This window comes from Ambystoma mexicanum, chromosome 8, assembly GCF_040938575.1.
Source record: "Ambystoma mexicanum isolate Mex_15411 chromosome 8, UKY_AmexF1_1, whole genome shotgun sequence".
Taxonomy (NCBI): Eukaryota; Metazoa; Chordata; class Amphibia; order Caudata; family Ambystomatidae; genus Ambystoma; species Ambystoma mexicanum.
The window spans coordinates 1,133,453,681-1,133,742,038 of NC_090929.1; the positions used below are offsets into that span (position 1 = coordinate 1,133,453,681).

The window sequence follows — 288,358 nt, forward strand, 5'->3', positions numbered from 1 at the left end:
TGGTCTGGCTCAAGTCTGTGAGGGGCAGGGAGGCTGTTCCAGAGGGAGGCACCTGCAGAGGAGATAGTCTACCCCCCAATCTCTGTCCGGAGAACTGTCTGCCCCATAGAGAGTTGGAGGTAGCTGAGCGAAGGGCTCAAGAAGGAAGGTACTTAGGCAGAGAGAGTTGGATGTAGTGTGCGCCCGGCCCCAGAAAACCTTGTGGATGGTGCAGGGGGTCTTTAACTTAATCCTTGAAGCCACCAGGAGCCAGTGGGCTGGAGAGATACGGTCCCTGGACATGAGGTCAAGGTTAAGTTTAGCAGTCCTGTTCTTTATTAGTTGCGGAGGGCGCAGACTAGTGGAAGCAAGATTGAGAAAGAGGCTGTTGCTGAAGTCCAGTCTGGAGGGAAACAGAGCTTTGAAGACAGTGAGCTTCTCGGGGAAAGTGGGAAAATGTAGAATACCTCTGAGGAGGTGCAGCTGGAAGTGGTCCTTCTTGGAAAGGTCTGTGATGTGAGGAAAGATGGAGAGAGTGAAATCAAAGCTGACACCAAGGTTTTTTGCCTCACAGGAAGGCGAGGGTAGAGCGCCCAAGGAGGGTGGCCAGAGTGAGAGAGAGAAAGTGAGAGCAGGGGTTCCAATGAGAAGGATCTCTGTCTTACTGGCATTAAGGCAGAGATCATTGGAGGCGCACCAATACTGAATCGCCGATAGACAGTCAGGAATTAGCGGGGAAGGAGAGGTGGCTGAGGGAAGCCTGAAGGAGAGGTGATAGTCACCTGCATAAGACTGAAAGTTGGAGGAGACGGTGGAGATCAGGTGGGCCAAACAGACCATATAGACATTGAAGAGACACTGCCAGGGGATAGAGCCCTAGGGGACACCACATGTAGAGAGAGTGGTGGTGTAGAGGAAGGACCCAAGTTGGACCTGGGAGGGCCCTTCCAAGAGGAAGGAGATCAGCCATGCCAGGGCAGGATTGTTGATGCCCAGTTTTTCACAAGTCAATCGATTAGGGTGGAGTGATTGACTGTGTCTAAGGCAGAAGAAAGGTCAAGGAGGATGAGGAAAGAAGGAGAGCTAGAGTCAAGATTAGAGAGCAGATATTCCCAGGTTTTCAGGAGAGCAGTTTCCGTGCCCCTGGCTGCTCTGAAGCCAGACTGATGGTCGTGGATGCAACCGACAGATTCAGTGTCAAGAGTACGCTGGGAGATGGCCATCTTTTCCAGGAGTTTTCCCAGGACATGCAGATAGATAGATAGATGCCAAGTGTTGATAGCTACACAGGTAAAGGATTGATCTGTGAGAAAAGGGCAGCACATGCTTTACAAGTTCAAATCCTGAGGCAGGGGCAACTTAGTTGTTCATCATTCTGAGGATGATAAGCCAAGTACCATTCAAAATGGGGTTGTACTAGTATCTCTTATTATAGCACTTACAAGCTTGTTGAGTCTGGCATGAACAACTAAATACGAAAACATTATTTATATAACAATAACTTTTATAATAATAATATTAATAATAATAATAACAACAACAACAACAACAATAATAATAATAATAATAATAATAATAATAATAATAATAATAATAATAATAATACAATAAGAGGTAGATATGTGTGTGCAAGCTTGAAAGATGCTCCCCTTTGAGAGACAGACATGGTAGCAACAGTTAGACACAGACACAAGATATCCAGTTGGAAAATGTGTATTTAAAACTTCAGGGTGGGAGCAACACCTAACTTGCTCTAGCTCTAAGAGGGCACTTCCCTCAACTGATGTATCTAAGGCCAGTCTGTGTCTAAAAGTCCAATGTAAAATGTTGTCTGTGTCAACACCTATACTTGCCCTTACTTCTAACAATAACAATCTTCTAGAAAGTTCAAACTAAATAAGTGTTCCAAAATCATATGACAGTGTGTTTTAGGAGCTTCTTGCACAGCTCCCTTCCCCAGGTTCCAGACACCCAGGGAGTAAAGATCCACATGGTTTAGGATTCATTTCAAGTAAATGTCACAGTACCTCAACCGCTTACAGTTCTTGCTATGCTCAGCTTCACAATCCTCCTGTTTGGTTTTCTTACATTAACAAACATCAAATGTCCAGATAGTTTCTTAGGGTTATCTTGCCTGATCTCGGAAAGCAGCACTTTTTCTCTTTTACCTCATTGTCCATAGTGTTTTTTTAGACTCAGGGTTCCCTTCCCCAAGTCTCAACTCTTAGGAGTGGCTGTTGTATTTATTCACAAATACTTCTGGGGTTCCCTTCCCCACCTCCGTGTTCCACTTTTAGGCTCCCCTGGTCTGGGCGCAGTTGTCGGACTGCACGGCCAACCCATTACATGTCACGCAACCCGGGCCTGGGGCTTCTAGCTCTGCCACCTCCTTGTCATTTCACTTAGTTTACTAGGCTGGATGGGCTTTATTTGCTCTGGTCATTTAAAAGTGTTCCTTTCTTGTGTACAGTCTTCTGCCAGCTCTCACTGTGTTTCTTGATTGCCAGCGCTCCTTTGCTCGCACTACGTACCTCACACAGCTCCCCTCGGGATGTAAATTTCCTTCTTTCGGTCTACCAAGACTTTTGACGCTATTTTCCTTATGCGACCACTCGGTAACTTTGTATCACTCAAGGTTCTATTTGTTTGTCATGCCGCATACATTACTTCCACGCTGAAGGCCTTGACAATGGGTTTTCCTTTCCTGCACCTTCATTCAGATACTCTTTGTTTCTTCTTTCCCAGTTCACATTATCTGATTGTCTCACAAACATGGAGGACTGCAATAATGGATTTCCTTTAATTGTGCTTACTCTCGCTACATAGTATTTAGCAGTGTGCATCACACCAACAGTCTCCCTCCCTGTGCTTCATACTCAACAGCAGTGATTGTGCTTGCTCTTCCAGGATACCTGCTCAAAGAACACTGGAGCTGAGGTCAGGGACTCACCACCTGCCCTTCAGGCACTCCTGGCCATGGCAGGAGAACGAGCACGCCCGGCTTGAATAAGGGAAGGTCAACCCTGTCCACGGCCTTCCCTTTTTAACTATACTGACTCCCTGGAGACATGGCTCCCTCGCCTCTTCAGCCAATAGCCTCTGCTCTGTCATGGGCTTGTACCGGCTCATCAGTCTCCCCCAACTGATTTTCTCTCTGCCTCGTTGCTGCTCGCCTCTAGAACCCCATTTCCTTGCAAGTCAGGGATCCCCTGCTGGACTCAGCCAGGAAGCCTTCCTGTTGCTGTGTCTCCAACTGCTGCTCTCCACACTGCTGAATGCATCACCTTTTATACACCTGCAGCAGATTAACAGAATGCAGGTGTGTGGTCAGTTTAGAGCCTGCCTGATCTTCCATTACCCAATTATATGGACATGCCTGTCCTTTAGCTCTGAGTGAGTTGGATCTTAAAGAAGCAGTGTGTCTTTTCTTATTCCTTGTAATGTCTTGCAGGGGAAGTGTAGGTTTTTGCATGGGGCTGGGGACACAATAGCCCACAAAGGCAGACGGGGTGTAAGGGAGGTTGGTTTCAGGAAAAGGGAGATACCATGTCTTGCCTGTCGGCACTCCATCCCCAATCACTGAAGACTCTCCACTCAGATGATAATCCCTCGCCTGTTCACCCCCAGGGTCGGGATCCAAAAGCGATGGCCCTTCCCTGGCCATCTGAGCAGAGGATCCCTGGGCTGTAGGCATGGGTGTACCGCCAGGTTTCTCACAACCTAGAAATCACATGCTCTTTGTTGCTTTACAAACTTTGGATAGCACTTCATATGACACATTTCTGGTTGTCAGGCAAAAGGGACAGAATTACCGCACAAATGTGTTATGTTTGCAGTACTCATTTAATAAGCAGAATTGAAACAATATCCAAAAGAACTGTTTTCATAGCTGGAAAGTGGCATCTATGTGCATTACTGTTGTTGTAAAATTGCAGACACAGGACTCAAGAACAGAAGAATGGCAGCTCAAACATTGCTGCCCTTTAATACTGTTACAACCAGTCAGAACTGCCGTCAGCCACTGGAGCTATCACAGCAACTATTTCTGGTGTGACAGCACCATTTGAGAGTGGTGTGCTGATTGACCACTAGTAAGAAGACGGTAGAGGTCTTCTGGGTTCATCCCAGTCATGCTTATGTGTTTCATTACATGCCACTACAAAGATGTACCCAACTTGGACACAGCCTTTCCATGGAACGCTGATTTCTTGTACCAAATGTGCGTGGAACATGTATGTTGTTCTTTGTCCTGTATGAATCCTCAAATTGGATTTTCTTTCTGAACCAAGACGATGTGTCCTCCTATTCTTATGTGGCCACAAAGGGGGTGGTGGTGACGTTAGTGGCATCACTACCACAATATTCTGTTTTTTGTGCTTTCAGATATGCCAGCTTTGAAAGACTTTGTACAAAGGTGGAAAATGATAAGGCCGAGGGAGCAAGACAATAGTAAGCCACGTGCTATGGTTCAAGGGTGCTTTTCCACACAACAGGAAATAAAGGAGTAGGACAACATAGTTTGTGGGGTGAGGTAACCCAGTATAAAATTTGGATTAAACCGCTATATAAAAACAATAAATACAAATACAAATACATAAAACAAATCAAGCTTCATCTAGGACCGTGGTCTCCAGTCCTTCCGCCTCTCCCTGTGGGTGGGTAAATGACACACAGTTCTATGGATTTTAAGTGCCCCACACTTATTCCTTCAATCTCTGGGTTGAGTTTCTTGTCAAGATGTCGGTAGTCTGTTTCTCACCTTGGAGGCCTGGTGAAGGCATGCCCCTCTATGCGCACACTCCAGAGTAAAAACAAACCACTAGAGAAATAGGCCAGGAGATAGCGTTGCACGGATAACAAGGTTTAATTGTACAGAATACAAATATCAGCAAAGGACTCTGCTGCCCGAGAGCGCTCTAACTCTAACAATAACAAACATGGACCTAAGAACCCAGGCAGCGTTATCTATAGGGTACACAATGGGTGCCACTGATTGGAAGCACCCTTCACATGGGCCTGCTCCATAAGGGATGCCAGGCAGAAATTGGTTGCTGTCCTCCCGCCACTCAGGATCCACGTAGGTCAGCTGGGCTCATCCTTGCAGTGAAGGTCAGGTCACATAACAAGACATTGTTTCTATCTAAACTAAACATGCTAAGCCTGAATATTAATTGATTGTGGCAGGCACCTGGGCGGCACAGGAAGTGGTGCCAAGGAAGAGGGAGGATAAAATACAGTCATGCTGACCCACACATTCAAGGTTTCATTAATACTGCAGTTCCCTCACTCAAGGCCTCCACCCTGGGGTTTGATCTTTAACTTATAGCCCCCAGTACCTCGCGCTATATGGGGTATGTGTTGTTGCTTGGGAGAAATATAGCAGCACATGCTTAGATCTCCCGCAGACACTTGATGAGAGTTGAGACCTGGGGGTCACATGCATGTTGAGGAATGCAAAGGTGTGGGGCTCGAGGTGGTGGGGTGAGGCTGGCTCTGGCTTGGATGGGTGGGGGTGAGAGGCCCCTGGCAGGTTAGTGGAGATGAATTAACGCAGCGCGGATCCTAGTGTTGTCTCACGCTCTTGCAGGGTGCATTCTGGTGAAAGATACTAAATATTCGCAACACTAAAGGGGCGAGACGAAAGTGGACTTCCGTGGGAACAGGGCTCAAGCAGAGCCAGCATGTTGTGCAGAAATTAGGCTTTGTGAACCAGGAACGTGAGCAGTGTAAGCCTGCAGCTTATCCTTTCTGGGCCTAATACAAAATGGATTAGAGGGCTATGGCTGTTTCTAGTGCCATGAACCTACTTCTGAGCGCTGCAGGGCTGCTTTATAGTGCCAGATGAAGTGGATTGCTCCCCCCTTGAATGTTATATCACTTTATATGGTGTTCATCGTATTTGGAAGTGCCTAGGTGGGAGGGATAGGCTCATTTCCATCGCAACACTGGCACAAACACTCCTAATGCCTTCAGCCATCTGATCCGGAGTCAGATGTCAGACCCTGGTGCTGGGGTTGGGACCTGGGACTTTTAACCTTAACCCTTCTGCTGGTTGAGAAGCCTTCCCTTGGCTTCAACTCTTCAAGCAAGCTATAAGACTCCCCGAGAACAAGGAGATCCTCCCACCTCTGCTTCTCATACCCTTCTCCGCCTCACTCCCCCCCTTATCTCTTCTCCTAGCCTCCTCACTGTACCACCAAGTAGTGAGGTCTCCTTCCCGTATTCTCTGGTTCTTGCTCTTTCATCTCATTTATCCTCTCCTAGCATTTTCCACCTCTCCTCATTCCTCCCTTTCTCCTCCCTTAATTTACATTCCTTCTTCCACTCCTCTCCAACAACTCCACCTCCCCTGGCAACTTTCTCTCTTCCATCTACTGATGACCTATCTGTGCTTCAACTTTCACTCCCCCCCTTCCTCATGACTCCACTTGCACTCATTTGCCTCCTCTTGCATCTCTCCCCCTCCTCCTCCTGATGACTCTTCTCCACTTCCACTGTCAAGTCTCTCCGCACCTCCATCTGACGACTCCTTTCCTGCTCTTCCACATCCTGTCTCAACTCCATCTCCTTTTCCTCCTGAGGAATTTCCTCTGGTCTGGCTCCTCCGAATTCTCAACACGCTCTCTTGACCTCTGCTCCTCGCCATTCCACCATACACTACTTCTCCCCTCCTGCTATACTCCTTACTCCAACACTTCTTCTTTTTACCTGCCCTCTTTTATCCTGCTTTGGAGAAGGGACATGCCATGGATTGATTAATTATGAAAGTCTTGCAAGCTGTTGACATTTTGCGAGCAAGCATTCTGATTGGCCTTCACACCTAGGAACTTGAAATTTTCCAAGAGTAAACAATTTGCAAGGATGGCATCGCATGACTCAGCTCACCAACAATATTTGAACTGAAAGCACCATCTTGGATTCTGAAGGTTCGCTAAAACGTTCGCTGTCGCTGAGCGATGTCACGGCCTTTCCTTTCTCAGGGTCTGGTAAGCATCTATTGTCTGCATCCTCACAGGGCTGTCCAAACTCTTCTAAATTGAGCTTTCAAGGGGGAGCATGTGTGGAAATTGTAAACTGATGTTTCTTTTCAAACCAGTCCTCCACTTTCATAGCACATGCTTCCTGGACGCCCACATTTGTGGTTCAGCAGCGAATAGAGCTTTCATGGCAAATCCTCCTTTAGACTTTAACAGGCAACCTTTCCTTGCTGGAGTAATGATAGTCCAGAGCGATCCCAGTTCCATCTTCCAGACCTTTTCACAAAGAGTAGCTTTGTCTTTCTCTCCTGTATATGTAACTGCAGAACTGCCCTCCCCCTTCTCCCACTGCGATACCACTGATGTTCAAAATTATGATTTGTGGCCTCAATTTACATGGGTAACTTTTATTTTAGTTGTCATTGTCATCGTTATCTTTATTTTCAGACTCATCAGTTAATGTGGGTTTTGTTGCAGAGGGAAACCTGGGATTTCTTGCGTCCTGCACCTCTTCCCTCTGTGTGTCAGCAGATGACATCTTTAAATACTTTCTCCCCTTTCCCTTGGAGACAGTGGGCCTCATTACGACCCTGGCGGTACGGGGTAAGCGGTGCCGTAAAAGGTGCCGGCGCCGTTTACCCCGTACTGCCTCATTACGAGGTCCCCTCGCGGGACCCAGGAAGCAACGCCTGGTCAAACCAGGCATGCTTACCGGGTCCCGCGAGGGGAAGAGGGAGCAAACAACGGGCCAACTCGTAATGGCCAGTTGTTTCCTCCCTCTCGCATTCCCATTCAGCCCTATGGGTGCTGAAATGGGAATGGAGAAGGACCGGGTCCGGGTCCTTGGAGGGAGGAATTACCAGGCCTTCCGAACTCAGAATGGCCCGGTAATGTCTCATTCTGAGGCCCCGGATCCGGATGCGATTTCAGCGGCAGCCATGCCGCCAACAGCGGCATGGCTACCGCCGAGGTCGTAATGAGGCCCAGTGGGTCTAACCTCCTCTTGTTCACTGGCTGCAATACCCAAGAGTGTACTACTTTACCTTAGACACCAGCGTCCAGATGCCCCCAGGTGCGGTGCGCTTAACAATTGTCAAAATAAATATATAAATAAATGATGTGTGACTGAAGGAGCTAATGCTGAATTAGAATTGATGTTTTTAATTTACTAGGCACATTTGACGCATGCCCAATGCACACAGCACCTGCTGGGCCTGAAGAAAAGCACCACTTAGTCACATGCCTCCCTCTCATTCAGGTAGTTTTAGGTCTTCCGGACATATTGTCAATCAAAATGGTCACATCGCCATGCCAACAAGAGGATGGCACATGTGTTACAAAATGAGTTGCAGCCACTGAAAACGTTGCATCCTTTCTGCAAAGGTTGCTACGATTTTTATCACAACGACTATTTTGTCCTGTCACAAATCTCTTGCAACTAATTTTTCTCTCATCTGTCACAACATTTGGCACACAGAGTAAAACCACCTAATGCACGCATCTGCCTCTGAGCAATTCTGCAATTATTTCTTCATAAAAAATACTATTTTGCCTCATCACTAGAAGATGACTACTGCCACTAAATATGGTCTCCCCTGGCACAAAGAATTCCAGTACTCTTTCTTCACAACTAGTATTTTCTCTTGTTACTTACAAAACAAAACATACTGAGATAAAGCCACTGGTTATAATCTTGTCCTGCATAAAACAAATGGTAAGGCCCTTTCTGTGCATCTTGTTTTTTCTCTCATTCATCACAAAAAGACACTGGGCCTCATTACGAGTTTGGCGGCAGCCATGGAGCTAGTAGCTCCATGGCAGCTGCCAAACCGGGCTCCTTTACCCGGTTCCCTGAATGGGGAATTACCGGGCCATTCCGAGTTCAGAGGGCCCGGTAATTCCTCCCTCAGGGAACCCAGGCCCGGACCTTCCCCATTCCCATTTGAGCCCTTATAGGGCTCAAATGGGAATGGGAGAGGGAGCTAACCAAGGGCCGATTACGACCGGCCCGTTGTTAGCTCCTTCTTCCCCTCGCAGGACCCGGTAACAATGCCTGGTTTTACCAGACGTCCTTACCGGGTCCCGTGAGGGGACCCCGTAATCAGGCAGAATGTGAATAACGGGTCCGCACCCATTAGCGGACCCCGTTAACCCATTCCGCCTAAGGTGTAATGAGGCCCACACTAAGTTACAGCCACTGGGCCTCATTACGACCCGTGCGGAATGGGTTAACGGGCTCTGCTAATGGATGCGGACCCGTTAACACCATTCCGCACAATTATGAGGTCCCCTTGCGGGGCTCAGTAAGGACGCCTGGTAAAACCAGGCGTCCTTACCGGGTCCCGCGAGGGGAAGAGGGAGCTAACAACGGGATGGTTGTAATCGGCCCTTGGTTAGCTCCCTCTCCCATTCCCATTGAGCCCTATGGGAATGGGGAAGGTCCGGGACCGGGTTCCCAGAGGGAGGAATTACCGGGCCCTCCGAACTCGGAATGGCCCGGTAATTCCCCATTCAGGGAACCCGGTAAAGGAGCCCGGTTTGGCGGCAGCCATGGAGCTAATAGCTCCATGGCTACAGCCAAACTCGTAATCAGGCTCACTGACTTTAATCTCCTGTTGCTTCCAAATAATTCTAAGGGCCTCATTATGAGAATGGAGGTAGCCATGGAGCTATTAGCTCCACGGCTGCCTCCGTTCCGGGCTCCATTATCGGGTTCCTGCAATGGGGACTTACCGGGTTACTCTGACATAGGAAGACCGGGTAATTCCTCCTTGCAGGAACCCATCCCCATTCCCATTTGGGCCCCCATAGGGCTCAATGGGAATGGGGAGGGAGGTAATAACGGGCAGATAACATCTGGGCCGTTATTGCCTCCCTCTTCCCCTCGCGAGACCCGGAAAGCACGCCTGGTTTTACCAGGCGGGCGATCCGGGTCCCGCGATGGGAAGCTCGTAATCGGCGCTCCAGGAATGAAGGGGGCAGCTCCCGTACTGGCCCCCTTCATTACGGGAGCGCCAGCCTTATAATGAGGCCCTAAGACTTTTTTCTGGAGCTAATATTTTCTCGACTTCAGCTCAAAAGTGACACAGAGTTACATCCCATCCACTGACTGTAATATCCTCCTGCCTCTAAACAGTTCTAGTATTTTCTTCTCACTTCCTAATCACTTTCTAGAAAGACAATCACAGTCTCCTCCCTTCTTCCTGTAGTATTGTGCAGTAGTCACAAGAATATGACTTACTTATTTCATGTGTCCACCACTCCATCAATTATATCACATGTAAATGCGCAACGTCTCCCTCAACTAAATACTCTTAATCTTCTACCTCACCACGAATTAAGCCTATTTCCACAAATGATCTAGCAACCTCGTCCCTCTGCCTTAAAGACTGATCCCAGAATTGCAGCACACACGCTCTGTTTATAATATTTGAAAATGAACGAACATGAGGAGGGACCAAGAGTCGGCTGTAAAAGATCTTGACGGCTTCCTTCCTGCTATTTGCACAAGTCAGGTAGTTGTCATCCTCTTCAACTTCACTTGTTCTGTAGGCCCTAGTCCACGGGTCACACAACGCTGCCGTCCAAACATGGGTAATCCTTGGCTTGAGGGTACTTCACAAGGTCTCCACCCTCTGCCCAGTCTTTGTTGGTTGGCTGGGGTCTTGGGTGGAGGGACTATTATCTCTTGCTCTGGTTCTCCCTGACCAACTCCCATCCCTCCTCACACATCTTTGCTTGTCTCTTTGCATGGGTTTCCTTTTTAGATGTCTCTGTATCTTCACTACTCACCCTGCCTTCACTTTGTACTCCTATGACCTCCTCTGCACTTCACCACATGCTTGCACCCCGGCTACAGCCAAACTCGTAATCAGGCTCACTGACTTTAATCTCCTGTTGCTTCCAAATAATTCTAAGGGCCTCATTATGAGAATGGAGGTAGCCATGGAGCTATTAGCTCCACGGCTGCCTCCGTTCCGGGCTCCATTATCGGGTTCCTGCAATGGGGACTTACCGGGTTACTCTGACATAGGAAGACCGGGTAATTCCTCCTTGCAGGAACCCATCCCCATTCCCATTTGGGCCCCCATAGGGCTCAATGGGAATGGGGAGGGAGGTAATAACGGGCAGATAACATCTGGGCCGTTATTGCCTCCCTCTTCCCCTCGCGAGACCCGGAAAGCACGCCTGGTTTTACCAGGCGGGCGATCCGGGTCCCGCGATGGGAAGCTCGTAATCGGCGCTCCCGGAATGAAGGGGGCAGCTCCCGTACTGGCCCCCTTCATTACGGGAGCGCCAGCCTTATAATGAGGCCCTAAGACTTTTTTCTGGAGCTAATATTTTCTCGACTTCAGCTCAAAAGTGACACAGAGTTACATCCCATCCACTGACTGTAATATCCTCCTGCCTCTAAACAGTTCTAGTATTTTCTTCTCACTTCCTAATCACTTTCTAGAAAGACAATCACAGTCTCCTCCCTTCTTCCTGTAGTATTGTGCAGTAGTCACAAGAATATGACTTATCTTATTTCATGTGTCCACCACTCCATCAATTATATCACATGTAAATGCGCAACGTCTCCCTCAACTAAATACTCTTAATCTTCTACCTCACCACGAATTAAGTCTATTTCCACAAATGATCTAGCAACCTCGTCCCTCTGCCTTAAAGACTGATCCCAGAATTGCAGCATACACGCTCTGTTTATAATATTTGAAAATGAACGAACATGAGGAGGGACCAAGAGTCGGCTGTAAAAGATCTTGACGGCTTCCTTCCTGCTATTTGCACAAGTCAGGTAGTTGTCATCCTCTTCAACTTCACTTGTTCTGTAGGCCCTAGTCCACGGGTCACACAACGCTGCCGTCCAAACATGGGTAATCCTTGGCTTGAGGGTACTTCACAAGGTCTCCACCCTCTGCCCAGTCTTTGTTGGTTGGCTGGGGTCTTGGGTGGAGGGACTATTATCTCTTGCTCTGGTTCTCCCTGACCAACTCCCATCCCTCCTCACACATCTTTGCTTGTCTCTTTGCATGGGTTTCCTTTTTAGATGTCTCTGTATCTTCACTACTCACCCTGCCTTCACTTTGTACTCCTATGACCTCCTCTGCACTTCACCACATGCTTGCACCCCGTCCCGCCTCTACTGGGCTGCAGGGTGTATCTGGGGCACCTGCCCTCTCTATCTCTACCTGCGTAGGCTTCGCTTTTTGCCTCATCCTTTTACTTCTTTCCTCCTCACTGTCTCCTACCCGGGGATCTCTGCACTCTCTCTCTCTCTCTTTAACCTGCACTCTCACCACCTCCACCTGTTTGTTTGTTTGTTTATTTATTTGTATAGCTAATCAAAAACAGAGGTATCTGGGTTTGTTCTTGAGGTTCCCATCTCTTCCTCTCTACTTTGTCTTTCACTGCCCGTCCAGCTTGTTTTACACCTCCTCCTGAATTTGTTGTTCTTCATCTGCTCTCTCCCAGCCTCCTAGCTCTGACTTTCCCCAGCCTCCTGCATCTCTTTCCTCCCAACCTAGTGAGGAATTCTCCTCCAAACCCCTGATGTTCTTTACCTCATCCTGCCTTTTCGAAAATCATCCTGCTCTCTTTCACCTCTTTATTCCCAGTCACTTTCTTTCCACTCCTCTAGCCACCGCCAAATAACCCCCTTCTCAACTCCAGCATGATATGATATGATAGGTTATTTATAACACACGTAATACCCAGAGATTTCTAAGTGCGGACCCAAGGATCGTGTCGTCTTGCTTCCAAGGCGAGAACTTTGGCGCTGAGCTATCCTCCATCTCCTCACCTCCTCTCTCTTCAAAATCCCACACCTCTCTACCAAACAAGGCCTCTTGTATAGGGGTGTGGCCCAACCTCTTGGGGCCTCCCTCATCAATGGCTATCAGGTGTGCGGGCTAAATATTCATCATAATGGATTTGAATGCGTGAGTGGTACTCGGCCCATTCGCCAGACCTGTTACTCTGCCCGCATAGATCTGCAGAGTTCGGCAATATCTTGTCAGGGCACTATCTTGGCTGCACATGTATGCTGGGAACATTACGGACAGAGCAGTGCACCTTGTAATGTGTTGTGGTTCGTGAGTCCTGGGGCTAGGAAACATGTTTGCGCTTGTGTCTTCCCAGCTGTGTGGCTCGTACATCTGCCTGATATTGCCTAAACTGAACCTAGTTTCCAAAAGGGACCCTGCTAACATTCAGGCCCTTTTTACTAGTACCAGCCAACCTGATGGGAGGAAGTGAAATAGACCAGAGGGTCCTCCTTATATTGCCCTTGGGCCTGCATCACGTAGCTGGTGACCGTACCAAGCACCCCCTGGTCATCCCATTCCTAAATGCTAATGCATGCCAGGGTACTTTATCACACCAGCAAACTCCCACTTTGGCATTCCTCCAAAGATCCCAGTTTGACATTCCCAGTAAAGGTAGCATTCCCAATAATATCTGTGTTTGGCATTCTTAGTGAGCTCCCATCCTGTACATTCCCAGTTTGGCATGCCCAGTAAACTTCCAGTTGGACATCCCCAGTATGTATGATATTCCTAGCAAGCCTCCAGTTTGACGCTGCAGTAACTTAACATTCCTAGCAAGCCTCCAGTTTGACATAGCCAGTAACCTTCCAGGAATGGCATGGCCAGAATGCTTCACATGGCTAATAGGTTATACCTAGGTTATGCATATTACATATTAACATGCCTCTAAGCTTGTCTTTCCTGGTAAGATTTCACTGGCTTAACAATTGCCGTAGTCTCCCACATTGCCATTCACTTTAAGCTCCCATTTTGGCCTTCCCAGTCGGGTCCCAGTTTGACACTGCAAGGAAGTTCTCTGTTTCATATTACAAAAAGTGTGGCGTTCCCATTATACTCTCACCTTTACATTCCCAGTAAGCTCACCCTTGACATTTACAGTGACCTTGACTTTCCAAGTACAATCCCAGTCTTACCATTTGCCTTCCTGCTGTGTATGCTCCCAAACTCTTTCCTAGCGTTGTTGTCTTGCTTTATTGTGTAATTGTTCCCATTCTGTTTGTGAAAGGCACGTGTTGATGAAAGTGCACGAGACCGTTTTTTTTATTTGACTGATGTCATGTCGTGTTATGTGCTGAAATGTCATTTCATTATATGTCATGAATTGTCATGACATGATGTATCCTGATATGCCATGTCATGATATGCCAATCGTATGATCTGTCATGATATGTTACATTGTGATATGCAGTGTCCTGGCTCTATACATGTCATTATATATGTCATAAAATCGTATGCCATGAAATGTTCTTGTATGAATCCATGTCATAGGTAATGATATGGTAGTGAAGTGACTTGCTGGTTTGGTTGTCTCGGTCAGCTGGTAGCTTAATATTCCCAGTAAGACTGACAAAAGAAGTAAACTCCCAATTCGACATTCCAAGTAAACTCAGGGTTTGCACATTCCCAGAAAGCTCATAGTTCGACATTTCCCAGAATGCTCCCAGTAAGCTTGAAATTCCCAGAATGCTCATATTTTGACATTCCCCCAAAAGCCTGCAATTTGAAAATCCCAGTAAGCTTGTCATGTGCAAAGATCACACTGTTTTGCATTGCTAGTGAGCGCCCAGTGTGCACATGTCCTAGTGTGGCACACACAGTATGCCCCTAGTTTGATGCTGCTACCAAACTTGTCAATAATTGTTAGCTCAGATGTTAATATGCACAACAAGCTTGACATTCCCAGTAGGTTCTTTAATGTGGCATTCCCTCTTAGCTTGATATGGCTAGTAAGCTCCCAGTAATTTTAAATGTGCATTAAACTCCCAGTTTGACATTTCCAATAAGCTTGCCATTCCCAGTAAGCTCAATGGTCTCCAGTGCCAGTTAGATTTAACATTCCCAGTAAGTACCCAGTTCGACATTCCATGTAACCTCTGGGTTTGATGTTTCCAATAAGCTTGGTATTCCTGGTAAGCGCCCAGTTCAGCATTCCCAGTTAGCTCCCAGTTTGCCATTTACCGGAAGCTTTATAGTCCAAGCACATTTCCAGTTTAACATTCTATGGAAGATGCCAATTTATCACACCCAGCAAATGTGACCTTCCAACAAGCTCCCAGTATGAAATTCACAATAAGCTCACAATTTGACATGTGCAGTAAGCTCCTTGTTTGACATTCTCAGAAACATTGATATCCTAAGTAAATTCCCGTAGATTTATCGGTATCTGGTAATATTGTCCCCATATATATGGTCGCCATACATATGGTTGCCAGGAAAAGGCTGTGGCGGCTTTATATATGGTGACCATATATATGGGTTCAAGGTGAGCGGGGGTGAAGTTGGTGTCCCCTGGTACCTTGAAAAAAAAGGTTTCGGGGGTTGCAGGGTTGTCCCCCACATGTTCAAAGTGATAATGTCCCTGCAAACCATGGCTCTTTTTTGGCGACATTTTTGTCAGATGACATTTCTGCAGGGCCATTATCACATGGAACCGATTTATCTTGTTGAAGGAACGGGTGAGTGAGCTGTTTGAGTCAATATTGGTACTCTTTTTTAAAATTGGTTGAGTGTCATCTGCATACTCGCAGCGTGCTAGTCCGTTCTTATTCGGTTCATAAGAGGGACCATATATATATGTTGAATAGAAGGATTGAGAGGCTCGACCCTGAAATTAACTTTCCTCTTCCGGTCACTGTTGCTAGTGGTTATGTGGTGTTGTGAGGTTGAGAGGCTGATGGTTGGGGTGTAACATTGTCCGGGTATTGATTATTTTCTTGCTCTGCTTTCCCTCCTTGTCCATTTGTATTTCTCATCGGCAGGCTCAGTCTGATGTCTCTGCAGTAGCTGTTGTTCTGTTGTTGGTTGGGCGCGTTCCCTGTCTGTTGCTAATTGACAGTAGGGGGTGTTGTTGTAGAGAAGAATTGCACTGCCTTCAGCGTTCAAGTGTTTTTCTTCGTTTGAGAGAGTTGAGTGAGGTATGGCTATTCTTTGTTTTTTCTTTAAAAAATGTACATTTATTTACAGTTTTGCAAACTGTTCAAGTACACAATTCTAACAAATCAATTCTTTTCAAGAACATCAATGTGTTAAGGGACCAATACATGCAAAATGGAAACAATCTTTTAGAGTCTAGGTAATTAAATATATAGAAATGATATGTAGAAATTACAGGCTGTTAGACACAGAACCACTTAAAAAAGAAACATGAAACTATTACAAACAAGCAAAGCCAAAACAAGTTGAAGTTGAACCATTAGGGAGGATAGCTCAGGGACAACGTGCTTGCCTTGGAAACAAGACGACATGGAGCAACACAGGTTCGATCCCCGTGTCCGCAGTTAGAAACCTCTGCATGTTATAAATAACCTATCATATCATATCTGAGGCACCCCAGTTAGCTGCATGAAGATCGAAGGCGTTCCAAGAAGGCCTTTAGTTAACACGGCATAAACTGTCCACACATTCATCTTCTGGGCATCCATTGCATGGCAACCCTAATTTAAAAGGCCTTTCGTCTTGAACTGCATCCAATGCACAGTTACATTCTGGGTAGGCACTCAGCATTGGACACGAACTAAGAGCGTGACCAACGTTGTAATTTTCAGTCCAAGCAATCTGTGGTCTAATGGCGTTGCGCAGTATTTTCTGCACCTCAGCATAATTCCTTATGAATTTCGCGTCAGTAATTTCAGGTATGAAGAAGTCAGTTGACAGCCATAGATGGGCGAGTGCCAGCCCCAACAACTGCAAACAAATAAACCGAACTGTCGACATGCTGCGCCTTGAAGAGACCTGAGGTGTCAACCAAAGGACTGCGCCTGAAAATGGCTAGCTATGACCTTTCTTGATGGGTTCAACAGCACGTGAAATTGTTGCGTTGACAGGTAGCGTGTCCGATGTGGGTGTAGTGCAACGTTCTCTGGTACTGTTGGGTATTTTCCTGTTTTGACCGCGTGAGGCACTTGCTAAAGTGTGGAAGTGCAGTTCACCTGGGAGTATAGCAATGCAAGATGTTTGTGTCTGGGCAAAGAGTTGGCATAGAAAACCAACTCGACTCAACCCACCTTACCCAGCTAGCTGGCAAGCAATCAAAATAATATGCTTATGCGGTATAGCTATGTCTTTCGCTTGTAGGCATTAATCAGTGAAATATGTCTGCAGTTAACATGGTATGTAGATGAGGTTATGATAGGTGGCAGAGAAAGGTGCTTGGTATCAGAGTAAAGTAGGGCAGCTACCTGTTATTTATGCAGTCATTTGTAAAAGCGAACCAGCCATGTGCAATGCAGTTAGGTATGATAGTGAGCGCAACTCTGTGCTTCATAAGTATACTGTCAAGTAGCGCAGTTATGTGCTTGGAACTCTACTCTCATCAGCTCTGGAGAGTGGAGCTGATGCAGTGCTCTCCGTTTGTTCATGAATGAGGCTGTGCCTCTGGGCGTGCAACGCGCGCCATCTAGTGGCTAGCGTATGCACTTCTCTGCCACTCTATTTATAGGCGGCATTTTATGTCAAATGCTGCCACAGTTTTCGATCTCGCCAAAGGCTGCGCTAAATACAATAGTAGGTAGGGAATAAGATGCTCTCAGTGGCTTTTCGGACACAGGACTTCGCGGCGTCTTCCCACTAGTGCCAGGTGTGTGCTCTCTGAGCTCCCTGGAATGCAGACGCTGTGTTAATCCCTGAGGCCTAATGGATTTGAAAGGCGGGTATTTCCTTTCATGAGTGAGTGAATGGATAAGCGAGTTATTTGTCCACATTCGGACTCAGCAACCTGTCTCTTCTACAGGCTGGTTTCAATCAATTACTGACCAGCGTAGGCCGTAAGGGCAAACACATAGCAACATTGCTATCGCTGGAGACCTGGTCATCATTAGTGGACCTCAGATAAAATGATCGGCTTTTTAAAGAAACTATAACATGGCAAAGGAGAAGGGGCAATGAGGGGCTGCATGAGGGGCTGCATGAGGTGGGGGAACACATGTTATTTTTAAATTGGTTCATTTTAAGATGCGAAAGTGAAGTTTGCTAAGTAAACTGCACATTAATCAGAGATGTGTTTCATATGTTAAGCAGTGCATTCGTATGGAAAACACAAGCCCATAATATGCATCGGCCTCATTTTGAGTTTGGCGGTAGTTCCAATTATCATGTAATTCCAACAATATTTGGTGGTAAAGTGGAGGAAAAACCTCCAGCTATATACTGGGGGTAGCTTCTCTACGTCACCATGAAAGCAGAATTCTACTGTCCCGTAAAGTGGCAGTGTAGTGATGGTAATTCTGTTACTGCCCCTTTACTGCCATTGTTTCTGCACCATCCAAGTTAGATTGACCCCCACAATACCTTCCAAAGATTACACGACAGAAATGCAGTGCAATGCACGCACTGCTGATCACTTCCATGAGGCTATGCTAAGGGTAAGGCATATTGGCATCAAGGGGCACACGGGGCAGGCGGCCTACATTTAGGGGTATTCTGTCTATTCCTGAGCTTTCTGCCATGTTATCACAAAAGCCCAGCCCAGCGAAACCCAGTTTTTTTACCCAGTGTCCGAGTTCCTAGTCTATGCTATGAGCCTTATTATGATTAGAGTTGTAATAGTACAAACAATTAATTTTAAACACCTCCTATTTTTAAATGTATCAAAGTGATTTAGCGCATGAAGGCTGTGGCATTTGATCAAATAGTTGCCAGAGGGCATGGAGCTCAGATGTACTCAATGGGTCATGGGTACTATGCCACTGTTTTAAAGCACTTTCAAATATCAAAAGTGTGAGCATGTATTTCCTAATTTACGTGCAGCATGTGTATCATTGTGGGGTTTGTCAGCGAGAACTCATAAATGAATAAGGTCCAGTGAACCGTATAACTGCAATTTGAAGACAATTCATGAAACATTAGTACCAAAACACAGTATGTAATGAGGAATACATTACAATAGTGCAAACGTACAAAAGTTGAGTATGGTTTCAATTTTGTAATAATCTTGAGATATGTGCAAGGTGTTCACAAAAAACATTGTACAATTATGGGAAAAGAGATGGACGCTGCCAGGTGGATGCTAGATGGGTAGGCTAGTGAGACTGTTGGGAGCAAGAAGTTGGGCAGAGATGCATTCAAAGGAAGAGAGTGTAAATTCGGAGCAGGTAGAGTGTGCATTGATGTGTACTTGCTGATCACCAGACCAACACCACTGACTTTTTTGCTAGATATTGGGAGTGGGAGAAGATGGCATAGTCAGTATAAACAGGCAACCATTGTGGTAGTGCTTAGAGGGAAATCCACGTTTCAGTGACAGCCATCCCAGAAAGAGGAAGTGGACCGTGAGAAATGAAGTTTTATTGCAGAGACATTGTGCAATCAAAAACGCAACAATGAGTTCAGTGGGTGAGTGGAAGGTTGAACTGAAGGCCCTGCTCCCCATCTTCCATCAAGCACCAGACATCTATGAACACTTCTTAGAGAGAGATAAGAGAAAATCAGATGCCTGGGAGTTTTTTCACAATAGCCTTTATTTGCTGTAATAACAAGACAAACACTCAAAGAAATGTTTTCCTCTAACCTGCTTTATAGTCTTTTTAGCTGATGCAAAATGTTATGCAAATGTCTAGCTTGTACAGCACATGCTTCTGATAGGCCCCCTTAGTCAGAGAAAACAACATTCCTTCATTATTATTGGGTGGCTTATCTTCTGTGTACACCAAGCCCACATAAGCATAGCTGGCATTGACATTTTTCTTTTCTCTGACGCATGAATCTGATAAGCTTATTTTAGAGTTGGCTGGACACAACTATGACAGTGCTCAACTTCTGCCAGAACAAGTCCACTAACCAATATCCAATCCTTATCTTATTGCTGAGGTCCTGCCAAGTTAGTTAGTGCCTTATACTGTTGGAGACATATATATACTCTATTATATGCTGCCATAATAATGCAGACGGCCTCTCAGAATAGTCTGAATGACACATGTTGTGCCCTCTTCAATAAGAACATACATAGATGTATCAAAATGTCCCTTACTTATTTGGCCTCACCACAAGCTCGTCTGCTTTTCCTGCCAATTTCCATTTTTAATCTAACAAACCTAATTACCTCACTGCAAGATGCTGCCAAAGACTGTCTCCAATGTATCAGCCTCTGTTGCTTGTCTGAAAACATTTGGCATGGGTCATAATCCTCCACACCCAGCTTAGGCCTGGAAACCATTTTGCACTTGAATTATCAATTTTGAAATATATTTTTTATCTGACACTATATTTCCCTTCAGGGAGCTATTATCTATTTAACTAAGCATCTCTCACTTTGCATCCTGTGTACTTATGGAGTGTGTTTAATTTCCTGGGCCATCCCAACCCAAATATGTGCAGTGCCATGCACACTTTTTACTTTTAATAAAGGCACTCTAATCCTGATTTCTGCAATGATGGATGGGAGAGTGAACTTATTTGATCTGCCTATCATGTTATCTGTACTCAGTTGAGGGGGAGGGGTTGGCACACCCTATAAAAGGTCAAGTATGAAGTGGGGCTAATTCTTGCAGGAGTCGAGTGGGGTAGATGATGTTAGAATTGGTAGATTGTGAGACAAAGGACTAAAGTGTCATTTGGGCGATGTAATAAGGGTTGGAATAGAAAGAGGTGGGATGGTTGCCGGGAGTGCACAAACAACCCCAGGAGAGACAAAGAAAGTAAACAAGCATTAGAAGGAGTTGAAGAATTGCAAGCATGGTAGGTAGCTAGGTAGCCAAGAGATGGTAGGTGGTAGTTGAGATGGGGTGAGAAATTGAGGGTGCATGGAGAGTGGTGCTTACCAGGTAAGGTGAATGAGAAGAAGAGGAAAAGGACCCAAAGTTGGAGTCCTCACATCCCCTGCACACTCTTTAAGTCCACCGAAAGGGCGGTTAATGGTTCTGTGCAAACAGTAATGATCAGTTTTGTAATTAGTAATATATTGATTCATCAAGTGATACGCATCAACAAATTCTGTAAAAAACAACTATAATTTAATCACAAACAATTGTGGAAGCAAAGAAAGGCACATCAAGTTGTCCGATATTGAAGGCTGACATGTTTCAAGGTTGTTCCTCTTCTTCTAGAGCCTAATCGGACTGTTGATGGATCACATACATCGAAAAGAAGAGATGTAATGGATACTGTTATAACCCAAATACATAGAACAAATAAATATATAATAGTCTAAATCAGACGTCAATTGATAAATCACATGCATAGAAAATCAAAGCCCTGTTATATTCTGTTGCAATTTATCCAATGAGTGCAAAGCAATAAATCAAAGTCAAAAAATGAACCAGTTCAATGTTGATCCGTAGGTGAATGGACCACTCGTTGGGGGAGATACACAAAATGAACCTACAATGTGCCTCATTAGGACCCAGGTGCTAATGGGTTAACGGCGCCGTAAAAGGCTGCGACGCCGTTAACCTATTAGCGTTTAATTATGAGGTCCCTTTGGGGGACCTGACCTTAATGGCTGGTGTAGACCAGCCGTTAAAGTAGGGACCCGCAAAGGGACCTTGGTGCTAATTACGGTGCCGCAATTTGCGGCACCGTACTTAGCGCCTTCCCCATTCCCATTGAGCCCTATAGGGCAAAAATGGGAATGGGGAAGGGCCATGGAGGAAGGAGGAATTACCGTCCCGCCAACCTTGTAATGGGGTGGTAATTCCCCCTTTCTCCATGGCGGAGTCAGTGGGCCTCATTACAACTCAGGCGTTAAGGGATAACGCCGTCGTTAACCCTTAACGCCTGATTCCAATTTTAACGGCTGCTTTTAGCAGGCGTTAAAATACATGGTGCTAAACCGCCTTGGTGCTAATTACGGCACCGTAATTTACGGTGCCGTAATTAGCGCCTTCCCCACTCCCATTATGCCCTATGGGGCAAAAATGGGAATGGGGAAGGGTAAATGGGAAATGGGGATTTACCGCCCCACTCACCTTGGAATGGAGCGGTAAATCCGCCATCCACCATGGTGTAAACGCAGTTTACACCATGGTGGTAAAGTTGGTGTACTTACCGCCTGGGTCGTAATGACCCCAAGTAACTTACCGGCATGGACCATGGTGCTAACAGCACCATGGTCTTCCGCCAGGGTCGTAATGAGGCCCAATGTCTAATATCTAGAGCGACATGTGTTTAGGGTGGGGCCTAAACAACTATCTCAATGGATGATGTCAAAAAGAATGGTACTCCAATCGGTAATTAAAACATCAAAGTACTGGAGCAAAGGAGTGATGAAAAATAAAGGAAGAAGCCAATATACGGCCCAAATTTGTCAACATACATTGAGCATCTGAAGAGCATGTAGATAACGATGAAGGACCACATAGTATGTGTCAGGAGTATGCTGAGTGCAACGAGATTGAGGGGCTATCACTGGAGAGATCCCGCCAAAAAAGGGGAGAACTATTATAGTGATAACTTAAAGGATAGGGAATACATTCACCAATGGGAGAAATGTAGCCATTGGTGTGCCAGAGTCTATAGTATAGAATAATCATGCTCAAAATTCAAAAGTTGGAACTAAGGCAACTGGAATATTACGTAGTGTGTCTTCCTGAAACTGTTAGAGACAACAACAAGTATGTCACACTATTAATTGCTATAAGGACTGATCTAACATATTAATCAGTAGTTCACAAGATAAATGGAAAGAGGAAGCGGGGCACATTACTCACCCTCAGAAATATAAGGATGAGGAAGCTGTAGCGATCAAAAGTCCATGATAAAGAGGGTTATCAATTAAAAAATGTAACATAAATCTAGTGCAGCGGCGTGTGTTTCAAAAGTCGGCGCTCTAAATGTAAGGAAAAGAGAGCATGAGTTTGGTCATTATAGAAAACAAGTGCGAGAAATAAATGTCTGGGAACCTGGTAAGAGCCGGGATAACAGACTGCACCTCAAGGAGACTCTGCACGCTGGGTACAGGGAGTATGTTGTGGGTAACCATGGGAACACTTGTATGTGACGTCCTTAGGCTAACACATGGCGGTAGTTAAAACAGGATATATCTAGTAAAGCATGATAGGAAAACGTGCGACGAGGATCGGAGCGTAATGGGATAAAATGTTCCGTTCAGAACTACAGAGATAGCGCAGCAACATGTACCTGCAAGATTGTCGAGTATGAAGTGCTTGTGACACGGCAGAGAGGTGTACCATCCATATCCTAGGAGACAATGATACGGAAGTGATATGGGCGCCATCTTGTGGATACCTTAAACAGAAGGAGTCCGATAGACATCAAGGCCGAACAAGTGGTAGTGTTAAGAATAAACATGGCGGCCATCTTATAATGTACCTAAATCGTAGTATATTAATGTGCGGCGGTGCTTATGTTCAATGAACAGGGCCTCAATGCAAATGTCCGATAGCCTACGTGATGATATTTCTCCCCTCTAGATAAGGGACTAACCTGGAGTGGATTCCTTGCAATCAAATTATACATAAGATTCAAACATTAAAAAAAAAATAAAGAAATTCCAGTAATCTATGAGAGTTATAAGGACAGTTTTGAGATCATATAATCATTTGGCTTGCCAGATACCTAAGGGTACCAGCAGTCTGATTATTTCAGTAGTTAGAAATAGCTCATGACCCACATTCAAGCAATCCCAGATATCTTCTGTATTACAGTTAGAACTCATACAGAAAAAGCATCCCAGGTATTTCGTTCTAACAGGACACAACAAAGGACATTCCACCAGAATATGCTTCAGTGTCTGAATTACACCTTCCTGTTTACAGAAAGAACAACATTCAATACCTTCCTTCCTAGGTATTGACTGGATATATTGGACTTCTTCTGTTGCCAAGCAATTCAGACGAAAGCGCAGGAATTGCTCTCTAACAAAGGGGCTGGGAAATTGGACCAAATACTTGAGTAAAAAGCCCAAGGATTTCTCTGTCTTTGAAAATGTTGAATGGATTTCCTATGACCTGGTTAACTTGATCGTATCGATCCAGTCCATTTCCTTTATTTTATTTTTACCCCTACCAGGTTGAGTACCAGTCATTCCAGCCTTGCTCACAATGTTCTAGAATGTTAGATACACAATTTTTCATAGCAACTAATAACTCAGAATTAACCCCATCAAACTCTTCATCCATCACTGCATATAAGGAATTCTTCAGTGGGTCATGAATTTCACGAATAAATATAACTAGCCTCAGATTAAACCCAGCTAGAAGAGAGGTGAACCCTAACTCATATCTAAGAGAAGCCATGGGCACGTATTTAGGAAGACTCAAAACACTCTTCCACATCTGGCCTTCCATCTGACCCCCAGGCAGATTGAGAGGAACTGAATGTATTTCACGGCCATATAATACTTTCGGAACAACCTTCCCCACGTAGAATTTCAGGACTTTCTTCATTGAGAATTTACATTATTTCATGTACATTTTTCTCATTTGATGTCCCAAAGGAACTAACTTGTTTGCAATTCTATTTAGTACTGCCTTTTTGTTCTCAGTTCCAGCAAAGGGGAAACCCAAAATAGCATCCTTACTTTGTAAAATTCTAATTACATCCAAAGACCAAAGAAAGCTCTGACCCCTTTTCTTATGTTTCTTAAGCATGATGATGTTGCATTTTTTATATTTAATTACCAAGTTGTTCTTATTGGCATAGACGCCTAATGCAGTTAGTTAATAATCTTTGCAGTCCGATAGGAATTGAATCCAATAAAACCACATCATCTGCATAGGCCAACCAGCTGACGCTGGAACCTCCTATTTTCAGGCTGATTAAAGCAGCCTCTTTTAAAGACTTCCCCAAGTCAGCAAGATATACATTACAAAGGCAGGGCGTAAGAGAGCAGCTTTGCCTCAGGCCTCTTGCGGTAATTATATTTTCTGTAAGATTACCTGTGGCATCAAGCCTAACTTTCACCATTGTTTTTAAATATGTATGCTCCAATATGGCACGAAGGTGTGACAGGATATTCCAACTCTTAAATTTACGCCATAAAACCTGGTGATTTACTGTCTCAAAATCCTTTGAAAAATCTATCATGGCCATATAAAGGGTCGAGGGGCTTGACTTTGAAGATGTAGTTATTCTATTCTTAAATACTGATAGGACAATGCCATTGATGTTGGTTGCCATCCCCTTGCGAAAACCAGTTTGGAATATTAAGATAATACCATTTTCCACGGCCCAAGCCTCCAGTTTCTCTAAGATGAATGTCGAAAAGATTTTTCTATCCACATCTACCAGCCATATAGGTCCATAACGGCATGGATCTCCCCATTCACCCTTCTTAAAAATGGGCATATTAATAGATTTGCTCCATGAATCTGGAAAGGAGCATAATCTAAATATATCCCTAAATAAAAAAGACAGTAACATACATCACATTTTGCTGTGGGGTTTTTGGACTGCATTGGTGAGGCCACTTAGGGCAGCCACTCTGGAAGATGAGGCCTTCCTTATCAAACGCTCGATGTCCTCTCTTTCAAAGTCAATATCCCACTCTGTATCGTTCCACTGACTCCCCTCCCGTAGGTTGTCGCCTTTCAAGTTCAGCCAATAGGAACACCATTGGAATTTCGAGACACTAATGGACTGCCACTCTGATTGGGGAGGATTCATCCTATTGAACAATGTCCAAAAATCACAGGAATTTTTCTGGGACAGGGCAGAGAGCATAATGTACCCATCCTTCTGCATCATCAAATATCTATGGGAACGAATCCATTGTCTATATGGTCTCACCAACTCACCTTTCCTATTCAGGTAGGTGGCTATTGGGAAATTGTTCTAGCAAAGTTGGCATAGTTGTTGTATATGAATCTTCTTTTCAGCCCACACTTCGATATCAAATCTGTGCACATGAGCAATATTACGAGGTTCAATCCCCTTAGAGTGTTCCTTTTCCCAAATGAAATCAGTAAACCCAGCACAAGAACAAGCATTTATCAAGGAGCTTTTACTTTCCTGCGCTCAAGGAGCAATTCATTTCCCAACCAACGAAGAGCCTCCCTTCCACTTGGCACTACGCAAGTCATATTTCATCAGTACGGGACGTTTCATTCTTAGTCACTAGGAGTGCGTACAAGGGACTGAGAACTCTCACCTCTTTCCTTTGTTGCTCATGGCTCCACCACGGTCCAGCACAGACTACTTCTGCACCTAAGTGTTGCAGGCAAAGTCAGCCAGGATCACCCAACACCCCCTCAGTACTGAACAGATGTTAAAGGCAGCTAGGACCAAGTTGGGCCAACCCACGAGGTCCCGAAACCACTGGGGTGCTGTCTCTACTCAAAGCAGTACGTTCCATATCAGACCCAGGTCTTACCTCAAACTGGGGAGGGTGTGGGTTGCAATACTTAAGCCACACATCATTCAGGGGGGTTTCAAACAGAATAGGGCATTAGCTCAGCTTAGCCAGCCCGGCCATGCCCACTGCGGCAGCTCAGCAGCTCAGCGCAGTCCAGCACAGCGGCTCTGTAGTGTCTCTGTAGACCACCTCACTGGCTTCACCAGTCAGCTTCTAGTTAGAGAAGGAACGCAACTCTATAATTTTTAGAGAGGTAACATTATGCACGTGTACTCACGGGATGCTTTCAGGAGATAGTCTGGAGGCTGCATGGGGGCCGCTGCTCGTAGTTGGTAGCTGCCGCCGAGCTCCAGCTCCCACTCTCCTCGCCTCCGAGCTTCATGCTCTGTCTGCTAATGCAGCTAATGCACGTTCGGGGAGCCTGCATCACAGTGCGTCCACGCTTCACCCGCTATGGGGTGCAATAGCCAGCAGCCCCTTCAAGACCCCCTCTGGGTATCAATTGCTGGGTCCAAATAACTGAGAGTATATATGAACTCCCCTTTGCTCCCTGCTTGTCTTCAGCCTCCACACTCGTACGCAGTCACCAGATTCAGAGGAAAGCACCTCTAAACGTCCATGTGCGTGTCAAGCCGCATCTCACCCTGTACTGACTAATGGCAACGCAGAGATTGTTGCATTTTTCTGTTAAAGGCCAATTAACTGCTGCCTCAATTCCAGGAAGGGCACCTTCTAATGTGGCTTGACTGAGTAAAAAGCTCGACACTGAAACAGAGCTGTGCATATCAGTGCCCACAACAGAGCTAGAGACTTCTCACCATTTAACCGGTAACCCTGCACCCCATACACCCTAATTCACTTATAAGATGAATTGATATCCAGGTACCTCCTTTGTCGTCCATCCACACACATGTCATCACATAATGCAGCAGAGCTTGGACAGATGATGCATGTGTATCGGCTTTCATGGATTCAGTTTCAAAACACATTTCTATTGTTTTTCAACTTGTCTGTAATGCTTACACATAAGTCACGGTCTATTTCTTCTTTTCCTTACCTTCAAACTACACAGACCTCTCATCACCTAATGTCCCATCAATGCTTTTTAATATTTGTACTCCACTCATGACACAGCACCCCCAGTCGCTATCCCTGGAAGTTCAGCTCCAATTCAGAGCCACTGAGCTACGTATTGCGGATTTGCAAATGAGGTCAAATAATGCATTTTGCTCCAAGTAAGACTTGTACTTATTTTCTAAGGTAGTACTATTTTATATATAGCTTTATCAACTCAAGACAGCTCTCAAGAATGCAGACCACTGTCTGTGGTTTTCCGTCACTGGGGATTGCAAGTGTGGTGCCGTCTGACATCCTCTGGATTGGAACATTGGGCCATGCTTAGCGCACGCAATGTCTAGCTCAGTGCACTTCCAGGGACGGCTACTGAGTAGCCCTGTCACATGTGTCATATTAGATAAAATTGCCTGTTCTCCACTCATTTTTCAGGTAAAAGGATTTTTTCATGCATTTCAGAAGCAGAGCGTAAGATTGATGGCACCGACTTAACGTTTTTACTCAAAGGCCTACTCAAGCTTTAGCACAACAGGAAGGGTCACCAAGTCGAATTGTGAGCTCACATGCACCTTATGACCCTTTCCCTCTCTACTGACTTCCGAGGGCATTCAACCTACCAGTGCTTTGAGATCATACCGATGATACATAAGGCGCTATATAAATGCCAAGTAACATAAAATAACATAACATAAGATAGTGGATCAGATCATACTGTAGGACAAAACAAGTTCTCGCGATGATTGCTTTTTTCATGTACGTCCCTGGATGCAGCCAGTGTGTAACGTAAATGCAAATTGCATGCTGGGCACTATCCATGCTTTTACATACACACAATTTTTAACTTTTGTAAGGTGAAGTGCAAAAGTAAAGAAAAAAAAAACTATACAAAAAAGCCTTTCCACTTAACCTTTATTCTGTGGCTTTTTCTAAACGCTGTCTGCAAATTATGCTTCGGAGGTGGCTTTTAATGATGGATTCCTATGGAAGCTGCCTGCTCATTTGTCGGTGCTACTGCAAGGTGGATTCCATAGGAATCCATTCACTTTAAACTTGCATGAAAAACGAAGTGCTTACACAAGATAAAGGACCAAATCACCGTGAAGATGACAACTCCTTTCTGTGGTCTTTCACTTGGTTTCAGTAGGGAAATTGACAGGAGCGCAAAGTGAAGGCGTAAAAGGATTACGCCTTGCTTTTACGCCTTCATTTTATGTTACCACGCCTTCTAAAATGACCCCTGAAATGTTTTATACTTGCATATGTTCGCTGTCTGTGGCAGATTTGCGCGGCTTAGTGCTTCTGATTCTTCGGGGTTCAGGAGACTGCCCAGACACTAAGCCCTATTCTCCCACTGTGTCCTGTCTGAGACAGCAAGAGCAGCGAGCAGTCTATTTAAAACACCCATACCGACTATCCATTGGCTGAAGGCGGTGGCGAGTTATGACCTTATGTTACCCGAAGGTATTACGGCTAAATCCTAATTGAATGGAAATGACGAAGATTACAGCTTTGCGCGCCAGTGACATAAGGGAGCAGGTGCACTACAAGCAATGCCACGATTTATTAGCGCCTGCATTTGAAAAATATTCAGCTCATCTGTGGTTCCAATTTGTAATGGGAATCTCACAACCCACTAAAAAAGGCCACCCCCCTTAAAACAGGTGCTGTTGAACTTTCTCCATCTGCAATGCATTCCTCCTGAGACATACAAGACTGATTGCATGCTCTCACAACTGTGAAGTTTGCTGGTTATTCTGGGTATTTGACAAAGTATGAAGCGTGGAATATGACGTAATTAGCATTCATAATGCGTATGGTTTGTTGTGATGTATTCTGTGTATTGCTCATCACTCTTAGCATGGGACAATGCATTTTGTTTTTCGTTGGTCTAACATATCTACTCCTCTAATTAGACCTTTGTGGCACTATCATGCAGTGCAGTACAGACTAGTTTTGCAGATCTGATCATAGTGGTACTGTACAGCTATATTTAGATTGCATTGCATAACTCACCTGCTACCCTGTATTGTGCATATTCCGTCTGGAAGACCTGTATATCAAACGTAAGTGGTGTGATGCCCCCATCAGTCAGCATTACGCTGCATTCTCCAACAACCATCCTGATGTAGACTCTACAAGCATATTTTCAGTATTAACCCAGTAGCCTGCATTTGCACTCGTACATCAGTAAGCACTATGCGGCCAACAGTAGTCAGAATGTTTCATCGCATCAAACAGCAACATGGGATCTTCACGTCCCCACCCATCAGAAAGGATTATGCAGTTCTAAACAGTTAGTGGGGATGAGGGTTGTGCAGCTCCCTTTATTGTTTGTCAACACCCCGTTAATGTGTTTCCCACTTATTATCCATGCCTCACCAATGAGTAGTGTTCCACCTAACAACAGCCAATGTTGCACAGCCTCGATCAGCTAGTGTTGCCCACCTTTCCAACAGCCAGTGTTGAATAGCCTCCATCAGTGAGTATTGCACAGACTTCTATTAGCCAGTGTTGCACAGCCTCGATCAGCTAGTGTTGCCCAGCTTTCCAACAGCCAGTGTTGCACAGCATCCATCAGTGAGTATTGCACAGCCTTGCATCAGCCAGTGTTGCCCAGCCTCCATCAGCCAGTTTTGTTCAGTTTCCAATCATTGAATATAATTCAGGGCCTCCTCGGTGATATGCATCCCATCAGCCACTATAGTCTGGTCACTAAATTACACGTTTTCAAAAGACAATTTTTTTACATACGCATATTAATCAGACATTGGCAAAGCCAAAAGTTTTTTTATTTTTTAAATAGAACGCCCTCAGTGAGTCACAGACGTCTCCTCGTGGGTCCAAGACAGAGAAACTGTGGAAGTAGCCCACATTGTAGAAGAATCACTACCCCAGGATAGTAGTTCTGTGTTCTTGCACGTCCCCAAACCCCACTTGTCCCCATGTGCTTTTCAGTGTACTTTCTCGGGTATATGTCACATGCCAAATATCTCTGAGAAAACAATTGGAGCCCTCAATTTAGTGCGAAAGAGAGACCCATTAACTTCATTGAATGGTGGCGTTCCCTCTGAGTAGTCAATGTTGTTTCAAGGGGTGTTACAAAAGTGCCGGGTATATTTAAAACTAAAGGTGCCACTAATGCACCTCTCCTGAGTGAAAACTATGCAGTCACACTAGGCGTTGCAGTCATTGTGGGTAAAAGGTGCACACAGCCAATGACATCCAAACCAAACGCCATTGCAAATGTTGCCCCTGAACGCTGATTGAACTCTATGGATGCCACACAAGTGTGCATGCAGTACCAATAGGCAGAGGGAGAGGGCAGCACATGCAGCAGCAGCCCAGTATGGCGGAAGAGCGAGAGGGCAACACTCTTAGCAGCTGAAAATGATTATAGTAGAAAAGGGGTGGCTTTGGAAAGAGGAGCGGGGGGCTGGTGGAGAGGAATGGGGATCATCAAGGTGGAAAGCTGGGGAAACCTGCAGGTAGGGTGCAATTGGCAGGACATCCAGCAAGGGGAAGTGCAGTCTTTGGAGAGGTGTGCAAGCAGGCGAAGGAAGAGGAATTCGGTGGGACCCCCCCAACAAAAAAGCAGAAATCAGGGAAGCAGCATTTTTGGGAAATACCTGCATGACAGGGTGCGTGCAACATCTATGGAGTGATGTGTATTCAGCGACCAAAACTGAAGATGGTCTAAGGCAGGAGGCATAAAGACATAGAAGCCGTGACGAAGAACCACCTATGTGACAGGACATTCAAAAACAAATGGTGGCATTGCAGTCCCGCCTACGAGCCAAAGCACCACCCGAGGCAAAGCAAATCACCTAACACACAGTGGCCCTCATTACGACCCTGGCGGAAAGTGACTGACCGGACCGCCACAGCGTAAATAGCGTTTCCGCCATTGCACGAAGGAGCAAAGTGCGGCCCATTCCGACCCATCGGGCACGAGCACCACGGCATGGCGGAAGTGCAAAGTCCGCGATGGCGGAAATGAACCCAAAACGGCCCACACCGCCGTCGTACGGCGCCCTAGGTGCAATACCGCCACCCATCACAGCGGACACCGCAGTGTGCGCCTACCGGAAAGTACGGTGACCGGAAATATACGGAAACGGAAGTTAAAACATGGGCCCGGAACGGGAAACATCCCGCCGTACACCTATAAAACCACTAAAACCACACAACCACTAAAATCACTACCCTGAGACACACCCCAACCCGTCATCCACCCTAGCGAAACCAAGAAAAATGGGAAAAGTAGCGAAGAAAGCGTGCGACCGCAAGCGGCAGGTCCACTTCTCCCGTGAGGAACTCACCGTGCTAACAGAGACCCTCCAGGAGAATGCTGCCGTCGTCTTCTGCACGCAAATGACCAGGACGGCACTTGCAAACAAGAAGGCCATATGGGCTCTGGTGGCACAGCGGGTAAGTGCGGTGGGGACCGCACCCCGCACCCCACAGCAATGCCGTAAGCGATGGGACGACCTGCGGATACGCGTCCGCAGCATACTCTCTGCCAACCGCAACATTGCCACAGCCACCGGGGGAGGTCCTGAATCACCCATCAAGTTGACCCCCTGGGAAGAAATCTGTGCCTCCACCATCGGAATGGAGAGCATAGAGGGAGTCGGAGGGATGGAGAAAGGAGTGCAGACATCCGAAGATTCAGGTAGGTGGCCCAAATAAAACAATGCCAAATCCACAAAGTCCATCCATGTGAAGTACCATGCGTCCACATAGTGCAACAGAAACACATGTCCAGGAGAACGGCCACACACATCGGCCTGATAGCGCACGTTAAAACCCACAATAAATACATAAATAATTAAAAACCCCTAAAACACGCACTACACGTGCAGCAGGCACACCCTAACTGCAGGCTGCCAAACAACTGCACCCTCACTCCACACACAAATGAAAGCACCTCCAAGGCCCCGACCCAAATCACCCTCAGGTACCACCCCAATGCATGTGATACAATGCCATTCCAATTCCCACAGACCCATCAATAACCCTCGCCCTCCTTTACTCCACCACAGGGTCCGATCCAAACGACGAGCTTCAGGACACCCCTACCAGCACACCTGCAAAGAGGGCCAAGACCAACGGCCAAAGACCCTCCACCTCAGCTGCACGCATCAAGACACGGCAGCAGCACAAATCAGGTGGCAGCACAGAGGAGGGAACATCAACAGGCACCCCAGCAGCCAGCATGCCCACAACACCACCACCACAGGTCCCCCCAACGGATGCCACAGAAGGCACTGGCTCCGGTGGCAGCAGCACCATAGGTGACACCCCATTGATGGCAGCATGCTCCGACACAGAAGACGGGGATGTCGAAGTCAGATCCATCCATGACCTGTCCCAATCCCCCTGTCTGTCCCATCCCGTACAACATGAGGATACCACGCAGGGGCACCCACAAGACGACGACTGGCCATCCCCCACAAGCCCTGTGGCAGGGCAACATGAGGACAACAGCCCCTCTGTGACACCCCCGCAAATGGCCATGGCCCAGCAGAGGCAACAGTCCCTCGACCAGTTAATCGTGCAACAGCAGCAAATGGCCACGCTCCTCAAGGACCATGCCGATGAATGTGGGGGCACTAAGGCAGACATAGAAACATCAACTGAGACACTTAGGGCAGAAATGGAGAGAGGTACAGAGACACTAAGGGCACAAATGGAGAGAAGCACCGAGAGCCTGAGGGGGGAACTGCATGCGACGTCCAAGGACGTATGTGCCGAACTTGCCGCAGTGCGCCGTGTGCTCACTGAGCTCTCGCAAACCCTTAGGGACATGCATGGACGTGAGCAGGCAGAGACATCATCCGTTGCAAGTTCCGTCCAGGGCAGCCCCCAACGTAGATCTGGGAGGAACCTGCGCTCCACAGGCAGGGGTGCCCCTGATACCCGCAGAGGGGGCTTGCAATAGCGACTGCCCACTGACAATGAGCATCTTTGGACACTGGTGTTCGGGGGGGAGGTGGGAGGGTGGAGGGGGTGTGTTGGGCTCACTTGGGTGGCGGGTCGATAGGGTGTACAACATGATATCACATATGCCATAAAAAGTGCACGATCAACCAATGAGATGTGTGGACATTGATCTTTGTGTACTAGGCCATCATAGGCGTACAGTCCATATTGTGCATGTCCCAGACACACACAGTGCCACGAGTCCCGTGTCCATGTATCAGCCAACAGGCGTGAGTGCTAGAAGCATACATCAATGAGATGCTGACGAATGTCACGGGCCTCCGGTGCCTCGCAGACTCCTTGAGGTGCTCCCACATCCCCACCCTCATCATGACCATCATCAGGTGCTTGCAGTTCTGCGTCAGGGGGCATGGGCACATTTCTACGTACGCACATGTTGTGGAGCATGACACATGCCATCACCATCTTTGCAACCTTCTCATGGCGGTACAGGAGTGCCCCGCCAGACCTGCTGAGGCAGCGGAAACGACCCTTCAGTAGGCCGAATGCCTGTTCAATGACTACACGGGTACGTGAGTGGGCATGGTTGTAGTCCTCCTCATGCTGGTCCCGTGGGTTCCGGACTGGTGTGAGGAGCCATCTCTTCAGTGGATATCCAGCATCACCTGTATGTGGACGAGAAACGTATGATGTGGAATGCCATTGCTACGTACACACACCCCCCCCCCTTCCTGCCAGGTCATTGCCGAATCACATACCCCACATTATCATGCATGTAATGAGACTCACCGAGTAGCCAGGATCTGTTCCCTGCGTGTCGCTCCATGTAGCGTGGTATTGTAGAGTTCCTCAAGACCATAGAATCATGGGTTGATCCAGGGAATCGGGCACAACAATGTGTAATGATCCTGTTGGAGTCACACACCATTTGTACATTCAGAGAATGAAATTGTTTTTGGTTGCGGTACTGGGCCTCCATGGCATGTGGGACGACCAATTCCACATGGGTGCAGTCGATGGCACCAATGCAACCCGGTATGCCGGCAAGTGCATGGAATCCCACTTTTGTGTTGGTAATTTCCTGCGCCGAGCGTGGTAGGGAGATGTAGTCGTCTGCGTGCTGCAGGAGGGCATCGAGCACTTGCAATAGTGTCCGTGAGAACAGTGGCTGAGAAATGCCATGCAACTGTCCGACTGTGTGCTGGTAGGTGCCTGTGGCCAGGAAGTGGAGTACAGACACCACCTTCAGTAGGGGTGGGATGGCGGTTGGGCTATCTATCATGCTGACAAGGTCAGCCTGTGTCATGTCCACAATGGCGGCTATGGTGTCCCGGTCCAGACGGTAGAGGGTGTGGATCTGCTCATCAGTGAGGTTGAACGGATGTGCTCGGAGGCGTGGGATTGCGGGCTGCCTGCGTGGTGGTAGTGGCTGTGCTGGCGGCCCTTGCTGGCCCTGCCTTGGCCTCCTCCTCCTCCTGCGTCTCCTCCGTGCGGCCGGTTGTAGTTGGTGTTCGTCTTCTTCTTGGAGTTGGAGTACTTGCAGTGCTATCAGGTCCCCCAGGGCCAACATCGCGAGTCCTGCCGGTAGCATTTCGGTGTGGTTGTGGGAGGAGACTGGCTGTGCAATTTATGTGGTTTCAGGCTGAATGGCCTCCACCTGTGGTGATTCATTCCACCTGTGCAAACTGCTCTCCCCTTTGGCCGAGCACGTCCCGCGCACAACGCTGCAATTCGTGGAATGGCATCTTGCTATTGCAATCATGTATTTGTACCCGATGGCCGTGTAACATTGGTTGATATGTTCATTCTGCTGTGGTCCCATTGTTTCACATACTATCTGTGCAGTCGCGAACAGAGTTGTGAAGGGTCAGTGGAACGTAGTACTCGAGTAACGGTGGGCCCTCATTCATCACTGTACCGAGTTGCAACGACGGGCGGGGCGTCCCATTCGTGGGTGAAGGCAGTTGCCATTTTCACACACAGCCGCACTCGATGGATTAATTAGTGTTTTCAAACGGCCACAGATGCCTCTTCGACGTGATGTTGCAAATGAGGAATTCGAAGGGCGGCGCTTTCGGTTTTCAGCTAGCGGCGAGGAGATGCCCACAGGTCTGACTGCAAATATAACGTTCTATTGTTCAATGTCCTTGGGACAGGGGCCATGGCGAGAATGCAATGATTGATATGAATAGTATGGGATGCGCAATAGCGTAGTGGACGATAAGGCAGGACGTTCCCAAATACATGTTACTTCACTACACTGGAATTACGGGCTGGGGCACTGTGGATTTTGCAGGCTGCATAACGCACAGACTCAATGGATATTTCTAATGTTATGTGAGTAAATATTCAGGCGTTTTAATCCCGGGATGAGGGAATGATGAATGGATGCATGGGCAGGTGATTTGATACAGAGTTTGCCATGTACAGGGCTTCTTGGGATCTATCCGCCTCCCCTACGCTATGTGATGCAGGGCTGCCATAGTGGGACCATCGTCTATCTGGCCTTGTTGAGCCCTCCCTGTCTCGACGCGCCCTCAGACACTTGTGTCCATGCACGTTACCAATCCCATCAGATGGATTCTGTTTTCACAGGCGCATGCACAGGTACACTCGTTTGTGATGGTGTTTACACCTCGATATAGATAGTTATGAGTCGCAAGTGGTTTTTGGGTGGTGATGGACCTTTGGAGTGGGCTAGCATGCATGTGGCTGTGGATTTAGTGTGATCATTGCAGTGAGTTGTTGGAATGTAGTACTGATGGCCATTCTGTTCTTTTTCTTTTCTTTTGGTTGACAGGTATCTCCTCCCCTTTTGCCACTGCCATCTGTATGCCACTCCTGCAGATGGGTTTTACTCCCGACACCTGCTGCTTCGTGTTAATCAGTGGAGCAGCATTACGATCTTATGGGACGATCGCCAATGGGCCACATGCCCTTACGCAGTACTGGTGGCTCGGAGCAACATTTCGGCCTTTCAGCTGGACTAGTGCCTCCCCATTGGGACGGCCCTGCGGCTCTGTGCGCTTCCATGTTGCCTTTTCGTACGTGAATGTGGCTCTGTGTACCATGAGGGAACAGGGCGTCACACAAGTAGTGGCTGGTCATTTCTTGCGGATGCAGCCCACAATGGTGAAATGTGTTTTGGAGTTCATGGCCTGATGGCTGTATGGGCTTGGTGATTTTGATGTGCATTAAATTTCTATTCTGATTTGGCCCGTGTAGCGTTCTTCTTTGCAAGTGATGTGGCATATGCCTATTTGGGGGGCGATGTATTGTGAGGAGATCTGCACTGGGTTCCAGCTTCGGAGTTTAGTTGCGTGGTACTGTACTGGGCGCGTTTGCCTACGAAGCCCGTGAGGTCAGGGATGGGGGCTGCCAATATGACAGTTTGAATGTTGTCATGCTCAGGGGCGGGGGATTGGGTTTTGTGTAACAGATGCCGGTCAGCCAGGTGGACTGGTGGAATGATGTGATTTTCGGAATATTGCTGGTCACAGGTGCCTGTGTTTGCGTGCGTTTCTTGGTGGGGGACTGTGGTCATGTCCATTGGGATGGCTTCTGTATTCGTGCCATCTGTGCCCTGCAGCTCCCATTGGCCCCTGTTGTGTTTCTATTGTTCGTTGGCATGCATGGGTGACTTGTACATTTCACTGGTTGCATTGTGGCTTCGTTGCACCTACGGGGAGTTGTACTTTGTGGGCAGGGAGCGGTGTACGGGCACTCAGTGGGGCCGTTTACGGTTGATTCGCGATGCCGTACTTCTCACCATGGCGGAATGGTGCATTCCGCCATGCTTGATGGCGTTAGGTACATGTCCGCTAGGGTCGGAATTGGCGTACCGTTGTGCCATGGTGGTGTTTACGGTTTGGCATGGCGCGCGCGCGCGTGCTTGGTGCAGTTAGCGTTGGCGTTCACTACGGTGTCGCTAATGGCATCGTACTTTGCGGTGACGGGTCATAGTCGCACCGAGCCCTATTCGATGGCGGTATTGCATTTCCGCCATCGTTTTCCGAATTCCGCCAGGGTCGTAATGAGGGCCAGTGTGTGCTTTTCTGCTACCGCAATCTATCTCCTTATCCTCAGTTTAGCAATATATTTGCCTTGATGAGTAATACCAAAGAGCCACACATGAGCCACAACTAAAAAGGAAATGTTACAGAAGCAATTGGAAAAATTGAAAAGATGGGATTTGGTGGTTTTATTATAATACGCGTGTAGGTCATTTTATACAAATGTTAAAAACAGGGTTTAAAGCACTGGAGTTTTAATGCTTTTAAACTATGGATTTTTGAACAGCATTTGGCAATTACATTTTTCAACACAGGATAAGATTTAGTGTCACAACTTGGTCCATGTAGTTTCTGGAGGGATCGGAACATTAACAATCACAGGTTGTACGTGTGTCTGCATTGCACCGAGGATATAGACCTGAATTTCGTGTAATTCTATTTACTATGAATTTCACCCACAATTCTGCTTATAATGATTCTTTATTAATTGTGTTAACAACTGTAGCCTAAGCTCCATGTATCAAGGCATGTTATCAATTGCCTGCACATGCACAGGTAATATACACCTTCCCTGATCCTTACTGGGGTTAGTGGAGGCATTTATGAAGCATGTTGGCACCTTAGGCCCAATTACAAAAATGGTGCTGCCTGCACAAAGCATCCCTTATCTTTGCAGGGGGTGCATTCTAGAGAGGGCTTTTCCTCATTTATATGGGGTGATGTCCCATACAAAAAAGGAACATTGATTGTCCATGCATACGGTTGGTATTGACAAACCCAATGCACAGCAATCAGGCCCTGCGTTTATTGCACCTAGAACGTGGAATGCATCATAGATACGCTCGGGTTTCATTATCAGGTGGGACCCAGAACCCCATGGCTGAATATTTTCCCATAGTTGATAGTCTAGGTCACCTAAGTTCAATTTGATATATTACTAGCAAAAGTGCCCGTTCTCTGAACGGGTTCTGGAGACAGAAATGACAGCACTCTTATAAACTGTGGAAAATCAATGATCCTGTAGGTCGCTGTTCAGGTTCGCTTATCGCTTGATGTGTTTTGCACCCTGAAGAAAACTGCACTGAGAATGGGCATGTGTGGCTGGCGGACATACTCGGAAGCAGACGTTGGGGGAGGTGAGAATTGGTGTGCTGTGGCATACTGGGACCTTCTGTGCTCTCTCTTCACCTGTTGCCTCACCCTGGCGTGGTGCATTTAATTGTGGTGCATTTCAGTGCAAATGTCCCAGAAACCGTGCATTCTAGGGTCAAGGATGGGTCCTTCTATGACCACATTGATGTTTCGCTGATTTCAGGCAACCGTCTCATGTGTGAAGGTGCTGAAATCCAGGGTAAGTGGTGGGGTGTCCAAATGTTATCTAGCCAGTAATGCCTGGAGGTTCCTAACAGGGGACTATGGAAATTGTGGTGCAGATTGGTGCAACAGTGTGAAATTTTCTAAGGAACAATGCTTTGCAGAGTCACAAACCCACAAATGAGTTTTGACTTTTGCTGAAATCAGGGGTACGGGGTGGGATGTCCAAATGTCATGTAGTCAGTATTGTCTGGAGAGTCCTAACAGGTAACTATGCAACATTTGGTGCAGATTGGTGAAACAGTGTGGAATTGTATAAGAAACAACACTTCGCCAAGCCACAAACCCGCAAACACATTTTGACTCTTGATGAAATCTGGGAAACAGTGTGGGATTTCCAAATGTCATGTAGCCAGGTTCGTCCAGAAGGCCCTAACAAGTAACTATACAACATGTGGTGCAGATTGGTGAAACAGTATGGAATTGTATAAAGAACAACACTTCATCAAGTCACAAGCCTACAAACACATGCAGGGTTTTCCTGAAATCTGGGGAAAGGGGTGGGGTGCCCAAATGTCCTGCCAGTAAAATCTGGAGGGTCTTAACAGATAACCATGCAAAATGTGGTGCAGATTGGTGAAACGGTGTGGAATTGTATAAAAAACAATGCTTTGCTAAGCCACAAACCCACTAACACATTTGGACTTTTGCTGTAATCCAGGGAAAGGGGCGGGGTGTCCAAATCTCATGTAGCCAGTGTTGTCCGAAGGGTCCTAACAGGTAACTATGCAAAATTTGGTGCAGACTGGTGAAACAGTGTGGAATTGTATAATGAAAAACGCTTCACCATCCACACAAAAAGCACACACATTTTCACTTTTACAAATATAGATTACTAGACACCATGCCTGACAATTGCTACTCAACTGACCCACACTTTCTACCAATAAATAACAAAAAGCATTGTGCTTTACAGAAAGGCACGTTAATGAAAATTGTATTGTATTGTAGTAGTCATTTACATAGCGCCTTTTCGCATTTGTGTGGCCTCAAAATGCTTTGTGGTAGGAATGCCCTTGGGGACCGAAGTCCAGATATGGGGAAGTTCTTAGAGGAGGTTTAAGATGTCTGTGTGCATTTGGTCAAGATTAGGACTTAGGAGAGATGGCTAGGCTCCACTAAGCAACCCAAGAGATCAGGCATGTGGACAGGTGCTGAGGGAGGTCACGACAGAGTGCTAGTGCAGGAAAATCAATATGTACCCAGCTAGACCAACATTTGTCGTGGGCTGTCACTGCATTCTAATGGCAGAGGTGCTGAGGCAAGTCTGGTGTTTCAGGTGACCAACTAGACCACATTTTTCATAGTCGTAGCTTAATTCCAAAGTGCATGGATGGATAGCCGTGCCTGCGGCAGATGTCCACCATATTGTTGTGTTTATACATACCTTAAGCTAAGATGGAATTTATCTTTGATGTTGCCGTTTCATCTGTATACTGTGGGGAAGAGAAAGCCAGGTACATTCGTAGACTTCTCTAGGCACTATGGACAGGATTACCCTCAAGGCTACCAAGTGAAGTATACCAGCTGTCCTAGAACATCTTCTAGGCGGGACAGAAAGGCTACCATAGAGACCGGGATTCTCTGAATGCAATGGATAGGTTACTTTATAGTCTTACCACATATCTTCCAAGTTCTACAAATGTTAACCAAATGATTCTACTAAGCGCTATATCAGGGATACCTGCGTTACAATGGCTAATTTAAGCAGTTATAAGTCCAATGGTGGGTTACCAACATATATCTTCGAGCACCATGGGCGGGCTAAACATTATGAGGCGCAAATGCACTACTTGTAACACATGTGTCAATGTGCCTGTGCTTTCTAGTTGCCACGCCAGGCTACCTGCATATCTAGGTACAATCTCATGGCTGTCCTTATCAGTATTGTAAGTGTATGAGCGGGCTAATTATCAAGAAACTGTCAGGTCCAGTGCCAAGGCCCTGGAGCCGTGGAAAGCTATCCTGACAGATCTTTAGGCACAGAAGGGGCAATCCTAACACCTCTTCTTCGTGTAATTAACAGTCTGTCCTCAAAGGACTTCAGGCGCATTTGGCTGGTTCTCCCTATGATATTCAGATTGCTGAGCATACCATCAGAAACATGTGTGTAAATGGATAGGCTAGCAAAAGACAGCTACACCATTCCTACCCCCCCCAATATCCATCCAGTATGTCAAATGTCCTACCCCCAAGTCCTCTAAATCACCATATTTCCTACCTCCAACAGACTATGTGCATCACATTTCAAAACCCAAAATCAATGTTAGTGTGTCACATTCCCTCCCCCAAAATCCATCTAAGGGCATCACATTTTTTATTTTATTTTTATTTTTATTGTGCATTAGTTTACTACAATAAAACTTTAAAAACTTTTTCCCAAAAACATCTCTTCAATAAAAATCATCCTAAACATTTCCTCAGTTTTTTTTTTCTTTTCTTATCATGATTAAGAGTCAGCCAGGTTTGTTTCAGATGTTTGTTTTCAGTTCAATATGTTTTCTAGAAAATGTATACCTGCACATGATGGTCTTATGTTATTTCCACTTAGAAATTTGTTCCACCAGTCTTCTTTTGTCACTGTGGTGTATTGTTTTAAATAGATAGTAAGGAATTTGTCTCTTTCTTTAGATGTGGCTTCACATTCGAATATTAGATGTTTGACTGTTTCTTGTATGTCTTTCTTGTTGCAAAACCTACATCTTCCTTCGTTAATTCCTCGCTTACCTCTGTTATATAAATAACCATTTGTCGGATAAGAGTCCATTATTATTTGCAGAAGTTTTCCTCTATGGAATCTACTCGGGAATTTTGATAAGTATTCAGGCATTGTATCTTTTTTCCGATAGATGTTAATTACGTTTTCCAAGAATCGGAATTCTGCTTTTTTTCTAATGTTTTTATCCAGTCATGCCTTTTTATTTTTATTTCACTTTTTCAGGATTGAAACTAAATTCCGCTAAATTAGAGTCATTTGCTTCCAGGAACTTACTCCAATTGTCTTTCCAAGCATTTAGGAGATTTCCACTTTTACCAATCCCTTATGTACTAAGGATTTTGTATCCAGTCACTGGTTCTTTTTCAGTGATCTTCCTTAGTAAGGAAACTGATTTCCAACAGATTACAGAATGAAGTGATCGCAGTCCCAATTCAGTTCTTATCGCTGATATCGGGAGACATTTTGGTAGGTTTAAGATTGGCTTAAAAAATGTACTTTGTAAGTCATCCCAGATTTTCCAGCTTAAGTTTAGGCCTGGCTCACTTCCATGGGTTAATATTGGTTGGACCTTTTGTACATAAAATGTTCTCATGGGTATTAGCGAGAACCTGCCATGACTGTCATTTATGATTTTCCCTTGGGAGCATAACATCTTTACTTCGGCTGTTAATTCTTTTTCCCAATTCTCCTTGGCTATCGATGTGTTAAATAGTATACCCAAATACTTGATTTCTGTCACTGATTCAAGGTTTCAGCTCCTATTTTCCATTGAAACTGTTTGGAGGTTGTTCTTCTAGCTCCTCCAATCGTGACGATTTTGGATTTATTGGTATTTATTACCAGATCGTTTCATCCATGTATACTTTCGGTTTTGCTAGTAGATACTGAAGGCCTATTTCAGTTTGGTTTGCCACCACTAAATCATCCGCGTAACATAGTGTGGTTATCGCATTGTTGTTTATTTTTGGAGAATGATGTATTGTCTCTATTAGTGCGTCTGGAAGATCAGCTATGTAAAGTTTAAAGAGCGTTGCTGTTAAGGGGCATCCTTGTTTTGTCCTTCTTTTTGTGCATATTGATTTAGATAAATCTCTTTTATGATTTATTCACACTTTTGTTGTGGTATTGGCGTGTAGTGCCTTTGTTGGTTGAAGGATCTGTTCTTGCCAATTCCATCCTTTGAATTTTCTCCACAATTTGTTGCGATGTACTCCGTAGAAGGCTTGTTTTAAGTCTATGAAGGCAAGATGTCATTTTTCTTTTGATTTTATGGCATTTACTTCAGTATTGATAATATAAATAAGTTTAAGTCTGTGCCAGTCCCTTTGGTGAATCCTGTTTGTTGTGGATCCAATATGCCTGATGTCTTTGCCCATTTTTATAGTTTTTCTTGCAAGAAGGATGCATATATCTTGCCAATGACATCTAATAATGTTATTGGTCGATAATTCGACGGATCATTTTGGTTGCCCTTTTTAAAAATTGGGATAATTGTGCTAGTTGTCCATGATGACGGAATTGTTTGGCATTTCTCTATTTGTTTAAAGATTTCCAGGGTGAATATTGGCCATTCTTTAGGATTCTTTAGGATTCTTTTTTAGCTACAGATTTGTCAGCCCATCTGGGCCTGCTGCAGAGGAATTTTTTAGACCTTTTATTGCTTTTTCTATGTCTTCCAGATCTTGGTTCAATGCCCATTCAACATCCCGCTTTTTGTCGTTATTTGCAATGTCTTGCTCTCCACCCCCAAACACTTTGGAATAATGATCTATACAGTCGGCTTCCATGACTTCATTATTTAGTCGGCTTTGTTGGTTCAGGGTCTGGTTATTTAGTAGAGTCCACAAGTCCCTTATTGATTGTTGTTGAATGGCATTTAAAATTATTTCGCCTTGTTCTTGGTCTCATTGTTTCCTAAAACCAGTAACCCGATTTTTGTAATGTTGTCTTTTCATTTTGATTAGTTTCTTTTTCATTTCAGGTTCCTCACGTTTTTCATCATTTTTTAAATCTCTTGCTTCATATTTTCGTTCCTAGCTGCAACCTTTTCGCTGTAGCAATGTTTTGGTTCTAGGAGTAGTAATTTCATTCCAGTTTTTCTGTTTTTGTATATTGTTAACAGCCATTCACATGACGAATTTTCATTATGTCCTTTTGTGTGTTTTTGGTAGTTTTCCGTCATTGCTTTTAGGGCTTGTGTGTTTAGCCTTATTCGGATTCCCCCGTGATTTAGATCTTGTCTTCATATTTGTCATGACGCAGATGTTCTGTCTTACTAGCCCACATAAATCGTACCATATTGTGATCACTGTCTTTTTGTGGGAGGATATCAAGACGTTTTATTAGGTCCAGATGGTTCTTTGTTATCCAGATGTAATCTATTATTGATTTTTGTTTACCACTTTGCGAGGTGGCTTTCCCCGGAAATCACATTTCCAACTGTCATGATCTCTGCTTCCAAAAGGTCAGGGTTTTCCCAACTCCCTTGGAAGCAGATCCATAACCCAGGTTCCGAGTGCCAACCAGTCCCAATTGGGACCTTTTGGACCCAGTCCTGGCGCCAGTGGCACCAGGCTCATAAATATGCCCAGTCCCAGCGCTGGAAGCGCCGGGCTCATAATGCTTGGGTGGACTTACCTGCAGCAGACCATGCTGCTTACTTGCCTGCCAGTTGAGCCTCTGATCCTCTTCTGTTTGGAACTATTTTTCCTGTTGGGTGGGGCAGGAGCCACTCCCTAGGTTCAGAACACTGGAACTCTTCTGGAAAGCAGGAACTCTTTTCTTACCTAGGCGTGGCTGTGGAAGGAGACACCTAAGCACTACAGGAGGCTATTTAAACCACACCCGATGGATGAATCTTGCTTTGCGTTATTCTGCATCCTCTGCAGCAGAACGCTCATCGTGTCTTCTGCATCTGATCCTGGGCCTAAGGAAAAAGGCTTACCATCCTGAATCCAGTCTTCAGCAACACCTATAAAGACAAGAAAGAACAGGTTAGCATTACGGTCTTCAGTGACAGCGCTTCACTTACCTGGTCCCTCGGCTGTCACCAACGCCTCGCGCTGCATTCCGGCATCTGAAAGACAAAGGCTTACCTACTCTTCGTGCGCTCCGGAGGTCTTCGCACTGCATTCCGGCATCTGAAAGACAAAAGCTTACCAACTCTTCGCACGCTCCGGAGGCCTTCGGCACTGCATCCCGCATCTGAAAGACAAAACAAGGTGCGTTTAAAGACATTGGGGAACTTTAATACTCACGTGCCATTACTCCTTTCCACATCTAACCCAGTGGGTATTCCGGCACCCTGCAGCCGCTCCGAACTTGTACCTGCAAAATAAAAAGACAGTTAGAGCGCATCGTGAAGCAGGCAACAAGCGCTTACTTACGTGCTTCCAGGCGCTTCTATTCATCACACGGGCTCCATCTTCAACTCACTTCAGCCCGTCATCCGCCATCGCCGGAACCCTGCAAAACAAGAGACATCATTACTAAAGACTTTTAAAGACATTAGAATTACTCAAAACTTACCGTTCGTGCAGTAAACGACGGACAGCAGTCCTCTGAAGTCAAGAGGCCTGCTCCCCTTATCCAGTGAAGAAACTGGTTACAGCACCCTGCCCCGAGGCAGATGGAGAGCACGGCGTTCACTTACCTAAGACATCTTACCCTTCGAGTCAGACATACAGTGCACAGAGGTCCAGCCCAAAGAGCCAGCCGTGTGTTACACATCACCTTTGAAGATACGGTATACGCCCAGTCAAGACCGGCGCCTCTACGGGAATCAGGTGAGCGTTACAGAACGCAAAGCCTACCGAAAAACTCCCGTCCAGGCGCTATGGAAACCTCGGATACCGACCAGCTAGCCCAGTTACTTGGGGAACTAAGGGCAGAAGTGCATGCAGCCCGTCAGGAAACGAACGCTCTAAGAAGGGAACTGATTATTTCCAAGGAGCGAACAGATGATCTCGCTAGACAATTGCTACAGTCACAAGCCGGACAGACCCCGTTACCCGCATCTGGGGGAAATCTTCCTTCTACATCCTCTATGAATCCAGTGCAGATCAACCTACCTGGGAATGTACCTCTGGCTCCGCCCGAACGATTTTCTGGTGACCCAAAGAGGTTTGCAGTATTTATCAATCAGTGCCGGTTGCATTTCTTATGCCGGCCAGCAGCCTTTCCAACTGATCAAGCTAAAGTAGCTTTCGTGCTTTCGTACCTTAGTGGCAATGCGGCAGACTGGTCGATCCCTCTAGTAAATTAAGATGATCCGGTCCTCCATGATTTTCAAGCTTTTCAGCTCAGTATGGAAAAACTGTTCGCAAGACATTCACAGGGGCAGGCCTTGGACAATGAGCTTCTTTCGTTGCGACAAGGTAATCAAGACCTTTTGGCTTATATTGCGTCTTTCAACAGACTGATAGTGGAAACTCAATGGCCTGAGGACAAAAGGATTACGCTGTTTTATAGAGGTCTACGTGGAGAGCTCAAAGATGTGTTAGCCCAAGTAGTGAATCCCCCACAAGATTGTTCGGACTATATAGACTTAGTCGTTCAAATAGATCACAGACTGCAGAACAGGAAGGCCGATCGTTCCAAGTTTGATGCTCGAGTATTTTCCAAACCGCCAACTCCTTCCAAAGGAGTAGACTCCAGGGAACCCATGCAAATAGGGGGCCTGAAAGGTCCTCTAACACAAAAGGAGCGGGAAAGGAGAAAACAGTTGCAATTAAGCCTCTATTGCGGAAACTCAGGGCACTTTCTTCGAGACTGTCCGGTGAAACCTGCCAAGAAGGCAGTAGGAGCTGCAGTTACCAAAGTTACAAACTCTGAGCAGGGAAACGACCTCGCCCGACAAGAATAGAGGTCCTCTTGCCGAGCGTGAAAACCAGTTCCGTGACCTCGCATTTCGTGATACCTATGGTCCTCATTAGCCCTGATAATCCGGATCGATTACATGCAATTGAAGCTTACGTCGTCAGCGGTGCCATCGGCAATTATGTGGATCATGAAATGGTTTTGAGGATGAATCTAACTCTTTGTCCCAAGGCTGTAAAGGACGTCATTACTACGGTGGATTGAACGGAGATAGCTTCCGGACCAGTAACGCATACCACTCAAGAAGTGACGCTAGTAAGTCAAGATGGACACCATGAGAAGATCATGTTCGATGTGATCAAGGCTCCTCAGTTTCAGATTATTCTAGGAATACCTTGGTTAGAGAAACATAATCCTCTGATCGATTGGCGAGCAAGAACGGTCCAGTTTCCAGAATGTGTCTCTACTTGTCACCCTCCACCTGGTGTTGCACTGGCAGCAATTTCTTCAGAGACTCCCCAGCTACCTCCCGAATACCTAGAATACCAAGATGTTTTCCGGAAGGATCAGGCTAACTCTCTACCTCCTCATAGGTCTTATGACTGCCAGTTAGACCTGATACCTGGATCTACTCCTCCTTGTAGTAGAATTTATGCCCTCACCGAGCCTGAGAACCTTCACCTTCGACAATACCTGGATCAATACCTGGCAAATGGGTTTATTCGTCCTTCCAAGTCCCCTGCTTCTTCAGCTTTGTTCTTCGTTCCAAAAAAGGAAGGAGACCTTAGAACTTGTATAGATTATCGCTCCCTGAACCAGATCACCGTCAAGAATAGATATCCATTACCTTTGATCCCTGAACTCCTGGACCAAGTCAGAAAAGCATGCATATATACAAAGCTGGATCTTAGAGGAGCCTACCACTTGGTACGAGTAAAAGAGGGCGATGAATGGAAGACGGCCTTCCGCACCAAATATGGGCTATTTGAATATCAGGTCATGCCCTTCGGACTTTGCAATGCCCCGGCCGCCTTTCAATATTTTATGAACGATGTCCTCAGAGAGCTCATAGATGTGTGTGTTGTTGTTTACATTGACGACATCCTCGTTTATTCTTCATCGGAATCTGAACATCGGAAACACGTGAAAATGGTCCTCGAAAGATTGCGTCAACACAAACTTTTCTCTAAGTTGGAAAAATGTGTTTTCAACGTGACTGAAGTTGAATTCTTGGGATTCATATTATCACCTAGCGGAGTGCGTATGGATTCAAAGAAGGTCGATGCAGTTCTCAAATGGCCATCACCATCCTCCGTAAAAGGTGTGCAAAGCATGTTAGGCTTCGCTAACTTTTACCGCAGGTTTATCCCCGAATTTTCTCGAATAGTCCAGCCCATCACTGCCTTGTTAAAGAAAAACAAACGTTTTGAATGGTCTACCGAGGCGGAACAAGCTTTCCAGGATTTGAAGACTAAATTTATCTCTGCACCAATCTTAAAACACCCTCGCCCCGAACTCCCCTACATCGTGGAAACTGATGCTTCAAGCCTTGCCATGGGGGCAGTTCTATCACAAAAGGACCCGGTAACCAATCAGTTGCATCCCGTGGCATTTTGGTCCCGCAAATTCTCGCCTCCTGAAATCAATTACACGATTACTGACAAGGAACTTCTGGCTATCAAGTCTGCCTTTAAGGCTTGGCGGCATTATCTGCTGGGGGCCCGACACACCGTTACTGTGATTACGATCACCGAAACCTGCAATATTTGAAAACCGCAAAAGCTCAATCCTCTAGACAACTCCGTTGGGCATTATTCTTTGCCGAGTTTGACTTCATAATTACCTATCGACCTGGTACAAAAAACGGTAAAGCTGATGCCCTTTCTCGGATGGGAGGGAAGAACACTTGATCAACCCTAAACCTGTACCAATCATTCCCGACAAAGAATTCTGGGTGTAATCGCCACACAATCCATAGAGGAAGTTAAGGATAAAGCCAGGCAACTTGTAACTCCAGCAGACATACAGAATTGGCATCTGCAGGGAAAGGACTTTGCAGTAAAGGACAACTTATTGTATTTCCAAGAACGATTATACCTGCCCAGCACAGATTTACAGAAAAAAGTAATCTCTTGTTATCACGATTCTTTAATGGAAGGACATCCCGGTATGGCCAAGACCTCAGAAAAAATCAAGCGCTACTTCTGGTGGCCGTCTTGGAAAAAAAATATCAGAGACTTTATAATGTCCTGTGGAGTATGCGCCCAAAACAAGAGTCAAAAGGAAAGACCAGCAGGCCTCTTACGCCCTATTGACATCCCACCTCGCCCTTGGCATACGCTTTCTATGGACTTCATCACCGATCTACCTCCATGCTCCGGATACAATACGATTCTAGTAATCGTGGACTTATTCTCCAAGATGGCGCATTTCATTCCGCTCAAAGGCTTGCCAACAGCAGCAATTCTGGCCCGAGAATTTCTCGAAAACATCGTCCGACTGCACGGTTTTCCTTCGGTTCTAATTTCGGATCGAGGTAGTCAATTTATTTCTCATTTTTGGCGAAGTTGCTGTCGGTCGGCTCAAATTGATGTGAGACTATCGACCAGTCACCACCCTCAGACCGACGGACAAACCGAGAGGACCAATCAAACTCTGGAACAGTATTTACGCTGCATGCTGCAACAAACTGAAAAAACTTGGAAAGACACCCTATGGATAGCCGAATATGCCTACAATAACTCTGTCCATTCGGGAACTGGGAAAACCCCGTTTTTTCTTTTATACGGCAGTCACCCTCGAACCTCGGAGTTGGATCCCCTCCAAGATCTTGAAACACCAGCAGTAGACTACCTGCATTCTACAATCACCCAAGCCTTTAAGGAAGCTGTTTCTCACCTTCAAAGGGCTAAAGAAAAATACAAGAAAGGAGCAGATCAACATCGGAAGGAAGCCCCTCAATATCAAGTAGGGGATCAAGTCTGGTTATCCACCAAATATCTACCTCTAAAAGGGCCACGCACATTCAACCCAAGATACCTTGGTCCCTATTCCATCACTACCATAGTAAACCCAGTAGTGGTCAAGTTGGACTTGCCCCCGCACATGAAGATACATCCGGTCTTCCACGTCTCTCTATTAAAACCCGTGCAACCTCAAACCCGACTAACTAAATCTCCAAAACCCATCCTAGTTGATGGAGAACTCGAGTTTGAAGTCAAAAGCATTCTGGACTCCAAGATCTCCAAATCTAAACTATTTTACCTAATTGACTGGAAAGGCTACGGCCCCCAAGAGAGATCCTGGGAACCTGCTGAATATGTCCACGCTCCTCGCCTAATCAAAAGATTTCACCGAACATTTCCTGACAAGCCAAAACCCCCGGAGAAGCCCGGTTTGGGAGGGGCCTTGAGGGGGGGTACTGTCATGATCTCTGCTTCCAAAAGGTCAGGGTTTTCCCAACTCCCTTGGAAGCAGATCCATAACCCAGGTTCCGAGTGCCAAACAGTCCCAATTGGGACCTTTTGGACCCAGTCCTGGCGCCAGTGGCACCAGGCTCATAAATATGCCCAGTCCCAGCGCTGGAAGCGCTGGGCTCATAATGCTTGGGTAGACTTACCTGCAGCAGACCATGCTGCTTACTTGCCTGCCAGTTGAGCCTCTGATCCTCTTCTGTTTGGAACTACTTTTCCTGTTGGGTGGGGCAGGAGCCACTCCCTAGGTTCAGAACACTGGAACTCTTCTGGAAAGCAGGAACTCTTTTCTTACCTAGGCGTGGCTGTGGAAGGAGACGCCTAAGCACTACAGGAGGCTATTTAAACCACACCCGATGGATAAATCTTGCTTTGCGTTATTCTGCATCCTCTGCAGCAGAACGCTCATCGTGTCTTCTGCATCTGATCCTGGGCCTAAGGAAAAAGGCTTACCATCCTGAATCCAGTCTTCAGCAACACCTATAAAGACAAGAAAGAACAGATTAGCATTACGGTCTTCAGTGTCAGCGCTTCACTTACCTGGTCCATCGGCTGTCACCAACGCCTCGCGCTGCATTCCGGCATCTGAAAGACAAAGGCTTACCTACTCTTCGTGCGCTCCGGAGGTCTTCGCACTGCATTCCGGCATCTGAAAGACAAAAGCTTACCAACTCTTCGCACGCTCCGGAGGCCTTCGGCACTGCATCCCGCATCTGAAAGACAAAACAAGGTGCGTTTAAAGACATTGGGGAACTTTAATACTCACGTGCCATTACTCCTTTCCACATCTAACCCAGTGGGTATTCCGGCACCCTGCAGCCGCTCCGAACTTGTACCTGCAAAATAAAAAGACAGTTAGAGCGCATCGTGAAGCAGGCAACAAGCGCTTACTTACGTGCTTCCAGGCGCTTCTATTCATCACACGGGCTCCATCTTCAACTCACTTCAGCCCGTCATCCGCCATCGCCCGAACCCTGCAAAACAAGAGACATCATTACTAAAGACTTTTAAAGACATTAGAATTACTCGAAACTTACCGTTCGTGCAGTAAACGACGGACAGCAGTCCTCTGAAGTCAAGAGGCCTGCTCCCCTTATCCAGTAAAGAAACTGGTTACAGCACCCTGCCCCGAGGCAGATGGAGAGCACGGCGTTCACTTACCTAAGACATCTTACCCTTCGAGTCAGACATACAGTGCACAGAGGTCCAGCCCAAAGAGCCAGCCGTGTGTTACACATCACCTTTGAAGATACGGTATACGCCCAGTCAAGACCGGCGCCTCTACGGGAATCAGGTGAGCGTTACACCAACTACGTCAATTCATTTTGGTGCAATATATTTCCTACCCCCAACAATGCATTGACCAGAATTCCATCTAGTTTCATGTCCAGATCGACTATCCTGAAACTTTTCGTAGGTAACATGTAAGCTACCATCAGACTGTGCTGTGTTATATTTGGGAAGCCTGGGTGCACCAGTCAGAGTCGCGGAGGCCCAGGGGCCGATGTTTGATCGTGTGCAAAGATTTGTCTCAGTGGTTGGGCTAGCAGGGATGGGTGCCGCGGCTTTGGCCGGCATCCGCCTGTATATTTGTATATGTGAGGTTGTCGGTGATTGAATGTGTGTAAGGCTGCTCGTCGTGGCAAAAGCCGGTATCTGCTGCAAATGTGACTTGGTGTTTCGATGAGTGAGGCCATTACTTGTAAACAAGGCTAAGGTGATGGAATGAGGTGGAGAGGAGGATTTCAGGATATGGTAGGGAATAGCTAGGTTTTGAGGGCCTGTTGGAATGAGAAGTGGTTATCAATCCGGAGGATGTGGAGAAGAAGCAAGTTCCAGATGGCAGGGGTTTGGATGTAGAAAGAGGATCCTCCCAATCTGGTGGAGTAGTAATGGGGGATACCGAGTAGAAGAGCAGAGCCATATCCGAGGTTCCTGGTGGGTTGAGAGCATATGAGTTTATCCTGGAGGAATTCAGTTCCGGTGTTGTGGAGGGCACAGTGAGTGATGAACATGACTTCAAAGGTAGTGTGTTGACATATAGGTATCCAGTGTAGGACTCTGAGTGCTGGGCTAATATTGTCTCTAGGTGAGAGGCCAATGAGGAGATGGGCAGCAGCGTTTTGGATTATTTGGAGTTTCCAGAGCTGGAATGTCAGGGTGTTTTGATGAAGGCAGTTTGCCTAATCTATGTGGGAGAAGATGATTTTAAGGATAGCAGAGATTCAGTGTGGGTAGGTGAGGTACGGGAAGATTCGCCTGAGGATGTGTAGGTGGAAGAAACAGGTTCTGGACACATAGTTTATGTGCTGGAAGAGGGATAGATTTGATTCCAGAATGCATCTGAGGTTTTTCACAGAAGTGGATGTTGTAGGGGGTTGGTGGTGGACCTAGGGAGTTTGGCCAGTGGATAGGTTGCGAAGGACACTGGTTTTGCCACATACTAGGATTTCTGTTTTGCCAGGGTTGAGGAGTAGATGGTTGGTTGTCTCCAGTGGTCGATATCAGAAAGGCAGGAGGAGAGGTCTGGGTGGGCAGAAGCTGACGATGTAGGGATATTGAGGATGATCTGGGTGTTGTCTGCGTAGCTGTAACAGATGAGGCTATGAGAACGGATGAGTGCAGGGAGAGGGCTAAACTAGATATTGAAGAGGAGGGGAGATAGGGAAGGGAAGCTCCCTGTGTAATCCCTTGAGCACTGGGCGGGAGAGGGAGGAGAATGGGGCAGGAGCATGATTTGTGAGTGATTCAAAATGAATGTGGAGGTACATGTTAGAGCCGAGTCCTTGATTCCTAAGGAGTTTAGCCTGTTTGTGAGCATGGTGTGGTCAATGGTATCGAAGGCACCAGATAGGTTGAGAAGGATGAGCGCTGCACATCCTTCCATTTCTGCTGGTTCATTTTAGGTCATTCCAAACTAACACAAGGGAGGAAACAGTTCCTCTGAGGGGTGTAATGCCTATTTGGGCTGGGTCAAGAAGGTTGTTTGATTCTGTGAGGAGGCAAAGATGATTATATGCTGTGAGGCCCAGGAGTTTGGCAATGAAGCGGGTGCTGGAAATAGACTGGTAGTTCTGGGGAAAGAGTGGGTCGAGCAAGGGTTTTTTGAGGAGACGTTTGATATAGGAGGTTTTGAAGGTTTTCAAAAGATTCCTGACGACAGGGACTGGATAAGGATTGACCATACAATGTTTGCTGCAGTTTGGTGTATGGATGTTCTTGAGGAGAGCGGGTGCATGGGTCTCCGGGATAACCTGATGGATTGCTTTGCACTAGGAGCATGAGGAACTCATGGTGTGAGATGGGGAGAAAGCGGAGAAGACTGGCATAGAGAGGTGGATGGCTCGGGGGTCAGGTGGAGAGAAGGCAGAAGTAGGGGGAATCAGTACCATTTGAAAAAGGACGTCACAGTGTCAATAGCGATATTGAAAACAAATTCAAACATGAAGGGGGGAAAGGATAGCTCTGGGGCAAGGCTTTTGTCTTGGATGCAAGACAGTGCAGCCCAACAAAGGTAGGAATCCCGATTCCGCTCTGAGAAACCACTCGTTGGTATCAAGCGTGTTATAAAAGAACAATTATAATTATAATCAGGACATTGCATAGAGGTCGGGAGTTAGAGGGTAGGGGTAAAGCAACCTGGCATCCAGAATTCTCTGATGATTCAGTGCAGTTCCTTGCTTGGGTTGCAGGAGTTCAGGGTTCAGTTCCCATAGAAGGTTTTTCTGGCTTTCCTAATTTCTGCCCGGTTGCCCCTTGTCATTCTTGCAAAAGAGGATTTATTGTGAGGAGTGGGGTTGGTTCTCCTAGTCTTCTCCAGTCGGTGCTTGAGAGTTTTGATAGATTTGTGGTGACTTGTGTACCATTTGGGAGAGCCAGTGATCCGAGAGTTCAATTCGGGTCAGACCTTTCTGGAGTGGGAGTGCAGGGGGTGAGTTGAGGAGGGAATTGGCTAGCTCAGGGTTAATGGTGACTTTATTCCAGAGAGAGGTGTAGGACGGAGTGGTTGGAGAGGGCAGGCTGGTGAGCCAGAGAGGGGGGCAGAGGGTCAGAAGGGAGAAGAAGATTGCATAGTTTTCTGTCCAGATTAGGTGATGACCAGATGGTGGATATAAGGTTTATGGTGCTGAATACTGCATCAAGGGTGTGGCCTGCGGTGTGGATGTGTAGGGATATGAGTTGTGTCAAGTTGAGAGCTTCTAGGTTATCCATAAGAGAGCGGGTCATAGGGTTTGAGGGAGTGTCATACCAGATGTTGAGGTCTCCTAGTATGGTTATAGAGGGATGCTGATTTAAGGTGGTCAATAATGCATCACTCAGGGAGTCTACGGCCCTCATTACGACCCTGGCATTGGACCATGGTGCTCATAGCACCATGGCCCATGCCGGTAACTTACCGACTCCGCCATGGCGGAATGGGGAATTACTGCCCCATTCCGAGGTTGGCAGGGCGGTAATTCCCCATGCCGCCATGGCCCTTCCCCAATCCCATTTTTGCCCATAGGACTCAATGGAAATGGGGAAGGCGCTAAGTACGGTGCCGCAAATTGCGGCACCGTACTTAGCACCAAGGTCCCTTTGCGGGTTGGTTTTTAACGCCTGCAAAAAGCAGGCGTTAAAGTCTCCAACCCGCAAAGGGACCTCGTAATCAGGCGCTAAGGGATTACCAGTACAGGTACCCTTACCGGTACCGGTAATCCCTTAGTGCCAGAGTCGTAATGAGGCCCAACGAGTATAGAGTAGAAAGCTGTGGGAGATAGCAGGGGAGGGTTGGAATTTTACAAGCAATGATTCCCAAACCATGCTGTAGGCTAAGGTAGGGCAGGGATCTGGTGTTTGTGTAGAATGGCCAGCCCTCCTCCTCTTCTGGGTCGATATTTAAATTTCTAGCTCACCAGCGTGCAGCTCTGATTTCAGAGATACAGGATCTGCATTGAGGTTGGATGGGTGTGTAGGGGGATGGTTGGTTTTGGGGGTAGGTAAGTGTTTAGATGGGTGTGGTGAAGGGGGCAGAAGGAGCACGTACATGGTTGGGGTGAAGGGCGGGCTGGTCGAGGAAGATGGGTGAGGTTGGCTGGGTAGGTCTTTAGTAAGGTTTTCAGTGCGCCAGCATGCCCCTCAGATATGGGCCGTGTGCAGCATGGTTTCTAGTGTTAGGATATTCTAGATTTTAAATATGCAGCAGTGGGAAAATGCAGCTAGATTTAAAATACACAGCAGTGGTAAAATGTGCCTAGATTTAAAGCTCAGAGTAGTGGGAAAATGCACCTAGATGTAAAACTCACAGCAGTCGGAAAATGCACCCAGATTTAATACAGTAGTGGGAACATGCACCTAGATTTAAAATACACAGCAAGGGAAAATGCACCTAGATTTAAAATACACAGCAGTGGGAAAATGCACCTAGATTTCAAATTCACAGCAGTGGGAAAATGCACCCAGATTTAAAACACACAGTAGTGGGAAAATTCACCTAGATTTAAAACTCACTTAGATTCAACAGTGTAATGAAAAACCATCTAGATTAAAAGTTGCCAGAGTAATTAAAAGCCAGTTATACAATTAGGCTAGATACAAGCAGGTATAACATAATTATGTAATAAGAGAGGTGGGGTTTTACTGGAGTGCAGTAATGGGTCCACTCCCCACCCACACCACAAAATGACAAACCAAAGAATCTGAAACATATTTACAAACATGCAACTCATAGGTATAGAACTAGTTGTGTAAGGACACCTCCAGTTACTAAAGAACATGGTGTCAAAGAGGCCCGATCCACCTTACCCCGAATTCACATCACTAACATGCCCCGAAGCCCACGTTCTCTTAACCCAAAGTAGGAGTGAACATTTCCATCACCTATTTCCAAACAAGGGTAGAGTCAGAGCAGCAGTGCCAACAGCTAATAATAACAGAAGAAGCAAAACAAGTCTCAATAGCAAGCAAGGTCTTTCCAAAACATGTGCCATTGACGAGGGTTTCTCAAATGGAAATGGTCAGATTTTAATGGGAGTTTATAACAGTGATGAGGTCACCCATATCTTCAAAGAAATCAAGAGGGGTCTTGTGGGATGTATTTGCCCATGCATCCGAGCCCTACCTCAAAACTGTGCAGTACTGACATGAAAACATCATGATGGCCAGAGCTTCCCAGAAAATGCCCAGGGAAGTGCATGAAGAATAGGCGGCCGCTCATTTTTGCCGATGTTATGGGCACAGAAGGACACTGCCTAAAACCACCATTGGACTACCCCCACAGTAGTCTGAAACCATTGGGAATGGCAATGCTGATTGCCAAAAGCAAACCCATAACTGTGGAGAATTCATTTTCTTAAATCCCAAAAAGGAGTGCAGTACCAGTACTCACCACTATCAGAAAGCCGGCGTTTTAAAACCACTAGATTTTACTTTTTGTAGAAAACTGAATAAATGAACCCAAAACATGCCAAAGAAAGACTTACTGAGAGGTGGATCCAATGTAAAGTTATATTCTGAAGTGACTTGAAGGTTTATAACAAGACTGGCTGAGCTGTGGATTTCAGCAGTTTAAGTAAATTTGGACTGAAAGACACTACAAATCTAAATGTTTAAAAGAAATGAGTGACCTACTTTGAGCGTCACATAGGTTGCAATTGTTTAAATGTCATAGTTTTAAACTTAGAATCAGCATCCTAGCTGCATATGTAAAAAAATGTCTTGACTTAAACTGGGTAACAAAAAGTGACATTTTATCTGAAACCTGGCTTAAGGAACTGAATTCTGCCCACCAGCCACCCCCATCAGGAGTGAAACTTGAGTCACAGCTGTGTTCCCAGGCCTAGCTGCCTTTTGCTGGCCACACTAAGGATATGCCATCTCTCTGATAATTGAATTAAGGGGAGCCCCCACAGAATACAGGAGCTCTGAACAAAGCCCTGTCCTGACCCAGGCAGATGGTTTATTGCAGATGTCGTAAAAGTAGCTTCCTCCTGAAGCAAAGGGGAGGGGCACTGCCTGTGAGAGCAAGCTGGCTTGGCAGAACTGGAAAAACCAGAAATTCAACCTTGTGCTGGAGGAAAACCACACCCCTTTGGGGCCAGAACATAACTCTAAAAAGATGAATAACTCGTAGTACGGACTTGTGAAAATTATTTAAATGACACCATAATTCTTGTGATTTTTCTGCCCACATTTTAAGAGGTTTTTAGAACCGGTGGCATGTTCAGGGGGGTTTTAGCGGAAAAGAGGATATTACTCAAAATGTGTGCATGTGAAAAATCTGACACTTCATCAACTAATGTCCATACTCCTTGCGCACATGCGTGTAAATTTGGGGTAATGTCCGGTATTGCAAACCAGTTAAAAAGTGCAAAATATTGCCATTTCTGAATGCAAGCTCCCAGGAAGAGCAGAGTTTGAACAGGGTATACCTCCTGTAATGCATGATGGGTGCATATGATTTTAAAACAACATGTACCTCTGCAAATATGTATTTGGTTCAAATCTAGATTTGTGTGTAAGTTGACAGGAGGAGTGGACTTTCTGCAGGCTGTAAAATGACATCACTCTGACACAACTTAGCTCCCCCAATCAGGGGAGAAATGAAAGCTTGGCCAATGATAAGTGGAGAGGGGTAGGGTCTAGTGATGCCGCGATTTGCAAGTTTCTCCACGTGTAAAAATCTGCTGCTGCTTGCCGCATTGCAGAATTCTGCACATAGCTCAGCTGGTGAATGCACTAGACAGGAACACAACACCCTCCGATGCTTCTCACATCACAGGTTCTGTGCGCAGCACAGGACAGCAGACGGGCATCCTGCTTCTCACTGCAAGAGGTGTCCTTCGACACGAGGGTATCGTGGGCCCAGCCGCGGCCCGCGACCACGTATCTGCTATTTGTGCCGTTTTATATTTTCAGCATTTATTTTCGGAAAATGCCGAAAATATAAAACGGCACAATTAGCAGATGCATGGTCGCAGGCCGCGGCTGCCTGAGTGGGCAGCAGCAGCGCACGGCCAGTGCCTGCCCTGGGCCTTGCGCACCGGTCCGGCATGGGGCACGGACCGGGGTTAAAACAAATAGGCCCAGGGCAGCGGCCCTCGCCTTGGTGGTAGCGGGCCGGGCGGCCCGCTACCACCAAGGCTCGCAGCTCGGCAGCAACACTGAACGACGTGTAGGCCTTGGCCTACACTGTAGGCCAAGGCCTACACATCGTTCAGTGTTGACTGGGCCTGGGGCCGTGGTGGACCACATAGTTTTGGGCCCGGGGAGGGGAGTGTAAGTAACACTCCCGAGTCCCCGGTCCCAAACAGAAAGAAAAAGTAAAACAAACATGGGGATGGCCCGGCCGGATCATGGTACTTACCGCGGCGCCGCTGCAGAAGCACTCGTGTTTGATGTGCACCCACTGCACCGTGAAGAAAAGAAAGAGAAACAGACGTGTGAAGACGGCGCAGGCGCACGTACACACCCTGCGCCGCCAGTGAGTCATCATAGATACAGTAATGTCATTGGCTGTTTGCCAGCCAATTACATTACTGTATCCATGGCAGGGGAGGGAATCTGAATTTAAGTGCGCTGTTTACGCACATTTTATACTGGCGGGGCCAGCCCTGAAGCGCCCCGCCAGGCTTCCAATTAAAGGGGCTACGTAGAGTTCATGGGGCTAGGAGCTCCACGCACTCTACTATGGAAAAAAATAAACTAAATTGGGACGCGCCCCGCTGTTAAAGCCGGGCCCGGCCCTGATACATGATTACCTTGCCACAGCGCCCCCGCGCTGTTGGCAAAGGAAATGCAGGCATTTTCTAAGCTAAAAGAGATTCAATCGGAGAAGTTCTCTGATTGAATCTCTTTTAGCTTCCTCTTTCTTTTCTGGGGGGGCGGCGCCCGGCCGCCCCATGATAGCAGCCGCCACTGGTCAGACTTATGGAGAGATCAGGGTCCATTACATGTGGCCCTGAGTGAACTATATATGGCTCCTAAGGCCAAAGATGAACACGACAAGATTGTTAGGATAGCGGCATATTTATATTTATATATGGGAGCCATACAGAATAAATGTGCTGAAGGCCATGATCTGGCAAAAAGGCAACAGATGGCGTTAGAGAAGGCCCAATCTGATCTGGACTCTTCTGAGCAAAGGCTGCACAGAAGCCAGGAGTCAGAAAATGAGACCAGACAGTACATCACTAAAATAAAGGAGGATATGGATGTGCTGCAAAAGGAAAAGTCAGAACAGGATACCAGATTTCTGGCCTTGCAGAAGGAACACCAAGAAGGTTTGGACTCCCTACTGCAAAGCCAGAAAAAGCTGGAGCAACAACTGGACTTCAACAGGGTATGTGCTGAGCAGGTAGTCACCCTGCAAGGCCACCTAGGTAGGGAAAAGGCAGAAAGCAATAAACTGATTCTGAAAGACCGGGATACCCAGGCAGAGTTTGATGAAGAGCGCCGGAAAGCTGGTGCCCTCCAAAGGCAAAGGGACGACCTGGCGGCACAGATGCAGGCTCTTAGTCAGGAAAGGGATACCTTAGGCCAGGAAGTCTGCCACTTAAAAAGGAAAATGGAAGAAAATCACCTGGCCCTCCAGGGACTGGGTGACCTCCAAAAAGAACACCATAACTTGTTAGAGCACACCAGGAAGATGGAGGATGCTCTGGCAAGAAAGGAGCAGGCCAATAGGGACACAGCTCAGGAGGTAACCCTCCTGCAGCAAAGACTGGCCCAGTGCTCCAGGACCAATCAGGAAACGCAGAGAGAGAATGAGGCTCTCTGCCAGCACAATGATAGGCTCCAACAACAGGTAGTGATGCAGGAGAGACTGATAGAGTCTAGTAAGGCCTTAACTGAGGAACTGAAGGCGCAGGCTCTTGCATTGCAACAGGGCGCAGGGGCGGATAGAGACCAGATTCGCTGGGAAAGGGAAACTCCTGAGCATAACCTCAGGAGCCCTAGTACCAGAGGCCTTTATCTCTCTCAGTCCCTGGACTCTGCCACCCCCATGTCCCCTGGCGCACCTGAGCACCGGGCCACAGGGATGGCAGACTACTATCCAGCCAGAAGCATGGGGCTCATAGGCCAGTACCACCCAGCAATGGAGGGGCGGGCATCAGGGTATGGGCACCCAAGCACAGTGCAATTTGATGGGGAACCCCAGGTGAGTAGGCCCATTAAGGGCATCCTGAAAACCTCTGCCCAGTTAGGTCAGTGGGGGGGGTACCCAGCAAATCCTGGCAGCAAGGAGGGATCTGAGGACTCCTCTGAGCACCACAGGAAACAGGAGACCAGGTCCCCACATTCTGCCAGCCATTCCCAGACTCGCAGAATCCGGGAAAACCTGGAAGAACAGACAGGAACCTCTGGGAGCAGTGCCTCTGAGTCAGAGGATGAATGGACAAGGGTTACCCGAACCAAAAAGGCCAATAAGGCAAAAAGGGCCTTGCTTAAGGACCCCTTAAAGCAGATTAAGGTGATCAGGAGCGTCATCACGCCTTACCATAAGAACGCTAAGTATTCTGTTTGGGAGCACTTAGAGTTGTTTGAGCAAATGATGGAGACTTTCCATTTGAAGGACAGCCAAAGTGGACCTTCTCCCCGGAATACTCCAGTTTCTTTGCGGGGCTGGAGGACCAAAATCATTTAAGATGGTCCACCTATAAGGTGGCCATCTTGAAACATTTTTCTGTTCACAGAAATCCTCAAGAGGCTCGCAAGGCAGCCTACAATTTGCAATGTGGGGAGGATCAGGCCCCACAAGAATTTGTGCAAGAACTGAAACGTGCTTTTGCGCAGACCACCAGAAGGGTGCGCACAGACAGTAGAGAATTCATTAATACTTTTTTCCATGCCTTGCCCAAATATATAATGACCCAGCTCGTGAGGGATTTTCACGAGAAAAGATCTTTAGACTGGGTCATTGAACAGGCTACCCGGATCTATGAGATGCAGAAACCGGTAGATAGCAAAAGTAATGCCCAGAAAAACCCCAAAGCCAACAGCACCCCTGCTGCTGCCAAGGTGGCAGAGGTAAAGGTCACCCCCGTTTTGGATTTGGAGATGGGGGGGCCTAAAAACCTACCTGCACCTAATAATGCTAGGCCCAGGAGGTCCTCGGGTCAGTCACAGACAGGGAGCCAAGGAGGCAGCCCCACAAATGGGGTCCCTCGCTCTCCTGATTATGTAAGTCCCCGTTACAAGGGAAATCGACCCATCCTGGGTTATGTGTGGACTCCTCCAGCCCAAGGGGGGGGATCCAGCCAAGCACCTAACCCAGGGAACCTCCCTCCTAACTTCCCACAGGAGGGCAGAAATTCTCCAAACCCTGGGCAGAACTTTTTCCCCAGGTATCCACCCAATTTTCAGCCCCAAAATCCTCCATCCTTCTTTCCCCAATTCCCTGAGCCCAGACAACCTAATCCGGGAGAGGGGAGGCCAAGGGTGGAGGGGTACCCAAATCTTCCCAACCCGGGGTATTACCAGAGGAGGGACAGCTACCCTTCCCGGGATCAGCCCAGTTGAGAAAACAGGGCCCCGTATCAGCCTGAGCGGGTTTCCCAGTTAGAGCGCCAGGTTCAAAACATGGCGCGGGATCTGGGTCACATACTGAGGGCTCAGCAGAACCCTCAGATCGGCATGCCGGCGCAGAACGCACCCAACTCTGGACCTGGTGCTCCAGAACAATGACGGGGCAGCACCCCGATAACTCAGCGGTTCCCAGGGAGGAGGCACAAAGGGAAGGGGGGTGTAAAGCCTTGGAGGAAGCTTCCTTCCTCACTTGTAAACAGCCCCTGGAAACCCAGGAACCGGAAACAAAATCTCCTGCCCCTGAAAGTCTGCCTCCTAAGGAGCAGAGGGGTGGTAGGAGAAACAAAAGACCCAAACAGACACAGTTTGAGGAGGAGGTACAGATCTTCCAATTTGAGGGAGAGGGATCCTCAGAGGATCCTGGGAAAAGGATCTTCTCCTTCAGAGTGGGGGGAACTCCTCCCAAAGAAAAATGGGTCCCTAGGGATGCAAATCCAGACTGGGGAGATGTGGAGACTGAGCTACCGCCGCCCACCATCTCATCCCAGAACCAACAGCAAGAAAATCCCCTGGTTCAAACCCATCCTGGTGGCTGCCTCCAAAAAGGGGGGGGCGGCCCAAAACCGGAGCCAGGGGAACCCACAATGGCTCTGATCTCCAGTTGCCAAATTTTTCTTTCAGATTCCCAAGGCTCTCCACAGGATTCTGCCCAAATCTCTTCGCTAGCGATGTCCAAAACCAGAAAGTTAGCCCACCAGTTGTCCAAAAATGTGCATTATCTGTGCCCCCTTGAGGAGAAGGAGGGAAGATACTATGCCCCGGTACAAGTACAGGGGCAGGGTACAATTTCAGCGCTGGTGGACACGGGATCTCAAGCTACCCTTCTGTCCAGAAGGGCCTTTGATGAACTGAATGCAGGAAGGGGAGAGAATTACCAAATTCCTCTCACCTCACTTCCTGGACAACTCCAGAACTTTGACGGGAAGGAAATTCCCGTCGAGGGGACGGCAGACTTGGACATTAAAATTGGGCGACACAAGTTGAAACACCCAGTCATAGTTGTGACTCCAGAGGGCACCCCTTGTTTACTGGGGAATGACCTCCTGAGAAGGTTGTCACCCCTAATAGATTGTGTAAACAAGGTCCTCTGGACCCAGACTAGCCGACCAATAAAATTAAAACAGAGTGTCAACCATGTTAGTTTAAACGGCACCTGCCACATGGTTGAACAAAAATCTGACCAAGTAGAATTTCACTTCCAGAATAGCCAAATTCCAGACGTGACAGTAATAGCAGTAGGACAACAGACTGGTGATGGGGGGGTCCTCTCTATTTCTGAAAATCAACCTTCCTTCCAGTCTAAAGTGGTACTCCGCGCTGGAAGGAAACACTCTGAGATTCTATACTAATCCACAATCAGAAACTCCCACTCCTATAGTCCAGAAAGATGTGAAATCAGCTCAGAGCCTGGCTGATATTCAGCAAATTGGAGAGCTGTTGTTCATCCCTGTTCAGTTAAATGATGGGAAGGACTCTGTTCTCGCTCTGTTCTCGCTCGAGTGTGTGTGAACAACGGTAAGAGCTTCATCAGCGAAGCCATGTTCCGCCAACTCCCAAAAGATCCAGCCATTCCCACATTCAAACTGATAGACAAATGGGAAATGGACCTGGAAGCACCTAATTCCAAACAGCAAATTGGAGAGCTGTTGTTCATCCCTGTTCAGTTAAATGATGGGAAGGACTCTGTTCTCGCTCTGTTCTCGCTCGAGTGTGTGTGAACAACGGTAAGAGCTTCATCAGCGAAGCCATGTTCCGCCAACTCCCAAAAGATCCAGCCATTCCCACATTCAAACTGATAGACAAATGGGAAATGGACCTGGAAGCACCTAATTCCAAACATCTCCTGCCAAGCAGGTGTATGCTCAAAATCTCCATTGGCAACAAGAGCATAGTCCATAATTGTTGGGTCGTGCGAGACGTCACTGCCGCCTTTTACTTAGGCAGTGACATTCTCAATCGCTTTGCCATTAGTTTGGACCTAATAAACTTCAAAGCTTGGTCCCGATTAGCGGATCATCCCATGGGCTTTGATGATCCAGAAAAAGCATTTAGGTCAGCTCAATTGCTACCTTATGCAGTTGAAATTCAGATCAAAGAGGAAGTCACCATCCCAGAAAGGACCCGACAATTCTCCCTGGAAGTGAAAGTTAAAAGAGGACAATATTTGCAAAACCCTGATGCTTACATACATCTAAACGCTTCTCTTCAAAAGCAAGGGTTGGGGGTAAACCCAACTCCATTAGTCAACATAGAACATGACACCATTCCAATAGAGGTGGATAACAGCGACTTAAAGAGTATTACTCTAGCCGCAGGCACCATTATTGGAATGGCGGTTGATGACCGACACTTTTCCATCGACTTAGTAAATGAACTGTTAGGACCAATCCCCAAGGACTGTTTTGACAGTGACAGTGATGACAATACAACACCAGACAGGATTTTTACCCGGCATGGGGGGAACTTCCTGGTGTACACTTCTTGCCCTTATGGTAAGGAAGATGTGTCCATGAGGGCTGCCTTTCCCACCTGAAGCCTCCGGTCCAAATCAGCACTCTGACCAGGGACTTCTCCACCCAGCTGGAGGAGGCCGCGGAGATAGCCCAACCAGAGGTCTTTCCAGGCTTCAGGCAGATGGTGGAAGAGAGAGTCAACCTAGCTGATGCCTGTGTGACTCTGGAACAAAAGCAAAAGTTGAAACAAGTTTTCTTGGATTTCCAAGATCTCTTTGCGGTAGACTCATATGACTGTGGTCGCACCGACATCCACACAACCACAATCCCCACGGACCCTGGCATGACTCCTGTGTTTGTGAAGCAATATCGCTTGCCTCTCGCATCAATGGAGTCCCTTACTGAAATAATTAAGAACCTTGAGTCCCGGGGAATAATCCGTCCAGTCCACAGCACCTTCAATAATCCGGTGCTGGGAATATTGAAGCCAAACGGCCAGTGGAGACTCTGCGCCGACCTCAGGGAGCTCAACAAACGGGTCCATACTTCCCGATGGCCTCTGCCCTACATTGACCAAGGGCTGGCCCAGATCCAGGGGTCACAGGTATTCACTGCAATAGACCTGACCAATGGATACTGGACGGTGCCTGTCAGCAGGGAGGACCAATACAAACTGGCTTTTACCTTTGGGGGCCAGCAGTACACATGGACCCGGACTCCTTTCGGATACCTTAACTCCGGTAATGAATTCAACATTTTTCTACACAAGGCCATGCCCGACTTGGGTGCGAGGGGTAACCTGGCTTATGTAGATGATGTCCTCATCAAAAGCTCAACTGTGGAGGAACACATAGCGGAGATCCGTTATGTTCTGACACAGTTGAGGGCCGCCGGAGCAAAACTTTCCTTTCAGAAAGCACAGTGGTGTCGAACCCGTGTTAATTTCTTGGGGCATGAGATTACTCCTCAGGGTCTCTGTCCCCAGGAAAAGAAAGTGGAAGCACTTCAGAAACTGAAAGACCCCATAACTCTGCGGGAACTAAGGAGCCTCCTTGGACTGACTAATTACAGCAGAAAGTTCATTGAGGGCTACGCAGAGATCACCAGACCCCTGATTCATCTCTTGAAGGGGGGGGTCAAGTGGGAATGGGGTCCAGAACAAGCCGAGGCAGTAAAACAACTCAAAAGAAGCTTCTCACAAGCGCCTTGCCTAGCTTACCCTGTCAGAAACAAGGAGTTTTTCCTGGAGACGGGGTTCCCTAATACGTGCTTGACGGCAGTATTATACCAAAAGCATGACAAGGTCAATAAAGTAATCTCCTATGCGAGCAAAACTTTATCCTCTGTGGAGGAAAAATTCAACGATTGTGAGAAGGCACTCCTGGCAACGGTGTGGGCATTGAAGAATTACCGCCCGTTTATATCATAGTGGAGACTCCACACCAGCCTCTGCAATATCTCCAAAGTGATAGAATCCGGACCGGAAATGTGAGTAATTCCCGAATTACTTCCTGGATTCTGTCAATGCAAGGCTTTCCTGTGGAAATCAGATATGGCCAAAACAAGAAGAGTCCCCTCGCGCAAGGTCTGGCTGACTTGCATGATTGTGCCAGAGAAAACTGTCTCGAGGACGAAAGTCTAAAAATAAAGGACAACACGGAGGCATACCTTAATTCCCCACACAAAGTCTTTGAAGAGGACAAGTGTGAGGGAATGCCCACTGTCTATGTGGATGGATGCTCTTACCATGTTGACAACGACGGGGAGAAAGAACTGGTGGCTGGCGTAGGGAATGCATGGGTGAATGAGTCCCCAGAACCCTCCGCTGGATACAAAATTGGTCCCCGAAGTAGTCAGGTGGCAGAATTGATGGCTGTGCATCAGGCCATCCTCACTGCTGTCCAGCATCAACTCCACGAACTGGTCATAATCACAGATTCGGATTATGTACGGAACGGGTTCGTGGAGCACCTGGTTAATTGGAAAACCAGAGGCATGTTATGTGCTAACAACAAACCCTTGAAACATGGGAAGTTGATTCAAAACATTGATGATCTGGTCACCTCGAATGAGATGACCATCTATTAGAAAAAGATCAAGGGTCATTCCAAAGTAGAGGGATCAGACAAAACTGGAAACGACTTAGCTGATCAGCTGGCCAAAACCGGGGCCATCCAAGGGGATCTAATTGAGGTTGAGTCCCTGTTGGGGGAAATCCAGGTCACTGCTATCACTAGGTCCCAGACAAATGCTCACAATGACCTCTCAATTGCACAATGGAGCAAGGAGACCCCTGATGCTGATTTGATTACCGCTCAGAAGGGGGATCCAATTATTGGTAAATTTTACCAGCACCTTGAGGACCCTGAGAACTTTCCCCTGACGGATACCGATTACATTGGGAAAGAGGACCTAAGAGTGTTGATGAAATGTCCAAAAATGTTCCGAATCCAAGACGGTTTGCTGGTAAGGAAATCCAAAGCTGGCCACGATCAGTGGGTGGTTCCTACCTCATTCCGAAGCCTGATGTTAAGTCACGCCCATGATGCGGCCACCGCCGGTCATAGGGGGTTTCACACAACACTGGAAATCTTAAGAGAGGTTGCATACTGGCCACACATGGGGCAGGACCTCGACCAATACTTGAAGGGGTGTCTTGTGTGTGCACAATTTCAGCCATCATCCCTCACGCACCGCGCGCCTCTCCAAAAGCGGGGGATGACACTGCCATGGTCAGATTTACAAATCGACTTTGTAGGCCCCGTGATTCGCTCTGCTAGGGGGAATAAGTACATGTTGACTGTGACATGCTTGTTTACCAAGTGGGTGGAATGTCTCCCAGCCCCAAATTGCAAGGCAGAAACAGCAGCTGCCTTGATGATTAACCACATCTTTTCCCGTTTTGGTCTACCTCAAAGGATTGAGTCAGACAGAGGTAGCCACTTCACCAGTGAAGTAATGACAAAGATGTGGGAGATACTGGGGGTCAAGAGAAAGCTACACATTGCTTACCGGCCAGCTTCTTCTGGGGCAGTAGAGAGATATAACCGAACCATTGTGAGATTTTAAAAAAGTTTGTGGCAGATTCTGGGCCAAGTTGGGATATCCGATTACCTCTGGTCCTAATGGCCATCAGATCTACCCCTTCATCTGCAACCAAAATGTCACCATTTGAGTTGATGACTGGACGCAAGATGGTGCTTCCGCAGCATTTGCTCTACAGGACCCAAGAGCAGACACTGATAAATGCCTCCACTACTCATGAGTATGTGGAGAATTTAAGGAAACACCTCCAACATGCTTTTGCTTACGCTCAGCGGAATCTAGAAAGATCGGCTGATAGCATGAAGACCCACTATGACCTGAAAACTTCCAGGAAGGAATATCAGGTGGGGGACCGGGTCTATCTATACAACTTCCAAAGAAACCAGGCAAAACAGCGGAAATTTTTGCCTACGTGGAAGGGACCCTTTGAGATTATAGACAAAATCTCCCCTGTGGCCTACAAAATCCACATCCCCAAAGGTCCTTTGGCAGCGGGGGAAGACAAGTGGGTCCACATAAACCAGTTGAAATGTTGCCATCCCAGGCACACTCTGCAACAACTGGAGGAATCCTCTGGAATCCTAGCGGGTACTGTCTCAGACTAATTCAGTTCCAACCATAAAACATACCACATCTAGTCTCTAAAATATTGTGATTTGCATGAAACTGTCTCTTAGTTATACTGTTCTTTTTTCAAAATAAGAATGTAATGTTTCGTTATGATGAAATGCATATGCTGCCCCACTATCTCAACAGTGGGGGAAGAAATGTCCATGAAGAGGTATTGCCGCTCTTCCTTTGTCGTCCTAGGAGAAAGAAAACCGGGAGACGGGCCAAGGACGACGATCCGGAGACCGGGAGCAGAGACGCAACGGGCCCGGGGTACCGCCCAATATTCCCATCAGGACCGGCGAGGAGAACCGATTGACCAGTACCGGATGGAGGAAGAGATGCTGAACTGGCCATCCACCGGAAGAAGATGAGAACTACATCCCAGATCTTGCGGTTCCCACCAGTGACGGATCAGATGGCCACCGCAAGAAGGGGGGCTTGTGGGATGTATTTGCCCATGCATCCGAGCCCTACCTCAAAACTGTGCAGTACTGACATGAAAACATCATGATGGCCAGAGCTTCCCAGAAAATGCCCAGGGAAGTGCATGAAGAATAGGCGGCCGCTCATTTTTGCCGATGTTATGGGCACAGAAGGACACTGCCTAAAACCACCATTGGACTACCCACACAGTAGTCTGAAACCATTGGGAATGGCAATGCTGATTGCCAAAAGCAAACCCATAACTGTGGAGAATTCATTTTCTTAAATCCCAAAAAGGGGTGCAGTACCAGTACTCACCACTATCAGAAAGCCGGCGTTTTAAAACCACCAGATTTTACCTTTTGTAGAAAACTGAATAAATGAACCCAAAACATGCCAAAGAAAGACTTACTGAGAGGTGGATCCAATGTAAAGTTATATTCTGAAGTGACTTGAAGGTTTATAACAAGACTGGCTGAGCTGTGGATTTCAGCAGTTTAAGTAAATTTGGACTGAAAGACACTACAAATCTAAATGTTTAAAAGAAATGAGTGACCTACTTTGAGTGTCACATAGGTTGCAATTGTTTAAATGTCATAGTTTTAAACTTAGAATCAGCATCCTAGCTGCATATGTAAAAAAATGTCTTGACTTAAACTGGGTAACAAAAAGTGACATTTTATCTGAAACCTGGCTTAAGGAACTGAATTCTGCCCACCAGCCACCCCCATCAGGAGTGAAACTTGAGTCACAGCTGTGTTCCCAGGCCTATCTGCCTTTTGCTGGCCACACTAAGGATATGCCATCTCTCTGATAATTGAATTAAGGGGAGCCCCCACAGAATACAGGAGCTCTGAACAAAGCCCTGTCCTGACCCAGGCAGATGGTTTATTGCAGATGTCGTAAAAGTAGCTTCCTCCTGAAGCAAAGGGGAGGGGCACTGCCTGTGAGAGCAAGCTGGCTTGGCAGAACTGGAAAAACCAGAAATTCAACCTTGTGCTGGAGGAAAACCACACCCCTTTGGGGCCAGAACATAACTCTAAAAAGATGAATAACTCGTAGTACGGACTTGTGAAAATTATTTAAATGACACCATAATTCTTGTGATTTTTCTGCCCACATTTTAAGAGGTTTTTAGAACCGGTGGCATGTTCAGGGTGGTTTTAGCGGAAAAGAGGATATTACTCAAAATGTGTGCATGTGAAAAATCTGACACTTCATCAACTAATGTCCATACTCCTTGCGCACATGCGTGTAAATTTGGGGTAATGTCCGGTATTGCAAACCAGTTAAAAAGTGCAAAATATTGCCATTTCTGAATGCAAGCTCCCAGGAAGAGCAGAGTTTGAACAGGGTATACCTCCTGTAATGCATGATGGGTGCATATGATTTTAAAACAACATGTACCTCTGCAAATATGTATTTGGTTCAAATCTAGATTTGTGTGTAAGTTGACAGGAGGAGTGGACTTTCTGCAGGCTGTAAAATGACATCACTCTGACACAACTTAGCTCCCCCAATCAGGGGAGAAATGAAAGCTTGGCCAATGATAAGTGGAGAGGGGTAGGGTCTAGTGATGCTGCGCACACACCCATAAAAAAAAACACATAAAAGCAGACAGACAGGACAGATAGGGACCTTCAAATCCATTTGCAGCTGGAAGCTCTGCCGGGAAAATCCATACTTTACCTCCATCAACCTTCAGAGACCCAGACCAGACCAGCAGAGTAGAGCTGACCTGTTAGCAGAACCAGAGAGAGCTGACCCAGATCACTGTGAAGTGCAGAGACCAGAGTCCAGTCTAAAACCTGACCAGATCCGTGGCAAGGCCCAGTTAATTCAAGAATATAGTGTGAGTACATAGCAAAACTGTGCAGAACCAATCTCTTAGTTAAAATAATATAATTCAATCTATTTTAAGTAGAACTGTCTCCTAACTGTCACCTGTCATTTGTAAAGCTGTCACTTGTCATTTTCTAGTTGCAAGCTGCACTTGTCTTTTTGAACTTTAAAATTTCAAATCTGAAAAACGACCTTCACAAAATCGCTCATATCTCCGCGACCGTTTGTCCTAGAGACTTGCAGTAACTTTCATCTGGAAGCTGAGATCCTAGGCTTTCCTATGACCCTAAAACGATAGTGATAGTCCTTGTAATTCCTCTGTAATCGCGCTCGGCGCATTCGCAAATTTTGCCGCGATTTGCAAGTTTCTCCACGTGTAAAAATCTGCTGCTGCTTGCCTTCCGTTGCAAAAATTCGTTTGCAACCTGACAACCATTATAGAGCATTGCGAAAGTGATCCTGAACTTATTCAAAGCATATACCACTCACCCTGAACCTCCTAGAGGGAATTAAAAGCATTTTAGCATATTTTTTTTCTTCATTTCCATCACATTTAAAAGCATTTGGGCCTGTGTTTTCAACTTCTGTAGTCTAAGTTGCTGGGTGAACTGAATTACGTTTGAATTGCATTTCCAAGAACTGTGTGCCTTCCTTCCATTTCCTTGCATTGCATAAAAGGGGGGGTGAATTGTACAAGAAAGTGATTACATTGTCTTTGCTGAAATCCTATCAAGTTATTTTCTTTACTGCATTTCATTCCACATTGCATCCATTTGAAACCATAAAAGTATTGTTGCTATCTTATCCATCCTATAACCACTCATCATTGATTATAAAGAAGTGCGCTAGTGCCAGATTCTCCGTTGTTAATCTTTATCATATCAGATTAAGTGTGCTATTCAATTATTAATTTATTATAAAGCGTGATATAATATATATTGTTTAAGTTATCAATAAACCTTTTAACTTGCAAAACAGAACTACTTCTTGGCTCAGTGGGGTCAGGAGGATTCCAAGAGAGGGGTGTTATATCGGGGTAGTCATCCAGAACGCATGAACTGGACATAAAGATATATCAATAAGGGTTTTCATTCAGTATTCTAGACTAGGCGTTGACTTGGCTGTAGTGCTGAATTGAATCCTCTTACAGTCTTTTCCAGTTTCCCTCACCTCCTCGCCTCTTAATTCCGAGAGGGACATTAAAGAATTCCTGGACCACAGTTTCTATCACCCCGGCCAAGTGGCCAAATTGCCCTTCATCTCCAAGCCAAGGGAACCAATTGTTTCAGGATGCAAACAGGAATAGTTTTGACCAGAATTTTGGAGACTGCTTAGGAATTGTAACAGTCCTTCCTCGATGGATGTTCCTTAAGAACTGACCATAGGAACATACCAAAATCCCTTACGCCCCTTAATTGTGAGGTTACACAAGCTTTTAAGTGTAATTTCTCTTATTCTGTAACCCAAGGCGCCCTCTCTATGATGTCCAGAGAGACTGAAGGCTTCATTATAAGTCTTGGTTAATGAAAATAACATGCTCATTTAAATACTTGCTATTTTTCAACTACCGCCTAAATATGACTTTCGCTCAGAAGATATATTTATGGCATATGTTGCATAACATGTACTCTATCATTTACCCAACCTAGTCCTTTCTATGTACCCCATTCTATGCAACCCCCTAACAGTTATGTGTATTTTATTTAAAAGTAGGCAGTATATAAAATACAATTTTTTTACCATTACCACTACACTCATAAACAGACCCTAGAGATAGTCTTTCGTAGTTATGCAGATGCATCTGAACAGTGGCTGAGGTTGTCTTGTGAAAGTTCTATAACAGGAACCCAAAGGGGGCTGGCATAGTTCTAAAAACACAAGAGCCCACCTATTCCAGTAAAAAAAAAAACACACAGACGCAGAAAAGGCTTGTGTTTTGGAGGCGTTATGGAGGCAGTTGTGCAATTTTCGACCCATTTCAATGCAATGCTTTAATCTGGTATGCACAAGCGCCAGGAAAAATCAAAATGTCAGTGTTGCACTACATAAAATCCAACAAAATCACAGCTTTCAGAAAGCAGATCAGTTACAGTGGTCGAAGTGAGCGGGAGCGGTCGGGAGTGGTGCTCCTCTACTTTTTAAAATTACCTTTTACAGCTCCTATACTTTTATTTTAAAGTAAAACCGTTCCGGATTGGTTTTATTTTAAATTAAAGGTGTAGGAAGAAGTTGAAACTTGCCCTTTCAGTGCACTGCACTGAGCGTTCCCTTAAACAGCAAGTGCAAGTGTTTGGTGATGTGTATTGTGTGTGGGAGGGGACGTGATTATGGGGTTTGTGGGGAGTGGGTGCAGGCCAGCAGGGAACATAGTTCCACTACTTCTTTTCATACACTTCGACCACTGATCAGTTCCCATTATTCCTGTTATTGATGTCCGCTAAGCTACAGTGCTTGGTGCCTTCTTATGAAAATATGGCTCCAACCATAAACTATGGTCTCATCAGAATGCACCCTTTCAGAATTCACCTTTTCTATTGGTGGCCGAGATCTAAGACAACATGCCATGGTTCCATAGGAAGCTACACAGGCAAACCCTGGTGCAACGCATTCATTTCGAAATCCTATGCTTCCCGGAAGTCGGAAGGCAATGCACCTCATAGGACTTCATGGTCTAACAGGAGAGGCACCCTACTACTACACATCCAGCCCCCTAGAGTCCTCAAGAACAGGCATATTGACAGTAGCATGTTTGCGCTGTCACCATCAAAAGGATGCTCTTCTTCAGAAACAACGCTAATGTTATTCAGTGCCAAGGGAAGAAATTGGGCTGGAACAAGGTGGAGCTGTGCTCTGGCAAAAATGGTGTTGCCGAAGTGCTGCTCTGTGTAGGCACGAGGCCCATCAGTCCGCCCACACCACTGCCAGTTTCCCCCTCCCACTTGCTACATCCTACCCAGTCCAAAAATTGAGGGGAGTAGAGGGAGTTCCCCTAGTAAATGTGGCCTATTCTGAGCACTGACAATGTCCCTTCTGATTGGGCAATGCATGCATGCCGTCTTTGGGCTGTTGGACTCCTGTTTATGAATAGAGAGAATACTTGCACCATCTAGCTGACACGACAGGTGACCTTCCTGAACATTGTGCTGTTGTCTTTCTGTGAGGAAACCGCTGCACTCCACATCCAACAGCTAAGCTACCGCTCTAAATGGACACCACTGTACTGAGCACTAAGAGCATGTTTGCTAATTTAAAGATCTGTGCTTAGACTCTGAGGGCACACAAATGAGCGATGCAGAACCGAGAAAGGGAGGAAGCAGAGACTTAATTCAAGTATTTACGCAGAGTGGAACCTGGTACCCACTGTGCAGTTGTGGGGTGGTAGCTATGAAGATGCACAGTAATCGGTGCTCGCTACTGCGGCAAACCAGAAGAAGGAGTCAGACAAGTTATTGAAATGTTCAATGGGTTTTGTTAACATTAAAAGGAAAATGCCTAACTAGCCGTGTCACTATGAGCCTTGACATACAATGTTCAATCTCTTTCACTCTATTTTCAGTGGCCTGTGTGCCCGATAAGCTTTCTCAACTTCTCCCACTGTGATCATGGGGCCTTGTGCCTGGTAAACTTGATTATTGTTTCATATTCTTGCCCTTTCTTCCAGCCACGACATGCAATGTTCATTATGTTTTCCCACTTCTCTCCGTACCAGCGTCGGTTTCGGTACTCCTTGAAACCAACTGTTTCAGGACTTCATGGTGTCCCTACTTCGACAGTTCTGGTTCCAACAGAACAGGCATTTGTCAGGCACCACTCGGCGATCCTGGCTCCTCTTCAGTCTATGGTCTAGGCATCCATTGCAGGTCCCCAGGCCCACCCGTGTTCATCAGTGGTCACGCCACCAAACAAGACTGTTGCCTTCCCGTCTAGTCTCGTTCCTGACCGGAGCCTTTTGCTCGGCCAAGGCACCTGCCCCCCAGCCTACAACTAGCGGGTCTACCTCCACATACACCACTGCTAGCTGTGTGGCCTGGCGTGGCTGCAGCCCTCTAGGACAGCGATTGCTACAGAGGCTCGCCTTTGCATAGTGGTTGTCCTCCTTCCTCTGTGGAAGTCTCTTCTCCTCTAATTCGCTCTCTCCTTATACACATCATTGTAACAACAAGACGTGCGTCTTTCTTCCTTGACAATGGTATTCAGATGGTATTCAGCATTACCTGAAGCCAATAGAGACAAAGAAGGATTGGATATAGTCTTTGCAAGTCAAAGTCTTTCCATCAATCATATAAGCAGACTAGGTGGTTCGGACTGGGAATTCCATCGCAGAAAAAGCTATTTGAAACTTAAGTGAGTAATCCCCTTAGAAATATGCAACATCAAATTCAAAATGTGTGAGTGACTGACTGCCTGCGTCCCTGCCCTACAACACTGTTCTCTTCCAGTTTTACCCACATTTTAAATGGGCCGGAGCAGAAAATGTGGATGTAAATGTGAGGCATAATGCATTTATGACTCAATTTCCTGCTCTGCCCCATGTGTGTGCTGTCACAAGGTGGAAGAGGGACATGGAGCAGAGAGATGCCCTCATTTTAAATTGGGGCGAGTGGGAAATTAAGATGTAAATTCAAGGCATAACGCATTTGCGCCTCCAGTTCTTTGCTGAGCCTCATTTTCGTGCTGACACAAAGCAGAAGATGGGCAGGGATCATAGATAAGATCTCTGCCGTGCCCACTGCTGTCAAGTGCTTGGATGGATGCATGCATGCATGCATGCATGCAAGCTGGTCTGGAATGCATGCCATCAGAGAGAATGTTGGTAGGTGAGAGCGTTGATGTATGAGTGAGGGAATGCTTTTGTGTTGGTGCTCCAACCCCAGGAGTTGGATATATGTAGCCTGGGTGGTTAAAGCCTGTGGGTTCCTGTCCTGTAACTTAAGGACGTAAGAGTAACCGGAATAAAGGACTTACATGTAACGTATCTTAGGTGGCTCTGGAAATGTATGTGCCATGTGAGTGGTACCAGAAATGGACGTGCATGTGAGCAGTACCATGTTCTACATGAGTGGTACCGGATGTTTGGATGGATAGATGGCGTGGTGGTGCGACAGAGTAGTTGGGCGGCCTATGGCAACATTTGAAACGGTGCAGATGAAGCGATGCATTTTGGGATGGACTGTGCGCATCCCATCCTGGGTCAGGGGAAAGGAGCCTACCGTGGAGGGAAACATGCCATTCTTAAGAGGTTAGACCGTCATGAATCCAAAAGCGAAGCACGTCAAGGAGTGTGAGCCGAACAAACCGAATGGGGGGCAGTGTTGCCAGGAACCTGAGGGTGCTGGGGAAGTAAACAGAGCAGCAAGATCGTGCTGCAGCGGATGACTCTCTACTGATAATTGGAAGAATGTGTGTTCCAGCAGGCGCAGCATTCATATTAATGGAGAGATACGGACTGTGATATAGTTTGATCTTTAGAGCGCAGCTATTTTAAAGTAAGTATTACTGTTCATTTAAATCAGCTATGCAAATCACAAGGGATGGACAGAAAGCTTTTGGCTGAAAGGGGGAAGGCCGTGGTACACGATGTGATGTGACAAGTGAGTGCATGTGGTTAGATTAGGAACTAGTTAAGTCTATGGTGTAGCGTTAACCCTTTCTAGGATGCCGAGATTAGCACTGCATAGCAGCGATAGATTTATAGAAAAATGCGGGTGCTGTATACCAATAAACGAACGTATAGGAACATCCATGTGCTGCAAAACGAATTAATTTATAGGAAAGTGCATTTTGTGCATGATAGGAATGTAATGTGTAATGATAGCAATGATTTTGTTGCAGATTTAGGATTGCTAAAATGCAAGGTGGATATTTTGCACACGAGGCAGATGTAAAGATTGGTCATATTAATATGTTAGGTACAATTGGATTGGATATTATTGCTGACTAACAGTAGGTGCGAATATTATGAAGTGGTGTGTGCAACATGAATAGCGATGGATATGAATTTTGTTGTGCTTTGGTCGGATGTATGTACTGCGTGTGTGGTAGCGGAAGAATGTGTACTATCTGAGTAGCATCTGCTGTATGTTGGTTTTGTGCTATGTAGAACAGTACCGAATGTATGCAAAATGTGAGCGGTACCAGAAATGTATGTGCCATGAACGTGGTACTGGAAATGTATGTGCCATGTGAATGATACCGGAAATGTATGTGCCATGTGAGTGGTACAAGAAATCTACCATGTAAGTGGTACTGGAAATGTATGTGCCATGAACGTGGTACTGGAAATGTATGTGCCATGTGAATGATACCGGAAATGTATGTGCCATGTGAGTGGTACTAGAAATCTGCCATGTAAGTGGTACTGGAAATGTAGGTGCCATGAGAATGGGACTGGAAATGTCTGTGCCATGTGAATGATACCGGAAATGTGTGCCATGTGAGTGGTACTAGAAATCTGCCATGTAAGTGGTATTGGAAATGTATGTGCCATGTGAATGATACCGGAAATGTGTGCCATGTGAGTGGTACTAGAAATCTGCCATGTAAGTGGTACTGGAAATGTAGGTGCCATGAGAATGGGACTGGAAATGTCTGTGCCATGTGAATGATACCGGAAATGTGTGCCATGTGAGTGGTACAAGAAATCTACCATGTAAGTGGTACTGGAAATGTATGTGCCATGAACGTGGTACTGGAAATGTAGGTGCCATGTGAATGATACCGGAAATGTGTGCCATGTGAGTGGTACTAGAAATCTGCCATGTAAGTGGTACTGGAAATGTAGGTGCCATGAGAATGGGACTGGAAATGTCTGTGCCATGTGAATGATACCGGAAATGTGTGCCATGTGAGTGGTACTAGAAATCTGCCATGTAAGTGGTGCTGGAAATGTAGGTGCCATGAGAATGGGACTGGAAATGTCTGTGCTTTGTGAATGTGGCATCGGATTAATGTGTGCTCTTTCAATAGTAGCACCGGATGAGTGTGTGCTTTGTGACCAGGAGCACTGGGTGTATTTGTACTATGCGAGTGTAGTACCGGATGGATTTAAGCTATGTGAGCAGTGCCAGACATTGACGGTGTACTAGGAGGGTAGTACTGGATGTTTGGATGGAGAGTGTACCTTTGTTTATCTACCAATTTGATACCGTACGTATAGGTGAGTAGCATGCTCACCCATCAGAATAGAGCAGCGGAGGTGCTTTGGGAGAGGTACGTTTGATTATACATGGAGGGGGGTCAAGATGAGAGGGGAGTTATCATGGAGGAGGGTCCTGTGGCATATTTTTACAGACTGAGCTCTACTACTCTTTAAAAAGTGTGAACGTGTAATTAGGTGTGTGTTGTATGAGTATGTTATGGGTTTGCGTGAGGGGTGTGTCTGGTAAGGAAGGGAGGTGTGCTGTGAAGTGTGTTGTGATTGGTGTGTCTGGTAAGGAAGGGAGGTGTGTTGTGAAGTACTTTGCTGGATGGATGGATGCAAGTTGGCCTGGAATGCATGCAGTCAGAGCGAACGCTAGTAGGGGAGTTTTTGTATGAGTGAGGGAATGCTTGTGTGCTGGTGTTCCAAGGCAGGGAGTTGGAGATATGTAGCCCGGTTGGTGGGAGCCAGTGGGTTTCTCTCCGGTAACATAAGGACTTAAGGGTAACCAGAATAAAGGACTTACATGTAAGATACCTGAGGTGGCTGCGGATTGTCCATATTACACTCAACTCCTCCAATTTGTGTGAGCACTTGATTTTCCACCTGCATGAAATCAGGTGGATTCCTTAGAAAACCATTGATAAACATTGTCTGCAAATCGTATTTTCAGATGGTATTTAATTTCTCATGAGGTAGATTAGAAAATGAAAGCGTGAACATTACTTCGCCTCATTTTGGTCCTTTCCTTCTCTCTCAGCTTTCTGAAGGTTTAAAATTGGGATTTGAGAGATCTGACCGCAAACGTTTTGTTCGTGGGTAGACTGCCCACAGTGAAACTGCTCGGGCCCCTGTTTTGACAGTTATTGAAAAAAGGGGGCGGGGGGCGAGCAATTTTTGGCCCCTGCCTCTGTTGTTAAGAATGCAGGGGACACCCCCGCAGCCCCTGAGGCTGCAGATACTGAACATGGCGAGCGGGGGACAAGCCTGCCACCCCCGCTCCTCACGTTTGGTATTTTCAGACCCAAATTCTTAGAAAAAATGGGAACTAATAGTAGTGACCGAATTCGGTCAAATCTGCCATGCGTTCACATTTTTTCGAACAAATTGTGTGATACCTAAAATTGCATGCAGGGGAACTCCCTGCACAAAGGTTGCCCCCTGCATGCAAGTGCTTATCTGCTGTTATAGTGCCCTGGTGCATTCCCTCATGCATCACATGGCTGCGCTGTGCAAACGCCTGCATTGAAATGCCAGTGATGGAGATAGTTATCCCAGGAGGATACTGTCATTTGTCCATGTATTCCTGTTAGAGATGTGTGATTTGAAGCAGTGTTAGCTACTACAAACGCATTTCATACACAGTGTTTATGAGATCATCAGAACATAAAACAATAATGACGAGTGTTTGAAATTGTCTACATTATCTTGACTGATTGTCCGTTTTAAATGAGCTTTAAATCTACAATATCTCTTCCTGGTTTGCCGCCAGCTGCAAATTCTCTCCACACAACGCTGGCAAGTGATCAATCTAAATGGCTACTACAATCTGTTCAACTCTAGAGAGATTGCGTAGTGTGACTGCCTATTTCCAGGAAGGATTTCTTAGGTTTATTATCTCACTGTGGCATCTACAGGAGTGCATTATGGGTAATCAAGTAGATCGCTGCACCACAGTGACATTTCTGTTAACAGAATTCATGACTGGTCTCAGTCTACGTCATCGCAGGTAGAGTATGTAAACAAACTTCTTTATATATTGCTCTATGAAAGTAAATCCGGTGTAATGGTGTTTCAGGCAACACATGCCTCACCTGCAGGAGCTTCATCCCTTCTATTCATGGTTTGTTCTGCATGACCCCTGCATGACACAGCACTGTAACAAGTGTGAAGGATAGTAACAGCTTGGATGACCTTGGGCACTTCAGACTAATAGGATTACAGGCTTAATACAGATAAAAGAGGCTGATCTCCTACGTGTCCTCCAATTTATTGCAGGACTCGCCACAGACCGACAGATCTGCAGACGGAGTCGGGCTACTTGTGGTTAGCGCACTTCAGGATTCTGTTCATTCTTGGATTGTATTGACAATGATCGCTAAGAGGCGGCTCACGTTGTCCGTCATCTTTCTTTTCTGTGTTCATGCGTCGGCTGCTGATCAAATCTTCCACCCAACGCTGGTGATGAACCTGGCAAAGGTCCTACTGGATAATTACTGCTTTCCCGAAAATCTTGTTGGTATGCAGGAGGCCATTGAGCAAGCTATTAAAAGCGGGGAGAGTCTCCACGTGGAGGACCCAAACACGCTGGCCAGTGTGTTCACCTCTGGGGTGCAGGGATTTCTGAATGACCCCCGATTGGTGGTATCATATGAGCCACAAGTACATGTTCCTGAGACGAAAGACGAAACAACGCCAACACTAGAGCAATTACAGGCACTGATTGCCCATTCTGTCAAATATGAGCTTCTGGAAGGCAATGTGGGCTACCTCAGAGTGGACAACATCATTGGTCTGGAGATGGTGATGAAAATTGGGCCTCTGCTGGTTAATAATGTCTGGAAGAAGCTGATGCCGAGCTCCTCTCTCATCCTTGACCTCCGGTACAACAGTCAAGGTAAGGTCTCAGGGATCCCATTCATGATATCCTACTTGGTAGAGGCCGAGCCCATTCTACATGTTGACACAATCTATCACCGTCCCTCAAATACCACCACAGAGGTCTGGACCCTGCCAGCCTTGATGGGTGAGCGGTACAGCAAGGAAAAGCATGTGGTGATTTTGACCAGCAAGTACACACAGGGCATCGCAGAGGATGTGGCTTACATACTGAAACACATTAACCGTGCCATTACAGTGGGAGAAAGGACTGCGGGTGGCTCAGTGTGCATTGAGAAGATGAAGATTGGTGAATCTGACTTTTACATCACTGTGCCAGTGTCAAGGTCTATCAGTCCAATCACTGGTCAGAGCTGGGAGGTGAGTGGGGTCATTCCCTGTGTGGCGGTGAACGCAGAAGATGCTTTGGGCAAGGCAAAAGAAATTCTCTCAATAAGAGCTGAAATCCCTGCCCTTGCAAGGCACCTCATTGACATTCTTAGGACACATTACTCATTTGTGGAGCGGGTGCCAGCTCTGGTCCAGCACATACTTACCATGGACTACTCTACAGTTACATCCGAAGAATATCTTGCTGCAAAGCTGAACTATGAGCTCCAGTCAGTTTCTGAAGACCCTCGATTGGTCATCAGGCTCCATGCTGACCTCCCAGCCATACCATTGGACTATCCTGTTGGCGAGAATCTCCCAGAAGATGAGACAATTCTCCAAGCTCTTGTGAACTCTGTCTTTAAAGTGAGCATTCTTCCAGACAATATTGGTTACCTCCGATTTGATGAGTTTGCAGATGTCTCAGTAGTGGCGAAACTGGGTCCTTATATAGTCAACAAAGTCTGGGATCCAATTGTAGACACGGAAAACCTTATAATTGACCTGCGATACAATTCCGGGGGACCTTCCACTGCTGTGTCATTGCTACTGTCCTATTTCCAAGAAAGTGATTCACATCAGCGTCTCTTCATCCAATACAACAGATTGAGCAACACCACAAAAGAATACTACACTGTACCCAACTTGGGAGGGAAGTCATATGGTGCTAAAAGAGGTGTCTATGTGCTCACTAGCCACCGCACTGCTACAGCAGCAGAAGAGTTTGCATACCTCATGCAGTCCTTAAGCAGAGCCACCATCATTGGTGAAATTACATCAGGGACTTTCTTCCATTCCAAGTTATTCAATTTGGGGGGCACACAATTGACAGTCAATGTTCCAGTCATCAACCTGGTGGATAACAATGGGGAGTGCTGGCTGGGTGGAGGTGTAGTCCCAGATGCAATTGTTTTAGCCGAAGAGGCTTTAGACAGAGCCAAAGAAATCATTGCTTTTCACCCAGAGGTCTACGCTTTAGTGGAAGGGATTGGAGAACTTCTGCAAGTGCACTACGCAATCCCAGAAGTTGCGGGTAAAGTAAGCACTGTTCTGCGTACAAAGGGATCTGAAGGCTCTTATCGGTCAGTGGTGGATTATGAGTCCCTGGTCTCTCAACTCACTGTGGATCTCCAGGACACTTCAGGAGATCACCGTCTTCATGTCTTCTACAGTGATGAGGCACCAGATGCATTGGAAGATCAAACATCACACATTCCTTCTCCAGAAGAACTCAACAGCATCATTGATGCATTATTTAAGATTGAGGTATTGCCAGGGAATGTGGGTTATCTCCGGTTCGACATGATGGCAGATGCTGATATCATTAAGGTTATTGGACCTCAGCTGGTGAATCTTGTGTGGAATAAAATTGTGGACACCCGTTTGTTAATTATTGACATGCGGTTCAACACCGGTGGGTATTCCAATGCCATACCAATATTCTGCTCCTACTTCTTTGATCCAGAGCCCCTTCAGCATCTCTACACTGTCTTTGATCGTAGCACCTCTGAGGAAACAGAAATATGGACACTACCCAAAGTTGCAGGGGACAGATATGGGTCAACAAAGGACATATATATCCTCACAAGTCATCTGACCGGCTCTGCAGCAGAGGCCTTTACCAGATCTATGAAGGATCTCAACAGGGCTACTGTGATTGGCGAGCCTACCATAGGTGGCTCACTGTCAGTGGGTGTGTACCGTGTGGGAGAAAGCCACCTGTATGTTTCCATCCCAAACCAGGTGGTAATGAGCCCCATCACAGGGAAGGTGTGGAGTGTTTCTGGGGTAGAGCCCCATATCACAGTGCAAGCAAGTGACACCATGAACGTAGCTCAAGAAATCATCAGCCTTCGGGCCAAAGTCCCAGCCATTTTACAGACCACGGGGAAGCTTGTGGCAGATAACTACGCCTTTGCAGACACAGGGGCAAATATTGCAGCCAAACTTCTTGCCATGATTGACACAGCCAGCTACAGGTTGATTAAATCTGAGGTCGAACTAGCTGAAAAACTTTCAAGTGATCTTCGGACCTTGTCTAATGATGTGCACTTGACAGCGCTGCATGTTCCAGAAAACTCCAAGGACCACATCCCAGGAGTGGTGCCCATGCAGGTAAATGCTGTCATGCAGGTCTGTATGCGCTACCGACACCCATCCAACACAATCCATGTTAGGTACATAAGAGATGCTTTGTTTGTATTTTCTGGAACATGGGTCCTGAAAATGCAATTTTTTACATATGATAGAAAACAATTTAACATTAACACACGATAAATGAAGAGGCAAGGGAGGGAGAGGTGTGGATACGAGGATGGGAGGGGAGGACATTCAAGGTGAAAAAACAGGCATTGTGGGTAGGAGCAACAAAGGACATATGGGGGAAGAAAAGAGGGTGGGCTCGCGAGCATGCAGTTGTGAAACTGCAAGTCGAGAAACGACACATCGGGCGTGTGGCATGATTCGTATATAGCAACCCATGATGACAGGTATCATGTCAGGAATGACAATGAAAATGCACATTTTGGCTTGGTCTACTTTTTCCATCATTTCATTGCATAGGGCCTCATTACGACCCTGGCGGAGTGGGTTTACGCCAGCGGTATTCGCGGCGGACCCTTCCGCCCTACTACGAGTTCCCGTAGCGCCATGGAGCGGTTTCCGCCTGGTTTTTCCGGGCGGAGAAATCCATGGCGCTACGGGACCTTGTTGTTAATTACGCCACCGTATTTTACGGTGGCGTAATTAACGCCTTCCCCACTCCCATTATACCCTATGGGGCAAAAATGGGAATGGGGAAGGGTAAAATGGGGAATGGGGATTTACCGCCCCGCCAAGGTCGGAATGGGGCGGTAAATCCGCCAACCCCCATGGCGGTATTGGCAGCTTTCCGCCGTGCTCCATGGTGCATATTGCACCACGATCTCCGCCAGGGTCGTAATGAGGGCCATAGTCTTGAGAAGGAAAAAGAGAGAGGCTGGATTGAGCTGTGGAATTGCTTTGGCATGCAGTGTCTCCATAGCAACAGCACTTGTAATACTAAAACATATTGGCGAATGCAACTAACAATATATTATCTAATACAATAGCATGACATCTGACTATGCAGTTGACTAGTCAAGAGATCCTACTGCAAGCCTTAAAACTGGGCAGTTCTTCAGGACAATTTTCTATTCAGTCAGTATCTTTTTTTAATCGGCGTCACAATGAAGCATCTAACTTTACTAAATTCCTTCCATCCAAGCCATCAGTTGTGCCGTCTTTCGAGATTTTAAATGCACAAAAAACGGCCAACGCCTTCCAAAACTGGATGCCAAATATTTCGGTAAATGAATTGAAACAATCACTTCCATGCCTAACTGTTCTTGATACCAATTGCCTTTTTTTATTTTATTTCAGTGTCTCATTTGACACGTGCCTCCACTTCCTGTGCACTGAATGCAGGTACCTCGGCTTAAATGCCTCACTGAGTCCATGCCTCCTCTCCCTGTGCACAGCAAGGAGCAACCTCGGTTTGAACGTCTCATTGAGTCCATGCCTCCTCTCCTTGTGCAGAGAAAGGAGGAACTTCGGCTTGAATGCCTCCCTGAGTCCATGCCTCCTCTCTCTGTGCACAGAAAGGAGGAACTTCGGCTTGGATGTCTAATTGAATCCATGCCTCCTCTCCCTATGCACAGAATGATAAACTTCAGCTTGAATGTCTCTTTGAGTCCATGCCTACACTTTTTCTGCCCAGAATGGAGTCGCCTTGGCTTGAATGTCACCTTGAGTCCATGACCACTCTTCCTGTGCACAGAATGGAGGAACTTCAGTATGAATGTCATGTTGAGTCCATGCCCCCACTTCCTGTGCCCAGAATGGAGGAGGTTTGGCTTTGATGCCTCATTGACACCATGCCTCCACTTCCTGCGCTCAGAAGGAGGAACTTCAGCTTGAATGTGTCCTTGAGTCCATGCCTACACTTTTTCTGCCCAGAATGGAGTAGCCTTGGCTTGAATGTCACCTTGAGTGCTTGCCTCCACTTCCTTTGCTCAGAATGGAGAAACTGTAGCTTGAATATCTCATTGAGTCCATGCCTACTCTTCCTGTGCCCAAAATGGAGGAACTTCAGTATGAATGTCACGTTGAGTTCATGCTCCCTCCTCCTCCGCTCAGAAGGGAGGAACTTTGGCGTGAATGTCACCTTGAGTCCATGCTCCCGCTTCCTCTGCCCAGAATGAAGAAGGTTTGGCTTGGATCCTCATTGAAACCATTTTTGCCCAGAATGCTGGTACTCTGACAAACCTCTTGGCTGCTCCTTCTCCATTGTCACAGTTACTCTTGAACAATGGGAGGCCCCCAACTACTGACTTCCATTTATTTTGCCACGGATGGCATGATTTCAAAAGTTTTAAGTATGTACTGTACACATTTTGTCTCGTAAAAAAATAGAATGGCTTCCAAATGATTATCTGTGGGCTTTCAGAATGCTCTCTGCAAAATGTCAGCTAAATCGCTTCTTCCATTCCCATGTTCTTTATCGGTTTTCTAAGTACATTACAAGAGACTGTAGTGTTTCCCTATGCATAAATGACTGCAATGGGATTGTGTGAGTTTATCAAAGGCTGCCAGACATCACATTGAGCACAGCCCCTGGAGAAATAAACAGGGTGGAACTGGGACAAAACAGAATAATTCCTGCACCAAACAAACTGGTCTAAAATCCAATTTTCTGACTTTTCACAAAATACCATTTTATTACCTGGAGGTAACATGTGTTCCAACATGTGTTGGAAATGGTGAAATTATATAGCACATTTGGTCAGTTACATTGCTTAAAGATACCAGGTACAGAGTGCACTAAGTTAATTAATTTGGCTGGGCACACCGTCCTCCGTGAGTTGTAGTTCCGGCTCTTCGAATATTGACCTACTGCCCTATGATCCAGGCTAGGCCTTCAGATAACATGAAAGAAAAACTCTTCCTAAACATGCTGCAGCTCCATGCCATGGGCTGCAGGCTGAGGTTTCCCCCTTCATGAATAGTCAGGCAGAAATACATGAGGGGTCTATTGCTTCCTGGCAGGCAGCTGGCAGTGTGAGCACCATGCAGATGTCTACCACAGGGCACCATGCTACTTTCTGCAAGAGCGATGTGGGGTACATGTAGCATATTACCTAAAGCACCAACCGTGAGTCCTGTGAAGCCCAATAAGAAGATCATGGCTAGTGATGGGCAAACATTTAGGAGACCATTTTAATTTTTGAATGGTTCGAGGTCCTGCAATCTTTCAAACTATTCAAGAGATTTACCCCTAAAGGACTGGGGATCACTCGGGGCACCTATTGTAGAGGAAAGGCTGCTTTCAATCCCTTCATGTCCCTATAGCATGCCCCACTGCCATACTGGGAAGGCAGTCCTCTGGGGAGCTGTTGGGTATGGTAAACATTTTATTTTCAGTGCGCTAACATTTAGAAATATAAAAAAAATGTGTTGGCACTTCTTGGGGTGCTTGGGAGGAAACTGGCCAGAGCTTTGCTTTCAGGGATGAAGGTTGCTTGTTCGTCCTCCCCTCCAAAGTCAACAGACAGTATTTTTTCTTTTTTTATTGTGATTTAGTTTATTGCAAACCTTTTACACATAAGTAGACTCACATCTTAAAACGTCATCCTTTTTACACTTTCTCTGTGTTTTACATTCCCATTTGTCATTTTTGGTCCATTAAAAACGTATATGGCATCCTGTTCACTCATATCTGCTAAGCAATTTTCTCCTAATAAGAACATGCTCCACCATTCTTCTAGCAATAAGGTTTTGCCATTTATGACGTGGGCCAAACAAAACGTTGTTCTTTCGTTGGTCAGTGCAGGGCACACTGTCATAAGGTGTTTCATTGTTTCACTGCAGTCAGGGTGATTACAGAAACGGCAGATGTTATCATTACAGTTCTGTTGTTTCTGAACATGCAGCCGCTCCTTCGTTGCATACAAGTTTAATCTCAGATGCAGAAACTGGTTTTGGTGGTATCCACTAGGAAACTTTTGCAGGCATTTCAAGGCCATGTTTAATGCTCGAGTTTCGTGTGATAAATTTAGCACTAATTAAGCAATAGAACCCGAGCGTCATAATGCCCCCGACGCTCAGGTTCTATTGCTATTAGTACCCCGGCCGCAAAATTTGCATGACCGGGGTACTAAAAGCTTTTTTTTTGTCCCGAAACGAGAAAAAAAAAGAAAAGAAAATGGCTGCTGCCATGGAAAGGGAAAACGGAGTCTGTTTTCCCTTTCCATGGCGGCCATCGGGAGCGGACGCGCTGGGAACACAAGTGTTCCCAGCGCGTCCGCTCCCGAAAAAGGATCAAAAAGAAGGTAAGTGGGATTGGGAGGGTGGGAGTGGGACGGGGGAAGAGGAAAAAAAAAAAAAAAAAAACGTACCTGCGTCCCCGGCAGGGGACGAGGAAGCCCCCAGCCATGTGGAGGCGCAGAGCGGGGATGGCCCCGCTCCGAGTCTCCACATGGCTGGAGGCTTCCCTCGTCCCCCGCCGGGGATGCAGGACCAAGAAGGTAGGTTGGTGGGGTGGGTGGGAGGGAAGGGAATTTAAAAAATAAAAAAAAAGACTAACCCGAGTCCCCGGCTGGAGGCGAAGGCAGCCTCTCAGCCACGGGGAGGTTCAGAGCGGGGATGGCCCCGCTTCGAGCCTCCTCTTTGGCTGAGGGGTTGCGACGCCCCCCGCCTGGGACAAAGGCTGTGGAATCCCGACGGAGAGATTCCTGGCTGGGTAGGGACCTGGCGAGAGCCAATCAGAATGCTTGTTGCATTCAGATTGTCTCTCGCCGGGTACTAATTTGTATTGTGCCCTCTGTTCATGGTTTGATGGGTCCAATCTTCTCTCTTTATTTTGTGTTTTACTGTGCAAGGCTTGGTCATCAAAGTCTCCAATGTTGTCTCCAAATGGAGCAGATGAAGCAAACATTTTTCGTACCACTTCTTTAAGAGCCAGGGATAAGGTCCAGTTTGCAGAGGTTTTTATTCTGTATGGAATTGCAGCTTCAGGTATAACTATTTTCTCCAGGAATGTTAACGATTTCCATACAATGACTGATTGTAGGGATTGGGGCCCTAATTTACCTCTAATAGCGGCAACTGGAAGATTCTTGGTAGTTTCAAGGTTGCTTTCCAGAAATTTCCTTCAAGCACATTCCACATTTTCCATGAACGATGTATACCCGTGTCACCTCCATATGTTAAAATGGGCACCACTTATTGTTTATAAAATGGGAGTAAAGGCACCATGGTGAATTTTCCGTATATTGCATGTAGAGTTGCCCCCTCTGTTGCTAACATTTTGGTTTTGCTTTGAAGTTCACCCAGCCATATATTTCTCCAATCGTTTTATTGTAACAGATGCCAAGATAACGAATTAACTCTACCTGCTGCAATTCTTCACAGCCTAGTTTCCACTTGAAACCCTTTCCTTTTTTGCCGGTGTTATTGTCAAATGAGATAATTTTAGATTTTTTTATGTTCATTACCAAGTCATTGCTGAGCATACATTGTTGCAAGGAATCTAAGAGCTGTTGGAGCCCAATTTGTATGTGGTTGAGCAGAACTCATCTGCATAAATAATCGAAGATGGCGCCTGGTTGTTGATCTTCAGTGGAAAGGTTTTTTTCGTTTTTAGAGCGAGCGACAATTCTGCTAAGTACAAATTGAAGAGAGGTAATCTCTCTTGATAATTCTCCTTCTTTGTTAAGTCTTATTTGCATGGACGTATCTGTATGAAAAGCCTCAACAACTTGTAGCAGCTCAGTTCGGCAAACCCAAGCCTGTAGTTTAGCCCATAACTTGGGTCTGCTCACGCTGTTGAAGGCTTGTTTTAGATCAATAGACACCAAATACAGATTAGATTTATTTTTAATCAACTGTCATTTCATAACATTGAGGAGAAAGAAGTTGAGTTCAGTGCCAACACCCTTCGTGTACCCTGTTCGTCTAATATCGATATCTGACAAAAATGACCATCTTGTTAGCCTTTTTTGTAAATTTGATGCAAAGAGTTTACCAATTACATCCAATTGGGCTATTGGCCTGGAATTTGACGGGTCTGCTCTGTCCCCCTTTATTTTATATTGTGACAATGATGGCTGTCGTCCATGTCACAAGTCTGCACCCTGCAAAACTGCGAATGGTCCCCCATAACTCAAGTGAGAACCCCAGTGAAACTGCAGACTGTCACCCCTAAGTTCAAGTGGCACCCAAATTGTGGGTCTTCACCCCTAAATCCTATCAGCCCCCTCAAGTTCTGACACCCCCTCCACCCCCATTAACCTCCAACCACTTCCCCAGGCAACCCCTGCTAGTTTGCCCTCCTCCCACCATCCTCACTGACCTCCACCCACTACCCCAGGCAGCCCCCTCAAGGTCTCACACCACCCACAATCCACACTGACTTCTGACTACTACCCCATGCAGCTCCCTCAAGTCCTCATACCACCCACCACTCACACTGACTTCCACCGACTTCCCAAGGCAGTGCTTGCCAGTGTGCCATCCTCCCAAAATTCCGAATGACCTCAAACCACTACCCCAGGCAGCCCCCTCCAGTCCTCACACCACTCACCACCTGCACTGACCTCTGCCCACTACCCGAGGCAGCCTCCTCAAGTCCTCACACCTCCCTCTACCCCCACTCACCCCCACCCATAACCCCAGGCAGCTGCCTCAAGTCCTCAAAGCACCCACCGCCTCCACTCACATCTGCCCACTACCACAGGCATCCTCCTCAAATCCTCCCACCTCCCATGACCCCACTGACCTTCACCCACTACACTGGGCAGCCCCATCAATTCCTCACTCCTCTTACCATCCACACTGACCTCCACCCGCTACCCCAGGTAGCCCTCTCATGTCCTCACACAACCCACCAGCCCCAAAGGCCTCCGCCCACTACCCCAGGCAGTCCCTGCTAGTTGCCCTCCTCCCACCAGCCACACTGGCCTTTGACCACTACCCCAGGCAGCCCATGCTAGTTGTTCTCCTCCCACTAGCCCCACTGACCTCCACCCAATAACCCAGGCAGCTCCCTCAAGTCCGCCCACCTCCTACCATCCCCACTGACCTCCACCCTCTACCCCTGGAAGCCCCTTCAAGACCTCACACCACCCACCACCCCCACTGGCCTCCGTCCACAACCCCAGGCAGCCCCCTCAAGTCTTCCCACCTCCCACCATCCCCACTGACCTATGCCGCCTACCTCAGAAAGCCCCTGTTTGTTTGCCCTCCTCGCACCATCCCCACTGACCTCCACCCACTACCCAGGGCAGCCCCCTGAAATCCTCCCACCTCCCACAACCCCACTGACCTACGCCCGCTACCCCAGGCATCTTCCTCAAGTCCTCACACCTCCCACCACCCCCACTGAGCCCCACCCACTACCCCAGGCAGCCCCCTCAAATCCTCCCACCTCCCTAGACCCCCACTGACATCCACCCACTATCCCAGGCAGCCCCCTCAAGTCCTTCCACCTCCCACCATCCCCACTGACCACCATCCACTACCCCAGGCAAACCCTCAAATCCTCCCAACTCCCACAACCACTGCTGACCTCTGAACACTACCCCAGGCAGCCCCCACAAGTCCTCACACAACCCACCATCCCCACTGACCACCATCCACTACCCCAGGCAACCCCTCAAATCCTCCCAACTCCCACGACCCCTGCTGACCTCTGAACACTACCCCAGGCAGCCCCCTCAAGTCCTCACACAACCCACCAGCCCCACTGGCCTCCACTCACTACCCCAGGCAACCTATGCGTGTTGCCCTCCTCTCACCACCCCCACTTACCTCTGCCCACTCCCTCAGGCAGCTCCTGTTAGTTTGCCCTCCTCCCACCATCCCCACCAACCTCCACCCACTACCCCAGGCAGCTCCCACAAGTCCTCACACCACCCCCACTGCCTTCTGCCCACTACCCCAGGCAGCTCATGCTTGCTTGCCCTCCTCCCACCACCCCCACATACCTCTGCTCACTACCCCAGGCAGCCATTGCTTGCTTTCCCTCCTCCCACCACCCCCACATACCTCTGCTCACTACCCCAGGCAGCCCATGCTTGCTTGCCCTCCTCCCACCACCCCCACATACCTCTGCCCACTACCCCAGGCAGCCCATGCTTGCTTGCCCTCCTCCAACCACCCCCATTTACCTCTGCCCAATACCTCAGACAGCCCCTGCTAATTTGACTTCCTCCCACTACCCCCACTGACTTCCACCCACTACCCCATACAGCTCCCTCAAGATCTCACACCACACACGACCCTCTGTAAGCCCCATCCACTATGCCAGGCAGTTCCCTTAAGTCCTTACACCTCCCACCATCCCCACTGACCTCTGCCCACTACCCCGGGCAGCCCCTGTTAGTCTGCCCTCCACACCCACCTCCACAGACCTCCACTGACTACGCTAGGCAGTCCCTGCTAGTATGCCCTCCTTCCACTACCACCACCTACCTCCACCCACTACCCCATGCAGCCTCCTCAAGATCTCACACCACCCACCACCCCTACTGACCTCCACCCACTACCCCAGGCAGCCCCACAAGTCTCACACCTTCAACCATCACCACTGACCTCTGCCCATTACCCCAGGCAGCCCCCTCAAGCCATCACACCACCCATCATCCCCACTGGCTTCCACCCACTACTCCAGGCAGCCAATGCTTGTTTGCCCTCCTCCCACCACACCCACTAACACAGCCAGTCCCTGTTAGTTTGCCCTCCTCCCACCATCCCCAATGACCTCTGCCCAATACCCCAGACAGCCCTAGCTAGTTTGCCTACCTCTCACCACATCCACTCACCTCCACCCACTACCCAAGGCAGCCCCTCCAGTCCTCACACCACTCAACACCTACACTGACCTCTGCTCACTAGCCGAGGCAGCCCCCTCAAGTCCTCACACAACCCCCACCCCCAATTATCTCTGCCTACTTCCCCCGGGCAGCCCCTGCTAGCCTGCCCTCCTCCCCCACCCCCACTTACCTCCGCTGACTACCCCAGGCAGGCCCTGCTAGTTTTTCCTCCTCTCACTACCCCCACTGACCTCCACCCACTACCACATACAGCCCCTCAAGTCCTCACACCACCCACCACCCCCTATGACACCCATCCACTACCCCAGGCAGTCCCTTCTTGTCCTCACACCACCCAGCACCCCACAGTCCTCTGCCCACCATGCAGCCCCCTCAAGTCCTTACACCACCTACCACACCCTATGGCTCCTGCCCACTACCCCAGACACCCCCTCTAGTCATCACACCACTCACCACCCCCACTGACCTAAACCCACTGCCCCAGGCAGTCTCCAAGTCCTCACGCCACCCACACTAACCTCAGCCTACTACACCAGGCAGCCCCTGCTTGTTTGCCCTCCTCACACCACCCCCATTCACCGCTGACCACTACCCCATGCAGCCCGTGCTATTTTAAGCTCCTCCTCCCACCCGCCATTGACCTCCACCCACTAGCCTATGCAGCCCCCTCAAGTCCTCATACCACCCACCGCCCCCACTGACCCCGTCAATATGCCAGGCAGCCCCCTCAAGTCATCACACCACCCACCACCCCCACTGACCTCTGCCCACTACCCCAGGCAGCCCCTGCTAGTTTGCCCTCCTCCCACCATCCCCACTGACCTATGCCCACTACCCCAGGCAGCCCCTGCTTGTTTGCCCTCCTCGCACCATCCCCACTGACCACCACCCACTACCCAGGGCAGCCCCCTGAAATACTCCCACCTCCCACAACCCCACTGACCTACGCCCGCTACCCCAGACATCTTCCTCAAGTCCTCACACCTCCCACCACCCCCACTGAGCCCCACCCACTACCCCAGGCAGCCCCCTCAAATTCTCCCACCTCCCACGACCCCCACTGACATCCACCCACTATCCCAGGCAGCCCCCTCAAGTCCTTCCACCTCCCACCATCCCCACTGACCACCATCCACTACCCCAGGCAAACCCTCAAATCCTCCCAACTCCCACAACCACTGCTGACCTCTGAACACTACCTCAGGCAGCCCCCACAAGTCCTCACACAACCCACCATCCCCACTGACCACCATCCACTACCCCAGGCAACCCCTCAAATCCTCCCAACTCCCACGACCCCTGCTGACCTCTGAACACTACCCCAGGCAGCCCCCTCAAGTCCTCACACAACCCACCAGCCCCACTGGCCTCCACTCACTACCCCAGGCAACCTATGCGTGTTTGCCCTCCTCTCACCACCCCCACTTACCTCTGCCCACTCCCTCAGGCAGCTCCTGTTAGTTTGCCCTCCTCCCACCATCCCCACCAACCTCCACCCACTACCCCAGGCAGCTCCCACAAGTCCTCACACCACCCCCACTGCCTTCTGCCCACTACCCCAGGCAGCTCATGCTTGCTTGCCCTCCTCCCACCACCCCCACATACCTCTGCTCACTACCCCAGGCAGCCATTGCTTGCTTGCCCTCCTCCCACCACCCCCACATACCTCTGCTCACTACCCCAGGCAGCCCATGCTTGCTTGCTCTCCTCCCACCACCCCCACATACCTCTGCACACTACCCCAGGCAATCCATGCTTGCTTGCCCTCCTCCAACCACCCCCACTTACCTCTGCCCAATACCTCAGACAGCCCCTGCTAATTTGACTTCCTCCCACTACCCCCACTGACTTCCACCCACTACCCCATACAGCTCCCTCAAGATCTCACACCACACACGACCCTCTGTAAGCCCCATCCGCTATGCCAGGAAGTTCCCTTAAGTCCTTACACCTCCCACCATGCCCACTGACCTCTGCCCACTACCCCGGGCAGCCCCTGTTAGTCTGCCCTCCACACCCACCTCCACAGACCTCCACTGACTACGCTAGGCAGTCCCTGCTAGTATGCCCTCCTTCCACTACCACCACCTACCTCCACCCACTACCCCATGCAGCCTCCTCAAGATCTCACACCACCCACCACCCCTACTGACCTCCACCCACTACCCCAGGCAGCCCCAAAAGTCTCACACCTTCAACCATCACCACTGACCTCTGCCCATTACCCCAGGCAGCCCCCTCAAGCCATCACACCACCCATCATCCCCACTGGCTTCCACCCACTACTCCAAGCAGCCCATGCTTGTTTGCCCTCCTCCCACCACACCCACTAACACAGTCAGTCCCTGTTAGTTTGCCCTCCTCCCACCATCCCCAATGACCTCTGCCCAATACCCCAGACAGCCCTTGCTAGTTTGCCTACCTCTCACCACATCCACTGACCTCCACCCACTACCCAAGGCAGCCCCTCCAGTCCTCACACCACTCAACACCTACACTGACCTCTGCTCACTAGCCGAGGCAGCCCCCTCAAGTCCTCACACAACCCCCACCCCCAATTATCTCTGCCTACTTCCCCGGGCAGCCCCTGCTAGCCTGCCCTCCTCCCCCACCCCCACTTATCTCCGCTGACTACCCCAGGCAGGCCCTGCTAGTTTTTCCTCCTCTCACTACCCCCACTGACCTCCACCCACTACCATATACAGCCCCTCAAGTCCTCACACCACCCACCACCCCCTATGACACCCATCCACTACCCCAGGCAGTCCCTTCTTGTCCTCACACCACCCAACACCCCACTGTCCTCTGCCCACCACGCAGCCCCTTCAAGTCCTTACACCACCTACCACACCCTATGGCTCCTGCCCACTACCCCAGACACCCCCTCTAGTCATCACACCACTCACCACCCCCACTGACCTAAACCCACTGCCCCAGGCAGTCTCCAAGTTCTCACGCCAACCACACTAACCTCAGCCTACTACACCAGGCAGCCCCTGCTTGTTTGCCCTCCTCACACCACCCCCATTCACCGCTGACCACTGCCCCATGCAGCCCGTGCTATTTTAAGCTCCTCCTCCCACCCGCCATTGACCTCCACCCACTAGCCTATGCAGCCCCCTCAAGTCCTCATACCACCCACCGCCCCCACTGACCCCCGTCAATATGCCAGGCAGCCCCCCCCAAATCATCACACCACCCACCACCCCCACTGACCTCTGCCCACTACCCCAGGCAGCCCCTGCTAGTTTGCCCTCCTCCCACCATCCCCACTGACCTATGCCCACTACCCCAGGCAGCCCCTGCTTGTTTGCCCTCCTCCCACCATCCCCACTGACTTCTGCCCACTACCCCTGGCAGCCCCCTGAAATCTCCCCACCTTCCCACCTCCCATGACCCCCACTGGCCTACCCCCGCTGCCCCAGGCAGCCCCCTCAAGTCCTCACACGTCCCACCACCCCCAATGACCCCAGCCCACTACCCCAGGCAGCCCCCTCAAATCCTCCCACCTCCTTCGACTCCCAATGACATCCGCCCATTACCCCAGGCAACCCCATAAAGTCCTCACACCTCCCACCATCCCCACTGACCTCCGTTCACTACCCCAGGCAGCCCCCTCAAATCCTCCCAACTCCCACGAGTTGGGAGGATCGTAGCACCTCTGAGGAAACATAAATATGGACATTGCCCAACGTTGCAGGGGAAAGATATGGGTCAAGGAAGTACATACATATCCTCACAAGTCACCTGCCCGGCTCTGCAGCAGAGGCCTTTTCCAGATATATGAAGGATCTCAACAGGGCTACTGTGATTGGTGAGCCTACCATAGGTGGCTCACTGTCATGATGCCCGCTCCCGGGGAGCCGGTTCAAGCCCTGCGTCCCCGAAAGCGGACATCCACTCCCCAAGGAAGGACCCAGCAACCCCATATAGGGGCCCTTTGGACAGTGTCCTGGCGCCATCAGTCCTGGCGCCATAGGCGCCAGGCTCATTATGGATGTGCTTGGGTGCACTTACCTGATGCAGACCATGCTGCAGGATCCCGGCCTCCTTGAGGCCTGAAAGGAATGACTTTACCTGTGGGACTAATTTACCATCCGGGCGTGGTCGGGGAAGGATACATACCTGATTGGAGGAAGGATACATACCTGGAACTTCTTCCAAGGCTATTTAAACCCCACCCGAACAGCCACACGTGCTTCGCGTTGTTCTGCATCTAGCAGCTGGACGCTCACCGTGTCTGCTCCTGCATCTTGACTTCTGCCACGCCTGCCAGCATCCTGGATCACCTGCAAAGGAAGAGAAGAAGAGAACAGAAGAAGGAAAAGTCCTTTCCTGCTAAATCCGCATCCCGGAGACATCTCGCCGACAATCCTGAAAAGGAAGACTTTTATTTAAAAGCTCATCGCGTCGATCGCTGCAGCGCCGCATTCCACTCACCTTTACTGGGCGCCTCCATGTTCAGCAGCAATCATCCGGATTCGCAGTCACACCCCAGCGCCTAGGGAGAAAAAGACCAGAACAAAAGGTGAGAGAGAGAAGGGAATAAGGAAAGCTACATCTCCATGTTAAGACTTACCTGTTGATTAATTCCCTCTTCATTATGGGTCCGCGCGGCATCCTGGCATTTCCGGGCCCCGGCCCCTAAGGGGAAAAAGACACTAGCATTAGTACATTAATATACGGACACAAGGGGAACCTCTTATCAAAAAACTTACCTGGAAGCCAAGCAAGTTTGGTTCTCACCAATCCGAAAATCCAGTGAAGTAACTGGATACCAACGCGCCCCTGCATCAGAATCAGGATGGAGAGCTCGTCCTTCCAGACCCTGAGGTGAGACGCTACGAGGAATCACAGAAGGGTTTCGAGGAGGGTGAGAGGGGAAAGTGGGAGGCTGATTGCATTACCCCGCAGACAGTTAATCCCCTATTTTCGCCTACAGAAGGATACTTCTACGAGACAGACAAGCCAGATTTGGGGGCCCGGTCCAGTCCGTCTTCCGAACCCTGCGCATCACCTTAGAAGAGGTCACAGCAGCGCAAACCAGGCCAGCGCCTCCGTGGGAGTCAGGTGAGCGTTACAGAACGCGAAGCCTTCCTACAAATTCCCACCCAGGCGCTATGGAAAGTTCTGAGACTGATCAGTTGGCCCAATTACTGGGGGAATTACGGGCCGAAGTACATGCCGCTCGTCAAGAAACTAATGCCCTCAGGAGGGAATTAATAATATCAAAGGAAAGAACTGATGACTTGGCCAGACAGCTTTTGCAAGGTCAAGCTGGGCAATCTCCTCTACCCGGTTCCGGAGGGAACCCCGCTCCTGTGGTTTCCAGTAACCCTGTGCAGATTAATCTACCTGGAAACATGCAGCTGGCCCCACCCGAACGCTTTGCTGGGGACCCCAAACGATTCGCCGTATTCATGAATCAGTGTCGTTTGCACTTCCTATGCAGACCTGGGGCCTTCCCTAATGATCAGACCAAGGTAGCCTTTGTATTGTCATATCTCAGCGGCTGCGCTGCCGATTGGTCAGTTCCACTGGTTACTCAAGATGACCCGATTCTCCGTGATTTTCAAAGGTTTCAAGCAAGCATGGAAAGGTTATTTGCTCGACACTCTCAGGGGCAGGCTCTGGATGACGAACTTCTATCCCTGCGACAGGGCAATCAGGACCTCCTATCCTATATTGCAACCTTTAATAGACTAATTGTGGAAACGGGATGGCCAGAGGATAAAAGAGTCACATTGTTTTATCGAGGCCTACGCGGAGAACTTAAAGATGTCTTGGCCCAAGTTGTAAATCCGCCCCAAGAATGCACAGAGTATATAGACTTAGTGGTCCAATTGGATCACAGACTTCAAAACAGAAAAGCAGATCGGTCCAGGTTTGAGACTCGGGTGTTGGTCAAGACCCATGCTAATCCCAAGGGAGTTGATGTCTCTGAGCCTATGCAAATTGGAGGGGTTAAACGACCCTTAACTCAAAAGGAACGTGAAATGAGGCGGCAGTTAAAATTATGTCTTTATTGTGGGAATTCTGGAAACCTTCTACGAGATTGCCCAGCAAAACCGCCCCGAAAGGCGGTAGGAGCCGCTGATAAAAACCATGAAGACTCTGTTTCGGGAAACGACTCCACCCGACAAGTGTAGGGGTCCGCATGCCAAGCTTGAAAACTAACTCTCAGACCTCGCATTTCATTGTGCCAATGGTTCTCGTAGATCCAGAACAGCCTAAGCGGTTGCATGCAATAAAGGCATACATTGGTAGTGGGGCTATTGGAAACTATGTGGATCGTGAATTGGTCTCTAGGATTAACCTCCCTCTCCGTCCTAAAACCAGCAAAGATGTCATCACCACAGTCGATGGAACTGAAATTGCCTCTGGACCGGTAACACATTCCACTACTGGGGTGACTCTTATTGGTCCCGACGGCCATCGGGAGGGTGTTGTGTTTGATGTAATCAAGGCTCCACAGTTTCAGGTTATTTTTGGAATCCCTTGGTTAGAGACACATAATCCTCGAATTGATTGGCGAGCTAAGAGAATAACCTTCCCGGATTGTACACAAACCTGCTACCCAGAAAACCTGAAGATTAATCTAGCATCTGTAACCTCTCCCTCCATGCAACAACCTCCGGAATACCAAGACTTTCAGGACGTCTTCCAAAAGGAACAGGCCAACACGTTACCTCCTCACAGATCGTACGATTGCCAAATCGATCTGGTGCCCGGTGCACAACCCCCTTGTAGCAGGATTTATGCCCTTACCGAACCTGAGAATCTGCATTTGAGACAATATTTGGATCAAAACCTAGCTAATGGTTTTATTCGCCCATCAAAGTCCCCGGTATCCTCGGCTTTGTTCTTCGTGCCCAAAAAAGAAGGCGACCTTAGAACTTGTATCGATTACCGCGCATTGAACCAGATAACGGTTAAAAACTGTTATCCTCTGCCTCTGATCCCTGAACTCCTTGACCAGGTGAAGGACGCTTGCATATACACCAAGTTAGATCTCCGGGGGGCTTATCATCTGGTACGAGTTAAAGAAGGCGACGAATGGAAAACTGCCTTCCGTACTAAATACGGATTATTCAAGTACCAGGTGATGCCTTTTGGATTGTGTAACGCGCCGGCTGCCTTCCAATACTTCATGAATGATGTCCTTCGGGAACTCATCGATGTTTGTGTTGTCGTATATATCAATGACATTCTGGTGTACTCCTCTTCGGAATCTGATCACAGAAAACACATCAGGGCAGTACTTGAAAAACTGTGCCAACACAAACTATTTGCTAAATTGGAGAAATGTGTTTTCCATACCACAGAAGTCGAGTTTCTAGGTTTCATCCTGACACCCAAAGGAGTCCGAATGGACTCAAGAAAAGTGGATGCCATCCTCAAATGGCCATCACCTAGCTCTGTAAAAGGGGTTCAAAGCATGCTCGGCTTTGCCAATTTCTATCGCAGGTTTATCCCGGAATTTTCACGCGTGGTACAACCCATTACTGCACTGTTGAGGAAAAATAAACGTTTTGAATGGTCTGAAGAAGCCGAGCAGGCCTTTCAGCATTTAAAAACTAAGTTTACCTCCGCACCTATATTGAAACACCCGTGTCCAGATCTCCCTTATGTCGTCGAGACTGACGCATCCAGCCTAGCCATGGGAGCTGTCCTGTCCCAAAGAGATCCCGAAACCAACCAACTGCATCCCGTAGCATTTTGGCCCAGAAAATTCTCGGCACCCGAGGTTAATTATGCAATCACGGAAAAAGAACTGTTAGCCATTAAGTCCGCTTTTAAAGCCTGGCGGCATTATCTGCTTGGCGCTCGACATACCATCACAGTGATCACTGATCACCGGAATTTACAGTATTTGAAAACCGCCAAGGCTCAGTCATCATGGCAGCTCCGATGGGCTTTGTTTTTCGCTGAATTTGATTTCGTGATTACCTACCGACCTGGCTGCAAGAATTGCAAAGCAGACGCCTTATCCCAAATTGGAATGGGAGAATCTGATACAAACCCAGAACCAGTACCAATAATTCCCGAACAGAGGATTCTAGGCATGACTTCGTTACAGACGCTTGAAGACATTCAAGCCAGAGTGAAACAACTCCTGGACCCTAGAACCTTACAAGATTGGATACAAAAGGGATCAGACTTTACCATAGATAATGGTTTACCTTATTTTCAAGGACGCTTATTCCTGCCACATAAGGAATTACACGAACTAGTTATTTCCGGTTATCATGAAGCATTAATAGAGGGACACCCCGGTATTGCCAAGACAGAGGAAATGGTGAAACGACAATTTTGGTGGCCCTCTTGGCGAAAAGATGTTAAATCTTTTGTGATGTCCTGTGGCGTTTGCGCCCAAAATAAAAGTCAAAAGAAAAGACCAGCCGGTCTCCTTCAACCTCTAGACATACCGCCAGCACCCTGGCACACCCTATCAATGGATTTTATTACGGACCTGCCTCCTTGTTCGGGGTACAATACTATTCTGTTAATTGTGGATTTGTTTTCCAAAATGGCCCACTTTATTCCTTTGAAAGGTTTACCTTCAGCTTCTGTCCTAGCCAAAGAATTCCTCGAAAATATTGTTCGGCTACATGGATTCCCATCTATACTAATCTCTGACCGGGGAAGCCAATTCATTTCCCACTTCTGGCGCAAATGTTGTCAAATGGCGCAGATCGACGTGAGATTATCGACCAGTCACCACCCTCAGACCGATGGTCAGACCGAGAGGACAAATCAGACCCTTGAGCAATACTTACGGTGTATGTTACAGCAATCTGAAAGCAACTGTAAAGACATTCTTTGGATAGCCGAATACGCATATAATAATTCGGTAAACTCTGGAACTGGCCACAGTCCTTTTTATACTTTGTTTGGGCATCACCCTCGAACCTCAAACCTTGACTCACCTCAGAACCTCGGAATGCCTGCAGTAGAACATCTGCATTCTACAATTACCCAAGCCTTCAAAGAGGCAACTACGCATTTACAACAAGCCAAGAGAAAATACAAGGAGAATGCTGATCTACATCGGAGTGAAGCACCTCCGTATCAGATTGGGGATCAAGTGTGGTTAGCTACCAGACATTTACCACTCAAAGGGCCTAGAACTTTTAACCCAAAATATCTGGGACCTTATTCTATTACGGCAATAATTAACCCAGTGGCTGTTAAACTTGATTTACCAGCTAGTATACGAATTCACCCTGTTTTTCATGTGTCACTTCTGAAACCAGTGGTACCCGGAACCCGACTACTCAAACCTCCAGAACCTATTCTAATAGATGGGGAGCCCGAATTCGAAGTGAAGAACATTTTAGACTCAAAAATGTTTAGGTCAAAACTGTTCTACCTAATTGATTGGAAGGGGTATGGACTTCAGGAGAGGTCGTGGGAACCCAGCGACCATGTGCATGCACCTCGATTAGTCAGGAAATTCCACCCACTCTTCCCAGACAAACCAAAACCCCCGGAGGGAACAACCTTGGGAGGGGCTTTGGGGGGGAGTGCTGTCATGATGCCCGCTCCCGGGGAGCCGGTTCAAGCCCTGCGTTTTTGAAAGCAGACATCCAGTCCCCAAGGAAGGACCCAGCAACCCCATATAGGGGCCCTTTGGATAGTGTCCTGGCGCCTATGGCGCCCAGCTCATAAAAGACATCAGTCCTGGCGCCATAGGCGCCAGGCTCATTATGGATGTTCTTGGGTGCACTTATCTGATGCAGACCATGCTGCAGGATCCCGGCCTCCTTGAGGCCTGAAAGGAACTACTTTACCTGTGGGACTAATTTACCATCCGGGCGTGGTCGGGGAAGGATAAATACCTGATTGGAGGAAGGATACATACCTGGAACTTCTTCCAAGGCTATTTAAACCCCACCCGAACAGCCACACGTCCTTTGCGTTGTTCTGCATCTAGCAGCTGGACGCTCACCATGTCTGCTCCTGCATCCTGACTTCTGCCACGCCTGCCAGCATCCTGGATCACCTGCAAAGGAAGAGAAGAAGAGAACAGAAGAAGGAAAAGTCCTTACTTGCTAAAATCCGCATCCCGGAGACATCTCGCCGACAATCCTGAAAAGGAAGACTTTTATTTAAAAGCTCATCGCGTCAATCGCTGCAGCGCCGCATTCCACTCACCTTTACTGGGCACCTCCATGTTCAGCAGCGATCATCCGGATTCGCAGTCACACCCCAGCGCCTAGGGAGAAAAAGACCAGAACAAAAGGTGAGAGAGAGAAGGGAATAAGGAAAGCTAAATCTCCATGTTAAGACTTACCTGTTGATTCATTCCCTCTTCATTTCTGGTCCGCGCTGCATCCTGGCATTTCCGGACCCCGGCCCCTAAGGAGAAAAAAAGACATCAGCGTTAATGAGCGAATGAAAAGACATTACCAAAAAAACGCTCATTAAAGACTTACCTGATTTCTACAAGGATTTCACCTCTCATCTCGGGTCGGTGCCTGTTCCCCGGCATTCCGTACCCCGGCCCCTATGGGGAAAAAGACACTAGCTTTAGTACATTAATGCATGGACACAAGGGGAACCTCTTATCAAAAAACTTACCTGGAAGCCAAGCAAGTTTGGTTCTCACCAATCCGAAAATCCAGTGAAGTAACTGGATACCAACGTGCCCCTGCATCAGAAGCAGGATGGAGAGCTTGTCCTTCCAGACCCTAAGGTGAGACGCTACGAGGAATCACAGAAGGGTTTCGAGGAGGGTGAGAGGGGAAAGTGGGAGGCTGATTGCATTACCCCGCAGATAGTTAATCCCCTATTTTCGCCTACAGAAGGATACTTCTGCGAGCCAGACAAGCCAGATTTGGGGGCCCGGTCCAGTCCGTCTTCCGAACCCTGCGCATCACCTTAGAAGAGGTCACAGCAGCGCGAACCAGGCCAGCGCCTCCGTGGGAGTCAGGTGAGCGTTACACTCACTGTCAGTTGGTGTGTAACGTGTGGGAGAAAGCCACCTGTATGTTTCCATCCCAAATAAGGTGTAATTAGCCCCATCACAGGGAAGGTGTGGAGTGTTTCTGGGATGGAGCCCCATATCACGGTGCAAGCAAGTGAGGCCATGAACCTAACTCAAGAAATCATCAGCCTTCGGGCCAAAGTCCCAGTCATTATACAGGCCACGAGCAAGCTTGTGGCAGATAACTGCGCCGTTGCAGACACGGTGGTAAATCTTGCAGAAAAGCTTCTCACCATGATTGACACTGCCAGCTGCAGGTTGATCAAATCTGAGGTCGATCTAGCTGAAAAACTTTCCAGTGATCTTCTGACCTTGCCTAATGATGTGCACTTGACAGCACTTCATATTCCAGAAAACTCCAAGGACCATATCCCAGGAGTTGATGGAGGAACCTCGGTTTAAATGTCTCATTGAGTCAATGCCTCCTCTCCCTGTGCAAAGAAAGGAGGAACCTCTGCTTGCATGTTTCCTTGAGTATATGGCTCCAACTCCTGTGCATAGAATGGATAAACTCCAGCTTGAATGTCTCCTTGAGTCCATGCCTCACTTCCTCTTCCCAGAATGGAGTAGCCGGGGCTTGAATTTCCCCTTGAGTCCATGCATCCACTTCCAGTGCCCAGAATGCAGTAGCTTGGGATTGAATGTCCCCTTGAGTCCATGTCTCCCCTTCCTCTGCTGAGAATGGAGAAGCTTCTGCCTGATTGTCTCATTGAGCCCATTGCTCCACTTCCTCTGCCCAGAATGGAGGAACATCAGCTTGAATGTTTTATTGAGTCCATGCCTCCACTTCCTGTGCCCAGAAAGGAGGCCTCCACTTCATGTGCCCAGAATGGAGGAACGTTGGCTTGAATGCCTCATTGAGACCATGCCTCAACTTCCTGTGCCCAGAAAGGTGGTACTCCTCATCATTGGGTGAACTTTTTCCATTGTTCCAGTTAGTCCTGAACAATGGGGGGCATCTAACTACTGACTTCCATTTCTTTTAGTCATAGATGGCATTATTTCAAAAAGTTTAATTATGTACTATACGCATTTTCTCTCATCACAGAATAGAATGGCTTCCAAATTATTATCTGTGGGATTTCAGAATGCCCTCTCCAAAATGTCAGCTAAATCGCTTCTTCCATTCCCATGTACTTTATCGGTTTTCTAGGTACATTACAAGAGACTGTAGTGTATTTTCAGTCAATGTTGCTATGATACCCGCAAGCTGAAACCTGTTTTGAAATCCCAAACGTTAGTTAAATAGGATGGATTTTCATGATGCACAAACTACTGCAATGGGATTGTGTGAGTTTATTAAAGGCTGCCAGACATCACATTGAACACAGCCCCTGGAGAAATAAACATGGTGGAACTGGGGCCAAACAACTATTCCTGCACGAAACAAACTGGCTTAAAATCCCATTTTTGGGCTTTTCACAAAATACCCTTTTAGATTTCTAGAGGGCATGTTTCCAGAACATGTGTTGGAAATGATGGAATTATAAAGCACATTTGGTCAGTTACATTGATTCAAGATGCCATGCTGATGTCTACCAGAGGGCACCATGCTACGTTCTGCAAGAGAGAAGTGGGGTACATGTAGCATATTACCTAAAGCAAAAACTGCGAGTCCTGTGAAGCCCAATAAGCAGATCAAGGCTATTGAAGGGCAAACATTTAAGTTTAAGGCAGCATTTGATTTTTACCTGCAATCATTCAAATTATTCAAGAGATGTACCGTTAAAGGATTAAGGATCACTCGGGGCACCTATTGGGGAGGACAGGGTGCTTGCAATCCCTTCAGGTCCCCGTAGCATGCCCCACTGCCCTACTCGGAAGGCAGTCCTATGGAGAGCAGTTGGGTATGGTAAACATTCATTTTATCTTCAGGGCTCTAACACTTAGAAATAGAACAAATGTGTTGGTACTTCTTGGGGTGCTGTGGGAGGGAACTGGCCAGAGCTTTGCTTTCAGGGGTGAATGTTGCTTGTTCGTCCTCCCCTCCAAAGCGAACAGGCAGTTTTTGCGGGTCACCCGACCTTGTGAATCAGTGTTTAGGGGTAGCTCGGGGTTAACCAGAGAACATCAGTGCAATCCACACAACAGCATTTGAAATACTAATATAAACAGACCTTGAGAGAGCACATTGCTTTCACTTTTGTATACTGAGAGATTTTCTGAGTGCACACAAACTGTAACCAAAGGGGAGAGAGGGTGTAAATTGATGGGAGAGTGCAGGAGGAGAGAGACAGGAGTTGGCCAGTTAAGCCAGTGTTGACAGGCGGAATCAGGTGTAGTTCAGGGGGAGAAATAATGTTTAACCCAAGTAAGGGCGCGTTTTTTCCTATACCTTTGAAAGGTTGAGCTGGGGCTAAAAGCAATGACATGTTATGGGGCTGGTTTACAAAGCAGTTATCAATGGTATTTTCACATTGAAAAAGGCTTCAGTACATCATACCCTTGTGCTTTTCTCGGCCTTTTCTGTTTCTGAGGTTGGTACAACCTGACCAATTACAGTTGGTAATATTATATGGGAAAATCGCATAATACAAGCCTCTAAAGCTGAGTCTTGCAGATCTGGACGTGAATACTTTGCATTTTGGATGTGTCTTAAACCACCTTTTTTCTCCTGAGAGAGATCAGAAGGGTACAACTGAGTCGGACAATATCAAATACGGAGAATATCAAATACGGAGATAGATTTCATGAAATTAAGGCACCCCTGAAAGGGCAGTGGAGTTGGGAAGATCCAGTTATATGTTAAGTGCACATGACTCATCCTACTATCTATCTCATGGAAATAAATGAATTCAGTTGAAATGGCTTATGTTAAAATCAGGACACTTGATATCTGCTTAGTTCATGTGAAGGGCTATTAGCGCTTAGGCAAAGCCAGTTGCACATCAGATGTGTCCAACTCAGCCTTTCAACTTTTTCAAGAGGAAAGTGAGTACCACAAATTGAGTACTAATGAACATTGCATACCTGTTCCTCTGAAAATCCCTTAGAAATCAGAGTCAGACATATGCTGTTTTTGGCTCCACCTTTCAACAGTTTTGAAAGTGATACATTGACAATTGTTGATGTGAGAATTGTTCTAATAGCTGGTACTGGTCTCGTGGGTGGCGGCCACTCTCAGCCGACAGACAGCTGTTTAGTTTAGCGAAGGGCAGTGTGTGTCGAGGCAGACTGAATGCTCCATATTCTGCCTAGCAGGTGTATATCAAACATTCGAAAGACGTACAATGTGTGGGCAGTCACTGCGCTCCCTGCAGTGGGGAGAGGGTGGGAAGAGGCAGTCAGATGCTGCACTGCAGACGGATCTGGTTCTAGGAAGTTCATTTCACATAAAGAGAGAGCACATGTGTGAAGTGCAGGAAAGTGTAGGTGGTCCCTGCAGTCTCTAAGAGGGGAGAACACGAAAAGAGGCGGTGAGATGCTGTAGGTATGCTGTAGCAGTTACCCAGGAGGTTGCTCTCACATAAGAGAGCATGCGCGATGCGCATGTGCGAAATGCGGCCCATGTGTGGCCATGCCCTACAGTCCGCAAAATTGGTAATAGTTGTATCTCAAAGTTCTATAGGCGAGCTTCAATTGAAAATTGCCCTTTTTGTACAACCTTAACTGAAAGACTTTTGCAACTGAGTTAGCCGATGTCTATGCCAGAGTGGTTCTTGTATTCTACTTATATTCCCTCCAAATACCCAAAATGACTTCAGGAAGGACTTTTTGTTAGGATGGATTCTTCATTGATGACACAGGGAGACCAGGCATGGGTAGGTTTCTTCGTTAATTGGATACACGTTTACAGGATCACAGGTGTCGGGTAAGCACATTGGGATCTTCAAGGATAGAAAGACATGGAGACATCCACTGGCACCCTCTCAGTTCAGCAGCCACTTCCAGCTGGCTCCTATGGAACACTCACACACCCTCTCTCAGCATTCCATAGGCAGGTATTCCACAAGCATTCCATAGCACCCAAGCTCATAACACAGGGACAGGAGAGAAAGCAAGACATAACACATCTCCGTCCTTAAAACCAAACAAGAGTTGGGTAATGGAAAAGAGAGACAAAAGGACAATCCCAAAAAACAAACCAATATCTCACATGACCCACAACATGTCCAATATTCAGTCACTCCATTCCTTGCTCATAACACAGAAACACTGCCACTTAAACCATCCCCTCACTGTCCTACCATCGAAATGCTAGGACAATGCAACCCAAAAACACATCTCCATCCATACTGTTGGCCACAGAGTAGGAACCCACACCTGGGACCAGCCACACACCACTCAGAACCAAACCAACCCACACTCTAGCACTTAACCACCTCTCTGGCGGCTTATCAAATAAACAACACTACATCAGCACAATAGGATGGTGCACAAGGATGTAACACCAGTGCCCCAAGAAGGAGCACCCCAACTCTAAGAACAGCATGTGGGTTGAAACCACCACATCCAAGGTGGGGGAATGACAGCCCCACAAAGGGTACCAGGGTCATCCCTACACACAATGGCAAATCGCACTGGAACAAGTGGTGAAGAAAAATGTGACTGCGGGATCCAACTCCACGGAAACAAACAAATTAGGTGAATGACACCTCTAAACTCTCAACTAGGAGGTGAGAGACACCTCTAAAATCAACATTTCCCCAACACCAACACCCTATACTCAATTGGCACAGGCACAGAACGGCTACCTCACAAGGTGTCAGGTGTCCAACACCCCTGAGGCAGCTAGTAGGCAGGATGGAGCCCAAAGTGGCTGGACTACTCTGCCACACACAAGACATTATACAAGCCTGCCTCGATCCACCAGTTGGTTTGCTAGGCAACCTGGAGGGCCGATACACAACACACAAACAAATAACCTCCTCATACATCCTGCAGTAAGTAAGGACATGAAGGAACAAAATAAATGAAGGAGCCTGTCACTTAACAAGTCCGTGCCCTATCCTTATTCCACAATCTGGTAGTCCTGTAGAGACAAATGTTCCACAAAACATGCAATACAGAAGATCCACTTTTACATTTCACAGGGAACACCCTACCAACAGAGGCCACGTCAAGCATATCATTCTCCCATTTCATTCTGACACACACAAACACACCGACTAGGCACTGTGCACCAAACAACAAACAAGGCCTCACAACACAACTAGGCAAACTCATCAATCTTCAGGACCCTGTCTGGACAATTCCCTAAAGAAAGACAGGAAGTCCAGATCCAGCTCCGGCATAAATACCAGAAATTAACTCATTGAGTCCTCCAAAGTAGTGCCACAGCCATGGCAGAAACCCCACAGCTCTTTCCAGGAGCAAACAACTAATACCTTGCCAAGATACAGTCCCTGCATAATACCATCCTGTCAACAGAATACCTTGTGGTTTGCACGAGAAGGACCACAGCCCTATCCAGACACTGGCCTGGCCCTACTTCCAGTATTGGCAGCTTAAACTCATTCCACTCTATCCCATGTCCTGAGGCCAACTGCTCCTCCAACGGAGCACGCCTTCTTTCTCCTACTACTCTTGATCACTGTAGTTGCTCTACTTTATCCGCCTCTGATCTTGCTTTATTTTCCTCCTCCAAGGTGATGTCTCTTCATGCCTCCATTGAGTCCTCTATTTCTACTTCTGGTAAGTCTCCTTCACCATTGCCTCGTAATACCACTATTTCCTCTTTTTCAGTTTTTACTAATGATTAAACCTCCCTTGTGTTAATTTGGGCACACCCTTTGGCATCTCCGCTCGACCGTATCCCATCAGTGCTCATTCCTAAAATCTATCCTTATCTTGTCTCTAATCTAACTTTGTTATTTAATATTTGTCTTTCATCTTCTATTTTTCCTGCCTCATTAAAGCATGCCTCTATTCTTCCTATCGTCAAAAAACCTTGCTCTGGTTCCTCTCTTGCTTCTAATTTTCGTCCTATTTCTTTTTTCCCTTATCTCTCTAAATTACTTTAACACCTTGTTTATTCTCAAGTTTCCACTTTTGTTTCTGATAATTCTATTTTTCCCCTCTTTCAATCAGGGTTCTGGCCTTTTCATTCCACTGAAACTGCTCTTCTTTCTGTTTTTATTTCTTTACTATCAGCACGTTATTCCAAACATTCATCTTTGCTCATTCTGTGAGACTTGTCTGTGGCTTTTGACACCCTTGATCACTCTCCTTTACTTTCTTCTCTTTCCTCTTTTGGATTTTCAGGGTATGTTCTTTCTTGGTTTTGGTCCTATTTGTCCTAAAGGACATTCTCGGTCTCCTGGGCTGGATCAACCTCAGACCCATTTCCTATCATCCATGGTGTAGCCCAAGCCTCGGTCCTTGGTTTATTCCTTTATTCTCTCTATACCTCTCCTTTGACACAAGTTATCTCATTGCTTAATCTTTCTTGCCACTTTTATGTGAATGGCACTCAACTTTTCTTGTCTTTCTCTTCTTTCACTCCTGAAGTACACAATAAACTCTTTACATGTCTCCTAGACATCAATTCTTGCATGACAGAACAGTTTTCGGTATTAAATGCTGACAAAACTGAAGCACTCCTTTTCCCAGCAAACATTATTCCTTCTCCACTCCCCCCCTCTTATATTTCTTTTCCTCCTTCCTTGCTTCCTATTTCTTCATATTTCTTCCTTAGCTCGTAACTTGGGAGTCTACTTGAGACTCTACTTTGACTATGATCTATCTTTTGCTCATCATATCTCTTTATCTTCCCACGCTTCTCGTTATCATTTGCACAACATCTGCAAAGCTTTTTCTTTCTTAACTTTTGATGCAACAAAACTTCTGATTTCTTCATGAATTTGTTTCTAACTTTTCAATTGTTGAGTCTCTTTGTTTCGTCTTCCTCTCTCCCGTTTTGCGCCTGTGAAATCAGTTTTTAATGCTTGCATTCGTCTTCTTTATCCTCTCCCCCCTCGTGATTGGCTGGCTCTCTTTCCATTCTCATCTTAAATTTGACTTTTTGTGTCTATTCTTTAAATCTCTTCATAATCTTGTACCTACTTATCTCTCCTCGCTGGTCTCGTTCTATATCCCTACTCAGTCTCTTTGCTCTCAGTTACAATTTTTTCTTGCTTGCAGCTTCTCGTGCTCCTTGTGCTAGTTCTTGCTTTAGAATTCTCTCCCACTTTCTCTCTGCCCAATTTCTTCATTCTCTTTATTTTGTTCCTCACTGAAGACCTTTTTTTGCAAACTGACATACAGGACTGATTGCTGTTCTATTCTTGTTTTATTTTCATTTTATTGTACTGTTTTTATGAATCTCTGTACAGCGCTTTGGATTAAAGATCTTTATTAATCCCAAATTAAATTCAAAAATACAAGTACGCCACCCGACACAAGCAGTTGCTTTTTTCGAAGTGCCAAAAGACGGAGGACCAACCTCCTCCTCCAACTCTCTCTTGACAGCGGAGGTGATATGTGCACCCCCATGCGACCATCTCCGCTCTAGATACTCAGCTCTAAGTGTCATGGTGAACTCCCCCATTGGCTGTGACTGGGGCTCTACTGCCACTGGCTAGTGCCCCAATGATGTCATCAGACCTCAAACAGCACAGAGCTCCCCCTGTTCACAGCAGAGCCAACGGTCCCCACTGAGGTCCAGGACCAAAAAATGCAGCACACCAGATAAGGACGCTGCACCAACCAGTTTGCATGATGGGCCGACTGTGTCTTGGAAACACACCCAGTCCCATGGTCAATTCCTGCAGGGATCACCGCACTTGTACTGCTGACAGCGGCAAGTCTTCCTGTCACTACAGCTCTTCCACCCAAGTCATGGCTGCTCGCAATTTATGGATATCCCGTACAGGACCAAACTTTCACATGGCTACCACTTGAAGACCCAAACTGCCGGATGCCTGCCCCTCGCAGTTCTAACTCTTCTCACACCTGCCCCTTGCAGACCCTCCTGCCTGTGCCTTGCAGACTCAATTTGGCTGCCCTAAGACCCGATCTAAAGTCTGACTGCCCTTTGCAGACCTGAACACCTCTCTCTTGCCTTCCCCCTGCAGACACAATCTTGCCCCAGGACCCCCCCATAACTGAAGGTCTTTTGCCCAGGACTGCTCCAACTGCTCTCCACATCACAGCCCAGACAGTGGCATCCCGTCTGCCCACACTAAATGGGGCCTTATTGCCTCTTTTCTCTTCAGGTGTGTCTTCTCTTTCCCCTCTGGACAGTCACTTAAAATGTCTCCAGGTCCCCGGGACACTAAGCCAGCTCATTGCCAATGTTAGGATGGGTTCTTCAGTGATGACACAGGGCGACCAAGCAGGGGTAGGTATCTTCTTTACTTAGATACAAGTTGACCGGATCAGAGGTGCCAGGTAAGCACAATAGGATCTTCAAGTACAGAAAGACATGGAGACATCCACGGCACCCTCTCAGTCTAGCAGCCCACTTCCAACTGCCTCTCAAGGAACACTTCTATACAAACACTCTTATAGACTTCCATAGGGAGGCATTCCATAGGCATTCCACAGCACCCAAGCTCTCAACACAGGGACAGAAGAGAAAGCAAGACATAACACATTTCACTCGCCTGAGTATAAATCTATGCTCACGTTAACTGATGCGTCTGTTAATTAAAAAGCATTGGCCGATAGGCCTTTGGATGCAATATCTATTGATGATTTCTTCACACCTGTTAATATGGAGGAAAGTAATTCTGGTAAGAGCAGGCGCACACCAAGGAGAAGGACTTAAATTATGATGTGAAATGAGTTGATGATCTGGTAGTCCTGATATTGATTCTGTTGTGACTTTTCAACTTGGTAACAGCTGCTCCGTGCCGTCATCTGATGGATCATTATTGGCTCTATGTATGTTATGTTATGTTTTATTATTTATAATGCACAATTATACCCAAGGGTATCAGGGCGCAGCATTTACACGAATATGCGAAGCTTGGTTACAAAGTGTACAAAGTACAAATTAGCATAGGGGAATGTACAGAGCAACAGAGGAAAGCACACAATATATACAGTATCTACAAAATTAAAAAGGTGGCACACGAGGTTACACAGTGTGCGGATCGCATGAAGGATGGCCTTAGCACTTATCTATCTTGGCTGCCCTTCAGTTTCAGCCATGAGATTACCTTAGAACGGAAATTCAGGTAGGGCATGTCTATGACTTTGGAGGAAGAAATGAGTTAATTGGACCTTGCAAATATGGGCTGTCGTATTGTTTTGAAATCAGGCACAACAGGTGGATAAGCTACTGGCTAGTGAAAACAGCCAGGAAGAAACACATGTGCAGCCAGATGTGAGTGTCTTAAATCTTAGTGAAGAGGTTAGTGATGCACAAGATCTCACCTGGAGACCCAGCTAGACATATCTATGATGGCTCCTGACATTCTAGGTGCTGTACATTTCATTTTGAAATATTCAGTCTCACTTTATAATAGATTGGCTGAAGATATATCTGTTCATACGAATGTGTGGACAGATGTAAAATTTTAGTGCACCTCACTTGATAAATTGTTCATTCAGGATACATCTTCAAATAATGTAAAGGAAAATGTTAATACATCATTTTAATTCCAGTCGAAGCAGGGAGTGATTGCAGATATGCTTGAGGTCGAAGGAATTATTAGTGGAATACTCAGGAGACAGAAGGAGAAGTAGTTCACTTGGAGGCCTCCAGGTTGGTACTACCTATGGGGGAGAAATGGGGAAGGTAAATCCATCATTATAAACCTGGCCCTTAAAAAGTAATAAGTGAAATCTCTGCCTGGAAGCACATGCGACTTATGAAGTATTGAAAGAGTAAACTTGTGAGGGAATATCATTGACACCCAAGGTTTGGCTAGGAAAGGTAAGAGTAGGCCTCAGCAGGGGAAATTAAGGAAGGAAACGAGAATGAGAACTAAAGTGGTGGTTAAGGGAAATAAACCAGGTGAGAAGGGGCAAAGGACCAAGAAGAAAAAAAAGCAACAAAGAGTTTATAATCAATGAAGCCACTAACGTGACATTGTTTGAATCGGGAAGTGGGTGATACGAACTAAGAGAGGAAAATCCTTGTTAAACAATTGGGAAAAATGAGAAGATAACATTGACTCAGGATATAAAGAAATTCATGACAGACGACACCCCAGCAAATAGATTATTTTCATAATCCATACTGTTAGAAAACACCTAGCAGTTACCTTCGGAAAGAGAAGGCAGCAACTCTGAAAAGGGAATGGATTACACAGAAAATGATACTGTGAAAGACCAGATATTATTTCACTGCCTAGACACCGGGGATCCCTTACTCAGGTGCCCAGGTCATGGCCATCACCTTTGGATACAGACACTGAGGGTGGACAGAATGGGGGGGTCACCTAGGTGAGGGGTCCTCAGGGAGTGGGTGAGGAATGCCCAATGGTGAGACATGGTATTGCCTTGTCCAAATATCCCTGTCCCATCCTACACTCTAGAATATTCAACTGTCCCAGACCCCCCCTTTCCTACACAAACACTGAGCTGAGCAGGAGGAGATCTGAGGCTAAAAGGAGTACCACCCATGCCATACATTGGACTTGTCCAACTAAGAAGATCAATTACAAACACCTGGTACCTATTAGCTCTCCCCACATGTTTAAAAGGTGGAACACTGAGACACACTCTGAGCAGTTCTTCCAGGGTGAGAGCGAACCAGGATGAGCAGGATGAATAGCCGAGGGACGGAACCAAGGTACGGAGAAACCTTGGACACCCTACTAGAGATCGTTACCTCTGAAGGGACTTGAAGGTTGTGCAAAGAAGCCCAGCCAGAGAGAAGTGTGAGAAACCAAAGAGTGTCTCAAATGCTAGTCCCCAGGGATCTCTCTCAGGAGGCCAGGGCATGGACATTGCTTTGGATACAGACCCTGGGGGTGGACCAGTGCGGGAGGATCACCTGGGTGAGGGGTCTTCAGGGACTGGGGGTGAGGCAGCCTATGGTGAGATGCAGTATTCCCCCCTTTCCTGTACCTAACACATCCTATTTTTTAGGATTCTCTGATAACCCAACCCTTCTACAGAAACACTGGGCCGAGGAATTGGCAACTGATAGTAACAATGCTAACTCTTACACATCGCATTGGACATATCCCGCTAATTGGGTCAGGCAAAGCCAGGCAATTGACACTAAGTGCAGACATCTAATTCCAATTAGCTCTCCTCACATGGAGAAAAGGCAGAACATAGAGACACACTCTGAGCAAGGTGGAACACGAGTAAGAGCAGAATTTCTGGGGTGAAGGCAAACCTACTGGAGCCGAGCAACGGACCGAGGGACGAGAGCTTTGGGTGGAGAAACCCAGGAGTTCCTTTCAGGAGGCTGTTGCCACCAAAAGACTGCAAAAGATATGTGGAGAAAGCTGAATCCCAAACAAGAAGGCTGCATTGTGTTTCAAGGATGCCAGCACCCCCGCCTGGGTGAACGGCAGAGTTGGGGAGTTGAGGCCAAGCCTGTGGTACTAACCTTGACTCATAAACTGGAAGTCAATAAAGACAAGAAAGAAATGCACACAGCCGGTGAGTTGGCAAGCAACGTGAGAGACCGGTGTTTGCTAAGGAAAGACTGAAGAGGCAACATTATATCGCACAATTGAAGGCTGCACGCGTGTGTATGAGATGCAATTCCCACTGCACAGTGCACACTTATGATAGACTTGTGAATTGCTAACAAGAGCATGATACAGTATTATGGAAGGGCGCTGTATTTAAACAGTCAGTGGGAATTGTCCTAATTGTGGACACAAGCATTTAAGGAAGACTGCCCTCCATACGTGGACAACTGTCCTTTTATAAAAGGTCTGCTAGAACGTGATAGAAAGGTGTAGTAGAAGGGGTCGAAACATGTGTTGGTATCAAATAAGCTAATCACTGTCAGAAAATTAAAAAAGCATTGGAAAAAGAAAAAGATTCATGTTATATATTGTATGAACCACCTAATAAGGAATTTGAACGCTGATTACTAGCTCCTGCAGCTAAATTGATGGACGATGCGCAGTGAATAAACCAATACATAGTTTATTGAAGTAACAATAGCTGTAAAGTCAGCGATTCTGAGTAACAGAGTGGTCTTGTGAAAGTAAGTAGCCCACTCGAACGTCTCTGTGAAAAGTGAAAAGTTTGCAGCGATAAAGTTAATGAACTGTAAAAGCGATTTGATTGAAATTAACCACGAGAGGAGGGGAAGGTAAAAAGCTGAATGTTGAACTTTGATGCATAATACAGTGAACTATCCAGACCAGGAAGCAGTGGGGTAAATAAGATAGGAGTGTGAGTTGAACGCTGGAAAGTTGAAGTGGTCCTGCAGAGGTCTGTTGAGAAAAGCCAGGCACATTCGAAAGTCTTCGACATCAGGAAACGGTCCGAGTCTGACTGATAGAGACCAGAAGTATAATAAGTTAGGGCAAGGGAACCCCTAAAAGATATGAGTTAAGCTTGGGGAAGGGAACCCCTGCAAATGTAGTGAACTTTTTCTGTGAAAGGTCTGAGCCCAACAGAGGGGGACCGATGTGAACATTTTGGTGAACTCTGTTTTGGAAATTAGAAAGTAAGACTTTAACATGGAAGACCAGGCAGGCCTCAATCCATGTTTTGAAACAGCCATTGTGTTAAGAGCCTGAGCCAGAGTGTGTCATCTTGTCTATAGGGACCGCCTTATTTTGTGCTGTCCAACGTATGGAGGAGAGCTGACTCAGCCACATTTATTCTTTTTATTTGAACACTGACCTTCCTTGCATACATATATTCCTTTTGACACTTTTTGTACTATATATAGGGCAGGCATTAGGTTTTTGTTAGTACAGGCCATTTTGATTTGACAGACTCAACTTGGACTGTTTTGTTTATAATTTGATGGTTGAGACTACTCCCATCCTATCTATAGGGCAAAGTAGGATTTTCTCCAACCCCATTGAAACTTCCATAAAGGTTTTACAAATTGTACCTTTTGTGTCAGTGGCATACGTGTGATACCATGCCTCCCTTACAGAAGAGATAAACCTCTTTTATGTTTCAAGGATACTAGCCCCCATCCCGAATGTCAGAGTTGGGAAGGTGCAGCAGGAGTGGAGGTATCAGCCTTGACTTCAGCATCAAAGCCGTGAAAGTAGAAAATGAATTAACACAGCTGGTGAGTTAATGAAAGCAAGGAAAGTCTGATGTGTGTTAAATGAAACTTGATGGTGACAATATCCAACGAATAAAGGTTACACTTGTGCGGATAAGATGCGAGAGAAAGCAAAGCACGGAAAGAATTGTAAATTATAGACACAACGTAACAGAGTGGTCCGGCAAAAGAAGATTGCCCAATTGAACATCTCTGTGAAATGCCTGATGTCGTAGAAGTGGGGGGAAAAGAAAGAAACTGAGATACAAGATATGAACTGTTGTTAGGTTTGATCCTGGCAGAGGGAAAACTGGATGTGAGAAATACAGATTTTTAACTGTTGTTAGGTTTGATCCCGCTAGAGGGAAACCTGGTGGCGAGAGATGCTGTTGAACTGTTAGGTTTGATCCCGGCAGAGGGAAACCTGGATGTGAGAGATACCTTTGAACTTTGAAATAAGTACTGTACTCAAAACTACATTTACCAAGAGGCCTTTGTGTAGGAGAGAAGAAGTGACGTTTATGGAAAGAAGGTCGAAGTAGTCATGCCGAGGTAAGAGCAAAAGCCTCACATTTTTTAAGGTCTTTGACAGCAGAAGTAAAGTGAAAGGAGGCTTGAGCCTGACAGAGGGGAGCCTATGAAAGTGTGATTGAAGCTTGGCAAGGGAACTCCCACAAATTGTAATTCAAAATGTATACCCCGGCGGAGGGAAACCTGTAATGAATTGTGGTAATCAGAAGGAAATTAACATTTGGTTGAAACTAGTGACTTTTCGTGGAAGGCCAAGTTGGCACTGGTCCATGAAAGAAACTGCATCCTTGTGGCCGAAGCCAGAGTGTGTTGCAATGTCCAAGTGTGCCACCTTACCCCGTGCTACACAATGTTTGAAGGGAGTTTACTCAGCCATACTGACATTTCTTTTGAACACTGATTTTCCTTTTTGCATTACACATTCCCTTTACACGTTGATTGTATCAGAAAGAGGGCAGGCATTAGGTGTATTAGTATAGGCCATTTTATTTTGACTAAGGACTGACTAGGACTGTATTTTCCGTTTGTTTGATGGTCAATAATACTCCCATTTTAGATATAGGGCAAGATAGGAGTGTTCCAACCCCTTTTAAATTATACAAAAAGGGGTTGCCTGCACTAAAATTCAGATCTTGGCTTCACGTCTTCAGAAAGGGCTGCAAAAGAAAGGGACATAACTACTAGTCCCAGGACCGAAACACGTGTCGACTATATAAACTGTTTGAAATTATAACAAACTCTCAATGACACCAGTATTAAGGATAGGGTCAGAATATGTTGCACAAGTACCTTTCTGAGATATGTGTAATATTAAGTTTTGTTTACACAAAAAAGAAGGAAAGCCATTGCTGATTTGTGAGTGTGTATGGGAATGAATGGTGGAGATAATTTGATTATGAGCCTGAGTATATGGAGTTTTGTTTAAAACATTGATTTTATGTATGGATATGTTTTAGTATTATAATAAGCATTGCATATATTTTTTTATTGATGAAATAAAATTTGCATTTAATGTATTAAGTTAGCAGGACTTGTCATCCTTTCTTCACTGGTGCACCCCATTATCCCAACCCCTTTTAAACCATCAATAAAGGATTTGACACTCGCAGCTCTTGTGTCAGTGTTTACTTGTGATACCATGCCTACCTCACAATAGGGAGAAAGATGAGGAAGTGAAGTAATTGGTGAATCAACTATCATAAAGGAAGAAGAAGGTCCCTTAATATGTCACATGGAAGACCAATGATAGTGTTCTAACAATCAATAGACAAAGGGTCTTATTTCTCTTTATACGGACCTTGAGAGTAACAGTCTCAGAGGATATTGATTGTGTGGAATTTCCAGACCAAAACATATATACCCAAATGTATTTACATTTTTAAAACATTGGTGTAGTTAACCACATTGTGGTGGAAGTAGCCGAGCACTGGAAGAAAGGCTTTGATGGAGTCCCCATCAAGGTGCAAAAGCTACACATTTATGACAATGTCCTATCCTCAAAGAGAGATAAATTGGCAACTAATGTGGCTTCAAAGTTTAATCTTAAAATCAGTTGTTCCCGATCAATCCTTGACACTCAACAAATTAAATATCTGACAGATTGTATTAAGGATTGGTCCAGGCTTTTCAAGGTGCTACAAAGTAGAACAACCCCACAACCATACTGAGTTTGTTGGTAGATTGTTGCTGCTCTACTGGGATATACAAGGATTCTGGAGTTTCCTTGATAATGTTGGTATGCAGAGTTTTTTATATAGGCATGAAATTCTTTTTTTAATAGAAAATCTGGCTGATGTAATGCCTCATTATGGATGTTATCATTTTTTGTTCGTCTCATCTAGACAAGGCCCCCGAGGTCATCCTAGTTGAGGCATCTTAATAATGCTATAAATTAGTTCTGCTTGGACTCTTTAAAGGGGAGCTCAGCAGCAATGATGTGTCCTTTCTGGTGGTCCTCTATCGACGAGTGACAAATATATTATTGTAATATACAACCTGCCTGACATTGGGGTCCTTATACAGCCAGTGAAGGGTGTGGTTGATATCCTCAAAAGAGGAAATTTGAAGGATATGCAGGGAAAGATATTTTCGGAGGAGATCTGAAAGTTAGATGTAATGATGTGGGAATGGTGGATAGTAGAGACGATGATATGTCCATTGAGTTGCTAGTATCTGTTGTTATATTACTGCAAAAGAGGGCTAATAAGAGAGGTTACATTTGGGCAAAACTGTTGATGGACTGGAATTTGATTATGATTGATGTACGTGTGCTGGGAGCTATTCCGAGCCTACATACTTGGAATAAAGGAAAGCCAATGGGCCTCATTATGAGTCTGGCGGTAACCCTGCCAGTCCTACCGGCTGGTTGCTGCCAGACCCGTAAAAATGTACCGGCACCTGACTTCCCGTTGCCACCGGCTCCTTACGAGTCCAGCTGCTGGGAAGTTAGGCACTAATAAATATGTAAATCTTAATTCCTGTAGAGTCCAACAGGACTCTACTGGAATGGGGACACGGAAGCACTGGTACCCTTGTTAACGGTGCTGGTGCTTCTGTGATGGCTTTTATTACCGTGACCGCAATGCCCAGCAGAGTCAGACCTGTCAGGCACAGTGGCTCCGGCAGGCAAACCCGTAATTTGCTTGTCCAGAAATTAGGGTGCCGGTGAGCTTACTGGCACCCTTTTTTCCGGACCGGCAAACTTGACATGAGGCAAACATCTACTATAGATTATTTCTTTATAACACATGATCCCTATTATCAAATTGGCATATTAAAAATCATAAAAAATGCCTTCTGTGATCATGCTACCTTGTGAGTTAGTTGAGCCCCTTTAACGATGGAGAAACAGAATTGAAAGTGAAGTACCTTTTGGATGTTAAGGATTTATAATTGGAAGAAATGTTTGTTGATTATAGGGTAATGCATCTGGACAATTTTTTCGTAGCTGATCTGGCAATGGACTTTTCATTGTGCCTTTTGCAGAGTGAGGTCTTTCTGCTATTGGGGGGAAATAATAAACCCACCTTGTATGATCCCAAGATTGCTGGTAACAAAAATGAAGTATCTATAGAGCTAACGGAATTGGTAAATAAGGTTGAACGTACAAGGAACTTTCACACAAGAGAAATTCGTAGGTGTAAGCAGCAATATAGGAATTGGGTAAAATATTATCTAATGTGGTCGAGGCCAAATAGAGGATAGTGCTGGAGAACTATTTGGGGCTAAACAGAAGATAAGAATACTCATAGATCTTGCACTGCAATAAACCCCATTGGGGAAAGCAGATGAACGTTCCATTAATCACATGAATGATCATGGCTGTATCAATTAACTCCAAGGACCAGAGATTAATGATATGGGGGGGCTCTTTTTCTTATTTGGATATACAAACAAAGATACCAAACGTAATGAAATCTAGAGCCCCAGGGACAGACAGTTTGGCAAACATTGTGTTGAAGAGACACATTCAAGAGTGGGCCTCCATTTCTGAAATACCTTTTGAGGAGATTAGATCTAGAAGGATAATTCCCAGAGGATGATTATAATCATTATGAAGGCCAATGTTTAAACAAGGATAAAGTGAAGATCTGAAATCTTCTATAGTGATTTCTGCCCTACTGGATGTTTCTTACAAAGGGTTTGCTGGACTGTTGCTAGATCAGTTGAATAAGTGGGCAGAGAAAAACAGCACTGCATTGAAATATCAAGCAGTTTTAGGAAGGGCCAGGGAACAAATGTTAATATTCGTATAACATATTTGGTCTAGGAGCAAACCACACTTGTTTGTAGCCTTCTTATATTTCTCTGCTGCCTTCGATCTGGTAAATAGGCCTCACTTGTGGAACAAACTGGTTATGTGGGTTCTGGATAATGTGTTGCTACATTTAACTGTACTTCCTCAAACAAGTACTGGTGTTCATTTTAGGTTGAATGCAGGGGGGAAACTGTTCTTCTGACATTAGTACTAATTGTGTATTGAAATAGGGGGTTGTTTTGGGCCACTGTTTATTTAATTTACATTTAATGGATTTAGAGAAGACTCTTAAAGGCATGTGCAATGTTCCTCCCACATTGGGTAACCACCATATTCATTGGTTGGCCTATGTCGATGATGTTGTTTTCTTTGACATGATCCAGGTATGCCTCCAACAGAGTTTGGATGTGACCTGGTAATTTGCAAACATGAACTGCTTGAAAATTAATTTGGCTCAGACCAAGATTATGCTGTGGGGCAATGGAAAGAGGGCTCATCTATTGTCCTGGCATTTGGGATCTGTTAAATTATAAAAATAATTGTCTTAGATCTTTCACCTGGGTGCTTTGCTTGGCAGCAGGAAATCAGAACTTTGGACACAAATGAAAATGCCTAATAGAGGCATCAGTGTTATGTGTCTTTATGGGGGATTGACAAGAATTATGGGGGCTACACACTGACACCCCTCCTTGAGGCATATAAACTAAACATGTTCCCAGTGATTCTGTATGGCATAGAGACTTGAGTGAGTCAAAGGTATGATTGGGTAGGATGACTGGAAAGAAGACTTTGAATATCAACTCTTGCTTTTCATAAATCATTGCCTATTCAATGGATAATAGTGGAGCTAGGTTTGAGGTCACCTAACCACTAGCCCAACTTAGGCAAGTCATGCTTTATATACAAATCGAGACATCAATTAGTGGCTGTGTTTCATATCACTTGAAAGAGATGATGGATAAAGGCAATGATGCTTTAATGACACATTTTCAGCAGGAGAGTAGGACATTTCGGCTGCCATTGGTTAAAGCTGGATATCAGAGGATAAATCCAGCTATGTTGAAGGAAATCAAACAAAATACTTGTAACTGGGATGATGTTAGACATTATGAATATTTGATTAAGAAGGCTCTCTCTATTGCAAGGGTCTGCAACCTTTTGCTCTCCAGATGTTTTGGACTGCAGCTCAAATTAACCCTAGACGTGTCACCGGTTGCAGACCCCTGCTCGAGAAAATAACGTATGGGTTTCCCATGCACAACACAGTTACAACCATATTTTATCAGATTTCTGAATACATTATTTTAGATATATGCATGTGAAATTTACAACTAATTACTTAGCGGCATTAGAAGTATTCAGCCTGCACTTGAGGCTCAATAAAAAGGAACGAAAGTGCCAATTTTGTAATATGCCCACTAAAACTACAAATCATTTGTTTATCACTCTTTCAGGAAGTATTTACATAGAACATGAGGAGTTTGGCAGATTTCTCCATAATTAAAGGTGTATTATTGTAGATGACTTTGGGTTAATATTATGTCTGGTAATCAAATATTGTTAATTATTCAGATAGTGAAAGTCTGGTTGAGGATCAATGTCTAAGTTTTATGTAAGTAAGTTATGAATAGTTGTTCACCCAAAGTCAGTAAGGATAATCTAAGTGTGAACCTCTTGCTCACTGTGCTTAAGGAGACTCAGCTTCACCTGAATGATGATGTCCAACAAGGCTGAAACACATGTTTGGAGTTGCTAATGGTACTCTTGTTCAGAGGAGAATTGCCTAGTATTTCGGTGACAGACTGCCCTTTTGGGTGGGTGGGACCAAACTGACATGCACAAGGATATTTCTGCTTTGTGGAAGATAGAGTGAGCTAAACCGTGGTTATAGACCCTCCTGGGAGGTATTCAGTCACTCAAACATGATCATTTAGCCATTTTCGTTCTCAGTAATGGTGCTCCAACATTTCTGGACAGTCAGTCATATGTAAGGTGAGCCAATCTCTGCCCTTCATCCTACTGAGGATGTTGTCATAAGTACAATTGAGAGGATATTTTGAAACAGAGACATTCTATGTATGGTGAATACATTGGAATACATCAAATTAAATGTGGACACGTCCTTCAAAGAAATATTTCTGAAAGACTAATATAGGAAATGGTATAGTCCGTCACATATCAGGTGTGCCATGCTTTAGCTTTCATCCCCTTTCATTTAATATCAGCTTTCATTGATGAAATGTATAATGTCTAATGCAAGTCATATGGTGGGAAGGCAGATGCAGAAACCTGTGGTGTTAATGGATGCAGGTAAGAAAGTGCGAGTTACCTGTGTGCCGCAGGGATGTAATTTCACCAAAATGCCAGGGGCAGCAGAAGTGACATCACATGACCCTTGACCTCTGAGGGCATCACAGGAAGTGATGATATTTAACCCCCACCCCAAAGTGACATCACGGGAAGCGATGGAACACAACTGTTTACCCCTTGACAAAACAGGAAGTGGCATCACATAGCACTGTTTCTAAGTACACTATGAAAAATATGGGTACGATATTATTGTTACGTGATATACATTTCATACATGAATGGATCACCACATGCTATAACTGCAACTTGCGAAAAGCAAAATACATACAGCCTCATCACGAGTTTGGTGGTAACCCTTAAATGCGGTTTTAACGCTATTACCGCTGCATTTAAGTGTCTGCCAAATCATGGGTTTGGCTGCATTTACCCCCAGATTTTAGCTGGGGGTAAATGCACCAGGAATTTGCTGATTCCCGGTGCACTTACCGCGCAGTAATACCGCTGACGGTAGTTGCACTGAAAATTCCCCATTGGGCCCAATGGGGAATTCCTGAATGGGCCCAATGGGGAATGGGGAATGGGGAATTAATGTTCTGCCAAACCCGTGATCCGGCGCTAATGACGTCCCTGGTGTGCCGATATGAACATCTTTATTTGTGGTTGGTACGGACCGGGCAGGTTAGCCGTATGGGTAGCCCTCGGATTGTAAAGTGCAAAAACCACTAATGACGATGGCTGTATTCTACATATCAAAAGTGAGGGTGTTGTCCATTGTGGTTCAAGATTCCTGACGGTGGTTGATTGATCAGACAAGGGCCCATCTCATCAGGCCAAGTAATTGTGGTGGAGTTAGAACCTGTAGGATTGCACAGCATCAGTTCTGTTTTGCTAGGGTTGGGTTTCTGTTTGCTGGCCTCCATGCGTCCACCTGTGCAAGACTGTTTTTAATGTCTGGAGAATTTGGTGAGGGGTGTTTCACAAATGTGTAGATTATTTGTGTCATCCATGTAGTTGTAGCAGGAGATACCAGATCTGTTGATGGCTAATAGGGATGTCATGTAGATGTTGAAAGGTAGAAGTGAGTGGATCATTGGGGTACTCTGTAGGTAAGTAGTTGAGGATGGAAATTGTAAGGGCCCAAGATAGTATTTTCTGTCCTATCTGTGAGTAAGAATGTGTGATCCAGTGCAAAACTGTTCCTTTAATATTAATAATATCTTCTAGTGTTTTAGGAGCATCTGGTGACCGATGATGCCAAAAGCAGCTGAGATATCTATCAGGGTGAGCACACTCTTTTCATCTGCATTGTTTTAAGTGTATCCGAGATAGAGTATCGATTCTGTACTCCTAGAAGGTCTCAATCTCTGTGTTCTCATTAAGGAGTTGGTTTGTTTAGATGAAATTCTAGAGTTTACCATATATGAATTTGTCCAGAGGTTTCCTTATGAAATGGGTGTTTGGGACAGGGCAATAACTGGCTGGGGTCATATGGGTCAGCACTGGACTTTTTAAGCAGAGGTGTGACATATGCATTTCTCAACAGAGCTGGGACTCTTCAGTGCTGATTGAGTCACCGAGGAGGGATAGAAAGATGGGCATTAAGTCTGGAGATTTCATGATGGATTAATAAATATTTGGAGGATATGGATCCTCAGAAGATCGTGATGGGTTGCATGAGTCATCGTAGCTTGTAGGACGTCTGCAGAAAGTTGATGGCGAGAAGGTTATAGGAGGTGCTGGTAGAATCTTGTTGATGGCATGCAAGTGCCAGTTTCCTATATTGTTGAGGTGATCCTGGATATCAAGTGTGTATAAGGGCGCAGAAGAAGGGAAACTACACACAGGTTTCATTTTTGTGGTTTCAAATATTTTTATTCAAAGTTGAAGGGGGATGGGGAAAGGTCTAACTATCCCTAACTACTGAAAGGGATTGCCTTGCCTCACCAAAAGAATACTATGGACTCTGTCTGGATGTACGTCAGACCAAAATGTCCACTGTCCTGTGTCAAATCCTGTTTTCATCCCTTATACTTTTTCTAAATAAACAAAACATGGGTGTCTTTTTACTTCCAGAAGGAGGCCTCTCCCATTCTGGATGTTGACACCCAGGTGCAGTTCTTCTGCCAAAAGTATATAAAGTTCAAAGGTTCACAGTTTACAAGTTCAGTCACCTTAAAGGTAACCCCATTTCCCGTGCCCCCTCGGGGGGAACCTCTTCCTGGGTTCTTGGTTTCTTCTATTTGCAAAAACAACTCTCCTCAAAGAACTTCTGGGGAATTATTCTTCCCCCAGTTTGAAGCACAACAAGGATCCTTCCCAGTCTCTTGTCAGTCTGGTTCACTATCCTGCCAGACCTCACCGTAGACTTCTCTAATAGGATATCAAGCCTGGTTTACTCCCCTGCCAGACTTGACTTCCACAAGTTTCACTTTCCTTGATATTCGTGTTTTGGGCTCCAGCACAATTCCTCTGCTGTTGATGTGGGTCCTCGATCCTAATGTACTTCACTGTTCGGCTTTGCCCTCTTTCATCTGGGATCCGGACCCTGTTCATTTGGCTTGGCAGGATCCCTGTCCCTTTGTTACCTACTGTCCACTTGGACAGACCTGGTATACTCTCCTGCCAGGTACTTTCCTACCTAGGTGTACTTCCAATAGGTTTAGGACGTTTTGACCGCATGCAAAAGTTTGCATGGTCAAAAAGTCCTAAAAATGATACCACCAAAGGATCGAACACCAAAAGTTCGGTTTAGTGGTAGCATTATAAGTAAGTATAAAAAAAAGGCTGCGGGGGCTGCGGGGGTCTCCCCCACAACCCCCCGCTCACTATACTGTGTGGTATAGTGAGCGGGGTGTTGCGGGGGACATTCCTGCAACATCATCGGCAAAAAAAAAAAAAAAACGGGGGCTGCAGGGGGAACCCCTGCAGCCCCCGTAGTATGTAAGTGTGTTCGCATGAGAAAGGTGCAAACCTTTGGTAGTTCGCACCTTTCTCTTGCGAACGATTTGCCCGTGATATTTTCTTCCAATGTTCTTATCTGACTGTATGTCTTGGTCTCTATTCTGTTCTGTCCCATGGGATGTGTTTATTCGCTTTACACAGTTCACAATATATTATATGTTCTCTTTCTCACTTCCTTGTGCTCTTCGGAAGTTCTTACTGGGCTTATAACATTTGCAACTATTTGTATGTTTCCTTTTTGATCGCCTTGTCATCTTTGGGGTGTTTTCATAAAGTTTGCCAAGTTCATATTACATGCACGAGGTCCCTTTCACCCCCATGTGCTTTTCAGGATGTTCTTACTGGATTTATAATGTTTGTGTCTGTTTGATTGCTTCTTTTCTTATCCCCCTGTAATCTTTGGGGTGTTTTCATAAAGTTTGCAAAGTTCGTATTGTATTGCACAAGGTCCCTTTCACCCCCTTGTGCTCTTAGGGATAATATCATTCACTTCCTTAGCTCCCTTAACACCCACCTGACTGGTCTGCTCCTTTCCCTACCTTTGGGAACTCTCTGGGCGGCCTCTGGTCTCTTCGGGAGATGGAGCAAAGCTTCTTCACTCCTCCCATGCTTGGCGCCATTCTCTCTGTGGCCCCGCAGCTGCAGCATCCTCCACCCGCCATCCATGCCACTGTTCCTGGTCTGGCTCTGCTAGTCTGGCTTCACGTGTCTCTACAACCGATCAGGTCTGCCTCACGAAGACCTTTCAAGCACCTGTGGCAGTCCGTGTCCCGGTCTCCAGTTCTCGGGCTCTTCGGTACTGGACCAGCATCTCCTTCTCAGCTCCTCCAGGGCTGGTTGTTAGACCACGATGATGACCAACTAGTGATCCATTCTTCCCTTTTTACAATCCATCCTGTGTTTGGGCAGCTGCAGCACGTTTGTTGGTTCCACAATGGGCTTTCGCCTTCTTGTTTCATCTTCCTTGTTGCAGTAATATTTCTACTCAGGTGTTGGTGAGTTCCCTCTTCCTTGTCCCAGTCCTTTTAAGGATGTCCTCTGCTAAACCACATCAAACAGTGGTATGGGGGAGTAAAGGGACTTGAGTGGGGGTGAAGGAAAGTGGGGATACCAAAGGGTGGGATAAATGCTGCGTTTTCCCAGGGCCTTTGTCGCCAATCCCATGAAGGATTTCCGCTCCCATGAGATCCTCCTGCTAAGTATCACCCCCAGGGGAATTATCGGGTAGCAGCCTCCCCTCTCTGGCCTCATGGAAAGGGGCCTCCCACATGGAAGATGTGACAGTACCCTGGGATTCGTCACAGGTCTTTTGGTTGAAGTGTGCAGAAATCTGGTCTTGTGTAGGGGTAAGGGCTGCATTGGAGGCGGTCAGAGTCTTGATTCCTCTGATCTTATACTTAGAATGTAGCCATTGTACTGAGTTTCGGTGAATGTAGAATAGTCTTTGTATGGAATCTAGGCGAATTGAAGAATCTGGTCGGCATACTGACACTAGGCAAATGAAGAATTTTAGCTAAGGCTTTAATATAAAGCAATATTGAATGCAGCCAGATATTGAATCTAGAAGAATGTTTATGGTTATCTTTGCACTGAACCTAGGAGCATTTAGAATGTAGCCTCTGAATTAAAGCTAGACGACTTAAAATGTAGCCATTTTAATGCTAGGTCAATGGTAATGAAGACAATGCACACTCCATTCATAGGTAAAGTAGGCAAAGGTACAACCGCAGACACGCACACATCTGCCATCATAGACCACTCAAAGGCAATTAGTACAGCACCTCTGTCATAAGAATGCAGCTACCGTTCACAAAAGAAATTGAAGACGTGGCTGTACATATAATATCTCTCCTGCTCTCACCCTCTCTAGACCACTAATCACCACCCATTCACATGGCAGCTCGCTCAACATGGGTGGCAAGCAGGGACTTGGTCACCCCTTATATCATCATATTGGTTACATGTCTTAGAATTGTGGCAAAAATGGCTGTGTATACAAAATATTGGTTTTGCCGCCACAATCATGTAAAGGATGCGGGGGACACCCCCGCAACCACTGGACCCATTATACAATTTAAGTGGAGCGGGGTGCACCCCCGCTCCTCTTAAATGGTATAATGGGGTATATCTTTACTGGGTCAAACCACAGCATTTTTTTTTACCAGCGACTTTTTTGCCGCAATGTTATTACCTGATACCATCATATTGCCCAATATGCACACATGCATATAGCACTGACTCAAATCTATTCCCATACTTGGACTCTGGTCCCCCAGAGGGCGTTCAACCTACAGCATGTTGTGACCATACTAATGGTGAAAGGCGCTATACAAATGATGCATTACATTACATTACATATTAAATGTGGAGACAATCATGATGGCTACTGAGTGTGCTTGACTCATTGATTGATTAACTGAGTATCAGGCATAAAGAGGTTTTAGTCCCAGTGTCTATGCGCCACCACAATATGTGATACTGTGCATATCTGTCTGAATTATGCAGATAGCTGCAAGGAGAGACAGATCTTAGCCCATGAGGCATTCACATCCTCACATCGCCATTGCCATCCCAATTAAGCTCCTGGCATATCTCAAAAACATCCAGGCAGCTCAGCCTAGGTAACTACTCCCAGAGGAGTCATAAAGGAAAATACATACTCATACGAGATGGCTGTAATTTCACCCAAACGTACTGCCTATAAAACCTAGTTTTTCTGTGCCTACTATACTCTCATCTGGCCATGGCAATTGGTGGTGTCTGGCTCATTCGGACGCAAGGGGTCATTATTTCCTTCACAGTTTGATGATTGCTGATGAAACATGAACCCACAGATGAAGGATTTGTGGTAAGCAAGGAGCACGAAGGCTCTTGTCATTTCATAGGGCATCAGTGATGTTACTCCCAAAAGCAACAACATGAAGCCATAGCTGTTCTATGCGTTTCCACTGTGTCTCCAGCTGCTTCACTTTCTCCCAGAAGTCAACAGTATCATCTTCTTTCGAAGCCTTGTATCCACAAAGCAGCCTGATGCCCCCATGGATTTCTTCAGGATCAGGAGCCCTTTTGGTTGGCATGGGAATGAAGGCTCGTACAGTGTGCTGCCATAGCCAAAGAGTGAACGCTGTGTCCACTCTTGCGCACGTCCATGATGCAGTAGAATTCCTTGTCATCGGGCTGATTTAGTGCCTGTCACTCTGCGAAAAGTACATCTTTGTTCAACTCTGGTACAGCCTTTTGTGAAAATGTATTCTAAAATGTATACTTTGCAGGGGAACAACTTTATTCAACTGATGGAAAAACGGGTGTTTGATAAAACAATATGACAGATTGTTTGTTTTATGTTTGTTTTATTATTTGTAATGAGCGCCAGACCCGAGGGTATCAGGGCGCAGGAAACAGGAAAATGTTCAGCTTGGGTTACAGAGCTGTACAAAAATATACAACAAGATATATATACACAACTGGCTACAGTAGGCAAATTCTATACAAGAACTAGGGTATCATGTACAGGCAGACTAAGGGCAGGCAAACAGCAAGATAAAGCAGGACGCAAAGCTATATACAATGCAGGTAAGAGGTGAACAGGCGGGTCTACGCCTGCATGTCTAGCGGTAATTTTCTTTCATCCAGTTCACAATATTGCGTCTAAAGTGTGGATAAGTTTGGTCAGCCCTCAGAGGTGGGGGTAGGGAGATCCAGAACTGTGCAGCTTTAACTGGGAAGCTGCACCCTCCCACTTTGGAGAGTTTAAACCTTGGAACCGTCAGGCAGTTGGGGTTGGCCATACTAGTAGGCCGTGTGGATGATTTTCTGATGAGTCTTTCTGAGAGATAGCGTGGGGCGGTGTTGTTAAGACACTTATGTGTTAAATAGGCAGTTTTTAGCAGGATTTTATCGTTGGTGGTGAGCCACTTATTCTGTCTTCTTACCTCAGATGTGTTCTTTTTTTTATATACTGAACGCTGCTCTTAGGGCGTTGTTTTGAAGGATCTGAATTCTGTTAATGGTATTCTTATTGGCACCCAGGTAAAGTGTGTTGAAATAGTCCAGTTTGGACAGAATTAGAGCTCTGGCCAAAGTGGTGCAACTGTTTGTGGAAAGGAATGGATTGGCAACTCTAATAAGCTTACAGGTGTAAGCAGTGCTGAGGCCATACAGTTTACCTGCTTGGTGAAAGTGACAGAGGCGTCTAGGTAAAAACCTAGTGTTTTTACCTATTTGGCAACTTTGTTGGTCTTGCCATCGATGTTAAAGGTGGAATATTTGTATCCAAGTTTATTGAGATTTGGGGAGGTGCCGAGGATGATGAGCTCAGTTTTGTCATCATTCAGAAATAGACCCTGGGCAACCATCCATGCCTGGATGATGAGGTACACTCTGTTCACCAAGGCCAAATCCTTGTCGTAATCTCCCGTAAGTGGTATGAGGATCTGGGTATCATCTGCATAGTTAGTGTAGGTGATACCAAGACCATCCAGATCATCGAAAAGGGGCTTAGTGAATATGTTGTACAATGTAGGAGAGACACATGAGCCCTGTGGCTCCCCACAGTTGATGGGAATGGGATCGGCAGATGATGAAGGCGAGAAGACTTGCATATTCCTATTGTTCAAAAAGGATTGTATCCAGCCTATGGCCTCATGAGAGAAGTGCGCAGCTGAGTCCAAGTGGTTGCAGAGGACTTTGTGGTCCACCAAATCGAATGCAGCCGAAAGATCAAGTAGAAGTAGCAGTGCAGTTTTTCCATTGCCTTTAACCCTTTAAGTGCCAAGGACGAGTATACTCGTCCTTTTTACATAGACTATTAGCATTGTTTTGGTCCCGTGTTGGGGCCTAAAGCCTGATTGGCAGACTCCCAATAGATGGTTCTGTTCTAAATACTCCTGTATTTGGAGGTATGCAACCCTATCTAGGATTCTGAGCAGGAAGGGTACTGTGGTAATCGGTCTATAGTTGGTGGGTATTGTAGGATCTAGTGATTGTTTTTTAAGGAGAGGGAGTACTCAGGACTCCTTTAGATTACTAGGGATGGTGCCAGTGGAGAAGGAAGCGTTGATTAGTTTTGATATGAATGGTGAAAGGTCTCTGGCAGCATCTTTAATGATTTGGGGATGGCAGTTATCACCTTGGCAGTTTGAGGGTTTGAGTGTGAGGGTGACTTTCTCAACCTCAAGGATAGAGACTTTCGAGAAGCTAAAGCGGTGTGTAGGTTTGTGTGAGGGCGTGAGATTACTGGGTTGCGGTATCGTATTGGGGAGGTTAGCTTTTTTACTGGCAATCTTATCCTGGAGGGATACTATTTTGTTTGAGAGAGCTTTTTGTATGCTGGTACACCATTTTTTATCTTTCGTGCAGTTGTCAGGCACAGGGATCGGTGATTTGAGGTCCTTTAGGATTACAAAGAGTTCCTTTATCATAGAATTAGCCTGCTGGATTCTCTTATTGTATGTATCTTGCTTGGCAAGAAGAATGTCTTTCTTGTAGCGGGCCAATATATTGCTAAGGTTAGTTTTATCGTCATCTGAGGGTAGTTGCCTCCATGTAGCTGTGTATTTACATTTTTCCTTTCTCAGGGTGTTGAGGTGTGGGGTGAACCAGGTGTTCAGATGCATTTTAGATTTGCTTTTTCTCATTTTTAGTGGGGCAATAAAATCTAAGGCTTCGTACATTATTTTATTGTATTCATTGACTAGGATGGTTGGATCAGAGGACTGGTAGAGAGTTGAGTGTAGGTAATATTAGGGGGAGTAGTTTATCTACCATGATATTTTTATTGTTTCTAGTAGCAATGGAGGGAGCCGCAGGGTTGTTGTGAGTTATGCATGTTTTGGCTGCTAGTTCAAATTCAAGGAGGTGGTGGTCTGTCCATAACTGAGGGGTAACAGACGTGTTGGAAGCATTGCAATTATAATCAACCACCCAATCAAGGGTTCTTCCTTTGTTATGAGTAGGAAGTGTCACTCTTTGAGTAAAGCCAAGTATGTTGAGGGCGTCCACGATTATTGATGCTTGCTGGTCTTTTGGGTCTTTAAACCCCAAGTTGAAATCCCCTAGCAAGAGTACTTGTGAGGAATTTTTTAGGTTATCGGATAGAATGTTGGTTATGTCCTCTTTGAAGGAGCCGATGGGGACTGGGGGTCTATAGATTAAATTGATGGTTATGGTTTGGGATCCAGCTATGGGTAGTTTATCAGTCAGTGATTCGCAAGATTTGACATCGGGTGACGGGGCTAGTCTCATGGCGAGGTTCGACTTAGCTATGAGAGCTATGCCTCCTCCGCTAGTCCCGGTTCTGTCTGCTCTGAGTATAGTGTATTTGTCAGGAACTGAGAGCATGAGGGCGGGGCCGGCTGCGTTCTGCAGCCAGGATTCAGTAATAGCTAGAAAGTGGAGCTTTCCTGCCTGAATAGGATCATCCATCTCTGTGGCATGTGCCACTAAGGATCGGGCATTTATTAAAGCCCCTTTGATGTGCGGATCATTGTTGTTTGTCAAGGGTTTTGGTGGGGTCTGGTTATTTGAGTCGTCATCGAGTGATGACGTGTGAGGTTTATTCTGTTGGTAATTATCCTTAACAGATGGTGAAGGTAAAAGGCGATTAGTGTTTATATTTATGTTGGTTTGTTTGATTAGGGGGCATTTTTTCTTGGTCGTCGTATTGGTAGTTGGCCTGGTGGGGGGGTTCGAATAGTTTATGAAGTCTGGAGCGGAGTCTGTGGTTTCTGAGAGGGGTACTACATGGTCTGTTAATTTTGGGTAGACCCAGTGTGCAAGCGTCAGGAGTTAGTAGTTGGACATGGTTCTGGTTGCTAGGTACCAGTGAGTTTGGTGGGGCATCCATGAGTACTGATAGATTCACTATCGGGGTTAGGTGAGGTGCAGATAGGGTGTATGGGCATGTGATGCTGGTCATTGAGCTCAGAGCGAGTATGGTTCGCAGCAGGACTGTGTATATGCCAGTCACAAACATAGTGCTCTTGAATTCAGATATTGTGTGTTATTTACGGGTAGGGGAGTAGCGTGTACTGGTGTGAGGTAGGTGTCATGCGTGGTATATGCGTACCAGGCACAGTATGGTAGAGGTGTGGATGTGGGTGAGGGATGCAGTGCAGATTTGCGCGACGTAGGTGGAGGGCAGAGGGAGAGGACAGGCTTATTTTGTTGAGGGGCGTAATGGGTAATCAACGCAGCTCTGATTAGACAGGCTTTGGTGACCTTAGTTGTCTATGCTAGTAGGCTTGTATCAATAGAGTGACATAACACAGTTTGCTAACATAGGCTGGTTCGATGAGGTCACCAATGGGGTAGGGCAGCACAGTTTGCTAGCAACGCTCTAATGAAATTGCCACCAATGGTAAAGCAACAAAAAGGCTTGTACGAAATTACAACCATTGGGGTGAAACAACACAGTTTGCTGACAAGGCTAGTATGGGATTGCCACTAATGAGGTAAATCAACAATCAAGGCTAGTATGAAGTTGCTACCAATGAGTGAAGCAGCACAGTTTGCTAACAAGGCCAGTGCGAAATTGCAACCAATGGCGTGAAACAACACAGTTTGCAAACAAGGCTAGTACGGGATTGCCACTATTGGTGTGAAACGACACAGTTTCCTAGCATAGGCTAGTTCAAAGTTGCCACCAATGGGGAGAAACAACACAGTTTGCTAACATAAGCTGGTTCGACATTGCCACCAAAAGGCTGAAATAACACAGATCCATAGACACATGATCCCCACATTAGAGTTAAGGAAGCCGTTGCATTAATCTGACCTGTGATATTTATATTCAGACTTAAGTGTCTCTATCGAACTGACATGTTGCAACATGATATCGCTGCAGAAAAGGGGCGTGAGGCTTGGTTTCTGCACCAAGATTGGCATACAAGTCCTGTTTTCTGGGGTGACTGTGTTGGCAGGCTGTGGATGTGCATGCAGGGTGATTGGTTGCATTTGAATTCTTGTGTGTTTATCCCAGTCCTGTGCATGTTTCTATATTAAATGAGACTGCAAAGATGTTGTACCCAAGTTGGTCCTAAGCTTCTTACAGCACAACATTTTGTTGTCCAGAGTGTCCTTTTGTTATTGTTCTTTGCCCTCTTTTAAAACATTCCACACTTTCATGGTGGGCCAAGACGTGTACTACTGCACTCATGTGAGCTATAACTTGGAGTTGGTGGTATTGGTTACATTGGTTATTGTTTTGTCCTATGAAGTGTGATGCTTGAAAGAAAGCATACACAGGTCATAATCTTTAGCTAGCTAGCTAATTATTGCTTTAAATGGGATGCAATATTGGTGTGGGGGCTCTAACACAGTGTATTTCTTGGCGGACCAAAGATTATGCCACCTGCCCTGAACAATACATCATGAGACCCTGCCAACTTCTATTTTTGGTCACTGAGCATAGTCACAGGAGATCTTATTTTCATCCAGACAACACTCTCAAAGTCTATAAACAATTCAATCAGTGGTAACTCACCTTAATTCTGTAAATAAATGACCTGTTTGAAATGGGAGGAACGAATAGCACCATTGTGCGTTCCTGGCCTCTTTGCATAAAATCAAAGAGCATTTTGAAAATAAAAGTATGACCACATTGCTTTATATTAGAAAAATAATGTCTGTGATAGTGATTGAAACACAAAAACCTTCTGAGTAGGTAAGCTTGGTGCTCATTTAATGTATCATAATCTGACCCTAACAGCAAACCACAAACCATACATGATAATAGGAGTTTCTTGATCGGATGCTGCCCCAAATATATGTGGGGGTGGGTTTAGGCGAATACAAAATGTAGTTGGATTAATGGAGGGCAGTGGTTTTGGGGGGTCTCCACCTAATATAATTGCGGGAAAATTGATCAGTAAAAAAAAGGGGTGAATTATTTTCGATAAAATCTCATAGAACCGTTTCTCCGACCTCCTCATGCACTCTCAGTGTTGTATTTCCTGTCTCATCAATGGATGCCATTGTCACCACTCCCCCTTGTGCGCCAGTTACAGTGGAATGTGGAATGAGTTACCCACTTGTCCCATTGCCATACAGAAACATACACTACTCTGTCTTGTACAGTAATTGATACTGAAATGACCAGACACAATTCTGGCATCTTGAACACAGCAGCTGCACTGTTTGATATAAAATGCCCCCTAGTTGCAGCCCTCTTCCATCCACTTACCCGCTTACCTGTTTATGTGTTCCAGACAAGTTTTTGCTTACACAGGTTATTTCTCATCCCACTGACATATATGTATGTCACACAAGGTGGTCTCTCGGATTCCTCCATCATAGTATTAGTACCCACTAGATGATGGCACATGTGTTGCACACTCAGTTACAGCCACTGAATGTGTTTTCCTACCTCCAAACAATGTAAAATGTTCTCTTCTCTCCTAGCATTTTGTGGCATCACAAACTTTGGCCCACTCAGTCACAGCATCCATTTTAATTGTACTGGCTCCAAACAATTCCATGGTTTTCTCTTTGCTACTAATAGTTTCGTTCATCACAAAAGAAAATGCACTGTGAGTTATTGTTACTTGATGTAGTCTACTGGCCCCAAGACATTTTATGAATTGTTCCCTGCTACTAGTCATTTGTCTTGTCTTAAAAGGATGCCACACTCTTTTATAGCCACTGAAAGTAAGCCAATGTCTCCAAACAAATTCTTTATTTTCTATTCACTGCCTCATCACAAATAGATAGAACAGTAGAAAACATGAATGCAATCTGCTGCCCTAGTTTAAAACATCCACACTGTCATACAATTCTATGATTTCCTCTTCACTATTAGTATTTTGTTTCAAAAGTGATGGGTGGAAGGTTTTCAATAAATCTGAACCACTGTCACTGCTCTGGCACTGTTCTGGGATACCTTCCACACCACTGTTTTTAGCCCATCTGCGTCTTTGCAAAAGTAGTCCAGCCATATGCAAATCAGTTAGATACTGCCACCAATGGGTACAACCCAGCCCGAACTGCCAGACCAGGTCCCCTCTGCACAGAAACACAAGCAACCTCAGACATGTTTCTGCTTTGATGGGCCTCATCATTGAGGCGCATCTTGGTTCTCTATGGCACAGGGAGCAAGCGACCCAAGTCTGGGAATACCCACTCTCACACAGGGAGACAAACTATAACAAAATAATTAATAGGTGAAAGGTTTTGAATAAATCTGAACGACAGCCACTTCTCTGGCAACCTTCCACAATACTGTTTTTTTTAGCTCATCTGCGCTATTGTAAAAGAGGGCCAGCCATATGCAAATCAGTCAGGCAGTGCCACAGATGGGAGCATCCCAGATTGAACTGCTAGGTCAGGTCCCCTCTAAACATTTTTCAGCCTGGGCCTCATCAGTGAGGTGCAACTTGGTTCCCTATGGGGCAGCGAGCAAGGGAGCTATGAAGCAGAAAGACAACTGCTGATCTTCCTGGCTAGATTAAAGCAGATGAACAGTGATGGCAAGGGTTGAAGTGGATTTTCCTGCTTAGAAGCCATGGCTTCATCATGCTGAATTGAAGATGAAAGGGCAACTCGCAAGGTGAATTCACCGGGATTGGTACCACTAGCTCCTCTACCATTGACTATTGCTTTATCCAGGCACTATTTGCCCACCTTATCATGGGCCCTTGAAAGAGACCACAGGGAGGAAAGCGAACATTTTCTGCTCATTGTTACATGCATATCAGACTGGATTGAACGAGTACACAATCAGGTAGAATGTAATACTAATGCCAATCAGCTAATAAGGAGACCGGGCAAACTCAACCGAGCAAATGAATACATGAGTAATAACGCCGTGCTTCACAACCCTTGACTTCCAGACTTTCTTTGTTTATTTATTTATTTATTTATTGGGTATTTATAATGCACCGATGCAGCAAAAGGTGTTTCAAGGTGCAAGACAAAAGAGGGAGCGGGGAACAGGGATGAAAAAACAGAAACAGTCAGTTGGGCCTTGTGTAATTCGGATCATGCAAGTGCAGTAACAAGAAGTGTGGGGAAAAGTGGAGGGGGAATGCCAGCCAGGGCTGCAGAGCCCATGAGTTATGCGAGTGTCAAGGGGAGGCCAGGTGGTCAAGTTCCAGGGCTCTGCAGAGAGTGCAGGGGAAAGAAGGTCCATGCGCTAAGTACAAGGGATGGGGCTGGAAGGGCTCAAGGGGTGCAGCCCCAGCCTGACTATTGCAGGGTGAGGGAGCCCGTAAACCCAGAAGGGCAAGTGCAGGATGGGCGGGGCAGCGGAAACAAAGTGCTGGGGTAGACTGGTCGAGGAGGGCTTGGTGCCCTGTAAGGCTCGGAAGGAACCAGGCAGCCAGTCAAAGGCAGAGGGGGACATTATCAGGGTAGGGGAGAGGGAAGGAGGAAGAGAAAAGAAGGGTCTTGAGAAAGGTCTGGAACTTAAGGAGATCTGGCTTAAGTCTGAGAGAGGCAGGGAGGCCATTCCAGGGGGAGGCAGCTGCGAAGTAGAGAGATCTACACCCCTCTCTATGCTTGGAAAATCATCTGATCTGCAGAGAGTTGGAGCTAGAAGACCGAACGGCTCTAGAAGGGAGGTTTTTGGGGAGAGAGACAGTTGGATGTAGCAGGGTCATAAGCCCCAGAAAGTCTTGTGGAGGATGCAGAGGGTCTTGAACTCTGAGGACCAGAGCTCTTGAGACATTGAGTTTCATGCGGAAGGTGAGGAAAGGGAGAATACCTCTGAGGAGGTTCAGCTGAAAGTGGGCCTTCTTGGCATGGTCCATGATGTGAGGAGAGAAGGAGAGAGAGGAGTCGAAGATGACACCAAGGTTTATTTGCCTCACACAAGGGTGAAGGGAGGGGGCCCAAGGAGGGCAGTCAGAGAGTAAAAGGGAAGAGGGAGCTGAGGTCCCAATGAGAAGGATCTCAGTCTTACTGGAATTAAGGCAGAGATCATTGGCAGCACACCATGCCTTAATAGCAGTCAGGCAGCCAGGAATGAGAGAGGAGGAAGAGGAGGCAGTGGATGGAAGCTTGAAGGAGAGCTGTTTGTCATCCACATAACAAGAGGCACAGCGGGAGGATAGACTCTGCAGGTGGAGAATTTGATGGAGGAGAGAAAAGGACACAGTTGAACTTGGGAAGGTCGGTTAGAGAGGAAGGAGGTCAACCAGTCCAGTGCAAAGGGTATCATGGAGTCGATTAACAAGCGTGACATGATTGACCATATCAAAGGTGGAGGAAAGTTCAAGAAGGAGAGTTGGAATTTAGATTTGAGAGCAAATCTTTAAGGGTGTTCAGGAGTGCATTTCCCATGACTCTGGCTGCTCTGAAGCCAGACTGGCAGTCATGGAGACAACCAACAGATTCAGTGTGGTGGATCAGCTGGGAGATGATCAGCTTCTCCATGAGATTGCCCTGGAAGGGGATAAAGGAGATAAGGTGGTAGTTAGCCGGGCATGATGGGTCGGCAGAAGGTTTTTTGCGGAGAGGGTACACAAGGGAGCGCTTTAGGATTAACGAGAAGGAGCCAGTGGCAAAGAAGTGATTGCAGCAATCAGCCAAGCATGGAGCAAGGGAGAAAACGTTGTCCTTGATAGTTCTTGAGGAGCAGGGGAGCACCTGCTTGGTTGAGACTTTCATAGAGTGGACTTGCCTAGAGACCTCATCCTGTGATATGGGCAACAAAGAGGAGAGTAGTAGGGAAGGGAGAGGGGGGCCAAGGGAAGGCTGATAGCAGGTTAGGAAGAATGGAGGGGTGTAGAAGACAGTGAACACAGGGTGTCCTGAGGTTTGGATATGAAGTGGGAGGCCAGTGCAGTGCAGAGGGTCACGGATGGCAGAGGCAGAGGAGAAGCGGAGAAGTTGAGGCTGCAGTAGGATTGGTTACTTCCTACTTCCTTGCAGTATCTGACACTCGCTGACACTCGCTTCATTGGCCGAATGACAGAGAAGGAGACTGTCAGTACGGCCCGTGGCTTAGCAGGGGAACCCAAGAGTTCCAGGTGAGAGGACAGGAGAGCATGATCATACCAGGAGAGACGTGTAGTGAGAGGATTGGGGATGGCTGCAGAGATGAGTGCATCCAAGGTGTGTCTGGCTGAGTGCGTCAGACCGGAGGGAAGAATGGTGAGGGAAAGAAAGTCACAGAGGCTGGGGAAGGGAACAGAGGCCACATCAGGGGAGTCAAGGTGAATATTGAAGTCTCTGAAGAAGGGAACCTTGGAGGTGGAGGCCAGGCGAGAAGAGGTGAAGGCAGACCACTCTGAGTGGAAGGGGGAGACTGGACCGGAGGTCCTGTGGATCACGGCCAGAGTCAGCAAGAGGATTGGAGAGACACCAAGCCTGCAGATGAGGCATTCAAAGGAAGAGTAGGACTGAGTGGATATGATAGTAGCAGGGACCCTTTATGGGAAGATTAGGGCCACTCCACCGGCAAACTGGTTAGGCCTGTGCTTAGAGAGGATCTTGTAGCCCTCTGGGAGGAGTTTGTCAAAAATAGTGACAGAGCTGGCTGTGAACCATGTCTTGGTGAGAGCGAGGATGTCAAGGTTGAAGTCTTCCAGGAGGTGGCACATGTCAGAGGAGTGTTTAATGGCAGAGCTAGAACTGAGGGTAGCTAAGTGGAGCTGGTTGCCACCTTTGGAGGTCTTCTGATGAGGGGTACAGGAATGAGGTACACTTGTTGGTGGTGATGAAGGGACCAGAAGGGTAGCAGAAGGATGAGTGGCAGAAGAAGGGAGGAAATTGATGAGGGAGTGGAGACACCTATCAAGAAGGAGGAGGTTGAGCCGAGAGCCCTGGACCATTACAGTGCCAGGAGTATTTCTCACTGGGTTCCACCATTAAAGGGTGAAGAAGAGAAGGGGAGAGCACTGACACCATATAGGGAGTCCAAAGGTTCAGAGAGGGAATGGCAAAGAAGATGTCAGTGACAGTCTGCCTGGAAGAAGTGTTGACATAGGTGTTAGCAGCCTGGATTGGAGACCAGGAGATCTTTCATGAATGTTTTCCTTCCAGACATCAAAAGAAACATAGGATAGGTGACAGATTACCAGTTACAGAAGAAGGGGAGATGGAAAGCAACATGGAGGGAGAGAACATAGAGATGGAAGGGGGAGAAAGAGAGGGATGGAGAAAGTGCACAACAAACTCACCAGGTGGCCTGTCAACAAGCCAGGTGCAGACAAATCAAGTACACAAGAAAGGAAGTTCAGACCAGAGAGGAGAGTCCTGCGGCAGGCGGAGGGCGAGCTTGCTGAAGAGGCTAAGAGACTAGATGTCCTACCAGCCCTCCTTCTCTAGCCGCAGGAGACCTAGTTCTGTGGTTGTTTCACTAAGAAAACAGCTGAACGTTAGAGTGCTGCAATGGCAGGACCAAGTAGAGGAAGTGGGGCACCTAGAGCTGGGAGCACAGTGCCGAAATGGGGGGATTTCGAGTTTCCTGGATAGAGGAATAAAAGCATAATTTCAAAACACAGCAAAACATGCAAACACCTAGAATTGAGCTTCCTGGATAGAGGGAAAAAAGTGTAAATTGCAATTCACAGTAGAAAATGCAAACACCTAGATTCGAGTTTCCTGGATAGAGGGGGGAAAAGCCTAATTTCAAAGCACAGCAGAAATTGCAAAAAAACCCAGAATCTGGGTTCCTGGATAGAGGCCTAAATAACAGATATGGATAACATACAACTCTGGACGATGTAGAGCAGACTACAGGCTTTTTGGTGATAGGAGTAATAAGAGAGGTGGGACAGTTTAATAGGGAGCAGTAATGTCTGGTCCCCGTGCTCGCACCTTGCTTACCTTGCCAGTCGCTGCTGGTTGACAGCTGTGCTGCAGGCTCCACCGGCGAACACTAGCAAACACGACCTGAAGCTGCTATGGCAGGAGCTGCCCTTTGCCTCTGGGCCCTTAGCTGAGGGGGGTGCATTGGGCAGTGGGCTACCTTAGGGTCCAGACTTACAAGGGCAGCTATGTCCAATCAGAGGCTGTAAATGGAATGGGAGGTAGGCTCAGGAAGGAGGATCAGGAAGCGGGCTCATGGATTGGGGAAGCAGAGGGCATTGCAGCGCTGTGGTTAAATTGATGCAAAATGCCCAAATTCAAAAACTAAAGTCGGATTGGAGCAAGTGCTCACAATCCATTCCAACACAACTTCTCAAGCTGCCTGCTGCACCAGAAAAGCTGATCGCAGCATCCAGTGCTAAGATACACCTAACACGCAGTGTTCTTCCCAGGCACTAGGCCAAATCAGAGGCTGTGGATGGAATGGGAGGCGGGCCCAGGGAGGGGGATCAGGAAGCAGGTTTGCGGATTGGGGAAGCAGAGGACAATGCAGCTCTGCAGTTAGATTAATGTAAAATGCTCAAATTCAAAAACTAAATTCGGATTGAAACAAGACATCCTTCAGAAATCGTGAGATCCCAGACTCTATTGAGCTCTCCAATCACATCCACATGTTGATCTGTGAGAAGACTTGTGAAAGTAAGGGGCTTCCTTACTGCAAGTGATACCCAGGAGCAAGTACCCAAAACTGTCCCTTTTAATGAGGCTATCTCACCTACTCTATGTTCTTTTTCCTTGGTCCTTAACTCAGAGGTCGACACAAAGTTGCAATCCTTTAGAAATCCCAAGCTGAGCCAAAGCCATTATAATGTATTGTAGAATGTCCTATCCTTGTTGTTCCTTCCATCACATACATTACCAATTCCTCATTTTTAGACCATGTCTATTCAGATTGCCTTAAACATGTTTTGATCGGTCCATTAATCAAGAAACACCACCTGGACTCGGCCAACACTGTCAATTATTGGCCCATAGCAATCTTACTTTGATGGCCAAACTCCTGGAGTCCTTTGTCACCACTCAGAATCAGGGATTTGTACTGGCAAATAATTGTCAGGGGTTTGCCTAGGCTATGATCTACCATGTCATCCATCTGGAATACTGCCCTAGAAGCAGAAAACGTGGGAGCTTCTTGCTGATCATCTGTGTGCCAGATTTCTCAGCAATCTTTCCTTCGGTGGACCTGCAAAACAAAGCCCTCCGGCCCGCTCTGGCCCTCTGAAAATCAGACCACATTTCTGCAACTCGACAAGAAGTCCATTGGCTACCAATAAAAGCATGGATTGACTTCAAAACCTTGACTATAGCACATAGATGAATCTAAATTAAGCCCCCATGTATTTGTTCATTGCATCACAAAGAAACAGCACTGTTGCTCACTCCGCTCCTCTGACCAGCTCACCCTAGTTGTTCCACATTTTAAACTAGTCAGAGCAGGAGGGGTTAGCTTCAGCACCACAGCCCCCGCTCTGTGATACACCTTAGAGCCACACTTAAGAAATGAGCCTTCCTACCCAGCAATCAAGTGACTGTTGAACACTTGGCTGTTCAATAAGTTTGACTAACACTCTAAGCATGAACTGTCTCCTACTTTGCCCACACCACTTCCTACTAAGGCAATGATCTGTAAAGTTTTTACTCTGTAATTACTCTTTTATTACCCTGTACAAACCCTGTGATACCTGTGGGTCTGGGTTTTACACAACTGTTAAAATAATGAAATAAAGAATATGTGGATTATCTCTATGGTTCAGCTAGTGGAGTATTGCCTGGTTATCCACTTTGCTATATGGGACATCCGAAAAGGTGTTATCGCTCCATGATGTTCAGTTACTTTTGCTTTCCCTTGTGGAATTCGTCGGGGCTCACTCCTTCTACCCTTGATTTTTAATTTACGTATGAACGCTCTCTTTAACATTCTTTAACATCATTCAAGAACATATCATTACAAATCAGTAACATGCTGACCATACTCGGCTCATTTTGACACTAAGGCATCCATCACGTCAGCTGGACCAACTTAACATCTACCTTTCATCCATCCAGACTTGGATGAGAAGACATTGGCTACAGCTGAATGAGTCTAAGACTGACCTCTTTGTCTTAGGTCCCCCGAAGATTACCAGACAGCTTATACAGGTTCTTTAGTTAGTGAGTACCCTGACTGGTGTTTACATATTTTCCAGTTCACTTAACTAAAATAACCTTTTTTTATGAGATGGAAATTCTCAAACAGATTCTCCCTTTCCTTCCCAATGAAGATTGTGTATTCGCACCAATACCAATGTATTCGCTCAGCCAATCACGTGGCTGGAACAACAGGCAGGAATTCTCAATCTACACCTGCTGTCCCAGCCACCCGAGGCCCTTCCCCGGGTGGAGTTTTTTTTTTCTAATGTGGGGAGGCAAAAGGGAGCGCGTCCCTGCTGCCTCCCATCATTAAAAAGAAATCCCCTTACCCCAACTTACCTGTGATACTGGAGCTTTGCACTCCGGTCCCTGATATCCTCCCGTCTGGCCGCAGCCATTGCAATAGAAAAGGGACTATGTCACTTTTCAGATGACGGCGGCCATGTTGGTACATGTTTTCCATGGCCACCGTCTTCCGAAAAGAGACCTAGTCCCTTTTCCATACTCATGGCAGCAGCCAATTTTTTGCCATTTTTTGTTCATCCGACATGAGATGGGCTTGCGCTGAGCTCATTTACTGTCAGACAAAAAAATAAAAACTGCACCTCTGTAAATCCCAGGTTGCGAATAGCTTTTATGCCGCTGCTGGGATGCAGACATGGGGTTTAACAGCCTGCAGCCCGAGCTGAGGCCCTCGCTTCGCTCAAGCCTACCAAAGCTTGGGCTGGTGGGCCATTAAACCCCACGTGTGCGACCCGAGCCGTGGCGTGAAAGCAATAGTGGTGGTGAGAAGCCTAATGAAGTCTAATCTGAACTACTAGAATTACATTCTGTCAGGTCTTCCTTATTCTTCTATTAACAAACTTCTGGTTAACCAGAATACCACAGTTAGATAGCGTTCTCAAAAGATAGGACCACACCTCAGCTGGCTCGGTATCAAATATATTTTGTTTAAGACCTGATGTCTCACGCATAAGTGCCTCTTTATTCAAACACTGGCCTCTCTTTCAAAGATCATTTCTGCTTACACTCATTCTTGCTCTTTAAGATCAGCAAATAGGCATGTTCTCATTTATCCTAAGACACAAAGTCTCTCCTGCAGAGATCATCGCTTTCCCTTTGGGGTGCCCAACAGTGGAACACCCTCCTTGAGAACCATCTTTGTTTCATGGGGCTCCTCAAGAGTTTCCTCTAATAGAGTTAGCAGTTTTCTTTCCTATAAATGATGTGTTCCTCTCTACACTGTCGAATATTGCCAAGGTGCCAGTGGGTTATGCAGTATGCTCTATACAAATCATCTCACTCACGCACTCAAGCACCAAATCTGTTTACACTGCTTTACGTGAGAAGTGATGCTTTTTTAAATGTACCGTTTTGCATTATTCACATGTCATTCCTGGGAATTCTAAAGTAATACATTTTTCATGGAAAGAAATAGCCCCCACAGACTGCTGGAAGGAATGCGAGAAAAACGATTGCAACAAAGTTCATGCACTACTGTGCTCTATTTAAAGATTTAATATACAACTTGGTGGAGCATTCCTTGAACTATTTAACTGGATCAACCTTTTTTTTAAAGCTCCCAATGGCATCACAGCAGGATAGATAGATTGTGGTGAGACCAATGTCACATCAATACACAAAGAGGTTGACAGGGGTTGTTTGGAGTCTAAAGCGGACCCTCAAGTAAGGGGGTTAACCCTTAAATAATAGACAATAGAGCTTATGACTCCAGAATACCGTTTTCTTATAAAGGCAGAGAGAAGCTAACTCATGTCCTCAAAATATAGCCAACACTCGAAAATGATTTAGGCATTGCTACTTTGAGTAGAAAAAATACATATTTTAATTTTCATTATACAAAAATACATACAACAAATATCGTATGAGAAGATTCAAAAACTGTTTCAAACAAGTGTGATCAAAGGGCTAGTGTAGTACTAGACAGAAAATCACGGTGGTAGTATGTGCAAAACAACTCCAAAATCAAAGCCCAAAAAGTGGCTTAGATGTTAAAGTGGCTTGTGTCGTGCATAACTACTTGGACATACCTAAATTCATCATTCTTCCACGTCATACTCATTCATTCCATTCAATTACTCATGTATTCATATTCACTCAAACATATAAAAATTCAAACAATGGTTAAAAAGCCCACCGTGTTTCTTTCCTAATCTTTTCAGGGGTTTAATCCTTGGAAATTCATCAGGGGCAACAGAGATTTGAAGCTGTTACACACAAACGGTATCTTGGTGCTGTTCCAATAGCCTAGTATAGTAAAATAGTCCAAGTAATATGTTGAAATAGCGATAGTTCAGATTGTCTGTTTCATGAAGACGTGAAGAGAGGACTACAGGAGGTATCTTCCCCTTGTCAACGGTCCAGAATGTAGGACGTAGACGGTCGTGTCTAACCAGTTACTCTTATTGCTGAATAGTTGTCGACTCATAAAATGTTCGGGTTATCCTACCTTTGCGTTATTGCGGTATCGGATGTCAAGAGTGGTAGAGTTTCATGAGAGATCGTTCTACTTGTGTACATCAGGCATCATGGTGACCTCCGATAAGTTGTCATTCTTCCAGTCAGACCAAAGGTTTTGCTGTGTATGCTTGTCTGTCAAGTTCCAAAAAACGAGAAAGATGTGACAGGGTGACAGCTTAAAGAAATTCTTCCGTTTCCCTTTCGGTTGAGCGCGGGTGCCTGTCAGAACTCGCCCTCTTTTTGAAGGTGATAGCTTGTAACGTGGGCTTCTTGGATTCTGGGCATCGATCGTCTACAAGTGGTAGGTGCACTATCCCGGGCGGTCCATTCGGTGTGTTCGATGTGTAAGGATCAGCCGACTGGGGCGTCAGTCTCTCAGGCTCGTAATCACGTTCCAATGTTACAATGGATCAGACACGGTTAATGGCAAATTTCACAGATCACTTTGGGTTTCTTTGCTAATACCACATTAGCTATGAATCTCAATGAATTTGGGGTATGCAGTATAAATGCTCGCAACATTTTAATGGCACATTTCCAGGATAAACCTTTGTTGATGAATGCAAATATGTAGCATATTGATAGCTGATAGAAGAATGTGACTTCCAGGAAGGACGTAAGTACATTCTTAAGCAATAAGCCCTGAGAAAGGGCAGCATTACCGCTTCAGGTAATGCCCGGGCCCATAGTTACAGGCCCAAGCAATGCGAGCGCCTTTACGAAGGCCCCAGGGCATTACCTGAAGTGGTAATGCCGCCCCTGCAAGGGGCCTATTGCTATTAATACCCCAGCCCATAAGACAGGGGTATTAAGAGCCTTTCTTTTCTGTTCCGAAGCACTCTGTCCTTTCGGAACAGAAATAAATATAGTTTAAAAAAATGGCCACCAGTGATGGGAAAATGAAATCTGTTTTCCATTTTCATGGCGGCATTGAACATGAATGTCAAAAAGTAAACAAACAAAATGGCTGCCAGGGAAAGGGAGAAGGGACTACACATAGTCCTTTCTCCCTTTCCTTGGCAGTCATTCAAAAAAAGGCAAAAATGCAAATGAAAAAAAAATGCCCGCCATGGAATGGAGAGAAGGGACTACTTGTAGTCCATTCTTCCTTTCCATGGTGGCCTGTCGTGGATCGGGAACGGACGCGCTGGGGACAGAAGTGTTGCCAGCGCGTCCGCTCCCGAAATAGACAGAAAAGAATGTAAGTGGGTTTGGGAGGGCGGGGAGGGAATTCTTCGGATGGTGGGGGAGGGAGGGGCTCAAACACTTACCTCGATCCCCAGCGGGGGAAGATGGCAGCCTCCAGCCGTGTGGTGGCTCGTAGTGGGGATTACCTCGTTCCGAGCCTCCTCAATGGCTGAGTGGCTGCCACACACCCCCACTGGGAAGGAACGTTGTGGGGAGAGTGATACCCGGTCAGATAACACCCCGGTGAGGGCCAATGAGCTTGCTTTTAACAAGCTCATTGTCCCTCGCCGGGTACTAATAGTTAATAAACTTTGAGCTGTTGTAAGAGAGGGGAAGAATGTAAGTGCTGTGTCTATTTTTAGGAGCAATTCCTCAATGTCATTGATATGAGATCCGGTTCACTTTTTGAATCCACCACAATATCTTTTTTACAAGATTGAAAGCTTTTACAGTGATATTTAGCATCCTATACTTAAAAAAAATATACCTGCATCACATAATATTTTTCGTTCTGATATAGTGCTTCATGCAATATTCCGCCTGCTTCTAAGCGCTGTAATAATCTGTGCTTTTATTATTACCTGACTTTCCAAGATGCTCAGTTTATCATCTTCGGAAGGACCTAAGACAGGATTCGGACCAGCTAAACGTAACGTGCCCTCACGTCAGAGACCATATTCTTCCGCTATCCACCCGCAGAAGGAGTTTCCCATCCTCAGTGGGTACTGACTGCAAGTTACTCTAGTCCCAGGCTAAATTAATGAACACATCTTTCACCAGTTAGGACTGGGGCTTGTATATGTTAGATTGTTCACAAGTAAACAACAAAACTGAAAGGTGGACACGATATATCACGTGCATGCAAAAGAGGGAAAGGTGAAAATGACCATTGCATGCATTTGTCGGTAAATATTTCTAACTGTCTTTACAGAAGATTGCCAGTATTATGCCCTGAGTCTATGCCTGCAACTGGTTGACAGGTTGTCTTAAAAATACACTTAATTAAGTGTTGCAAGTAGCTGCATATTACCCCAATAAGGATAAGAACTTTCCAAGATAAAGTGTGAAAAAGTGGCAGAAGGTCCCATAAATTTATGCTGAAAGTAGTTTGCGAAACAATATCACAGAGAACTTATAATGAGAATGCAGCCCCAGTGTTGAATTTACCAAAACATTCTTCTGGGCCTATCCACAGGCCTTACCAAAAGACAATCCGTGCTCCCCACAAGAGCCCCATCCCTGACCCAAGGCCCATCCTAGACCCAAAAACCATTCACACAGTGAGGCCAATCTGTAATCTGGCCCAATCTACAACAGGAGGTTCATTCCATGTTAAGGCCCATCCCTACTTTAAGATCCATCCCCATCCCAAGGATCATCCCCTCAAAGGCCTATCCTTGCATTGAGACGCATCCCTGTACTGAGGCCCATTTTGATTTTGCAGCCCGTACCTGTCCTTAACTTCCCTCCCACCCCCCACTGGGAAGTCCATCACTGCCAATCCTTGACCCAAAGCCCATTCCTGCCCCTCAGTTAGTTTGGTGAACAAGTCTCAAGCAACATTGTATCTGGGCTCTTTCTCCAACATCAAAGTTGCAATATCAGGTATATGATGTTGAATTGGTTACTCGAAATGGAGAACTCATGTAATTAATTAACCTTTTGTTACGCCGGAAATTCGAACCTATGTTGCACTGCGTTGCCTTGCTTCCAAGCCAAACACCACCTGAGCCATGCTGCCGCCCCCACGTAAATAGTTTCCCACGGCTTACTTTAGTTTTTCACCTTTGTTGCCTATAAAAGTACTGCAAATTACTTTTTGCCAGGATTTATGACAAAATGAGGAAATAATGTGATCTTGGCCAACCCTACCGGTTGGACTTACATTCCACAACGCCTTAATAACTATTCCCCTTTTCAAACCTTTCATATTCCAGATTCCATCCCCAGAGATGTTCGAAGACATGATCAAGTTTTCTTTCCGTACGGATGTCTTTGAAAACAATATTGGATACCTGCGCTTTGACATGTTTGGAGACCACGAGCTCATCACTCAGGTATCACACCTTCTGGTACAGCACGTTTGGAGGAAAATTGTCCACACAGATTCCTTAATTATTGACTTGAGGTGAGTAGATAAGGAAAACCGCCAGGGCATGTGTTTGAGGTCAGGTTATCTTGTTAAATGCAGGATGCTTGATGTATTGTGTGCTCTTTTACTTCTTCCTCTTATTATCTTTATAATTATTATCATTATTATTGTTATTATTATTTTGTTTTGTCTACTGTGGATCTTGTTAAGGGATGCAGAGCGACTAGTTTCTTTGCTTGTACTTTTGGCTTTTATCCTCATGCTCACGCCCCTTTAAGGATAAGCTCACAGTTCACTTCCGCATTTCTTGTCTCCCAGCATGCACAGCTTTTACATTCCTTGTCTCCCAGAATGCACAGCTTTCAATCAAGATTTTGTGCAGCACCTCTTGAATATTCTTCTCACTCCTCTCCCTTCCATTTACTGCAGTCTCACACTGTTGCATCCAATCATTTTATTCTAAATCTGTTGTTAGGGTATGGAAGGTTTTTGTAGGGCATTTTGGAATAAGTGCTAGAAAAATGCAAAAAGGAATGAATACAAACTTTGTATGTGTTTAACCAGATGGGGATTTCATGTTTACAAAAATTCCATTTGCCCAATGTTGCAACCCATTTAAAACAACATTGGCTAAGATAATTTTATGGCATTTTCTAAAAATGAAAATGATTTTTGTTTTGCCAGCTATTGCTATCAAACAAATTGTCACTCACGCCATGAGTCAACTAATGCTTCACTCCTTCCCTTTTCCTTCAAAGATTACGGTCTGGAGACCGCAGACCGCAGCCCACTCTTACCACCACTTGGGACACCATCCGAGCCTTGCTGGCCACCAGAGCCCCACCGGGGCACCTGCGTTCATCCATGGTGGAGATCCACCATCTTGTCCTAAGCAAGCGGCCTGACCCTAAAATGGCGGGCGCAGCGCGGCCCGAAAACGAGGCTGCATACTGCTGCTAGGCAACCTGGTCTTTCTTTGCCCAATCCCCGGCACCGATAGGCGGGAGCCGACACCTCGGGAGAAGGCCCGAGGGAAAAGGCCCTGTTCCTCCCCAGTGAGCCCCACTCGGCGGAATCTGCTCACCTGAAAGGGTGTGAGGGCTGGAGCCCTCCCCTGTCCCCTCGAGCATACCGAAGCACGAAGCCTCGGACTACACTCGAGCTGCCTGACCCCCTGATGCAGCAACCACGGAATCCACATCACTGGTGAGCTGCCTGCCTGCATAAACAGCCCACTCTTACCACCACTTGGGACACCATCCGAGCCTTGCTGGCCACCAGAGCCCCACCGGGGCACCTGCGTTCATCCATGGTGGAGATCCACCATCTTGTCCTAAGCAAGCGGCCTGACCCTAAAATGGCGGGCGCAGCGCGGCCCGAAAACGAGGCTGCATACTGCTGCTAGGCAACCTGGTCTTTCTTTGCCCAATCCCCGGCACCGATAGGCGGGAGCCGACACCTCGGGAAAAGGCCCTGTTCCTCCCCTGTTCGCCCCGGGTCGCAGCGGTCAGGCGTCGCCATCATACTCGACTCCTGCGCCCTCACGCACCAACACGGGCACAACTGGCCCTGCCTTGCCCTATCCAGCCTGCACGTCCCTGCGGCACACCTCAGGTACTATCCTTCGGTTTACACGCCATCCTGACTACCGTCACTCTGTGGACATGAACAGCATTACTGATCTCGGAGCCAGGAGACTTGCCTGGTCAATTCACCCGTAATTTCTGTCACTCACACTTGTCCATATTGATGCTGAGCCTTATGGTCGCTTTCAGACCACATCTGAATTGTGTCGCGCCAAATAGCTACTCACCGGTGATCAGGCCGGTGCCTCTTGCCGCGCCTAGCCAGTTATATGCTAGTTCATATAGTTCATTTGTTGTTTGCACTACCTCTGCACGCTGTGAAATATGACTCTACCACGATATGTTATGATCTTTTCAGCATCAAAGTAAATACGGTAACCTGTCCCATCAATATATCCGGCTCAGGCCAACGTCACGGCATTGTCAGACCCTCTTCTTAGAGCAGGAGCTTTGGCTGCTCCCTCTCCCCTTTTGCACCCTAGCTACAACCTCGCATTTAGCCTTTGCCTACTGTGTTTGCTTCATTTGAACTGCCCTTTTGCACCTAGCAACAATTTCGCATTTAGCCTGTGCCTACCTATGTTGGCTTTATTTGAACTGCCCTTTTGCACCCTAGCTACAATTTCGATTTTAGCCTGTGCCATCTGTAGCGGTATTACTGAAACTGCCCTTTCTGCACTATAACAGCAACTTCAATCTATAACCTCGGCTGTGCTTTAATTAAAATTGCCCGTCTCCGCACCACACCAGCTAGTTCAAATCTTGCCCCTGCCTATCCTACTGCGCCAACAACCAAACTACCCACGCTCTCCTCAATTCCAATTATGATCCATTGGCTCATACTCACCATGTTCCCTTTCTGTATCTTAAACAATAACACTCCATGTAGCAATAACAGCTACATACCATACAACAATGGACTAGCCAAACTAGGCTGCCCTAGGCACCACCCCATCCCCTGCCCCACACCCTTCCTCCCCTCCCTTCCACCTTTCTCACACACCCCCCACCAACAACTCTTCGCTAAAAGTAAGGCCACACCAGCCAACATCCTACCTAACAGTACCAACTCAACAAACGCCAACCATACTGCCTCCAACCTTCTCCTTCCCAACCTATTAGATCACTGTCCCACAACTTACCCCACCTTCCAAGACCGCAATAATAGACTTGGCGTTAGACTCCCCACCACTTCTAGCAAACTGCCTACCAAACCTATGACTAAAACTTCAACCACTAAGGATAGTGCCATGACCACTAACGCAACTGCTCTAAAAGGTGCACTACTCAATGTTAGATCTCTAGTAGCCCACCCCACCGAAATTGCTGACATTATCCTCTCAGGAGACCTCGACTTCCTTGCCACTACAGAAACTTGGTTACATGAAGCAGCAGGACCCTACCTCACTCTGGCCCTCCCCGACAACTACTCCATCCTCAGAGCAGACAGACCTAATGCTCGCGGAGGAGGTGTAGCTATCATTTTCAAATCCTCACTCGACTTCAGACACATCACGTCCCCCCCGCTAAAGTCCTGCGAGCACCTCACCTACAAAGTACAAACTACCCCCAAGAGCACCATTACTGTGCAACTAATATATAGACCCCCAGGCCCCACAGGATCCTTTGAGGAAGACATTACCACTCTCATAGCAGAGAACACCAAACCCCACTCCCAAAATATCATTTTAGGAGACTTCAACTTAGGATTTAATGACCCTAACGACTCTCCAGCTGCCTCCCTGGCCAACGCCTTATCCGAGCACGACTTCACTCAAGTCGTTACACTACCCACCCACCAGAAAGGTAGAACCATAGATTGGATTGCAGCCCACAACTGTAATATCACCTGCAAAGCCCCACAACCACTCGCATGGACTGACCACTCCCTCATATCATTTGAAATCAACCTAAATAATCCCAACCCCAAACAGAGCCCCTGTGCACCAGCCTGCCTGTCTAGAAACAAGCGCAATATCTCAGCAGAGACCCTCACACCTCTGATCCTCCCTTCGCTAAACACACTGCCTGCCACTGCCGACCTGAACCTTCTAGTCAACACCTACAATGATGCCCTCACCAGCGCCATTGATACTGTCGCTCCCCTAAAGGAACGCAAAGGTAAACCCATAGCCCACTTGAACCCTTGGTTCACACCAGAACTCAAATCCATAAGAAAAAAGAAAGCCAAGATGGAAGCCTTATGGAAATCCAACCCCACTGCAGAAAACAAATCTAATCTCAAAACCATCTCTTCCTTCTATAAGAAAGAGATAATCCGCACTAAAAAGGAAACCTACAATACTAGAATAAATAATGCCCAATCGTCGGTTAAAGAACTCTTCACCATCCTGAAGGAACTAGAAAACCCTAACCCTCCTACCGATACCTGCGTGAAGGACAAGCCTTGGTGCACCAGTATCCAAAATGCCCTCGCCAATAAAATTACTGGTCTCCAAAACAAAATTGAAACCAAAAGACAACAACTCGCCAACAGTAATGCCCTCACTCCTAGCGCACCCACCCCGACCCATAACACCTCTGGCTTCACTTTCAAACCGGTTACTATTCCTGAAATCCAAAAAATCATAGCATCCCTCAAACCTTCTAATTGTAAAGGGGACAGCTGCCCCGCCCAGATCATCAAAGATGCTGCACGAGACCTAGCCCCCTTCATCTCCAAACTAATAAACCTTTCATTCTCAACCAATTCTGTACCTAACAACCTGAAACAGTCCTGGGTTCTGCCCCTCTTAAAAAAACAATCTCTCGACCCGGCCATACCCACCAATTACAGACCCATCACTACGGTCCCTTTCCTGCTAAAAGTCCTCGACAGAGTCGCCTACCTGCAAATCCAAGATTACCTGGAGACCAATCAACTGTTAGGCCTGCGTCAATCTGGCTTTCGTCCTCAACACGGAACAGAAACAGCCCTCGTTGACCTCAAAAGCCAGATTGATGGCATCAAGGACAACAACAAAGCAGCCATCCTACTCCTCCTAGACCTCTCAGCAGCCTTTGACCTGGTTGACCACAAAATACTCTGTAACCACCTTTCATCTGCTGCCCACTTCTCACACTCTGCTGTCACTTGGATACAATCTTTCCTAGCCAACAGAACCATGAGGGTTTTTTCATCTTTGGCTGCAGCAGACCCCATCCCCATCACATGCGGTGTCCCACAAGGGTCCTGCGTCTCCCCTACCCTCTACAATATCTTTACCAAACCCCTCTTTGACAAATTGGACCATCTGGGTGTCACCTACACTAACTACGCGGATGACACCCAGATACTCCTCACCATCACTGGCAACTACAACACTGACGCCACCAGGATCAACGAAATCTTCGCCATCATTCAGGCATGGATGGCCATACACGGCCTCTGCCTGAATGATGAGAAGACCGAGCTCCTCTTGGTCGGCTCCCCCAATAACCTACAGAAACTCAGCCCTGACTACTCCAAATTCATCATAGATGGCAACATCATTCCAGTTGTAAACCATGTGAAAACCCTAGGCTTTTACCTAGACGCCAATACCAACCTCTCCAAACAAGTTAATATGACCGCCTCAGCTACCGCCTACACGGGGAAATTAATTAGGGCTTGTAAACCCTTTCTATCTACAAACAGCTGCCTCATTCTGGCGAGGGCCCTCATACAATCTAAGCTCGATTATTGCAACAGCCTCTACCTTGGTGCCAACCAAGCTATAATCAAGAAACTTCAGATCCTCCAGAATAATGCGCTGAGAGCAGCTCTAAACATTCCCAGGAGAGAGCACATCTCACACATAAGACTAGCTTGTAAATGGTTATCTATCCAACAAAAAATCGACTTGAAAACCCTCTGCCTCACCTATAAAGCCCTAAATCACCTTGCCCCCCAGTACCTCACCAACAAATTCTCCCTCAAGCCTAACACAAGACTCACCAGATCATCCAATACTTTCTGCCTCACCGTGCCCAGATTCTCCGCCAAAAGAGCGGGGGGCTCAAGCTTTAGTGTCCTTGCCCCTCAACTCTGGAACACCTTGCCACTGAGTATTAAATTGACCAAATCCTTCCAACTGTTCAGAAGATCAGTCATTAGCTGGCTTCTAGAGAAGGAAATCCCCAGATAAATTAAGCTCAGTCCCACTTGCGTTTACTGTACATACCTTGAATAGATGATTGTCTTAGACCTGCACCAACTGTATATATTGTACATACCTTGAAATGCTCCTACTGCCTGCCTGTATACTCTATATTTGGCATCTTAACGCCACAATTGTATAACTGATTATTTACTGTAATTATGTAACCTATCCTTAAGCGCCCATTTACCCCTGGGTCTGGAGCGCTATACTAAATAAAACAAACAAACAAACAAACATACACCAATGTATAGGAGAGGCAAACATCAACATTTTGAAACCACTATGATGTGGATTTGCACACTATAAAAGCTCTATGTCATGTCATGTTAATACACAGGGATGTGTGCCGAGGTAATAGCTACCAACACACACAAATAATCAATCAACAATTAGGCATGTGTTTCATTTATATGGAATTGCCATCGTTGGAGTTGGCACATATAATTATCTTGAACACCAGTACAACATGCATAAACATATGCACAGTTATTATTACTCACATCTTAATATATCAGAAAATGTAAATGTTTTTAATGTGAACTAAATCACACTAATAAGTAAATAAAGAAAACAAGCACAATACAAAGAGAAAACAAGCACAATGCAAAAACAAAATATCCAACAAACCGTTGAGTAAGTATATGCAACATGTGCAAAACTCCAATTAACTGGATATGATCCAATAATACAGTAATGCATAACGTACTCATTTGGTAGGGCCTTCAAATGAGCCCGCACCTGTCTTAGCTGAATGCTTGCATTTGACCAGCCTTTTGGGGGGAAACAGGCCAGATAAGTCATTCTAACAAACTAACATGATGCTGAACGCCATATATGTTTTTAAAAGAATATACAGAACACCACATCACAGTTCATGAACATGCATACTAAGGGCCCGATTCATGGAAGTGTTTTATAATGGTGCAATCCCATAGGAAAACGTTCCAGGCCTAAATACGGTATAGTAGAATACATGTGTGTATTACACAATGTGTATTACACAATGCACAAGGTGCATAGAGCAACCTACTCAATACAACATTGTGGAAATCCCAGTAACATAGCTCCAAGTTTAATCCTTTACTCTGAAACTCACATTTATAACAATATAATAAACAATTAATATCAGAAGAACGAAAATCTGTTTTACATTTTTTTTAAAGTTAAGGTTGGGATTTTCACTATGATACAAAAAGCACGAGCATCAGTTTCATGAAGCCAAGTGTGATCTATATGTTTCAATAATAATATTATGTTTATATAGTGTTTGGAATGATAATTTTCGTTTCTGTGGCACTGCAAATAGAGTGGTGTTAGTGTTATGAATGTTTGTGTTATTCAATCTATTAACTTTGAAGGGATACATTGCTGCATCAGCATTGCTCGGATTCAAACCTGTGACCTAAGGCGTGCACTCAGATCCCTGGAGTGAAAACTTAATTCCTGGCTCTCTGTAACCAACCATTTGCTTTTTCAAATGATCTCTATGACAGATTGCCAGTCCAAATATATCCACTGGTTATGATTAATTCAGAACCTTCCAGCCATCACCTTTCTGTTTTGCTAAAGTCACCCCGAGTGGGACGGGCATGCCCAGACGTGAGCCCCGAGTCTGCCGGGCCTAGAGACCCAAGCTACTCCTCACTGATGACGCCCCAGCAATGCTGAAACATGTTTGGGGATGCTTGTGGTTTCGTGCAGAAGGGATGTGACCTAGCACTTCAGGCTGGACTGGCCCTTTTGGGGTAGAACCAGGCCTGATTTGCATATGATTTTCCCCCTTCTGTAATGGCTTGTCAGGCTGAAAAATGATGAGCTGGAGGGTTTCCCAGAGCTTTGCCTGTGGTTATGATTAATTCAAAACCTTCCAGCCATCACCTTTCTGTTTTGCCAAATATATCCACTGGCCTATCATTCCCTGGAATATTCCTTTTTTACAGCGAAATTGCTTGCTTTAGGACATATTGTGCAGCTACTGCAGAATCTATCAAAGTCAACCCTTTGTTTTACCATGTTGAAAATCCCTAGGCTGATTTTCTATACAAAATTCTTGCAACAATGACAACTTTTCACAAGAGGACACTTCAGTGAGATGGCATCCACACTGCAATGAGCCATGACATGTCTCTCTTCACCACAGTACTCTTCCACCATACTTCTCACTGCAACATAACTTCAGTGAAAACACTAGATGAAAATTCGAATTCTTTCTTTGATAATCCCAGCGAATCAATCCCTGCTCCCAAAGTCATGCCAGTTCAACGTTGTAATTAATTCTCAGTGGCAAAAGTGATGTTATTGTCCTTTTACATATATATAATTCACGAGTATATAATGTAACTTGAGACTCTTCAGATCGTCTGGGAAGCACTTTTTTCACTCATTGAAAAAGTTAATAAGAGATCCTTCGCCTTCCTTCATTCCGCACTTGTGGGACCCTCACACTACATCGCTGTGGCATCTTCATATTATTCCAAATGTACTTTTATTTATGAAACCCTGTCCCCGCCCCCCATGGAAATTGGTTCAAGTCCAAAGTTTGAAATATCCCTGGGTTCCCAGACTCCTTAAAAAAAGCAAAAGCCAAGGCAAACCCCTTGGGGTCTACATCATGAAAAATACTGCTGCCTACAAGGGAAACATTATCTTGTCACCAGTAGCTGACAACAAAAAACTCTTTCGAGTCATACAAGAAATGGTGGCATTGTACATACATAAATGTATGACTTGCTGTATGTATCCATTTATCAAAACCCTACTCAACTAAAAACTTGAAAACATAATGTTGTAACAAAATATTCTGAAAAATACGTATTTCTGAAAATTACCCTAACATTGTTCACATTTACAAACTATAAGCACCCAAACATTATTATTATTATTATTATTATTATTATTATTATTATTATTATTAGTAGTAGTAGTAGTAGTAGTAGTAGTAGTAGTAGTAGTAGTAGTATGGTATTTAGTGAGTGTGGACCTAGCTTCGAGAAGTAACAGATTGCTTTACAGAGGTATAGAACAATACATATCCGTAACAGAGTTCTTTACAGAGGTAACAACAGAAAAGATATACAGCGTAGAATAGTATACAGAGGGGCACAGAGGAGGGGTACAGCTGTACTGGATGACGGGGAGCAGAGGGGTGTGTGGCATCTGTTTAATCAGGTGGCACGAGGAACAATGTGAAGGCCTAGGTGTTGAGGAGGAGAGATTCCTTGAAGAGGTGGGTCTTGAGTTCTTTTTTGAATTGTGGGACCGTGGGGGTGAGTCTGATGCAGACGAGGAGGAGGTTACATAGTGTAGGGTCATCGGCAGAGAAGGCTTATTTTATGGTCCTTTTTTTGCAGTGGCAGATTTCTAGTCTGCACGTGTCCTTTCTTCTGGTGGTGCACTAACTGCCGGAGATGCTGGTTTCTCTGTGAGGTAGTTTGGTGACTTGAGGGTGACTGCCTTATAGATGATGCAGCAAGACTTGAAGATGATTCATGCATGCAGTGGGAGCCAGTGAATGTCGATGTGGGCTGGGGTGATGTGTTTCTAACTGCATACACCCTTCATGAGGAATGCAGCCGTGTGTAGGACACGTCTATGGGGCACAACGGAGGACAACAGGAGGCCTTTGACGAGTGCATTGCCCCCACCAAGGTGGGATATAACTAGTGCTTGTACTGCGGATCTAATGCTGGCCGGAGGGAGAAATGGCTTGACTTCCCAGAGGAGGGAGAGCTGATGCCAAGCTGTGTGAGTTTTCTTAGCTATGTGTGTCTTGAAGGACAGGTGTTTGTCGATGTTAAATCCGAGGGACTTGGCGCAGGAGGTGAGCTCGGGTGTTAAGCCCTCAGAGTTCATGGTTGATAGCCATGTCTGTATGTCTGGGTGTTCGGTGTTGTTGGTGAGGAGTAGACATTTGGTCTTGGAGGGATTGCGCTTCAAGTATGCACTGGACATTCAAGACTTGATCAGCGAGAGGCAGGTTTTGAGCCTATGGATGTACTTGATGGAGTCAATCTTGAGGTATAGCTGTGTGTTGTTGGTGTATTCGTGGATGTGGATGTTGTGTGTGGCTAGGGGGGCTCCCAGCAGCTACATGTATAGATTGAAGATCACTGGGGAGAGGATATAAACCTGCAGGACTCTAGAGGCGTCCATCTTAACAAACTGCTAGTGGTTAGGAAGGTAGGACTTGAACCAGAATAGGACAAGGTTGCTGATCCCCATGAATCAATGGAGGGTGTCCGTAAGAACCTGGTGGTCTACTGTGTCAAAAATGGCAGAGAGGACGAGTAGAACCAGGATGCAGGGTTAGCCATCGTCAAGGATGTTGAGGGTGCCATCAGCCACTTTATGGTTGCTGTCTCCATGCTGAACCTGGATTGGCAGGTTTGGAGGAGATTGTTGGTGTCGATGTGTTGCTGCAGTTGTACAGCTACCGCTTTCTTGGGTTTATGGTCATTGCATCAAATTCATTGCATCTAAATCACATTTTTTCCATCTAAAAAAATTGCATCAAATGCATTTTCTTTTCTTTTTTTGGGGGGGACCGGGGCACCCCTAACCCCTGTTTTTTACCCTTTAAAATCCTCCTGAACAAAAATTAACCCTTTACCCCACAAAAACATGCATTCAATGCACATTTTTTAGATGGAAAAAATGTGATGGAATGGCATTAGATGGAATGGCATTAGATGCAATGACCAGATACCCTTTCTTGATGATCTTACCTAGGAAGGGAAGGTGAGAGATGGGGTGATAGTTAGTTAGGTTGCCAGGATCCAGTGTGGTTTTCTTTATTAGAAGGAGGATTTGTCCTGTTTTTAGGGTCTATTGGAAGGTGCATTGAGTTAGGTAGCTGTTGATGATCTCCAGGTAGGGAAGGAAAGCTTCTGTGGGCAGGGTCTTGAGGTTATATGATGGGAGGATGTCCTGTCTATACAATGTTTCTTTGAGGGTGGCCAGGATTTCTACCACTTCCTCTGTCGAGAGTGTCTTGAACGTTGTCCAGGGTGTGGAGATTTCACAAAGAGGGACGTGTGGTGGATCTGTGGATGCAGAGCTGGTGTCTATGGGCTGGCAAATCTTGCTGAATTTGTAAGTGACGAAGGTGTTGATGGCGGTGGATATTTCAATGGAGCGTGGTATGGGAGGGGCGGGTAGTGGGTTGATGCAGTGATTTACCTCTTTGAAGAGGGCTCTTCTTTTGTTATGGGATTCTACTATGGTGTTCTGATAGTAGGAGGCTTTGTTTGTGTTGATTAGATGTCAGCAAGTTGCTTGGAGTTCCTTAAGGTGCACCAGGTCAGATGTGGTCGTGGACCAGTGCCAGGTTTTCTCGTGTTTCCTCATGAATCTTTTGCTGAGGTTGAGTTCTTGTGTGTATGGGGTTATAGACAGTTTCGGTTTGTAGGTGCGTTTTTTCAGAGGCGTGTGTCGGTCGATGGAGGCTGAGAGGCTGGCATTGAGTGCTTCCAGTAGAGAGTCACAGTTCGGTTGGGGGTGTTTGGTACATTTAAGGTGGAGGTTGGAGAGGTCTTCTGTGAGAGCTTCCACCAGGAAGTTTTTGAAGGACTGGGAGGTTTGTCTGATGGGTTTCTTCTGGGAGTGCTTGACTGGGGTGGTGTGCAGGATGTTGGAAGGCATGGCTAGATTGTCAGACCCGTAAAGAGGGAGAGGAGAGCTGTATGGAGGGAAGACAGTGAGGTGATGATTATGTCAATGATTTTACCTTTCCTGTGTGTTGTGTCTTTTGTGTGCTGTGTGAGGCTGAGGGTGTCGAGAAGGCTTCCTTCATTGGTTTGGTCACCTGGTTGCCTGGGAGGTTAAAGTAGACTAGGAAGATGTTGTTGGCCTGCATGAGGGGCATGGTAGTGACCATGTCGGTGAAGTCTCCAACAAATGCGATGTTGAGATTGGGTGGTCTGTAGATGAGATGGAAGGTGACTGTGTCTGTCGGGGAGAGTGGGAAGTGGCAGGAGAGGACTTCAAATTAGCCAGTGTTGTTGATAACAAGTCTGGTGGAGAGCCACAAGGTCTTGTGGATTACTTTGAGGCCTCAGCCTGTCTTATTTGGCCGGTCTGTGTTGGTTGCTGTAGCAGTCGGGGAAAAGGACGTCTAGAATGTGGCTGCAGGTGGGTGTCAGCATGTTCTTGGTGATGAAGATGACGACTAGGTTGTGTGTAGTGATACGTTCAGCAATGTCTGCTGCATGGGTAGTAGCTGAGCAGATGTTGGCAAGCATCAACCTTCTTATTGTGTATGGTAAGGGGGTGCTGATGGTCTTGGGGCTGATGTGGGTGAGGTTGCTGGATTGTGGAGTTCATGCCTTATAAGAGGGGCAATGTCAGTGACATTGCCGTTGCCTGGCGATGGTGGGAATGGCCTGTGGGGAGGGAGAAAACAAATGTCGGTGCATGCTTACCTGTTGCCTGAGCTTGGGGTCAGGCCCTGGGTCCTCCCAGGCTGAACAGGTCCAAATAGTAATTGCCCTTTTCTTAGTTGACCCTTCGTTTCAGACGCCTGGGTGAGAAGCACCCTTGATCTAAAAGTTAATAGCAGAAAGGAAGAGGCAGGACTAAGAAGGTGGGTTGGACTTAGGCCATGTGACCTAGATCCACTTGCACCTGCTCACCAACTGCAAGGGAAAAGGGGCTGGAGGGCTGCTTAAGTAGGAGAAAAGGGTGGCAAACATGTAGGCATCAACAGTTTAACGTGATGTACAGTTGTCCCAGGCTTAGGCCACGTGACCTTGATCCACTTGCACCTGCTCGCCAACTGCCCATAACTATTCCTGTTTAATATGTATGTATGAGTGTACTTGTGATTAAATTAGATGTGTTTTTGTAGAAGAGCATATATATACATCTGCAGGAGATCCCACCGCCCCTATCTCCTTCGTATTGCAGACGCAGACATGAGACTGTGCCTTGTCTGACACCAGCTATTGTACCAATACTGCAGCAAGTATTTTGAAGGAGATATACTTTGAGACAACCGTATCGAATGTACCCATGAGGTAATGAAGAGATCCCTGATAAATATGGGAACGCACTATGAAGATAGACCATTGACAATACAAAAAAGTGAGCAGGAGGTTCTGAAGTATCGAATGGAGACAATGTATGGGTCCCAGAGAAGAAATAACAAAGTAAAGAATTAAGTGAACCGTAAAAGTATAAAGTAGAAGAGTACACGGTAGAAAATGCTGAAGAAATCAGAAGCATGAAGGATGTATAGACGCTGAAACACAAGGTAGAACAAGTAATCGTATAGGCATAGAATGCAGGCAAAGCCGCCACTGTATAGAAACAGGACATTGGTATCATGAAATAGTAGCCAAAGAATCAGTGAGAATGAATGAAAAGCTGTGTCGTCGTAGAATAGCAGGCTAGTGGAGCTGCATGGAGGGGTAGTCTTGCCTGTAGTCAAGGACTAAGAAGTCGAGGTCAGCTATCTACTCTGAAGGTTGTGTGTAGTGATACGTTCAGCAATGTCTGCTGCATGGGTAGTAGCTGAGCAGATGTTGGCAAGCATCAACCTTCTTATTGTGTATGGGAAGGGGGTGCTGATGGTCTTGGGGCTGATGTGGGTGAGGTTGCTGGATTGTGGAGCTCATGCCTTATAAGAGGGGCAATGTTGGTGACATTGGCGTTGCCTGGCGATGGTGGGAATGGCCTGTGGGGAGGGAGAAAAAAAATGTCGGTGCATGCTTACCTGTTGCCTGAGCTTGGGGTCAGGCCCTGGGTCCTCCCAGGCTGAACAAGTCCAAATAGTAATTGCCCTTTTCTTAGTTGACCCTTCATTTCGGACGCCCGGGTGAGAAGCACCCTTGATCTAAAAGTTAATAGCAGAAAGGAAGAGGCAGGACTAAGAAGGTGGGTTGGACTTAGGCCATGTGACCTAGATCCACTTGCACCTGCTCACCAACTGCAAGGGAAAAGGGGCTGGAGGGCTGCTTAAGTAGGAGAAAAGGGTGGCAAACATGTAGGCATCAACAGTTTAACGTGATGTACAGTTGTCCCAGGCTTAGGCCACGTGACCTTGATCCACTTGCACCTGCTCACCAACTGCCCATAACTATTCCTGTTTAATATGTATGTATGAGTGTACTTGTGATTAAATTAGATGTGTTTTTGTAGAAGAGCATATATATACATCTGCAGGAGATCCCACCCCCCTATCTCCTTCGTATTGCAGACGCAGACATGAGACTGTGCCTTGTCTGACACCAGCTATTGTACCAATACTGCAGCAAGTATTTTGAAGGAGATATACTTTGAGACAACCGTATCGAATGTACCCATGAGGTAATGAAGAGATCCCTGATGAAATATGGGAACGCACTATGAAGATAGACCATTGACAACACAAAAAAGTGAGCAGGAGGTTCTGAAGTATCGAATGGAGACAATGTATGGGTCCCAGAGAAGAAATAACAAAGTAAAGAATTAAGTGAACCTTAAAAGTATAAAGTAGAAGAGTACACGGTAGAAAATGCTGAAGAAATCAGAAGCATGAAGGATGTATAGACTCTGAAACACAAGGTAGAACAACTAATCGTATAGGCATAGAATGCAGGCAAAGCCGCCACTGCATAGAAACAGGACATTGGTATCATGAAATAGTAGCCAAAGAATCAGTGAGAATGAATGAAAAGCTGTGTCGTCGTAGAATAGCAGGCTAGTGGAGCTGCATGGAGGGGTAGTCTTGCCTGTAGTCAAGGACTAAGAAGTCGAGGTCAGCTATCTACTCTGAAGAATGAGTGTGCGGAGGATAAATCCTCTCATGTTATGGTGCAAGAAAAAACACAAAGGATGGCAAGTTTTAATTAATTTAAAGCATTTAAAAGCTGCAGAATGAACCGGATTGTGGTCTCTTGTCACATGAGTCAAGGATGGAAATAGAGTTTGAACTTGGAGTTCTACATACAATAGTGAGTGCCCTCACTCTTGTCCATTCCCAGGATGAGAATACTCTGCAAGGTCAAATACAAAGATAATGTCATGGCAGAAGGCCTGAGCGATGAGAGATGTTGGGCTAATTGGGTGGTGAGGTAGCTTCATGTCCTATCTCCCTGCACCTACATCTTTGCTTATGTGTTGCTAAATGAACTGAATGTTCCAGAAACGGCACAAGCATGCCAAACCAATTGTAGTAGTCCATGTAACGAAGGACCTTGTAGCTTGAGAACCCAATGAAACACAGTGTAACTGATTTGTCTTAAAATGACATGTATGAAGAGGTCAGGTATCCAGTTTACAATATAAAATTAATGAAGTTCTAAGAAATATTTTAGCAGGAATTGTTTAATTCACATTCCTGTAATATTTGCCGCCAAAATTTGTTTTTTGTAAATCACACAATGAGTTTCCATCTCAAATTGCCCATAACACTCTAGTGCCAATGCATTTCGGATTTAATCCTTCTTCAGGGCGGTATTATAGCAAAAAACAAGTAATATAGCATGACTTATTACATTGTTAACAGTATATGTACATACAACAGCCATTGTTTAAGGGTTATTACAAAAATCACATACCAATCCGCGAATCACGTCCATTTGAAGAGATAATGAGAAAGAATGAAGCAAAACGGAATACCAATTAGTTAACTAAAGTAAATATACGTATTTTCTCTATCTTTAAACTATGTGTGCATGTCATACCTCGGTCATGCCGAACGCTGAAATCGTGGTGTTGTACGAGGGTACAACAAGATCTACAAGAAAGTTAAACAAAAATGCTAAGTCATCCTCAAGTCCTTCCGTAGGTAAGGCCTGTGAAATCTAATTGTTACTACTGTACTTACTAAGCTTCTGTTGTGCACAAAGCGTGACCGCAGAGTGAGCCGCTTGCAACGCGCTCGTGATAGTTTACCTTTCGTTTTAAAGGTTACCATGGAGACGGTGCGAGGCGTCGTGGTCCTGCCTGGAGCACGTACGCCTCGCGCCCCACCCTCGGGCTCGAGCCAGGGGGCGGGGATGTCTCCATGGTGACCAATGCATTGGAAGTCAATGCGCGTGATTGTAATCTCATGTATACTGAGCCAGAGCAATTAGGGGACTAGCAGTGTGTATTCATTTAACGGATCGTAATAATGTATGCAAGACTATAGGTCCACATTGACTAAATATGGGAAGTAGGCCGTATGAAATAAAATAATCCATAGTAATCCAACTCTGGGACATGTATTCTATCCCTATGGTGTCATTTAAGCAATGTGTTTTCCACTATTATGAAGACATAAACCTAGGTATAGTGCAATCTTAGAGAAAAACATGGCAAGGAATGTAAAATGCGGTTAAATAGCGGAACAATAGCAACGGTTGTTTTCATGGAAAATATCGATCTTCTGTGAATAAAATATAGAGAAATAATTTTACAAGAAACACATAAAGTTTATTTCTTCATTGAGCCCCCTTGGAGTAAGGGAACTCAGACGGTCTATCCAGAAGGATTCTCTTTGATCCATTTTCCTTTGGAATTTCTCATGGGTGTCTCTTTTACAAACCACTTCTAGGATAACAAAGCGGATTTGAGCCAGGTTGTCTCTCTTCTCATCCCAATGTCTTGACACTGCTGATTTCAGATTGTGGTTCCTTATGCATGATCTATGTTCGTTCCACCTAATTTTTGCTACTCGCAATGTCTGACCCACATAGTACAGTCCACACGGACACTTGATGGCATAAATCACATTAATAGAGTCACATGTATCAAAATCTTTCAATCTGATTGTCTCTCCTGTATGGGGATGTTTTACTGTTTCTCCTTTCATCACATAACTACAATTGCTACAATTCAAAGAAGGAAATGTTCCAATTCTTTCTGTGAATTTCTTCTTAAGTGTTGGTTTAGTTTGCACTAGTCTGTCTTTTAGGTTTTGACTTCGCTGATAGGCAAATGTGGGTACTTCATTAAACAGGTGTTCTACTCTCTGATCACATAATAATGTGTTCCAATGTTTTTTAATAATGCACTTAATACGGTTGCTTTGACGTGAGTATTTGGACACAAAGACCAGTGGTGGAGCCGACTCTTGCCTAGTTTTTATCTTCAATAGGTCTTCTCTGCTTTGTGTGGCTACTTGTGATTGAGCTGTGTTTATTTCTTCTTCCGAATATCCCCTCTCCAGGAACTTTTTCCCCATCTCTTGGATGGCTATCTTGTAGTCTTCTGGGTCACTTACCAATCTTTTTACCCTGAGCATCTGGCTGTATGGAAGGTTTTTTATGAGACTTGGTTGATGGAAGCTAAGGCGTTGTAATAGATAGTTCCGATCTGTGGGTTTTCGAAAGATGGTGGTCTGATAGCCTGTGTTGGTAATCTTAATGTCTACATCCAGAAAGTGGATGTTAGTTAGGGAGTGTTCTTGAGTAAATTGGATACGGGCATCTATGTTGTTGAGATATGTGAAGAAGTTGAGCAGTTCTTCTTCTGTATCTTTCCATATTCCAAATATGTCGTTAATATACCTGATCCAAAGACCCAATTTTGGGTACCAATGTTCATTTTGTAGTATGTTTTCAAATTCAAATTTGTACATGAATGAGTTAGCATAAGAGGGGGCCACAGTGGCTCCCATTGCTGTCCCAGCCACTTGGAGATAGTAGTCATTCTTATATCGGAAATATGAGTTATTGCTAATAAACTCCAGGAGTACCATTATGAATTCTTTCTGAGCTGGTATCTCTTCAGCATTGAGTAGCATCCATTCCACCGCCTCACCCCCTAAATCGTGGGGGATCGATGTGTAGAGGCTTTGAACATCGATGGTAAAACAGATGTTGTTGCAATTGAATGGAGTTCCGTTCAAGAGTTGTAAAAAATGGGTTGAGTCCTTGATGTATGTATTGGTTTGTTGAATCAGTGGCTGTAAAAAATAGTCCACATATTTGCCTTGAGGCAAATTCCGATATAAGAATGACTACTATCTCCAAGTGGCTAGGACTGCCATGGGAGCCACTATGGCCCCCTCTTATGCTAACTCATTCATATACAAATTTGAATTTGAAAACATACTACAAAATGAACATTGGTACCCAAAATTGGGTCTTTGGATCAGGTATATCGACGACATATTTGGAATATGGAAAGATACAGAAGAAGAACTGCTCAACTTCTTCACATATCTCAACAACATAGATGCCCGTATCCAATTTACTCAAGAACACTCCCTAACTAACATCCACTTTCTGGATGTAGACATTAAGATTACCAACACAGGCTATCAGACCACCATCTTTCGAAAACCCACAGATCGGAACAATCTATTACAACGCCTTAGCTTCCATCAACCGAGTCTCATAAAAAACCTTCCATACAGCCAGATGCTCAGGGTAAAAAGATTGGTAAGTGACCCAGAAGACTACAACATAGCCATCCAAGAGATGGGGAAAAAGTTCCTGGAGAGGGGATATTCGGAAGAAGAAATAAACACAGCTCAATCACGAGTAGCCACACAAAGCAGAGAAGACCTATTGAAGATAAAAACTAGGCAAGAGTCGCTTCCACCACTGGTCTTTGTGTCCAAATACTCACGTCAAAGCAACCATATTAAGTGCATTATTAAAAAACATTGGAACACATTATTATGTGATCAGAGAGAAGAACACCTGTTTAATGAAGTACCCACATTTGCCTATCAGCGAAGTCAAAACCTAAAAGACAGACTAGTTCAAACTAAACCAACACTTAAGAAGAAACTCACAGAAAGAATTGGAACATTTCCTTGTTTGAATTGTAGCAATTGTAGTTATGTGATGAAAGGAGAAACAGTAAAACATCCCCATACAGGAGAGACAATCAGATTGAAAGATTTTGCTACATGTGACTCTATTAATGTGATTTATGCCATCAAGTGTCCGTGTGGACTGTACTATGGGGGTCAGACATTGCGAGTAGCAAAAATTAGGTGGAACGAACACAGATCATGCATAAGGAACCACAATCTGAACTCAGCGGTGTCAAGACATTGGGATGAGAAGAGACACAAGCTGGTTCAAATCCGCTTTGTTATCCTAGAAGTGGTTTCTAAAAGAGACACCCACAAGAATTTCCAAAGGAAAATGGATCAAAGAGAATCCTTCTGGATAGACCGTCTGAGTTCCCTTACTCCAAGGGGGCTCAATGAAGAAATAAACTTTATGTGTTTCTTGTAAAATTATTTCTCTATATTTTATTCACAGAAGATCGATATTTTCCATGAAAACAACCGTTGCTATTGTTCCGCTATTTAACCGCATTTTACATTCCTTGCCATGTTTTTCTCTAAGATTGCACTATACCTAGGTTTATGTCTTCATAATAGTGGAAAACTCATTGCTTAAGTGACACCATAGTGATAGAATACATGTCCCAGAGTTGGATTACTATGGATTATTTTATTTCATACACCCTACTTCCCATATTTAGTCAATGTGGACCTATAGTCTTGCATACATTATTACGATCCGTTAAATGAATACACACTGCTAGTCCCCTAATTGCTCTGGCTCAGTATACATGAGATTACAATCATGCCCATTGACTTCCAATGCATTGGTCACCATGGAGACATCCCCGCCCCCTGGCTCGAGCCCGAGGGTGGGGCGCGAGGCGTACGTGCTCCAGGCAGGACCACGACGCCTCGCACCGTCTCCATGGTAACCTTTAAAACGAAAGGTAAACTAACGCGAGCGCGTTGCAAGTGGCTCACTCTGCGGTCACACTTTCTGCACAACAGAAACTTAGTAAGTACAGCAGTAACAATTAGATTTCACAGGCCTTACCTACGGAAGGACTTGAGGATGACTTAGCATTTTTGTTTAACTTTCTTGTAGATCTTGTTGAACCCTCGTACAACACCACGATTTCAGCGTTCAGCATGACCGAGGTATGACATGCACACATACTTTAAAGATAGAGAAAATATGCATATTTACTTTAGTTAACTAATTGGTATTCCGTTTTGCTTCATTCTTTCTCATTATCTCTTCAAATGGACGTGATTCGCGGATTGGTATGTGATTTTTGTAATAACCCTTAAACAATGGCTGTTGTATGCACATATACTGTTAACAATGTAATAAGTCATGCTATATTACTTGTTTTTTGCTATAATACCGCCATGAAGAAGGATTAAATCCGAAATGCATTGGCACTAGAGTATTATGGGCAATTTGAGATGGAAACTCATTGTGTGATTTACAAAAAACAAATTTTGGCGGCAAATATTACAGGAATGTGAATTAAACAATTCCTGCTAAAATATTTCTTTGAACTTCATTACTTTTATATTGTAAACTGGATACCTAATCTACAACATATTAAACATTAGCAACCTATTTGGGGCTAACTGAGATGCGCCTTTCCTAACAAAGTGGATTCACTTTGTTTCTTGGAAGTTTTTTGTTTGCTTAAGTCCTATTGCCACAGGACCATTTTTGGATTGGTAGCTCCAGGCGAGAACATTATGATGAATTTACTGTATAGTGAATTTATGATTTTCTTAATATAAGCAACTACTATAATACGTGGTGCCCTCCTCACCCTCTTTTTCACGTATGAAGAGGTCGGCATAAGTTGTTCACCTGATAAAGGACAGCCAATAACAATTCTAGCTCCTAGAATGTATATCTAGATGTCTCCCTTAACCAATCCCAACCCTTGAAATTTTTTTCACTATTGCCACGTAGTATGACTTCACTCTGACGCATAATGAAGTATATAAATTGTATTGTTTGTGGAAATCATTGAGAGACTGAGTGTATGTCCGTTGATGTTTATTGTAACCTCCCTGTTTTAGATAATTGTTAATAAAACAGTAACTTGCCACCTTCTTGAGTTTATAATCTCAACAGAAAAACGGTACTGGTATGTTTCGGGGTTAGCCAATGTGAAGTGTAAATGAATTAGAAATATTACACCGGGTCTAAACCCACATAACCTTAATGGTTATCAATTTGCATGCAAAAATACATATTGGAACACTCCTAAACAATAAACAGATATTTACAGAGATAGATGTTAAAAAGAAAATATTTTTTTAATTTGATAAAAAATTAAGTACATATAGTGAAAACCATCGTGGAAAGACATGTGTAATCAAGAAAACAAACATTCATTTCCCATTTGTAAATTGGGTATGAGAGCTTTTAAACAATCTAAGAAAATTAGAATTGGTACATCAAGGAAAGAACATAAATGTAGAGCAATTTCAATATTGACAAAAAGCCAGCTGTATATCACTGGGATACTTGATTGAATCAAAGAAAAATACAGAAGTACAAAGTGATGAGTACAGTTGAGCCTCTATTCAATGTAATAGAACATATTGAGCAATTGAGAGTGGTAGTCATTAGTAATTAGAATCAATTCCCAAAATTGAAGCTAGTATGTGTCAGGATAGGGTCTTCTTGAGTTTGTCCGGTTATTTGGACTCTGAATTATTCTGGTGTAATCCCATCCAGTAACAGATGCACGTTCCATTGGCCATATGCTCATGTGATAATGGTGCAGATAGTTTCAGAGCTAAACTTGTTTGACTTTAGAGTTTCGGACGATCTGGCATCTTACGCCACTAGCTGAAAGATCGTGGAGTTTCCTGTGGAGAGCGGCCGATAGAAATAAACTTGCAAGAAGAACCAAGACTGTGGGCAGGTCCCTCTTTGAAGAAATCACTGCTCGGTTTCCACGGGCTCTCCGTAGATGGAAGGTGAACTGGACGGATTGGAGGAGGAGTCGATAGCGAAGGCCTCAAGTTGATTAAACTAATGAAAGTAGACTAAGGGAAATGGCAATATAAAGAGGTGCGATTGTGATATTTTTGGAAAACTGGAAATTTCGTGTCGATAACGAAACGCCTAGTTAATCCTATTTCAAGGAAGACGTCTCAAATTCCAGTCGGAATATTATTAAGAGAGAGAATATGAACAGTCAGGATTGTGTAAGGTGACGTCTTAAACTCTGTATGGTGTAATATAAGTGGAGGCGAGGAATTAATACCTCTTGCTATAAATGATTATAGGGAAAAGGGAAGGTGATCACAAAAGTTATTAATGTTTATCGTGTTATTATTTTGAGTGTTATCTGATGTATGGAGTTCTGAGAAGTGACAAGCTGTGAAGGTTGGAAGTGACGTTGTGTTGGGTTCAGTGTAGTAAACGATTGTCGCCAATCAAAAAACAGATAAGGGCAATCAGAAGACAGATAGGTTGTTTGAATCAAAAGGGTATTGAGCAGTGATTGATGGTGGTTGCTCATATTTATTGTTTTGAGATTGAAAGTGATGATCAATAAGCTTTGAGATAGGTAGAGAGTTATTAACAACCTGGTAAGTATCAACGGTTAATTGCGACTTGTCATTATGGAGGACACTCCCCTTCTGCACCTTTGTAAAACATTACCACGACATGCGCCCAAGCTCAAACAGTGCAGTGCAGAATGGGTAAAGGCCACAGTTGATAAAATGTTCATGCTATGACTGCAAGGGGGATCATTGTCAAAGGCGTTATAACAACACATTACCACATATATGTATGCTGGGTATACAGGGAAGGAATTCGAGAAAAGACTGGCAGTTTTAGAACTTTGGAAAACGTACCTAGAAGAGAAAGAGGACACATTTTTGGAGGAGTGGATGCTTAATCATCATAAATGGGAGGGCATTGAGCCCTCTGCTCCTCTTACTTCATCCACTATTAATTGCGTAGATGCATAGGAGACAGGGTTTACCCTTTAAAGAAATTAAAAGCAGCGGCAGGGTATAATAACCCAACATATGAACCCCCCACTTATAGTAGTGATGACAGTCCAGAAGAGAGTAAAAGGAAGATGCCTGTAAATTCATTTGAGATAAAGAAGGAAGAGGTGAGAGATTGAATATATAAACAGATATAGACAGAGCAATTAAGAGATGGAAAGGAGAAAAGCATAGGGCTGATGAGGTAACACTTGCACAGAACAAATGGATGGCAGGACAGATATTGCTCAAGTTAGATGGGAAGAACATCGAAGAGGTTAGGCAAAGTGAAGGCAAGGACGAGCAAGAAAAGAAGGATGGGGAACAAGAAAAATGGTTGAGAGAGGGTGAGCAAGGAAGAAAAAGCAGGGAATGGCAGGAGCAGATATATAGAGAAGAACAAGAAAAAGATGAAAAGTGGGCAGAAAAACAAAGGAAGTACGACAGTAGAAAGAAAGACATAGAAGAAAGGAATAGGAGAGAAAGAAAGAGAGGAAGAAGACTGATAACAAGTGAAGGAAAAAAGATTACAGAAAAGAAGAGAGGGCAAGGAAAGACTTGAGAGATGGAAGGGAGGTGGAAAAAGGAATAGAACAGAATAGAAGGCAGAGAGGTATTGATGCCTGTCTCATTCTTAAGGAACGAGTAAGACCGGTCAATGAAATACACGGAGGATGCAACACGATAGGTGAAGTTCTCCCAATGAGAGAAAAGAGTCAAGGAATACTTAAAATAGCACAGGAAGAGGAAAGATATGATGAAGAAAGTATTGGAGAGGGAATTGACAAAATATATTAGCAAATGAGGCAGAACAGCGAGTATGGAACTCAAGGGATCGGCAAACAATCCCTGATACCAAAACCACGGGATGAGGAGGAAAACATGTTCAGTGATGAACGCAGAGCATTGTTGTTAAGTAGGTTTAATTTAGCTAGAGAAGAGGAGGATGATAGTGACACCAGTTGGGGTCTAGCAATATCAGACAAGGAAATAGAGTCAGGTCTTGAGATAGAAGGGGAGGGTGCATGCGTCCCCCTGGGAAGTCAACATTTGGATAACGAGGTAAAATGGTCAAATCTGGAACACCCTAAGGAAAGAACACCAGATCCTATACCATATCCCGAACTTCCCTGGAGACGATCATGTAGTGAGAGAGGAGAATCTCCACCTTATGTGAGCAGGTTAAGGTCTTTACCAGCACAAAGACAAGTAGGGATGATTACCCCTGCATTAGATAAACAAATAATGGGGTCCGATTATAGGATTGACAGTTCCCCTTGCAAGAGAAGGGAGGAACAAGACCGCAATATATTCCATAGCCTCAGATGGATAAGGATAACTTAAAATGCAAGTTACCTAGTTTGACTTCTCTGGCTGGTAAATGGATATACAATTTAGAGAAAATGACAGGAGGAAACACGCTGACCATAGGAGACATACAATGTCTACTGGCAGCTATTCTTGGGGAGAGAGCCGACGGCATTTGGAAATGAGTGGGGTATGCAAGTGTGACATCACAAAACACAGTGCATGATGGAGCACTATTTAATCATTTAGGGCTTATGTTTGGAGGACTCTCAGGGTAAAGTATCCTGATACGTCCGATATTGGCACAATTATGGCATGTAAAATGAAAGAAGATCAGTACCCTATTGCTTATATTCAGAATATTCAAGAGAGATGGCAGATTGAGATGTGTCAACTGTGGGAAAAAAAACAGTGGCGCTGTTCTATCATATTTTGAGTCAGGGATTGCCAGAACAAGTACAGAGACAAATGAAAAAACTACTAGGAATGGAAGAGAAGCCATGGGCAGAGATACAGTTGACTAAAGTGTAACATTGCTGATTATTACAAGAGAAAAATAGAAAGAAAGGTCAGAACAGAAAGATTGAAGAAGCCGAGTTTGTTCAGAAGAAATTGTAAATGTTTGCTAGAGAAGAGGCATTTCTTGACAAGTTGAAAAGGAGGAGCAATGCAAGAAATAACATGTGCATCGCAGGTGAATAATGTGCACCCACTGGATCAAAGTGTGTATGGGTTCTGACAGCGAGGAACGGGTTCCGAAGGATTTGGAGGAAGAGGAGGTGGGTTTCAAAACACCAAAGGTGGATTTCAAAATGCCCATTGGGGAAGTCAGAATACTCAGGGAGGATATAATCGAGGGTTGGCCAGTGTGTTGGAATTGTTGTATGACAGGGCATATTGCGTGCGTATGTAGAAGCCGAGGAAATGCAAAAACAAAATGAACAATTTTTAAGATCGGGGACAGCTTATCCACCACCATATAGCACACAAACACGACATGGCTTTTCCCAGGATAACACATCTTATCAGACAGACATGCCACAAGCACAGCAGGCGCAGCAGCAGGGGTCAGTGCAAATGTATCCACCACATGGGTAATTGCAACAAGCACCTATGCAAAAACAACTGAATGCGAATGCATGGCAGATAATGACACCTAGAATAGGGGGTGTCGCTGAGGGAGGTGGAAACCTTTTTACAGGGACAGGAATGAATGTGTACCCTCAATAGGACAGCTCACAGGGTGACTTGATGTGTTCAGTACTATCAGTAACACCAGACACCCAAGAGGAACAAAGGGTCGAAGTGATGATAGGAGGCAAATCTTTTTCTTTTCTTGTAGGCACTGGGGCGACTCGCTCTTGTATACGTGAGGGAAAATACCCAATGTCAGGCATTGCCATGAATGCTCAAGGGTTCTCTGGATCTACAAATGTAGTTCCTTTTACTTATAAACTACCTGTTTCTATAGGGGAATGTGACATGTCTGCCCCTTTGTTATATTCAAGGTATACATTGTTAACATTTTGGGTAGAGATTGGATGATGAAACTTAACATGACAATTTCATTCACTGATCAAGGAATAGTGTGCTCCACTCCAGGAATACAATATTTAAATGTGGGAGAGTTTATACTAGCATTTACAGGGCAAATGGCTCTACAAATACTCCTAGTAGATCAAGAAGTGTTCATGTATGGAGTGAGACTATTATTAACATGGCTAACTGGATTAGTAGGGAAGATTGTGAGGATACCTGATGAGTTCTTATTTAGACCACAAGTACCTATGAATGAGGAAGAAGGGCAGACTATTCCTATAGAATTGGAATCAGCTATAGTACAAGGGGAAATACCAACGCTTGAAGGAGTAGATGACAAAGGCAGAGCATGGAGGAAAGTGATAGCTCTTGAGGAGGGATACGGATTGACTGACATAACAGATGAAGATATGTGCAGAGATGAACATGTAGATGATGAGATGATGAGGTAGTGATTTTTATCAGTATTACATATTGGATAAGAATTGAGAAAAGGGAAATCCCGCAGCGAATTGCACTAATGCGGCAACGACAAGCGTTCTTTCAGGAAGACTTAGAAAAGGTGCCAATTGTCTTTTGGACTACGGCCCATATGATGTAGGTCTATTGGAGTGACTAGCAGAGGTTAAAATAAAACTCAAGCCTGAACCAATTTTACCCCGAGCAAAACAGTATCCTATGTCTCGAGAAGCTGATGAAGGCACATTTAAAACTATTTCAGCATTGATGAATCAGGGAATCCTAGTGCCATCAGAATCCCTGTGCAATACTGTGGTGTATCCGATTAAGAGATCTAAAGGAGGGTCGTAGAAATGTATGCATGTCTTGTACCCTCTTAATCAGATTATAGAAGCAGAATATTTCCATTAGTTTGGAATCCTGCGACAATATTATGTAGCATCCCAGTTGAAACTAAGTATTTCACAGTGATCAATTTAAAGAATGCATTTTTCTCAATCCGTACCTAGGATTGGACAGCCTCCAAGTCATGATTGGTTTAGGGGTTTGGAGCAACACATGGCAATTCACATTTGCAATTGCCATTTGTTCTCCTTTCCGACTTTTTGGCAAAAACGAGTTATATATCACAACTTCATAATTTTATTTGCATCTGCCTTTATATACATATTTTCTGATTCAGCTAAGCAAGGGGAATTAGATAAACCGACTACCAGGTCTGTGCCATGTAGTACAGCCATGTGGCAACTTTCTGCCATTTCCATAAAAAGTATAACAGTTATAAATATTATATTACCCATATCCTTAATTTTATTCCCACCAGGTCACTAATGCTCACATTGGGAACATGTTCAGATCAGCCAAAAACCTAGTTTAACTGGCCATTACAGTTCCCTGAATTGTGAGTGGAGGAATGTTATAGCTCCAAAATCACCTGGAAATTACCTAAAAAAAGGTACATACATGAAGAAAATCTGCCCTATGGTTGCTGAGAAAAAGGCCTAAATGATAATAGTCCTTTTAAATTAATTGTGAATCTTCATGTGGGACAAATGGCCATTCTCTTGCCTTCTGGCTGTTTGTTTTCACTGGGTCAGCCTTTTTTTAATCAATCTCTTTGTGTTGGAAGCTTGCTCTTTGAAGTTCTTGCCCCCATTTTCACACATATAGGTCATGCTCCAGCCAAGGGGAACTTCGCCTGCAGTCAATGCCTTCAGAGCCAGCAGGTCTGGAGAACACGGAATGTTGACACCTTTAACAGGACACTTTATTGCAATTGGTAATTACATGGGAGATGTAACATCCAGAGTGGCAGTGGAAGATTTCCTTCTGACGTTTTCCACAGCCAACAAAGGGGATGTCTTGGGCTGACATTTCTCCATGAAAACAAAGTGGCTTTTCAAATGTCACTGGTGTTTTGTATGTGAAACATAATATACATTGATTGTTGTCAACCCACACATCATGTCTTTTCCCTGATGTTTTTCTGTGAGCAGTGATACATTTTCACATTTAAACTGCTTTTACTTGTACACACCAATGCACACCGTTTGTGTGTCACTGTTTAAAAATTATGCTTTCCATGTGAATGGGATTTTTGATTATTCCTTTTGTGAATTAAAATACTGCTTTTCCTTTGGTAATGACATGTAGGCCCTGTTTCCACATGGCTCTTCAATTTTACGTGAAAAAGAAATACAGGGCAAGTGGCTTTTGGTTCAGTGTTTACAATCCTGCTGTTCATGTGAAAGGGACTTCTGCTTGGCATCTTTGAATGCACCCCACAGTTTGACAGTGTCAAAAACAGAGGAAAGATCGAGGAGGATCAGAACAGAAGTAGTGTTAGAGTCCAGATTAGAGAGTAGGTCTTCTCGGGTATTCAGGGGAGCAGTTTCTGTGCCTCTGGCAGCCCTGAAACCAGACTGGTGGTCATCGAGGCAGCCAGCCATTTCGGTGTGGATGGTCAGTTGGGGGATGACCAGCTTCTCCATGAGTTTGCCCAAGAAAGGGGTGATCGAGATAGGGTGATAGCTGGGTAAGAGGGGACAGCAGATGTCATTTTTAAGAGAGGGTGCACAAGAGAGTGCTTGAGGGGTTGAGGAAAAGAGCCTGTGGCAAAAGAGTGGTTGCAAAGGTCAGCCAATGCAGGGGTGAGAGTGTCTGTTGTCCTTGATGGTTCCCGAGGAGCAGGGCAGCACCTGTTTAGAGGAGACTTTCATAGAGCGGACCACTCTAGAGATCTTATCTGGTGCAATGGGAGAGAGGAAGAGTATGGGGAGGATAGGGGGGGTCAAAAGAGGTGAAAGAAGGAGGGAGGTGGGGAGCAGATAACAGAGGACAGGATTGCAAAAGTTTTGGAGGCAAAGTGGGAGGTCAGGGAGGGAGGAGGAAAAGAGGAGACTGCGGTAGGATTGGCGAGTTCCTTGCAGATTTTAAAGAGTTCAGCCCTGTTATTTTTGCTTCCAGACATCCGAGCTTGGAGATGAGCTGTTTTCTTGGAGCATATGGAAAGACGGTATTCCCTTTGGTGTAGAAGGCAGGCCATTTTGTCAGGGGATGAGCTAGATGTCTACCACTTCCGCTCTGCTGATTTGCACTTTCCTTTCAAAACGGCTAAGTCACAGTCATACCAAGAGTTCCATTTGGTGGCAGGCTTCATGCGGGTCCTCATGACAGGTGCAAGAATGTCCAAGGTGTTAGTGATAGAGTGATGGAGAGATGGAGATTAGTTAGGACAAACTCAGAAGGAGACTCCAAAGAAGGGTGTGGAGGAGGGATGAAGGAGGAAGCAAAGGCAGTGACTGACGCGCGCTTCATCGGCTGAATGCCGGTGAAGGAGACTGGCAGTGTGGGGGGAGGAGACTGGGGACAGGGGAAGTCAAGGAAGGAAGAGAGGAGAGACTGGTCAGACCAGGAGAAAGGGGAAGTGAGGGGGTTGGAAAGAGAGATCTGTGTTGAGATGAGAGCATCCAAGTCACTTTTACTGACACAAAATTCAACGTTAATGACATTGAAATCAGAAGTCCCCCATTCTCCTACCTCTTTACAGAACGTAACTCAAACCCATTATCTATGAAAGTGATCTCTCTCCTGATTTCCTGGGACACAACTGTGTCCAGCAGGATACTTAAAGGAAGGGACATATACAATAAGGGGTATAAGAAACCAAGGCGACCAATCTGATCGTTGCAGTGTATTTGATGGTTTCTTTCAGCTGTGCAAAGTGTATTGTTTACCATAGCAACATGTCTTAATTTTGGTACTATTTAATCGCCTTCAAAAATGTTCTTACCCCCAAGCAACTCTAGGATTTATTTTAGCCCTCCAAATGTGCACTCTATGGACTCTTCCTCGCATATGTCTCTGGTCGAGCCAATGAATACTTTTATTCATCAGACTTTCTACATCCGCCTTGGACAGACATTCAATAGCACGCCTCTGCGTAAGTATGTTGACCTATGGTTTACATTCAGAGGAAGATGGCGAGTGACACGGGCCAGAGGACTTAGCGGCACCCAGTGCGTAATGTGTTGATATTGGTGCTACTGCTTGAGATCACACGGGAGGGCATCCTGTGATCAGTGGCCGTCTTCTCAGGTCAAGCATCACGTGTACTACATAGATCTTAGCATGGGTTTGCAGTGCAGGTTTGCTCTGCGTCTCTGCATGTTTATGAAGTAACAATGAATGATTCTCAGATTGCATCCCAGCGAAGTCTCCAGGGCGTTGGATGAGCGGGAAAAGAGTTTACCATTCCTACACCATAGGCGAGAGTGAGGAAACGGGCCGTTGTGGGTAGGGAGGAATGCTGCCTTCTGTCCACCTCCTTTGTACTACACCGTGAAGAATGACATTTTAGGAAGGAACACAACACGTGTTTCAAAATGGGAATGAAGCCGAGCCCCAAGGTGGCCCAATATATTCTGAAAACATAAAGTTATTATGGATTTTAAGAATAGGGGATGTCCAAAACTTCTAACAAAAAACGTGATGCCCGGTCTGTCTGTCTTACACAAATCAGCAGCACTGAAATGTCAGTCTCTCTAATGGAGGTTTGCATACAACAGTAAGTATTCTATGTGACTCAAATTGCTTTCTGGGACCTGCAGTCCTGTGATGGGGCCCTGCACTTTGTGATGGAATACGCGTTGTGGGCCATGAGGATTTATTTTTTTATTTTAATTTTTTATTTATTTATTGTGCATTTAGTTTGTAATTCAAAACTTTGCACAAAACAGTACAGCTAATCACAATTTACACCAATTTAAAACAAGCCACACAAGTTATAAAGTAACCTCAAAGTCCTCAACTCAGAAAATACATACCCATCCATCATTAGTTATAAGAAAGTCCAACAACCATACAAGCTTAATAAAACTCCTTAACTTACAAAACCTTAACATTTCATCAGTTCATTAATAATCAAAACGTGAGGATTTATTCTGGCAGCCTGCGTGTGAATGGGGCGAGGCACACTCTGGGACATGTAGTCCTAGCGAGTCCTATGAGAGGCAAGGGAACACTGATGGAGCTATAGCCTGAATCTGAGAGAGACTGAATTCTGCCATATGCTATCCCGTTGGACCATAAGCACTTAGTGAAGTCAGCGAGAGACAGAGAAACAGAGAAAGACAAAGAACGAGAAAGAGAGAGATGGGGAGAGAGAGAGCATGAGAGCGAGAGCGAGAAAGAGAGAGTGAGAGAGAGGGGGGAGACAGAAAGAGAGACACAGAGAGAGAGAAAGAGCGAGGGAAAGAGACAACGTAAGAGCGTGAGCGCGAGAGAAAGTGAGAGCTAGAGCGAGAGAGGGAGAGCGAGCGAGAGAAAGAGAGAGTGGGAGCGAGAGAGAGAGCACAATTATACGACATCAGCCTGCAGTTACAGCTAGTGGCATAGATTCTGTTACCATACTTTTGAATGCACATATTTCTACTGGTCGTCAATGTTTTTTCATATTTACTAAAGTCAAATCATTTAATTTAGGAGAACATGCTTGAATAATAACACATGTTAAGCCGATAATTCTTGGACTACAGTATCAATAGTGAGTGAATAAGGGTGCATTGTGGAGCATGTAGTCCTGGCGGATAATTCACACAGGGTAGAAAAATGTCATTGTTGAAGTTGTGGTCATGGAAGAAAGATCTTTAATGACTCTGTCACAGTAACCTGTGGAACAAGTGCTCCTGTGGTGGCGTCTGTGAGGAGTGAGGCACGGTGCTTACTAAGACGGGTAATCCTGTCTGAGCAGCTGCACTAAGTAAGGTAGAGAACATTCTGGAACATTCATTCATTTAGGGCGCCTTAACTGAGCGAGGCAGAATAAAAGATGACATATGTATTTCTGCAGGGGCTTATGAACTGTGTGAGACAGACTGCATCCTGGGAAATGCACTTTATGGGACATATGCACCGAGCAAACAAGCTAGCATGGTGTGGGAGGACCTAAACATATGCCGGGGCGCACCGTAATGATATAGGAATACCTGTCTATAGAAGGCTTCACCTGGCATTTCAGGCTGTCTGTGGTGGGTAAACTCTACTTGGGAATAGGATGGTGGTGCCCGACATATGCTAGCTCCACCTAGGCATATGAGATAGGGCCAAACATTTAATAGTGAACACGACTGTGTGAGGGCAGCACGGTATCACCCTTTACTTCACCTAGATAACCTCCCCTGCACTTGCTGAGTCTACCTTCACTTTGCCAGAAATGATACTTTGGGGGTCATTACGACCCTGGCGCTAAGGGGTTAACAGCGCCGTAAAAGGGTGCGGCGGCCGTTAAACCCTTAGCGCCTAATTACAAGGTCCCTTTGTGGGACCCGCAAAGGGACCTTCGAGGTAATTACGGTACCGCAATTTGCGGTACCGTAATTACCGTCTTCCCCAGTCCCATTGAGCCCTTTGGGGCAAAAATGGGAATGGGGAAGGGCCAATGTTCAATGGGGAATTACCGCCCGCCAACCTCGGAATGGGGTGGTAATTCCCCATTGAACATTGGCGGACTCGTTTCAACACCGGCATTAACCATGGTGCTAATAGTGGTGTAATGAGGGTGTAATGAGGGCCTTTGTTTTACTCCTTCACGCCTTTACTTCGTCCGTATCTTCATTATCATTATTTATTATTTTTGCATTTTTAGCAGTGCACAAAGCCCTCAGGCATCTAGGCGCTAGTTACCATTGTAAGTCAAGGTTGTATTTACAGGTCAAGGTTGGTAGTTTAAAATCACAACACCTTCACATTCTGAAGGTGGCAATTCATGTGGTTAAGGGAGGGCAGAAGGTAAAATATGGAGTAAAAAAGAAAGGGGGTGGAGGGGAACCCCCCACCCCCTCTAGTAATGGCAGAGTGAATGCTGGGGGAAGTGAAAGACAGGAGAAGTAAATGTATGGAGATGTAAATGTGACTAAGTGAATGTATGCGAAGTGAATGCAGGGGAGGTAAAGACATCCTGGCAGCACATTATCCTGTGAGTCTTCACTGGACATATGATGGCAGAACCTAAACCACTTTTCATTGGTGGTTAAGCACAATGGGCCTCATTACAAGGTAGGCGGTAAGGGATTACCGGCACCGGTAAGGGCACCGGTGCCGGTAATCCCTTAACACCCTACTGCGAGTTCCCTTTGCGGGTCCTTCCTTAACGCCTGGTTTTACCAGGGGTTAAGGATGGGACCCGCAAAGGGATACCAGGGTCAATAACGGTACCGCAATTTGCAGTACTGTTATTGCCGCCTTCCCCCTTCCCATTGAGCCCTATGGGGGCTCAAATGGGAATGGGGAATGCCGCTGGTGAATGGGGAATTACCGGTCCCTCCGACCTCGGAATGGACTGGTAATTGCTCCATCCACCAGACCGGAGTCGGTACGATTTTGGAGGCAGCCATGGCGCTAATAGTGCCATGGCTACCTCCAACCTCGTAATGAGGCCCAATGTGCTGCTCCATTGGTGGATCGGTAAAGCCCATTCTATAAAACAGCAGGCAGGCTTGCCAACACTGTTCATACATAAAAACTCTCATCTTCCCTTCTAACACCTTACACTCATCTTTACTCGTCCCTCTGCCTTTCCCAAACCACTCCCCAGCTTCCGCAATCTCATACACTCACCTCTCACACCTTCGACCCCCTTCTCTCTCACAGACCCATTCCTGTCTCGCACAACCACGTCTGCCTCCTTCTCTCTTTTCCTAACCTCTCTTCTCCCTGCCATTCTCACACACCCCTCAACTGTCCAGAAGTTCCATCTGCATCTTTCAGCATACACACCCTCTCACTACTGCACCCCAATTAATTGTCTCTTACTCAGACTCCTCACACTTGTTTCTATTTCTCACCTTACTCTTGCATGTCACCTCCCCTCACACACCCTCCACTCCCTTGCTGCCATCTCTCGCTCTACTTTAACTTCCATTTGTCTGTACAACAAGCCCTTCTCATTGTCTCTCCCACAAGCAACCCCACAAGCACCTGCACTCTTTCTAATTAAACACAACATTTCTCATATAGTCTATGCCCAATCGGTATTGGCCCAAAATGCCGAAAAGAAAAGGCTGAATGTGTGTTTTCTGTGCATTCGGCTGCAATCAAAATACTGAATCCCATTATACCAAAGAAAGGTGAGTTGTTCAGTATAATGCGCTCTGGGGTTGTGGAGGCGTCACCCGCTTCCATTAGCTGGAAAGCAGGGGACAAAAAAGTTTATCAAAAAGAAAGAAAAGGGCCCTCCGGTGCCAGTTCCGATCCACATTATTTGAAGGGAACTGACATCGCAGGGATAGAGGGGAGTTGGTGCACACACAGAAGTGTGCCGCAGAAAGGCAAGTAGGCATATAAAGGGTAAGCGGGTATGGGGATCTGGGAAAAAGTGATCTATGTGATCACTGTGTGGTGTGATTTTCGTAGTGGACATTTTCGTCATTGGAATTTCAGGCCGTACACTGATCTCATAGATCCTGCCCAATCAACTGTGATGCTACCACTTACCATTGTGATATACTCACTTTCACTTCTTCAAGAACACCTTTTTGCACTTTAATTATTATTCTCACAAGCATCTTGGCGTTTTTTTGTGCCTATTTTGAGCATGCACTTAATTTCCATAGAGCTCTCTTCTGTTTGTAAATTAGTTTGCACAATGACCTAGCAGATACCTTCCCAATTCATCGCTCACCTCATATTTACCACCGTTTTCAATTTCCATATATTGTCTTCCAATCCTGTATCTCATAAACCTCCATTGACCACCAATGCACACTGGGATATGCTTTTGTATAAAACAGAGATCACTGCTACATTAAGCATCCACGTTAGATAAAACAATTCAGACAGTACTCCTCATTCATTCCCTTGGGATGTACAGTGTCCAACAGGTGTATCCTATACATTTCCCTCTGGAGTAAGCAGTTATTATAGCCCCCTCCCTTGAGTGTTAACTCTCATTTAGTAGGCTCAGTCTGGGCCACTTTCCTCCCACTGCCTCTCCCTTACCAGCATCTCTGGGCCTGCCTCACCTCCTTGCTCTCACCTTGTCTCTTATTTACATTTCTACTTCTACTGGTTCACATTCTTTCTTGCATGCACTCCTGTCCTACTTTTATCTTTATCAGTTATACCTCTCGCCACTTCTTAGCTCCTCCCACTTCCAGCCATCCCTTTTTTCCCTTCAGCGACATCTCGCTCATTCTTCAAATATCTTTCTCCTAGTGCTTGCTCTTAGCTGCCTTGAGTTCTTGTTTTTCCTACCTTATCCCCCTCTTCAATGATGTGCTTCAAATTGTTCTTTCCAGCTCTTCCCGTTGCTATATCAGCTTTCTTGTCCCTCTTAAGCTCCTTTCACACCTGTCACTCCATTTCTAAAGTCCCCCTTTTCTGTCTCAGACCCTCCTTTCAATTCCTCCTCATCCTTAATCTTCATATCCTCTTTAATCCATCCTCCATCTGGCTTCATGGTTCTTTCTGTACTGACTGCTCTAGCCTGGTTGCATTATTTTGCTTTGCTGTTGTTTATGCTACTGCCTTTAGTTCTGAATTGTTCTCTCTTTTTTATCTTACCCCTGTCTCTGTTGTTTATTCTATTCGTTTTAATCACGTATCTTTATTTTTCTACCTATGCCCCTTTCCCCATTTTTGGTTTCTACATCCTTGTCTTTTGTCGCATTCTTTCTAGCTTACAGTGGGCTGTTCTCCCTTTCTAGGCATCTGCCGCCTTCCTTTTCTTTTGCTTTCCACGTAATCGTTCATTTGGATTTACTCTTTCATACCCCATAATTTCCATCTTTCATTTCTAACCTCTTCCCCTCTGCCTCTTTCTATTTGATGCTATTGCACTTCTCTTACTGCCCCTTGCTTTGCTTCTTCTTTATGCCTTCTCTTATTTGTATCTATTCCTTTCTCATTTTCATTATTGCACTTTTTCTATACCTCCTTCCACCAAGGGTGGTGTGGGCACTGATGTAGATGGTAGGTGACCAACTATAACTCCTCATTCATGACAGGGCTCAAGTCCTCCCAAGACCATGATCTGCAAAGACTGCACCTGCAGAGGACAGTGGAAGAGGGAGATGGCCCTTTTACACGTGCAGAAGAATTATGCCTTCCTTCACTGTCGCTGTGTGGCTGTAAAGCTAACAAACGTTCTCTCTCTGCCTTCTTTCATCAGCGTGGACAGGTTCATTACTTGCATCTGCAGCAGCCCTTTAGTTTAGTAGTCCAGTGCCATTTCGCGCCCCTGGAAAAGGCCCTGAAAAGTCAAGTGCATTATGGGATACATAGACATGTGGCTACATTTCAGAGGGATTAATTACTGGTACATGAAGTCTTCGTGGGAACATGTGTGACAAGTGTAGTAGAGTCCATTAGGTCCTGACCCTCTTCTACACTATGTGAGGTACATTGAACTCTAGGCAGGGCCATCTCAAGCACTTTTGGGGCCAGGGCACAGACCTCTTTGGGGCCCCCTCCACCGAACCAAATGAATGAAGGGATCCAGAATATCTGATTGAAGCTCCTCATCACAGCCCATATCTTGTTTACGCTGCCTTGCAGCAATCAAAAAGAGCCGTAGTGAACGCACAAACTATGTATACCACAGTGAACACAGAAAGCATTACAGGATGAATTGATCAGAGCAGAATGTACTTGTCAACAAGACAAGCAATAGGTTTGGAGCCTCAGCAGCACGCCATAAAATATCCTGACATGTGCTGTGTAAGACTGGTGAACAATGCAAACGGACTTCTTTAGCTCAGGCAGCCTTGTGGGGCCCCTCTACAAGGTGGGGGGCCAGGGCAAGTACCATATTGCCATCCCATAGAGACACCTCTGACTCTGGGGCACGTATCCTCTTCAGTCAGTAAATCAGAATGAGTCCTGAAGTTGGAAATGTGCTTCCTGTCACATGGAGAAATCTATATTAGGAACACCTTAAGGGAAACACATGTATGAACTATGAAACCCTTTGCGCTGCCATGGGAAATGTAGAAGTGTGGGCCCTCTATGCTGAGTGAGTAAACATCAATTCTGACATGCATAGGGGTCTCAGGCTGTATCAGGGCAGCTCGGGCCTGCGATGCGAGCAGTTGGGAAGGCGAGACTGTACCTAACCATCACATCTGTACGAGTTCCTCCTTCACCTAGGATGACTGGAGATGGCAATGTATGTCGAATCCGGGCACATGCTGGCAGCACCGATGTATTCACTGTTCCATGCAATATAACAAATGAAATAATAACGAACTTAAACTAATTAAAAATAATGAAAAAATATCGATTTCTTTTCTATTTTTAAATTTGGGGTGTCCACCCCGGATCCCCACGTTTCCCTAGCTTTATTACCCACAAATAAAACACCTGTTTTAATCCCTTATCCCACCCCCATATATATTTTAACCAAAGAATTTGATATTTTTCGTTATTAAAAAAGTTATTCGTTATTTTCATTTCAATAAAATCACTGTATACCAGTATTACAGGGTGCGGCTGGACTTAGCATGTCAGTGGCTTGCCATGTAAGAGTGTAGCTGGCATGCAAAGGCATTATCTGAGAACCTGCAACTGCCCCCTGTCATATGAGGGCTGGAGCTGGACATGTGAGGCTGCACGAAAGCATGACCTCTTAGCTTGGCTTCATGCATGTTTCCTCCAGTTGTAAAATAAGGCAAATGCACGATTACCGTTTTGTCCCTTGTTTTATTTTGGATGTGGTGATTTTCTAAAGGGATGGAGGTGTCGGTTCGCTAAACTCTACATCTTGCTATCCAGGTATGCACAACCCTAACCAGACAACCCTGGGATGGGAGGATACCTCAAGAGCAACACGTTTGTCTTGGAAGCAAGACAATGCAGAGCAACAAAGGTTTAAATCCCAGTCCCACGCTTAAAGACTGGTTTCCGTTATTAAGTGCATTACAAAATATTATTTCATCAAACACTGCAGCCCATAAATTCATCAGAAAATGCGACAGACAGAAAAAAAATCCAGCTGAGAGATTCCCATGATATCAGTATACAGAGACTATCACGAACACCACACCAATGAACACCAAAGGCAAAGCTAAACATGGAGGTGAGGAAGTAAATATATTGGCCCTCATTACGACCCTTGCGGAAAGCGACTGACCGGAGCGCCACAGCGTAAATAGCGTTTCCGCCATTGTACGAAGGAGCAAAGTGCGGCCCATTCCGACCCATCGGGCACGAGCACCACGCCACGGCGGAAGTGCAAAGTCCGCGATGGCGGAAATGACCCCAAAACGGCCCACACCGCCGCCGTACGGCGCCCTAGGTGCAATACCGCCACCCCTCTTAGCGGTCACCGCAGTGTGCGCCTACCGGAAAGTACGGTGCCCGGAAATATACGGAAACGGAAGTTAAAACATGGGCCCGGAACGGGAAACATCCCGGCGTACACCTATAAAAACACCAAAACCACACAACCACTAAAATCACTACCCTGAAACACACCCCAACCCGTCAACCACCCTAGCGAAACCAAGAAAAATGGGAAAAGTAGCGAAGAAAGCGTGCGACCGCAAGCGGCAGGTCCACTTCTCCCGTGAGGAACTCACCGTGCTAACAGAGACCCTCCAGGAGAATGCTGCCGTCGTCTTCTCCACGCAAATGACCAGGACGGCACTTGCAAACAAGAAGGCCATATGGGCTCTGGTGGCACAGCGGGTAAGTGCGGTGGGGACCGCACCCCGCACCCCACAGCAATGCCGCAAGCGATGGGACGACCTGCGGATACGCGTCCGCAGCATACTCTCTGCCAACCGCAACATTGCCACAGCCACCGGGGGAGGTCCTGAATCACCCATCAAGTTGACCCCCTGGGACGAAATCTGTGCCTCCACCATCGGAATGGAGAGCATAGAGGGAGTCGGAGGGATGGAGAAAGGAGTGCAGACATCCGAAGATTCAGGTAGGTGGGCCAGATAAAACAATGCCAAATCCACACAGTCCATCCATGTGAAGTACCATGCGTCCACATAGTGCAACAGAAACACATGTCCAGGAGAACGTCCACACACATCGGCCTGAAAGCGCACGTCAAAACCCACAATAAATACATAAATAATTAAAAACCCCTAATACACGCACTACACGTGCAGCAGGCACACCCTAACTGCAGGCTGCCAAACAACTGCACCCTCACTCCACACACAAATCAAAGCACCTCCAAGACCCCGACCCAAATCACCCTCAGGTACCACCCCAATGCATGTGATACAATGCCATTCCAATTCCCACTGACCCATCAATAACCCTCGCCCTCCTTTACTCCACCACAGGGTCCGATCCAAACGACGAGCTACAGGACACCCCTACCAGCACACCTGCAAAGAGGGCCAAGACCAACAGCCAGAGACCCTCCACCTCAGCTGCACGCATCAAGACACGGCAGCAGCACAAATCAGGTGGCAGCACAGAGGAGGGAACATCAACAGGCACCCCAGCAGCCAGCATGGCCACAACACCACCACCACAGGTCCCCCCAATGGATGCCACAGAAGGCACTGCCTCTGGTGGCAGCAGCACCATAGGTGACACCCCATTGATGGCAGCATGCTCGGACACAGAAGACGGGGATGTCGAGGTCAGATCCATCCATGACCTGTCCCAATCCCCCTGTCTGTCCCATCCCGTACAACATGAGGATACCACGCAGGTGCAGCCACAAGACGACGACTGGCCATCCCCCACAAGCCCTGTGGCAAGGCAACATGAGGACAACAGCCCCTCTGTGACACCACCGCAAATGGCCATGGCCCAGCAGAGGCAACAGTCCCTCGACAAGTTAATCGTCCAACAGCAGCAAATGGCCACACTCCTCAAGGGCCATGCCGATGAATGTGGGGGCACCAAGGCAGACATAGAAACATCAACAGAGACACTTAGGGCAGAAATGGAGAGAGGTACAGAGACGCTAAGGGCACAAATTGAGAGTAGCACCGAGAGCCTGAGAGTCCAAATGGAGAGTAGCACCGAGAGCCTGAGGGGGGAACTGCATGCGACGTCCAAAGACGTATGTGCCGAACTTGCCGCAGTGCGCCGTGTGCTCACTGAGCTCTCGCAAACCCTTAGGGACATGCATGGACGTGAGCAGGCAGACACATCATCCGTTGCAAGTTCCGTCCAGGGCAGCCCCCAACGTAGATCTGGAAGGAACCTGCGCTCCACAGGCAGGGGTGCCCCTGATACCCGCAGAGGGGGCATGCAATAGCGACAGCCCACTGACAATGAGCATCTTTGGACACTGGTGTTCGGGGGGGAGGTAGGAGGGTGGAGGGGGTGTGTTGGGCTCACTTGGGTGGCGGGTCGATAGGGTGTTCAACATGATATCACATATGCCATAAAAAGTGCACGATCAACCAATGAGAAGTGTGGACATTGATCTTTGTGTACTAGGCCATCATAGGCGTACAGTCCATATTGTGCATGTCCCAGACACACGCAGTGCCACGAGTCCCGTGTCCATGTATCAGCCACCAGGCGTGAGTGCTAGAAGCATACATCAATGAGATGCTGACGAATGTCACGGCCCTCCGGTGGCTCGCAGACTCCATGAGGTGCTGCCACATCCCCACCCTCATCATGACCATCATCAGGTGCTTGCAGTTCTGCGTCAGGGGGCATGGGCACATTTCTACGTACGCACATGTTGTGGAGCATGACACATGCCATCACCATCTTTGCAACCTTCTCATGGCGGTACAGGAGTGCCCCGCCAGACCTGCTGAGGCAGCGGAAACGGGTCTTCAGTAGGCCGAATGCCTGTTCAATGACTACACGGGTACGTGAGTGGGCATGGTTGTAGTCCTCCTCATGCTGGTCCCGTGGGTTCCGGACTGGTGTGAGGAGCCATCTCTTCAGTGGATATCCAGCATCACCTGTATGTGGACGAGAAACGTATGATGTGGAATGCCATTGATACGTACGCACACCCCCCCCCCTTCCTGGCAGGTCATTGACAATTCACATACCCCACATCATCATGCATGTAATGAGACTCACCGAGTAGCCAGGATCTGTTCCCTGCGTGTCGCTCCATGTAGCGTGGTATTGTAGAGTTCCTCAAGACCATAGAATCATGGGTTGATCCAGGGAATCGGGCACAACAATGTGTAATGATCCTGTTGGAGTCACACACCATCTGTACATTCAGGGAATGAAATTGTTTTCGGTTGCGGTACTGGGCCTCCATGGCATGTGGGACGACCAATTCAACATGGGTGCAGTCGATGACACCAATGCAACCCGGTATGCCGGCAAGTGCATGGAATCCCACTTTTGTGTTGGTTATTTCCTGCTCCGAGCGTGGTAGAGAGATGTAGTCGTCTGCGTGCTTCAGGAGGGCATCGAGCACTTGCAATAGTGTCCGTGAGAACAGTGGCTGAGAAATGCCATGCAACTGTCCGACTGTGTGCTGGTAGGTGCCTGTGGCCAGGAAGTGGAGTACAGACACCACCTTCAGTAGGGGTGGGATGGCGGTTGGGCTATCTATCATGCTGACAAGGTCAGCCTGTGTCATGTCCACAATGGCGGCTATGGTGTCCCGGTCCAGACGGTAGAGGGTGTGGATCTGCTCATCAGTGAGGTTGAACGGATGTGCTCGGAGGCGTTGAATTGCGGGCTGCCTGCGTGGTGGTAGTGGCTGTGCTGGTGGGCCTTGCTGGCCCTGCCTTGGCCTCCTCCTCCTCCTGCGTCTCCTCCGTGCGGCTGGTTGTAGTTGGTGTTCGTCTACTTCTTGGAGTCGGAGCACTTGCAGTGCTATCAGGTCCCCCAGGGCCAACATCGCGAGTCCTGCCGGTAGCATTTCGGTGTGGTTGTGGGAGGAGACTGGCTGTGCAATTTATGTGTTTTCAGGCTGTATGGCCTCCACCTGTGGTGATTGATTCCACCTGTGCAAACTGCTCTCCCCTTTGGCCGAGCACGTCCCGCGCACAACGCTGCAATTCGGGGAATTGTATCTTGCTATTGCAATCATGTATTTGTACCCGATGGCCGTGTAAGATTGGTTGATATGTTCATTCTGCTGTGGTCCCATTGTTTCACATACTATCTGTGCAGTCGCGAACAGACTTGTGAGGGGTCAGTGGGACGTAGTACTCGAGTAACGGTGGGCCCTCATGCATCACTGTACCGAGTTGCAACGACGGGCGGGGCGTCCCATTCGTGGGTGAAGGCAGTTGCCATTTTCACACACAGCCGCACTCGATGGAATAATTAGTGATTTCAAACGGCCACAGATGCCTTTTCGACGTGATGTTGCAAATGAGGAATTCGAAGGGCGGCGCTTTCGGTTTCCAGCTAGCGGCGAGGAGATGCCCACAGGTCTGACTGCAAATGTAACGTTCTATTGTTCTATGTCCTTGAGACAGGGCCCATGGCGAGGGAGCAATGATTGATATGAATAGTTTGGGATGCGCAATAGCTACGTGGGCGATGAGGCCGTCCGTTCCCAAATACATGTTACTTCACAACACTGGAATTACGGGCTGGGGCACTGTGGATTTAGCAGGCTGCATAACGCACAGACTCAATGGATGTTTCTAATGTTATGTGAGTAATTATTCAGGCATTTTGATCCCGGGATGAGGGAATGATGGATGGATGCATGGGCAGGTGATTTGATACAGAGTTTGCCATGTACAGGGCTTCTTGGGATCTATCCGCCTCCCCTACGCTATGTGATGCAGGGCTGCCATAGTGGGACCATCGTCCATCTGGCCTTGTTGAGCCCTCCCTGTCTCGAGGCGCCCTCAGACACTCGTTTGTGATGGTGTTTGCACCTTGATATAGATGGTTATGAGTCGCAAGTGGTTTTGGGGTGGTGATGTTCCTTTGGAGTGGGCTAGCATGCATATGGCTGTGGATTTCGTGTGATCATTGAAGTGAGTTGTTGGTATGTAGTTCTGATGGCCATTCTGTTCTTTTTCTTTTCTTTTGGTTGACAGGTATCTCCTCCCCTTTTGCCACTGCCATCTGTATGCCACTCCTGCAGATGGATTTTACTCCCGACACCTGCTGCTTCGTGTTAATCAGTGGAGCAGCATTACGATCTTATGGGACGATCGCCAATGGGCCACATGCCCTTACGCAGTACTGGTGGCTCGGAGCAACATTTCGGCCTTTCAGCTGGACTAGTGCCTCCCCATTGGGACGGCCCTGCGGTTCTGTGCGCTTCCATGTTGCCTTTTCGTACGTGAATGTGGCTCTGTGTACCATGGGGGAACAGGGCGACACACAGGTAGTGGCTGGTCATTTCTTGCGGAAGCAGCCCACAATGGTGATTAGTGTTTTGGAGTTCATGGCCTGATGGCTGTATGTGCTTGGTGATTTTGATGTGCATAAAATTTCTATTCTGATTTGGCCCGTGTAGCGTTTTTCTTTGCAAGTGATGTGGCATATGCCTATTTGGGGGGCGATGTATTGTGAGGAGATCTGCATTGGGTTCCAGCTTCGGGGTTTAGTTGCGTGGTACTGTGCTGTGCGCGTTTGCCTACGAAGCCCAGTGAGGTCAGGGATGGGGGCTGCCAATATGCCAGTTTGAATGTTGTCATGCTCAGGGGCGGGGGATTGGGTTTTGTGTAACAGATGCCGGTCAGCCAGGTGGACTGGTTGAATGATGTGGTTTTCGGAATATTGCTGGTCACAGGTGCCTGTGTTTGCGTGCGTTTCTTGGTGGGGGACTGTGGTCATGTCCATTGGGATGGCTTCTGTATTCGTGCCATCTGTGCCCTGCAGCTCCCATTGGCCCCTCTTGTGTTTCTTTTGTTCGTTGGCATGCATGGGTGACTTGTACATTTCAATGGTTGCATTGTGGCTTCATTGCACCTACGGGGAGTTGTACTTTGTGGGCAGGGAGCGGTGTACAGGCACTCAGTGGGGCCGTTTACGGTTGATTCGCGATGCCGTACTTCTCGCCATGGCGGAATGGTACATTCCGCCATGCCTGATGGCGTTAGGTACATGTCCGCTAGGGTCGGAATTGGCGTACCGTTGCACCATGGTGGTGTTTGCGGTTTGGCATGGCGCGCGCGCGCGTGCTTGGTGCAGTTAGCGTTGGCGTTCACTACGGTGTCGCTAATGGCTTCGTACTTTGCGGTGACGGGTCATAGTCGCACCGAGCGCTATTCGATGGCGGTATTGCATTTCCGCCATCGTTTTTCGATTTCCGCCAGGGTCGTAATGAGGGCCATTGTGTCTAACAATCCTTCCAGCCATGAACTCATTATATACCATCATTAAGCCTCTTGACAGGAAGAAAGTCCACATTAACTGGTTTGTGAAACTGCAAACCGTCCACTCTGCAAGGTGCACATATAAAAAATAGGTGAGACTGTTTATAATTAAACCTACTGTATACATCTGTGATTGGATCACTGCTATATGATAGAACATTTCTAGATGGGAGGTGGGCATATTCATTCCATATTGTATATAGTCGGTTGTCTAACTGTGTATCCTTCGTAGCAATGTTTCTGTTTGAGGGTTGGCATATTTCACAGGGGTTAGGTGGGGGCAATTTATGCCACTCTGACCTCGGGGGGGGGGGGTGTGGGGGGCGTTGTGGGGCAAGAGAGCTGTCAGAAGCTGTTGAATGTGTAGGATTTCAGATCTTTCAAGGTAGAGGTACTTGGGCTTGTTGATTCATTACACATGCGCTTTTGATGTTTTCACTTTAATTTTGGGGTGAAAAAGTTCTTTTAGGGCAGTAAGGTACCGTGGGCCTCATTCCGAATTTGGCAGTATTTTCATGATTTTTCTGTCCAATTGCTGCCAAACTTAATTACAATTACAGCTAGCCAGTCTGGTGAACTGATCTCCAGATTCTATGCCATGTTATGGTAGAGTACACCCCAATTTCTGGAATCCAGGATGCCACTGAGATTTACACAGATTTACACAATTGATAATTCCACTGCAGTAAATCCACTAACTGTAGGAGGTAAAATATAGGTTTTATCTCCAGCTGCATGCTGGAGGTAAATTCTCAATTTATGCTGCCAGTAATTCTGGTACCACCAGAAATATAGCAGTGATAGGAATCCCGTCCGACATTTACTGTACCACCTAACTCAGAATGAGGCTCATATATACACTTCACAAGGGTACCTGTTGAGGTCTTGATCTTCCAGGCTATCGTAACATTTCCATATAAACAAAGATCAAGGCCTATAGTAACAGACAGAGCTGACCATAACCCAATTTAAGTCATACGCTTCCAAATTAAGAAAATATCATATTTATTTATTCAGCAATTCATTATACAAATTGCAAAAAATAAATTCACCTCTCTTCAATCAAATAAATACATGTATACCATACTAATCATGCACATTCTTTCACTATCACACAGTAAAAGAACCATCACATCTAATATAAAACCCAGTCGTTGTGCCGGGGATATATACTAAGAGCAGATATTTAGCACTTTAGGGCACCTAAAACTAACAACAAAGTGTGTCTATTTCTTCATATATCAGTCGACACATGTTTCAGCCAGTATTCATTTGTCATTTAGTCAGGCTTAATGCTGCTCCGGCATTCATCAGGACAGGAATTTAATGAAAATTGTACACCGCTCCTACTATGGTCTTGTATTCAAAGGTGTCTACAATAAAAACATATTACTTGGGGTACCTTCAAAGCTCTGTCTTTACTACATCTAATGACTAAATCTTTGCAGACAATGTCACACTAAATCAATTAAACAACAATGATGCATACCTCTAATTGTCGGTCTTGCATCCTTCGTCTCTTCTCTAGCAGCCCCCTTACGGTACCTGAGGCTCTTCTAACATAGGGTCATCTATATGAACAAGATACAGGGAAGAAATATAAATGCATTTAGATGCTCACCCTCGTGAAGCACATTGATCTCAATGGGAAGGGGATTGATCTCACCTGCCTTACCTGTAACCTACACGCTGGTCTGTGAAGCGTCTTGCTTAAAGTTGGAATTGGCATTCGGTGTGCTTGCAACATCGCCCTTTCTTGTTGGGATGTGACAGATGTCAGCGAAAAGTTTCCGATCTACAATGGGACCAAAACAGACCACAAAGTGTACCTACTGAACACAAGAATGCCTCTCGTTATGGATCATATTCTCATTGGACTTACTTACTCATTGGGAAATCCTTAAAATATATAGGTTCCACCAATATAGTTTGAAGATGAGGCACCGCTGGTCACCCCTCCCTCTGTCACAGCAGTAGCTTCTGAGGCCGTCTTTGCCTGATTGAATCTACGGGAGACTACAGGCACACACGAGTCCTTCTTCTGCCCTTCCCAGCCAGGAAGGTTTTCAAAGAGCACTTGCAGAGCTGTCATTTCCAGTAGACAGAGTCTTGAGTACCAGTGTCTAAGCATCAGGCAGGGCTTGCCCAACAGCAAGTCACTTCAAATGCATCCCTGGAACGGCTGAAGGGTAGGTCTTGTTCCTTCCTTGTAACATTTATCTTCACTTCAATGGCTGAGGACCATTGTCAGATTGTGCCGCAAAAATGTGTGCAAAGAAATTCGTACCCATCTTGATTCCAAAGATAATTCAAATAAAGAAGGGGGCTCTGCCCGCTTTGAGGGTCATTTTGTCGCGGTGAATTGATCAATTTCAAGCCTTCTGAAAGGGGCCAATATCGGCTGTTGTAACAAGCGTTTTCGGCTTCTGCTGTTAGCTCCCAAAATGCCTTGTATGCAGGAAGATAGGATTTGGGGAGCAGGAAGGACATGTAGCCCAGGTATTTTTAGGAGCGCAGAACCCCTCTACTGGATGCAACTGCTCTACTGGGCTACTCTATTCTCTTCCCCCAATGTCTGCCTAATATCAAAGCGACTCCATTCATCATTCTCCTGCTGTGACAGACTCCTTTATGTAGCCACAGCTTTCGGTGAATTATCACTCTACACCCCATCCTCTGGGGTGGGCCCTTTTCATCTATGAAGATGTCAAGCCCTCCCAGACAGAGAACAAAGGGAGCCAGCAGGGATGGGCCCAATACATTGTTTTGGGTGTATCCCACACTCAGACAGTGATACACAAGTTTCTCAAAACGTTTGGAGGTGACAGGAAACCAGTGGATAATACAGTTACATCAGATGGTGTTGGCAATGTTTATCTGTATTTTCCCATAGGCACAATTTCAGATATAGCTTTATTTTTATATTTAATCAAACTGTCACCTGGTCTCGGGGATACTCGGTTATATATAATTTAGATCATGTGGGCATATTGCTAAAAGTGTCCCAGGGCTGCTGGAATCAGTGAGATTCCAGCAGTTGATGTCTGAAATGGACAATTGGCTTTGTGGCTGCGAGTTTGCCAAACTACAGTGCAGCTGGCATCGTGTCAGTAGATGGCGCCCAGTCAAGAACACACATGTGCACTATATTAGTTTAGCAAAGAGCATTGCAAAAGTGAGGCCCGATTATCAAAGCTCACTTTCTGGGATAGAAAGAACGTCATCATTTTACGCACATGGCATTTCTTCGCAGACACTTTCTTTGCAATCCCAGGTCCAGTGTGACAGGAAGTACAAACACAACGTGCCATGGTGGAAGTGCACAGGCAGGGAGAGGAGGTGCAGATCTGCCATAGCTGAATGGGGAGGGTGTGTGCAGGTAGAGCTATGGCCATTGATGTAGAGTGTCCATTGATGTAGGGTGCCACACTTCATCATCATATGCCGTTTCTTTTATCACGTTCAATCGAAATATACAATTATAATAGATAAAAAGAATCATTGCAATAACGTGTTTGAGTTTCCAAAATGTCTTTAATTTGCGATGTTTTGGCCTCTCCTTACTTGGTTTCTCGTCGTCTACTTGTCATTCCATTCACCTTCTTCTCCTTCGTATTTTCTCTTCTACGTTCTCCTTTTCCTTTTACCTCTTTATTTACTGTTCTCCTTGTTCGTCTTTTTTCTGCTTTTGTTCTCCTTTCTTCCCCTTCACTCTTCCTTTCTTCTATCTAATTCATGCTAGTACCCTTAATCTTCCTTATTGTTTTTCTTCAAAGTTCTCATTCATCTTTCACCCTTCCACTTTTTCTTTTCTCTGTTACTCTGCAATATTCATCTTCCATTCTTAATTCTGCTCCATCTTATTTCTCTTGTGTTAGTCTCATTTTCATTATTGTTTTTTTGCATGACTTTTTCTGTGCATTTTTGCTTCTTCTCTTCGGTAGTCTTCATGTTACCCTTATGTGTATTCTTACACCCTCTTCACCTTCTTTCATCTGGCGCTTCATCTTCCTTCCTCAGCATTCAAGTCTTTGACTTTTTTTCGTCTCCTTCGTTCTCCTTGTACTTCTTTCTTCTGCGTGTTTGCACACGCATCAAACTAGAGGCCATCTCACATGTGATAACATACAACAGGAGACATCGGATGGCACCATTATTGAGGCCTGTTCATAATTCAAATATTCACCACGTACTTATATGTTTAGTAATCCAAAATAAATACTAGATTTGCATCCAGCTTTGTTGTTTGTATCCATGCTGTCAAACACGACTGACACTTCATCGCTGTTCACTGTACTTGGTTATTTCTGACACTTTTTCATTTGCAACTGCCAAAGTGTAATAAGAATGCTGAATGTTACATTCCCAGTTGCATTGGCATTCCCCCCCCTACTTTGTCAACTCCCTAGACCCTTGTGATCCTCCCCATCCTAACCCAGATGTCCTCCCCCACTTCCACAACACATGTATTGCTTTTCGTTGTGCACTGCACTTTCCTTTTCATCTGGTTTATGAAAACCATGACCCATTAAAACAAGCACTTGCACAGGACTTCAGTGAACGACTTGCATAGTGTTTATAAATACAGTGGCTGAAGGCAGACCTGGTTACAACATTTTCTTTTATTTACACCAGTAGTGGTTGAAAGAACTAATTAAGTCATTAACTCTCAGAAGGCTGTTTTGAAAAAAACACTGGGATGCACTTTGAGTGCAAAGTTTGATGGTAAGGCTTGATTAAAGTGAGCTCAAACAGTTCCTGTGAGGAGGTGTTTTCGGTGGGGAGGGGCAGTTACTGGGTGGGAATGGCAATAGGAATGTGCATGGCCATGGGCAGTAAACGGTTGTGAAAATCACCAATAAAGACCTACAACCTTAGTATCCCTTCTCATATTATCTAATAGCCCAAACTAAAAACTGATTTTCTCGAGGTGCAGAGCTTTAGGTAGGTCTGGGTGCAAGACTGCCCTGCAATAATTAGCTCAACGTGGAAAAAATAGAGAGAGATACACATGAACTCCAAGAGGGAAAGCAAAAGAGGAGGGATGTGGGCACCGAGATGTTCAGGTAAAAAAAGAAAAACGGAGCCAGAGGCGTACAGACAAGTAGTCATTTGTTACTGGCTGAGGAACGAAACTTGAGGACTGAAGAAGCATAAGGTGCGGTTTGTAAAATGGCCGCATGATGGTAGCATTGCGTAATGTACAGCACCATAGAAATTTTTGTAAATAGATCAAAGTATACTGACATGAACATTAGATACTATAGGAACATTGACAGAGAACTGCGGGAGCGCGGAATACTGTACATTCAATATTGTATAAAATACCACAGATATAAAATAATATCATACAGAGGACCACAGATACTACACCAAATGAAACACTCCATAAGTTGCATTATACAGAACAGCTATGAGAAAGTTAAATGGAATATCAATGCTATAATATGATGCAGCTTATGAAACATGTGACATTGTTTGTTTGTTTGCTTATTTATTTATATAGCGCTTCCAACCCAAAGGTATCTGGGTGCATCAATTACCATTTGCTTAAGATACTTTTTTACATAACAATTGTTTTAGTTGCCAGAGTAAATAAATTACATAACAAAGAAAGCAAATACGATTTTGCATGTTAAGTACAATATTTACATTATATACATATCTATGCTGTCAGCAGCAAGAGAGTTCTAAGGGTACAAATGGCAAGAGGACACATTCATATCTCTCTAGTTAGGAGCCAGCATTTCGTTTAAAGTCTGAAGCTAAAAAAATATGGGTCTGCTCTGAAATCTGTTGGCATAGAGTTCCACAATCGTGTGGCCATGACAGGGAAGCTACTTCCTCCTACCTTTTAAGGTTTAATCTGGGGACTTTAAGTGAATGAGAATACCTAGACCTGATTGGTCGTGTCGATATATTTTTGGTAACTGTATCCACCAGGTATTTCGGCGCTGAATTGGCGAAGCATTTGTGGGTAAGGGTTAAAGCTTAAAGTTATATTCGATCATTGACTGCAAGCCATTTGGTGTTTCGTCTAACCACCGAGATATGTTGTGTTTTCGGGATGCTTAGTGCAGATCTGAGAGCATTGTTCTGCAAGATCTGTAGCTTATATTGATGTTTTGCTTACTGGACACTAGATAGTGCATTACAATAATCTAGGTTTGAGAGAACTAGAGCTCTGGCTAAATTAATACAGCTATTAGTTGAAAGGAAAGGTTTGAAATGTTTGCAGCTACGCATGAGCTTGCATGTGTGTGCTGTCGCAGATGCAGTAGCGTTAACTTGCCTGTGTAGGTTTAAGGCTGAGTCAAGGTGGAAGCCCAAGGTTTTTACTTCTTTGACCACTTTAATGTCTAGTCCATCGATGTTAAATGATTGAAACTGGTTACTGAGTTTGCTGAGTTTGGCTGGAGCTTCTATGAGTAGGAGTTCCCTTTATTTCATCGTTCAGAGACAGGCCATGTGAGGCCATCCAGGTCTGGATGACTTTATTCAGTAGGACGACGTCAGTGTCATAATCGCCTGACATGGGTATGAGGAACTGGGTGTCATCTGCATAGTTAGTGTAGGTGACACCCAGATCATCAAGGTCATCAAACAATGGATTGTGAAAATGTTGTACTATCATAGGCGATACACATGATGCTTGCAGGACTCCACATGTTATAGTTGTGCGCTCAGCTGATGCAGAAGGTGAGAAAACTCTTATGGATCGATTGTCTAGAGAGGATTTAATCCAGGCAGTTGCTTCTGGAGAAAAATGGGCAGCTGTGGATAGATGATTGCAGAGCACTTTATCGCCCACTTGGTCAAACCCGGCAGACAGGTCTAATTGAAGGAGAAGCGCCAATTTGCCTTTATCCTTTAGGTCATCTATTTGGTTTTTAAAATCTACCAAGGCAGTTTCCGTGCCATGTTTCGGCCAAAAACCCGATTGACGGAGTCCCGACAGATTGTGAGTTTACAGGTAGGTTTGGATCTAGCTGTAAGCCACTTTATCAATAATTTTTAACAGAAAAGGCATCGTAGTCATCGGTCTGTAATTAATTGGGATATTAGGGTCCATAGTTGGTTTCTTCAATAATGGTCGAACCCAGGCATTCTTGAGGTTGTTGGGAACCGAGAAAGAATTGAAAGAAGCATTGATTAAGGTAGTGATGAAGGGGGCTATGGAGGACATTACACGGAGCACATGAATGGTTGTGTCTTACATTACGAGTGTCTGGAGACTGCCCTTGAGTGGTAACAGTGCACAGTACAAATCAACATAACATTACATGCACAGGAGCATAAAGCAACATGCTCCGATAGGACTTGAAGCATCCAAAAACTGTATGCATTGGCTTTACCCACAAAACTATCCTTTTCCCAGCTGCAAAATGACTGACATTCAGAAAATGTGCGTGTTTTTAAATTGCCCCTGATTCATACCACAAAAATCAAATACTGGGGTGGAATGGCTCATATGGAACTCTGGAAATTTCCCAGTAGACCTCTGCACCGAGGGCCTCTTTTGTGTGGTATTTCCACATTTTCCCATAGGAAAACGGTTGGGATTGCTAAAAATGCGTAATATGGGGCCATTTTTGGTTTCCACCGCTGATCAAATACCATTTGCAACCGACTGCTTGAAACAGCAGTGTGCATAGATTGCACAAACACAAGTGAAAAGGTAGGTGGAATGCCTTTCACCAGCATCACCACCCAACTTACGAGTGGACCTGCACAGTCAATGCTAATTTATTTATTTGATTGTTTTTTTAATAACGCACCTAAGTTCGGTTTCTAAGCCCAGATCGGGGATTCAAACCTATGTCGCTCTGCATGGTCTTGTTTTCAAGACCAGCATGTTGCCCCTGTGCTATCTTCCGTTTACATTGATGGATACACCTACAATTGGTGGTATGAATTCCTGGTTCACAAAAAAGGGGCATGCTCCACCTTTTCTCTGTAACCGCAATTCCGGCTGACAGGTTCTCCTCCGGGTTTCACCACAGTAGAAGGTCAACCCTGCAGCTGCTGCAGAGTCCTTAACAGCTTTATCTAACGTCAGAGAAAATGGCAGAACACTGGGATAGGGGACGGGCACTACAATAAACAGAGGCCTCTCCCAAGACCTAGAGAGACACATACAGTGGCAAGCATTAATTGTGAATGTGACATCCAAGCAGTTCTCACCAACCCCAAAATCAGGATATCCCGCAGATCAAACCTACCTCCTCAAGGGGATCCCTGGAATTTGGTGAGCGGGATACAGTCAGTGTTGCTAGGTTCGGGTGGCTGGAGGCTTCTTCCAACCCTTGTTGCAGTCTTTCTTAACCACAAATTCTTGTTAAGTGCTCAGACAAATCATCTCTAAACCACTGATGTTTTGGGGCACATCTCCTATCCCTTGCATGGTATTATTCTTTGGGAACATTCAGGGTACTTGGAAAGGTAAATATAGCTGCTCTGCAAAGATATTCTGCAATCCCATAAATGTCTAGTAGAGGGCAGGGCCGGATTGGGAACCGAAAGAGCCCCTGGACATTTTTTTCAAAGTGCCGCCATATTTCGCAGAAAGAGCGAACACAGCACGTGATCCCAACACACTGTGTATTAGACAGGCCACGAGACACCCTGTCCCGTAAAAGTCCCTGTGGACGCTATGCAGCAGAGGACAGCACCGTGGCACACCCTGCAAGTTCTAGGCACAGAAAGTTGCTACCACTTGGCTTGAGTTTGAAAAGGGCGGAAGGCAACCAGCTATTACTAACGGTAGGAGGATGAAATTAACAGGAGGAAGGAGCACCTGCCTTACCCTGCTTCCAAGATGGTGCCAACTGAAGTGAACTTCTAGGCGCTTTAAAAGGGATACGTTCAATCCCCGGTTCTAGGCCATGAATGAGTCCAGTGTCGTCCTCCCCCAGACCTTCCTCTGGTTCTGTGTATTTTCTTTTTTTTTGATAATGCATTTTATTGTTTTTGCGCATGACATGTTTCATAACAAAGAAACATAACATAGAACGCTTATTGAATTAAAAGCAAAATACTAAATAGCAGACTCAGATCTATCCACACCAATTATCACAGTGTGTTGTATTATATCTCTTTCACATCACTTCTTCAAATTAGGATATATATGAGGGTTAACAGTTCCTTGTGCATCTTCCCACCTCTGCCAGATTTTCTGGGCTTTCCCAGGGCATCCCCTGGCAGTGTAGATATGCTGCTCCATTGAAATGCAAATGTCCACATCCGTTACCCATTGCACATATTGTGGGGTTACATTGGATCCCCATAGATTTGCTATGTTTCTTTTAATCAGTCCTGTAGTTTTTGATAAAAACAATTTTTCAAGGCCTGTCATTTCCCCCTCCTCCCCAATGCCCAACAACATCAGTTTAGGGTCTCAAGGAACAGTGCGACCCAAAACCACTGATAGTTTATCACAGCAATGCTGCCAGTACTCCTGAATCCGGTGGCACTCCCATATTATGTGAAAGAAGGTACCCTCGTCTCCAATACAGCGCAGGCAGTTGGGGTCTGTGGCTCTGCCCCAGCAATGAAGAGCCACTCTCGTGTAATACACTCTGTGTAGCACTTTAAGTTCCTCTGGTTCTGTGTTAATTGCCTGGTAGCTCGGGTCCCTTGATGGGCCAAAGCACAGGTGGACAAATTATACGAGCTGAGGCTTTTAGGGAAAGTGGGTCCATCTGGAGATGAATGCCAACTTAGTGACTCTGGCAACCCTTGTCCATGGCATGGTTGTCCTCATCCCCTCTCCAAGCCTAGCCTTGGGATTTGGCAGATGTAGTTCCCCAGGGTGTGTGGTAGTCACTACTCACATTCTGTGAAGGTTTTCATTGCTTCTGCTAGTTGCTCTCTCTCACTTGTTTCGTGAGGGGAGATGAAAGCTCTGTACACGTGTCACTGCGCAGGCTTTCTGTGACCCAGGGTGTGCAAACAGATAGGAACGAGGTGTACATGATTCTGAGGGTCCTCTCAATGGCTTAAAGTGTGCAGGGGATAGGAGCTATGTGGAAAAAGGCCCCTGAGCGAGTTATCAATAACAAAGTGTGTGCACAGAGGTAGAGGCTGAGTGTACAGGCCCCTTGTACTAGACACACAATGGTACCGTGTGTACAGGGTGATGGGGGGACATCTGAGAGCCCTCTCAATAGCTCTGCATTAGTAGGAAGGTACACGTTATGTGTTGTCCCAAGAGAACTCTCTCAATGGCCATGTGTATATAGAGGTAGGTGAGGCCTCGGAGAGCATGTTCAGTGGCCGTGTGTGTACATAGCGGTAGGCACTACTTTTACGGGCATGAGGGAGAGCTTTCAAGTGGTCCATTTGGGCAAATGAAGGTATGTTCTTTGTGTAGGCCTCTCGGAGTGCTCTCAATGCCGTGCGTGTACATAGAGATAGGTGCTATGTGTACAGGCATGAGAGAGAGCTTTCAAGTGGTCCATTTGGGCAAATGAAGGTAGGTTCTTTGTGTAGGCCTCTCGGAGTGCTCTCAATGCTGTGCGTGCACATAGAGATAGGTGCTAAGTGTACGGGCGTGAGAGCGAGCTCTCATGCGATCCGTGTGAATGCACGAGCAATGCACACTTCTAAGTGATCCTGTGCATGAAGGAAGGTAGTAAATGTGCATAGAGATGTGGGGCTGCTCACATGGGCTCTGAGTAAAGGGATGTAACAGAGGCATAGGGTGTTCTCAGTGACCCTGTGTGTGCTAGCTGGTATGAGCCATGTGACGTGCAAGAAATTGGTCTGAAACACATGGGGTCCAATTTAGGGTTGATGCCACGTGGCAGCGCCACTGGGGTTCCCTGCTACGCCTTCCCACTAGGCTTCATGGATGCACTGCACAGGCAGGGCAATGGACAAATGTGCATTAGATAGGCCCCTGGAGTTGAAAAGCTGCAAGCAAAGTTTGGGGGACAGGGCACAGTGTGCAAAGAACAAGCAGACAAATGTGCATAAAGACCTGCATCGGGATACACATAGCTAAGTTCATGGGAAGGAAACTAATGTGCTGCTATGCAATCCACACTGTGCAAGGATTGGTCAGTGAGATCACACTGTGGAAAGGAAAGACGCAGGGACACAGAGTAGGTCATCGTTACAGGCCACATCACCAAATGTGTAAAGTGCATCCACTGCATACAATGATCAAGGCCCAAGAAGAATTTGGGCCTCATTCACAAAGAGTTTTCAGTCGGGTCTACCCATTGAAAAACGTTTTGTGATTAATCATTCCCATTGTGTAATAAACAAACTTTGGGACACCGTGTAATGCTAATGCCAATCCATTACTTAGTTATGTGATGCCAACGCATACATTGTAAAATATACACGCAGGGCGAAAACACTCCTCGCATGATGTGCACTGTGCGTACAGTCGGAATACACCCCTCCCGTATAGTTTGTAAAAGGAACTTTTCGGAAACACACTCAGTAAGTGCATATTATATGATTGGTGACATGCACAGACTAAAGGAATGCACAGAACCCTCACACTCGTTGCCAGTGTCATGCCACCCACGCGCCGTATTTCCCCTGGACCTGGTTGGTACGCTTTACGGATGGTTCTGGAAAATAGATGAGGGGCAGGGGAGTGAGGGTCCAGAAGAGAGGAGGGCTGGTAAACCTAGAGAGGGGAGGAAAGAAGGATTTAAAATTAGCAAGTGAAAGTAACTCAGCAGTGTTACCCAAAATGCTCACCCGAGTCTCCTCTCCGTGTCACCTTGGAATTATGTCCCACCAATGACGTCAAGTGGACCCTGACAATACTATATCGGCTATTCAGTTCAGAGCCATTCCAAGATGCGGATCTAGGACACGGCACTGCACACAGGTGGCCAGCGGTCCATTATCCAGGTTTTGTGGCCAGCCTGCCGGAACTGACTAATCACCCACTAAACCAGGTAAGTACAAGCAAATCAGGGGCCACTCGTATCTCTCCCTTCACAAGCAACCCACTGCACCTCATCCGGAGCCCCTGACACATTGACCTTAGGCTTAGAAGGTGTCTTGCAGTTCACTGCTTCTTGTGGACCGCGAGTGTCACCACCATCCACAGCCCTGCAACACACACAAAGCTGCATTACAGGAACTAGCCACGCCCTTACAGAAAGTATGTAGGACTGCTGTACCAAAAAAAGGCAAATAAATCAATATGTTATACAAATTGTTGACAAATGTACAGATCCATCTCAAATATTAGGGCTTTCAAGTTGCACCCAGACATCGGAAGCCAGCGTTTCACTAACTGTGTAACACCTTGATATATTGAGTAAACTGTTAGGGTGACAGATTCTAATCTCTCTCACTTGCGCACACACGCAAGCACACACCACCACCTGCACCAAGAAAGCTCGCTCTGCTAATCCCAACACAATAGAGCGACCAGACGCAAAGAGGTCCAGAAGGAGCTTTGAGACACGCTTAGGTTGCCAACGCGACCAGATCCTCTGTGCACCACTGCGAACCAAGAAACTAAAGTCAGACACACTCAGACTGGGAGATGTTCTCGATATTCTACAGGTGAAACGTTATAGAAAACTCTTCATTAGAGAAACCCTCTATCAGGACTGGACCGAACCACTGGGAACCCAGGACTTTCCCTGGTCGGCCTGGGGCAAAGGGCCTCTTTGGGTCTTAGCTAGCAAGGAACTGCTGAAGGATACCTATGAGAACGAAGACATCAAGCATTTCTTTTCTTTTCTTCTCGACGGACGGGGAGTGTTTGTAGATCCGTCTCTGATCTAATAATGCAGATTTGGAGCTTGTTTCAAGATATATGGCTGACTCTCTTTGTGAATCTCATATATTATTATTATTATTATTATTATTATTATTATTATTATTATTATTACTGTTGTTATCATTATAAGTCTATTTATTGAGCGCGGACCAAGCTTCAGGAAGCAACGGAACACTTCACAATCATAGAGGAAAAACACAGTGAGGGAAGCAGAGAAAAAAAGCAGGAGTTAACAGAGTTAACAGGGGAGGGTGGGCAATTGGCAACAAGGGATCTATAAGCAACTCGGGTGGGGGCAGTGGGGAGCACATCACCAAGTCTCAGGTATGGTGGTGAGTGCAGGGTGTGTGGACTTAGGTGTTAAGGAGAAGCCAGTCCTTGAAGAGGAAGGTCTTGCAATCTTTCCATGAGTTGACTTACTGGTCGAATAGACTAGGGGCCCGATTCATGCATTCATGGAATTTTCTGCCTGGCAAATAGGGACTTTGCACGCCAAACCGCATGCATAATCCTGTTTGGTGATTCATGAGGAGGACTTTGCGCAGGCACGGCACATCTCTTGGCAGATCGCACCAGGGGAGGGGGCGGAACATGCAAAATTTGGAAGATCATGGGAAAATGTGGGTATTACGAGCGACGGGCCGCAGGTAGTCTAACGCATGCTCACAAATTCACAGAATGAGACCGTGCTAGCTGTCGTCAGGGAAAGGCCCATGAAAAGCCCTCAATATATCCGCCACCCAAAGACAGGCCTACAGACACTTGTGCACAGGAATCACCTTTGCGCTGTGAGATCGCATGTTGGATTTAAGGGTGCATTTTCTAAACTAGGTAGAGACAAGAGGGAATATTTATATGGACCTATCCAAACAATCCCTCCTCCCAAAAAAAAAATTCAATTGCTTACACACAACCTGTTTGGACGGCCCTTTGTCTTTTCAGACTGTCATGGTATGACTGTTAAGATAGAGCTTTGCATTATATCTCTATCCTGTTTAGCTATCTTCAATAAGTCACCAACAGATCCTTTGTATTTATCAAAAAAATATACTTTTTATTTACCTTAAAAACATATTTTTTCTTAAAAACACACTTGCCAAATTAGATAGATCAAATACTGAAAAATGTATCTTAAGTTTTCAATCTCTGTTTTTCACCAATAATACAAACAACGTGTAATTTTGTTTTTGGAGAGAACCTAACAGCAATGATAAAGAATTCAAAATTCACAATTTACATAGGTTTCAGTTTTTCTTCACTCATCCTTTTTCCTTGCAAACCATTTATCCCAACATGTTTCATTACACAACATTCAATCTTGCACACTTAGTATTCTAGAAATTCTTCAGGGGGATACAATTCAATAATAATTAAAAAACATCTTTTTTCACTCTGACAAATTCTGATCAGGGCAAATTCTAGCGTGGGTCAATTCCTCGCTAATCTTAATTCTTCAACAATCACAGTAACTTCCATCTGTGGTGGTGCCATGCTGCATGGGGTAATTCTGAGTTCAGATTGATAGGGTTCAGGGTTCATAGTTCAGGCTGTTCCCGTGGCTTAATTGTTCCAGATTACACAGTGCTCTTTGTGTCCATTTTTTGATTCGAAACAGACGTTTATTGCTGCTTTTCCATTTTCCTTAAATTCGATCTCTAGTGTAGCTAAGTGCTCCTTAATCGCCCGCATTCGCATGTGAGTCCTTCAGCAGACTACAGTTAGGGGCCATCCTATTTCATGTCACTTTTGTTACGTCTTTTTGTTCGTTGACATCAGCTGCGCTATTTCTTCAAACATCTCCCTTGAATTTGCCTGAATAGAGCTCCCGTACTCGTTCTGTGTCACCAGTGACTTCCTCTCTTTCCTGGAGGCCTACATACACTTGTGCATAGGACTCACCTTTGCGCAGTCAGATCGCATATTGGATTTAGCAGTGCATGCACACAGACAGGGTTCGGAACTGACTTAGGGGTGCACGTATGCACTGTAGCCGGGTGCATGAACAGTTTATGGGGGTTCACACGCAGATTTTCCAGAGTTTCGACGAGGTGCAGTTCTGGTTGTGGGGCACCCCAAACACTGTTTCAAGGGTGCATGTGTTCGCGCCAGAGGTGCACGCAAAGCTAGCTGTATATGGCTCTTTCTGCTTTGCGCGGGGGCGTGTCAGGAACGTTCTGGCTGCGACTTGCATATACAGACAGTTTGCGCAGAAAATTCCATGAATACACGGATTGCGCAGAAAAAACTCCTGAGTACACACACAAAGAGGCGTTCGTGACGCGCCACCTTTGTGGGATCTCTGCGCAGTTTTCCATGAATCGGGCCCTAGATCTTGTCCTGACTTCATATTTTATGATAACATTTACCAAAATACAATGTAATATATTTTATTTTCTTAAATGAACCATCTTGTATTGATTTGATGTGATATAAACTCTGTGATACATACATACTAAAATAAAAGAGATCTTATTTTCTTTGCATGCCAACATTGCAATCACCTAAAAAATGGTTCTGTAAATTGTAAAGTGCAAAAAAAGCCTCACTCATTCTTGGTTTAATAGACTATGGTGTTTCCTACATATAATAGTAACATTAGTTACTTAAATAGTGCACATCACATCGTGAATGTCCGCTTAGTTTGGTTATATCTCATGGCACCATCACCTGCTAGACATGGTACTCTTCTAATAGAACATGCTAAATAAATGAACTACTACAATGTTTGGTTGGTAGGAGGGGGTGGCTTTTCTTGACCTGGACTGTGTAAGAAATCTTCCAGCCTGATGTAATCTCACCACTCCCATCCTAGGGGCATTGGCCATGGGGTCTGCGTTTGCTACACAGTTTGTGAGTGGGGTGGGATGGAAAGAGGAGAAGAAACTAATTTTACACATGGGTCTGCTTGCCTAGTCATGACCGTCTACACATTGCTTTACATTGCTTTACATTTTCAACCCTCTCTCCCACCATCCAAGAATTGTGGGTGCCACCTACTGCTCACACTGTTTCCTGCTGGTGGAATGGGAAAAGCTCCCCTACGACTCGAGCCAAGTAGCAGTTTGCTGCTCGCCTATCACTTCCCAGAAAGGAGGACATGAGCCAACATGAGCCAACTCAATGTTACTCATTCTATCAGCCTTGGAATGATTACATGTTGTGACGAAACATCCAGGATACAAACATGTGACCCACAGCTTGCACACAGCTCACTGCAGCAGGTGCATTAGCCCACTGAGGTACCTTGAATCTTGCATGTACATTATCTATGCTGTGGGTTCACCTTCCTGAGAATAGTTGAAAAATAAGGGTTGATATGTGAAAAAAGTAATTCTGTAGGCGAAAATTTAGTAAAATCCAAAAGCAATGTAAAGTAACTAGCATCAGTATAGTCTGACTTCTTCCATTTTGGAGGTATCTTTGAACTACAAAAGTGATGGATTCAAGTGTTTGAATTAATTCTAACCACTGTTATGGCTCTGGGCAGCCTTCCATGCCATCATGTTTTAGTTTGTCTGCCACATTACACACAGGGAGCAACCAGCTGCAAACGAGTCTTGGTGGTGCCACCTATGTGTGGTATGTAAAGTTGCCCAGGCATGGCTAGTGGTTATGTTTTTCGTTTAAAGCCTTCTTATCTCCCACTCTCACATACCTGTGATGTCAAATTCTTTAATGTCACTTACCATTCCATCGCCTGGGTCAAAGAACCCCCCCCCCCACCCATCACTTTCTCCGTTTATGTCATGTGTTGGTGATGTAAACAGTTACAGACATTTTGCGGAAGTGCTGTGCATCCCTTGTGTTACTTTGGCCCAAGTGTGCAGCTTTTCTACTACCCTGTGTATCCATCTAAGTTGTTGTCCGGGCTCTGGTGCTCCTTGGAAGCCCTCAGCCTTGCATCACCGAAGTTGACATGCTAAGGCAGTGGCCGACGTTTGCTGCCTCTTGCAGGCCCCTGACGCTGGGCTCACAGCTGTGTTGAGTGGGGCGCGCAGCCAAACGAGCAAAATAAATATTCATCAGTGCCACCGCCTGCGATTCACTGAATACACCCCTTTTGGCGGGCGCCAGATGAAGGCATCTGTGGCTTTAGCCAAGAAAGAACTAAGCCACAAAATAATGCTGAAGCCGCCTTGCTCTGGGACATGGGCCATTCACAAATCATACATCCAGCTGTTGCTCCACTATTCTAGATTTCACCAAGGGGGCAAAGACTTTCCAAAGAAGATAGCTTGTCACATCTCCGGGTGGCACCTGGCACTTGACCAGTCAGTTATGCTGTGGGACCTTCGGTGCTAATGGAAATGTAATTGGATTTTTAATTGAAAGGCATGTATCTCGAATTGCAACACAATATACATGTAAGAATGTGCACATTTGCACAAGTCTTTTTCTTGCTGATCTGACACAGGTTCTCTCTCTTCCTCCTTTTTTTCTCTGCACCCTCATCGCTAACCTGTGGAGTTCCCCAGGGGTCGGCCATTTCCACCCTGCTTTTGAACATTTACGTTTAGCCGCTTGTTAAGCTTATACACTCTTGTGGCTGTTGTTTTATGCGAATGCGGATGACGCGCAGTTGATCCTAAGAATCGACAGCAAACAGGGGCTATGGCCCATCGGCTGAGAAACTGTCCTGCAGACATAGGAAATTGGATGAATCCGAACTGGCTAAAGGTGAAAGCTGAGAAAACTGACCGTACTCCTGCTGCCCAATCATTATGGACCAATGAATTTTTGCCCTCATCTTTGGGCCCTTTACCTACACCTGTCTCTCTAGATAAGAACCTAGGAATATAAATCGCCTCAATCCCTTTCTGCGGCACCACAGGTCAGTTCCAGATGTGGTTCTGGCTATTTAAAGATAAAAACTCTTTAAAAGGTTATTCCATACATCACGGGTAATCTACGGAGCCTGGCTGTTTCAGCTATTATTTCTGGAACACTGGATTACTGCAATTCTACCTTGCTTTCCAAACCTAAATCCCTGATACACCGTCTGCAGGTTGTACAAAACTCTGCAGCCCGGCATGCAGTGGGACTGCCCAAATACGCCCACATTTCTCCTGCGCTCCGGAGCCTTCATTGGCTTCCAGTGGACGGTAGAATTAAATGTAAGTTGATCTGTTTGGTCCACCAAGCCTTTTTCGGCTCAGGCACATTATTTATTTATTTGTTTATTTGCAGTTTTTATAGAGCGCTACACGCCCATGGGCCTCAGAGCGCACGTAAAGGGACAGGCAAAAGTGGAGTCAGACAAGAGGAGAGAAAAGGTAATTGAAAGAAATCTAACCCAGAGAGTTAAAGAAAAAGGTTTTGATCGCTTTCTTAAATGTGGTCAGTGAAGGAGAGGATTTAATGACGAGGGCTGGGAATTCCATTCCTGGGGTGCCCTCACATCAAAGCTGGTGCCTCCAAATTTCTGTAGGGGATAACAATGTTTAATTAAGAGGTTGGAGTTATTGGAGCGCAGGATTCTTGAAAGCAATGAAACAGACATTCTTTTTTCCAGGTATTGAGGTGCAGCTGAATGTAGACATTTAAAGGCTATAGAGAGAATCTTATATCTCACTCTCTCCCTGATAGGCAACCAGTGAAGTTATTTTCTTAATTCGGACACATGGTCCCCGTTAGCCAGTCCAAAGATAGCCCTAACTGTGCCATTCGGTGTAGTCTGCAGACCCTTACTATTAGCTTTGGAAGTGCCTATAAGTAGGCTGTTACAATAGTCCAGGTGTGGGATAATTAGAGTAGTGGCAAGAAGAGAGCGATTTATTTATATTATGATAAGGACTCATCTGGTGGAGAAGTTTGATGACGAGTCCATAAGAGGAGAGAACACAAGAGACATGTTTTTTCATAGATAACTCAGAATCCAGAGTGACACACAACGTTTTTACAGTTTTAGTAACATGGATTTGATCATTCTATCTTCATGAGAAATTGAACAAATATGTCCCTTCGAAGAACCTCTGTTCATCCAATCTATTGCTACTCCGTGTACCACAATTGGTGGGAGAGCCTTCTTGGTAGCAGCTTCAATCTTATGGTTCTCGCTCCCCTTTTCTCTATGTGCCATTGAGGACCATTTTTCTTTTAGGAAGGCCCTAAAAATTGTCCTTATTACAGATGTGAGGTAGTGTGATGTTTATGCTTATTTTACTAATGACTGTTAATTTCTCTGAGAATTGGATCCTTTTAGTACCAAGCTACCCTCGAGTCTAAATTGCGCTCGATAAGTGCTATTAACATTAACATTGCAATCGAAAAATCTTGTAGTCATGGCATCACAGTGGCTAATTAGATCCAATTTCTCTATTTATTAGATCCCAGCTGCCCCTCTACGTGATGTTCTTGTTTATTGCTTTATTTCAGAAATGTCATTCCACAAAAGGAAATCATGCAAATTCATCACTCTTCAAAGATAATAAATAACAATGGAACAACAATAATCCAGCCAATATTATTAAAACGATATTCCATTAAATTAGACTAAAACTCAATGACTTCTCATTCTCGATGAAACAACCCCCTCAATGGATATCCAGTCACATACAAGACCCACGGATACCTCGCTCAATATGCACGGCCAAGTTCTTTATTTCCATTGCCATCATGCCTGGCCATAACATATATAGCCACTCCACCTCCTACAGTTGTCAATATGTTATGTGACGTTAATTGGCTTTTATACTGTGAACATCACCAGACCGGGGTCTGTGGAGTGAAAATGTAATGGGTTCTTTATAACACGCTTAATACCCAGAGGTTTCTAAGCGCGGACCTGGGGATCGAATCTGTGTTGCCTCGCGTCACCTTGCTTCCAAGACGAGCGCGTCACCCCTGAGCTATCCTTCCAAGCGAACAGGGAGGAAACAGGGAAAAGAACAATCACGTGGCGATTCAAAGAAACCAGCATCCAAACTACAAAACCAGTCCTTCTTTGCCTCCCGCTTTTTGTTGGCCCGGGAATGCTGTTGATTACCCCTTGTGTATTTCGTTCTTGATCGCCCTGCGCTTAGTTTGCGTGGCCCATAAACTACATGTGGCTGTGTAGTAGAAGTGCAGACTGATAAAGCCGCCACTGCAGGACCTGTATTAGATCAGACACAATAGGCTTTAGCCAGTATTTCCTCGCTCTAGCAAATAGAGGGCATGGGAACCAAAAGGGAATTTGGTCCTCGCTTTAATTCAGGGCAAACAGTCCCTTATCACTCGTGTCTGAACACCACCAGCGAGAGGTCCCATGTGTCAAAGGCAGGGTCCCCATTCTCAAGATCAGACTGGAAGTAGCTTTCAAAAGCAAAAGCTTCTTTCACTGCAGCATACCAGTGAAAGGCACCCTATGGTCTGAACTTTGCCACTCTGGACTTCTAGCACCAGTCTTCATTCGCTTTGAGTAGCTCCTTTTCAGTGCAGTTGTTCATGCTGCCTGGGTTTTCCCAGAGCCATGGAAATCTATCGGCATCACCTGTGCTCTGTCCACAATCCTTGCTTCCCTCCACCCCGGGGTCTAGCATCTTCATGTCTGTGCTGATCCCCAGGAGGCAACCTCTCTCAGCCAACTCTCACCTGCACCCACCACCAGCAAGTACCTCGACACTCAGCCACAGCTGTCGCAACAGTGGAAATACGGTGAAGGCTGTGCCAGGCTGCAGAGCGAGAAGGAAGAACGCAGTAGGGGTTGGGGCTGACCATGGCATTTGGCACGTGTCACATGCCATATTCAGCTCCAGCCCCTTCACCTCCGGCTTCCTTGGGGCTCAAGTACAGGAACCAGGAAGTTCTGCCAGCTTCCTTGTTCCTATTTGTGAGCAGCACGTAGGTGCCGAGGGTGGCCTGGAGTGATGGACCGAAGCTGGAAAAACAGGTAAGAAGGCTTTTTTCTTTTTTATTAAATGTGATGTGTATTTGGCATGTGTGAAATGCGTGTCAGATGTATGTTTGTGCTATGGCGGTGTGCTGTCTATCTAGGTGAAGCACAGAGTGAAGACCTATCCCTGTCTAAACTAATTCTAAAACTCCATTGGTTCGCAACTGGACTATTCCCATTTTTATTCTTGACCGTTGTACCAATATCTTTAAAAGCAAGCTTAAAACTATTATTTCAGAAAAGCAAGTTGGGAGAAGAGACTTCACTTGTAAATGTATTATCCCAGTAATTCAGCCAGGTGGGTATTTATGCCTCTACACATCCATTCATGTTGTCAACCGGTTTCGGTGCAATAAGGGTGTTACCAACTTCGTCAGGATGGTCAGTTCAAGCATCAGTAATGAGCCTCCTTGATTATATGTTCCATTTGTTATTAACACTGTCCCATAGCATAATTTATTTGTGCTCTGAACATTGCACACTCTGTAGGACAAAAAGTAAGATAAAGTCATTATTAGTGCTCTATTAGAGAGATAAAATGCTTCCAATGGCTATATACATTTGATGCATCTTGAATCCATCTCCTTGCGAAATACAAACAACTAAATGTATGGATAAGTGCTGAGGTGGAGGGTACGGAGATAGATTCTGACTGGAGTTTTGGTGTCATACCTCGAGATTCATTGACATCCCGAATCAGGACTGTTGCCTACTGTGAGATGCCAAATAACAATAGATTACTTACTGACTTACCAATGTGTACATGTTCACTGGTGCTCCATGCTGTTGATGAGATCTAAAGTGAATCTTAATTTCTCTGGGGCCAGCCGCTTATTGCTGGATGCCCCTCGTTTTCATTTGCTGTTTAACAATGCAAGAGACTATCAAAAAACAGATATCATGGAGGGTATGAGCATACCCCCTCCCACTCATTATCTGCACAGTTGTAAAGCACGCAATGTGCATCTATACCGCATGATGTCCGCTAGAAGCCTGTTAGTTGGTCATTCGTGGCTGTGTATGCCATGTCCACACTGTGACCAGCTATTATGCAATGCGTGCTGCGTGCCTAGACTACTTTGGGGCTCTTACCTTGAGTCTGTGTAGCTATGTCCTACGCGTCTGATTGGCCCTGCTGCAACCAAGTGAGCCGGTGCTGCAACTAAGTGAGCCGATCAGTGCAAGCATGTTTTGTAACCACGGTTCAGTGAATCCGTGGTTTTCAGATGTTGCATTGTTTGTCTGATAGGCGGCCGCCATCTTGAAGTGGAAGATGTGGCTCGGTTACCTGATTGTACGGCACACAGTTGTGAATGTCGTGCCCATTGGGAATCTTCTTTGTAAGGCTGTCTCTTCTGAAATGAGCTGACTAATGTGAACGCATAAATGTTCTCCCTGGTACACTAACCCTGTCATTGAAACTCCATAACGCAATTTCATATCGCATGGTGCTCTTTTTGCATCATGAAGTCTCAGTTCGAGATCATCACTGTTACATTTTCTTTTCTGAGCGCGCTCCGCTCATCATGCTGGCATTTACTTTCTTTGTCTGGTGATAACCTAAATGGGTGCCATCTTAAAATATCGAGCATGGGATGTCTTATTCTGTGTAGTAAGATGGTTGTTACAGAATGCTTAGGTGTGCCTTCTGTATTTGTTCATTCTGTATGCTTCCCAAGTGGTTGTCATTTATCCTAGTGTAACCATTGTGTGGCAGATCCATCATCCATATTAAAATACAGATGCTGTTTATGAGGAGTCTCCATACGTTTCTATCTATTGGCAATAATGGTCTGCCACCCTCTGTACATTGTAGTCTATGTGGGCGGCTTTATCCTCCCTTTTTGTGCTTGGTGGGCATGTAAATGAACCTGATGTGGTCAGTCAGTGAGCTAGCTGGTCTGTCGTGCACCCCACACTCCAGTGGTGTTGTGTACATGCTTCTAGTGATATTTCAATATACTTCTCCAACAGTCCTAATCCTATTGCCATGTGCAAAAGGAATCCATTGCCTAGGCTGTGGCTAGGTGTTGCCAGGAAATCCAGTGTTGTTATCTGAGCATCAACAGGTGGTTGATGTCCCCACCCCTTGGTGGTATAGTCAGTTTTTCAATGATCATCCATGGCAACTCTTTTTCAGAGTGTCATTTTTCCACTAAATGCATGACCATTGGTGCTGTCAGTTTTTTTGTGTGAATGCACAATTTCTTTTCCACAATTCTGCTTAATTCTGTGTGCTGTCATGCCCACGTAGCATAAGCCACATGGGCATGTGATCAGGAATACCACATTATGGGTGCTCCAGTTGATGATGCTTTTGGTACCCATAGTGTCGTCCAAACCATCTCTATGGATTTGCTTTTTGATGATTGAGGACGAACAGAAGTCCCGCATGGTGCATGTCTTGTCGCCCGTGGGGTATACCATAAAGTTGTCTGTGATACAATATGTTGTGGTGTCTGTTGGTAACTGTGCACTAAAAAGTTGCATACATTTTTACATCTTTTGATGGCAAACCTAGGATGCTCGAGGCTAGTGTCTCCAACATTAAGCATTGGCCATAATAGACTGTTCTCTTTGTTGAGTTGGTTCACTGGAGGGGAGTTACTCAGTACAGCTGTAATTGCCTTCTCCAATGTATTTTGTTGTTGATGTTGATCTAGTGTGACCTCTCATTTTATGTTGTTAAGGGGTGTACCCTGTTGTGCTGTTATCCGTAGGTCTAGGAATTGGATAGCTTCTTTGCTTTTGGTCATTGTAAATCGTAAATGTATACTCCTTGTATTTAGACATTCAAAAAAGGAATCTAGTTGTTCTCCATTGCCTATGAAGGTGATGAAAATGTCATCAATGTACCTTTGCCATACTTCGAGATGTTGTGCAAAGGGGTTGTTTGCATAAATGCTGTCTTCTTTGAAGGCACTTACATACAGATTGGCTAGGCTAGGGGCAAAGGTGGCCCCGATAGCCCTGCTCGAGACCTGTTTGTAAAACTGCTCATTGTATACAAAGAGGTTTTTGGTAAATGCAATTTCAGCTGCAAAATAAGTTAAATCGGGACCTGTGGTGGCTGGGTACATTTCTCCAGGACTTTCTGAATCAATATCAGTGTTTCCTGTTGTGGAATTTTAGTATACAAAGACTCAATGTCTAGGTGGACTAGCCATTGTGTTTCTGGTTCAAACTATTTTAGGTGCAGCAGTGTGAGCATGGCCACGGTGTCCTTAATGTATGACCTACATTTTGGGACTTCCCATCTACACACTGGTAAATCAGTAAATAATATCTTGTCAATTGGAATCTGACAGTAGGCAATTGCCCTATCTCAGGGTGTCAACAAATCTCGACACTACAACTCAATTCACCATCTCTCCCCCTACCCTCCACCTCTGCACTTATCCATACATTTAGTTGATTGTATATGGCAAGGAGATGCATCTAAGATGTATGAAATGTATTTAGCCCTCAGAAGCATTTTATCTCTCTAACAGAGCACTAATAGTGACTCTACCTTACTTTGTCCCATGCTGAGTGTGTAATGTCCAGAGCATGAAGAAATTACACTATGGGACAATGCTAATGCGAAATATAACATACAATCAAGGAGGTTCATTACTGATGCTTGAACTGACCGTCCTGGCGAAGGCGGTAACCAAAACCAGTTGACGACATGAATGGATGTGTCACTAGCATATGTACCTTGCTTAGTCCAATCCCTATATTAAACCCATCTTGTAGCTAACATCCACAGCTTTAAATTGCATCTAAAACCGTATCCCAAATCCATACGTTCTCTAGTTATCGCGATTATCGCGCAGTCAAAGGTTTGCCGCGAATTTCGTTTTCGGGAAATTCTGACATGTGTAAAACAGTTTTTGATTGCTCCCGACTTGAATTTTAAGATTTCAAATTGTTTCTTGGTATTAAATCATTGCTTGTGTTTGTGTGCAATTATCCAAAGCGACTCCCACAAGAATTTATAGCAATTTCAGCAATTGTGACCATTTTAGTGTTTTTGCCCAATCCATTCTCAAGATAACTTTAAAAGCCATTTAGACAGCTTGACAGTCAATTCCGTTTTTCTCTTGTGTTTGCTGGGGGAAAGTGGGATTGTTATTTTGTTTGAATACTGCCATTCCTGAATACCTGCTCTCCTCCTATCTCTTACATTGCCTATTGGGGGGTTGAGGGGTGTGCAGGGGGAACCTTTAACCACAGTGCTATCTGATCTGCACACACACACAAAAGTATTATTTCTGTGCTGAATTGTTTTGCTCACTATTACTCCTTGGCCCTCATTACAACTGAGGTGCTAAGTGCACCAACTTTACCACCATGGTGTAAACTATGTTTACACCATGGTGGATGGCGGATTTACCGCCCCATTACAAGGTGAGTGGGGCGGTAAATCCCCATTTCCCATTTTCCCTTCCCCATTCCCATTTCTGCCCCATAGGGCATAATGGGAGTGGGGAAGGCTCTAATTACGGCACCGTAAATTACGGTGCCGTAATTAGCACCAAGGTGCCTTAGCACCATGGAACTTAACGCCTGCAAAAAGCAGGCGTTAAGGTGGGAATCAGGCGTTAAGGGTTAACGGTGGCGTTAACCCTTAACGCCTGAGTTGTAATGAGGGCCCTTGTGTTTTAAAGAGGTTGCTCAGTGTTACATCCCCCCATTGGTGATTATTGTGTACCCATTAAAACATAGTGTGATTAAATTGTAAATACATAAATAAATATTTTACCTTTGCAAACCAGCCTGATTCCTGGTTCAGTGCGACCGGGGGGGGGGGTGAGGGGAGTTCCAGGAGAGGGGTGTGATATGAGTGGTATATCGTTCAGAATAAAGAACTTTTGGACAAAAAAAATAAGGACTTCAGTTGTGCATTACACGCTAGGCGTTGACTTGGGTGTGTGCCGGATTGAAATCACTTACAGTGAGTGGTAGGTGAATGAGAAGAAATGTGATAGTGTGTTTTTGAATGTTCTGGGTGGGTGAGTGTGTGCCTGTGTAGAGAATACAGTGGGAGTGGATGTAAGAGAAGGCGTATGAGTGAGTGACTGGTGGGTGAAAGAGTATGAATGCAATAGTGTGTTTCAATGTTCTAGGTGGGTACATTTCTGTGTGGAGAATGCAGTGCAAGTGGACGTGAGGGATAGTGTATGGGTCAGTGAGTTGTGGGTGAAGAAGTAGGAATGTGATAGTGTGTATTTGAATGTTCTGGGTGGGTGGATATGTTCCTGTGTGGAGCATACCGTGCAAGTGGACGTGAGAGGTTTATGGGTGAGTGAATAGTTGGTGAGTGAGTAGGAATGTGTGTGTGTGTAAATGTTCTGGGTGGGTGGGTGCAAGTGTGAGTGTATGTGAAAGACGGTATATGGGTGAGTGACTGGTGGGTGACTGAGTAGGAATGTGATTGTATGTGCATGTTCTGGGTAGGTGGGTGCATTTATGTGTGGTGAATGCAGTGTGAATGACCGAGAGGAGATGCATGGGTGGGTTTAAGGGGATTCATGTGTATGTGTGTGTGTCTGTGTGTGTTTGTGTTTTTAAAGCCCTGGGAAACTGGGGATCGCTAGAGGATTTTTAACACATTCTTGATTGACTTTGCATGCTTTACTGGCATTTTCGGACAAAGGCAAGTTTATGTGTGTCATTACCTGGCTAGACTGGCATTTTGGTACTGCCAGTCTGGCCATTGCTTACTGTGGCATGACATGTATTACTCTGCATCATTGATAAAGCAAGCATGATAAGTAATATTATCTCGCTAGACTGACGTTTTGGTGTAGGGGCCTGTATATTTCATGCTGTAGCATGACTTTTAATTAACTGAGCATCTATGATGAAGCAAGGATGATAATTGCTCTCATGGGTCTAAACTGGCTTACATTGGAACCAGTTTGGATATGTTTTTTCATTGTGACATGTCACTTTTAATGGCCACTCAACAGGAGTATTTTCTAACATAGGGTTACTGGCATATATTGGTAGAGCCAGTTTTGTTTCTCAATTCTCAATCTCAAAGCTGACATGAGTATCTGTTGGTGGAGCCAGCATGGAAATGTATGGGAACAGCCAGCATGAAAATGTTTTTTATACTGGCCTATATTGAAGGGACCAGCATGCCAATGTGTTGGGAAATGCACTTGTGTACTTTTGGTGACTTGCATCTATTGTACTTTTTTTCATGAGTTACCCTGCACCCTAAAAAACCGATTGCAAACTGGCTGGCCTTTTACCCAAATTTTCACAGAATGTGTGCTGTGTAATGCACCATTTTAACCCATTATTCAAAATATTTTCTCATGGTAGGAGTAAGAATCTCCCCGACAAAACCACCCCCGGCCCCCACCAAACCTGTTTTAATTCATTTTGGCACCCTCGCGATGCTCTGTCGCAATCTCATACTTGTGGCAAATATTTACACCCTCCAATAAAATAATTCACTAGCCACCAGTGGTGGCTGGTATATTTGAAGACCAGGCACTGGCCCCTTCTTTCTATGCTAGAAAGCTTCATGCTTAACAAATATATTTACTTCTTTCACTTGGATTAGTGCATGCACCTTCAATGGCATAATCTTCATGGACATTGCACACATGTGGTGGTCTGGGCCGGCCAGGAGTGTGGCATGCCCTGTGCTTCGTTAAGGAGCTTGAGTGGAGGGGGCTCAGCATGGCTCACAGGGGGCCCCCCAACTTTTGTGCAACGCCACTGATTGGGCTCTGCTCACTTTGAACGTATTCAAGTATGATGTAATTGGTCATCAGGGGCTGCAACCTCAACCAGGAACCTGCTCTGGTGCAACACTGCTTAAGAAAATATGTGCTGGACATAGAATCTCAGAAGTGAGAAGGCCATGGAGTGACCCACCCCTTCCCAATCAAACTCCTTCTTGGAAACGCTTTGTCAAAGCTTCATTCACAGGCCGGTCCATGGGGGGGTCATTGAGTAATGCACCTTGCACAAAGAGCTCTGAAAATCATAGATGCATTGAGCCTCCCTCCCCACGCCTAACCCCGTTAAAAAAGTTGAGGTGGAGTCAGGTATCAAAGCTTAGGACATTAAAGTGTTCTGTTTGGCTCTGGTTTGTGGGTGACAACATGTTGTTGCTTGTCACATAACATAAAGATAAATGCACACAGAGACAGATGGCCTCAGCTTACACCCACACAATAGGTTTCTTCTATCGTAGTGGTAGCTGACTCATAGATACATTTATGACTAGGGAATTCTGTTGATACTAAATCCTGGTCAATGATTTAATTTTCAGGCCTTGCTTGTGCAGCTTTTAGCTCCTGGGTAAACAGACAGCGCACGCCTCCCGAGTCGAGTGGTTTTTTGGCTCTTTTAACACATCAATGCCACAGATATCGAGTATTTCTGTGTCCATTGATCTCTAGATGTTTCATACACTAGCTGTTGCCTACATTAGAGATTTTGGTTACCCTGTTACAAATACTGCATTATATATGTTTTACATACAGACCCCACGTCGAATCACGAAAATTACATTCCTCAAATGTGTGATCATGAACAAATCACGCCTCCATCTGTGCCTTCGGTTCTTATATCTGGCTGAAATGAGAGTGCCTGGAAACACAGGCGTTAAATCGGCCTCATACACCTGCAAGCTCATCACAGCTTGCCGCCCCTTCCCTCACCAGCCAACTGGACCACACTAGCCAGGACCTTGGTCCTATCCAAAATTGACTATTGCAATGCTCTCTATCTAGGGACTAACCAATGCAATATGAATAAACTCCAAATCATTAAAAATAATGCTATCAGAGCGGTGCTCAATATTCCCAGGAACCTCCACATCTCCGAATCCAGACGAAGTCTTTGCTGGCACTCAGTCTCCCAAAGAGTCACCCTCAAAGCACACACCCTCACACACAAAAGGCTCGCCAATCAAGCCCCCAGCTACCTAGCCAGCAGATTTGCACTACACACCACTGCAAGACCTCTCAGAAGTGCCCAAACCAACTGCCTTTCTGTCCCTCGCTTCAACCTGCAGAGATCTGGTGGACACAGCTTCCCAGTCCTAGCAGCCAAGCTGTGGAACTCACTACCGAATCCTCTAAGAAAACCTTGTTCCCGACTTTCAAGCGCAAAGCCTCAGCTTGGTTGTCTGCCCAGGACTTGCTTGATTCCTAGATCACAACGTCCAGGGTCCCCACTACAGTGCTACTGACCTGCTCTTTCACATTATATATTTCCTGTATAAATGACCTTTTATGTATATTTACCCAAACTGCCTTACTCTACCATGACTGTAATTACATGTCTATAATTACATGTTGTATAATTTGTATAATTTGTATATGTGTATATTCTATACCAATGCTTTATTTTACCATGCCTGTAACTAAATAATGTCCCCAGTTGCCCTTGGGCCTGGTGCGCTATACAAATAAATAAAATACAAAAAAAAAAAATAAATGCATCAGAAGGTCATTTGCCATCAATTCCCGCAATGTCACTTGGGGGCGGGGTCATATAACATCTCTTCTTGTGATGTCATCAGCGGTCAAGGGTCAAACGGGTCATGTGATATCACTTCCGCTACCCCCAGCATTTTGGAGGAATGGCATCCCTGGCTGCAACCGTATCTGTATTCACCATTTGTCAGACACGTGGACACTGATGACATATTGCTTTGAAGCTGTATCTTAAAACTGACATTTTTTAATGCTTTGCAGAATATTGCCTCGACAGGGAAATGGAGTGAAAATCCAAGACTGTCCCCTCAAAAGTGAGACCACTGGTCACCCTGTTATAGTTTTATTAAAATGTAAAGTTAGGGGTACATTATTCTGTATGTAATACCTGGAAGTATTATTCTGTATTTAATACGTGAAAGGCTAGACAAATCGGCCTTGTGTCTCTATTACTTGAATGGATATTGCAAATGATCATTTACATCATGAAAGTGGTGCTTTAAAGCATAGTGCCGTCTGGCTATAGTGCCGGCATACATCTCACTGCTGGGATCCTCCACGCCCGCTCTCTGAGTGACTGAAGGTTTGTGTTTCACCAGGTTTAACATCGGAGGCCCCACGTCGTCCATTCCTGCTCTCTGTTCATACTTCCTTGAGGAAGGGAACCCGGTTCTCCTCGACAAAGTCTACAGCAGACCCAGTGACGTTGTCACCGATCTGTGGACCCTTCCTCGGCTCGCTGGTAAGAACTGTGCACTCTCCTAGGCCTGTTCACTGGTTTCTGATTTCTAGACTTTAATAACATAAATCTCAGTTTTGAGAAATTAAGAAAAAGCTAAAACCAAGAAAGGCTTCAGTAGAGGCCAGAAATCCTACCGATCTGACAACACTCACAAGGATATTCTCTGATCTGCTCTAGGGAATTAACACAATCAGTTTATACATTTGAGTTTAGGTGTTCATAATGTCTGTGTACATTTCTGAGGAAAAAACAATGTATATTGCAGAATGTATACAACGGGATTTATTTCTTATTAATAACAGTTCCCTTTTATTGTTGTGGTAGTCAGCACAAGAACTACTGGAACAGAAGAAAGTAGCCAGCTGTTCTGACAGGTTCTGGCAGCTAGTGGTATTACTTTATTAGGAATACAGAAAATTCCCAGGGCCCGAGCAGTGCTCATTCCTTAATATTATAATACTAGTATACGCTTGCATGTTGTGGAATTCAATGCTTGGCCAGAGACCAAGAGGGAATAGTGTGGCAAGGAAATGAATTCTTGGTCATAACTCTCCTGGAACAGGGGTGTGCTGCTTCTGGGGAGCCCTGGCCTGATCTGTTTTAATATTGTAAGAGAAGATATTGACCACTAAAGCCTGACCTCTGTTGATATGCATTGCTTACCAAAAGAGTATGCTGTTTTTTTTTTACTTGAAATGCATAGCACAGAAAACCTCACACCTGTTCATATTCTAAACTCAGACATCAAAAACTGAAGCCACATTAAGATTATTTAAAAATCACATAAGCAGCTTCTGATGCATGTTGGTATTCCATGGGAAGAGATATGGCACTATTTCTTGATCTACACCAATGTTCTGGACTTAGAACCGCAGGGCCTTCAGTATTGATATTCTATTCTTAGAAATAGAAAACTGAGACCTGATACAGTATGGTTACATATGATTATGTGGAATCACAAAAAAACAAATCCAATTACAACTAATACCAAAATAACTAATTACAGAAAAATAGATTAATTTTTCGTTGTTTTTGGAGGTCCCTCCCCAACGCCAACCTTTTTTTTGTTGTTCCGAGTACTTTTCTCCCACCCACAAAACCACTATTCCCACTCCCAACCCCATTTTTAGTTTTTCCCCAAATTAGTTATTTTGGCATTAGTTATTTTGGATTTGTTGTAATTGGATTCGTTGTTTTGTGATTCCACATAATCACTGCATATCATACAGTATAGGTTGATATTCTATATTTACATCACCAGAGCTTCAAATCTGTTGACGATCTTTTTTTAGAGCACCAAAGCTTCATATACATTGATGATCTCTTGGGCGCAGGTGCTCAAATATATGCTGATATCTATAGCAGCAGCACAGGGTCCAATGAAAAGGCTATTATGCAGTGCTTAGAAATAGGCAACAGGGCAATAGCCCATCCTTAAAGCCAGAACAGAGGGACCTAATATAGCCTTATAGGAAGCGAGAGGTTTCATTATCCTGGAAGAATAACCTGCCTAAGCCTCGCGGCTTAAGACAGTGAAGGGTCATTGTCCCAAGCAATATGACCCTTCCCGACGGTTATAAGGCTTTTAGCACATAAGGGCAATATCAATATAGATTCTGTAGTTGTGGAAAAGTAAAAACCTTAATATAGCAGTGGGTAAATTACATGCAAAAAACGTGTTAGTAAGTTAAATGTGTTTTTATTTGTACATTTTAATAACAGAGTGAAAGGTAAGCATTGAACTGGAAAGTTGTTTGAAAGGTAGCAATTTTACCACAAGTTTGCATTGGGAAGAAGGTAAAAGTAAATGGTCGCTATTGGAAATTGAAAACATTGTTTTGCGTTTTAACTTTCACTGTGGAGGGTTAAATTGGATGTCGCCAGGAGGCGATGACTCAGAAGGGTCAGTTAAAAAATTATTGGGCCTCATTCCGACTGTGCTGGTCTGGTAACTACGGTGCTGGTAAGCCTACCAGCACCGGTGTTACCGGACCGGCACAGTACAACTATGCCGGCGAATGCCATCCCGCCTGCCAAAGTCAGACCAGGTGGGCGGAACGGTCCTATGGGAATGGGGATTAACGTGCGGATTAACATTTTACCGGTGCCTGACGTCCCGGACCGCTGGAGCTGTAATGGGTCAATGTTTCAGGCAAGCCAGGCGCCGGTAAAATGTGCAAGTGCAGCGGCAACCTGCCAGTTTTACCAGCACGGTTACCGGCAGACTTGTAATGGGCCCATTGTCTTGTTGAAAGAAATATTTCTGGTAAATTGCATTGCTCCTTCTCCAGTGCCTGTTCTTGCTCCTGAGTCTACTTATGACAAATGTTTGCAATGTAGTAATTTCCAGAGGTTTACTGTATTCCAAGCGTTCTGATTAGCTGAGAGAATGTAATTAATGACCTCTGTATATTAATATGTTTTTATGTTCAATTATTAGAGTTTCAGGTCCTGCTACAACTTATGGTCGGCCCATGAAAGTCTCTTGTGTGGTGATCGTCAAATATTAGAGTCGCACTGTTTGTTGTTTGTTGACTGTCTACAACTAGATCAGACCAGGGGTAGATCTGTGGTTAGATTACTGAGCCCTCAAATGTCTTCAAATGTACGTAACTTTATTGTACACTTAGACCGGATCTGCGTTGGTTTACATTCCTTTGTGCAGCTGAGATATTTGAAAATAACGAGTCTATAACAGCTTTGAATACCCTCAATGGACGCTCTAATCAAAAGTTGAAATTTAAAACATTGCAAGACACCTTTTCTGTGATCTCTTTCAGGTGAAGGTTATGGTGCCAAGAAGGGGCTGGTCATCCTTACGAGCTCGCTCACCACAGGAGCGGCAGAAGAGTTTGTTTACATAATGAAGAGACTTGGTCGCGCCTTCATTGTCGGTGAAGTGACGAGCGGGGGCTGCCATCCCCCACAGACCTATCACGTGGATGACACCAACCTTTACTTGACCATTCCAACCCAGAGGTCAGTCAGCGACGAGGATGGGTGGTCCTGGGAAGGCAAAGGAGTCACGCCCAATCTGAGCGTGCCTTCTGATACCGCCCTAATTAAAGCTAAGGAGTTTCTCAACACAATGATTCATGAACCGCGAGACAGGTCGGCGGGGTCCTAAAAGGAGCCGATTTACAAATCCAGTTCATCAAAGAGGCCCTCTTTGTTCCTCTGGACTGTAGATTATTTGCAAGAGTATGCCCCTAGTACATAAATAGCCCAACAAACCGGTCCATTCCAGAGCAAAATAAATGTGACTCCCAAAAAAGAAATGGTCAATTACGGCAACTCCATTGGAAGAGTACCCATCCAGAGGAAGTCTGATACTCCCATGCGAAAATGTATTTCATTTCTTAAAGTGTTCTCACTAATGGAAGCTGTAAGTGTTAATACAATATCAGATGCCATGGCTCTCATGATTTCTCAAGCCAGATTTCAGTCTATGTGAAGTAAATATGCAGTGGGCACACACACATATATTTTCTCTACCTGCCCACCACATCATTAGGTTCAGGGGAGCTTGAGTAAGGCTCATTAGCATTGGGAATGCTTGTGATCGGTAGACGATGGTCTAGTCTAAAACGTGTGGTCATTTGCCTAGGTTATGTAGCGAGTATGAATTAGAGTTCTTGAGTTGGCATGTTGTCTATCTTGTACTTGCATGTGAGCTGAATATCTTGATAGCCCGTTCATGGTTCTAGAACGCGTATGCGAGTATGACCTCATGAAAGAGTTTGGCATGTGTTTCGGAGTCACACTACAACGTAATGTGGAATATGCACATAGGAGGCAGACTATGAGTTTACATGCTTTATGCCCTGTAATGTGTATGTAAGGTGAGGGCTTTAGCATACCTTGGTATGTCTGTGTCATCTGGTTATTGTAAAGTACATGGTTTCTTGTCTTTGTGTGTACATGAAGTGGTCTTTCTGATACTGGTGGTTCAATGTTCTTTCATGCAATTGTGTGTTAGTCTGTGGCGTGGCTTGGGATGCGACGTGAAGATTTTGATGTAGCCTATGCAATGCACTGTCAGTGAGACTGAGATCATATGATAGGCCATCGGGCATTTTGGCAATTTAGCTGAACCCAGCAGTCACCACAACATTCTTTGAGATAGCTTGCCCTCCACAACCTTCTTAGTGCTGCACGTGCACATCAGCTTTGTCCGTCTTGCTGCATGCTTTAGGACTGAATGCAGTGGTGGATGTAGCCCGGGATGCTGCTTACCTCAGTTTGTGTGTGGGGGTTCCATGAAATAATGTCCCCGCAAAAATGTCTCCTGACAAAAAAGTCACTGGCCCTCATTAGGACCCTGGCGGTAAGGGGTTTACGCCAGCGTTAGCTGCGCCGACCCCTTACCGCCAACTACGAGTTCCCAGAGCGCCATGGTCACTTTTCCGCCCGCTTTTTGCGGGCGTAAAAATCCATGGCGCTATGGGACCTCGGTGTTAATTACGCCACCGTAGTGTACGGTGGCGTAATTAACGCCTTCCCCACTCCCATTGAGCCCTATGGGGCCGAAATGGGAATGGGGACGGGTAAATGGGTCAATGGGGACTTACCGCCCCGCCAACCTCGGAATGGGGCGGTAAGTCCGCCATCCGCCATGGCGTAAAGGGACTTTGCGCCATGGCGGAAAAGTCCGCCGATGGCGGAAAAAATCCGCCAGGGTCGTAATGAGGGCCACTGTTTTTTGCAGAGACATTATTACATTGAACATGCGAGGGACACCCATGCAACCCCCACATTTTGTTTTACAAGTGTAGCAGGGGACATCCCTCAACCCAGCAACCCGTTCCCATACATAATGTCACCATATATAATGTTGCCAATGGCTTTGCCCCACAACATTATGTTTGGGGACATTATTACCTGATACCTGTGTGTGTGTGGGGGGGGGGGGGGTGCTGATGCCACGAATGAGACTGACTCGCATCCATCAGCATCTTTGCGATATAAATATGTTACCCTTCGCTCCTTCGTGTCTTTGGTGATGATCCCCAGATGTTAAATATTCTTGCTAAAACCGTGGAAGGTTATGATTTGACTGTTGCACATCTTGCAGTTGTTTCGTGAAATGTGCATGGTGTTTTTTTCTGTAAAAATAAAAGTTCTTTCAATCCAAAATAGTATAACTCAAGTGACACAAGACTAGGAAGAGCTCTGCTTCAGGGAGTCCAAATCTGGTGGTTTCTGACATACCATCCATGTTCTCATTCACTTCCTGGAAAAACATTTTTCGAAATAAAATTCTGTTTTCAATATTTTTTTGTGTGTTCATTATTTAGTTTGATTTAGTTTTGTGATTAAAAAAAATACACATATGACAATCTTGTAAAAAATCATAAATGATTAAATACAAGTAAATAAAAAAAAAAGTCGCAAAAAAAAAAAAAAAATACACATATTGTTTGGTAACTGAACGATGTTTGGAACTAAACACTAATATGAAAATTATAGTACAATTTTGGATGTAATTTTGCTATAGCAACCAAATAATATGGGTTTCTTTGAATGTTTTTAACCAAACAAAATAATTTAACTAAATAAAATTGATAGTCAGTGTGGAAGGAGAGGAATTATAGGTTATTTAGAGGTTGTGGTATTTTAGTAATATGTGAAGGTAGATGTAGTCTAACTATGTTGTACTAGAAACAGTAAACAAATGATCTATCATTTTGGGGTGTTCCAATTTAGACCAAGGATATCGGCAAGATTTAGCCCAATCACTGTGAAAAGGGGTGAATATGATGGAAGTTGAGAGATAGGAGGCGCCCCCGCAGAAAGCTCCCTCTTTGGCACTGCCTCCTTTCCTGCATTGCCCTCATGTGTGCCTCTTTGGATGAATGCTGTGATGTCACCCCAGAAAGGTTCCTCACCCCAGGTTCTTCTGCTGTTAGCTGGAGCTGGTTTACCTGGCTAGTGGGAACCCATGAGTCTCATTCCTTCAATTTTACTATGAACTTACTTATTTCCATGTAACACGAAGCTTGACTAAAAGTAGCTTACTTGAAGACTTACCTAATGACTCCAGTGTACTTCACGTGAACCTGCTAACTGCATGTATGTTACCTGTGATTGGTGTCCCTGTGGAGAAGGGGGAGTGGGGTAATGTGGGAGAGGGTGGAAAGGGACAGGGCTGAGGGTGGGAAGCAGAAGAAACCCTATGGCCATTGTTTTGGCATATTGAATATCAATGCCTGGTATTTGCTCTTTTGTGTAGTGAGTGGCACTCGTAAGATCATGTATTTGTTTCACTGGTCCTCCGTGCACGGTGGCAGAATGTTGGTGCATGTGACTGAATGACAGCTCAGAGAATGGTGCTTGACTGTGATGCATGTATGATTCCAAGAGTACCAGTTAGACCTGAGCTGGTGTGCTTGAGAATGGGCCAGTGGGTTTCTCCTCTGTATCACTGCCTACATCCAAAGTAAATGCATTGATGAGCTGTAAATAAAGCAAAGTACTTTTTATACATCCTGTCTCCAGCTGGTACTTGTGTGAAGAACCTAGGTTTCTAGGTGTAACACAATGGTACATGAGTAACAAAAAAGGAAGACAGAGTATGCATTGCTAATTAACTTAGACAATGACATTTTTCAGTTTATTATGTCCGTCTGCAGTCAGAATGTAAACAGTGTCAATTATCGCTCTAAGCTGAGACATATCAATAATTGCATATAGATTCAGAAATATGAAATAGTTTGCTTACAGGAGACGCACTTGCCGTACATAGAGAGAGGCAAATTAAGGGTCCTCGATGTCTCAGGTGTGTTGGTTCCTTCTTATACATTGACATTTCAAGGGGTGGCCATTCTGATCTGTAATACTGAGATAAAGATTCTAAAATCAGTGACTGACTGAACGTATATGTAGCTATTACCATGGTATTAGTGCACTGATAAATGCAAGATGGCACCATACTCACTATAAGATCTATTTATGCCAATAATGAAGTTGATCTCACAATATATTTTTCAATAGGGTTACATGGTTGGCACGGGCAGCTCTGCTTATGTAGGATCACTATTTAATTTTAGGTCCAGAGTTAGATCATTTGAGAGGGAGTAAATTACAGTTAAACCCTGGGGTCTCTTTGGTCCTATCTGATCTCATGTTGATGCCTGCACCCAGTGATCTCTGGTGGGAGCTGCATTCAGTAGATATGGAATACCCACTCTCTTTGCATTGGCTTAGACAGTGTTCACTTGCGATTGTTGGAATATCAGGAAGTTGCCAGTACTGGACTTTTGATTTAATTTATCATGCTATGTTATTTGGCATTTATATAGCACTCTATGTATAATTGGTATAATTTCAAAGTGCTTGTTGGTTGAACGCCCATGGGGACCATAGTCCATGTCAGTCGAGTGAGTAGGGTAGAATAGGGTGCTTGGTTGCACTCAATATGTGAGCAGTTGATGAGATTGCCTGTTGGTAGCTGCATCCTAACATTAGGTGCAGTGATAGTGAGAGATCAGTCGAATGTGTGCAGTCTGGTGGTTTAGAGCAAGAGGAATTTTGTCAGAAAATTGGAGCAGCAATCGAAGACTTTATAATGCAGAATAGGGATCTGCTACCTACTGTTGGCTCTGGGATGCGCTTATGGCGTGTTGGAGGGGTTTCCGAACCTCATATGGCATACACAAGAAGCTAGAAAAACCAACGAAAGGTGTTGATTTGAGTTATACATTAAATAAAGTACAGCAGCAGTGTTGCCTAGAAGTTGATAAAAGGGTGTGGAGGTAGAAATCTGGTCTGGAATATTAGCAGCGTATTATCATTGGAAGAGGAGTTGCCATGTAAATCTCATGAAGATGGAACATTTGAGGAAGGAGAAAATGTTAGGCATGTATTGGTGGCCATGGACCAGGGCAGGGAAATTGCTCTAAAAGGTGGAGGCGATTGAATAGAGGTTTTCTAACTAAGAATGTATATTGGTGATGCATTCAGGTAATATTATTTAGTACTTGGTCAGTCGGAATAGACATTATGATACATAGAGATGGATAAGTTTTTAGTTAAACTAGATATCCTGTATATGCCTAAGAGTGTCCAAGAAGTGCTGCTTAAAGAGGGGGAGTTATGCAATCTCTAGAGACAAGTGCAAACATCCCTGTATCATAGCAAGAGAGTTCCCACCAAACACAATGGCCTCATTACGAGTTTGGAGACAGCCATGCCCTTAACAAGGGCATGGCTGTCTCCAAACTCGGGTTCGGGTCCGTGGTCCCTGAATGGGGAAATACTGGGCCATTCTGACGTTCGAGGGCCTAGTATTTCCCCATTCAGGGAACCCGGACCTGGACCATTCCCATTCCCATTTGAGCCCACATAGGGCTCAATGGGAATGGCCAGCATGCTAATAACGGGCCCATTAATGACGGGCCCATTGTTAGCATGCTTGTCCCCTCACGGGACCCTCAAAGAACGTCTGGTAAAACCAGACGTCCAGAGCGTTGTCCCGCGAGGGGACCTCGTAATAGGGCGGTACGGGGTTAACGGCTCCGGCACCTTTACTGGCACCGTTAACCCCTTACCGCCCTCCTTATAATGAGGCCCTATGTCCATATATATTTTGATGTATACTAATTGATCTTTTCACAATCGATCGCGGGGAATTGACCTTCTGCACAATTGATTGTGAAATGAAGGTCAATTAGGACATATAAGCAGGGAAACCCCCCGCAACCCCCCACTCAATCCAAAACCCCCTGCAACAACCTACCCAATACCATTATATTATTTATTACCCCAAACCCACCCCACAAATATAAATAAAAAGTAAAATAAAGTTAGAGGTCAATTGTGCAGAAGGTCAATTAGGACCACTATTATTAGGTCAATTAGGACAAAAGTTCAATTGTAAAAGGTCAATTTGGGTAATACCACATATTTCACTCATCAAACACATTCACGCTTCATTGTGCAACAAAGAGGATTACCTGTTTTGTTTTGTCGTTTTTCTTTAATTAGTAGACGTGGAAATAATAAATACAAGCGTTTCAGTGAGTTGTCTGTGCATTGCAGCTGCAAGCTCAGAACCATCTGATAACTTTAAACAATAGTAAAACAAAAGCGGTGATGGCTGGAAGATTTAGAATACATCTTAACCTCTGGCATTGCTCTGGGCAACCCTCCAGACCATTGTTCTTTGATTGCCAACCCATTACAAAAGGGGAAAGACCATATGCAAACCAGTCTTGGTTCCTCCCCCAAAGGGGTAGTCCAGCCCGAAATGTTAGGTCGCATCCCTTCTGCAGGAGACTACAAGCATCCCCAGACATGCTGCAGCCTTTTTTTTTTTGTAAAAATATCTTTATTAAGTGCTTAAAGATGATACAAGGGTAACAAATTCAATTCAATAAGAAGACCTTTGCGGCAATTACATTACCCCCTCAAAGCAGAAGGGGTGGTTTCAGTTTTACTTTGGGCCTTTGGGTGGGTACATATATATTTTCTTTTTCAAAGTCTGTAGTTTACACAATGTTTGTGTTTTTGCCTGAGTAGGCTAAGAGTCTTTATTTGGAGGATTGCCTGGGCCGGGGGTTTTACTCAGATCCCCTATCTTCCAGGCTGTCTTTGATTTCGTATTCTCTTAGCAAGCTGTGGACCATCCTGCGGCAGGCCTCTGTTGTCAGTAGCTCCTCATTGAGGACCAAGCATTTCCTTGCGTAGAGGAGAATGCCCTTTAGGTAGCAGAGGATCCTCCAGCAGTCCTGGATTGCCTCTACTGTGTGCAAAGAGTCCATACAGCACAGACTGGTGTATGATGTCTTGGGGCGGGATGTGAGCACTCAGCTCAGTTTTCAGGGCCCTCCGCAGTTTCCTTGCAAAGGGGCATGCCCAGAAGAAGTGGTATGCTGTTTCCTCTGCCGGGCACCCCCTTGGGCAGCTCCTGTGTGGGCAGAGGCCCCTCCTGTTTATGAATGCTTGCACAGATAGTGCCCCCCTCACTGTCAGCCAGGCAATGTCCTTGTGAATGTTCAGGAGTTTGTTCGATGCCACATTTTCCCACACCTGGGTAACTGTGGCCGCTGGCAGGTCCTCAATGGGGTCTGTGGTATCCTGGGTCCTGATCAGATTGTGGATCGTCCTCGGGTTCCACAATGCAGGCACCATCCACTGAAGGCCAAAATCCGCTATGAACTTTTCCATCTCCCTGTAGTACCAAGGGAGTGACCAGTTGTACGGGAAAGAGTTTTCCCACTTGTCCCAGCCCAGCCTCCTCCATGTTGGTGTGAGGAAGAAGCGGAAAAGGAGGTAGGCTGAGTGGGTCTTGTTGGCGTTGCCCAGGGAAATCCTGACACAGGTGCAGGCAAAGAAGGCCCGCAGTATCGTCGGGAGGTCCGGGATTCCTTTCCCCCCTTTGCGAGGCTCCTTGTACATGGACGATCTCTTAACTCTGTCCATCTTTGCATCCCAGACGAAATGGAAGACCATGGCGTTGATGGCCCGCGCCTCACTGGCTGGTAGAGGCCACACTTGGGCCACATACTGCAGGACAGGCAGCGCATCATTTCTCAGCACCAGAGCTTTCCCTTCCATGCTCAGTTTGCGGAGACTCCACAGACCCAGTTTCTGTTTGACCTTGGCCAGGCATTCCTTCCAGCTTTTCAGCGCTGCCCCCTCCTTCCTGTAACAGACCCCAAGGATCTTGATGAAATCCTTCTCGATTGGGAAGGGAAGGGGCTCCTGGTTGGTATCCCAGTGTCCAAACAGCATGGTCTGGGATTTTGCTGCATTTATCTTTGCGCCCGATGCCTGGCCAAAGTCTTTGCAAGTCCTCAGAAGCTCTGACATCAATTGACTATCTGCACAGAAGAGGGTGACGTCATCCATGTAGAGCGAACACTTCACCTCTCTTCTTGCGTCTCCTGGTTCCCGGGATGCCTCTGATGTCTGGGTTATTCCGGATGTACTCCGCCAAGAGCTCTATGATGCAAACAAACAGAGGGGGCGAGAGAGGACAGCCCTGCCTAACCCCAGACTTCACTGGAAAGGGATCTGTTTTCCAACCATTCACCATGACTGAACTGAATATGTCTTTATAAATTACTTTAACATAACTGCAGAAGAACATGTTGCAGCCTTGTTGGGCGTCATCAATGAGGAGTAGCCTGGGTCTCTAGGCCCAGCAGGCATGAGACCCACATCTGGGCATACCCATCCCACTTGGGTTGACTATTGAAAATCAAAAGCGGTGATGGCTGGAAGATTTAGAATAAATCTTATCCTCTGGCATTGCTCTGGGCAACCTTCCAGACCATCGTTCTTTGCCTGCCAAGCCATTAAAAAAGGGGAAAGACCATGTGCAAATCAGACTTGGTCCCACCCCAAAAGGGGCAGTCCAGCCAGAACTGCTTGGTCACATCGCTTCTGCACAAGACCACAAGCAACCCCAAACAAGCCTGATTTGCTTATGGTCTTTCCCCTTCTGTAATGGCTTGGCAAGTGAAGAACGATGGTCTGGAGGGTTGCCCAGAGCAATGCCAGAGGTTAAGATTCATTCTAAACCTTCCAGGTGGATACAGTTCGAGGAATCGAATGTCTTGAAAATGTCCTTAAAAGATGGATGCCTGGGTGATGCTTTTCTGACCCTCCTAGCTTCTTTGCAGGGCGTGTGTCCTTTCAAGGCAGATGGCCCAAAGCTTAGGAGTGTGGTTGAAGGCAAGTGCCCTGTCCTTAGTTCAGATACTCTCCGGTACTTCCCACCTAGGAAGCTTGCTGGCAGAACCTAGCAGGGCACGCTGTGTGCTGGATGGGTACGAACTCTGGAGCTGCTGGATGGTTCCTCTGAGTCTGGTGTCTCCCTCTGTTCACTGAGAGATGTTTAGGGGAGCGATCTCACTTCCCTCTTAGTACTCCTGGCCTTCACTGTCGGAAGATGTAATGTAGACTGTACCTTCAGCCTGTGTCCAAATGAGTCCTTCTTCTTACTCCTTTTGAAGTCGTCGGATGATTTGCTAAGTGAGGGGTTCAGCCCTCTTTTAAAGCCAAATGGGCACCAGTGATTGGTGCCGGCTAAGCCTATCTTATTGAACCAATCCTGGGTCCCCACCAACAATCTTGTCTTATATGTGAAGTCAGGACCAGAGTGCTCTGCAACAGGACAGACAAGGGGGGGTGACAACATATACCTAAGTCCCACCCATCTCGCTGTCTATAGTGGATCAAAGTGTCTCTCTGGTTAACTGAGCGCTCATTGACTCTTGATTGAAGTGCAAGGCTCCCATGAAGTTTGTGTTGGGAGCAGACTTCTTGTCTCCCCCAAACCACATACTTCTCCCCTCTGAAAGGGGTCAGCTCTGCAGGGGTTTGCCTATGGTGAATAGTGGACCCAGGCATGCATTTCACTGCCTTTCATACAGAGGGGTGGGAGCTGACTTCAAGTTGACACATTGCATATCAAAGGGGTGTTATCCCGCCTTTCCTTTTGTCTATTCTGGCAACCAAGCCCCTTGAGGCTTGCTTCAATTATCTCTCTTTAGTATGCACTGCCACCAGCCGGAGGACAAAGGAAAGCAGATCCTTGGGTCCTTTGATATTTAAAGTAGGCTGCCTGTGCTGGAGGAATGTGTGCCATACCCCTCCTTCAGATGCTTTGGTGTACCCAGGGCTGTCACATTCCAGCTGAATATGACAGGGGAAGATGGCACCAGTAGGCTGTGTCTTCCCAGAGTACATGTGACTATGCATGTTGTGCAGGAAGCAGATGGACTGTGGGTGAATAGGCCTCACTGTCCCCGGAGGATGGTTTCCCATCATTTCTTTTCATTATTAAAAAATCAAAAAAGCCCAGGCAAGCACACTCTCCCCATGCAGATGTTCCAATTCTCTCGATCCCACATTCCCCAAAACCACTGCCCCCTTACTATCCTGCCATACCTCAGCAGAATTGCGGAATGCTTTGTCACAACCCAACTGCAACAACACATCATCACAAACAAACTCTTTAACCCCTTCTAATCTGACTTTCGATCTGAATACAGCACCAGGACCACTAAACTTCACAATCCCAATGACCTCCATAAAATCACAGACAAGCGACACACAACCCCTCCTCAATCTCTCTGCAGCATTTCTCACTATCAACCACAACATTCTACTCAACTACTTAACATCTTATCCCACAGGATGAAACTCTGTGAGCCATCCTCAACTGGTTCACTTTCTTCCTCACTGACAGAACACAATTTGCATCCATGCTACCTTATCGATCCGACCCACCATTGAAAGTATCTCCACTCCATTTCAACCTATATGTAGAATCCTTTGGTCACACCCTCAGCAAACACAATGTCCATTTCCACCAATACCCAGATGAAGCACAAATATGCTTATAAATCGCATCCACTTCAAACTCTACACCCTCAAAAGCTATATCTCTGTACCATTACCTGCATGATGCCACCATCTTCTTTAAGGTCCTCATCGGCATAAACCCAACCTCACCGACTTGATCAAAGAACCTTGCCTTCCCCATCGACCCCCAAGTTTCCTTCACACACCACATGGCTGGTTTCAATATAACCTGTACCTCCTATGCAAGATGAGACACACCCTTACTCCTGACGACTTCTGCACAGCAGTCCAAGCACAGATTCTGTCCAAGCTGTACTAAGGTAATTCTCTCCTCACTGGACTACACAAAAGCACACTTTCCACCTGCAAACCATACAAAACACAGCAAGACTCATACTCACCTATCCAAAAATGTACATATCACACCAGCTCTCGTCCGCTGCACTGGCTATCTGTACCCCAGAGAGTTGCTTTCAAAGGAATGTACATTGTATGCAAAGGTATCCAACTCAAAACACCATCATAACTAACTCAAACCCATCACCCACACAAACACCAGACAAGTCAGCCAGCATCTTTTACACATTCCAATCTGCAAACTAACATGCACACAAAAATAATAATGTACCCAGTGGGCAGCCACAGCATGGAACTCCCTACCACTTCACATCCACACTGCACCCGACATCCCCAATTTCCAGAAGAGCCGAAAGAAAATCCTGCTTCCCCGCGCATAGTCCAGCCCATCCACCTCCTCTGATACCACTTGTCTATCCTAATCTTCCTATCCTATCCTGAAAACATGTTGGCACTTCTGTTTCACCTCCCGCCGTGTGAACCTTTGAACCATGTAACTCTCTCCAAGACCCTCTGGGTATTGCCAGCACTGAACTAAAATTCCAATAAAATGAATGACCCTTTTCCCCTAATGCTTTCCTGATTTCCCAGCCACAACCACTTCCATCTTACTTCATCACCCTTTTCCTGAATCTTTGTATTAGCATGGCAGGCAAAAAAGCATGCAGGGGAAATCTCAAAAGAAGAGTATGTCCCAAAAACTCTTGCAAAATGAGCCTGCAACTTTTCCCAGCTGAGTCCCTTGTTGAAATCTCTTTGCCCAAAATCCTGGATGGAATGAGGAATATCCTAGGGATAAAAGGGCAAAGGCACAACAGAGTAGGCTAAATAGTACATGAACATTTTCAGAAATATGAGTATCCTATCATTAAGGAACTTTCAGCTTTCCTTGATGAATGTTGCCATCTATTTGCTCTAAAATCTCTAGGGGTGTAAATGGCGTTCACTCCTACTGTGCCTTGCTGTGGACTAGCTGGGCTTGGGCTGGCCGGACATTAAAGGCCATATCTGCCCCCCACAGCGGGGGTGAAAGCCATAGTGTTTCAAGTATCATCCTGCTCTGTCACCTGAACTAATCTATCGTCTCATTTGTACCCACAAAAGAATGACGTTTCCCAGCAAGCTCTACTTGCAGCCCCTCCTATTATTTTCCTGCACAGTGAACTCTGCTGATATCTCTTCATGTACACTTCCAAATCACTTTTTCGCAGACGACTTGCAAAATTTGCATCTCTTTTCTACTTCGCATTTGAGCTTTATGGCATATTTTCTCATTTTATTTATGAGCCTTCAATTTGTAGATGTTGTCTCATTCTTTTTGTGCACAACCCTTGAAAACGCACAAAAATATATATTGCATTCGTCCCTACCACTCATTAGCCTGTCTGACCGGACCCATTCAAGCATCATCTTTCCTCCCTCAGACCATCCTAGGGCAAGCGAAAATATTTGCATTATTTGTAATCCTTGCATTTTTTAAGATTTATTTTTATTATTTATTTATACTCACCAGACCTAAACTGATTGTTCAAATAGAACATGTTTGCAGATTTTGTCAACTTCCATCCAAGAAAGAGACGTGAAATTACTTGTTGGTGGAGTGTACCACTTTACTTGATCTAAGAATAAAATATTTAAAGCGCACTGTAAAGGAATGCAGAGATGCAGACTCTGATCTTTTGTGGCTCATGATCCATAGAGGTGTCCTCACACGATTGAGAATTGGAACAATCAGGTTTCTTCATGCTTTGAAACCAGTAGCAGAGTGATTACAGACTTTCAGATCATGCTAGTGAACACACCAATTTCTTTTATCATAAGGAAAGGATTCTGAATGTTACTTTATCTCATCAAATGCATCATTAATTAATGAGAGAAATAATTTTGACAATATAATCATTTCTGAGCAGAGCATCTTTCTCCGTTGTTATATGAGACATAGTATATTTCAGCTTTAATGTTTACCTGAGTGCTTGTATTGACTTTTTATTTCATTTCATTCCTTGTAACTATTTTAGTATATTTTAGATTTTATCATTCTGTAGAATTATTAAGATGTTGTATTTTAGTCAAATTTCGTGTTTAATTGTTGTTTGATTTTCTTCTTTTTTTGTATTAAAAATTGTAAAGTTGATTAATATCAGCTAAAACAATAAAAACATGTATTTATTTATTTATTGTATGACAGCACCCAAACCCGCAAGTATCACAGATTGCATTTGTGCGACATCCACAACCAAAATGCCATTATTTGCTTTTATGGGAACTAATTTGTGTACTTGTTTCATTACTGCACAAGCTGGTCTACAGAGTATTTTCCATTCATAATTTGTTTAGATAATGTATAATTGGTTATTTATAACGCTCTTAATACCCAGAGGTTTGTAATTCCTACACTTTCTTTAGCATGTCAGACATCTCCCCACCTATGATGACTCTTTTCTGTTGGAGGTCTATTTTTTAGTCTTCTGTTACCCTTGTCCTGGAAGATACTACTAATACTAATGATAATATCAACAATAATAATACTTATTATTATTATTATTTGTGGTCTTATATACACTTGATGCCAGATTCCGCCCACGTCGAAGCACTATAATAGTAAGTTTGATCTTTACCCAATGTATTTGCACTAAATGTATGCATCTCTGAGGGAAGAAGGGCTGACATGTCCTCACACAGTATTCACACTTGCAAAGTGCATTCTTGCCCAATGTCAGAGGCGCCCATGTATTCCACGAGCTTTTCATCAGGTGAAGGCCATTATACATAATGTATCTCTGCTGCACTTGACCTCACTCTATTGGCTTTGTTCAACTCAATGTTCCTTTTGCACAATTTGCTCCATTCTGTTGCCCCTCCCACAATACCTTAATGGTTTACAATCCTTCTTTCTGGCAGCTATTACACTTAGGTTGATCTTGCTGCAAATATATGTGGGTGGGAGCCCTCGCAACCTCCCCGAGTCCCCTTGCATTAATAATTAGCCTAAACCCAACCCCTACATACATTTTTGGCAACATCTGTTAAAAAACTCGATGAAATCTGCTGCGAGGAAACCTTCCATTTCCGATCAGCTAAAGTGTAACAATGAAAGGCAATTGTATCAACATTGTCACTGAACAGTGAGTACATAAAGGAGTTGTGCGCTGTCTGACTAGTTAAAAAAGATGACATTTCAACTGACAGATCAGGGCCAAAACACCACTTGGCATTTTTTACCAGTGGACATGTTGATGCAAGATTTCTGGCAACCAATTAAAAATGGCCTGGTATCAGTACAAGTTATGAGATTCAAGCCTTGGTACGCCGGACGGTCAGCAGGCTTTGCATGGTATTTGCTCTCCGACGGGCAGGCGAATAAGGGTTTGGATCAATGGAGTGAGATGATCTTCGTGTTGAGTGCTAGCACACACACACATTGCGACACCCACCAGTGCAGGATAAAAACCAGAGGCCATAGGGGTGAATGGGTGCCGCCACAGTGGGTCTCAGTATCGAACATGAGGGGCGGCAAGTGGGTCTCAGTATCGAACATGTGGGGCGGCAGTGCATATTCCTGAATTCCTGAGGTTGATCTTAAGGCAAGAGCTTGTTGACAAAGTTAGAGACTTGGCGCTGGAAAATACAGACCAAAATGAACTAGGCCAGCATCTCAGGCCGGCCAAAGTCTGGTAACTGAGTAAGACGTAGTGGATTAGAGAATTCAGACAATAGATCCGAAAAATAAGGACCAAAGCATCACCAACCAGAGCCCCACCAGACGAGACACGGTCCAGCAGTTGGACCGGAAACAAGTCTGAAATCACTCAGGGATATCAGAAGGTGCAGGATAACCCCACACCTGCACTGAGACTGCAAACTCGATGAAGAGAGAAAATCAGACAGTCCATCACCAAAAAAAAAAGCCAACATAAAGCAGTAGGAGCTGCTGAGGTGGATGGTGCAGACAGGCTATATAACTTTCTGCAATTCGAGAAGAGCTAACTCTAAAAAAAAAGAAATATCCACTGTCAGCCCTCAAAATGTGAGGAGAATCAAATTGAATCTTGGCCACAGTAATCAGGATGTGGTACAGCGTAATAACTGCTTTATGTAGGTTGCAGACTGCATTGCTGTTTTTGCTGAGCCAGTTTTACAGGGCACCGTAAATTCAGAAGCAAAACAGAGGACATATTCCTTTACTTTTGTGAACTGAATCATTTCTTAAGGCATGATTCTGAACTGCAACCAGAAGCCAATTAGATCAATAATAATAATTATAATAAATGTGGGTTCTTATGCAGTGCTTCATACGGGATTCTTCCATCTTCTAATCATATTCTGATGAAAAATGGTTCTTTAAAGCGCGGCAGAAGGTCTTAACAGACAGTTTCTTCCAAGAATTGCACTGTCTGGGAAGGAGGGTGAATCCAAGAAAGGGGGAGAGAGGACCCATCGATAGACAGTCATTCGAAGAACATACATGATCAAGAATACAACCAGGTCAGTGGGTGAGGTCACTCCCTGCTGAAAACTCAGGATGCTAATAAGCTACACATTACAATTAGCAGCCACCGCAAACTTGATAAAGACTAAAGAGACATGTTGTAATGTAAATTTAACCAAGACAGGCAATGCAAGTCCAGGAAAGAAGGCACATCACTCCTAAATGTCCTATGTTGGCTGAGGATGTATTGGGAAACAAATAAGGACTAAACTAAGTGATTCATTAATTTCGTCAGCCGTGGATATTGTCATTACGTTGTTTTGTTTTAATAGGTATCAATGCTTGCAATATGCCAGGGTCTGAGCATGGACCAAGCCAATTCCAAGTTACATTAATACTTTCATTTAGTTGTGACTTCTGTGATTTCCCTCCACATTTGCAGATTTTGATCACTGTGTGTTTGCAAACACTGTACTTCAAGGGACCCTACACTGCAGTTACTGTGCAGGTTGTACATGCTGCCTAGAATCACCAGACTGATCCCTGTAAATGGGTTTAATTTACATGGAATGTGCATGGTTTTCCTGCACTAGCAGAGGCCTGCTTCAGTCCTTGTAAATAAATGGGCAGTTATAGTCCCCATCTTTGTTAGGGCTGCTGTCCTTTAAGATCTCCATTGTGTGCACTGTGAATTTCAGAGAGCAGCCAGAACTACACTCATGCATGCAGTGAAAGGTATGGAAACTTAGGCACATCGCAAGCTCCTGTACCTTTCTCCACAGGCATACACTCATTACCTAATCCATCTCCACCATGAGCATGAATGAAGAAAAAGGCACTGTAGAAATCTAACTAGGATGGTGTTAACTGCAATTACCTGGTCCTCATCAGACTGCAGCTGTCTGATTCTGCAGGGATGCACCTTGGAGTAAATCACGCACATTTTGCTGTTCCATACCGGTCAACTCACCCGCTTTTGGCAGGTGACACCAGCGACCGATTCAGTTCCCTCACTCGCCATTGCTCTTACCGTCAATAGGCATCAATGGAGAGCCCACCCGCAAAAGGGAAACATTCTTGTTTCACCCGCCTTTACATTTAAGTATGTTGACAGCTATGCTTGTCTTTAACCCTGGAACATGTGATGCATGCACAGAGCATGAAGGAATAACCTGAGCTGGAGACATAGCTGGTAGGAAGGGATATGGAGAGGAGTGGTGGAACAGAGGCACAGCGCGCCACATGGGCAAAGACTGAAGATGACTATCATGTGAGCACAGTCCATGTTACTTGACTGGATAGAAATGCATTAATGTATGTGGGGATCAGTTATGACTGCTGCTGCAACTGCTAGCCTGTGTGAGTGAAGTTTGCACACCTGCAGGGAATACACCAAATATTTGCTGACTAAGGGAGGATTGCACTGATGCTCCTCCTGCTTTGCCAGCTTTTTTCATTTTGCTGAAGCCACTAGTATTACTGCTGCACTCTGCAGACTACCTGGTCTTTGTATTTTGGATGTTTTCATTGTTGCTGCTTGGGCATTCACCTCTGTGTATGCAGCATACGGTTACACAGTTCTTTGTGTGAAGGATAGAAGTCATTGGGCCTCATTATAAGCATGGCGGTCCGGGAACTACGGTATCGCTAATCATGCCGGTACCGTAGTTTCCGGACCGCCATACTGCCGTGCTCGCAGGCGCCTGTCAGCCCGCCAGGTCTGACCTGGCAAGCAGAGCGTCACCCGCGAGCACAGCACGTCGGATGCACCGGCACCATTCTGAATGATGCCAGTGCTTCCGTGCTCCCCATCCCCAGTTCCTTATTGCCAGCACCCGCAAGTGGGCAATTACCGGGTCCGCCGAACTCGGCATGACCTGGTTCTTGCCCATTCGCGGGTGCCAGTAAAAATGCAACTCCTGCAGTAGCCGTAATGAGGCCCACTTTCTTCATTTCCATAATAGACCTGCTGCTACTTGTGCTAAACTAGGGCCAAGAAAAAAACCAAAGCAAAAACAACTCAGTCAATGACAAATAAGTGGCAGAATCCGAGTTGACCGAAAATGTTGAATATAAAATGCGGAATGCACCGAACAAAAGAATATCATTATATCGAACGGGGGCTGCAGGGGTGTCCCCCGCTACACAAGGAAGGAGTGTGGCGAGGAACAAAAAAGATTTACAAAATAAATGAGAAGGACCCTACTACTGCCACTGCCAATCAAGGGTTTGTGTTCAAGGGCCAATGTCCTTATTCTTCCACATGGTTCGGGGCACCAGACATGACTACTCTTAACCTCCGTGTTATTTTCCATAATGATTGAGTCACCGGTGGAATGGGTGGAGGTGTAACCACTCGGTAAGAAATCACATTGACCATGGGAATAGGAAGTGGGAGAGGAGGCCTTCATTACGAGTGACCCGGTCCGGAAAAAAGTGCCAGTAACAATTGTTATCAGCACCTTTTCAGGACTGGATAACTCTGAGCAGAGGCGTTTCTGAGGGAGTGGGGGGCTTAGGGAGCTATAGCCCCTGGTCTTTTGATTGTAGCCCCAGATAGAATCTCAGGGTCTACAAGCAAAAGGCTAGCTAGCCCCGAGTCCCGAAAAGCCTGACCTTAGTGTAGCCCAGATCTTTTCCAGACCTAGCAACACCCCTGACTCTGAGTCTATTGGTAGGGCCTGTGAACTACTAGCAGGCCTGACCTGCCAGTAGTTCAGGCCCCTACCGGCAGAAAAATCACTAAAGCCCTGCACCATTACTAACGATGCTGGTGCTTCAGTGTTCCAATTCCTGTGGCGGGAATGGGAACTTACCGTTTCATGCAGGCCTGTAATATCCCGGTATAACTGAGATATTGGGCAGTGAAAACGGTACGCTGAGGTTGCCGGCAGGCCGCTGGTACTACCAGAAGCCTACCGGTAACCTCATAATGAGGGCCAGAGTATTGCTGTTTGCACCCACCTTCCTCTATTATGAGGACCCTGAAATTCTCAAAGGATATTCTTATGGACATACATCAAAATAACATAGGCAAACAGGACAATGCATAAACTGGGCCAAATCAAAAATATTCCCATTGAATGGCAGACAATGGGAGTGCTCATAGATCTTCACAGTGAAAATCGAAAATTAGGTTTATAGCTGCTTTGGAAGTCGGGTGACTAAAGGGAGAAACAGTCCCTCGAAAAAAAAATGGAACTGCTCCTGACCCAATATTGGAATAGTGCTGTACTCTAGGACATACCTGTATGGAATTCAGTTGGATGAGATGAAATATATAAAAAAATGATCACACACCCCAAAGGCTATATTGTAAAAAGAGCATGTCATACACTATATCAATGAATTTGTTCAAAGAGTCAAAGAGGAAGTGTGCCAGTACACTGGCTATATAAAGCCCATAGAAAATTCCTCTCAACAAGTAGTAGTATCAGGAAGGGTTGACGCAGTGAGGATGCTTGTGTCTCAGAAGTGAGCCATCAGAGAGAGTGGCTGGTTGTGAGCAGCTAATGTTTATTTATGTATTCATTTATTTGTACATTTATATCAGCGCTCAAAGCCCGTGGACATCTAGGCGCTAGTTACAGTCAAACAGACAAACGTGTAGAAGTGGTGGGAAGTAGGGAGGGAGGTTAGTTGATATATGATATGATATGATATGATAGTTTATTTATATAGTGCCTATACACAATGTGTTTCAAAGCACTTCAAGGCAATGGAGGGAACAAGGGAAAATACAATGACATTCTTACAGGCCATGAACAGTAAGGATGTGAAATTAACTATCATACTAGGCCTGATGACATTTCAGAAAGTGCAAGAGCTAAAACATAGCTAAGGAAGGGAGGGGAAGACTGATAAAGAAATGGAAACAGACAGGTGACTACCATCATCACCAAATTAATAAATTTGTCGTTTTCCAACAACATGGTCCCAAGTAATCTGAAACAATCCTGGGTCCTACCCTTGCTAAAAAAACAGACCCTCGACCCAGACATACCCACAAATTATAGACCCATTACCACTGTCCCATTTTTACTAAAGATTCTTGACAGAGTGGCCTATCTACAAATTCAGGATTACCTTGAAACTAACCTATTACTAGGTACTCGCCAATCTGGCTTTCGTCCCCAACATGGGACGGAAACAGCCCTTGTTGATCTCAAGAGCCAGATAGACGAAATTAAAGATAAAGGGAGGGCTGCCATCCTGCTTCTCCTCGACCTCTCCGCTGCCTTTGACCTGGTTGATCACAAAATTTTGTGCAACCACTTATCATCGGCAGCACACTTCTCCCACTCAGCGGTCACATGGATCCAATCCTTCCTGGACAATAGGACCATGCGAGTCTTCTCACCCATAGCAGCAGCCGACCCTATTCCCATTACCTGCGGTGTCCCACAAGGATCGTGTGTTTCACCCACTTTGTATAATATATTTACAAAGCCCCTATTCGATAAACTGGACCATCTGGGTGTCACCTACACCAACTACGCAGACGACACCCAGATACTCCTCACTTTATCAGGCAACTACAATGCGGACGTCAACAGGATCGGCGAAGTCTTCTCCATCGTTCAGGCATGGATGGCCACACATGGCCTCTGCCTGAACGATGACAAGACTGAACTGCTCCTTGTCGGCTCACCCAACACTATCCGGAATCTCAGCCCGAGCTACTCTAGCTTCATCATCGACGGCAACACTATTCCCACTGCCAAAAGTGTAAAAACTCTTGGTTTCTATCTCGACACTAACACCAACCTCGCCAAACAAATTAATATGACTGCCTCAGCCACTGCTTACACTGGGAAACTAATTAGAGCCTGCAGACCTCTGATATCCCCCAACAATTGCCTTACTCTAGCCAGAGCACTTATACAATCCAAACTGGATTATTGCAACAGCCTGTATGTAGGTGCCAATAAAACGGTTGTCAACAAACTGCAAGTCCTACAAAACAACGCACTCCGTGCCGCCCTTAATATTCCCAGAAGAGAACATATCTCAGCCACAAGAATCACATGCAAATGGCTTTCCATCCAACAAAAAATAGACCTAAAAACTATCTGCCTCACCTACAAAGCTCTTAACCACCTGGCCCCACCTTATCTAACCGATAAATTCATCTTAAAACAGAATATTAGAACCACCAGATCCTCCAATACACTACAACTGACAGTGCCCAAATACTCCCTCAAAAGAGCCGGTGGCTCCAGTTTCCCAGTTCTAGCCTCACAATTATGGAACACTATTCCATTGGACATCAAATCTACCCCTACATTTCAACCTTTCAGAACTAAGATCATCACCTGGTTACTTAACAATTAACTAGCACTGTATGTATGCATGTCACTAATTCTACTATAACTGCTCTCATAACTGATTTTGTAACTATACTTATGCTGCACAATTGTACAAATGTTCCTACCTATGCCTGTAACCTGATGCTTAAGCGCCCATATACCTCTGGGTCAGGAGCGCTATACAAATAAATAAACAAACAAACAAACAAACAATGCTTGGCCTGACAACATTTCTGGTAGAGCCAGAAAAAACAAAAGGAGAGAGGGGTGCAGAAAGGGGGGGGAGGAACAAAACAAGTGACAATCGTACTAGGCTTGATGACATTTCAAATAGTGCTGGAGGGGGGGAGGGAACAAGTAAGGGGAGGGGAGAGGAGACAGACGAGGTTGCTATCATACTAGGTGCAGGAACAATTTTGATAGAGTAAGTGCATAGAAGAAAGTAAGGGGAGGAGGGGAGGAGATAGGAAAAGGGAGAAAGGGAGAGGAGGAGAGAACAGAGAGTAAGCAGTCAAAAAGAGTGGAGAAGCAAGATGAAGATGGGAACATCATGATTAAGGGCCACCATGAGTACAAGATGCAAATGAAGTCTAGCATGTGAGTTGAGAAAGGATGACACACAGTAAATCAATGAACTCCATAAAAGTACAATCCAGCATTGGCCACAAGACGGTGATGGTGAAACCAGAAGGTATCAGGCAGATTCCTGCAGAAGTAGGCTGGAGAGAGGGGGGGAGCAGGGTAGAAGAATCAAGCAAAACAGGCAAAAACCTGTGTGCGAGAAGGGTCGGGGGCAAAAGGGAACATCACTGGGGACCAGAGGGGGTGGGGATGGCCTGTGGGAACAGAGGGAGTAAGCACATGTTGATGCATGCTTACCTACTGTCTAAGCAGGGGGTCGGGCCCTGAGTTCTCCTGGTCCGAACAGGTCCAAACAGGAATTGCCCTTTTCTTTGTCTGCCCTTCACTTCGGACACCCGGGTGAGAGACGCCCTTGATCTAAGACTTAAGAGCAGGAAGGATGAGGCAGGGCTAAAAGGTGGGTGGTGCTTAGACCAGGTGACCTAGACCCACTTGCACCTGCTCCCCATCTTCAAAGCAAAAGAGGCTGGAGGGCTCCATAAGTAGGGAAAAGAGCTGCAACCAGGAAGGCACCTGGTGGGCGGGGCTTAGGCAAGACCTAGAAGACAATGGAGGAGGGTTCTCCTCTCAAGTGAGGGGGAAGCTAGTGATGGACCCCGGACTGGGAAGCTTGGTCCCCATCTATTGGGCACTTGAACCTTGGTACAACCAAGTAGTGTTTGTAGGCAAATCTTGTAGGTCTTTCTGAGATGAGATTTTTGAGTTTGTCTGTGAGGTATCTCGGTGCGTCGTTTGAAAGACATCAATGGGTGACGGAGAGAATTTTGAAGTTGATTCTGTCCTTGACTAGGAGCCAGTTGGCTACTTTTCTAGCATCAGATGTATGGCCTTGTTTGCCAATGTCAGGGGCTGCTCTGAGCGCATTGTTTGAGTATATTATAATTTGTGGAGGTTTTTCTCAGTGGAGCCACAGGGTAAGGAGTTGCTGTAGTCAGGTTTCAATCCTACCAGTGCCCGGGCACATTCCAGGTGATTAGTGGTACATAGGAAGGGTTTGCTGGCATTGATCAGTTTGATAGCATATCCCTATGCTGATGCAATGTGGTTGGCCTGACGAGTCATGGTTAGAGAAGAATCAAGGTAGACCCCAAGGATAAAGCCCCCCTTCCAAGCAACCCGATAGCTGACAACAGAGGTCCACATCAGTAATGGTTTCTTGCTGAACATTCTAATGGCATATGATAGCTCAAAGGGGCACTGGTGAACATTCTAGGGCCCAGAAATGACCTGCTTACCTCATCATGATCCCTGGCGGCAAGCAATGGGCATTATAATGGCTTGGAATGATCCAACGGGATTCATGATCTTTAGAGATACTGGGAATGATTTGCAGCTTTTGATGGGCTTTCAAGTTCACAATATTGTGCACATCTAGCAATGTTCCTTGACATGGTATTGCCATGATAAAGTACCATGCCTGATTCCAGGGACTGCCAAGGTGTTGGCTCAAGGGGACTGGTGCTTCCTTGAGTCAATCGGTGTATGTAGGTCCTGGGGCAGTGTGCAGAGGATCCCCAGGTCACTCTCCCTGTGGCCACATTACAGAGCAGGTGACAGTGAGATTGTCAACAAAGTCCCACTTCTATTTATGAAGAAGCCTAAAACATGGTGATGGCCTCCGCATGGAGTTCAAGGGCCCCCAAACCTGATTTGTGAAAGCCTACAACCCATCCACAGACCTGTTCATGTCTACAAGCTGGGCCTCAAAGTTTGCGAGCACATAGATTCCCCAAATATATACAGTTCTTACACATGTTAAACTGTAGCGCCCTCTGTTCCCGTGTACCAGTTTCCTGGCATAGAAGGCGGTCTGTTGGCTCCACAATAGACTACCCCCATGTCTGGTCTAGTAAACAGGCAGCATGATAGGGCGGGAATATGGGTGGGTGGGAATTGAATAATCCACAACAGGGAAGTAAATGACTCTTCCAACCTCACAAATCCTCACCACCCCTGTTTAATGCAGTGTGGAATATTGCAAGCACTGAACAGGGGTGATGGTATGAGATGTAAGTAAAAGAAAAGGTAGGGAGCAGGCAGGTCCAGAGTAAGAAATTAAGGACTAAGGAAGGGCAGCAGGGCAGGACTGCAGACAAACAGAACTGTAGGCAGATAGAACTGAAGGCAGAAGAAGCAACAAGAAACAGCCAAGGCAAGAGAACCAAAAGTGGCAGGCAAGGAAAACCAGCCAGTAGCATTTCTGTTTATTTATTATTTTTATTTATTTATTTGAATTTATAAAGCGCCCAGCGGCCCGAGGGCATCATGGCGCTGTTACAGAATATTCAATTATGATATGGTACAGATAATTCATAGGCAGTGGTACAGGTAAAAAAGAAACATGACAGCGTTCCAGGGTTACATAGGAACAGTATTAGAGGCAGTACATTTGGCAATAGTCTAGTTGAAGAGATTAGTTTTTAGCACCTTCCTGAAGGTTGTGAGGGATTGTTCATTTCTTAGGTTGCGTGGGAGCGCATTCCAAGCTTTTGGTGCTAGGACTTCAAAGCTTGTGCCTCCCGCTTTGGCTCTGTTGAAGGCTGGGACGGAAAGCAAGTGAGCGTATTGATCACGTATTGGTCTCTGTGCTGGGGCTTGGTGAATTCTTTCTGCTAGGTATGCAGGGGCTGTCAGGGCAAGGCATCTGTGGGTGATAGTGAGGGCTTTAAATGTAATGCGTTCCTTGATAGGGAGCCAGTGGGCGTCTTTCCTTGCCTGTGTGATGTGCTCTCTCTCCTCGGGATGCTGAGGGCGGCTCTGAGGGCGCTGTTTTGTGCCATTTGAAGTCTGTTGATGTTATTTGCGGAAGTGCCTAGGAGTGAAATGTTACAGTAGTCAAGTTTTGCCCCAATTGTAACTCTCGCTATGTTAAGGCAGTTTTTGGTGATAGGTGAGGTTTTACTGCATGTATGATTTTGGTAGTAAGTGCGGCTGAGGATGAGATGGCACTAACTTGTCTGTCCATTGATAAGGTGGAATCTAAATATACACCAAGAGTTTTCACTGCAGTGGCGGCTCTGATAATAGAGTTCTCTATGGTGAAGGAACTATATTTGTCGTCTAGTTTTTTTAGGGATTCTTTTGGGCCTACTAGTAGGATTTCTGTCTTTTCCCCATTTAGACACAGACCATTAGCTGCCATCCAGGCATAGATGTGTGCATAAGACTTCTGGAGGGTGTCAAGATCTTGTTCATAATTTCCTGTCAGTGGGAGAAGAATTTGAGTGTCGTCGGCATAGTTGGTGAAGGCTATACCGAAATCTTCTAAGTCACTGAAAAGAGGAAGGTTGAATAGGTTGTAGAGAGTGGGGGAGGTACAAGACCCTTGTGGCACTCCGCATTCGATGGGTGATGGCGAGGCTGAGGCATGGTCGGAGAATACCCTCATGGCTCTACACTCTAGGAACGAGGTGATCCATGCAGTGGCTTCTTGTGAGAAGTGGGCAGTGTCAATGAGGTGTTTACACAGGATCTTGTGGTCAAACAGGTCAAAGGCCACCGATAGATCCAAGAGTAATAGGAGGGAGGTTTTGCCTTTGTCCATGGCTTCAAGTAGTTGGTTCTTGATGTCTAATAAGGCTGATTCAGTACAGTGACGGGGGCTGAAGACGGATTGCCTTTTACCTAGAATGTTATGAGTTTCCACGTAGGATTGGATCTGTAAGTAGGCAGCCTTGTGAAGAATTTTCAACAAAAATGGTACAGTTGTGATTGGACGGTAGTTGTTAGGGGAGTCAGGGTCAAGGGTGGGTTTCTTTAGAAGTGGTCGTACCCAGGCTTCCTTAAGGGCAAACGGGACTGTGCTGTTGGCGAAGGAGGCGTTGATGAAGGTAGTGATGAAAGGGGCTAAGGCGGTGGCACAGTCTTTGACTATATTAGCTGGGCATGTGTCCCCTTTACATAGAGAAAGTTTGGTCTGTTTCATGATCTTTAGGACTTCAGGGATGGTGACTTGTCTGAATGCAAATGGTGTGGGTTTGTTTGCGCCCTGTGGGGTGTCTGGAGTTCGTGATATTGCCAGAGGATTTGTAGTGGATGGTGGCGCTTTGGGCAGTTTGTCAAATTGGGACTTGATTTTGGTCTGAAGTGTTTTGATTTTGTTTAGCATGGCGTGCTGGATGTTGTTACACCATGTTTCGTCTTTCTCAGTGGGTTGTGTGGAGGTGGGGGGAATTGTCAGTTTGTTGTAGATGGAAAATAGTTCCTTCGATTGTGAACTCCTACAATAGTTCCTTCGATTTGCTTTTTCAATTCTGGAGTTGTAGGTGGCGGCTTTGGCTTTGGTCATGGCCAGTTTCTATTGTTTGGCAACTGTGAGGTACATGTCTCTAGTTGTGATGGAGGGGTTTATTTGCCAGGATTTGAATGCTGCTTTTTTTGTTATTCGAGCATCTTTGAGTTCCTTTGTGAACCATGAGTTGGCATGAAGTGTGTGTTTGGCTTTTTTAATTCTAGTGGGGCTATTGCGTCTAGAACCTCTTTCAGAGTGGTGTTGTAGATCTATACCAGCTCTTTAGGGTTATTAGATGTGGGATGGGCTAGCACTGAGGATTCAAGCCGAGGACGGATTCTTTCGGTAGTGAGTAGTTCTTTGGATCTAGCTAGGGTAGGTGATGCGGGTGTGTTGGGGTTCCTCCTGTTTTTGAGGGTATGAAGAAGTGCAGTAGATGGTGGTCAGTCCATGGGCATGGGGTATTTATTAGAACTAATGTCTACTGTACAGTTGTGGTCTGAAATCCAGTCTAATATACAACCTTTGATGTGGGTGGGATCGTTAATTAGTTGTCTAAAGCCTAAGTCTTGAATTGCTTTGGCAAGGGCTTTACCTTTCTGTCTTTAGGGTCTTTGAATCCTAAATTGAGGTCACCCAAGAGGATGGCTCTAGTGTTGGTTTTGAGGTTGTCCCCTAGGATGTGGGTGAGGTTAGATTGGAATTCGTGGGTTGGGCCTGGAGGTCGGTAGACAGTGTGTAATGTTATGGTGTCCTTCGGTGTAGGAAATACTTCAGTCTATGACTGAGAGGATTGTGACAAACAGAAGAGGAGACCCAGTTCTTTTGAGGGCACCGGCGTGAAAACAAGGGTCAACTTCATAATAGCGTCATTGTTTATGGCAAAGGAACAAGGCCCGTGCATGCGGTAAGACCAGGTTCAGATCTCCCCCGCATGCGTTGTGCCTGAAACATGGTGGCCCCAATGGCCAGGGACCACCGTAGAACAAACAGTGGCAGGCATTGCAAAAACCGTCATGTGGTGACGTTGCCCAGCCACCAAGCGGATACTGTTGCCAGGCACCAACAGACCACACCTTCGAAGGTAAGGAGCTCTGGTTTTTGTCGGGGCATGGGTGTGTGCCATGACATGCTGCCCAACCCAAGACCAGAAGGGACATGAGGTTTCCAAGGAATACAGATGAAGAAACTGCAAATTAGGAGGGGAGCATGGACGTTGGAGGTGGGTTCCCAGATGTGGTCAACGGCAGCTAACCCTTTCCAATTAACCAAGAAGTAGAGGTGGCCTCATCGCAAACGGGAATGACAGATGTCGTCGACTTCATACTCAGGTACGTCAGGCACAAGAAGAAGTCTTTGTGGGTACGATCGAAGTGATCGGGACAAAAAGGCTTCAACAAGGAGATGTGGAATACAGGGTGCATGCACCAGCTAGGTGCCAAATGCAGCCCAAAGACCACTGGAGATACACAGGCCATGAGCTGAAAAGGACTTACATACCTAAGGTATAATTTACCAGGCAGATTATGGGCTGGTAGTTTTCAAGTAGAAATCCACACTTTTTCCTTTACATGGGTTGCAGGAGCCGAAGTACTTTTTTGTCTAATGCTTTATCATAATGTCATGTGCCTTGTCTAGATTATTCAAGATCTGGTGATGTATTCCCTGTAAACTGACACAAGATCATCAGCCGCCGATACTTTGCAAGGTTTGACTGGAGTCATAGGAAGGAATTTAGGATGGAAGCCATAGTGCCCATACTAAGGACTGAAATGAGCGGCAGAATGTAATCCCTTGTTGGAGGATATCTCAGCTGAGGGCAGATAAGTTTTCCAATTAGACTGAATGGCATTTGTGTAACACCTTACGTATTGTTCCAGTGTCTGCTTCGTGCATTCTGTCTGGCCATTGGACTGAGGGGGATAGCCAGAAATGAAAGCCAGTCTTGTACCAAGAGGTTTACAGGGAGAGGTCCAGAATCTGGAAGTGTACTGTGTACCATAATCGGACACTATCTTGTCTGATAGTCCATGTAACCTGACTACCTCATGAAAGAACACATCTGCCATCTCCTTTGCAGTAGGCAACCTCGCCAATGGAATAAAATGTACCATTTTGGTATAGCAGTCCACTACACCATTATACAGGTGAAGCCGTCGGATGGGGTGAGATCCACAAAACAATCTGTGGCAAAGGTATTCCATGTATGCACTGGTATTTTCAGTGGATGGAGTAGCCCCTCTGCTCTTTGTCTCTCCATCTTGACTTGGGCACAAGTAGGGCATGTGTTTACGTACTCATGGACATGTTGCCTTAATGTGTGCCACCAAAACTGCCTTTGGATCAGTTTTGTGGTGGTTTTTATGCCACAGTGTCCGGTTAGTCTGGAGTCATGGATATTAACAAGGATTTGCTTCTGTAGGTCAGGTGTGGCTGTGTAGAGTCTTTTCAGGAAGAAAACCACTCCATTTTCTTGGTGAACATCCGGGAGCGACAATAGATGCTGCTGTTGAGGGTTGGTCAGTGTGGCTTGGTGACCTGATCCAACTGCCAAAAAATAAATGTGTTGCTGGTGATAAGGTATACCCAGGGATGTTCTTCTCATCTGTCTCCTGAAAACTGCATGAAGAGTATCTTTCCTTTTGTTGTGCATACTGGGTATATATGTAATACCGAAGTCAAGCTGCATGAATAAAAAAGCCCAGCCGTCCTTACAACTGTTGCAACATTGTAACGATCGTAGTTCCAGTGATCTTTGCACACTTCTACCTTGTGTAGACCACCTTGTAAATGGTGTCACCATTCCTCGAATGCTGCCTTGATCGCCAAAGGTTTTTCTATGGTTGAGTAATTATGTTCACTGGATATTAGCTTCCTTCTGTGTAAACTCTTCGAATCCCTGGATACCAAAGTGGCTCGCCTATCAACCCAATTCGAAGATCTGATGCAGTAGCTCTCGATGCAACAGCTCACCAAAACTGAGGTCCACAAAGACAAGTTAGACCAGTCAGTGGTTATGTTGCCCAGCCCGTCGATTCTTCGTGATGTTATTTCACTCATTTTACCAACCTCCACTGATTCAGTGAAAGAAGCACCTGCACGCCCACTGATACCCTGTCCCTTGCCCTTAATTCAAGGCATTATTGGACGAGACCCGGTGCCTGTGAATCATGATTCCATTCCAATCCTGATTCCAAAAATGAAAACTGGGGCTTTAGAGGGTATAATTGCACCATCCAGCGGTTTTTCGATGGACACACAAGGACTGAGCGATTTAACACGTCCAACAGTTGAGAAACCAAAAAAGAAAAATAATAAAAAACAAACCTTTATTCCAATAAAAAAAACGAAAAACATGATTGGAATTAAGCATCCAAAGAGCACCTTGTCTGCCTTTTTTAAAGCTCTTAGTAAAAAGAAAACAACTATAGCTAACTGTGAGTTGGGTGATATGGAAACTGTTGCTCCTATACATCCTGCAGGGCCAGACGCGGCAGGTACTCCTATAGTTTCTCCCAATTTTGGCTTGACCCAGGATCCCCCGTCTGTGCCCTGGTCCCCTTTAACTCAACTGGTACAAGCTTTAAGTGAGTTTCAGAAAACACCTACACCATTTCTAATTTCAGACAAAAGTACCACTGTTCAAAATCTTCTCCCCCCACGTTCAGTGCAAACACAGATATCACTTAAATCATCAATTAAAGGCAGTGCTGGTTCGCTCCCTGTGAAGTTATGTCCTCAGCAACTTCCCGCCCCTGCTCAAGTTCCCTGTGATATTGCAAGTCACCCCAAGATGGTCACGTTTGCGCCTATGCCCAGTGACACACATACTATCAATGCCAATAGCATTCAATCTTTGACAGATGAACTTAAAAAGAAAGTTGATGAATATCTTTCCGCCAAGGTGGCATCGGTGTTTACGCAAGCCCAGGGCGATTCTATAAGATCACTAGCATACCCAGTTAATGTGAATCAAACCCCTATTAATGCACCTCCCGAGGTGGCAAGAAATCTCAGACCAAGTTGGCCCTCCAATATAAAAGGGTACCCGCGTAACAACAACAAGCGCTGGTCCTCAGGGCAACCCAATTCGGGACGAGCTCAATGCCACACTTTAATTCTCAAATGTCGAGAGGGTGGCAATCAAATGTATGATCTTAATCGGCAAAGTGTCCTGAATATTTTTGGTGACATTGATGAATTACGTAACATCACCTCACGCGATATCGAACAGGTCGAATTTATCTCCGAGGACACCTTTTCCATAGTTAGACTCTGGATTCCATCAAGCATAGTGCTTCAATCAATATGGCGCAATAAAATGGTCTTATTTAATATGGGGTTTTTGCTGGCAGAGGAACCAGAATTTGCTCGCTTGCCTTTGAACACTCCAGTCATGATCCCTAACATATATCAGGGCTCCCGTGGTGAATCCAGAGAAACATGGACATCTGAGAATTCTCGGCATTAACCACCAAAAGGAGAGATCAGAAACACATTGTTATTTGTCAGCTGGAACACAAGAGGGCACAAACATCTTCATTCCTCTTTTAAAGAAATGCCTTTGATATACCACCTCATCGCTTTACAAGAGGTATGGCTCACCAAAGCTCCGATATGGGACAGCTATGAAATAGCCTTGATTCCTCCAGTATTGACTGCAGGCAGACCGGCATCAGGCTTACTGGTGGCTGTGAACATTAAATTAGGGTTTACAGTCACTGTCTGGGCATCTGTAGGTGCGCACATACAGCTTGTAAAAATCTGTAATAAAGTCCTAGTCTTTGCTGTAGTAAATATTTACCGTAATCCGCTCAGCATGCCTGATGAAACCTTTTTTGCAGGACTACATGACATGCTTGATCTAATCTCACTTGACAAATCAATTATGTATACCATCATACTTGGTGATTTGAACCTCAACTGTTGCAAGTTGGGTGCCAAAACTCAAGGTGCTCGAAAATGGGAGTTGATTATGTCCGAACGCAACTATCATATGGTCAATGGCTCAGTACATAATGATGTCCCCCCGCATTACACTTGGCATAGAGGGCAATCAAATAGTATCATAGATTATATTTATGTCGACACCAGGCTTTTCCGACAAATAGACCACTTCGAGATTATTGACCATCCTAAAAGTGATCATTGCCTCCTGTCCTTACAGTGCACGTTCCAATATACAATGCCAACTAGAGATTCTTATTATTGTGGCAACGTGGGAGTAAACAACTCACGCACACGTCTCAAATGGACTGCAAACTCCCTGAACCAGTTTGAACATCTCATAACGAATAGGGCCCTCCATTGTAATAGCATCGAATACATAGATTTGCTACGCTCATTTGCTCAGACCATAAATATACCGCAATCCGACTCGATCAAACATTCACATACCTTTGATCAGGTAGTTGCCAAAAGAAGGACAGAATTTAGGATGCTTAAAAGAAAAATTTTACTCTCAATTAGTGCGGACAAGTGGCAGGCATTAAAATCTGCAAAATGCCAATATAAGAACTGGCTCAGTGGGCGCAAGTCCTTGTTATTCCAACGAGATAGCAAAGCCATAAGTAGGGCTATGAGTAATAAAAATTCAGCTGGCATGTGGTCGCTGCTGAATAGTCACTCATACCATCACCAAGCAGATGCCCAACTGAATGGGGTCTCTGAACATATGTGGATCAAGCATTTTTCAACACTATATGCTGACCCTTGTTATAACCACACCAAATATTTGCCAGTGTCAACATCCAGTTGGAATTTAAAAGTCTCGGTTGAGCAAATTTTTGACCTAATCAAAAAATTGAGTTCTTCAAGAGCAGAAGGACCAGGCGGGTTGTCAAACCATATGTTTAAAAATCATCCAGACATTTGGTCTAAGATCTTATTTAAAATCTTTAGTGACATATTAAGCACCCGTTTGATTCCTACATCATGGAAGTCCTCAATCATAATTCCAATCTTTAAAAAAGGCGATCGGTCACAACCTGCAAACTATCGACCGATTGCGTTATTAGATGCCCCAGGGAAAATTTTTACCAAATTGGTACTAGCCGATTTCAATACTTGGACAGGAAATAATAAATTCAGGGATTCCAACCAAACTGGCTTCATGGCAGGAATGGGAACCAACATCAATCTCATGACCTTGAATGCAAACAAAGCTCAGTGCCAAGAGACAAAACAACAGTTGTTCTTGGCTTTTATTGATCTAAATGCAGCCTTTGACTCTGTGAGACGTCCTTTATTATTAAAAAAGCTCTTGAGAGACGATTGCCCAGCGTCTCTGTACGATATTATACACTCGTTGCACCATGACACGTCTATACGAATACGCATTACACTAGATGGTCTTCTAACAGACAACATATCGACCTATCGTGGTCTAAAACAGGGCTGCTCCTTAGCCTCAGCGGTGTTCAATTATTACATCCACGATGTTAAATTCGCCCTTTCAACGGTCATTTCCGATTCTCCCAGACTGTTGACCCAGGAAGTTCAACCGCTTATGTACGCAGACGATCTAGTACTTATCTCTAGAACGCAGGTGGGGTTACAACGGCTTTTAGATACGTTCTATCAGTACGTACAATCTAATGAACTAGTTGTCAACATGTCTAAAACTCAGATCATTCAATATTCGCCCAGGCGCTCAGGCCCAGTTTCATTTGTGTGGTCTATAGGCTGCACCACACTCGGCGTAACTCCAAGCTATTGCTACCTAGGCATGATATTTGAGGGTCAGTTGAAACCCCATGGGCAGCTAGAGAGGATTGAGTCCAAGCTACTTTCATCCATTTCACAAGCCCGTGTCATCATGTATAAATATGGCAAATTTTCCATCCTCCCAGCTTGGCATTATTGGACCAAGAAAGTCATTCCCATGCTATTATATGGCTTGGAGACTCTTCCCGCAGATTCTGCATTCAAGTTCGAGCAGTGGGAAGCAAAATATTGGCGCACAATTCTTCATTTACCGCAATGCGTCCCTACCTCATGGATGAGATATGAGCTTGGCCTAACCTCTCTAGAAGCCCATTACAACTGGCGTTTATGTTCATTTTTTGGGAAATGCCTGCGGTCGACTACCGCAAATGTATTGCTTAAAACACTTTCTTGTTACATTCTCTCAGCAAAGAAATCTAGTTACATCAAAGATTGGCTAAATCGTGTGTATTCGATAATGGCTAAAGCAGAAGTTACAATTGATCTGTTGTTGTTGAATCCTGATAAAGCCAAATCTAAAATTTATCAAACAGATTGGATCAACACATGCGAATCATGTATAATGTATCGAGATAACGACATTGCACGTTTCCCACCAAAAAAACTCAGAACATTACCATTGTATCTGATACGTTCACCAGCCCTAAAATATAGATCAGGAATAGTGCGTTTTCGTTTCAATCTATGGGCAACTCTGGAAGTAAGGGCAAAACGCAGATTGGTAAGCCCAGAACAAAATGTTTGCAGATTCTGTCAAGAATCGCCTAGAGGTGAGACATTTGTGCATCTATTTACAGAATGTGCCCCACTTACCTCCAAAAGACAAATAGCCTTTGCAAGACATTGTCAATACCTCGGAAACATTACACAGGTCGAATGCTGGTCGGTCCTGTTGGGGTCAAATAACTTAGCAATCCAGATAGCAGCTGTTAATTTCCTCACCAGTCTTAAATTAGATACTTAACAGAAAGGAGCATTTAATTAATTGTTGTATGTGAATTTTTCTTCTATTTCTTCCTTTGTTTTATTCATGTCACAAATAATGTAAATAAGTTTTCTTTTTTTTTGTATTTCTTTATTTTGACATGTTTGATGTTCGATGTATGCTAAATTATGTCAAATGCTGTATTTCTATTTTGTTTTTTTTGAAAGGTTGATTAAATTCAACCAAATCAATAAAAAAAAAAATAAAAAAAAAAATTAGCTTCCTATAAGCAATCAGGCGTTCCTGGTCTGTAATAGTATGATGTAGTAAAAGGAACGCACCAATTGCCTGATCTGACACATCTGACTCAATGTTATGTTATGTTATGTTATTTTGCATTTGTATAGCGCCTTATGTATCATTGATATGATCTCAAGGCACTGATAGGTTGAACGCCATCAGGAACCGCAGTTCAAGTCAGTTAAGAGAGAGAGAGTCGTAAAGTGCGTGGCCGCACCAGGTATGTGTGCAGCTCGTGTGGTTGTTGCATGATAGCTGCTTCTTAGTGGTAGGTGTGGTGCTGAGGAGATCAGTTCAATGTTTTAAGTCTGGAGGATGGACATCCAGACTGAGTTCTGGCTGCGTTAGGCCTGAGGAGATGCCTAAACTAGCCGGAATGTGCTAGCTAGCTGTGTTTTATTAGGATGATGGGTAGTTTGATGAGTCATGGTAGCATGAGAACAGCTTTACCGAATGTGTCATAGTACTGCTGTGTTCTAGTTGAATGATGGTGTATAGGAGAGAGTAAGCGTAGCAATGTGATATTGTGGTAATCACTAAAGTGCATGCGACCAGGCACACTCAATGATGTTCGGAATACCTTCTAAATTCAACTTTTAACAAAGTGACCTTATTAGGGCACGTTCAATGACGTTGGGATACCATCTTAATTCAACTCTAATACAGTGACACCATTAGGGCATATTTCTAAGTTCAACTTTAACACAGTTACGATATTAGGGCAAACTTTCTTAGTTCAACTTTAACGCACATCAAGCAGGCACACGGACCAATGGGCTGCAGGGAGGGACGGAGGCAAAACAAACCACAACGGGGATGGCAGAAAACAAGGGCCACAAAAACAAACAAAATGGAGCACATACACACAAGATTTGAATCACCTGATGGGACCAGAGGTGGACAAGGAACCATCATGGTGTTGCAGAATGGCTGCAGTCAGAAATGATTGTTTCAAAGTTTGGAATGCTGATTCGGCCTTCTCATCCATCCCAACAGAACGTCTGGTTAGAGAGCAAGTTCTGGTTGAGATCAAGAGTCAGGCATGCATTGTTCGAAATGAAGAACCAATAGTAATTGGCAAAAAAGCCTTGTATAGCCTTTAGGTCTTGAAGGGATCTCGAATTCTGAATGGCTATTTATTTCCAGGAGTCCATATGTATCCCTTCAGGCTGATCACATACCCCAAAACATCAATGCTGCTGACGTGAAACTTCTATTCTTCCATCTTAATGTAAAGATGGTTCTGCTGTAAGCGATGGGTTATGTGCAATTCCTTGGTAGCTGGAAAGAACATAATGTCATCTCAGTAAACCCTCCTCAAGTTTCCATGGAGATCAGAGAAGATGGCGTCCATAAAACACTAGAGAAATTTTGGACATTACTGGGGCTGACGGGCATGACCCTATATTCAAAATGTCCCTAGGGTTTCTTGAAGGCAGTGATCCACTCGTGTCCGGCTTGGATGCATAACAGATGTTAGGCACCCCACAAATCCAGTTTTGTGAATATCCTGGCATGATGTAAGGACTCCAGGATATTCTGGATCAGGGGCAGGGGATAACTTTCTTTGTCAGTGATTTTGTTCAGTTCAAGGAAGTCTATACAAGGTCATAGTGTGCCTACCTTTTTTGGGATGATAAACAACAGGTCTCCCATTGGTGATTTCAAAGGTATGATATATCCTTGTTGTAGACAGCTTGAGAGATACTTCTTTAGCTCTTCTCTCTCTTTTACTGTGGCAATGGGTGACTGTTTGTAACAGGTTTTCGCAATCAAATATGTGATGTGGTCGTAGCATTATCTATCCTGGTTCGCAAAACAGGTCTTGGTATGCATATATACCTCTGGAAGGGTTACAGATGCATTGATTAGTTGAGGTTTGACACTCTTTGAAGGATAGTGGTTAACCTGGGTGATGGTCTTAATCGTGTTATTGCAGCATGAAGAAGTACACAGGCCAGATCGAAATAGCAGGACTCCGGTGTTCCAAATCATACTGGGATTCTGTTTGGTGAGCCAGGGAAGGCCAAGATCTACTGGATAGATGGGTGTTTTGATGATATCAAGGCCAGGTTCTCTTGGTGTTGATTAATGGACATATGAAATGCGGTTGTATGATGTATTATGAGGTCAAGAGGGTTCTGTCAATCATCTGAACATGGGCAGCCTGATCGTTAGTCCGAACAGGGATTCCATGTCTATGTGCAAACTCCTGATCCATGTAATAACTGAAGGCACCACAGTCTGCCCCTCAAAAAACAGATCTGTAGAACAAACGATAGAGCCGGTGACATCAAAGCAGAGCAATTTCCAGGCAGCTGATTTGTTTGGTATGGAGGGACCTGTAAACGCTTCCCATCAATTAACAGGCCCATTAGTATCCCGTCTGTGAAGAAGGACATACCTGGCAATTCCGTATTAAAAAAAAGTTCCCCATTCAGATTTGACCTTTGCACTGTTGCAATAACACTGTTGAAACCATCACCCAGGTTAATGACTATCCTTCTGTAGAGGAGCAGATGCACATATCAGCAGGGGATCCTACCCTCCTACCTCCCCTGTATTGGAGACATGAGACCATGTCCTGTCTAATACCAGCTATTGTACCACTAACGCTGTGAGCATTTCGAAGATGTTATCCATTAAGGCAAACATATTGATTGTACCCTCGAGTTGATGGCAGCCTACAGGAGGAGATCCCTGAAGGAATATGAGAAAGAGCTAAGAAAATGGCCTGATAAGGTAATAAGAAAGTGTGCACAAAGTCCTGAAATTCTGAATGAAGACCATGTATGAATCCTAGAGGAGAAATGACGAAGTAAAGAATCAAGTTAACCTTAAAAGTGTAAAAGAAGAATATTACATAACAGAAAGTGCTGTAGAAATTGAAGTACAATGAATGTACATGCACGGAAAGGCAAGATATATCAAGTCATCGTATAGGCTAGCTACAAGTAGTGAATAGAATGCAGGCAGAGCCGCCATTGTACAGAAACTGGACATTGGTATCGTGAAATAAGTAAGTCAAAAGAACCATGGAGAGAAAATGAAAGGCTGTGTTGCAGTAGAATAGCAGGTTATTGGAGCTGCATTGGGCTGCTGTGTGGCCTGAAGTCAGGAACTGAGAAGTATAGGACAGCTATCTATGCTGAAGAGGAACATGTTTGTGGAGGATGAATCCTGTCACGTTAAGGTGCAAGAAAGAACACAGTAGATGCCACGTTTTATTTCATTAAAGCATTTAAAAGCTTGCAGAATGAGCAGAATTCATGGTCTCTTATTATGTGAGTTGAGGCTGAAAATAGGGCAAGAACTTGGAGGTCCAGATACGATAACGAATGCCCTCACTCTGTTGCATTCCAAGGACAAGAATACTCTGCTAGGCCAAGTACAGAGAGAATTTCATGGCAGAAGGCATGGGTGATGAGAGATGTTGGGCTAATTGGGTGGTGGGGCAGCTTCATGAACAATCTATTTGCACCTGTGTCTTGGCTTAGGTGCTGCTACTTGAACTGAATGATCCAGACATTGCACAAGCCTGCCAAACCAATTGTATTAGTCCATATAACGTAGGACCTTATAGTTTGAGAAATCAATGAAACACTCTGTAACTCATTTTTCGTAATGGAGAGGTAGACATAAGTTGTCCACCTGATATTTGACAGACAATAACAAACCTAGATACTATATGATTGTATATCTAGATGTTTCCCTTAACCAATCCTGACCCCTGATAGGGTTTTTACTATTGTCACGTATCATGACGTCATTCTGATGCACAAAGAGAGTATATCATTGTATTTCATGTGGAAATCATTGAGAATGAGCATACGTCTGTTGATGTATGATGCATTGGGCTGCAACCAAGTGAGGTAGATGCTGTGCAAACATGACCGTGCATCTTGTTTCTGTAGCCATCCAGGCTCAACAGGTAAGCACTCCCTCAGGCCCCCCACTCCGACCATCGTCGTGCATCCGATTCCCCCAAGCCAATCGCAGCAGGCCTTGGCACTCACCTTTGCATCAAACCAACTCTAGCTAGCCGTCCGGTCAGCTCCCCATCACACTATGCACTCACTTTATTCAAGTGAATACTTGATTCACTCAGCACTGGCATCCCTTGCCAGACATCATGGCTGCACCACCCTAGATCGACTAGGACAGACACTGCTGCCCTCACCTCCTCCCCCAGCTCTGAACCCCTCCCACGGATGGCCATCATCCATCCCACCCCAGCCGCACGGGCACCGCACATTCCATATCTGGCAATCCTCTCCTCGCATTCTCTGAACGCTCATACGACGCATCTGCTTCCTACTATTGGACTCCTCTGCTTAATTGCTCAGGCAGCTCCTCTTCCCCTTGCCATTAACTACTGCAGCCTTAGCCACGGCCTGCCACACAGGACCACCTACTCACCTCACCACGGGTCACACGGCCCATTGTCCATGATTTGACTAGCACCTGGTCCACACTGGGTCCGGCACCACTGTAGTTTACTATCCCCGACACACTTGCACTCTACCACCCTTGTGCAAAAGTCGAAAAGTACACTGACACAAGGCTCCATTCCACCCCTCACCCGCAATACCCACATTCCTCCACCCGGCACTTAGGACCCCTACACAAGTTCAGACTGTAGACCAGTCACCTACTGACTAACATCGTTATACCGGCAACCCTGTGCATCACCGGCAACGGCCTTGATCTTTGCAGAACACTGTGCACATCTTTTCCAGCCATATCAACAACCCTTCCTCGTCTCCAGCTCGATAACCCATCCGGGGATAGGCCTTTTCCAACTGTGATCCAGTCAGATGCACAAGCACCAGCGCAGCAAAGTTTCTTCCTCTCAACATCACTTCCAAACCAGGTCCATACCTGTCTTCTTCTCTCTGACAGTTGCTATTCAGCATCGCCCATTTAAGCACCTCATCCACAATTATATCTTGGTATGCACTCAAACCAGATACTTATTATATTCATACCTATCCCAGTGGTCAGTCCTAAACAGCATCTCCTTTTTCTCCCTCCTCTCTCTACATTGTTTCTATTGCCTTTCCTTGGTGCCTATATTTTTCTTTGTGTAAAATACACAATTCTATGCTAAAAATATGTTGTCCTTGATTCTTTTGATCATCGTATGAAAACTATATCCATTCTGATATGAATGATGTACATCGATATATCAAATATTGATGTCAAATATGTCACAACACGCCTCACCCACCATTCACACAATGCACCATGTAATATCTCCTGTTAAAAAACTCCATTGAATGTCATGTAACATGCTGCGCCGCGATATGTCACGAAATCTAACTATGTCACCACAACTCACTCACACATCACCACCAGCCTGTACAGCCTTGATAAAGTATGAAACAATCAAGGAGGTAGAGACGGACACCCTAACATCCACTATGTGGTTTTGTAAAAAAGTCAAGTACAGTATCACATATAGTTACTCAGTAGGGTTTGTTGCAAAATATATTCTTTATACTGTTTTATTCCAAATGTTTGCTGCAATTTACTGATTAGAAAGTTGGTGCAGATGCAACAATTGGTAATGCATTTCGGACTACGTGCAGTCCTTCAACACGGCATGATACAGCCATCTGATAATTGCAACAGTAGTCAATTCATGCGATCACTGTCAGGTCCAAACCCCATTTGTCAGACAGTTTTGTGAAGTACAGTATTAGAATGACATGATTTCCCTATCAGTGGTTGCGAGCTTAAAGGAAAGTTGGACCCCTGCGCTCGGTTGGTTATCTTATATGCCAAATTTATCCTACTGCCTGTTTACAGGGTTTCAAAGGGACAAGCTTGCAGATTCCCATATGTAGACAAAGGAGGATGGCAGAAACCCTATGTGTATCGGCGCTGGATCCGTGAGTGAGAATCACATGTGGTTAATTCAGTTGAATCAAAGGTCAGGACACTTCAATACATATTCAGTCTTGATTTAATCAGAGATCACATGAGCAAAGCCAACACGTGTTTCGACCAAAGGTCTTTATCAAGGTTGCTTCAGTCACGGTAACGCCAAGCTAACAAAGTGAAGAGGACTTTCTTATTTCAATGGCAGCTTATTGAAACAGCGGGCGCCATCTTAAAGTGAATGGATCAGGCACTCACTTTAAGATTTCACCCGCTGTTTCAATAAGCTGCCATTGAAATAAAGAAAGTGCTCCTCACTCTGTTAGCTTGGCATCACCGTGACTATGGTTTCTAATAGAACGAGACGCGGACCACACTAGCAGATCCAGCCGCGCACGGAGAACAAGAATGAGACAGAGCTCCGGTTCCCGTAACCTAAAAAGGTTACGGGAAATTGGACCTCATTTCTCCCCTTTTTCAACGCTGAAGGGCACAAAAGGGATTACAACTTCTCCCCTTTTTATTTGCAGCGAGCAATTACGATCGGTGTGAACCGCACGCAGGAACAGTCCTTAAAAACTGGCTCAGACCGTGCACAATCCAGCCAAAAGGTATGTGGATAATGCGGTCGTGTATAGATTAGCGCACTAAACTCCTAATTATTAAATAGAACAATCTGGCACGCAGAGTTACACCCCCCACTTCCTCTTTTCCATAGATACAACCCGAAATTTACAGGTTGGTCCAGATGAGACTAGAGGCATCGCTCTGAATACAAACACCTACAGTATCTGAGTGCTCCTCAATGCTGAAGCAGGGCCAATAATCCTCCACTGAGAGGTGAGTCGTATGAATGGGATTTATATGGCATTTCATCCGTTTTCTCTATTTAGCATGTGGGGACAACCCCACTGGCATTGCTTTTAGCGACATGAAAATCAGACCTAACCTCAGCTTTTCTATTAAATAGGCACAAGGAAGGATACATTGCAATCCTACTTTTCAGCAATTACTCTTGACCTCGCCCTCTCAGCACACCAATACAGGTAATAGATTTATGTAATTCTGGAGGTGTTACACTCAATCTAGGAGTTATACTATTAATTAGAGAAATTATAGCTCTACTTAGTCTCTGTTTGTTGTTTTTGCCAGTTAGGACAAGGAAATGAAGAAATTCCTCGCTGGCTCCTTCACCCAGATCCCAGCATAGTCTAAACGCTTGCACATGAACCAGGGTTTCTCTCCTGACGAATGTTCCGTATTTAACAACTCTTTTTGTGAACAGAAACATGTTGAGAAAATGTATTGTCTATGTTGAAGACAGTGTTTAACCTGATGCAAACAACTATACAAGTGTATGCTGTAACCCTATGTGATTTCAATATGTTGGAAACCTAGGATACAACTTAATGGACAAGTAATACTGTTTAGTTACCCTGGCCACCGTTCTGGTAGTTTGGAAATGTGTTTTTACCAAGGAGAAACCATTTGAAGTGTTGGTCTCTCAATACCTTTAGAAAATTATCATGTATGATGTGCAATGTTATACTTTCTAATGATTAAATGTACTTTTAAATACTGAAAGCAAACTCCCCTTTCAGTCATTCCAAATCTTACAGACCCGTCTCTACCTCTTTGATTGTTTCATAGTTTACCTCCACCCGGGACTAGGTAAAGACAGCACCCAGACCTTTGTTTAATGAGTGCACACCAGGGGTTCCTTCCCTTATCTGAAGCAGCCTTGACAAAGACCTTTGGTCGAAACACGTGTTGGCTTTGCTCATGTGATCTCTGATTAAATCAAGACTGAATATGTATTGAAGTGTCCTGACCTTTGATTCAACTGAATTAACCACATGTGATTCTCACTCACGGATCCAGCGCCGATACACACATGGTTTCTGCCTTCCTCCAAATATGGGAATCTGCGAGCTTGTCCCTTTGAAACCCTGTATACAGGCACAGGATAAATTTGGCACATAAGATAACCAACCGAGTGCAGGGGTCCAACTTTCCTTTAAGCTCGCAACCACCGATTGGGGAATCATGTCATTCTAATACTGTGCTTCATAAAAATGTCTGACAAATGGGGTTGGGACCTGACTGTGATCGCATGAATTGACTGCTGTTGCAATGATAAGATGGCTGTATCATGCCCTGATGAAGGACTGCACGTAGTCCGAAATGCATTGGCAATTGTTGCATCTGCACTTACTTTCTAATCAGTAAATTGCTGAAAACATTTGGAATAAAACAGTATAAAGAATATATTTTGCAACAAACTCTACCGAGTAACTATATGAGATACTGTACTTGACTTTTTTACTAAACCACATAGTCGATGTTAGGGTGTGCAGCCCGCACCGACGGCGAGATAGCCTTGTTCTCTTTTTTCTCTACCTAATGTGGTAAGCCAGATATAAAAGACAAACAGGAGGACTTGTTTGACCAAAATGTTTTATTTAAGAAAATAAAGAAAACCTCCTATAAACACTAGCTCTTCAATCAGTTCCCTACTCTAAAAAACAACAAACGGGTGCTCATCAGGACGTATTACAAATAGTTTGTCAAATCCTATGCTATCCTACCATCTGCGCTACCACTATCAAAAGAAAGACAATTTAAACTTTAGTTTATAATAGTATTACTCACAACACCCTTTTTCTATTGTATCCCCTCTTCAGGGATGTATTTTACATAACAGGTTATTTTAATCTGAATAAGTCGATATTCACCACAACAAAGCAGTCTCTTTATCCCTGGTCGTATATCTCCACATTCAGCTTATTGCAGGCTATGGGCCTGCTTAGCCCAACTTTGGTTTTTGCTTCTCTCACACCCTCCTGGAGTCTTTGGAATATCAACCAAGAGTTGCTTTTAGCCTGCTCAACCCTCCCTTGGATGGGGTTTCACTCACCACCTCCTGGAGTCTCAGATTACAGCTTGGCTTGGGCTACATGCCTGCTGAGCCCTGATTTAGTTGAGGTTACTCCTGTGGGATGAATTAACGCACTTTCTGCTCTGCTATGCTGCAGCACTGTGTTCTGATGGTGCCAGAAACCCCCAAATGGCCGCAAAACCCTTGTGCGCGCCAAAACCTCTGAAAATCGAGCTTTGCAAAGCACAAAAAGATGGCTGCCCAATCTGCCATGCATGTTGTCAGTGGTGAAACAGAGATCTCACTCCTGAAATATGTGACTGGGCTCAACAACAATTAGAAATGGAGTACAGAAGGAAAAGGCACTGCTTTGCTAGATGAAACCCAAAATCTTGCTTTAAATCCTGTTTTCTTTGTTGCTGAAACTGCAGAATGTCGGTACAAAACCCCCTCAAACATCCAAAATTCTTGCTGGGTGCTACAATTCACTTAGTATAAGAAATCATTTTGAACTTACAATGTCCTGAAAAGCTGAAAGCATTAAGGGATCTCCACAGCAAACGTGGCCTATCTGTCAAAATCTGGACGCAGTACCCTCGGCCACCTGAATGACAGCTGTCAGGGGCCTGCAGTATTAAACTTTAAACATGTATAAACTAAAATCAAATGTTTGCAATCTAAGAGGCCTGTTATTGAGAGTAACCTATCTTGTAATTGTTTTGATCCCATGGTTTAAAAACCTGAATCAGAATTCCAGCTGCTATTTTTGAAATCACAAGTTTATTTTAAGCTAAAGAAAAATGCAACAGAATTAACAATTAAAAGAAAGCTTGGCTAATGCTACCAAACTGGAATAACAGCTTTCCTCACAGAGGCAAGGCCTCTCCCTCCAGCTCCCTCCACCAGGAAATCACACCAAAGAGATAATTATAGGGTTTGGGAAGAACCTGGTCTGCAGTGGGGAAGGAAACAATGAACAGCTGCAAAGCAGGAAATGCTAGGTGTTAGGACAGTCGTAAAATGGCCTCTGCCAAGAGAACAGGGAGGAGACTGCTTCCGAACTGAAGGGAGAGAAAAAGAGGCAGACCCAAACACCCATCTATGGCTGGACATTCACAAAGAACATTTTGTTTAAAAACATATAACTTGCCACTTAAAATTGTCAAAAACACTAAAATAACAGAATTGTAAATTTAAAATAAATCGTGTGACATATTTTGGAAGGAAATTGCAGAAAATGTGATTTTACACCAAATGTATTTCTGCTAGAAGTATGAAACTTTATACACTTATGCCCATGTTATACGCGCACACTTGTAGGAATTTGCTGATAAATTGGACATTGTGTTCCTGATGAAAAGGGCAAAATTCTGTGAAAAGCAGACACAAGATCCCAAAGCTACGGGGTTTGGAGGAGTAGCTGCTGTACAAAATATGTAATCGGTATATGTGTTTGTTATAGAGTTTGCACATGGTAAATATGTATTGTGTCAAAAGTAGATTTTGTGTTCAAGAGGCTAGGGGGGGACTCTAAGCCTCATAACCCCACACCATAAAGGTGACACACTGTTCTTCTCCTCCTATCAAGGCAGAGAGGAGATTCTGACCAATCTCTGTCAAAGGGGCGAGTGTAGGCTAAACCAGCACACACACCCCTTGTATCATAGCATAAATAGAGACATCAGAGGGCAGAAAAGGACAGACAGATTCATCCACTATCCGAATGCTAGCCGAATGCTGGTGGAGCACCCTGCTGCAGAACTTTCCATCTTCTTTGCTCCAGACTCCAGAAACCTGGCAAAGCAGAACCCATTGCATAGCTGAACCATTCTCAGCTAGGCCTCAATTTCCAGAACCAGAACCAACCCCATAAACCTAAGGGGAAGCATCATACTACAGCCGGGCTCCGCTGTACTGCTTGCCTGCTGAAATAATTATCATCAGAACCAAAAAGGGCAGATCCAATCCAGTCCTGTACCGTGCGGTGACCAGAGAAGGGCAGATCCAATCCAGTCCTGTGCCGTGCTGTGACCAGAGCATCTTGCTGATTGCAGATCCAATTGGATGTGCCCAGTTGTCTGTCCCAGAACTAGATTCCCTTCCCTGACCAGAATCTTGACAGACCAGAATCCTGATGGTTCCATTTAAAAGCATATCTAGTGAGTATCTATAGATAGAACTTTGTCACTAGCATATGTACTGTCCATAGTCAATCCCTATCTTAAATCCATCCCATCTTGAAACTGCATTGTTAGGAGTATTTTTGTCTAAACTCTCCATCCTATCCCTCCTATTTTCCTCCTGTACTAGTATTGTTAAAATTATCTTTGCGCTGATATTTTTCATCTGAAGAAGGCGAGCTCCTCAGCAGGCAGTCACCCTGATCAAGTGGCTGTGTTCCTGTGTGGTATTCGTTTATTCAAAGTCATTCTCTTGTGTTAGAAATCCCATTTGTCATTGTAAAAGTGCATTCCCGTTTTCCATTCTTGCACCTATCTCGAAAAAGTGACCTCCACTAAAACGTCCTTAACTTCCTCAGTTTTTTTTGCTAGAAACACAATTTCTACTTCTGCTTGTAGCTAACACCCACAGCTTCCTGAAAACCACATCCCAAATCCATGCAGTTTTCCTGTTATCGTGATTATCGCGCAGTGAAAAGTATGGCGCAAATTTCATTTTTGGGAAATTCTTACACGTGTAAAACAGCTTATGATTGCTCCCGACCTTAATTTTAAGATTTCAAATTGTTTCTTTGTATTGAATCATTGCTCGTGTTTGTGTGCAACTATCCAAAGTGGCTCCCATAAGAATTATAACAATTTCAGCAATCGAAACCATATTTATTGGCCGATTCATGGAATAATTAGCGCGGCGCAAGTGGGCAAAAACGTGCGAATCGCAGTGGAATAGCGAAAATCGCAGTGCAAGTGCGAAAATCGCACGAAAAGCAGCGCACGTCGATTCATGGAAGGCCGTGCGCGAGAAAACCAGCGGATGTGCGATAAAAAAGTGCACCGCGCACGTTGGCGCACAGGCCATCTAACAGCGTGCGCCAGGTCACAGCGAAAATCGCACAGGCCACAGCGAAATTCGCACATAGCGCGGCGCACGCAACAAAAGTAGGCGGAACATGGGCGTAACACTCGGAATGGGGAACAACTTGCAAAAACGTGGGCGTCACGGGGGAAGTACAGGGCACAAGTGCGCGGAACGCCCACACGCTCGCCTACAACACGTATTCATGGAATAGAATAGGGCAAAAAAGCGCACGCTCAAACCAGCGCACAGGCACAAACACGACCGCCACAAGAAAGCAGGCGGTAGCGTCTCTGCGGCTGTAAGAAATGTGCGCCAAAAGGTGCGCCAACAAATAGCACCTATATACTGCCATGATGAATGTCCTATACTGTGGCCCTCCAGGACAAATGACGTGCAAAGGGGTACCCACAAACACGGACACTCGCTGACAAAAAATACGTGTGCGTGTATACCGGGGTGCGCGGGAAGTCTCACACGCGATTTCAGCAGGGTACAACTTCACGCGATCGGGCATGGGGGAGCGGGCTACGTGTATTTCAGGGGTTCGCGTGAAGTTTTTCACGCGATCGGGCCTGGGGGAGCGGGCTACGTGTATTACAGGGGTTCGCGTGAAGTTCTTCACGCGATTGGGCCTGGGGGAGCGGGCTACGTGTATTACAGGGGTTCGCGTGAAGTTTTTCACGCTATCGGGCCTGGGGGAGCGGGCTACGTGTATTTCAGGGGTTCGCGTGAAGTTTTTCACGCGATTAGCCAGGGTACGTGTATTTCAAGGGTGCGCGGGAAGTTCCACACGCGAATAGCCTGGGCGCGTGTATTTCAGGGGTGCGCGGGAAGTTCCACACGCGAATAGCCTGGGCGCGTGTATTTCAGGGGTGCGCGGGAAGTTCCACATGCGAATAGCCTGGGCGCGTGTATTTCAGGGGTGCGCGGGAAGTTCCACACGCGAATAGCCTGGGCGCGTGTATTTCAGGGGTGCGCGGGAATTTCCACACGCGAATAGCCTGAGCGCGTGTATTTCAGGGGTGCGCGGGAATCATCACACGCGATTTGGCTTGGTACGTGTATTACAGGGGTGCGTGGGAAGTTACACACGCGATTAGGCTGGGTGGGTCCTCACAGGTGTTCCCTGTACACCCTCCACGGCCCCTGCAGGCAGCCCACAAAACAGGGGACTACCCTGCACACCTGCTCATGTCTCCCACCACCCCCACCCCTCACCATCCAGGGGCACCCTCCACCAGGCCCCCACTCATGTCTCCCACCACCCCCACCCCCCCAGTCACCAGGGGCAGCCTCCACCAGGCCCCCACTCATGTCTCCCACCACCCCCACCCCCCAGCAGTGCAGGGGCAGCCTCCACCAGGCCCCCACCCATGTCTCCCACCACCCCCACCCCCCAGCAGTGCAGGGGCAGCCTCCACCAGGCACCCACTCATGTCCCCTATCACCCCCACCCCCCGCCACCAGGGGCACCCTCCACCAGGCCCCCACTCATGTCTCCCGCCACCCCCACCCCCCCAGTCACCAGGGGCACCCTCCACCAGGCCCCCACTCATGTCTCCCACCACCCCCACCCCCCAGCAGTGCAGGGGCAGCCTCCACCAGGCCCCCACCCATGTCTCCCACCACCCCCACCCCCCAGCAGTGCAGGGGCAGCCTCCACCAGGCACCCACTCATGTCCCCTATCACCCCCACCCCCCCGCCACCAGGGGCACCCTCCACCAGGCCCCCACTCATGTCTCCCACCACCCCCACCCCCCAGCAGTGCAGGGGCACCCTCCACCAGGCCCCCACTCATGTCCCCTATCACCCCCACCCCCCCAGTCACCAGGGGCACCCTCCACCAGGCCCCCACCCATGTCCCCTATCACCCCCACCCCCCAGCAGTGCAGGGGCACCCTCCACCAGGCCCCCACTCATGTCTCCCACCACCCCCACCCCCCAGCCACCAGGGGCACCCTCCACCAGGCCCCCACCCATGTCCCCTATCACCCCCACCCCCCAGCAGTGCAGGGGCACCCTCCACCAGGCCCCCACCCATGTCCCCTATCACCCCCACCCCCCGCCACCAGGGGCACCCTCCACCAGGCCCCCACCCATGTCCCCTATCACCCCCACCCCCCAGCAGTGCAGGGGCACCCTCCACCAGGCCCCCACCCATGTCCCCTATCACCCCCACCCCCCGCCACCAGGGGCACCCTCCACCAGGCCCCCACCCATGTCCGCTATCACCCCCACCCCCCAGCAGTGCAGGGGCACCCTCCACCAGGCCCCCACCCATGTCCCCTATCACCCCCACCCCCCCGCCACCAGGGGCACCCTCCACCAGTCCCCCACTCATGTCTCCCACCACCCCCACCCCCCAGTCACCAGGGGCACCCTCCACCAGGCCCCCACTCATGTCTCCCACCACCCCCACCCCCCAGCAGTGCAGGGGCAGCCTCCACCAGGCCCCCACCCATGTCTCCCACCACCCCACCCCCCAGCAGTGCAGGGGCAGCCTCCACCAGGCACCCACTCATGTCCCCTATCACCCCCACCCCCCGCCACCAGGGGCACCCTCCACCAGGCCCCCACTCATGTCTCCCGCCACCCCCACCCCCCCAGTCACCAGGGGCACCCTCCACCAGGCCCCCACTCATGTCTCCCACCACCCCCACCCCCCAGCAGTGCAGGGGCAGCCTCCACCAGGCCCCCACCCATGTCTCCCACCACCCCCACCCCTCAGCAGTGCAGGGGCAGCCTCCACCAGGCACCCACTCATGTCCCCTATCACCCCCACCCCCCCGCCACCAGGGGCACCCTCCACCAGGCCCCCACTCATGTCTCCCACCACCCCCACCCCCCAGCAGTGCAGGGGCACCCTCCACCAGGCCCCCACTCATGTCCCCTATCACCCCACCCCCCCAGTCACCAGGGGCACCCTCCACCAGGCCCCCACCCATGTCCCCTATTACCCCCACCCCCCAGCAGTGCAGGGGCACCCTCCACCAGGCCCCCACTCATGTCTCCCACCACCCCCACCCCCCAGCCACCAGGGGCACCCTCCACCAGGCCCCCACCCATGTCCCCTATCACCCCCACCCCCCAGCAGTGCAGGGGCACCCTCCACCAGGCCCCCACCCATGTCCCCTATCACCCCCACCCCCCCGCCACCAGGGGCACCCTCCACCAGGCCCCCACCCATGTCCCCTATCACCCCCACCCCCAGCAGTGCAGGGGCACCCTCCACCAGGCCCCCACCCATGTCCCCTATCACCCCCACCCCCCTGCCACCAGGGGCACCCTCCACCAGGCCCCCACCCCATGTCCCCTATCACCCCCACCCCCCAGCAGTGCAGGGGCACCCTCCACCAGGCCCCCACCCATGTCCCCTATCACCCCCACCCCCCCGCCACCAGGGGCACCCTCCACCAGGCCCCCACTCATGTCTCCCACCACCCCCACCCCCCAGTCACCAGGGGCACCCTCCACCAGGCCCCCACTCATGTCTCCCACCACCCCACCCCCCAGCAGTGCAGGGGCAGCCTCCACCAGGCCCCCACCCATGTCTCCCACCACCCCCACCCCCCAGCAGTGCAGAGGCAGCCTCCACCAGGCACCCACTCATGTCCCCTATCACCCCCACCCCCCCGCCACCAGGGGCACCCTCCACCAGGCCCCCACTCATGTCTCCCACCACCTCCACCCCCAGCAGTGCAGGGGCACCCTCCACCAGGCCCCCACCCATGTCCCCTATCATCCCCCACCCCCCCGCCACCAGGGGCACCCTCCACCAGGCCCCCACCCATGTCCCCTATCACCCCCACCCCCCAGCAGTGCAGGGGCACCCTCCACCAGGCCCCCACCCATGTCCCCTATCACCCCCACCCCCCCGCCACCAGGGGCACCCTCCACCAGGCCGCCACCCATGTCTCCCACCACCCCCACCCCCCCAGTCACCAGGGGCACCCTCCACCAGGCCCCCACTCATGTCTCCCACCACCCCCACCCCCCAGCAGTGCAGGGGCAGCCTCCACCAGGCCCCCACCCATGTCTCCCACCACCCCCACCCCCGAGCAGTGCAGGGGCAGCCTCCACCAGGCACCCACTCAGGTCCCCTATCACCCCCACCCCCCCGCCACCAGGGGCACCCTCCACCAGGCCCCCACTCATGTCTCCCACCACCCCCACCCCCCAGCAGTGCAGGGGCACCCTCCACCAGGCCCCCACTCATGTCCCCCATCACCCCCACCCCCCCAGTCACCAGGGGCACCCTCCACCAGGCCCCCACCCATGTCCCCTATCACCCCCACCCCCCAGCAGTGCAGGGGCACCCTCCACCAGGCCCCCACCCATGTCCCCTATCACCCCCACCCCCCCAGTCACCAGGGGCACCCTCCACCAGGCCCCACCCATGTCCCCTATCACCCCCACCCCCCAGCAGTACAGGGGCACCCTCCACCAGGCCCCCACTCATGTCTCCCACCACCCCCACCCCCCCAGTCACCAGGGGCAGCCTCCACCAGGCCCCCACCCATGTCCCCCTGCCCCCAGGTCCTGACGATACACAATCATGGCAGTAATGGGCAGCATACCCAGCACAAACACCCAGGCAAGGATTGCATCCACCCACATAGTGAATGCAATTACATGACACAACCCCAATGGCAAGTATGTAAATGAACACATGTCCGTCACACACACATACACAATGGCTGCAAGTGAATGTCAAAACCCATATCATGACATGTATGAAACCAAAGACAAAATAAGACAAGTGGAAGTAAAAATAAAAAATGTATTAAAGATTAAAAATAAGTAAACAAATCAAACATACAACTATGTGGATAACAAAATAAATGGTCCATGTTGGAGAACAAAAGTAAAAATCAAAAAACGAAAAAGGAATACAAAAACAAATGTTGACCAAAGCAATATCAAGTAGAAGCAAAAGAATGAAAAACCATTTCCACATGGTGAACACAATAATGAAAAAAAGAAAATGTCCCTTCAAAAAACAAACTAAAGACAGGAATGTACCAGGGTCCATGAGCCCAACACCATAAAGGAAACCTACTACTACCTAATGAAAAAAATATATACAAAAAAGTGGCCATTGTCCGAGCGGTCCAAAATAATAAAAACAAATAAAGGAAACCTAACACTAACTAACTATATAACTATATACAAAGGCAGCAGGCAAGTCCTGCGGCTCACTTGTTGATGTTGCTGGCCAGGGCATCATCGAACTCCATGTCGATGTCCTGGAGGCGGGACTCTGTCCTGGCCCCGAGGTCTCGCAGGGATAACCCCATGTTCAGCTCAAACTCCCTGCGAGCTTCCTCGAGGCATTCAGCCCGCCTCAACACCCGACGCATGGAGAACTCCGCCCTGACCATGGCGAGACGCTCCTCTTCCGCCCGCTGCCGCTCCGCACCTATCCGCTGGACCAACTGCTCCCACACGGAAGACACCGCCATCCCAGGGTTGCCCTGCACTCCGGCCGATGCCTGCCCCTCTGATCTTGATGGCCCCGAGCCATGATGCCTCCCACGTCGAGCCCGCTGCTGCCTCCGACGCCACTTCCTCTGCCAGCGCGACGGCATGCAGGCTGATGGAAACCACCGACGCCGTCGTGCACGTGCCCTGCCTGACGATGCTGTCACATCTTCCATCTGCTGGGGTCCAGTTGCTGTGTTGTCCACCCCTGCTGGACCTCCGACTCCCAACTGTGGCAGGGATGGGATCCCCACCGAGCTGGCTGCATTGGTCGGGGCAGGTCCGCAGGGGGCCCTGGTGGCATCTGGGCTGGAAGACGGCAAGGAGAACGACTGGTGGATAGCCTGCACAGAGGAGGAGAGGGCCGCCACATTGGCCAACACATGCAGGAAACCCCCGAACATGGCCGATCCCAATTGGGCCACGTCGGCATGGTGCACTTCGTGATGACGTGCGTGCTCCTCCCGGGAAGCACGCACGGCATCACGAATCACAGCCGTGCGCATCGCGACCCCAATCAGGACCTTCTCCGCACGGCCAGGGGTTCCCACGTCCGCAGGTGGAGGGGAGTCAGGTGACATGGACATCCCCTCTACCTGCGGACGGGCCTGGGACGGGGCATCCCTGCTGGTGCATGGTGGTGCACTCACAGGGTCAGGGACAGCGACATGCACAGGCCCCTCCACGGTGACCTGTGCTGCCTCCTGCCCCTGGCCCTGGACTGCACCACTTGCACCAGCAGGGATGCCCCCACCAGGCCCCATGTGTGCCCCAGTGGCGGCCTCCTCCTCCTCTGTGCAAACCACCAACCTGGATGGCTCCTCACCGTCTCCCACCGTAGCAGGCCCCTGTGGGGGCTCACCCACCCCTTCCGCTGCAGCCGTGGGGGCATCCCTGCCGCCTTGCTCCACAGCGCCGTCTCCGCCCTCTTCTTCACTAGCCGCTGCGTAGAGGGAGACAAAGAACACAAGCATCAGGGCACTGTACAATGGTCCCCTAGACAGGAAGCAATAGCAGATGAGCACCACTGTCAAAGTACACTTCCATCATGTCCCTCCACAACACATGGGTCAGTCCAGGCAAAACACACACAGTAACAGGCATGGTGCATGCCATGGACATTTCCATGCATGTCCAATGGACTCTTGAAACATTCAATGATATGTAACTCACATGCATCATGGCTCATGCCTATCACATGCACACACTTCACCTCAGTCACATCCATCTGGCCCCAAACACACCAAACACAGCGGATACAAGGGTAATTTGGCTGCTTCACTGAATCTGTGCATTGTCACACACATGTGTCATGCATCCATGGCATGCACAAGTCACAGACACGCAGGTCAGGCACACAGACATGGCTACCATATATGTACCTGGCATCAGCACCCATCCCTCGCCCCCACCCATGTCCAGGTACAGAGACTGGCATGCTCTCATGTTCAAAATCTGCATAGGGCTCCCCATGCGGCATTTGAACACATGCAACAACCATGTGGGTCACACATCACTGATCGCACATGCATTACCATGATGTCCCTGCACACATACATGCATACATGGCCTATGGCACACATACAGGCAAGTATCATAGAACCAGCACACCGCAACATGCCCTGTCTCACACAGTAATGCTTGGACACTTACCGCTCAACTCCAGACGGGCCTCCCTCTCAAGGATCTGGGCGTGGAGCGCTGGGCGTACGCGTTCCAGGACCCTCATCTGGATGGAACTCATGCGGCCCCGGCCCCCCTCCACGAGGCGCCGGGCCTTCACAAGGGTCCTGGACCTCAAGTCCTCCCAGCGCTTCTTGATCTTCAGGACGTCGCGGGTTGCCACCCCCTCCGCGTTGATGGCAACCACACAGTCGGCCCAGATCCTCTGCCATCCTTCCTTTCTGGCGCGGGACGATCCAAAGAGGGCATCATACTGCCCCAGGACATGCTCCACCAGGACACCAACTTCGGTGACAGTGAAGCTGGTGCCCCTCTGCCCCTCTGGCCTGGGGTTGCCACTGGTGCCAGATGTGGAAGTGCCCGACATGGCAACCCCAGAGGCAGGTGTGGGTGGGCAACTGGGTCCTGGGGCTGGGCTGTGGAGCGGTGTAATCCCAGTCGGGAGTCTTCAGTTCCAGCAGGGGTGGACACAGCAACTGGACCCCTGCAGATTGCTGATGTGCAGGCACCAAATGGCAGGGCACGGTGGCAGCAGGCAGGCAGGCAGGCAGGCAGCAGCAGATGGCACGTGGGAGGCTGCTCGGGGCACTGGGGGGCAGTAACTCGGCCTTCTGGGCAGGAGCGTGGTCTTCCGTGTGTATTCGCGTGGCCAGCTTGATACGGAGTGATTTGGCAAGTGAAAATCCTGAACGTCAGCGTGAAATCCGAGGAAAGGCCCTTAGCGCGTAAGCGCGTCAGCACGCATACGCGATTCTATTGGACCAGAGTCCCTCAGCGCGTAAGCGCGTCTGTGACGTGACCCGCACGGGTGTTCCCCCCTCAGCACGTGATGACGGGGCACACGTGGAAATACTGCACGTCAGAGTGTCATCGCGTGTAATTGGACAAAAGTGCGCGTACACGCGATTGGCCTATGTACGTGTATTTAATGGGTGCGCGGGCACTTACACACGCAAGTACGTCAGCGAACCTGTATCCCGTGGTGCGTGTGAATTTCCACACGCTATTGGACTGGGAACTGGATTCCAGGGGTGCGCGGGTCACACGCTGTATCCCATGGTGCGTGTGAATTTCCACACGCTATTGGACTGGGAACTGGATTCCAGGGGTGCGCGGGTCACACGCTGTATCCCGTGGTGCGTGTGAATTTCCACACGCTATTGGACTGGGAACTGGATTCCAGGGGTGTGCGGGTCACACGCTCGCCTGGAACACGCGCAAAGCATAAATTTGCGCACTTTAACAATAACAAGCTCAGACGCCAGGATGAACATACCGTTCCTAGCAGCAGTGGCAGTGGGCTACCAAAGGAGGAGGAGGAGGATAGTCAGGGCCAGAATATTCACACCCAGAACCAGCCTTTTCGGGATGCCTGATGACCAGGTGTATGGGAGGTACAGGTTTCCACCACACATTATACTGGACCTGGTGAGTGAGTGGGAGGATGACCTCACATCACCCACCCTGTGCTCCCAAGCACTCAGCCCCCTGGAGAAGGTCCTCAATGTACTGCACTTCTTAGCCACTGGATCATTTCAGCGGACAAGTGCCATAGTGGGTGGGGTGTCACAGGCCACCCAGTCACGCTGCCTACACCAGGCCTTGAACATCATGACTGCACGCCCATCAGTCCGCAGGCACATATACGTGCCCAGAACACCTGCAGAAAGGCATGCTGCCGTCCTGGATTTTTACGGTGTGGCACGATTCCCCAAAGTGCTAGGTGCCATCGACTGCACCCATGTGGCTCTACGTCCCCCCAGGGCATCTGAGCACATCTATAGGAACCGCAAGCACTGGTATTCCATCAACGTGCAGGTAGCATGTAATGCCAAGGGAATCATCACCTCAGTATATGCCAACTATCCCGGCTCCACCCACGACAGCTTCATTTACCGAATGTCCACCCTAAGCCGGGACCTAGAAGCTGGGCGGCATGGCGATACATGGCTGCTTGGTGAGTATGTATGCCACTGCACATTCATGCATGTTGGATACTGAGCAAGGTCACAACCCCACCAATGATACCAATCACCACCTCCACAGGGGACAGTGCCTACCCTCTCAGCCCCCACATGATGACGCCAATTCGGAACCCCACCACGCCACCCGAGGTAAGATATAACACAGCCCACATTACGACCCGGGGCATAGTGGAGCGCACATTCGGAGTGCTAAAGTCACGCTTTCGCTCCCTTGACCGTTCTGGCGGGCAGCTGTTATACGCTCCCCCAGTAGTGTGCAGGATCATAGTGGCAGCATGTGTCCTGCACAACGTTGCAACACGCCGGGGCCTGGTCGTGGACATGGTGGTGGCCCCACATCCCCAACCACATGCACAGCCGCTGCGCATGGGAGGGGAAAGGGCACGGGGGGAGGCAGCCCGTACACAGCTAGTGGCTAATTACTTCACATAGAAATCACACCCCTGTGGAGTGCACACTGCCCTGGCACATTCCATCTGACAATCAATGATGACCCAACCTGACACTGATCCTGAATGTCTGGAGAATGAACCGTGAATACCATATCAGCCGGAGATTGTTCACCTGGAAGTGTCACAATGTGTGCATCCCTACCCACACAGACACCACCAATGCAGTTTTGTGAAGTTACACATTCAAGCAGCTAAAATGATTACCCACTTGCAAAATGCAACAAGAGGACAGTGCCATGTCAGCCAACCCAACCCCAGCACCGCCACACGACACACCGTGCCATGTCATGCTAATTGCAGGTAAACAAAGTAATCTCCACAACATGACACTAGTCTCACTATGTACAGTGTCCCTATTAGAAACCTGCAACACCTGAAATGCTCACAGCAATGCCGGACTAACAACATACTTGAGCACATAGTACCATTAACATGACATCACAAATGTTACATATTAGTAGTCTCACCACCTGGAAATGCCTGCACTCCCACCACTACCAACTCTGCAGTGTTGGCGCCATGTAGAGTTGTAGGTGCACTGCTGCCAACATGGACCCCATCTCCAGACTAGAGGTCCTTGTGTAGACATGAGGAAGGGACCTGCAAATTGGGAGGTAGAAACAGAAGATGAGTTACACATCAATGCAACATGCAGTGTACAACACAACAGCAATATGCACTAGGAATGTATACACAGTATTGACTACAGACTGCCCACACAGCTCATGGGAGTCCAACGTCACTGTGTAATTCACTGTCACTTGGGCACACCCTTTGCAAGCCCATGGAAACGGGAAGCAGGAGGGGTGTGTGACTCAAACCCAAGCATCTGAACCAAATACATTACAAGCCTGCATGTGCCCAGCCACAATGCAGCGTATGCCCACAGGAACCACGGAAGCCAACAAATCGTCCCAAAAAAATAGGGAATAAAAGAAATAACAATAAAAATAAAAATAAGAAACAATCAAAAATGGCCATTGATGGGCCCGGGGGGGTTGGGGAGGCCACCCAGGAGGTCCGAGGACAGGATGCACACCAGAACCCACCTGCGTGGATCCTGGGAAAATAAAACACCTCCATGGGCTCATGGCCCACACGGCTACCCTGTTGTGGGAGTATCACTGCTGTCGCTATTATCACCCTGTGCAGCTGCATTCGGAGGTGGTTGCACTATGGGAGGCAGCCCACGCAAGGCCCTAGTCTGCTCCTCCATGGCTGCAAGCATGCAGGTGTGGTAGGTCTGGTTCTGGAGGATGAGTGTGCGGAGGTCCCCATGCAACAACTCACGGGATGCCCGGACCTCCGCCCTCGTTGCCTGCATCTCAGCTGAGAGCGTACGGGTGAGACGCTCCAGCTGCTGTTCTGTCCTTTGGTGTGTTGAAGCCTCAAGCTCAACAAGAGTCGTCCTGAGGTGAAGGAGCTCCTGCCTCAGGGCTTCCCTGTGGCCCTGGGACTCAATGGAGATGGCCTCCTGCAGAGTCGTCAGTGCCTCCCGCCTGTCCCTGTTGGACCCCAACATGTCCTCCCTGTGTGACTGGCAGATGGAGTCGGTTGCCTGCTCTAGTCGCTCCATCAGCCTTTCTGGGAGGACAATGGAAGTGGCCACCCTATCCATGGCCTGAGCCATCATCTCGGATGATGCAGCCTGTTGGGTTGCCATACCGTAAATGGATTGCTCCCATGCGGTATTGCCGGGTGGCGTACGGCCACCACGTCGGCGGGCACCACACCTGTCTGGGGCAAGGCGAACTGCGCCTTGCTGTGCCGGCACTGCCTGAGGCTGCAGGACTGCATTCCCCCTCTGATCTGCTGGCCCAGGAACAGGATCAGATGTCGCGGAGTGTGACCCTGCATCCGTAACCACCGAAGGCGTAGCTGCCAACACTGACATCCCCATGGAGGGTTCTGACCCTGGTGCAGGTGGGTGAGACAGAACAGAATCCCTCCCTGGAACACTCACCTGCGACGGCACGTAGGTCTCATCCGAATCAACACCTGAGTACAGCTCGGGGGAGGTGCAGCCAGAGACACCCCTTGAGAGCATGACCTGCAGCACTTGTGGGTTCTCCCCCACTTCCCTCACTGGTGGTTGGTCGGCCCTCGGACCCCTCCTGGGTCTGCACCATCTCCACAACCCCAGCAGTATCAGGTGCGTCTTCCCCTGCAAAGACATGAAAACAAAGAAATGGAAACAGGCATTAGCACCATGGCACACAATGAGGGCTGAGAAGCAAGAGAACCAGTACTTGATTGACACATGTCCCACATGACTAAAACCCTCCCATGCATGCACCCTCACTGCGTATGAAGTGCAGGCAAATGGCACACACTGATGACACCAAGATGGAAAAAGAACACATTTTCTGCATGCTGCCTGGCAGTGGCATCACACATTGGCCTGTGATTGCCAGGTGAAACACACATGCCATCACACAGATGGCATGTACCATTGCTATTGAGTGAAGATGGAGAGGAGGGCAGCACCTATTCATTCAGTCCAGTTCCCGCATGTAATTGCTTTTCTAATTCTAACAGGTCAGATTTTTCACCTGGAGCTGGCAGTCTGAAATGGTCCAATTGCACAGGGACATGTGTGTACAAATGATATCCAGGTAACAAAGTCACTCCACTTCACCATTGCCATGTCAGACATGTGACTAGTGGACAGCGACATGGCTAGTAAAAGTGGGGGAATGCAAACAATCTGACTGAATGAACAGTGAAAAATAAGCAACAATGTTGTGGCAAGGTGACACTTCAAGGGCAACTGGCGTGCAGTTGGGCTAGATGTCTACTGTTGGCAGAATGGATACTGCTATGGCCAAATGCAGCTGCGCAGGAAGTATTGCATGAAGCACATGGCTGACCCATACGACTCAGGCGCACACTATCTCACCTGGCACACAAACAGAAGCCCTCACACACACACCATGCACATGGATGACACACACATGCATGTGCACTCACCGGACAATGCCTCGTAATCAGCCAGATCTCCCACGCCTTGGATCTGTTCCTCCGTGACGTAGGTCCCAGCGACTGACTCATGTGGAGTGAGTTCCATGTCTACTACTGGAGACCCACCTCCAGTCACTAGAGTTGCGGCATGACTTGAGGCCAGCTTACTCTTTGCCCTGCACTTTAGGTCATTCCAGCGCTTATAGCAATCATTGGCTGTGCGCCTCACGATTCCAAGGGCACTTACGATGTCCGCAACGGTCTGCCAGTGTGCCTGCCGTTGTGCAGGTGTGGTCTTGGATCCTGCAACAATGACCATCTCGTTGTCATGTCCGGACACATACTCGACAAGTGCATTCAGTTCGTCATCCGTGAAGCTGGGCTTCCTGGACGGGCCGGACTGTGTAGCCGTGTCTGGGGCATCAGCCTGTGCCGGACGAGCACTCTTCCTCTTCCGCTTGGAAGGTGGTGGTGATCCTGAGTGTCCTGCGCCGCTCTGGACACTAGGGGCAGGAGCCCTGGTGGACTCTGTATCAGGAGTGTGGGATTGCACACTCAGCATGGGAGTTGGTGCAGGCATTGGCTCTAGTGTGATGTGTCAGGGGGAATGTCAGCAGCATGGACTAGGACCGACACTGTCCTGGCTGGGTGTGTGAGGGCTGGGGTGGATGGAGCCACAGCTGCCCCTGCAGCCTCTCCGCCCTGCCTCCTTGGTGCAGCAGATGACCTTGCTGCCCCAGATCCACGTGGCATGATGGCATCAACGTGCACCAGCGCACGTGTCGTAGCCCTGCTGACCTGGAAGTCAGCCATGGAGTCAGCCAGGTCTGGTGCCACAATGGGCTGGTCCAACAAGGGCTGAGCATGGATGGTGTCAGCCACATCAGCCTCAACGGGAGGGGGGGAGAGGGGGGATTATGGGTGCCCGTGACTTGTCCTCCACACATGGGGGGACAGGCTCACCCTGCAAGTTATGACCACGTCCCCTACCGGATCCACCACGGCCACCACTTGTGGCTCTTCCACCTTTGCCACCCTTACGGAATCCTCGCCTCCCAGCCATGGCACTGATGTTAATGTGCGTATGGGAGTGGATGTAGACTATTGTCCTGGGCAATTGGGGGTCAAAGGGGTTGGGTACCAGATGGTAATTGTACCCTAGTGCTCTAGCAAGGCTGATTGTAACCCCTGGGGAAAGATGACGGGTCACGCAACGCACAGGAGGCCCAAAAAAGGGAGATGACGTGCACGCAACCCCTCCTAGACCACGTGTGCAGAAAGAAAAACCTGCACTACGCTGTGGCACCCAGTAACACAAGAATGAACGTATGCGTGTCACACGCAGCCTAGAATGACCTCTGAAGGGGTAGGCTACACACGGGGCAAGCACAGATGTTAGATACGTGCGTGACTCACCGTCTGCCTGGTAAACGAGCGTGTAAAAGGAGCACGTTTGGTTGGCAACACCCCCGCCAAAAGAAGATTTGTACGCTGTCTGAGGAGACAGGACAACAGTAGAAGGGAACACTGTTTGAGGGAACAGGCCCAGGTAAACCAGTAAAAGAGAAAAAAGAGAAAAAGCTGTCAGAGGTAACAGGGAATACGAACTTGAAACGCCGTGAAGTAAATCGCGTGTGAAACGACAAGAAGTACAGAATTCACCCACTCGCTCTCCACGAAAAGCACGTACAAGGAAAACGTGTTCTACACGTACCTTTTATACAGGCCCACACGTCCAGCGTCACTTACGCGGCGTGTACGCGGTAGGGCCATTTCCACCAATTACATGCTTTGTCACTTCTGCGTGTAGCGCCATTTCCACCAATCACACGCGATTACACTCTGACGTGCAGTCTTTCCACGTGTGCTCTGTCATCACGTGCTGTGTGGGAAACACCTGTGCGGGTCACGTCACAGACGCGCTTACGCGCTGAGGGCCTTTCCTCAGTTTTCACGCTGACGTGCAGTATTTTCACGTGCCAAATCACTCCGTACCAAGCTGGCCACGCGTACGCACACGGAATACCACGCTCCTGCCCGGAAGGCCAAACTACTGCCCCCCAGAGCCCGAGCACGCTCCCACCTGCTGCTGCCTGACTGCCTGCTGCTCCTGCACTGCTGGGGGGTGGGGGTGGTGGGTGACATGGGTGGGTGCCTGGTGGAGGCTGCCCCTGGTGACTGGGGGGGTGGGGGTGGTGGGAGACATGAGTGGGGGCCTGGTGGAGGGTGCCCCTGCACTGCTGGGGGGTGGGGGTGGTGGGAGACATGAGTGGGGGCCTGGTGGAGGGTGCCCCTGGTGGCGGGGGGGTGGGGGTGATAGGGGACATGAGTGGGTGCCTGGTGGAGGCTGCCTCTGCACTGCTGGGGGGTGGGGGTGGTGGTCGACATGAGTGGGGGCCTGGTGGAGGGTGCCCCTGGTGACTGGGGGGTGGGGGTGGTGGGAGACATGAGTGGGGGCCTGGTGGAGGGTGCCCCTGGTGACTGGGGTGGTGGGGGTGATAGGGGACATGAGTGGGGGCCTGGTGGAGGGTGCCCCTGCACTGCTGGGGGGTGGGGGTGGTGGGAGACATGAGTGGGGGCCTGGTGGAGGGTGCCCCTGGTGGCGGGGGGGTGGGGGTGATAGGGGACATGAGTGGGTGCCTGGTGGAGGCTGCCCCTGCACTGCTGGGGGGTGGGGGTGGTGGGAGACATGAGTGGGGGCCTGGTGGAGGGTGCCCCTGGTGACTGGGGGGGTGGGGGTGGTGGGAGACATGGGTGGGGGCCTGGTGGAGGGTGCCCCTGGTGACTGGGGGGGTGGGGGTGGTGGGAGACATGAGTGGGGGCCTGGTGGAGGGTGCCCCTGGTGACTGGGGGGGTGGGGGTGATAGGGGACATGAGTGGGGGCCTGGTGGAGGGTGCCCCTGCACTGCTGGGGGGTGGGGGTGGTGGGAGACATGAGTGGGGGCCTGGTGGAGGGTGCCCCTGGTGGCGGGGGGGTGGGGGTGATAGGGGACATGAGTGGGTGCCTGGTGGAGGCTGCCCCTGCACTGCTGGGGGGTGGGGGTGGTGGGGGACATGAGTGGGGGCCTGGTGGAGGGTGCCCCTGGTGACTGGGGGGGTGGGGGTGGTGGGAGACATGGGTGGGGGCCTGGTGGAGGGTGCCCCTGGTGACTGGGGGGGTGGTGGGAGACATGAGTGGGGGCCTGGTGGAGGGTGCCCCTGGTGACTGGGGGGTGGGGGTGATAGGGGACATGAGTGGGGGCCTGGTGGAGGGTGCCCCTGCACTGCTGGGGGGTGGGGGTGGTGGGAGACATGAGTGGGGGCCTGGTGGAGGGTGCCCCTGGTGGCGGGGGGGTGGGGGTGATAGGGGACATGAGTGGGTGCCTGGTGGAGGCTGCCCCTGCACTGCTGGGGGGGTGGGGGTGGTGGGAGACATGAGTGGGGGCCTGGTGGAGGGTGCCCCTGGTGACTGGGGGGGTGGGGGTGGTGGGAGACATGGGTGGGGGCCTGGTGGAGGGTGCCCCTGGTGACTGGGGGGGTGGGGGTGGTGGGAGACATGAGTGGGGGCCTGGTGGAGGGTGCCCCTGGTGACTGGGGGGGTGGGGGTGATAGGGGGCATGAGTGGGGGCCTGGTGGAGGGTGCCCCTGCACTGCTGGGGGTGGGGGTGGTGGGAGACATGAGTGGGGGCCTGGTGGAGGGTGCCCCTGGTGGCGGGGGGGTGGGGGTGATAGGGGACATGAGTGGGTGCCTGGTGGAGGCTGCCCCTGCACAGCTGGGGGGTGGGGGTGGTGTGAGACATGAGTGGGGGCCTGGTGGAGGGTGCCCCTGGTGACTGGTGGGGTGGGGGTGGGGGGAGACATGGGTGGGGGCCTGGTGGAGGGTGCCCCTGGTGACTGGGGGGGTGGGGGTGGTGGGAGACATGAGTGGGGGCCTGGTGGAGGGTGCCCCTGGTGACTGGGGGGGTGGGGGTGGTGGGAGACATGGGTGAGGGCCTGGTGGAGGGTGCCCCTGGTGACTGGGGGGGTGGGGGTGGTGGGAGACATGAGTGGGGGCCTGGTGGAGGGTGCCCCTGGTGACTGGGGGGGTGGGGGTGATAGGGGACATGAGTGGGGGCCTGGTGGAGGGTGCCCCTGCACTGCTGGGGGGTGGGGGTGGTGGGAGACATGAGTGGGGGCCTGGTGGAGGGTGCCCCTGGTGGCGGGGGGTGGGGGTGATAGGGGACATGAGTGGGTGCCTGGTGGAGGCTGCCCCTGCACTGCTGGGGGTGGGGGTGGTGGGAGACATGAGTGGGGGCCTGGTGGAGGGTGCCCCTGGTGACTGGGGGATTGGGGGTGGTGGGAGACATGAGTGGGGGCCTGGTGGAGGGTGCCCCTGGTGACTGGGGGGGTGGGGTGGTGGGAGACATGGGTGGGGGCCTGGTGGAGGGTGCCCCTGGTGACTGGGGGGGGTGGGGGTGGTGGGAGACATGTGTGGGGGCCTGGTGGAGGGTGCCCCTGGTGACTGGGGGGGTGGGGGTGATAGGGGACATGAGTGGGGGCCTGGTGGGGGCTGCCCCTGCACTGCTGGGGGGTGGGGGTGGTGGGAGACATGAGTGGGGGCCTGGTGGAGGGTGCCCCTGGTGACTGGGGGGGTGGGGGTGATAGGGGACATGAGTGGGGGCCTGGTGGGGGCTGCCCCTGCACTGCTGGGGGGTGGGGGTGGTGGGAGACATGAGCAGGTGTGCAGGGTAGTCCCCTGTTTTGTGGGCTGCCTGCAGGGGCCGTGGAGGGTGTACAGGGAACACCTGTGAGGACCCACCCAGCCTAATCGCGTGTGTAACTTCCCACGCACCCCTGTAATACACGTACCAAGCCAAATCGCGTGTGAGAATTCCCGCGCACCCCTGAAATACACGTACCCTGCTGAAATCGCGTGTGGAACTTCCCGCGCACCCCTGAAATACACGCGCCCAGGCTATTCGCGTGTGGAACTTCCCACGCACCCCTGAAATACACGCGCTCAGGCTATTCGCGTGTGGAACTTCCCGCGCACCCCTGAAATACACGCGCCCAGGCTATTCGCGTGTGGAACTTCCCGCGCACCCCTGAAATACACGCGGCCAGGCTATTCGCGAGTGGAACTTCCCGCGCACCACTGGAATACACGTAGCACGCTGGGAGACATGAGTGGGGGCCTGGTGGAGGCTGCCCCTGCACTGCTGGGGGTGGGGGTGATAGGGGACATGAGTGTGGGCCTGGTGGAGGATGCCCCTGCACTGCTGGGGGGTGGGGGTGGTGGGTGACATGGGTTGGGGCCTGCTGGCAGGTGCCCCTGGTGGCTGGGGGGTGGGGGTGGTGGGAGACATGAGTGGGGGCCTGGTGGAGGCTGCCCCTGCACTGCTGGGTGGTGGGGGTGGTAGGAGACATGGGTGGGGGCCTGGTGGTGGGTGCCCCTGGTGGCTGGGGGGTGGGGGTGCAGGGGGACATGAGCAGGTGTGCAGGGTAGTCCCCTGTTTTGTGGGCTGCCTGCAGGGGCCGTGGAGGGTGTACAGGGAACACCTGTGAGGACCCACCCAGCCTAATGGCGTGTGATAATTCCCACGCACCCCTGTAATACACGTACCCAGCAAAATGGCGTGTGATAATTCCCACGCAACCCTGTAATTCACGTACCCTGCCAAATCGCGTGTGATAATTCCCGCATACCCCTGTATTACACGTGCCCTGGACAATCGCGTGTTGAACTTCCCGCGTACCCCTGTAATACACGTACCCTGGGCAATCGCGTGTAAAACTGCCCGCGTACCCCTGTAATACACGTACTCTGGCTAATCGTGTGTAAAACTTACCCCGTACCCCTGATATGAACGTTACCCGCTTTGCGTTCCTTGTTTGGCAGCTCTGTAAACTGGTCCAGGGTTAGCGCAGCCCTTTGCGATGATTTAGCGATTTTGATGGCTTTTCCTTGCGCGAGGGGGCGTTACTGGCGCTGCTGCAGGGTCGCTGCGATATTCTGCGCCACGGCTGGTTTGGGAGCCTAAAATCCATGAATACGCTGTGCGCGGAAATCGGTTTTAGCGCACGTGCCTGGCGCAGACAATCGCACGCGGACGCTCTGCGCCAGCCGCTTGCGACACTTTTCTGCGAAATTCTATGAATTACCCAATTAGTGTTTTTGCCCAATCCATTCTCAAGATAACTTTAAAAGCCATTCAGACAGCTTGACAGTCAATTCTGTTTTCTCTTGTGTTTGCTGGGGAAAAGTGGGATTGTTATTTTGTTTGAATTCTGCCATTCCTGAATACCTGCTCTCTCCTCCTATCTCTTTACATCGCCTATTGGGGGGTTGAGGGTTGTGCAGGGGGAACCTTTAACCACAGTGCTACCTGATCTGCACACACACACACACAAGTATTATTTCTGTGCTGAATTGTTTTGCTCACTTTTACTCCTTGTGTATTAAAGAGATTATTCAGAGTTACATCACCCCATTGGTGATTAGTGTGTACCCATAAAAACATAGTGTGATTACATTGTAAATACATAAATAAATATTTTAACTTTGCAAACCAGCCTGATTCCTGGTTCAGTGTGACCAGGGGGTGGGGAGGGGGGTCCAGGAGAGGGGCGTGATATGATTGGTACATCGTTCAGAATAAAAGAACTTTTAGACAAAAATAAGGATTTCAGTTGTGCATTACACGCTAGGCATTGACTTGGGTGTGTGCTGGATTGAAATCACTTACAGCTTGGGGGCTCGTCCGGGATCCTGAATTAGGCATAGCACTTGTGACAGTCTAACACAGCATGCTAACTGATAGGGTACATACACCTTGTTGGGCTACCACACTGTGCTACACTGTAAAAACACCCTTCAAGAGAAAAACTCAAAGGAGTTGGGCCTGTTTTGCAAAAGTAAAATAACCCGGAGATAACTCAGAAGGAAATTAATATTTCTGGAATGGCGACCCCAGTGGAAATTAATATGGCAAAAGAACACCTAGTGCACAAATTGTTTGTCAGGGGTGAATGGGTTGAGTAGGATGAAAATGTTTGGCTGCAGGAAATCAAACAACAAGTCACTGCCACAGAATTAGATAAATGGCAGAACCAGGGTCCATTACACCAGGCACTTAGTGAACTGTATATGGCCCCAAGGGTAAAAGAAGAGCAATGTAAAATTGCCAAAATAGCGGCATACCTGTACCTCCACATTGGAGAAATACAGGAAAAATATGCCGAAAACCTAGACCTGGCAAAAAGGCAAGTACAATCCCTAGAGAAGACCCAAACTGATCTGGACTCTGCAGAGCAAAGGCTACAAAAGAGCCAAGAATCAGAGAGTGAAACCAGACAGTACCTGAAAAAAGTAAAAGAATATCTGGATCTCCTGCAGCAAGAGAGGGTAGAGCAAGACACCTAATTACTGACACTGCAAAAAGAGTGTCAAGAAAGGTTGGACTCTTTAAAACAGAGCCAACAAAAACTGGTGCAACAATTAACTTTTAATAGAGTTTGCGCCGAACCGATGGTCGTTTTACAAGACCAGATAGACCAA

The 288,358-nt window shown here is 46.4% G+C and overlaps 1 protein-coding gene across 2 annotated transcripts; it reads left to right on the forward strand.

The window, feature by feature from the left end:
- Window positions 1–78,741: 78,741 nt before the first annotated feature.
- RBP3 (retinol binding protein 3) lies at window positions 78,742–225,519 on the forward strand. 2 transcript variants are annotated; one of them, XR_011268684.1, is made up of 5 exons: window positions 78,742–81,844; window positions 146,766–146,956; window positions 220,104–220,246; window positions 223,027–224,545; window positions 224,937–225,519. XR_011268684.1 is itself a non-coding variant. In XM_069611187.1 (4 exons), the coding sequence occupies exons 1-4, from the start codon at window positions 78,833–78,835 to the stop codon at window positions 223,371–223,373; spliced, it is 3,693 nt and encodes a 1,230-aa protein (XP_069467288.1). In that variant the 5' UTR covers window positions 78,742–78,832; the 3' UTR covers window positions 223,374–225,519. The 2 variants fall into 2 exon arrangements, 1 of the variants encoding a protein (XP_069467288.1); XM_069611187.1 differs by having other exon boundaries at window positions 223,027–225,519.
- Window positions 225,520–288,358: the final 62,839 nt, after the last annotated feature.

Excerpts from the sequence above, each read along its gene's own strand:
- RBP3 (XM_069611187.1), top strand. The coding sequence starts at position 78,833 with ATGATCGCTAAGAGGCGGCTCACGTTGTCCGTCATCTTTCTTTTCTGT. Across the intron at positions 81,845-146,765 it reads CAGGAGTGGTGCCCATGCAG|ATTCCATCCCCAGAGATGTT; the intron begins GTAAATGCTGTC and ends TTCATATTCCAG. Across the intron at positions 220,247-223,026 it reads GACCCTTCCTCGGCTCGCTG|GTGAAGGTTATGGTGCCAAG; the intron begins GTAAGAACTGTG and ends GATCTCTTTCAG.